The sequence below is a fragment of the Miscanthus floridulus genome, chromosome 9 (genome assembly GCF_019320115.1).
Source record: "Miscanthus floridulus cultivar M001 chromosome 9, ASM1932011v1, whole genome shotgun sequence".
In the NCBI taxonomy this organism is placed as follows: domain Eukaryota; kingdom Viridiplantae; phylum Streptophyta; class Magnoliopsida; order Poales; family Poaceae; genus Miscanthus; species Miscanthus floridulus.
Window position 1 is genome coordinate 25,915,453 of NC_089588.1, and position 258,459 is coordinate 26,173,911.

A 258,459-nucleotide genomic window follows, 5' to 3' on the forward strand; every position below is an offset into this window, starting at 1 on the left:
AAACGTGGTAACATATCCTTTTGGTACCCGTGAGACGTCAGGGGGGCTTGACCAATCTGGTTTGGTTGGTGCGAAGATCGAAGAGGACACAACAAATCTAGTAGAGATGCTAACAAAGAAGTATCCAACTGACGACGACAAATCCAACAAAATAATCATTTTCTCCATTGTGGGAATTGGTGGGATTGGTAAAACCACCCTTGCTCAAAAGATTTTCAACAGTGAAGTCATAAAACATGAGTTCACGAAGAAAATATGGTTGAGTGTCAACCAAGACTTCAACAATACTGAAATGCTAAGGAGAGTTATTATCGAAGCCGGTGGAAACCACCATGCTTGTGGAAATTCGAAGGTGGCACTGGAACAGACTCTAATAGAAGCTTTGAAGGGACACAAAACCTTATTAATAATGGATGATGTCTGGGACTACAATATATGGGAAGGTGTGCTTAGAACTCCCTTTGTCAATGCCATGCTAGCTCAAGGTAGCCGTGTGCTGGTCACCACAAGGCATGCCATAGTGGCACGTCAGATGAAGGCTGAGGAGCCCTACCATCGTATTGACAAACTTGGGCTTGAAGATGCTTGGTTGCTGCTCAAGAAGCAGGTACAAGTTAATCCATACATTAATTACTTTTCTTTAATTATGCATTTTGTTTTCTAGCTGCATCACTTTAGTTTTGCTTCTATCTTACTAGTGGGAACCAGATTCCCTGTCCTGGCAACAACTTCTATTTTTCTTATTTGTTTCAACATCTAGTTCTACGGTGGTGACCTTCGAAATATATTATAAAGAAACAAAATGCCATACTTCCATATGTTAGTATTGTAATATCCTGCATATGCAGTCATGCAGACTCCACATAGGGCAGGTATTCACAATTTTTTGTTAAAGCAATTAAAATTTGGACATTGTATTACACTTCCTCCTTTTTTAAAAGAACTTGAGATCTGTAGGTTCGATTGGATCTGTAATGGGCTGTAACGTAGGCAATACCACATGGCGAATTAGCAACTAAATTTAATTCACAAACTAAGGCAACCATAATAAGCCTGTTTAGCACTATGCTTTTTAGAGTAAAATAAAAAAATGGTCTTCGATCTTATTCTATATGATGTCATCTGGGTCCCTAGACTCTCAAAATGCATGCACTGTGAGGTTAGCAAAATTGTCTTTGGATGTAATGTAAGTGCCAAGCTCTTATAATGCTACTTTGATGCCCCCCACACTTATACTAGAATATCATCAAGATCCCCAGACTTGTCACGTGCTATCATCCAGTTCTAAATGAGCCCTAACACACTATACATCCTTATGTGGCAGGCCACAATTGATCCATTTGTGGTTCGGTATTTACCTGTAGTCCAACGCGAGGGTATGTATGTCACACATATTGGGCTGCTGCACAATATGCTGTGCGGTTCCCATGGGTAGGATCCACTAGTAGAGATATTATGAGACATATAGATAGCATTTGGTTGGGAGATAAGGTGGGGTGGGATGGTCTTGTCCCTGGTTTGCGGGATGCGGCAACCCTATTTCTTTTCTGGTTGGGGATGGATGGGATCAACCTGTTTTCTGTTTGGTCTTAGACATAAAAAGTGGGATCCGCTACTGACATGTGGGGCCCATTTGGCAGTTTTTATTCTTCATTTTTCTTCCTTCTCTCCTTCTCTCTCTTTCCCCAACCGTAGCCACCCAAAGGGCTAGCTCACGGGAATATTCCCATGTGGGATGTCCTCGCCCCTTGTGGCCTCCCAAACAAACACCACTCATCCTAGAGCCATCTCGTCCCGTCCCTGCTTGTCCTTGCATCCAAACACACAGATAATGTTCCACCATGGCATGCCATGTTGAGGAATGGAAAAGGTCTAGGTCTGTTTGGATGTGGATGACATCGTGTTACATATTCTAAGGCTAGAAATAATATTTTGATGAGTAAACTCCGTGGTTGGTCCTCCAACTTGTGAGTTGGTCGCCAAACATAAAAAAGTATGTCATTCCGGTCTTTAAACTTTGTTTGTGCCTCATATTCGTACAAACGGGTATGGATTCAGGCCCGCGTGCAGAGAAAAGACTCTCTTGCTTGAAAATAAAATATTAGCGGGGTTATTTACAAAATCACCCAGATACATAAATTGCACAAATATTAACAAATTTCATGAGGGACTATTTTTTTAAAAATATCTTCTTCCACATTAGAAATGTTACATGAGTTCATCTCGCTGTCAATGCCACCACTACTGCCGGGGAGTGCGAGAGCGTGAGCCATGGCTGTGGCTGCACAAGCGAACCGCCGCCACCGCTGCACAAGCACGAATGTGAGCAACCGTCGTGGCTGTATAGCCGCCGTGGCTGCGCAGCCGTACAGAACTGGGGTACTTAAATAGTTTAAGGATCTAAATTTGCAATTTTATATTTAGTGATATGATAGAAGACATAGTAGTTTAGGGGCCATGGGTGTAATTTACTCTATAAAATATATTATTCTCCACTGTACCAATTATCATATGACTGGAAGTATACGTGAGAAGGCATCGCATATGAAATTGTCTACAACAGCATTTTTATTATTGATTTTTCAACGTGAACCGGGTGGAAGCGTGCTATAGCAAAGAACCCACATATACCAATGCAAAACTCTTTGTACTAAACTGGATGTGCCTATTGGGTGAAATTTAATGAAGAGTGGGCCCAGATACTACGAATAGAACTAGTACCACTTAGAATATTAATTATTTTGGAACAAAATTTGAAACTAATCCAACCGCCTTTGTTGGGAGGAGACTATTACTGCTTTCAACTGTTTATTTGTATAGTCATGCACTGGGAGATTACATGCTGTCACTTGTAATTGAAATAATTCTTTCTAATATTTTTGCTTGGCCATACCTTAATGCGCCCCTTGTAATGAATATTTTTCCATATTTATTGAGTCATGTTTTCTTGAGCACTGTAGCTTTATTATACAGAATTTATATTGATTGGTAGTGAATCATTCCAGTGGGTTCAGACAGCCTGTTCGGGAGGCCGTATCGTATCGTGGATTATTTACTGCTGGCTGGTTTGGTGTGAGAGAAAAACACTGTTCCCGGTTGGAAATTTACGATCGTTTACGAGCAAGCGAACAGGCTGAGAATTGACGCAGTGGCAGCTACAATGCACACAATGTTGTATTAGCTGAATAATAGTGTTGATTTTGCTAAAGATTAGGAAAGGCCGTACTTCCATAGGTGATAGGAGCAAAGAAGTAGAAATTCATCATGAACATTGCTAGTGAATACTTTGTTGCTATTGTCTCCAAAGCAACATTCGTGCCTTTTTTCTTTCTTTTTACTTAGTTGCACATGCATAAAGTATAATATAAAAAAGGCTGACCAAAAATTATGTGCTAGAGACAGTATAGGTTTCTTTCTTGATGTGTTTTGCATTGACAGGATATCACGACACTGCACAATAAATTATTGTTTGCCTAATTAGCCTAAAATTCTTGCAGGTTGTTACAGACGTAAATGATGAGCCCCAGGTTGAAATACTAAAGGATATTGGAATGAGACTTGTTGAAAAATGTGATGGTTTACCTCTTGGGGTCAAAGTAATGGGAGGTCTCTTGCGTCAGAAAAGGATAAGACGAACCGACTGGCAAAATATCTTAGATGATTCTCTATGGTCAGTATCACAAATGCCTAAAGAGCTAAATTATGCAGTATATCTTAGCTATGAAGATCTGCAGCCTTGTTTGAAGCCTTGTTTTTTGCACTGTTCCCTCCTTCCGAGGGACACATTGTTTTTTGTTCATGATATTGTTGGCATGTGGATTAGTGAAGGATTTGTTCATGGAACTTTACGTGACCTAGAAGAAATTGGAAGGGAATACTATGATCAGTTAATACAGCGGAACCTTATTGAGCCAGATAAGAGATATCTTGATCAATTAGTTTGGAACATGCATGATATTGTTCGGTCATTTGCTCATAACATGTTGGGAGATGAAGCACTCATAGCTCACAACAGTAAAATTGGTATTGACAAACTTAAATCGCAAAAGTTTTTTAGATTATCTCTCCAAAGCAAAGGATCAGAACAACATGATTTGGAGTGGTGTTCTCTCCAAACACAGACATCACTGAGAACACTAATTTTATTTGGTAATATAAAGATTAAGCCAGGTGATTCATTTGTTTCTCTTTCAAGTCTTCGAACACTACATTTGGACAGTGTAAATATTGATGCAATAGCCGAATCTTTGTATCAGCTGAAACATTTGAGGTATTTGTCAATACAAAACTGTAAAACATCCAAGTTACCCGAAGACATAGGCAAGTTGAAATTCTTGCAGTACATTAGCCTTTCTGGTTGTCAGAGTTTGGCTAATCTTCCCAGTAGCATTGGAGTGCTACAAGACTTGAGGTTTCTCAGACTTGACCGGAAAAATGTAAGTGTTATACCAAGGGAATTTAGTGGCCTAACTTCTTTGAGGAAATTATATGGATTTCCAGCCCACATGGACTGTGATCACTGTAGTTTGGAGGAACTAGGGCCGCTCTCCCAGCTAACAGATCTTCATATCTGTTTCTTGGAGAATGTAGCTTCTTCCTCATCTGCTATACTGGCCAAACTTGGTGAAAAGTACCACCTAAGATATCTGTCACTGTGTTGTACCAGTAGACTTGGCGATGATGGTGTGTTGGTAAAAGAGGAAGAAGGGATCTCTGAGAAAGATAAGTGGCAAATCGAGGAGGTTTTTGATGAGCTCTGCCCTCCACTTGGCTTAGAACACCTTAACGTTGAAGGGTATTTTGGTCAGCGGCTCCCAAGATGGATGATGCCGACAGCAGTCGCACCACTTCGGAGCTTGAGGATTCTAATGATGAATGACTTGGCCTGCTGCACAGAGCTTCCTAGTGGCTTGAGTCAGCTCCCCTGCTTGGAGATTCTGCAGATTGTTCGTGCCCCAGCAATCAAGCGTGTTGGGCTTGAATTCCTACAACCAAGCAATCATGTAGGGGTTGCGTTTCCCAGATTACATGATTTGATTTTTGTTAGATTTGTCGAATGGGAGGAATGGGTGTGGGAGGAACAAGTGAAAGCCATGCCTATCTTGGAGAGGCTTAAACTCAACATGTGCAAGTTGAGCCACATGCCTCCTGGCCTTGCCTTCCACGCAAAGGCATTGAAGGAATTAGGCATCCATGGTGTCAAGAACCTAAGCTCTTTGGAGAACTTCACTTCTGTTGTCCACCTCGACGTGTTTACGAACACTGACCTGGAGAGGATCAGTAATCTACCGAAACTGCAGAAGCTCGTCATCGTCATGTGCCCAGAGATGAAGGTATTGGAGGGCATGCCTGCACTACAGAGACTCAATTTGGAGGATTATGGCATGGAAACAGTCCCAAGGTATCTGCAGGATGTAAACCCAAGGCATTTGCTGCTAGATTGTTCCTTATCCCTGCTCACTTCCATAGCAGCAGGGAAATCTGGTCCTGAGTGGCACAAGTTCAGCCACATCCAGCAAGTCAAAGCCTATGCACGTGATAAAGCCGGTCAAAGGAAGTGGTATGTGCTCTACACAAGGGATCCATTCCGCTTTGAGACAAATATCAGTCGCTCTGCAATTGCTCAAGGTGCTTCATCCGATATATTTTTATTTCCAGATACCGTGTTTGGCTTGGTCTGTTTTCTTGGTTCCCTCGTCTCAATTCCAATCTCTGTATCTTGTGCAGCACGCAGCCGCCGGACGTGGTTTCCTTACAATAAAATATGTCCGATTGAAGAGTGGCTGGTAGAACGACGCACAAGTGCGGACAAACGTCTGCCCCTCTGCCTACGCTTCCGGTAAATTTGCCTACACGATATAACTGCTTGCCTCCATCCTGACAATATCTCCTACTATTTCATTAATTTCTTCTTGGAGTAGTATAACATATTTGGGCTATCCCCCTGCAGGTGGCACGCCTATGATCACTTGATTAAATGGTTGCGTCGAGCGTGCCTGCACTGCAGGGAAGCCGCAAGGGTAGCGGCACCTTCGAACCAATGGACTGAAGCACAAGGGTTCGCATGTACTCGTCGTTGCCGGATCAATGGATTGACTGCACCGCAGCAACAAAAGGGTAGACCAAGAGCGTAATGTGAACATGCATTTCGATGCTCAGTACTTGTACAAGCAACGCGTTGAAGCAGCTTTTGAACCTTTGACACTTTGTTCAACGAATCACGCCTGAGAACAGAGACGGATGTACTATGTACATGCCATGCCGCGACAGAGTCATTTGTCACCCTGTGTTGTCAACTGATTGTGCATAAATAACAGGATTTCCTCTGTTCCAGTTGATCTGTCCCGTTTACGTTTTGCTAGACCTGGAGCTGAGCTATTTCAGTTGTGCGGCACAACACTTGCCTCGGTTAAATTCTTGGGCTTTAATCTGGACATCTGCTCGCGGCAGAGATTGCAGCTACACACAGCGTCCTGGTAACAGACACACCATACATACTCCTACGTCTAGAGTCTATATATATATATACACCTACGTACCGAGTGTACAACAAGCACATCGCATGCCGGCACCGAGTGAGCACGGAGCTGCATGCTACAGGGACATTGCCTTGTTCATATAGTGAGAAAGCGATAGTCCCCGTTGCCGCCGATGATCGTACGTCGGCCGATGGAGCGCACACAGAATAGTCTTGTCTTTTACAGAGTTCACAGGGTCACAAGTATATCTGTTTATTTACCCTCTCCTCCCACTGCCCGTGGGCCCAACACAACTAATACATTAACGACTAAGTAATGGAATTAACAACTTGTAATACGCCTTGTTCATAATATTTTTGCTAATATTTTTGCTTGGCCATACCTTAATGTGCCCCTTGTAATGAATATTTTTCCATATTTATTGAGTTATGTTTTCTTGAGCACTGTAGCTTTATTATACAGAATTTATATTGATTGGTAGTGAATCATTCCATTGGGTTCAGAATTGACGCAGTGGCAGCTACAATGCACACAATGTTGTATTAGCTGAATAATAGTGCTGATTTTGCTAAAGATTAGGAAAGGCCGTACTTCCAAAGGTGATAGGAGCAAAGAAGTAGAAATTCATCATGAACATTGCTAGTGAATACTTTGTTGCTATTGTTTCCCAAGCAACATTCGTGCCTTTTTTCTTTCTTTTTACTTAGTTGCACATGCATAAAGTATAATATAAAAAAGGCTGACCAAAAATTATGTGCTAGAGACCGCATAGTTTTCTTTCTTGACGTGTTTTGCATTGACAGGATATCATGACACTGCACAATAAATTATTGTTTGTCTAATTAGCCTAAAATTCTTGCAGGTTGTTACAGACGTAAATGATGAGCCCCAGGTTGAAATACTAAAGGATATTGGAATGAGACTTGTTGAAAAATGTGATGGTTTACCTCTTGGGGTCAAAGTAATGGGAGGTCTCCTGCGTCAGAAAAGCATAAGACGAACCGACTGGCAAAATGTCTTAGATGATTCTCTATGGTCAGTATCACAAATGCCTAAAGAGCTAAATTATGCAGTATATCTTAGCTATGAAGATCTGCAGCCTTGTTTGAAGCCTTGCTTTTTGCACTATTCCCTCCTTCCGAGGGGCACATTGTTTTTTGCTGATGACATTGTGGGCATGTGGATTAGTGAAGGATTTGTTCATGGAACTTTACGTGACCTAGAAGAAATTGGAAGGGAATACTATGATCAGTTAATACAGCGGAACCTTATTGAGCCAGATAAGACATATCTTGATCAAGTAGTTTGCAACATGCATGATATTGTTCGGTCATTTGCTCATAGCGTGTTCAGAGATGAAGCACTCATAGCTCACAACAGTAAAATTGGTATTGACAAACTTAAATCACAAAAGTTTTTTCGATTATCTCTGGAAAGCAAAGGATCAGAACAACATGATTTGGAGTGGTGTTCTCTCCAAACACAGACATCACTGAGAACACTAATTTTAGTTGGTAATATAAAGATTAAGCCAGGTGATTCATTTCTTTCTCTTTCGAGTCTTCGAACACTACATTTGGACAGTGTAAATATTGATGCAATAGCAGAATCTTTGTATCAGCTGAAACATTTGAGGTATTTGTCAATAGAAAACTGTAATACATCCAAGTTACCAGAAGATATAGGCAAGTTGAAATTCTTGCAGTACATTAGCCTTTCTGGTTGTCAGAGTTTGGCTAATCTTCCTAGTAGCATTGGATTGCTACAAGACTTGAGGTTTCTCAGACTTGACCGGACAAATGTAAGTGTTATACCAAGGGAATTTAGTGGCCTAACTTCTTTGAGGAAATTATATGGATTTCTGGCCCACATGGACTGTGATCACTGTAGTTTGGAGGAGCTAGGGCCTCTCTCCCAGCTAACAGATCTTCATATCAGTTTCTTGGAGAATGTAGCTTCTTCCTCATCTGCTATACAGGCCAAACTTGGTGGGAAGAAGCGCCTAAGGTATCTCTCACTGAGTTGCACCAGTAGACTTCGAGATGATGGCCTGTTGGTAAACGAGGAAGAAGGGATCCCTGAGAAAGCCAAGAGACAAATCAAGGAGGTTTTTGATGAGCTCTGCCCTCCGCTTGGCTTAGAACACCTTAGAATCGAAGGGTATTTTGGTGAGCGGCTCCCAGGTTGGATGATGACGAAAGCAGTTACACCCCTTCAGAGCTTGAGGATTCTAAGGATGGATGACTTGGCCTGCTGCACAGAGCTTCCTAGTGGCTTGAGTCAGCTCCCCTGCTTGGAGCTTCTGCAGATTGTTCGTGCCCCAGCAATCAAGCGTGTTGGGCTTGAATTCCTACAACCAAGCAATCATGTAGGGGTTGCATTTCCCAGATTGCAGAAGCTTCGGTTTGAGGAAATGGTCGAATGGGAGGAATGGGTGTGGGAGGAACAAGTGAAAGGCATGCCTATCTTGGAGGTGCTTGTACTCCAAATGTGCAAGTTGAGGCGTGTGCCACCTGGGCTTGCCTTCCACGCAATGGCTTTGAAGAAATTATGTATATATGATGTCAAGAACCTAAGGTATTTGGAGAACTTTGCTTCTGTTGTCCACCTCGACTTGTTTAGGAACACTGACCTGGAGAGGATCAGTAATCTACCGAAACTGCAGAAGCTCCTCATCGTCATGTGCCCAGAGATGAAGGTATTGGAGGGCATGCCTGCGCTACAGAGACTCAATTTGGAGGATTATGACATGGAAACAGTCCCAAGGTATCTGCAGGATGTAAACCCAAGGCATTTGCTGCTAGATTGTTCCTTATCCCTGCTCACTTCCATAGCAGCAGGGAAATCTGGTCCTGAGTGGCACAAGTTCAGCCACATCCAGCAAGTCAAGGCATATGCCACAGACGAAGGGATTCCAAGGAAAAGATATGTGACCTACAGAAGAGATCCTTTCCGCTTTGAGACAAATATCAGTGGCTCTGCCATTGCCCAAGGTAAATTAACGCAGCCTTCTTCCAATGAATTTTATTTTCTGGTACTCTTCTTCTTAGTTTCCTTCATTCAATTCAATTCGTCTTCTGCAGCTCGCAACCGCCGCATGTGGCTTACTTACTTCCAAACATGTCCCATTGAAGACGAGTGGCTGACAGGATATGACACAAGTATGCAGAAAAATATCAGCCGCTCTGCTATTTCCAGATACCGTGTTTGGCTTGGTCTGTTTTCTTGGTTCCCTCGTCTCAATTCCAATCTCTGTATCTTGTGCAGCACGCAGCCGCCGGACGTGGTTTCCTTACAATAAAATATGTCCGATTGAAGAGTGGCTGGTAGAACGACGCACAAGTGCGGACAAACGTCTGCCCCTCTGCCTACGCTTCCGGTAAATTTGCCTACACGATATAACTGCTTGCCTCCATCCTGACAATATCTCCTACTATTTCATTAATTTCTTGCTATCCCCCCTGCAGGTGGCACGCCTATGGTCACTTGATTTTCTGGCTGCGTGGACGAGCGTGCCTGCACTGCAGTGAAGCCGCAAGGGTAGCGGCACCTTCGAACCAATGGACTGAAGCACAAGGGTTGGCATGTACTCGTTGGCGGATCAATGGATTGACTGCACTGCAGCAACAAAAGGGTAGACCAAGATCGTAATGTGAACATGCATTTCGATGCTCAGTACTTGTACAAGCAACGCGTTGAAGCAGCTTTTGAACCTTTGACACTTTGTTCAACGAATCACGCCTGAGAACAGAGACGGATGTACTATGTACATGCCATGCCGCGACAGTGGCATTTGTCACCCTGTGTTGTCAACTGATTGTGCCTTGTTCATATATTGAGAAAGCGATAGTCCCTGTTGCCGCTGACGATCGTACGTCGGCGATGGAGCGCAGACAGAAAGAACGAGATAGCGATATCGGGAGGAGGAGAACCTCGATCCCTTTTCTGTTCCGATTCAGAATAGTCTTGTCTTTTACAGAGTTCACAGGGGCACAAGTATATCTGTTTATTTACCCTCTCCTCCCACTGCCCGTGGGCCCAACACAACTAAGGCCTTGTTTAGTTCCCTTCAAAATTCCAAGTTTTTTCACTCTCTCTCCATCACATCAATTTTTAGCCGCTTGCATGGAGTATTAAATGTAGGTAAAAAAAATAACTAATTACACAGTTTAGTTGGAAATCACGAGATGAATCTTTTGAGCCTAGTTGGTCCACGATTGGACAATATTTGCCAAATAAGACGAAAGTGATACTATTCATCCGGTTGGAAAAAGTTGCAAACTAAACAAGGCCTAATACATTAACGACTAAGTAATGGAATTAACAACTTGTAATACGCCTTGTTCATAAAGCCAGCGCCCGCTCTCCTTCACGTCACGTGCTGTGCTGGTACAGTACTGAGAGAAAGGTAATCCGAGATCCTCTAGTCTTCCGGTCAAGGTGTTTGAATAACATTTGGTAGCTTGAGGCATCCAACCTCTAATTTGAACCCTAGAGTTTGTACCGAAATCTTCAATTTCAATGCTTTTTCCACAAAATTAGAGCACTAGATATTCTAACGCTTTGGAATCATACTTCCTAGCGGTGTTGATGGAGCCCGCTAAACAGGAGGCACTACTACATCCGGCCTTTTAAGAGGCCATTGGAAACCATTTGTTGAGGCGGCTATCCAAGTATGTGTTGACGGAAGTGACAAGTCACATGATTTTTTCGTGCGAAACACGTGCGTGTGTGACTGAGAGAGCTCAAACTCACGACCACTGTGCCTCAAAGTCACTTGTGTCTATGTAGCAGATACATTTATATTGTATCTACTTTAGTGAATATTGTAATGCATAATTGAGAGCCTAAAAAAGTTTAAAATAAAAAACATTGAATTGGAAAGTTTTCGAAATTTTTTGAGTACTACAACTTTGGTTTGGGTCGTTTCTCCGTCCAAAGCAATTGAAAATTTTCAAAAATTATGAATTTCAAAAAATTTGAAAACTAAAACTCAATATTGGGGCACTCAATAGCCTCAAGTCTTACAACCGGTGCAGATGTTTCATGAAAATCTAATCCTACAACTTGAGTATAGCCCTGTGCAACCAATCTTTCTTTGTTTCTTACAACTATGTCATCTTCATTTTGCTTATTTCTAAGCACCTTCTTTAATACCACCTGTAACACCCTAAAATTTGCATAATTTTAAAATAGGAGAAAATGATTTAATTATGTATTTTGTGAGCATTTGAATTTAGGAAAATAATAATTTTTATCAAATTAAAATCAAATATAAGGTTTACCTACATGTTTATGCATTCATGCTGCTGCATATTATTTTTGAATTGTGTGATTTGAAATCAAACTTCAAATTGATTTGAATTTGCATTTCAAAATTTGGTTTCGAAAATTAGAAAAAAACAAAAGGAAAAAGGATTTACTTCCCCTCCACCTGCTTCTGGCCCGCTGGCTCAGTCCCGCCGGCCCAGCCACCCTGTTTCTTGTATTTCGTCCCCGCGGCCAGCCCAGCGCAGCGCCTTTCCCTTGCGCGGCCCGCGTAAGCAGGCCGGCCCAAAAGCCAGCCGAGCCGCTCTCCTTCTCCTCCTGTCTCACTGGCAGCCGGCACATGATTTTTCGTGCGTGCACACGTGCGTGTGTGACTGAGAGAGCTCAAACTCACGACCACTATGCCTCAAAGTCACTTGTGTCTATGTAGCAGATACATTTATATTGTATCTACTTTAGTGAATATTGTAATGCATAATTGAGAGCCTAAAAAAGTTTAAATTAAAAACATTGAATTGGAAAGTTTTTGACATTTTTGGAGTACTACAACTTTGGTTTGGGTCGTTTCTCGGTCCAAGGCAATTGAAAAAATTAAAAAAGTATGAATTTCAAAAAATTTGAAAACTAAAACTCAATATTGGGGCACTCAATAGCCTCAAGTCTTACAACCGGTGCAGATGTTTCATGAAAATCTAATCCTACAACTTGAGTATAGCTCTGTGCAACCAATCTTGCTTTGTTTCTTACAACTATGTCATCTTCATTTTGCTTATTTCTAAGCACCTCTTTAATACCACCTGTAACACCCTAAAATTTGCATAATTTTAAAATAGGAGAAAATGATTTAATTATGCATTTTGTGAGCATTTGAATTTAGGAAAATAATATTTTTTATCAAATTAAAATCAAATATAAGGTTTACCTACATGTTTATGCATTCATGCTGCTGCATATTATTTTTGAATTGTGTGATTTGAAATCAAACTTCAAATTGATTTAAATTTGCATTTCAAAATTTGGTTTGGAAAATTACAAAAAAAAAACAAAAGGAAAAAGGATTTACTTCCCCTCCACCTGCTTCCGGCCCGCTGGCTCAGTCCCGCCGGCCCAGCCGCCCTGCTTCTTGTATTTCGTCCCCGCGGCCAGCCCAGTGCAGCGCCTTTCCCTCGCGCGGCCCGCGTAAGCAGGCCGGCCCAAAAGCCAGCCGAGCCGCTCTCCTTCTCCTCCTGTCTCACTGGCAGCCGGTCCCATGCCTTTTCTATCGCCGATAGGTGGGCCCCCACCTGTCAGCAGCACCTTCTTCCTCCGCGCGTGACCGGGACAGACTCCACCGTTGCGCCGCCGTGTCCGCCTCCGCTACACCATCACGGTGGCGTGCTCCCCACGTCGCCCCGCTTCATAAAAGCCGAGCCCGTGCCTGCGCCTCCTCCCTATCCCGCCCTATAGCAAGCTTTCGCCACGCTTAGAGCTCATAGCCGTCGTAACCCTAGCGCCACCGCTGGCGTCGGGTTCAAGCAGCTGCCGCGCGACGTCATCGTTTCCCTGCTCGTGTTTTCGGTTTCGGTGACTCCGCCGTCGTCCTCTCTTTCTTCTAGTGCTTCTGGTTCGTTAAACGGTGGACCGTAGGCCCCGAAGCGCTAGCGCCGCCCGCTCCGGCCATGGCGCCTCCGCGTCGGTCCTGTTGCGGCCGGCCGGTTTTCAGTTTCCCCCGCCCAATTTAATCTATGCCATTCAAATCTGATCTAGCGGCCCAAGATCAAGGATACCCCTTCACCGGTCTATTTTGCAAAAGAGCCCCTGCCTTTGTTGCAAATTGTGGTCGCAGTCCTTATGTCGGTTTAAAAACTGATTTTAATTATTTAAATTTGAAAATTAGGTTTCATCTATTTACAGAACTGCCACTACCTTCTATTGGCCATAAAATCTTTGTTTTAACTCCGATTTGGTCCGTTCAACTTGCATTAGGTTCATAATTCCATAATCTACATGTTCATACTACTGTTTGGTAGGTTTTCAACTTTTAATCGAGGTTAGATTTAATCTATTATTTTACTAAAGGAAATCTTGTTTAATCCATAACTTCTTCGTTTTAGCTCAGATTTTTGTGAGCTTCACGTCTGTGTGATCGTAGGGAGACGTAGATTCGTTTTACAAACTTTTCATCTTGATTTTATGTTGATTGGTGTACTATTCTAATCTATATCTTTTGTTTGCTATGCATGATTGCTTCTGGATGCTTGTTGCTATGATTATCGAGTATAGACGGTGAGCAATTCGTGGGAGACCAAGAGTATTACTTTGACGTGCCAGATCAGCAGGAGTACTTTGTTCAAGGCAAGTATAGCATGGGATCATCCTTGTTTCCTATTCACCTTAATGCATCTAATTCATGTTGCATGTGTCACCTTGATAGGAATTCCCTAGAATTGAACTTATACCTTGTCACCTACGGGATATGCATTGGGTAGCTTTGCTTGTGCTCAATTAAACCATGATCTTGTAACTTGACTAATGGTATACGCAATAAACATTAAAATATGACTTTTGAGCAAATTGGAAACAAGGGGCTGGAGTATTTAGCTACTTTCTAAATGCTTCAGATTCCTCTCACTAAGGACTTATCTGTAAGTGATCATCCGAGACTTATAGTACAGCTATGAGGGCTATATGGCTCTAGCTTTAGCTCAGTATGAGGAACTTTTCTAGCTTGTTAGTGGTTACCTTTATTGGCGTAAGAATGGCTTGCTGAATCGGGTATAGGACAGCCTCTACTCTTATGTGTATAGCCGCAATGGAATTGTGCCATTCGACAAAGGGGTTCCTATATCTGTTTGCAGAGTGAATCTAATGGCCCCAGCTTGTTAGACGAACCTTTGAAAGGCTTCATAGTGCCCCTGCCTGCTCACCTTAGAAGTGTTTTGGGAGTAATTAACCCGGGCATATGGGTATCACGACTTACAGTGAAAGTGTACAACCTCTGCAGAGTGTAAAACTGATATATCAGCCGTGCTCACGGTCACGAGTAGCCTTAGAACCCTTATGGAATAGATGCACACTAAGAATTATCTGTTTATGCTATGCATTATTCATATTTACATTTGATCATGTGTTTTGCTTTGGGAATTGAAACAACTTGTTGCTACTCTTAAGCTAAAATTGTGACAACTAAAAGCTGAATGCTGTTAAACCTGTGTCAAGCCTTTTGACCCTTATGAACCCCATGTTACACTGGTTTAGTACGACATGTACTTATGCTCGTTTATTTTCATTATTTGGATAAAAATCCTGGATGGGTAACAGATGACCCTCATGAACCCCATGTTACACGTGTTTAATATTATATTAATGATCATGACATATAATTTATAAAAGTTTTTTCCTTAGATATTTATACATTCTAACTAAAACGTTCTGACATATCTATATTGATTATCTAAGCATTATTGCACATACAATTTGTTGAAATAATTCAAGCATTTTGAGAATTGCGGAGGTTAGAGCATACCATATGTGGTTATATCTTACTGGGATGCCTTTAAAGTAAACAATCATTATAAGTCTTGGATATTAATGTCCTCTCCAGGTTGGAACCTCTACATCATCCATGATCTCATATCAATCTCTAACATCCATCTATAGATGGCCAATGGGCTGGGCCAGCCACGGCACGGCAGGGCCCATCGTGCCACCAGCTGTGCCGTCCTGGGCTTTATGCCTGGCCGAACGCCCAAGCACGGCCTGTTGGGCTGATTTTCGTGTCGGGCTGGCCTGAAAAGCACGCCACGGCCAACGGGGCGGGCCAGCCCAAGGCCCACAAATGCCGAGAGAGAGGGAGCAAGAGGGAGGGAAGGGGAGGCCGCATTGGGGTATGGAGGCGGCGGTCGCTGCCGCTTGAGGCCGAGTGGCCGATCGCCGACGAGCTCGAAGGTCGAAGCCATTCGTCTCGCGATGGGGAGTGGAGGATGAGACCAGCCACCGGCGTAGGGGGCATGGAGGTAGCCGCACTACTCGAGGCTGGCCGCTGGCGTGCTCCAAGCCAGGCGCTGCGCGGGGGGCATAGAGGAGAAGGGCGACTGCCGGCGGTAGGCCTCTGCGGTGCGACGAGAGTGGGGAGGAGTGCGGTGCGACCAGGAGTGGGGAGGAGTGCGGTGCGACTAGGAGCGACCAGGAGTGGGCAGGAGCCGAGTGCAGCGTCGTCGAGTGAGAGGGGTCAGGAGCGCATCGCTGTGATGCTCCACTCGCAACTGCGGGCGTGCGATGCTAGGAGAGGCACGGTGGATTTGGGAAAGGAATTAGGGTTAGGGGGAAGGAGCTAGTGGCCTGGTGGGCTTCTTTTTAGCAAAAGGGTGGTGGGCTCTTAACAATCCAGATTGGTCACCGGGCCACCATCGGGCCTCTCACTAAATTGCGGGCCGTGCCGTGCCAACCCGCGGCCCTGAGTAGCGGCCCAGGCACGGCCTGCTCTACCGGGAAGGGCCAGCCCGGGCCCGCACACCACCGGGCCGGGCCGGGCCAAATTTGCCAGATTCATTTCGGGTTGCCGGAACTCGGGCTGAATGGACATTTATACATCCATCGTAATTGACGTAGTGCCAATTTTAAATGTTATTCATGCCATCATATTCCTTTATAGTGTAGTTTATGGCCTAACATATCCTTATTTAAAAAAGTAGAAACAAGAGTTAAGAAAATATACAATAAGCACTCGAGTTTTGATTTATCTTGAGAATATAAAATAAGTAGCAATTAATAAGATTATAATTAAAAAATGAACATTTAGATTCATGGTGTCATAAGATATGAGCTGCAACAACATCCACCATACATCAATCTATTGTTTCAAATAAATGTGTATTAAAAATCAACAGAGGTGCCATGAAAAGGAACAAACTATGAATATGGATGACTAAACATGTGGTTATCACAGCTAGATAAAGAGTACAAAGTATCTATTGTTTCTATTGTGTTAGAAAATGAACAAAGTGTAAAATGTGTAATTTAATATAAGTAAACTTTATTAGTTTGAGATATTAAACAATGACTAATGTCGATGTCTTAACCTTCTAATTTGTTATATATCCACCCGGTTCAATTCAACACGCCCATATATTAGACAAAGTCAGCCATAACTGAACACAGAACAAAGGACGAAAAAGAAACACAACCGTAGAATGAAATTGTGGTTACATTATTATCAAGTTAATGTTACATTATTTCCGGTGCTAGACACGCATAAATCTAGATTCAAATAAAACTTAATTGTATGAATTAATTACTATTAGTTAATATGTGCTGAACAAATAGGGTTTTTATTGTTTAAGTATCTCAATGTTAGCCCATGCGGGAGCACGGGTTGATGGACTAGTATATTTAAAGATGTATCAAAAATATAGGTATTGTTGAAAATACCTAGAAATCAACGTAGATCCACCCATGACTCTCAAAATAATAATGAGATAAAGCTGTGGATGGGTGTGGAACAATGACATAATCTAAGGTCAGTTGTGGTGGACAACAATAGTGGCGCCACTGTTGCCCATTGGAGGTGGTAGCAGTGGGGGCACTCGAACATGCATGATGGTCGTGTGGTTGGCCGGATTCGAGGAAGCCTACAAGATTGGGAACAAGATAAGAGTGTCAATGTGGGACCCACCCTCTCGATGGGGATGGAGGGCATGTATCTAGACGGTCAGCGGTCCAAGCCGGCATGTGCATCTGAATTAGGGCCTTTTTAATATAGGAGCTAATGTGGGACCCTCCTTCAGAAAGTTTCTGTAGTAGTGTATTTAGCTAAAAATAGTCAAAATTAGCTATAATGCATCAAATAGGAGGGCTATTAGGTGAGCTATTTTTTAGCCATATCTTTAACTAGTTGTTGTCCAATCACAGCTAATTTGGGCTACTTTTTTTAGTCGCAAATAGTAACTAGGCATGTGTATCAAATAGGCCGTTAGTCCCTTAGTTTTGCCATCCCAGTCATCAAATGGGGCTATCATCGACCAACCATTAAAGCAAGCGTTCCTGTTTGCTGCCAAAGGACTTCCCATCAGTGTTCTTTTCAATGTCCTTCCAAGGACGTTGAAATTTCTTCTACCTATGTTACAACAAATAAATTGCCGATGGAAAGCAACAGTCTAACGATTATTGGGGTCCTTCATTACTATATGCTTGTGTGATATCCATTACTACCATACCGTGGACGGACGACGGCAGAGGAGACTTGCCAGGTCAGCTCAATAATGCATATGCCGTCTTCCTCATAGAAAGGTCAGGTTTTCGCTGGAGGCTGGACTCCTCCACATGTTAAGTTGCTTGATGGTGATGGCTGAGATAATTACATGTTTCCAGTATATATATTCGTATTGTGATTAGTTAAGATATACATCGGGTGGTGGTGCTGAAGTAGAGCAGAGGCAGCACACACAAACCCTGCCTATAATACTACTACGAGTACTCTGTAATTCGTATTGTTTTTTGAAACCGACAGAGAACTCTGCTTTGCAACAATAAAGAGAGGACCCCGGTCCTTTTTTCCTCCACCCACAGCAAACATCAGGCGATCCCAAGAAACCCCTCACTGTACTGAGGTGCATACTCTCTCTCTCTCTCTCTCTTTATCTCTGTATGGAAACAATCCCAAGGTATCTGCAGGATGTAAACCCAAGGCATTTGCTGCTAGATTGTTCCTTATCCCTGCTCACTTCCATAGCAGCAGGGAAATCTGGTCCTGAGTGGCACAAGTTCAGCCACATCCAGCAAGTCAAAGCCAATGCAAATGATAAAGGCAGTCAAAGGAAGTGGTATGTGACCTACAGAAGAGATCCTTTCCTCTTTGAGACAAATATCAGTCGCTCTGCAATTGCTCAAGGTGCTTCATCCGATATATTTTTATTTCCAGATACCGTGTTTGGCTTGGTCTGTTTTCTTGGTTCCCTAGGCCATGTTTAGATTGCAAAAAATTTCAAACCGATGAATAGTAACACTTTCGTCTTATTTGGTAAATATTGTCCAATCGTGGACCAACTAAGCTCAAAAGATTCATCTCGTGATTTCGAACTAAACTGTGCAATTAGTTATTTTTTTTACCTACATTTAATGCTCCATGCAAACGGCTAAAAATTGATGTGATGGAGAGAGAGTGAAAAAACTTGGAATTTGGAGGTGATCTAAACAAGGCGTAGTCTCAATTCCAATCTCTGTATCTTGTGCAGCACGCAGCCGCCGGACGTGGTTTCCTTACGATAAAATATGTCCGATTGAAGAAGAGTGGCTGGTAGAACGACGCACAAGTGCGGACAAACGTCTGCCCCTCTGCCTAGGCTTCCGGTAAATTTGTCTGCACAAGATAACTGCTTGCCTCCATCCTGACAATATCTCCTACTATTTCATTAATTTCTTCTTGGAGTAGTATAACATATTTGGGCTATCCCCCCCTGCAGGTGGCACGCCTATGATCACTTGATTTTCTGGTTGCGTCGAGCGTGCCTGCACTGCAGTGAAGCCGCAAGGGTAGCGGCACCTTCGAACCAATGGACTGAAGCACAAGGGTTCGCACGTACTCGTTGGCGGATCAATGGATTGACTGCACCGCAGCAACAAAAGGGTAGACCAAGAGCGTAATGTGAACATGCATTTCGATGCTCAGTACTTGTACAAGCAACGCGTTGAAGCAGCTTTTGAACCTTTGACACTTTGTTCAACAAATCACGCCTGAGAACAGAGACGGATGTACTATGTACATGCCATGCCGCGACAGAGTCATTCGTCACCCTGTGTTGTCAACTGATTGTGCATAAATAACAGGATTTCCTCTGTTCCAGTTGATCTGTCCCGTTTACGTTTTGCTAGACCTGGAGCTGAGCTATTTCAGTTGTGCGGCACAACACTTGCTTCGGTTAAATTCATGGGCTTTAATCTGGACATCTGCTCGCGGCAGAGATTGCAGCTACACACAGCGTCCTGGTAACACACACACCATATAATAATAAATAACAAAAAATGCTGACTCTGTTTTCGTGAACTGTTCTCAGGGTGGTGAGACGCACGACCATACACAACTAGCAACCCTGCTGGTTGATCGAGTGATCTCTGTTCTCTGGTGGCTAAGGTCCAAGGATTGAGTCCGTGTAACCAACGCCAACCAACTCATAGTTGCACCCCTTTCCGCTACGGCAAATAAAATGTGAGCCCTGGCCCCTGACGAAACCGATGTTTTTCGTGAGGCTAGCCACGCAGTACACATCTCCTCATCTCATCCAGGAGGCCTCTGCCACCAAGCATACTCCTACGCCTAGAGTCTATATATATATATATATATATATATATATATATATATATATATATATATATATATATATATATATATACACACACACACCTACGTACCGAGTGTACAACAAGCACATCGCATGCCGGCACCGAGTGAGCACGGTGATGGAGCGCACACAGAAAGAACGAGATAGCGATATCGGGAGGAGGAGAACCTCGATCCCTTTTCTGTTCCGATTCAGAATAGCCTTGTCTTTTACAGAGTTCACAGGGTCACAAGTATATCTGTTTATTTACCCTCTCCTCCCACTGCCCGTGGGCCCAACACAACTAATACATTAACGACTAAGTAATGGAATTAACAACTTGTAATACGCCTTGTTCATAAAGCCAGCGCCCGCTCTTCTTCACGCACTACGGAAAACAGGGGCTTTGCCGAGTGCGAAATGTCGGGCACTCGGCAAAGATATACTTTGCCGAGTGCCGCACTCGGCAAAGCCAAACACTCGGCATATCCATCTTTGCCGAGTGCCAGGCACTCGGCAAAGTATAGCACTCGGCAAAGCCTCCCTTTGCCGAGTGTCGGGCTCTCGGCAAAGCTAAACACTCGGCAAAGGCTAACCGATGTGACGGCGGCCACCCACCGTTAGGCTTTGCCGAGTGGTCGCCGTCAGACACTCGGCAAAGAATTTTTTAAATTTTTTTATTTTTTGTTTATTTTCTTTGCCGAGTGCCCTGTCTCTGGCACTCGGCAAAGACCCCCTTTGCCGAGTGCCAGGTCTGGCACTCGGCAAAGAAAAAGTTTTTGTTTTAATTTTTGCTCCCAGATTTTTTCTTTAGGGTTTCTACAGTGCTTTAAAGTACATGTTAAATTTTGGTTGAATTTTGTGACTTTTTACTATATTTTTAGAATTATTTTTGTTTTGTTGATTTATTTCGCAAAAAGCAAGTTTGAACTGCAGGTGCATCGAATAATGAAATCTAATCATTCGAAAAATGATTGTCATGCTAGTGAGTGTGTTTTGAGGCCGTATCCAGGAACTTGCGGGATATTTTCACATCTGGTTAACGAAACATGAGGACAAAGTTGCGGCCAAAGTGTTTTTAAATTGTATAAAATTCAAACGAATTCAGAAAATTACGAAACTTGTGGATGCATCGTTATATAGCATGTGGAGCCTATGGTAAAAATTTGAAAAAGTTTCGTGCACGTTGTCATGTACGGTGCTTAGAAACCAGGACATCTCCACATGTGATAGGCTCCACATGCTATATAACGATGCATCCGCCGCCGACGTGCCCCGCGCCGCCCCGCAGCCATCACGCGCTGCCTGCGCAGCCCGAGCCGCCGCCGCTCCCGCGCGCGCTGCCCTGGCGCCCCGCCCGCGCCGTCGCTGCACGCGCGCTGCCCCGCCCCGCGCTGCCGCTGCACGCGCGCGCTGCCCCGACGTCGGCATCAAGCCCCGCCCCGACCCTCCCCACCGTCGATTTGCGCCGCGCCGCGTCCGGCCCCGCTTCCCGCCGCCGCGACCGGCGAAGAGCGCCTCACCCGGCCCTGCCGGCCGCTGCCCCGCCGCTCCCCGCCCCGCCACGCCCCACCGAACGACCGATGCAGAAGGAGGAGGCCAGGAGGAGAGGAAAGAGGAGGTTGCCTTCCCGTTCCGTTCCTGGCGCCATCTTCCCCGTGTTCCCGTCTCGTCGACGCCTCTGCCGCCAAGGTATAATGATGTGCCATTGTGATTGTCGGCCTTCGAGCCGTTGTGATTGTCGGCCTTCGAGCCGTTGTGATTTTCGGCCTTCGTGCCATTGTTTTTTGCAGGTTTTGGACACCTCCCCGTGCAGGGGAGGTGCTGCCAAAATTTAGAATTGACCCAAATCTATTTGTTTTTCATGCAGGTGAAGGAACTGTCTGAGCCGAGCCGGAGCACCTTGGCTACACCGATCGTCTTCCTCGGCGTTGCGGGTCTGCCTGCACCGCGTCGCCTCGCCACTGCACCGACTCGCCACCGCCCCGCTAGCCTGACTCCACCGACACCCTAGGTATAACCCCTCTTTTGCGTACCTTGGTCGTAGATCGCGTAACCAAGTTAGGTGTTTCCCGTCCGAAAGAGATACGGTTGGTGGTATGCATATCTTTTCATATCTACGGCCGTATCTTTTTCAGATTGTCCACGTTATTTGGACAGCCCACGGATGCGTAGATGAGTTTAGTTTCCATGGTCCGCTCCGATCCGAGACAGGGTTTCGGCATTACCGTCCCTGTTGTTCTCCGGATACACACTCTCCCTGCCAGGACGTGTATCGGGAGAACAGCGGGGAGGTGCTGCCGAAATTATGTCTGGGATAGGAGCAGACCATGGTAACTAACCTCATCTACGCATCCACGGGTGGGATTAGGACCTATCCTCACCTATTAGACAGTATGAAAGTCGTGTAGATGTAGTTGATGGTTGCATTACTCGCTGGCATTTTAGAGGATGGATGACCGTCAGTGGATGTACACGGGCTGGAAAAGTCAAATGGAGTACACAGATGAATGGTTTCGCAAGACCGAGGCTTTTTTGAACAAGGCATTTGGCAAGGCTTCGTCATCACATCCGCTAGAGCCGTGTCCCTGCTCCAAATGTGCAAACAGGAGAAGGATAAACAGGGTCGACATGGGTAAACATCTTGTGAAGAATGGATATATGCCGGGCTACACCCGGTGGATGTACCATGGTGAAGCCCATCGTACGAGAGAGGAGGTGGTGAGACCATGCGTCAAAGCTTTTGATGATGATGCTAGTGTACCAGACTTGTTAGATGATGTTCACCAAGCACTCAGCGTTGACAAACGCGAGAAGGAGGCAGCCACAAAGGCTTTCTACGAGATGATGAACTCTGCTCAGAAGCCCCTTTACGATCGGTCCTCGGTGTCTGAACTTGACGCCATTGGACGCTTGTTGGCGTTGAAGTCCGAGTTAAACATCAGTCGAGACGGCTTCGATAAGATGTTGATCGTGATTGGCACCCTGCTTTCGGAGGGCCACATTCTGCCAAAGAGCATGTACGATTCACAGAAGCTCCTTCGGGCACTTAAGATGCCGTATGAGCAGATACATGCTTGTCCGAAGGGGTGCGTCCTATTCTGGAAAGAACATGTGGACGCAAAGTACTGTCCAAAGTGTGAATCATCTAGGTACCTGGAGACAGACTCTGGTGATGGTCAGAAGAGTCAGACGACAGTCCCAGTGAAGATCGTACGGCGCCTTCCGTTCCTATCGAGGATCCAATGGCTATTCATGAACGAGGAATCCGCAAAACAGATGACATGGCACAAAAATGGAAAACGGTACAGTCTGGAGAAGATGGTGCATCCAGCCGATGGTGAAGCATGGAAACACTTCGATGACATATATCGTGAAAAAGCTAGAGAGGCTCGTAATGTACGTGTTGCGTTGGCAACAGACAGGTTCAATCCTTATGGAATGATGGTTGCCCCATACACATGTTGGCCCGTGTTCGTTATCCCCCTCAATCTCCCCCCCGGTGTCTCCTTTGAACGACATAACATATTCTTGTCGTTGATAATTCCTAGACACCCGGGGAGTAATATGGGTGTGTTCATGGAGCCGGTGATTGATGAATTGATCCATGCTTGGGAGGTAGGGGTATGGACATACGACAGAGCTACAAAGACAAGCTTCAAAATGCACGTTTGGTACCAGTACTCCATGCATGACTTCCTGGCGTATGGGTTATTCAGCGGTTGGTGTGTTCACGGGAAGCTCCCATGCCCAGTATGCAAGGAAGCTTTGAGGTTCATCTGGTTACGGAAGGGTGGCAAGTATTCGTCGTTCGACGCACATCAACAATTCCTCCCTTCTGAGCATCCATTCAGACAAGACATCAAGAACTTTACGAAAGGTATCGTAGTGACAGACCCTCCACCGCGGATGATGACTGGTGCCGAGGTTCATGCGCAGATAGATGCTCTCGTGTCCGCTCCAGATGGTGGGTTTGTGGGATATGGTGAGCAACATATGTGGACACATAAGTCAGGCTTGACGAGGCTCCCCTATTTCGATGACCTTCTTCTGCCACATAACATCGATGTAATGCACACCGAGAAGAATGTCGCCGAGGCACTTTGGGGAACACTCATGGACACTGAAAAGTCTAAGGACAACACTAAGGCTAGAGTGGACCTAGCAACGTTATGTGATAGACCAAAGCAAGAGATGCAGCCTCCTAGAGGCAACAAGACATGGAGGCGGCCTAAGGTCGATTTCATCTTGACCAGGGATCAGAGGAGGGAAGTACTTCAATGGATCCAATCGCTAATGTTCCCTGATGGGTATGCAGCGAATCTAAGGAGGGGAGTCAACTTAGGCACTCTGCGAGTCAACGGGATGAAGAGTCATGACTTCCACATCTGGATTGATTGGCTTCTTCCAGCGATGATTCGAGACTATGTCCCTGATCATATATGGCAAGTGCTTGCAGAGTTGAGCTATTTCTTTTGCCAGCTTTGTGCAAAGGAGCTTGACCGGTCCGTCGTTCGTGACCTGGAAAAAGCGGCACCTGTGTTGGTCTGTAAGTTGGAGAAGATCTTTCCACCCGGCTTTTTCTTGCCGATGCAGCATTTGATTGTGCACCTCCCCTATGAGGCATGTATGGGGGGGCCGTGCAGGCCCGGTGGTGCTATCCAATCGAGAGATGTCTGAAGACTGTTCGAACAAAATATAGAAATAAGGCCAAAATTGAGGCTTCCATTGTAGAGGAAACCATTAGGGAGGAGGTGGGAACCTTCACAAAGAAATACTACAAGCCGAACCTCCTTCGTAGCGTGCATAATCCACCCCCTCGTTATAATGTTGGAGAAAATGAATCGAAGCTCAGCCTTTTCCAAGGGCAGCTCAGAAGCGCAAGTGCATCGACCACTAAGCAATTGAAAAATGAAGAGTGGCGTAGTATCATGCTGTATGTGTTGACCAACCTTGTCGAGGTGCAGCCGTTCATTGGGTAAGTTCTCAACCCCCTTGTTTCGATACGCCGTCACACTATTTCGCATCCCCCTTATTTCTCTTTGGTACAGGGAATTCACTCGTCAAACCTGGCAAGGACGAAGGGATCCAACCCCGCAGGAAACTGATACCTTTCTTTCAAAGGGTGCGGGATGAGGGAGGCCCGATTTCATTTCTTGGTTCAAACAGGGTCAAGTCATTTAACGGCTACGACGTGAATGGATATCGCTTTCAAACAACATGCTACGAGCAGAGTCGGCCCAATCGAAAGACCACAAATAGCGGAGTTTTAACACTAGGCACTGATGAGGTCCAATATTATGGAAGAATTGAGGAAATCTATGAACTTTCATTTCATGGTTCCAAAGCTCTTAATCCTGTCATATTCAAATGCCACTGGTTTGATCCTGGAGCAACGAGACGGACCCCTAATCTTGGGCTAGTGGAGATTCAACCAGATTCCGTCTACCCAGGAAAAGATGTCTATATTGTGGCTCAACAGGCCTACCAGGTGTATTATATGCCATACGCATGCCAAGACGAAGAGCTTAAGGGTTGGGCTATTGTGCACAAGGTATCACCACATGGTAAACTACCTGCCCCAAACGATGAAGATTACAACTTCAATCCAAGCACATATGAGGGAGAGTTCTTTCAAGAAGAGGGGCTACAAGGAAGCTTTGTGATAGACTTAACCGAAGCGATAGAAATGGAAGTAGACAATGAAAGGGTTGATGATGAGGATGCTGGAGATGAGGTCCAAAATGTGGATGACCTACAAATGCTTGAGCGATTACGTTTAGGCAATGACAATGAAGACAACATTCCTCCTTCAATTAGTGTTGATGATTTGGACAATGTTGATAGCGATGATGAGACCTATGATCCAGCTAATCCAAATAATGACGATTATTTCTAATAAATGTAATACTAAAGTTGATTATCATTTTGCATCTATTTCTAATTAAGTGTTTTGTAAGCATGAATATTATTTCTAATACATGTAATACTTTTCTTTTTTTTAGGTGATTCAACAAAGATGGCGGGTGGGCGTCACAGGCCCGTCAGGTCGCTTTACCAAGCGGGGGAGGAGGCCGAGGGGTCGGACGCGAGGAGGAGGAGGAACCCGAGGAGCAGGAGGCCCCCGGCACGTCTCCAGGTGTCGGAGGAGGCGGAGCCGGTGATGCCCGTGGAGAGGGCGCACGAGGAGGATGAGGAGGCGGAGTCGGTGACGCCCGTGGAGAGGGCGCACGAGGAGGAGGAGGAGGAGGCGCCCTTCGACGAGCAGGAGGCGTTGGCGGGAGGCACGGGTTCCTCTTCCTCTGCTCTGAGGGTGTACTTGCGAGGTCCCGTGAGCCTCCCTGCTTTTCCGCTTCCTGAAGGGCAAAAGTAAGTAAACCTGACATTTTATTTGCCCCTACTTCATATGATAAGTTCAAACAAAGATGAACTACTATTTTTTCTTAATCACATGTGTAGGAACTGGGTGGTTGTGTCCGGTGCTGGTGCACGCACCCCCAATGTCATCCTGGATCTTCTGTGCAGGCAACACTACCCCGGCGTCGTCACGTACAATAACAACACGTTGGCGGCCTGTTCGTTTGACCACTACGCCATCGCCGCTGATACGGAGCCGTACCCCAACAAGGCAGCACGGGTCATTGGGGAGTTCTGGGTAAGTCTCCTCGCATAGCATTGCTTCTTTCATTGAACTTTTTCTTTAAAAAATATCCATACAAATATCATGTTTGTCCGCAGGCTTATTTCAAATGCGAGGAGGGATTTGAGGGCAGGAAGGATCAGGTGGCAACCAAAGCCTGCAAAAAGCTCGTCATCGACATGATTCACGAGGCGAAGATCCAGGCCGTTGTCACCTACTACGGGTCGAAGCTTGGACAGAGGGTCAAAAAGGTCGATGCCAGAACCATGGACCTGACCCGGGAGCAGTACATTGAGGTACATGAGAACATCCAGATTGATTCGTTTTGAGAATAAGTAGGTTTAATTCGATCATCTTATATGTCAATTACCGGATGACATGCAGATGATTCCCTGGTGGTGCAGATCGTATCCCGAGGCGTGGGAGAAGATCGTGGACAACTGGTTTACGGAGGGGTATGCCTCGACGCACAACGCTGCAAGGGAACGGCGTTTGGAGATGCAAGGACTAGCACACCATCAAGGCAGCCGCAACCTCACCGGATACAGAGACGCATGGGTACACGAATTCATTTATCTATTCTGATGCTCAATTATGACTGATTTCTAATCTTCTTGATGTCTTTCTCGTAGAGGGCGGCACATCAAGGCCAGGAGTGCTCGGACTTCCAGGCGTGGTGCATGTCCCACAAGGGAAAGGCGACGTCCGACGTCTCCTTCAGCCTCGAGGACGAGCCTCAGGAGTACACGAACTCGAGCATCCACACCCGCATCAACGAGTACATGTCGGCGGCAAGGTCAGTCCATGGGCTAGACTTCGACCCGTGCACGCAGGAGATTGATACAGAGCTCGTCATGAGGTTGGGAGGAGGGAAGAAGCACGGCCGCATGTGGATTGCCGATGGCACAATCGACTCGACCGCTGTCCCCGACCTCTCCATGATCCGAGCCCGGAGCACGAGCGAGAGCCCGGCCATATGCACACGGCCGAACGTTGCACAGCAGCGGGCCGACGTCCTCGAGGTAATTTCAGTTTGACTCGTCGTATATTGACTTTTAAACACCGTAATTAGCTATGCATTACTGAAACATTGGAGTGAAATGTTGCAGGCCCGGCTCGAAGAAGAAGCTCGGCAGCGTCAAGAGCTGCAGGCGCAGCTGATGTCCCAGCGTCAGACCTATGAGAGTAGGTTGATAGGCATCACGGAGACCTATGAGACTCGGTTGTCGAGCATCACGGGCTTTCTTCAAAGCCTTGGGCAACATACGTGTCTTGTTGTGCCACCTGAGCTGCTCGCTCCACCACCTCCACCTGCAGCCTCACCCTGGGATGGACCTACACCTATGAGTGTGAAAGTTAATCACAGTGTCTTACATGCAAGTAATTTCTAATTAGCTAGCCAAGTACATGTCTAACAGATAGAATATATACTCCTTTGTGCAGCCTCAGTCGGCGGGTTCCAATAATCTGCCTAATTCTCAGGATCCGTATCGGTCACCGCCCGATCAAAGGCGTATTTGGTAATGAGTTTGAACTTGTCCATGTTCATGGAATTGTGGTAATAAACTGGATGTTAGATGATGAACAACTTTTGAACTTGTGAATTTCGATGTGATATATTCAGACACTTATGTTTGTGACTTCTAAATGGTGTTTGTGATATGTAAGTGATGAATGTCATGGATTTGAAGAATGTGATGAATATCTGTGAAATTTTCTGTTTGAATGTGTGATGCAAGTGTTGGAATGTAAAAACAAGAAAAAAATAGGCAATTATAGACGCTTTGCCGAGTGTCACACTCGGCAAAGGCCTCTTTGCCGAGTGCAATGGCCACTGCACTCGGCAAAGCTGGCAAAAGCTGCATGAAAACACCAGATTTCCCAGCTTTGCCGAGTGTAATGGCAAAGACACTCGGCAAAGCTAGGCTCTTTGCCGAGTGTCAGGCCATGGCACTCGGCAAAGGGGAAGGCTTTGCCGAGTGTCACTATAGACACTCAGCAAAGAGACTTTTTAAAAAAAATATTTTTTTTGCCGAGAGCCGACACTCGGCAAACAATTTCGGGAAAAAAAATTATATAAATTCTTTGCCGAGTGTCGTACATGAGACACTCGGCAAAGCAACCGTCATGATAGCGCCCCGTTAACGGCTACTTTTCTTTGCCGAGTGCCCGACGAATGACACTCGGCAAAGAAGGCTTTGCCGACTTTTTTTTTCTCCGAGTGGCCTATGCCGAGTGCAGCGCTCGGCAAAGTCCCTGTTTCCCGTAGTGACGTCACGTGCTGTGATGATAATCCGAGATCCTCTAGTCTTCCAGTCAAGGTGTTTGAATAACATTTGGTAGCTTGAGGCATCCAACCTCTAATTTGAACCCTAGACTTTGTACCGAAATCTTCAATTTCAATGCTTTTTCCACAAAATTAGAACACTAGATATTCTAACGCTTTGGAGTCGTACTTCCTAGCGGTATTGATGGAGCCCGCTAAATAGGAGGCACTACTACATCCGGCCTTTTAAGAGGCCATTGGAAACCATTTGTTGAGGTGGCTATCCTAGCATGTGTTGACGGAAGTGATAAGTCACATGATTTTTCGTGCGAAACACGTGCATGTGTGAGTGAGAGAGCTCAAACTCACGACCACTATGTCTCAAAGTCACTTGTGTCTATGTAGCAGATACATTTATATTGTATCCACTTTAGTGAATATTGTAATGCATAATTGAGAGCCTAAAAAAGTTTAAATTAAAAACATTGAATTGGAAAGTTTTCGAAATTTTGAGTACTACAACTTTGGTTTGGGTCGTTTCTCCGTCCAAGGCAACTGAAAAAATTCAAAAAGTATGAATTTCAAAAAAATTGAAAACTAAAACTCAATATTGGGGCACTCAATAGCCTTTAAGTCTTACAACTGGCGCAAATGTTTCATGAAAATCTAATCCTACAACTTGAGTATAGCCCTATGCAACCAATCTTGTTTTGTTTCTTACAACTATGCCATCTTCATTTTGCTTATTTCTAAGCACCTATTTAATACCACCCATACTGTAGTTCTTGGGTCTCTCAACTAGCTTCCAAATGTAATTGGGGGTGATATTATTTAACTATTCATGCATAGCATTCACCCAATCCAGATCTCTTAAGCGCTTCATCAATATTTATAGGCTAAATGGATGACACAAATGCATAGTACTCACAAAATCATGTAATCCTTCATCTTGTTTGAACACCTTTTGATATGTCACCAACCTTTTGATCAATTGGATAATCCTTTGCAATAGCTTTATTGATCTTGGATTGATAGTGATTCATCGTGATATTTTAAAAAATTTGTCCAGATTCAAAAAATTTGGAGATCGTTTGATTGGGTTTTGCCTTTTTCTTCAAAACTTACTCAGGTTGTTCTAAAGAAACTGTCCAGGGTGGTTTCTAAACTAGGCCATGCCAATTTTGAAACTATCGAGTCATGTTTCTAAATTATATAGGCCAAAATAGTTTCAGCTATGTTTTGGCGGTTCAATTTACAGCCGCCGCTACAAATGCATTTATAGAGCCGGGTGTTGTTCCAAGTCACCTCTACAAATGCCCCTATTTTTAGAGACGGCCCTATTTCAAAATGCCTCTAGAATTTTTAGAGGCGGCTCTAGTTTTAGCCGCCTCTATAAATCGATTTGCAGCTGCCTCTAAAAATAAGAGCTACATAGTAAATTTGATTTATTTTTTCAAATGACAACGGATGAAAAAATGACAAGAACAAAAGTTGCAGATCTCGAAAAGTGATGCAACTTTGTAATTGACATCTTTTTCATTTGAAATCATCTATGCATCAAAAATTGCATTTGCATTTCTCACATTCAAAATTCAAAGTTTTCAAATGACCTCAGATGGAGAAGCCACCAAAACAAAAGTTGTAGATCTAGAAAAGCTATGCAACATTGTAGTTGATAACTTTTTCATTTGAAATCATATATGCATGGAAAATCTACTATTGAATTTCTCACATTTCAAATTCGAATTTTTCAAACGACCTCGGATGGAGAAACGACCGAAACAAAAGTTGTAGATCTCGAAATGTTATGTAACTTTGTAGTTGACAACTTTTTTATTTAAAATCATCTATGATGGAAAATCTATGTTTAAATTTCTCACATTTGAAATTCAAATATTTCAAACAACCTTGGCTAGAGAAAAGACCAATACCAAAGTTGTAGATCTTAAAAAGTTATGAAACTTTGTAGGTGACAACTTTTCCATTTGAATTCATTTAAGGTTCCAAATACTTATTTGAAAACCGGATTAAAATAACACGAAGGAATATCCAAAATGCACACAAATGTGTTGTGGTTGGAATGGTTAGGGGACGAACGCGTGGGGCCGGTGGTCGCAGGTTCGAGCACCGAAGCAATGGAATCGAAGGAATTGGAGGCCCATCCCAACACCGAGGTCAGCTCCGAACAGATGGAATCGGAGGAGCGAAGAGGGAAGATCCACCGACAGTAGTGAGAGGATTGTGATTTCAATCTAGGGGCAAAATGGAAAGCACAGGTCAACTTTTTTACAAAATGGTTAAATGAGAACCAAAACACAGAAATGGCGTTTCAGCAGTGTTTCATAAGGGTAGTGTGGCGAGTTCACCATTTTGATGCTATTTGAGCCAAGTCCACTTCTTTTGAGGACACATATCTCTCATTGGGACCTAGATGCGTATTCCTTGGGTAATAGGAGGAGTAAATCAAACCTCAGAAAATCATTATTTTTGGGAAAGCACACTGGAACAAGTTATGGGATCGGACCTCCTTGCATGAGTTGGGAGTTTGCTTCTGTTTTTCCGTTGTAGCTAGTCTTCGTGGAAACCCAGCTGCGCTATAGCACATCTTGTATCTCTGCATGCAGTTCTCGTTTGGCTTTGGAAGATCATGTTCTCTCCATTGGTTATTTGCGGTGGCCACTGCACAGTATAATATTTCCTAACTAGTGAGTACTGGTACACGCTCGGCAGAATTTTCAGTCACCGGCTGTCCATTGCATTAATCTGAATCCGAATCTGATCGATCCGACTTGCATTGCACCTACCAATGCTTGCGAGAAGTAGAATAATTCTGCTGGACTGACCTACCCGCGTGCCTTGTCCTCGTCCCAGCGCGGTGACAACATTATAATACTCGTGCATTAGCACCCTAATGTTCATTTGTTAAAGCAACCCGATGTCCTTACTGGCATGGTACCTGCACCCGATGCAGTCACACGTGAAGCTTCTAGCCACTCGAGGCAGGTGAAGCCGTGAAGGTTAGTGTAGAGCACCATGGCATCAACCCGGTGCATACATCTAGACAGCCGGATGGGCAATCAAATTATTTTTAATTTAATTCAACTTGCTTTTGTGTTAACTTGTTTTGCTAGCTACTGAGGCTCCAAAGTGGAATTGGTACTAATACGAGGATCCGTCTCTACGCTGTGATTTTATTGTAAACTGAAAATCCCGTCTACCTTTGCCAATTAGCCTCCAGCACCATACCATGTCCACTGCCAAGCTGCATTTATTTCTTCATCCTCAGTGAGACTTGGCTAGTCATCTCGTGCGAGGAGAAAGCATCATGCGGTGGCTCCACGCTTCTTCACGCAAATGCATTAGCCAGCGTTTCACGTGGTTTGGCTCAGAGCTACTCTAGCATCCAAGGCTCCGCTACGGAATTAATAAACTAGGCCGCACGCAAATCGATCGAAGCTGTCATGCACTCTCCTTCCCAGCTTGCAGTGTCAACACGACACTACTGGACTCGCATGCTTTGTCTGGCCCTCGGCAAAGGACCAGAAACCCTCGGTAAAGGCTTTGCCGAGGGCTGCCCTCGGCAAAGACCCCTCGGAGAATTTTTAAACGGCGAAGGGGTCTTTGCCGAGGGCCCTTGATCGGGCACTCGGCAAAGCCTTTGCCGAGGGCCAGGACGGCCCTCGGCAAAGAAAAGATGTCGTCACGCGCCGGCGCCATTGGCGGTTTCTTTGCCGAGGGCCGACCCTCGGCAAAGAAATGGTTTTTTTTTTGAATTTTTTTTGCCGAGGGCCGGCCCTCGGCAAATAAATTTTTTTTTTAAAAAAAAAAACCTTTGCCGAGGGCCTTCTCCGTGGCCCTCGGCAAAGAAATTTTCAGGATTTTTCCCAAAAAAATCTTTGCCGAGGGCTATTGCCAGGGCCCTCGGCAAAGGTTTTTTTTAAAAAAAAAATTGTTTGCCGAGGGCCGGCCCTCGGCAAAGAAATAGTTTTTTTTTTAAATTTTTTTTAAAAAAAACCTTTGCCGAGGGCCTGCTCCCTGGCCCTGGGCAAAGAAATTTTCAGGATTTTTCCAAAAAAAATCTTTGCCGAGGGCTATTGCTAGGGCCCTCGGCAAAGGACCCTTCTTTGCCGAGGGCCTTGGTCATTGCCCTCGGCAAAGAGACAGAAATTTAATTTTTGTTTTTTGTTTTTTGCATTCCATCGACACAAGCATTTCATATATATACATATATATATCACATAGAACCCATTTCTCACAATATATCACAACCATAATTGTGAACCACAAATCACAATATATTACAACGACAAGTCACATGTTCATCATCATTCACATGTTTATTACGACAAGTTAATGAAATCCAAGCACAAGTCACAACCATAAATCACAAATCACGCTAAAGTCCAACCACATCACCTAGCACGAGTCCTTATCAAGCTAGCCTATGAGACGATGGTGAAGGAAAAGCAAGATCACCCGGTGATGCACTAGCGGGTTGATTGGAACCCGCGGACGAAAGCTGCACAAAGGAGCAGAGATTGCATGTGTGAGTAATCCGGGAAAACAGTTTTGGAACTTACAGATTGCATCTAGTAATCTAGCAATACAAAAAGATTAGACTCAATTGAAAATTTCGGCAGCACCTCCTCTGCACGGGGAGGTTTCCAAAACCTGCAAGAAACGACGGCACGAACGCCGACATCCACAACGGCACGAACGCCGACATCCACAACGGCACGAACGCCGACATCCACAACAGCACGAAGGCCGACATACATGCAAAGCACAAGCGAAAAGTGAACTTTCATACTTACAGGAGTAGCTGCAGGAGTAGGAGATGGAGGAGCTAAAAACTACACAGGTACACCCGATGCTTGCCCAAGACTTTGCATGATCACCATCATCTCCACCATCTGCTTCTGCGCGGCCTCGAACGCGACCTTCTGGGCCTGCAGCTGTGCGGTCAGCTCCGCGTTCTGCTCTTGACTTTGCCTTCTTGTTTCTTGCAGCTCGGTCTGCAATATTTCACTCCAATGTATCAGTAATGCAAATCTAATTTAGGTGTGTAAATATCTACGTACGACGAGTAAAACAGGAATTACCTGGAGTGCTTGGACCTGCTGCAGTGCTGGAGAAGGCCGTGGACGTATGGGCTGGCTGGAGCTATCTGGGTTTCAGGCATCCGACGTCGCAACTCGCTCAAAACCTTCTTAATTTTTTACCACAGCCTACACATGCGATAACATGACATCTCGCCAAGTTTCGTGATTTTCGGACTTCGTATGGATTTTATATAATTTTAAAACACTTTTCCGGCAAGTCGGTCGTCATGTTACGCGAAGAAGATGCGCGAAATTTGATGTGAGTTCGTGGATAGGGACTCAACATGCACCAATTAACATGAATAACATTTTTTGAAACACTACATTGCAATATTCCATGCACCTGCAGTTCAAATTGGACATATTCGAAAAAAATCAAAGAATCGAAATAAATTAAGGAAATATAAAAAAAAAGTCAAAATTGGCCCAAATTTTAAAATTGAGTTGAAAACAATGTATTGTAGCACCTCAAAAAAACTGGGCTAAAAAACCAAAAAAGAAAATTATTTGCCGATGGCCTAGCCTGGCCCTCGGCAAAGGGCTTCTTTGCCGAGGGCATCGCCTCGGGCCCACGGCAAAGACGATTTATAAAAAAAATAATTTTGGCCGAAAAACTGGTTCAAAAAAAATATTTGCCGAGGGCCTGGTCTGGGCCCTCGGCAAAGACTTTTTTTAAAAAAAAATTGCCGAAAAACTGGTTTCACAGAAAAAAAAAACATTTGCCGAGGGCCTAACGGGTGGCCCTCGGCAAAGCTTGACGGGATTGGCCGCCGTGACCCAACGGGCCTAATTTGCCGAGGGCATCTTTGCCGAGGGCCACGGCCCTCGGCAAAGATTTGATTTTCCGTGGGCCTGTCGTTGCCGAGGGCCGTACCCTCGGCAAAGGCCTCTTTGCCTAGGGCCGTTCTTTGCCGAAGGCTCCTGTGGCTGGCCCTCGGCAAAGAGTATCTTTGCCGAGTGCCCGAGATTTGGCCCTCAGCAAAGCCTCAGGCCCTCGGCAAAGCACGCGTTTCCAGTAGTGCGACCTGCTCCAATCACCATCTTCTTCCCTGAATCATCAACATTTCCTTCCCAGCTCAAGCAGCCAAACACAAACCATCAACCAGCTACTGCGATTCTTGCGGGCAAGAACCTCACATCGGAACCTAAATCCGTCTCGCTAGTCCTACCTTGATCAGTCACCGGAACGCCACAATCCAGCAGTAGTATCTGGTTGGTCAGGTCGACGAAGTCCTTGCCGATTCCTGTCTAACTATTGACCAATAGATTCTGTACGTTCCACGACCAAGAACGAACAACACTGGCACCACCAAACCGCTTCCGGCCATTGTTCAGCTCATCAGCCTCAGGTTCGACTACTTAACCATTGCGTTTCTGCAGCTGCTTATGCGTAGATGTATCAATGAATGAGAAGTCAGTAATTGTGCCACGATGGATGCATGTATACATCTCAGATGATTTATATCTTTGTTGTACAAAAGTAAAATGTCATGTTGGCATTCACAATTGTTCTGATTTCTCAAAAAAAATCACATTTGTTCTGATTTTGTTACAGCAAAAACGAATTTGTCAATCATGGCCGGTCTCATAGGTGCTTTGGCGTCATACATCCAAAACATGCTGATGGAGATGGCCACAGAAGAGGTGCATATGTTGCTCGGGGTGACCGGTGAGATTGATAACATGGGCATCAAACTTCGAGATCTGAAGAACTTCCTTGCTGATGCTGATAGAAGGAACATCACTGACCAAAGTGTCCAAGCATGGGTGAGAGAGCTAAGGGATGCCATGTAGGATGCCACCGACATCCTCGACCTGTGTCAGCTCAAGGCCATGGAGCGAGGCCCAAGACATGATGCAGGATGCTTCAACTCATTGCTCTTCTGCATACGGAATCCCCTCCATGCCCACGACATTGGAAGCCGCATCAAGAACCCTAACAAGAAGCTAGATGGCATCAAGGCATGCAGTGCATCATTCAACTTCATCAACCTTAGTTCTTATGAGGACCGTGGAAGAAACATTGTATCATCTAGTCTTGGTACCCGTCAGACATCAGGGGGTCTAGATGAGACAGGTTTGGTTGGTGAGATGATAGAAGAGGACATGAGAAATATTGTGGAGTTGCTCGCAAAGGAGGATGAAACCAACAGACTGTACAACAAAATCATGGTATTCGCCATTGTTGGAGTTGGTGGGATTGGAAAAACGACCCTCGCTAGGAAGATCTTCAAGAGTGACATTGTACAACAAGAGTTCTCGAAGAAAATATGGTCAAGTGTCAACAAGGATTTTAATGAGCTAGATATATTGAGGAGAGCTATTAGGGCAGTCCCAATGAAAGAAACTAGTAGTTTGTATAACATAGGATACCGCACCAAAAAAGTACTGTTTTCTAACCCATGGTTTCTATGAGTAATAATTATTTTCTCTTTCTCTCTCCCAACTCTATCTTCTTCCTCCAATGGGAGTGCGACACGAGCCCCCTAGAAACTGGTGGTTTCTCCCCAATGGCGATTTCATGGTTTGTTGGTGCATTGGGTCAAGAGAAGACCTGATTTCTTCATGAGGAAACCATTTCTAGGATTTTTGCTCTCTTTCTTCATTAATTACGTTGCCATGTCAGCGTTTTGCCTACGTGGCAAGTCATTTAATGAGGATAGAAACCATCATCAATACACCATTGGGACTGCCCTTACCGAAGCTGGAGGAGACTACCATGCTGCCGGAGACACAAAGTCAACATTGGACCGAATCCTCACCGAAGCCTTGGTGGGACATAAGACCTTAATGATAATGGATGATGTCTGGGACTACCGTGCATGGGAGGATGTGCTTCGAACTCCCTTGGTCAATGTTGCAGCAGCTAATAATGGTAGCCGTGTGCTCATCACCACGAGACATAACACAGTTGCACGAGGGATGATGGCAGAGGAGCCCTACCACCGTATCAGCAAACTCGAACCTGAAGATGCTTGGTTGCTGCTAAAGAAACAGTTCCTAAAAATTCATACATGCATAAAAATTCTTTTTAATTTTTTTGTTCATTTATCGTGCTTAAATAGTGCATTGCTTTATTATTCATGCACTCTTAGTTCATGTTTGGAACATGGGAAAACCTTTCAGGTTTCTGTTTTTTTGCTTCCGTGTTTAACTGATTTTCTATGAAAGTCGTGTATTATTCTTGTGAAATTCCTACAGTCCAAACTAGGCCCTAAATTAGGATGTCACTAACCCTCCGCTGCAGTAATTTTTCCCCTGTTGCAAGCATCGATTTTTTGAGCTGGCTTTGCAAATATACAAGGACATACTTCCATACATTACTAATATTACCAAGCATAAGCAGACTCTGCAGTATGGGGTTCTTGCAAATTTTATATATCAAATTGTAAACTTTTTATTGCAAAAATCTAGAGTATTGTTATAAGCGAGATGGGGTAGTCTTTTAGGAAATAGAATAGATCTGATGGCTATTATTATTAATGATGATTAGTGGTAGTCATTAGAAAATAGATTGTATGTGATGGCTATTATTGTTAATGATGATCAAAATGTACTGATAGGTGGCTAGACTGTTTTTTATCTTTGTGAGCATTTCTAAGATTTTTTTTGTTTTTCGTAGCGCATCACATGCAGATTAAAGTGGATGTTATGTTGGGGTCTCCAATTAATAAAGATTAAATCATAACCTAATAAGTACATGAATGGTCCGATTATCCAAATGGCTCTAAGCATATGTGCTGGAAAAGTACCATGAAATTTTATTGTGCACCCTATCAATGCGGGTGACTATGATAGGATTCAATTTCAAGAAACGTCTGCACACTTTCACAGGTGTTCTTTGCAGCCATATTGTCATCGTGCTATAATGGTTCTAGCCTTGGTGCCATGTTTGATATTTTTTCCATAGTTAGATATGTTGTTAGCATATGAATGATAAGGCACCATAGATTGATTTTAGTATCGTGAATGATATGGCACCATAGATTGATTGTGGTACCATGAATCATAACGCACAATATATTGATTTCGTAGCATGAATCATGTTTTGATGTGTAGGAAATATGTAGTCCAGTCGCCTATGTTCAAGAGGAAATCTAAACATCAGTTGAGTGATTTGAATCTTTCTTTCACTCGAATTTTTCTGCCGTATTCTAGATTGGGTTCATCTCTATAGTAATCGGCACAATAGGTAGCTCTTAGCTCATCTAGTTATGCCCATAAGTCATGCCACAATGGTCTTCTTCCCCAACACCAGCAAGATTAGGGTGCAGGGTAATGGTTCATCGGCTTACCTGACTCTTTTGGCCCTAGATGGATCTACAAGGTAGGTTGCCAGCCTGGCAGTTTGGTAGAGGAGGTTTGGTTGAGGCAGCAGTGGTATTGCCAGCGGGGTGGCTGGGGAAGAGGTTGGAGTGCAGAAGTGTGGGGGGCATCATGGTGATAGCCCAATGAAGGCGATTTGGTGTGACGGCGGTAGTAGGACATGGCAAATGCGACGAGGCACCATCGGAACTAAGTGTGAGCTGGCGGTGGTGTGGGAGCCTTGCTAGAGATCAATAAGATGATGGAGAGGACGGAGGAGGCACATCATATGCATTTTAGAGTTGGGCCATGGTGGACAGCGATAGGCAGGTCCGGCCATTGGAGAGCCACCGGAGCCAGGCGGGGCGGCGGAGCCGAGCAGCTCGATTGGGGCTAGGTGCCATGGAAAAGAAGGAACAGAAGATCCGATTTGCGATCGGAGAGAGATTTGATGCAGGCCATCCATTTAGATCCAAGGATCCGAAAACTCTAATGTGGTTGACCTTAAAGCACTCATTCATTCTCTAGACAAACTTAATTTCAGATGTTACTAGGTAGCGTGCCCGTACGTTGCTATGGGATAACTAACATTTGGTACTTAAAACACACGGATCGCACCATAAGATAACAATAGTATAAAAATTAAATACCAATGTTAAAGTGTCATTTACTCCAAAAAAATAAAGTTTATGAAATTAACACAGTCACAGAGAGCACGGCGTCGTAGGCTCACAAACTAACATGTATGGATGATTTTCCAGTTGGCATGTAGTGTGTATACAACATCTCCGTCTAGAGTCTGATAACCGATTTAAAAATACCTATGAACAGCAACAAATATGGCGTTTGTGAGATACTATTTGTGCAATATTAAATTGAATGAAAAAAATGCATTGTATGTGTTAGTAATGTTCTGTTACCTCGCCTATGGCGTTAGAACCTCCTTAAATACAATATTCTTCATCAAAGTTCCATTCACTATTGAGGTCTTCTTATCCTTATCTTTTTTATTTGACGCATTCTTATTTTTTCCCTCGGCATTCTTTTTAGCATTTTTCTTCTCCCTCTCTTTGGCCTCCTCCTCCTGTGCATCCGCATCAGGCAGGAGGGCAAGGTTCTTAATATTTGTTCTTGACGTGGCTCTAGACATCGCAACGTATAACTGACTGTGAGAGAACACCGGTGCGGGCAGGTACACACCCACGTTTGGGATAGTTTGGCCCTATGACTTGTTGACCATCATGGCCAAGCTCAGCCTGATAGGAAACTGCTTTCTCTTAAACTGGAACGGGAACATCTCATCATCAGACGGGTATAGCGGTATTCGAGGAAGGAATACCCACTTCCCAGCATGCTGCCCACCACAGTTTCCGCATCGACTATATTTCTTCGGAACCCCCGCACCACCAGCCTTGTACCGTTGCATAGCCCATTGGCAGGATCAATATTCCTAAACAATATGATAGGACACCCCAGCTTGAGCTTCCAGATGTGTGGAGGCAGCCCGTTGGGGGTCAGACTGTTAAGGAACTCCGATGGATAGTAGTTATGTGGATCATCTACCACGAAGTCAAAACTGTGATACTCTGTCTCGCTGCCCTGGAACATATCAATCATTTTTATATTGATCATGTCAACCCAATCGTTACGTGTAGATAAAATCGCTCTTGTGGTGATGTAGTCTTTGTCCGCCATGTTTGCATTTAGATCTAGAAAGATGATGCCGATCAATCTATGAAGATCTTTCTCGGCATCGCTAGAGTACGGGACACAAATCTTGTCTGGAATATGTACATTACCATCTCCGTTAACCTCTTCCGTTCCACCACTAATGCACAATAGATAATCTGCAAACCATGGGTCACTCCGAGCCCTTATGTTGCGGACGAGCTTTAGGTGGTGCATAGATTCCCAAGATACGACCTACGTAGAGAAGCACCGACTATTTGAGCACGGGATCCTTTCCGCACAACAGGGAGGACCTGTCTGAAATCCCCACCAAGGACAACAGTGTTCCCGCCAAATGATAGGTCTAACCGGCCCATTATATCCCGTAGGCTATTGTCTAATGCTTCCATATTTTGCCTCTTTGACATAGATGCCTTGTCCCAAATTATGAGAGCTGCTTGCTGCAGCAACTTGGCAGTACCACTCAGTTTCGTGAAGCTACAACAACCACCCTCTTCAACAGTGAGGGATATATTGAAACGCGAGTGGGATGTCCTCCTGCCTGGCATTATGGACGCTGTGACTCCAGATGTAGCTGTAGCCACAGCAAGCTTGAAATGGCTACGTAGTTTTGCGAGAAGTGCCCTATACAAAAAGGTCTTTCCCGTCCCACCAGGTGCATCCACAAAGAACAGCCCACCTTGCTTGCTGTAGACAGCGGCCATTATCTCATTGTAGGCAGACCTTTGCTCGGCGTTGCGTGAGTCACACAATAGCACATCTTTGGGATTCTGCTCGACGCTAGCTTCCTCAAATATCTCACGATTATGGCTGGCATCGTTGTATGAGTGATCAATATCTGGAAGAGGAATGATCTTATGTCATTCCCCATAGATTGAAGCATATTTCTAATGTCTATCAAAACCATCTGTTGCACCAGATCCAGGGATGGATTATTGCGGCTATAGTCCTCTGACATTGCATCGTAGTGTTTTTTCAATAACCCCATCACATCATTTGGCTCACAGAATACCAATATTGCTGCAAATAGACTTCGCAGAGAGGAAGGTATCTAGAAGAAACTAGCTTCAGTTAGACATTCATCCAGTGCATTGTCTTCTTCGATTAGACCCCTCCTTTCTGTAGCTTCACAGAATGAAGGTAGTAGCACGCCATCAACCGTCCTGAGGTGTTCATATGAGGTAGCACTAGCAACATTGTTTAATAGAACACGAAGAAAGTAATGTTCTCCCTCAGCAGGATGAGCCGAGATGACTCTACCAACTTGGAAAATAGATTTTTTCCTTTTCTGCCAGGATTTACCATCAGGTTGCCATGTAAAATGCTACGGGAAGTCCCGATACAAGATTCTGCGGGCTTCCTCATGCTGCCTGTTTGCATCGAAGTATGCTGTCAGCATTGACTCCTCTACACCTAGCTAATTAACAATCCATTCGACCTTGTCCCATTTATGAAATGCCAACATGTGCATGTCGGGTAGATGAAGCTGCAGCTGCTGTACTGGTGGATGGTTCTTGCTCAAGTCAAAGCCATATATCCTCCACAGTGCTTCTAGAGGCGTCACCCACTGGGCGTCTCTATACTGCTTGATCTCATCAATGTTCCCTTTCTCGTCTGCTTTGTCAGTCTCCCTCTTCACCACCAATGTCCTGTCATGTCCCTTGTATATGTACTTGAACAGATACTTTACTGATTTAATGTTCCCATAGGCCTCAACATTTATATGGCAGTTGAAGGTATGTAGCAGGCAAGGGTTGTAAGGCATGACCCATTGATTGTCCAGGTAATGGCCTCAAACTTTTTGCATACAACCGTCATTGCGCCGCCGATAGATGGGGTACGAATCCTTTCCCTGTGACAGTTGCCTCACAGAATGGGCGCGAGTAACGGTTCTTGCATGACCCGTGGCCCACCGTGCACAGACAATATGTATTAAGCATCTCACAAGGACCATGCATCATATGCTTCGTGGCCATCTTGTATAGCTTAGGGTACTTCTTCTTGTTTGGTAGCTCTACAGTGATTTCCATCAATATGTATTAAGCACTCATTCATTCTCTAGACAAACTTAATTTCAGATGTTACTAGGTAGCGTGCCCATGCATTGCTATGGGAGAACTAACATTTGGTACTTAAAACACACGGATCGCACCATAAGATAACAATAGTATAAAAATTAAATACCAATGTTAAAGTGTCATTTACTCCAAAAAAATAAAGTTTATGAAATTAACACAGTCACAGAGAGCACGGCGTCGTAGGCTCACAAACTAACATGTATGGATGATTTTCCAGTTGGCATGTAGTGTGTATACAACATCTCCGTCTAGAGTCTGATAACCGATTTAAAAATACCTATGAACAGCAACAAATATGGCGTTTGTGAGATACTATTTGTGCAATATTAAATTGAATGAAAAAAATGCATTGTATGTGTTAGTAATGTTCTGTTACCTCGCCTATGGCGTTAGAACCTCCTTAAATACAATATTCTTCATCAAAGTTCCATTCACTATTGGGGTCTTCTTATCCTTATCTTTTTTATTTGACGCATTCTTATTTTTTCCCTCGGCATTCTTTTTAGCATTTTTCTTCTCCCTCTCTTTGGCCTCCTCCTCCTGTGCATCCGCATCAGGCAGGAGGGCAAGGTTCTTAATATTTGTTCTTGACGTGGCTCTAGACATCGCAACGTATAACTGACTGTGAGAGAACACCGGTGCGGGCAGGTACACACCCACCTTTGGGATAGTTTGGCCCTATGACTTGTTGACCATCATGGCCAAGCTCAGCCTGATAGGAAACTGCTTTCTCTTAAACTGGAACGGGAACATCTCATCATCAGACGGGTATAGCGGTATTCGAGGAAGGAATACCCGCTTCCCAGCATGCTGCCCACCACAGTTTCCGCATCGACTATATTTCTTCGGAACCCCCGCACCACCAGCCTTGTACCGTTGCATAGCCCATTGGCAGGATCAATATTCCTAAACAATATGATAGTACACCCCAGCTTGAGCTTCAAGATGTGTGGAGGCAGCCCGTTGGGGGTCAGACTGTTAAGGAACTCCGATGGATAGTAGTTATGTGGATCATCTACCGCGAAGTCAAAACTGTGATACACTGTCTCGCCACCCTGGAACATATCAATCATTTTTATATTGATCATGTCAACCCAATCGTTACGTGTAGATAAAATCGCTCTTGTGGTGATGTAGTCTTTGTCCGCCATGTTTGCATTTAGATCTAGAAAGATGATGCCGATCAATCTATGAAGATCTTTCTCGGCATCGCCAGAGTACGGGACACAAATCTCGTCTGGAATACGTACATTACCATCTCCGTTAACCTCTTCTGTTCCACCACTAATGCGCAATAGATAATCTGCAAACCATGGGTCACTCCGAGCCCTTATGTTGTGGACGAGCTTTAGGTGGTGCATAGATTCCCAAGATACGACCTACGTAGAGAAGCACCGACTATTTGAGCACGGGATCCTTTCCGCACAACAGGGAGGACCTGTCTGAAATCCCCACCAAGGACAACAGTGTTCCCGCCAAATGATAGGTCTGACCGGCCCATTATATCCCGTAGGCTATTGTCTAATGCTTCCATATTTTGCCTCTTTGACATAGATGGCTTGTCCCAAATTATGAGAGCTGCTTGCTGTAGCAACTTGGCAGTACCACTCGGTTTCGTGAAGCTACAACAACCACCCTCTTCAATAGTGAGGGATATATTGAAACGTGAGTGGGATGTCCTCCTGCCTGGCATTATGGACGCTGTGACTCCAGATGTAGCTGTAGCCACAGCAAGCTTGAGCTGGCTATGTAGTTTTGCGAGAAGTGCCCTATATAAAAAGGTCTTTCCCGTCCCACCAGGTCCATCCACAAAGAACAGCCCACCTTGCTTGTTGTAGACAGCGGCCATTATCTCATTGTAGGCAGACCTTTGCTCGGCGTTGCGTGAGTCACACAATAGCACATCTTTGGGATTCTGCTCGACGCTAGCTTCCTCAAATATCTCACGAATATGGCTGGCATCGTTGTATGAGTGATCAATATCTGGAAGAGGAATGATCTTATGTCATTCCCCATAGATTGAAGCATGTTTCTAATGTCTATCAAAACCATCTGTTGCACCAGATCCAGGGATGGATTATTGCGGCTATAGTCCTCTGACATTGCATCGTAGTGTTTTTTCAATAACCCCATCACATCATTTGGCTCACAGAATACCAATATTGTTGCAAATAGACTTCGCAGAGAGGAAGGTATCTAGAAGAAAGTAGCTTCAGTTAGACATTCATCCAGTGCATTGTCTTCTTCGATCAGACCCCTCCTTTCTGCAGCTTCACGGAATGAAGGTAGTAGCACACCATCAACCGTCCTGAGGTGTTCATATGAGGTAGCACTAGCAACATTGTTTAATAGAAGACGAAGAAAGTAATGTTCTCCCTTAGCAGGATGAGTCGAGATGACTCTACCAACTTGGAAAATAGATTTTTTTCCTTTTCTGCCAGGATTTACCATCAGGTTGCCATGTAAAATGCTACGGGAAGTCCCGATACAAGATTCCGCGGGCTTCCTCATGCTGCCTGTTTGCATCGAAGTATGCTGTCAGCATTGACTCCTCTACACCTGGCTAATTAACAATCCATTCGACCTTGTCCCATTTATGAAATGCCAACATGTGCATGTCGGGTAGATGAAGCTGCAGCTGCTGTACTGGTGGATGGTTCTTGCTCAAGTCAAAGCCATATATCCTCCACAGTGCTTCTGGAGGCGTCACCCACTGGGCGTCTCTATACTGCTTGATCTCATCAATGTTCCCTTTCTCGTCTGCTTTGTCAGTCTCCCTCTTCACCACCAATGCCCTGTCATGTCCCTTGTATATGTACTTGAACAGATACTTTACTGATTTAATGTTCCCATAGGCCTCAACATTTATATGGTAGTTGAAGGTATGTAGCAGGCAAGGGTTGTAAGGCATGACCCATTGATTGTCCAGGTAATGGCCTCAAACTTTTTGCATACAACCGTCATTGCGTCGCCGATAGATGGGGTACGAATCCTTTCCCTGTGACAGTTGCCTCACAGAATGGGCGCGAGTAACGGTTCTTGCATGACCCGTGGCCCACCGTGCATAGACAATATGTATTAAGCATCTCACAAGGACCATGCATCATATGCTTCGTGGCCATCTTGTATAGCTTAGGGTACTTCTTCTTGTTTGGTAGCTCTACAGTGATAATCATGTCATATTCCTCGGGACATGCGAGCGTGTACTTCTATTCCATTATTAGCAAGAAGTGTGCATGCGGCATGCCCATCTTCTGGAACTCCACTACATATACGTAGGCCTTCACCTTCCCAAGTATGTCTTTCTCCATCAACAATTTCCTCATCGCCTCTAACTTTGCTCTGAAGACTCGTGTGACGAGATCGGGGCGGTCCTGTGGTGTCTCGACTGGATAAAGTCCATTCTTGATCTCATCCCAGTTAGGGTTGCACGTCATTGTGAAGAAGATATCTGGTTTACCATACTTTCGCACCAGAGCCATTGCATCCATGTACCAGAGCCATTGCAATAAAATAATGTGCAAATTTTTTTATCCAACTAAAATCACTCTTGGGTAGATATTAATGACAGGAACAACGAATTCTCTTGAGGTTGTGCTAATTGTAATAGCACGGGAGTAAACCCCGTATACTAAACCTATCAATGGGCATTGCATAAAATTTTGCACAAAACGGTAGGACTAAATTCAATTCCTCACACAAATGGAAGGAGTCGATTTTGTAAATACGGAACAAAAAAGACATTGTAAGCCACAAGAAATTGACTGGGGAGTCATGACAATCCACTGAAATTAAAATTTAAACTACAAACCCGTAGACACCACCCACCCATAGACACCTGCAGATCTTACATCAAATAATTAATAACAAGAACAAAAATGTTAATAATTAAAATACTCCCTTCGTTCCTATGTATCCAATGTTTTAGCCTTCCTCACGGTGACCAAGTGTAGCACCTGATTTTAAGAACAAAACCAAATACATACCATATGTGAGCCCAGGAAGTCAAATATCACATATAGCTACAAATAAGGGTAATATCATAAGACAATGCTTATTACATAGTGTATTAGTATAAAGAATACAACCTCAGAGTATAGACAGCGGAAAGACAACTCCGATCTTCAGGTGAAGACTCCACTTCCTTAGGGACAACTGACTGGTTGATCACAAGCCTAATTCCTCCAAACTCTAGCAATCTGGTACCCATCCAGGATTTTTATCCAAATAATTAAAAAATAAAGCAAGCGTAAGTACATGTCCTACTCAACAAATATATCATGGGGTTCATGAGGCTCAAAAGGCTGACACTGGTTAACTGCGATTAGCTTTTAATGAGTCACGATTTTAGCAATAGGGTGGCAACAAGTTTATTCATAAGCCCATATAAACACTTGATCAGGTAAACATGAATAATGAATAGCATAAACAGTAATCATTAATGAGCATCTTCATCATCTGTATCATTTGTGTTCACCATCTATTCCGTAAGGGTCCAAGGCCACTCATGACCATGAGCACGGCTGATATACCAATTTTACACTCTGCAAAGGTTGTGCACTTTCACTGTGAGTCATGATTTACCCTTTCGCCCGAGGTAGCTAATCTCTTGACCCACTTCCAAGGAAGGTCGGCAGGGTTCACTATGAAGCCTTTCAAAGGTTTGTCTAACAAGTTAGGGCCATTAGATTCACTCGGCAAATAGATGTAGGAACCCCCCTTCCCGATGGCACAATTACACACAGCCTATACACAAGGGGACAGAGGTTGTCCTATACCCGATTTGACAAGTCATTCTTACGCCAATAAACGTAATCTCTAACAAGCTAAAAAAGGTCCTCATACTGAGCTAAAGCCGGAGCCATGTAGCCCTCATAGTTGTACTGTAAGTTCTGGATGTTCGCTTAAAGATAAGTCCTTAGGGAGAGGAATCTAGAGCACCATAAAAACAGCCCAATACTCTAGCCCCCAGATTCCATGTTGCTAAAAAGCATCTTTTAATGTTTATTGCATATACCATTGGTCAAGTTACAAGATCATGGTCTTTAATTGAGCACTAGCATCATACTACCCAATGCAATACCCCATAGGTAACAAGGCACAAGGTAACAAAGCACTAGGAAATCTTTAGTGGCAGTCAAGGTAGACACATGCAGTATGAATTTAATGATTAAAGGTGTATAGGATGGCAAGGAAGATCCCATGATATACTTGCCTTAAACTCATATCCTTCTTCTATTGAATTGTAACCTCCAAAGGACTTCTTCTGGATCACCAACTTCTTCTATTTCATCAACGTACTTGTCACCGACTAGACATGATCATAAAGCACCACACAAGCATCCATGCAATCATTCACAAAGCAAACAATAGATCTAAATTAGAATAGTACACCAAACATAAAATCAAGATGAAAAGTTTGTAGAATGACTCTACGTATCGCTACGAACACACAGACACAAAAAGCACTCTAATTGGAGCTATAATGAAGGAGTTATGAATTAAACAAGATTTCCTTTAATAAGATAATAGATTAAATCTAACCTTGAATTTCAAAAGTTGAAAAATATTTAATAGTAGGATGAACATGTAGATTACTCAATTACGAATCTAACGCAACTTGAATGGATCGGAACGGAGTTAAAACAAAAATTTTATGGCTAAAACAATATTAGTGGCAAAACTCTAAATTGATGAAAGCGTATTTTGGATCTAACCGAAGAAACTACGTTTTCAAAAGAAGAAAACATATTTTGAATCTAACAAAGGTATTTTACGCTTTCTGAAAGAGAAAACGAATTGTGAATCTACTAGAAAGAAACTACGCTTTCGGAATAGGAAAACGTATTATGGAAGTGCGCCATGGACTACGGGTTATATTACGTGAAACTGCAGGGGCTCTTTTGCAAATAATCCCGGTGAAGGGGTGTGGGCGATCTTGGACTGTTGGATTGAATCTGGATGGCTCAGATTAGAAAGAAGGGGTGAGAGAGTCACCGGCCGGAGAAGAAAACCGGCGTGGCGGAGCTCCATTACCGGCGGCGAGAAGCTCCCTGGAGCGCTTGGTTTGGGCCCTAGAGGCCACGATTTGACGAGCCGAGAGCATAGGGAAGAAGAGGAGAAGACGGCGAACACACCTAGGTCCTTCTTGCCGTAGACGGCGGGTCTACGGCGTCGGGCAGCACGGTGGCGATGGCGATGGCGCCGGCGATGGCGAGAGAAGGAGGACAAAAATCTAATTTACTACACGAGGGATTTCCCAAACTAGGGGCTCCCCTTACGATAGTTTTGGTGTGCTTTGCCCAAGGGGTTGGTAAATATTTATAGGGAGAAAAACTCCCCACATCCACACCAACTAACAATATGATACTAATTGATGTTGCACCCTCCACATTTACTAACGGACCTAAATAATCATTAAAGCCCATTAGTAAATAAATGCATGGGCCTTTGAGATTTATTAGGATTATTGCACATAGGCTTTGAGAGTTGGTTGGAAAATGAGATATATTATTTATTTTCAGAATTAATTAATTTCGTGAATAAAATAATTGTAGAAAAGTCCAGAATTGATATTTAAGCCACGAAAAATACTCCGAGACCTCCGAAAATTTGGAGAAAATTCCCAGAGACACTTTGGAACATGATGAACCCAAATAAAGTATTTGGAGCTCATGAAAAGATTGTTGGGAACTTGGAACATTAAAACTAACATGAAGGAGGTAGGAATTAAATTCCAGAAAGAAGCTGGAAAACTCCTAGAGATAGATATTCATCTCCTAAACGTATTTTTTAAAAAAAATCACATTTTGCACATAGCATGAATGCAACAAACATGTTTCTACGTTAAGATAAATTTTAATCTAATGAAAATTTATTATTTCCCCATGTTTTCATGAGCATAAAAATACAAAATTAAATCATTTTACTCTATTTCAAGAGAAGCAAATTTTAGGATGTTACACCAAGGAGCAGCAAAGGAGCGCCGATATGCTTTTAACTGCCGCAGTCTTCTTAATGCCCCGGATGGCATTCAGGTTCCTTCGGTGCAAGGAGATGCAGCAGCATCAGATGGTTAGTTTAAGCTTATTTTCCTTTCAGTGTATGAGTGTCCAGTTCATTTCAGTTTAGATGCTGCTTCACAGAACAGAACAGTAGAGTTTAGTTCAGTAGAGTTTTTTTGGTTCAGTTCAGTAGAGTTTTTTGGTTCAGTTCAGAGATCATTTAGATGACTTTTTGGTTCAGAAATCATTTTAGTTCAGAGATTATTTAGATGGATTTTTGGTTCAGACTCATAAGAGGAACTTTCAATCTATGTGAACAGGAACTGGAAAGAGGATCTTTCATCCACCAGTGACTCATATAAGAGGACTTAAATCATAGGTTTAGTAGAAAACAAAGGGAGAAAAAGGGAGGGGTGTCAGAGTCATGCTAATCGATTGCAGTAAACCACCACTGATGGACACCTAGAACATTCATAGGATTTCAGACTTTCAGAGTTAAGTAGCAGTCATGCTGATAGTTGCATCTGAATAAAATCCAACAACAGGTTCAGATCCTTGACCTGTCATGCTGATAGTTGTAATTACTGATTCTTGTAACTATATAGGATCAGTTTAGTCTTGTGTTTCAGAGTAACGTTAGTTTCAGGCCTTTGCCTACCACTGTTCAATGTCTGACAAAATCAATTTTGCATATTTTTTATCTGAAGATATTCGTCTCAGTCGTGGCATGTTTCTGTCTACCACAAAAAATATATATTTGCATAGCGTTACTTGCTCCTAACTGGATTTTGATAGTTTATTATGTGAGAAAAAAACGGAGGCCTCAACAAAAGAAATGAAAACTGAGGAAAAAATGGAGGCCTCAACAAAAAAAATGAAAGCTGGAGAACGCAACCTGAATACTACAGGGAACGTCCAAACAGGAATTGTACAGTTGTACTTGAAAGCAAGAGCTTTGATACACACCCTCGTTGTATAATTTGCAAAGTCACTGAAGCTATGAATTCATCACAACTGCCATCCTAAAGTTATTATGAATTCTTGGTATCAGTGATTAAATTGAGCCGAACAAAAAAGGGAGCGAGAGGTATATATAACTCTCTCAAAGATGAACAATAAGTGCCGAATCATTAACAATAGGTCATTGCCGGATCATGAACAATGCAGAATTAGAATTTGCAAAGTCACAGAAGCTTTGAATTTATCGCAAATGCCATCCTGAAGTTGTTATTATTTTTTGGCACACATAAAATCAACCGAACAAAAAAGAGAGAGTGAGAGGTATATAACTCTCCAAGATGAACAATAAGTGTGCCGAATCCATTGTCGGTTCATGAACAGTGGAGAGAGGTAAAACCTGGATTGCCCCTAGGGCTGTAGCACCCGGTTTTAAGAACAAAATCAGATACACACCATATGTGAGCTCAGGAAGTCAAATCTCACATATAGCTACAAATAAGGGTAATATCTATAGACAATGCTCAATTATATAACGTACTTAGTATAGAGAGTATAACCTTAGAGTATAGACAGCGGACAGACAACTCCGATCTTCGAGTGAAGACTCCAAATCTACAGGGACAACTGACTGGTTGATCACAAGCCTAATTCCTCCAAACTCTAGCAATCTGGTACTCATCCGGGATTTTTCCAAAGATTTAAAAAAATAAAGCAAGCGTAAGTACATGTGGTACTCAACAAATATAACATAGGGTTCATGAGGCTCAAAAGGCTGACACTGGTTTAACTGCGATTAGCTTTTACTGAGTCATGATTTTAGCATAGGAGTAGCAACAAGTTCATTCACAAGCCCATAAACACATGATCAGGTAAACATGAATAATGAATAGCATAAACAATTCACCATTAGTGAGCATCTTCATCATCCATATCATTAGTGTCCATCATCTATTCCGTAAGGGTTCCAAGGCCGCTCGTGACCGTGAGCACGGCTGATATACCAGTTTTACACTCTGTAGAGGTTGTACACTTTCACTATGAGTCATGATTTACCCTTTCGCCCGAGGTGATCAGCCTCTTGACCCACTACCAAGGAAGGTCGGTAGGGTTCACTATGAAGCCTTTCAAATGTTCGTCTAACAAGTTAGGGCCATTAGATTCACACGGCAAACAGATGTAGAGCCCCCCTTCCCGATGGCACATTGACACGCAGCCTATACACATAGAGATAGAGGCCGCTCGATACCTGATTCGTCAAGCCATTCTTATGCCAATAAAGGTAACCACTAACAAGCTAGAAAAGGTCCTCATACTGAGCTAAAGACAGAGCCATGTAGCCCTCACAGCTGTACTGTAAGTCTCGGATGATCACTTACAGATAAGTCCTTAGGGAGAGGAATCTAGAGCACCATAACATAGCCCAATGCTCTAGCCCCCTTGTTCCATGTTGTTAAGAAGCATCTTTTAAGGTTTATTGCATATACCATTAGTCAAGTTACAAGATCATGGTCTTTAATTGAGCACTAGCATCATACTACCCAATGCAATACCCCAAAGGTAACAAGATACAGGTACAAAAGACTAGGAAATCCTTAGTGGTAGTCAAGGTAGACACATGCAGTATGAATTAAATGATTAAAGGTATATAGGACAACAAGGAAGATCCCATGCTATACTTGCCTTAAACACCGATCTTTCGGTAAGCTTTAATCTTCAACGTTCTTCTTCTTGATCACCACGTGTATCTCATCGACTGGACGTAATCATAAAACACCACACAAGCATCCATGCAATCATACATGAAGCAAACAATAGATCTAAATTAGAACAATACACCAAACATCAAATTAAGATGAAAAGTTTGTAAAACGAATCTACGTCTTACTATGAACACACAGACGCGAAAAGCACGCTAATCGGAGCTACGGTTAAAAAGATACAACTATCGATAGATTTACTCATAAAACTATTAGCTTCATGTGTCTTAATGGTATAAAAACATATATAAGATATTTTATAGAGATTATAATTTAAGTCAAATTTAGATTTGATTTATAAAACTAAAGTGAAACAAATCATATTCTATTTATAAAATCCAGTTGCATAATTGTTATTTAAGATATGATTCAAACCACGAAATTCCAGTATTAGAGACATGATAAACGCTGTTACTAACGCGTAGATCTTGACGCTATGAATCTAACCCAACTTGAATGGACTAAAACGGATCTAAGACGCAGAAGATATGATTTAAACAAGATTTCTTTTAATCGAATATTAGATTAAATCTAATCATGAATTTTAAAAGTTAAAAACATACTGAACAATAGTATGAACACGTAGATAATGAAATTACGAACCTAACGCAAGTTGAACGGATCAAATCGGAGTTAAAACGGAGAAGTTATGGCTAAAACAAAATCAGTGGCAAATTTGTAAATAGGTGAAAACGTATTTTGGATCTAAATCGACGAAACTACGCTTTTAAAAGAAGAAGACGAAGTCTGGGAAAATATTTTGGATGGCGGTCTTACCTAGGGGTACCTCGGCGGCGTAGGAGGAGCAAGACGGCAATGGCAACGGCGACGACGACGGCGACAGCAACGGCGAGAGAAAGAGGAGAAAAATATAATTTACTACACGAGGGATTTCTCAAAATAGGGGCTCCCCTTACGGTAGTTTTGGTGTGCTTTGCCCAATGGGTTAATTGATATATATAGGAAGAAAAACTCTCTACATCTACATCAACTAGCAATATGATACTAATTGATGTTGCACCCTCCACATTTACTAATGGGCCTAAATAATCATTAAAGCCTATTAGTAAATAAATGCATGGGCCTTTTAGGATTTATTAGGATGATTGCACATGGGCTTTGAGCATTGAGAAAAATGAGAGATTTATTATTTTCGGAATTAATTAATTTCATGGTTAAAATAATTCTAGAAAAGTCTAGAATTAATATTTAAGCCACGAAAAATACTCTGAGACCTCCGAAAATTTGGGGAAAATTCTCAGAGACAATTTGGAACATGATGAACCCAAATAAAGTATTTGGAGCTCATAAAAAGATTGTTGGGAACTTGGAACATAAAGATTAAGGTGAAGGAGGTAGGAATTAAATTCCAGAAAGAAGCTGGAAAATTCCTAGAGATAGGAGATTTGGAAAATTCACAAATAAATGATTTTAACTCTATTTTCAAAAGTGGCAAATTTTGGGGTGTTACAATTCTACCCCCCTTAAGATGAATCTCATCCTCGAGATTCAGAAAACGTCGGCCAGGAGATAGGGATACTCTATCTTTGGACTCTTCTTTACTTCCTCGTGTAGTTCCATTGTCTTAAAATATCCACCTTCCAACAAAGCCTGCTGAACCACTTGGTCAGAAGGAAAATCTACCACCAATCTTCAAAACATTAATATTTCTAGCTAGGTTGCTCGATCTGGGAATACAATTCTTAGTCCTTGGTGTCACCCGAACCTTCTTAGCACAATTCTCCATTGCTAAGGGCATCGGTTGCGACTTCTACTTCTCTAGGTGATAGCACTATTCTAAGTTATAACCAATTTCATTCCAACAAGGATAACACAAGCTCAAGGGCAACTTAGTGAAGATGCCCTGTAGATTCTTGTGATCCTCCTATATGTCATGTTTACTTCCAAAAAGACATTACTTCCACGCTCCACAATGGATAACTCCAAATAACATGTCGGTTAGTTCAACTCACGCTTCCTTAGTTGACCTAATGAACCATCCACTACTTTTCTTCTTGTATAAAGACACATCCCACACCTTGACAAGGTGCATCATTATAGCTATAAAACTCTTGTCCGGATCTAGCAAAGCTAATACTTAGATTTTACTTCAATCTTTTCTTGGACTCCTTCAACACTTAGCTGAGGTCTCTTGATCCAAACAAACTTAAAAACCTCTTCAAGTAGCTCTACCAAAATCTTAATGATCTTGGATAAACCTTCATTGAACCTTTAATCAAACATCATTGAAACTCTAAACTTCTTTCACACCTTTGGGTACCACCACGCTTCCGTTGCGCAAACTAGAACGTAGGATACTTCACCTTACAAATTCTTCAACTTGGCTACCCCCTTAAGAAACGCTAAACTAGGGGACACAAGAAGGGTAGCTTGCATCTTCTTCCTGATGATCTAACTAGTATCATGATGTCCTGACATCCCAATGAGACTCTTGTGTATGGGCAAGGACAAGAAATCTGGAATTCCTTGCGAGCAGAAAAACGGCAGCATGGTAAAACAGCTGTAACTCCCATTCTATTAATCCAATGAAGTTGTAGATTATACCGTTAGAAAGCTTATAAAATTCTCCACAACTTCCTTATAGAACACTTTTCTAAATTCTGCAGTTGAGGTGGTCGAAAACAGTGCACAACAGAAACTGTTCTGGGTTCCAAACAGCACAGATGCATCGGCTTGTGATTTTCGTATCTCCATAACCAAAATAGCTATCAGGCTAATTCTTGCGCTCAGAGAAAGATATTGAAGTCTACTATTGTCTAGAATTTTTTCATGATATTTGGTTGTCCAAGAATAGAGATATAAGCTGATGAGTGCAGACTGCTTCGAAAGGACAGGATAGGAAAAACAGAAGAAAACCAAAACCCGACTATTTATTGCACTGATCCTTATACCTTAGGCCTATAAACTAAATGAAATTATGGAAACATCCAACAAGATCATTGCAATCATTACAAAGATTCAAAACAATCATAAGCATAATGACAATTCAACAAAACAATAAAGGTGCACAACTCAATCATTGACTCAACTTGTGATACTATCTGTTGAGACTTGTGGTCTCAGACAGTGAAGTGGAGGTAGGGGCCTCCGCCCGCAAGGCGCTGCTCCTGGGCGGAGGCTCAGGAGATAGGCACGACAGGAGGGAGAGTAGTGGGATGATACGTATAAACTGGGTTCTATTAATTCAGTCACCAACCTCCTATACTGTTACAAGTGCTCCCTATTTATAGGGCTCAACTACCACTTTTACAGAGTTTACAATAGTACCCTTCAACTGCTACAGTACATTCTCGGAATATTCCACTACTCGCCTTTCCTCTCAGGAGTAATCTTGTCATGCCGTCCTCAGGTACGGGGCCTGCGCGATCAGCCAGCCCATCAGGCCTCAGGACTCGGCGCCTTTGGGCCTTCGCCGTCGGTCTCCGTCTCATCAGGCCTCAGGATCCAGCCAAGGGCCTTTGGGCCTCCGCCATAGGTCTCCGCCCCTAGGACACCGGGGCCGCAGACCCCCGATGTCTAGTATTGCCATCCTCCTGCTTGGGTCTCTGCCCCTACGAGCGGAGGCCGAACCGGCGCGCCCACGCCATCCACGAGTGCCTTCCTCTGGTTACCTACACACACACACGTAGGTAACGTTGGCACTTGATTAGCCTTGCAGTGGGGCGGCCTCCGCCCCCTCCGCCCGGAGACGCCTATGAGCTAACCGGGCGGAGGCTGTGCCAGGGTCACCGGCAGCGTCCTGCAAGAAGTCTGAGAAACCGTCATCTTTCTGGGTCTGGAGGCGCGGTAGCTAGGCCTTTGCTTAGGTAGTTGGTCGGAGACGTCTCTGTGAACTGCTGGCCGCGTAGGTCTCCCATCTTTGTAGCGGCCATGTCGGAGGTATAAGTTGGGTCTCCGACAATGGTTTTGACTGCCCGAGAGAGAATGTTTGGCATGCTTTGCATGTTCTGACTGTCTGCTCTGCGTCTTGTATGTGTGTTGGCCAATAAAAGCCTTGCCTTATTGCCTTTGCTGATAATGCTCTAGAGCCAATGTGCGACCCACAAATTACTGAGTGTATTTCTTGAAGCAACTCTGTGCCTTCACTCTGCGATATGCATTTGAGGAGAGGCTGGACTACTCCTTTCTTGTACAGTACACCATCTATGATTGTGTAATTTCTTGCCCTGGCCTGTATTCTTGCTGCTTTTGCTTTATCTTCTTTGGTGATTTTGCCTTCTAAGATTTCTGTTATCGCCTTTCTCCAATCTTCATTTTGCAGGTGTAGTATGGGCTTAGGTGCCTTAGATGTCTCCGCAGTTGTCGGAGAATTTAAGATCTGGTAAAAAGTGTTTGGTGGCAGTGGTAGGTTGTTTGCCACAGCTTTTGCTAGTTCATCTGCCTCTGCATTTTCTGATCTTGGGATGTGCTTCAGGGTGAAGGCCTGGAATCTCCGCTCCAAATTTCTGACAACGGATAGGTATTTGATGAGTTCTGGCTCTCTTGCTATGTATTCTTTCTCTACTTGGCTAGTAACCACTTGAGAATCTGTTTTGACTGTCAATGTTTTTCCCCTAGGGCCTTTGCTTTAATGAGCGCTAGGATCAGGCCTTCATATTCTGCTATGTTGTTTGTTGATTTGAACTCTAGCCTTGCTGCGTTTTTCAGTCTGACGCCAGAGGGTGCCGTTAGTATGGCGGAGGCTCCTGCTCCGGCTTGGCCCCAGGCTCCATCCGTGAATGCTATCCAGCCTTGAGTGGTTGGTTGTACCTTGGGCTCTGTAGGAGGTGTCCAATCTACTACAAAATCGGCTAGTGCTTGTGATTTGATTGCTGTTCTGGGGACATACGAGATACCAAACTGTAATAGCTCTGTAGCCCATTTGCCTATTCTGTTGGAGGCTTCTTTGTTTCTGAGCAAGTCTTGAAGTGGCAGCGATGTTGGAACTGAGATTTCATGGGCTTGGAAATAATGCTTTAGTTTTCTTGATGCCATCAGCACTGCGTAGGCAACTTTTTCTACCTCAGTGTAGTTTAGCTTGGCTTCGGACAGTGCTTCTGAGATAAAATAAACTGGCTTTTGAGTTTTGCCTAATTCTTTTTCTAGCTCGTGAACTAGGACTACGCTGACTGCATGGTCGGAGGCCGCCACATATAGCAATAGGTGGCTGTCTGATTTTGGGACGGAGACCACCAGTGAGTTTGCTAGATACTCTTTCAAGATATGAAATGCCTCCGACTGCTTGGACCCCCACTCAAAGTTGTCTCCGCCCCTCAGGGCTTGGAAGAAGGGGAGGTTGCGTTCTGCTGATTTTGAGATGAATCTGTTGAGCGCTGCTATTCTTCCCGTCAGCTTTTGCACTTCTTTCTTGTTTTTGGGTTCTGCCATTGTCATTATTGCTCTAGTTTTGTTTGGGTTCGCTTTGATGCCTTCACTGCTTATGATGTATCCGAGCATCTTCCCTTTTGTGACTCCAAATATACATTTTTCTGGGTTGAGGCGGAGGCCAGCTGTCCTAAGGTTGGCGAAGGTCTCCTGTAAGTCAGAGACATGATCATCCTTGTTCTTGCTCATGACCACTATGTCGTTGACGTAGGCTATGATGTTTCTATCTAGTTGTGAGCCCAAAACTTCCTTTGTCATTCTGGCAAAGGTTGCTCTGGCATTTTTTAGGCCCTCCAGCATTCTGGTGTAGCAATATGTCCCGAATGGAGTGGTGAAACTTGTCTTGTCTTCGTCTTCTTTTTTCATCTAGATTTGGTGATACCCAGAGAAACAGTCGAGGAGAGAAAACCTCTGGCATCTGGCTACCTTGTCGACAGAGGCATCTATTCTTGGCAATGGGAAAGGGTCTTTTCTGCAAGCTTTATTCAAATCTGTGAAATCTATGCACATTCTCATTTTGCCATTCTTCTTTGGTACTAGTACTACATTTGCGAGCCATTCTGAATACTTGACTTCCCTGATGACTTTTGCATCTAGCAACCTTTGCACCTCCGCCTTTGCTGACAGGATTCTGTCCTCCGACATTTTTCTCTGTTTTTGCTTTTTTGGCCTCATGTTTTCATTGATATCCAGTTCATGCTATATGATGTCCCTACTGACTCCCTATAGGTCGGAGGCTGACCAGGCGAAGATGTCTTTGTTTCTTACTAGAGTTTCCATGAGCTCTTCCTCCTCTGCTTTGCTCAACTCTGAGCTGATTGTTACTTTTCTATCTGGTAACTCCTTTTCTAGAGGGGTCACCTTTGTCTCTTCTTGACCTGCCATATCTGTTTTTCCTCTGGGCATATCCGGAGGCTCTAGTTCTTTGTCTGCCGACTCGACTGCATTGATGTTTCTTTGGGCTCTGTAGATTGCTTTTTCTATGTTTCTTGCTTCTTTCTGGCTGCCTCGGACTATGATAATACCATGTAGTGCTGGTATTTTCATGCACAGGTAGGCCATATGCAGGGCTACATTGAATTTAGTCGTGAATCCTCTACCCAAGATGGCATTGTATGGGTAATACAGATCGACGACGTCGAAGGTTATGTACTCGGTTCTAGCATTTGCTTGGGTTCCAAACGACACTAGGAGTGAGATTTTTCCTAATGCTTGTATCTGCTTGCCTCCAAATCCTATCAAAGGGGATTCGGAGGGCTGTAGTTGATTTCTGCTGAGCTTCATTTGGTTGAAGGTATTTGCAAAGATGATATCTGCTGAACTGCTAGTGTCAATCAGTACTCTGCTTATCTCCCATGCTGCTATGTTGGTTTTGATTACCATTGCGTCTGTGTGAGGGTAGCTTTCCAGTTGGAGATCTTCTTCTGTGAAGGTGATTGGGACTCTGGACCAATCTGTGTATTTTGCTGGGCCTTGGACTGCTACTTTGTTTACCAGGCGGAGGTGATCCTTTTTCTGCTTTTTTGTTTAAAACTCCATTGATGATCCTCCGGCGATTGGTAGTATCATGCCTATTGTTGGTAGCGGTCCATGGGGGTTGACTTGGTTTTCTAGGTTTGGCTCATTTTTTTGGTGCTGGTGGTTGGTTGTGAGGTGGCGGTGGAGGCAGTTGCTGCATGTGGTGCTGTTGCGGTGGAGGCTCGAACCTGATTTGGTTTTGTGGCCGTGGGTTTGTTTCGATGTAGGTTATGTGGGGAGGTTTTGGGTTTATGTAGGTCAGGCTTGCCTCTGACCTGTAGTTACCCGCCGGAGGCTACTGCGAAGGCGCTGACCGCCATGCTGGTAGGAAGTTTGGGTAATAGGCAGAGGCCAGTGTGGAGGGATGTATTTGGGTTGCGTTTAGCGCTAGGTACATTGGGTAGTACTGCTGGTGGCTAGTTGTGTATGTGGTGTTGACCTCTCTTGCGCTCTGTTGTGTCGGAGGTTGGGCAGTCTGCTTGTTCTTCATCCTTTCCTGTGTCTCTTTTGTCTCCGGACAATCTTTGGTGCTGTGCCCTGCGTTTTCGCCGTGAAAAACGCAATATGGCCTGTGTTGTTTCTGGCTGTGGTTTTTGTTCTAGTTTTTGCCTTGGTAACCTTGCCGACCTTGGTTCCTGGTCTGGGTCTCCGACCGTGCTGGCCCTGCCAGCTGCCCTTGCCCAGGGTGAGGGTGACCCTCGATGCTGAGCACTTGCCCCTGGACTGGTTTCTGATTTGATGCATTCTGGTTCGTATAGGTTTTCTGGGAGTTTTTGCTGCTGTTTTGCTGTCTGTTTTGACCCTGCTCCTCCAGCCTTTTCCGGAGGTCATTGTCTGATCTGTAGTATTTCTTGAACTCATCATAGAACTACTGTATGGAAGTTGGTTTCTTTCTTGCTAGGTGTGCTACGAACGGCCCGATTCGGAGGCCTTTGATCGCTGCTTCAATGGCGATCTCGTCTGGGACGTCTGGTGCCTTCGCCTTTAGTTGCACGAATTTCCAAAAGTAGTCGTGTAGTGTCTCTCCCTGCATTTGCTTGCACTAGAACAGATCTGTGGAAGTCAACGACTATGCTGTTAGCCCCTTGAAATTTGTCAATATCTTGTCCCGGAGGTTTTCCCAAGAATAGACTGTGCTTGGTTTGAGCATAGAATACCAAGCCAATGCGTTGCCTTCGGCTGCAATGACAAATGACTTTGCCAAGACGGCGTCGTCTCCGCCAGTGGAGGCTACTGCTGCCTCGTAACTCATAATGAACTGATGGGGGTCTGTCTTTCCGTTGAACTTTGGTAGTGTGATTGGCTTGTACGCCGTTGGCCATGGTGACTGTTGTATGCCTTCAGAGAGTGGGGACTTGGGATCGATAGGCCTCCGCATCATCTGAGATGGCATCGTGGGCGTGCTAATCACTGGCGGAGGCCCTTGTGGTATGGTTGCAGTTGGTGTTGCTGCGGAGGCTGGGATTGCGGAGGTTGATGCTAGTACTGCATGCTACATACTTAGCATCTCAGCATGTAGGACTGCCAACTGCTACCTGATTTTTGCTGCTTGTGCTAATGCTTGAATAGCTTGCTGATTGGCTGCGAATGCTGCTGCCATTCTGTCCCTCTCTTATTGTGCTCTCTGCAACTATGCTTGCAGCTATTGTAGTTCTTGCTCGGGTGTTGCGGCTTGGTTTGGTTGGGCCTCCGGATCTTGAATCTCTGGATCTTGGGGTTCTGGTGGTTGACCCTGGGCATCTGCTCTGGTGTCATCCTCCGCTGGCGAGGTTGCGTAGGTGCTACGAGTGGTGTGCCTAGGCCTTCCTCTCTGACCCGTGGTCGTTGCTGCTCTGGTGGTGGTTTTTTTTTCCTGCCATCGTTGGTTTGCCTTGGCCAAACCACGGTGGGCGCCAATATTGAGACTTGTGGTCTTAGACAGTGAAGTGGAGGTAGGGGCCTCCGCCCGCAAGGCGCCGCTCCTAGGCAGAGGCTCAGGAGATAGGCACGATAGGTGGGAGAGTAGTGGGATGATACGTATAAACTGGGTTCTATTAATTCAGTCACCAACCTCATGTACTGTTACAAGTGCTCCCTATTTATAGGGCTCAACTACCACTTTTACAGAGTTTACAATAGTACTCTTCAACTGCTACAGTACATTCTCAAAATATTCCACTACTCGCCATTCCTCTCGGGAGTAATCTTGTCATGCCGCCCTCAGGTATGACAATAGTACCCTTTCCTCTCGGGAGTTTACAATAGTACCCTTCAACTACGCGATCAGCCGGCCCATTAGGCCTCAGGACTCGACGCCTTTGAGGCTTCGCCATCGGTCTCCGCCTCATCAGGCCTTAGGATCCGGTGAAGGGCCTTTGGGCCTCCACCGTAGGTCTCCGCCCCTAGGATGCCGGGGCCACAGACCCCCAACGCCTAGTATTGCCGTTCTCCTGCTTGGGTCTCTGCCCCTATGAGCGAAGGCCAAACCGGCGCGCTCGCGCCGTCCACGAGCGCCTTCCTCTGGTTACCTGCACACACATGTAGGTAACGTTGGCACTTGATTAGCCTTGCAGCGGGGCGGCCTCCGCCCCCTCCGCCCGGAGACGCCTACGAGCTAACCGGGCGGAGGCTGCGCTAGGGTCACTAGCAGCGTCCTGCAAGTAGTCTGAGAAACCGTCATCTTTCTGGGTCTAGAGGTGCGGTAGCTGGGCCTTTGCTTAGGTAGTTGGTCGAAGAAGTCTCTGTGAACTGCTGGCCGCGTAGGTCTCCACCACTCTCGGAGGCCACATTACAACACTATCGTTCTTGTTGTACTAGGGGTAACAATCCTAAGACTTATCTTCAGATTACGCAAGAAGATGATAAGAAACAGTTCTAAAAGCATATCAAACCAAGGAGTGAAGATGAGAACAAAGACTTTAAAATAAGCACCAAGGTAGAGATGAATAGCAAGGGTAGAGAAATAGTAGAGAAGAAAATATCAAGATTTATAGAACAAGGATTTTATAGCAATTTCAAAACCTTAAGACAACCAATTTCTAACTAGGCTTGCGTCCTACAGTCAGCATTGCTCTGATACCACTTTGTAGCACCCGATTTTAAGAACAAAACCAGATACACACCATATGTGAGCCCAGGAAGTCAAATCTCACATATAGCTACAAATAAGGGTAATATCTATAGACAATGCTCAATTATATAACGTACTTAGTATAGAGAGTATAACCTTAGAGTATACACAGCGAAAAGACAACTCCAATCTTCGAGTGAAGACTCCAAATCTACAGGGACAACTGACTGGTTGATCACAAGCCTAATTCCTCCAAACTCTAGCAATCTGGTACTCATCCGGGATTTTTCCAAAGATTTAAAAAAATAAAGCAAGCGTAAGTACATGTCGTACTCAACAAATATAACATAGGGTTCATGAGGCTCAAAAGGCTGACATTGGTTTAACTACGATTAGCTTTTAATGAGTCATGATTTTAGCATAGGAGTAGCAACAAGTTCATTCACAAGCCCATAAACACATGATCAGGTAAACATGAATAATGAATAGCATAAACAATTAACCATTAGTGAGCATCTTCATCATCCATATCATTAGTGTCCATCATCTATTCCATAAGGGTTCCAAGGTCGCTCGTGACCGTGAGCACGGCTGATATACCAGTTTTACACTCTGTAGAGGTTGTACACTTTCACTATGAGTCGTGATTTACCCTTTCGCCCAAGGTGATCAGCCTCTTGACCCACTACCAAGGAAGGTCGGCAGGGTTCACTATGAAGCCTTTCAAAGGTTCATCTAACAAGTGAGGGCCATTAGATTCACTCGGCAAACAGATGTAGAGCCCCGCTTCCCGATGGCACATTGACACGCAGCCTATACACATAGAGATAGAGGCCGCTCTATACCTGATTCGTCAAGCCATTCTTACGCCAATAAAGGTAACCACTAACAAGCTAGAAAAGGTCCTCATACTGAGCTAAAGCCAGAGCCATATAGCCCTCACAGCTGTACTGTAAGTCCTGGATGATCACTTACAGATAAGTCCTTAGGGAGAGGAATCTAGAGCACCATAACATAGCCCAATGCTCTAGCCCCCTTGTTCCATGTTGTTAAGAAGCATCTTTTAATGTTTATTGCATATACCATTAGTCAAGTTACAAGATCATGGTCTTTAATTGAGCACTAGCATCATACTACCCAATGCAATACCCCAAAGGTAACAAGATACAGGTACAAAAGACTAGGAAATCCTTAGTTGTAGTCAAGGTAGACACATGCAGTATGAATTAAATGATTAAAGGTATATAGGACAACAAGGAAGATCCCATGCTATACTTGCCTTAAACACCGATCCTTCGGTAAGCTTTAATTTTCAACGTTCTTCTTCTTGATCACCACGTGTATCTCATCGACTGGACGTAATCATAAAACACCACACAAGCATCCATGCAATCATACACGAAGCAAACAATAGATCTAAATTAGAACAATACACCAAACATCAAATTAAGATGAAAAGTTTGTAAAACGAATCTACGTCTTACTATAAACACACAGACGCGAAAAGCACGCTAATCGGAGCTACGGTTAAAAAGATACAACTATCGATAGATTTACTCATAAAACTATTAGCTTCATGTGTCTTAATGGTATAAAAACATATATAAGATATTTTATAGAGATTATAATTTAAGTCAAATTTAGATTTGATTTATAAAACTAAAGTGAAACAAATCATATTCTATTTATAAAATCCAGTTGCATAATTGTTATTTAAGATATGATTCAAACCATAAAATTCTAGTATTAGTGACATGATAAACGCTGTTACTAACGCGTAGATCTTGACGCTATGAATCTAACCCAACTTGAATGGACTAAAACGGATCTAAGACGCAGAAGATATGATTTAAACAAGATTTCTTTTAATCGAATATTAGATTAAATCTAATCACTAATTTTAAAAGTTAAAAACATACTGAACAGTAGTATGAACACGTAGATTATGAAATTACGAACCTAACGCAAGTTGAACGGATCAAATCGGAGTTAAAACGGAGAAGTTATGGCTAAAACAAAATCAGTGGCAAATTTGTAAATAGGTGAAAACGTATTTTGGATATAAACCGATGAAACTACGTTTTTAAAAGAAGAAGACGAAGTCTGGGAAAATATTTTGGATGGCGGTTTTACCTAGGGGTACCTCGGCGGCGTAGGAGGAGCAAGATGGCAATGGCAACGGCGACGACGACGGCGACAGCAACGGCGAGAGAAAGAGGAGAAAAATATAATTTACTACATGAGGGATTTCCCAAACTAGGGGCTCCCCTTACGGTAGTTTTGGTGTACTTTGCCCAAGGGGTTGATTGATATATATAGGAAGAAAAACTCCCCACATATACATCAACTAGCAATATGGTACTAATTGATGTTGCACCCTCCACATTTACTAATGGGCCTAAATAATCATTAAAGCCTATTAGTAAATAAATGCATGGGCCTTTTAGAATTTATTAGGATTATTGCACATGGGCTTTGAGCGTTGGAAAAAATGAGAGATTTATTATTTTCGGAATTAATTAATTTCATGGTTAAAATAATTCTAGAAAAGTCTAGAATTGATATTTAAGCCACGAAAAATACTCTGAGGCCTCCGAAAATTTGGGAAAAATTCTCAGAGACAATTTGGAACATGATGAACCCAAATAAAGTATTTGGAGCTCATAAAAAGATTGTTGGGAACTTGGAACATAAAGATTAAGGTGAAGGAGGTAGGAATTAAATTCCAGAAAGAAGCTAAAAAATTCCTAGAGATAGATATTCGTCTCCTAAACGTATAAAAACACACATTTTGCACATAGAAACACGAGGTGCGACCGGCATGAATGCAACAAACACGTTTCTACCTTATGATAAATTTTAAATTAATGAAAAATTTTATTTTCCTATGTTTTCATGTGCACAAAAATTCACAAATAAATCATTTTAACTCTATTTTCAAAAGTGGCAAATTTTGGGGTGTTACAAGGGCCGTCTCCAGCGTTGTGGCAGATCGTTGAAACCAGCAAACTATTAAAGTCGTCTGAAACAAAAGGCTGAAACAACAATGAATAAGAGTCAATTCAGATTATTGGCATTCAGATAGTAGTTTGCAGAGCACTGCCAACGTCGACTAACAAAGGATGTACTCAAGACTATGAAAGGCGCGGCTAAAACAGAATGATGTTCTCTGAACTATCTGGATGCAGAAACTGCAAAAGCTACTGAAACACTGAAACTGAAATAGGGAACAAGTGCTACTGTCAAACTCTATCAGAGAAAGAGAAAGTTAATCAATGCAAGTTTCAGGTCTAGCATAGGATCACTGAATTAATAAGCTAATGCAAGAAAACTATGCAGGCAAGTAATGATTACTTGGAGATTGGTCACTGATGGGATGGTTGAGATGCTGCTACTTTCTCCTGCCACTTCTACTTGGCGAGATAACCTGCAAGCTGCAAATGGAATGACTTGCTACAGATCGGAGAAGAATACCAATGGTTTAAATAAACATTGGGATCTGACACCTAGTTAGTTATCAGAATGCTAATTTATTTCAGAAAGTGACTCACTAAGGTTGCCCCTATATATTCAGCTTCTTTAATTAAAAAAACTTGTAGCTCTTTTTGCTCAGAAACATGCATTAAGCATTTTCTCTTTAGATTGTACCAGCTACTCTGAGTTCAGAAGCTTGCAAACAAGTTTTTTTTATCCATATGCTGCAACTTCATGCAGGGAGTTCAAAATGCAAAAAAAAAAAAAAAAAAAAAAAAAAAAATCTATACAGTCTACTGGCTTGTGTTTTGGGAGCAATTAGCAATAAATTACCAAGCATATTTATGTGAATGTTTTTAGTTTTCTCACAAGCCCTATATATGCATAATGCCACAAGTTGCATCACATCCGCATGTAATTGATCTTTCCTGTTTCTTATAACTATCAATGAAGGGGATGCTTTAGAAATCTGATTAGCATATACATTATACAAAGGAGAGGCGTCCTACTGAGCCATTCAGAAGCCCAATGCTTAATGTCATTCACTTTTCATAAGCAATTTGAGACCTCATTTTGAAAACTACCGTGATTAAAAAGTAAGTCTACTTCTCAGTTCTCTGAATCAGTTAAGGCTTCAAATTCGAATGAGCTCCTTAAAAAGTAATTAAATTCAGGGATAAGATATATGTGATTTTGAATTTGAAACCAGAGATCACCTTTGGATTCACAATAATGATCTGTCGACGTTGTAGCTCCATACTGTTGGTGTCCGATTCGAACGAGCTGCAGCACGGATTGATTTCAGTTCTTGAGATAAAATATACAATAGTGACAAAATGAAATATGGTTTGACTTCACACAATAACACATGCAGCCACACAGGTTACTGATAGGCTTTCAGAAACATCCTGAGTAAGTCATTGGAGTATGTAGTGACATAAGTGTGTGCCTACAGAGAACATGTGCCAAAGCTTTCTTGCAAGAATAAACAAAAGCAAGGAATAAATTGGTTCTTCACCATATATGATGGTTTGGCAGGATCAATAAAATCACGAAAGCCCAGTTTTAGCCTGTGAAACCAGTTAAATTCATGTATGCTGTATCATCAAGAATTCATGTGTCATAGGAGCATTGTGGATGAATCAATCAGTCACAAAACATGGTGACAAGAGTAAATCCACGACCAATTTCTCATGCCATAAGACAAACTTGTTTTTTATAGCCCTATCTCTGAATTACACAACCAAAGAAACGAAAGCACATGCAGTTAACATTCAGAATAACAGAGTCAACACAAGCAGCGCACATCGGCAGCAAGCACACATCGGCAACAAGCGCACATCGGCAGCAAGCACACATCGGCAGCAGGCACACAACGGCAGCATCCACACAGCGGCATCGCACACAGCGGAAGCCGGCCTGCACGTCTCACGAGGGATTGGAACGATCACAGGAGGCGGCGAGGTATCGCAAGGGCGTTCACGGTGAAGAAGGCCCAGCTTCCGGCTTCCGGCTTCCGGCTTCCGGCTTCCAAATTTGTCGCAGGGGTGAGGCGTGATCGCGCAGTTTCCTAACATGTCGCCGGGGTGAGGCGGGATTGCGCGGCTTCCAAATTTGTCGTAGGGGTGAGGCGGGATCGCATGGGGTGAAGCGAAGGTGAGGCCAAGTTTTTGTCACACCAAAATGGTGTCTCCTCTTTAGTATTTTTAGTTGTGAGAGATTATTAACCACTATTACACATGGCTAGTGCTTTTACCGGTTTAGTGTATGCATTCTAAAGAAAAAAAACTCATAGATGCAAGTGTAGTGTTATATTATAATACTAAAAAAATTAGTCCTAGTCTTGTTTGGTTTGGAGTCTAGATTGAAGCTTTATATATGCATCACCTTACAAAGAAAACGGTGACCTTTTTATTAAATGTACCCCTCCATTTCGAAATGTAAGATATTTTAGCTTGTCTAGATACATTATTTTATTATGTATCTAGACATAATGTATATTTATGTGTATAACAAAAACTTATGTATCTATAAAAGCCAAAACATCTTATATTTGGAATGGAGTGAGTAAATTGCAAAATCAATTATTCATGCAGTGTCTAATTGTGGGCAATCAGCATTTGGAATGGAGTGATTAGATTGCAAGTACTGAGAATATATATATATGCAGCGCACAATAGCATTGATGACGTAGCAAACAACGACGACGTGTGCACATGCATGTGGTCTGACATTTCGTTTTACTAATTGCATTTACATATATATATATATATATATATATATATATATATATATATATATATATATATATATATATATATATGTGTGTGTGTGTGTGTGTGTGTGTGTGTGTGTGTGTGTGTGTGTGTAAAAGAAGTGACCAGAAATTGTGTGCCAGACACTGCAAAAATTATGCTTGAACTATATTTGATTAGTGACCGAGGAAATATGCTGTTTGTTTTCTGATGTGCCTTGGATTAACAGCGTATCTCAGACATTCTCCACACTGTGATTAATTCTTTCCTGTCTAATTGGTCCGAAATGTTTGCCGCAGGTTGTGTTAAATATAAATGATGAGTCCCAAGTCGAAATGTTAAAGGAATTTGGGCTGAAATTATAGAAAAATGTGATTGTTTACCGCTTGCTGTCAAAGTCATAGGAGGTCTTCTACGCCAGAAAACAACCAGACAAGGCGATTGGGAAAATGTTCTGCGCAATTCTATTTGGTCAGTATCTCAAATGCCTGAAGAGCTAAATAATCCAATATACCTTAGCTACGAGCATTTGCAACCCAGTTTGAAACCATGCTTTCTGTACTGCTCCCTCCTCCCGAGGAGCACGTTGTTCTCTAGAAATTGGATTGTTGGGATGTAGATTAGTCACTACGTAAAAAAACGATTTTTAGCAACGGTTCGATTTTTTTACAGGGGCGGCTGGTGATGGAGCCGCCCCTACAAATGGAACAGTAGGGACGGCTGGTGATACGAGCCGCCCCTACAAATGGGGTCTAATTTGTAGGGGCGGCCCAATCACCGGCCGTCCCTGAAGTTGCTATTTGTAGGGACGGCTGGTGATTCAGCCGCCCCTACAAATGCCCCCGTATATATAGCTCCGATTTGTAGGGGCGACTCAATCACCAGCCGCCCCTACAAATGGCCAATATATAAAACAGCTGCAGCACCTTCTTTCTCCTCGGGTCACTCACTCCAACCCGTGAAAGAAAGGTGGGGAGGCCTTGGGCACCTCCCAAAAATTGCTCTACTAAGGGGGGAAGGTTTTGGTCTCAAATCTTTTGGTGGAGAGGTTGTAGAAGGTAAGAAAATGCTATTCCACACTTTTTTGAAGTTTTAATGGTTGGTTAGTGAGTAATTAGAGTTTTATTTTTCTCTCTCTTCTATGGTGCTTGAGCTACTTATGAAGCAAATTGGACCCAAGTTTTAAATGTACTAGGGTAAATTAGGGAGGGAAACAAGATCATACCCTTGTTTGGTCCATGTTTCTTGATTTTAGTGAACAATTAGTCAGTTTTATGGATGTTTCATGTGCATGTGGATCTAGATCTAGGGTTTGGTTTTTTTATTAATTTTGTTTTTGTAAATTTATGTTTGATGAAATTGGACTAGGGTTTGTATGAAAGATATTGGGTAAAGTATAATTGTTGCTAATTGTTGTCTTTAAAATTGTTTATTGTAATCAATAAATATGTATTTTAATTATTTATGGATAAATGGGCCATTAATTAATTTTCCTCTACCATGGTGTGTATGTATGCTTCATGTAATTATATTAGATTTATATTCATATATATCTGAAGTATATACAATTATTCTCAAGTAATTATTAATTTGTTTCATTTTTATATATATCTGAATAAGTAGTCCTTTAATGTTTGTTTTGTTGTTGTTGTAAAAGATGGAGTACAGGAACTCTTGGATGTATGGTTTGTTAAGGTTCAAGGCAGGTTTCCGTGAAGAGGTGGATAAATTTATTGAAGCCGCAAAGAAGCATGCAACGACATTGAAAGAGAATAAGGATACAATTATTTGCCCATGTAAAGATTGCAAGAACCGTATGGCATAGACAGATGTGACTATCATTAGATCACATTTGATTATGCGAGGATTTGCTGAGGACTACACAATGTGGATTCATCATAGTGAAACGGTTATTGTTAACGACGAGGATGAGGACGAATACGACGATGAAACCATAGAATCCATGTCCCAATATTCAGTAGAGCTTGATGCACGAATGGATTTCGAGTTTGGCAATGAACAAGGTGGTGATGCTGGTGGTTGGGATGGTAACGACGAAGGTGGTGCCAATAATGATGGTGGAGCACGTGTCGGGGATGAAGATGATTTGGAGGACATGATTCGAGTCCATGGACCAGAGATTTTACTAAATAGCCCGAAAGGTCTAGAAAATTTGGAAAGGGTGACAAAAGCATCGAAAGCGACTGTGTATGGTGTTGAAAAGGGCTGTCCAACACATTGGACATTGCTACATTTTGTGCTTGAGCTACTCATCCTGAAGGCTAAGTACGGCTGGTCAGACTGTAGTTTCAATGATCTATTGCATCTCCTGTAATGGGTGCTGCCACAACCAAACTCAGTTCCCGCCAGTACATACCAAGCGAAGAAGGTCATAAGTCCATTGACAATGGGGGTTAAAAAAATCCATGCATGCCCCAACCACTGTATACTTTTTCGTGGCGAAACGTTCAAGTCACTGGATAAATGTCCCCGGTGTGGGGCCAGCCGATACAAGAACAATGACCTTTACGGTGGGGACAAAGCCTCCATGGGGAAAAAGAGGAATAAGAAGGGTACAAAAAATGTGGTACAAGAATCTCAGCCCCCAGATGACACTCCATTAGGCAATGATGCAAAGCAGAGAAGAATTCCTGCCTTGGTAATGTGGTACCTGCCAGTGACCGACCGCTTGAGACGTATCTTCCTAAACCCTAAAGAAGTCGCACTCATGACATGGTGGGATGATGAGCGCAAGGTGGATGATGATAAGATTGCACACCCGGCTGATTGTAGTCAGTGGCAAAGGTTTGATGAGAAGCACAAAGAATTCAGCGATGACCCAAGGAATGTACGGTTTGGCTTGAGCACCAATGGAATGAATCCCTTCAGTGAGAGGATGAGCGACCACAATACATGGCCAGTGATCTTGACCATGTATAACATCCCAACATGGTTGTGTCAGAAGAGAAAGTACCTTCTCCTCACTATTCTTATTTCTGGCCCTAAACAACCAGGCATTGATATAGACATGTTCCTCGAGCCATTGATGCAAGAAATGGAGATGCTATGGAGGCATGGGGAGCAGATGTACGATGCATTCCGAAAGGAGGACTTCATATGTAGAGCAATAATATTTGTTACTACTAATGATTTCCCCGCGCTATTTTCTTTGTCTGGACAGATCAAAGGGAAGACGGGATGCTTGGTTTGCTTGGATGGTACTACATGGGTGTACTTGGATGCATCCAAGAAGATAGTTTACCTAAGGAACCAACGCTTCTTAAAGACAAGTCACAAGTACCACAGCAAATTGTTCTTTATATTTTATGACAACGCCCCAGAGATTGAACCCCCTCCAGAGAGACGTCATAATGAAGAACACATGTACAGAATGGTGAAAAACATACGCGTCATCTATGGAAAGAAGAATCTGGATGGGATGAACAGAGATAGAAGCACACCTCCTGTCAAAGGCGTACCTTTCAAGAAACAATCTATCTTCTTTTAGTATCTGCCTTATTGGCCAGACTTGGAGGTCCCCCATGCCATTGATGCTATGCACATGTAGAAGAATGTCTTTGAGAGTCTCATTGCTACCTTGATGGACACAGGCAAGTCAAAGGATGGTTTGAAAGCATGGAAAGACATGGTGCAGCTAAACATGATGCCACAACTTCACCCGGTACCTAAGGCTAATGGAAAATACACTCTGCCCGCGGCGTGCTTCAACCTAACACCAGACGAGAAGAGAGCTATATGCACTTTCCTGAGGGGGATCAAAGTCCCGACTGGGTTTTCAACAAATGTGAAGAAGCTAGTGTCGATGAAGGACTTCTCAATGACACACTACAAGGCTCACGATTGCCATGTGATGCTGATAGTGTTTCTACCTATTGTAATCAGGGCTATCAAGCCAGAGTTCTTGAAAATGGCCATCACCCGCATGTGCTACTTCTTTTCGAAGATCTCACAGAAGACGATTGGCAAGCAAGAGCTGAGTGACCTACATGAATTTGTGGTGGAGACACAAAACCAACTGGAGATGTGTTTACCTCTTGCTTTTTTTTATATAATGCCACATCTTATGATTCACATGGTTCATCAAATACATGCGCTAGGCCCTTGCTACTTGCATGAAATGTGGTCCTACGAGCGGTTCATGTCGGTTCTAAGTCGATACGTGCATAATCGAGCATACCTAGAGGGCTCCATGATAGAGGGTTATAGTACTAAAGAAGTCGTCGAGTGCTGTCAAGAGTACCTAAAAGTACAGAAATGGATTGGTAAACCCGATTCTCGTCACAAGGGTAGGCTGGCTGGGAAGGGCACCAGTGGTAGAAAAGTGTTCATCGACCATGATTACAAAGAGGTGAGTTGGGCGCATTACAGTGTCTTGCAGAGCACACAACTGATGCAACCGTACATTGATGAACACTTGGCTATCATTATGGCGAAGAGAAATGGCCGTTCGGATGATTGGGTCATGAAACAACACAAGCAATGACTAACTACATGGTTGAAGGACCAAAACATACCGCCTGGAGAAACTAATGGGAATGGGGATCCCGATCTTCCGTCAGGTGGTGGTAACTATCGTTGTGGCGGAGAATGACACACCGATCCGGCTTCAGATCGAAAGATCGAACCCTGCAATCTTAGCACCACAGCTCCTCTAGTTATCAACCGAGTCTCGGACCAGGTTAACCTCGCCAAGAAGGCTAATCCCTGCCTGCGCAACGAAGAACATAAGAACAAGAAAAACACAACCAAATTGCAGATGAATGATTAATCTCTCAAAGTTGGGGTCTCACAAACCGATGAACGGTGAAACTGTTCTTGACAGAATAATCTAAGCAAAACCCGAACCCTAATGATGGAGGCAGCGTATGATTATAAAGGTCTTAGGGTCATCGCCTACCCTGGACGCGCCCTCTAATGGGCCCAAACACGATACACGGTCTAACAGACCAAAAGACGGTGTTGCAGCACCCTGGTAGATTCTGAATGCTGACTTGTTTCAATGATTCCTGTTGATTCTGAAGGGCTTTTGACATGAGACCACTTGGATTGGCTTCCATATCAAATTAGCTTTCCAACCATATGTGGATCGTCGAAAACGGAGTCCGGATGCGTCCTGGGTGACCAGTTTAAGGCAGACTGGTCCTGAAGGCCGAGGCAGACTCAAAATCATTCTATTGGATGTCCACTTGTTTTGATGATTTCTGTTGACTCCCATTTAATTTTAAGGTGGGACTGGTTCCATTGGAAGCTCCATGAAATTATCTTTCCATCCATATAAAGAACGCCCAAAACGGACACCGTATGCGACCTGGGCGTCGTTTTTAGTACGTGCTACTCCTGGACTCCGAGACGGGCTCGAACTTGAGTTGCTTTGGGCCTCCACCTCGGGGACTCGAACCGAATTAGCCTCGGTCCTCCTTCTTGACTTGGATACCCTTGCTGACCTCCTACCCCTCCATACCATGCGCCGAACATGGTCGTATGCATGGGTGTCATGTCCTCATCATCCTCCCCTTCTTGACGAAAAGCCGTTCTCGGCGTCGATTGTGCTTGAAACTGATCCTGCACAACATAAAGGAGAACGGGGTTGTGAGGATAAAGGAAACTAAAATAATTGTGAGAAAGAATGTGACCATGTTTCTAAGTTTCTAGCATGTCATCTCGCATAAAAATTTCAGCAAGCATGTAGACTCCATGATCCGAATGCACACGATGTATGTCAACACTATCCTGCAAAAGATTAGAACTAACCAAAGACAATGCAGGAATAGATGGTCGAGCAGACATAGGTAGCAACCAACAATGCTCCCCTTCTTGGAAGTGAACTTGTTTCTTTGAGGAACATGAGAAAATGTTTGTATTATTATGGCTGCCCTCTAAACGATCATAATCTTGTACAACAAAAGGAGAATTCATATTATTACGAATGTATACTCGATGTATCATATATTGTCCCTTGTTGTTATATCTGCCAATAACATGATATGTGTGTTTAGAAAACCAAGGCAAATCAGCATATTTAAAAAGGCTCTCCTCCAAACAATCTAGGTTACACAAAACATCAAATTCAATGTAACCCAAAGTATGTAAAGAAGACAACAATTTGAACTCATCAGTTTTAGTAGCAATATGAATAACATGTTTATTTTCAGCACAAGTGACTGGTACCAAAACATGTAAAACTGAAGCATCATCAACCAATTCATCTTTATCACAAGGAACTTCAAGCAAATTATCATGGGATAGAGATAAATCAAGAGAGGGTTCCACTAACAATTGCTCTATGATTGCATGGTTTGTGGAAAAATTTAGTACATTAAAACAATTCTCACCTGCACCATGGGCATTACCTGTGTTCTCAGTAGGAGTAATAGGTGCATTGTGAAGTGATGGTTCTGAATTTGCATATGAGGTTGTGAGCTCCTCATTTTATTCCATGTCATCCTCTCGCTTATGGACATTATCCTGCAGAAGGTTAGTCATAGCAAGAGGAATAACAACAGACTCTTCCTCTAAATGGTGCACCTCAGCATATGAAATCAAAACAGGAGGTGGATTAACAAAGGTTTCTCGCATAAAGAGTTTTATATCATTCAAGTTTGAGGTTTATCAGAAGGATCTAAAGACTCCCACCAAGATAAAGCAGAATGTCGCAAAACACTAGCTGCACTTTTTACCTTCCTCCTTGGACACATAAAGCGAGTAGCAAATATGTTATCTATGGAAATTTCCCACTCCATGTACGTATTAGCACCTATACCATCATAAGTCGGTGGATACGAACAACCTGTCATTGTTAGAAGACAACAAAAGACAACACAAAAGTATTATCCCCATCAAATGACTACGTGGTTGCAGTGGTGTCACTTTTCACAGCAAGTGGAAGCGTCTTACCAAGCTCTTACAAAGTTGTTTCCAACGCAAGCAGTGGGCGGTACAACCGGCGGCTGGTATGTGATACCTGTGAGGCAGTGGTACCGAGATTGCAAGGGCCTTTATCTGTACTGATCTGAAGTATATATGTGGAGCTTGGGAAGCTTAAAATATGATAGCAAGGAATAGCAATAATTTAATTCAGAAATTGCAAGATTGAAAAGTAGTCCCAAGCTAGTCTATGTTGTTGGCCTAAACTCGTCCCGGACCTAGTTCAAAAAAGCAACAATAGAGCTCGGCACAAAGACTCAAAGGGTGCAAGCACTTCTAAATTGTTTTTTTCACTTTCTTTTTTTTTCTTGCTCTTTTTTTTCTTCTTTTCTCTCTTTTTTGGTGCGGCTTTTTCTTTTCTTTTCTTTTTTGCAGCTTCTGACTTTTGCCTTTTTTTCCTTTAATCAGAATGTGCCGCAAAATAATATTTCAAGATACAACTTGCTGTGACCAAAAACTAGAGCGATAGAGCTAGGCACATCCACAGCAGCAGCAAGTTCTTTGGCGCCGATCAAGGAAAACTTAGAAGAAACCTCTTCCTTCTATAACACGCTGACTTTTCTCTTTTTTTAGCGGCCTGAAAAAAAACAAAGCAGGCTAGACCAGTTCTAATGGCGCAGACAACACCAGAACGTGTTGTAGAAAAATGACCAAGGCATGCACTAAAACAAATGAACTATCGTGATACTCTTGGAGATTTAAAACTTAGGCCTTCCAAATAAACTAGGATTACTTTCTATGAAGGCACGTGACACAAAGGAAAACCTATTTGGAAACTTACAGGGATCTTCTATTCTCGGAAACAAGACCAACATGGAAACCACCGTTCCATCACAAGAACAGAAGATGAAACACAAACTGACAATCAGATTCACGCTAAAAAAAGAACTAGACCAAGACTCAATTAAACCAACGAACACGAGGACCTATGAGGGACAATGGTTCAATAAGCAAACTGAAGTTAAAAATATTGCAATAGCACAACGGGTGATGGGATATGAGAAAAAAAACAACGATGAACACAAATATTTTTGTGGGGCAATTTTCTGGATTTATAGGACAAAACAAAACAAAACTAGGGTAATGATAAACCTGACGGTAATACCTGAAGCTCTGATTACCACTTATTGGGAACGGGGATCCCGATCTTCCATCAGGTGGTGGATAGAAAGGTGACAGGTGTGAAAAACAAGTATGGTGGATGGAAACAGCAACATAAACAAGGAACCAGACAGCACATGCTAACACAGCTCACTTTGGTCTTCTCTATATGCTCCTCTAGATATTGTTCCTCTTTTGCCCCTCTCTTTTTTCTATTTTTGGGTTGTTGTTGTTTTCTTTGGGAAATGTTGTCTTTTTTATTTTATTTTTTTGATATTTTTCCTATACTTAGGAGCACAAAAGAAGTAACCACAGAAAATATGAGCTCAAACAAGTGTAAGACGTGGCCTGTGGAATTTTCAGAAAACTTGCTCAAAATCGACAAAAACCTTGTGACCACTTTTTGACCAATTTAAAATTTTTGAACCTCGGCAAAGTAGGGGATGAATGGATCCAAAAAAAATTCTGATCGATTTTGATATATGGAACGTCGAAATCGGAGTTCGTATGCGAAAACTAGACCAATTTTAAGAATTGGCTCCGAATTAGAGGATAAAACGGGAACAATGTGCACAAAACTGGTCACAACAGCAAAGATTTGATGGAAACGATGGGGGAAAACACACGAACTGGACTCTAACACAACCTAACCATGCGCCAAACATGGTCGTATGCATGGGTGTCATGTCCTCATCAGAAACTATAGACTCTATTACCATCAGTAGGTTGGCAGAGGGGCCATCGAGACAAGTGACATCTTGGAATGCTTATGACATCAATGGTTATACGTACTACACCCATGCAAAGAATAGTAAATGTGTGAACCAAAACAGCGACGTTCGAATAGAGGCTCTCGATGGATTAGGGCAAAAGATCCAATACTTTGGCATCATTGAAGGGATATGGGACCTTGACTATGGAAGGGATATAACGGTGGCCCTGTTTCGATGCCGCTGGATCAAACAACACCAACTGAACGAGATTGGATTGAGAGTCCTGGACCTCGAGAATCTAGGCTACCAAGATGACCCTTAGGTGCTCGCTTCACGTGTCGCACAAGTTTTCTATATGTCTGACCCACAAAGTAACCTCCCCCCGAAGAAGAAGACAAAGCACGTGGTTGCCTCCGGGAAACAGCACATTATTGGAGTTGATGGCGTGGACGATGTTGAAGCTTACAATAACTATGATGAGATGCCGCTATTCACAGACTTTCCTAAGAAAATCAGTGTTGTGGAAAAGAACCTCCCCAAAGACATAATGCCATGGGAACAAAAATGTGTCAAGGGAAAAGTCGTTACAGCGGGCTAGCTAGTTGTTGAACGTGGAGTGTTTATGTAAGTGTGTGTTTGTAAGACTTCATTTATGCATGCGTGTGAGACTATATATTTATGTACATGTGTAAGACAACATATTTTTGTATGTGTGCGAGACTACATTTTATGCATGTGTGTGAGACTACCCTTTACAACATCCAGATGACTCTATTTGAACATCCACTCTATTACTACTAAAACTTTATGAAATCACTTAACACTTTATGAAATGAAGAAATGACCAAAATAAAAGTAGGAGATCTTGATGAGTTATACAACTTTTATATTCATCACCTTTACAGCTGAAATCATTTAGTGTTTGAAAATCAGGTTTGAAGCTGTCATTTTCTAAAATTTAAAATTTGAATTGTTCAAAATTAGTGACAAAGATAGATGACCAGTCTAAAATGATAGAGCATGATTTTAGAAAATTTTAGGGAAAAAAACATCACATTTGGAGTTAGTATGAGGGAGAAAAACTAGTTACAAGTTTCAGCTATAGATTAAAAAGAGAAATCACACTTGTTCATCATTGATCATCATGAACAGTTGTGATTTTTCTTTTTAATCTCTGGGTAAAATTTGTAGCTAGTCTTTCTCCCTCATACTAACTCCAAATGTGATGATTTTTTTCCTAAAATTTTCTAAAATCTTGCCCTATCAAGTTAGTGTGTTGATTTGGTCATTCTTTTTATTTGACAAAGTTTGAGCACTTCAAATTTTCAAATCTAAAAAAATGACAAGTTCGAATGAGATTTTCAACCATTAAATGATTTCAGCTGAAAAAGTAATGAATACCAAAGTTGTATAACTCATCAAGATCTACAACTTTTATTTTGATCATTTCTTCATCTGACAAAGTGATAGTAAACATTGTTCACAAATCAACATGTTTCTCGTATAGTTCATGAAACTATGAGCATATGTGAATTTATAAACAATGTTTACTAATACTTTGTCACATGAAGAAGTGACCAATGTAAAAGTTGTAGATAGTGAGGAGTTCAACAACTTTTATGTTCACAACTTTTATTGTTGAAATCATTTAAGGTTTTAAAATCTTGTTTGAAGTTGTCATTTAGTGAAATTCAAAATTTCAACTGTTCAAATTTGGTCAAATGAAAATATGATCAAAATAAAAGTTGTACACATTGATGAGTTCTACAACTTTGGTATTCATGAGTTTTTCATCTGAAATCATTTACTCTTTCAAAATATTGTTTCAAGTTGAAATTGTTTGAATTTCAAAATTTGAATCAGCCCTTGTTTAGTTCGCGGAATTTGGATTTTGGGGCTACTGTAGCACCTTCATTTTTATTTGGCAAATAGTGTCCAAACATTGACTAATTAGGCTTAAAACATTCGTCTCGCAATTTCCCACCAAACTGTGCAATTAGTTTTTCTTTTCGTCTACATTTAATGCTCCATGCACGGGCCGCAAACATTCGATGTGACAAGTACTGTAGCAACTTTTTGGATTTTGAGGTCCAACTAAACAAGGGCTCATTCAAACAAAGTCACATGACAATATGACCAAAATAAAAGTTGTACATGTTGATGAGTTATACAACTTTTATGTTTACAACATTTTCATTTTATTTCATTTAATGTCATAAAATTGTAGTCGAAGTTTTAAAATTCAAATTTTTTATTTTTGTTTTTTTTGTTTTCTATATTGTTTTGACTACAATTGTTTATATATATATATTTCTTTATATATAGAATAATACAAAATATTATATTTGTGCATATACACAATTATTTTTTATATTACTTTGTGTTTTTATGATATAAAAATATAGAATTTATGATTTAAAAAAAGAAAAAATATTTATAGGGGCGGTTGGATCAGGAACCACCCCTACAAACATTTGTAGGGGCTGGATCAGCAACCGCCCCTACAAATAGTCCCGAGTATAAATAGGAGGGCGCACGGGAGTCATCTAGTCTGGACGTTGTCTTCTTCCTCCGACGCCGTCAGGCTGCCTCGCGCGCCTAGGGTTTCCGCCGCCGGCCACGCCGCCGGCCCCACCGCCGGTCCCACGCCCGCGCTCGCCCACACCCGGCCCCCGGCGTCCAGCACCCGGCCCCTGGCGCCTGCCCCCGCGCACCGACAACGCAGGCTCCCGGTGCCCCGCGCCTGGCCCCCGCCCCCCCCCCCCCCCCGCACGACGACGACGGAGGCTCCCGGCGCCCCTGCCCCCACGCACCGATGACACAGGCTCCGGCGCCCGGCCTCCCGCGCCGCCCCTGGGCCCCGCGCGCCGCACGGGCGAGCTCAACCCCGCCTGGCAGGTGAGCCCCCGCGCATCACCGCCGTCTTCTGCAGGTAAGCCCAACCCCCTCTTTTAGCTGCCGATTTCACATGTTCTATTACTAGGGTTTAGCATGGCTTGCTTGTGTTGGTTGCCCCTTGTGATAATTTTGGAGAAGGCCATCATGAAGATAATACGGCTTTCGTGCTCTGGGCATCCTCACTGCTTTCTTTCAGTTTGTTGTGATGTCTATGATAATATTATCCACTGTACTACTTGTGGTTGTTAGATTAGCATGCCTCACTTACATTGAGCTATATTTTGTTGGGGCATATATATTGAATACAATTATTGAGACTCTCATTTGCTTCAGGGTACTTCAACTATGTCCAATATGTAGCATGTATAGGGTCTGATTACTGAAGCTCCATGCCCTTTGTGATCTACCCCTTATGTTTGTGTAGATTGTATTGCATGGCTGTTTCGAGGAGAGTAGCCAGTCAGCCACCATTGTTTTATTCTTTCCTTGACTTTTCACAATCCATGTGTTTTAGCAAGGAAAAAGACACAATCAACTCCTGTTGCTCATCCACCACCATTTAGACTAGACAGTGGAAATTAAACTTGTAGATGTTACTATATTTTTATAAAAACTTGATCGAAGTTATAAAATTTGAATATAGGAAAATTCTAAAGGAAATTATAATTAGAACAAAGGGAATGAAAACTAATTCTGTGGACCTGAAAATGTGATAGAGATATATATAATCATCAAGTTTAATATATATATATATATATATATATATATATATATATATATATATATATATATATATATATATATATATATATATATATATATATATATATATATATATATGGACATTCCTGCTACTCTATCACTATGTTTTCCCCAAGTGGAGGAGAAGAGAGTGACAGAATTGATATTAAATATTCAGGTTGTGTTAGTTTACAAATTTCATTGCTAAATCTTTGCTTTTCAGAAGGAAAGGTCATGTATAGTGCATCTCCCTATATAAGTGTTTCTCTGTTTTTTACAGGGTTTCTCTGTTTTCTGAGGACGTTAAATGGTAGGGTCTAGATGTTTTTATTTATTATATTTTCCAACTCGTGAGTATCACTAACAGATTATGTAGTCTCATAAAGCTTAACCATAGTGGTCACTTTTTAGCAATTGGAGGAGCTATTAGGATTTGATGATGCCAAGAAAAGTATTGCAAGGATTTGATATGGCTATTTTATTATCACTAGTCCACCAAACCCTACTCGTATGAGGGCAAGAATCTTAGAAGATATTAATATTAGAAGTTCATAAATAAAATTTTGATCCTCATCTAACTAAAAATGCTATCTTTGATCTCTCTTTGTTTGTTTTCTAATATAATATACTGTAATCTATGTTTTTCATCCATATTTATAGTCTTTCCACTTTGCATAGCACACTCATGCCTTTAATATGTGTTTAGTTGATAAATTAGTTTCAGTTATGTGAGCTCTTATCGCAGCCTATGTAATGTAACTTTATGAATCTAAATTTTGGCTTTCCAATTTTGATCTTATTAGTTGTTGCAGTGTTTTCCTAGATTATGTTATCAGTTTTGCAGGTAACTGTGTGTTGCATTTGTATGCACTACTTTGACACTGATCTATAATCTATAACTACACAAATGCATCTTCTCTTCTATATCAGGGCTTAAATCAAAGCCTCTGGACACTGATCTCGTGCTACCTCGCTTGCAACCTACTGCTGCCCATACTTAGCACGTAACTATGTGTTGCATGTGTATGCACTACTTTGACTTTGGATCTTCCATTGTCTATGTTATCAGTTTTGCCATTCCTTCATTTTATTCTGTCCTCCGCCACTACTGCCACTAGCCGCCCATGCTCTGCCCTCTTCCCTATACTACTAAGTGGCTCCTGCTATACTACTATCCTACTACTCTCAACTGCACTACAAAGTGGCTCTGCTCGTGTACTACTCCTGCTATACTACTGTTCTACTACTACTCAACTACTCTCTACTCTACTACTACTGTACTACTCTCTACTCTACTACTACCTCTCACCTCCCATGCTTCTCCCTGTTCTCCTGAACCTCTCTGTAGTCTACGACTTAAACTACTGTGCTCCAGTGGCACTTTACTACAAGTTGTCACAGTCCATCTTTACTCTAACGAATGTTTATCACTCCATGAACGAATTAGACATCTATGTAACCTCCTAGCCTTCTATATATGATGAAATAATCTTTGATTAGTTTCTACTATTACTATATTTCTCTTCTCTCTTCTCCCTTCTACTCACCTCTCTTCTCTATTCTCCTCACCTCTCTTACTACTCCTACTCCTCCTCCTCTTACTACTCCTACTACTACTCCTCTTACTACTTGCTACTCCTAAGTGGCCAGAGCTCTTACTCTACTACTACCACTCTACTGCTACACTTACTCTACTCTACTACTTTCTAATTACTACTACTACTTGCTACTTCTAGCTACTAACTGTTGGCTGCTGTTTCTTTTTTTGCAAATCTCCTAGGACTCGCCCAGGACTTGTTGTCCTGTCTTTTGCCATCAGCTGCTGCACTATGTTTGTTAAGCAGCTATTGCTTTTTTTTTGCCAAATCTCCCCTCTCCTCTCCTCTCCTTTGTTTTGCCGATGATGAAATTGTCCAAGTCCATACATTATATGGAATATGAGCTGATGATCAAGAACTTATGAGGAACTTGGCATCATTAGCAGCCACCCCTACATTACCTTCTCCTCTATTCTCTGTTATGATGCCTTGATGCTCCAAGTTTAAGATCAGATGATGATTGACATGTTTATGAGGCCTCTACTACTGCTACTTCTTGTTTTTTTGACATATTGTTGTTTTATAGGACTACTTTGTTTTATAGACCTTTTTTATTTCTTATACTTTCTCGCGTACCTAAAGTACACTTTCTTGCATCTATTAGAACAAAGCGCGAAATAATGTCGCGGACACCAGATAGTGCAGCCCGATGCCCCAAGCATGATGAGTAGCCAACCCTTGAGGAGCAAGCACTAGAGGATCAGCTTACTCAGGAATAGTTCGATAACGAGGTAGAAAAGGATCTAGAAGTGATGCTTACTCAGGAGCAGTGTGACGAGGAGGAAGGCCCCGAAGGAGAGGCTGCTAAAGGCGAAGAAGAAGAGGATGATGATAATGATGACTCAGAAGAGAGATATGAAAGTCCCAAGGATTCTTTCCCATGTGAAGCCAGAAGGAGACCAATGGAGGAAGATTTGGATAAGGATTTTGACCCAAACGAGGAGGTAGGGAAAAGCCATAGCTTGTAAATTTTGCTAAAGCTTTGGTTGTGTTACCTCTGCTAACACTTTGACCTGTCGTATATACAGGTCCCTCCAAAAACTCAGAAAAGACGACGTCGACGTCCATGACATCTTGCTGGACAAGATAGAGTAGAGGAAAGGAGAGCAGAGGCAACAGCCACAGAGACGGATCACGATGCCTCTGCTCCACAACCTCAAGACACAACCACGACTACCAAGCCTAAGAGGAAACGAGGAGATAGAAAAGGAAATCTATATCCAGATAAGGCATGCTATGTGATAACGGAGGTCAGGCCAGCAGGGGAGATCCTTGAGCCGAAGGAATTAAGAGGACGATTCTGTAATGCGATCGGGGCCCTAGTAAGAGATAAATTGAACCCAGCAATCCCTAACTGGAAAGAGGTACCAGAGAACACAAAGAATGCACTATGGGATAGGCAACTGAAGCTCAATTTTAGATTTCCAGAGGGTAAGCATGAACTGGTAAAAAAATACTTTTGGGATGATGGGAGAGTCATTCCGACGTTGGAGGTCGGAGCTCAACATGAAGTATATCCAAAAGGGGTTAACTCCCTTCAATGAGTTCGGCAAAATAACTCCTAGTCAATGGGAGGAGCTCATGGCTCAGAAGACTTCACCGGAGGCATTGGAGCTCAGTGCCCGTAACATCGAGCTGGCGAAGAGGAACAAACACCACCATCATCTAGGCCCCGGTGGCTACTATGCCAAGGAAGAGCAGTTTAGGAAGATGGACGAAGAGGCCGCAGCTACTGGGAATATCGATGTGACGAATTTGAAGGTACGCTCAAGGAATTAGATATATGCGAGGAATACAGAATCATCTGGCAGTAATCTTAAGTTTGATAAGCCGGAGACCCAAGAGACAGTATCAAGGATACTGAAATATGCTGAAGACAAGGAGAAGGGCTCATTCAATCCTTCTAGAGAGAGGGACAAGCTTAGCCTTGGCTTGGGAAACAAGGAGCACATAGGCCGCACTAGGGGGCTAGTGAAAAGGATGACCTAGAAGCAAGGATTCGAAGAGGACAGGCACATGTACAAGAAACATGACAGAGACCGGGAGACTAGTCTTGAGCTCCAAGTGAAGGCTCTAGTTGCGAAGGCGCTGGAGGAGCAATGACTGTCTACGGAGCCATAGATATTAGTGACGCCACTGGGAGAATTGGCATTAGTTGGTAGCCCTCCAAAAGTTCCTAGCAGCCAAGGTTCCACTACAGCCACAACCCCCGTCGATCGCATACGGGAACCAACTAGTTGCACCTTGGTGTTTCTCAGTGGCCGGTAGAACACTGTGATGGAGGTGGCAACGGGTGTGGCACATCCTCCTAGTGGCTTACACCACAATAATAAGATACCGCCAGACTACACTATGGTCGAGGTGCATACAGTGAAGCCCGAGTTCATGTAGTGGAGGATAGACTATGCAACTCCCGAGGGGCTGGTGTTACTCGGAGACGTTATGGGGCAGTTCATCCTCTGGCACAAATGGGACATTATATTGACTGCTTCTTCACCACCTCCCCCTCTCCCAAATTTGGAGTGAGTTGTTGAGGTCAGGGAGATATTTTCTCTGTCTCATGGCCACCACATTCCTGAGATGCCACATTCTTCCCCGCCTCCTAGCGAGCATGTGCCTGATGAGATGCCACAACCTTCTCCAGCTTGTACCGAGCAAGTGCATGATGAGATGACACAGTCTTCTCAACAAGCACAGCCGATACATGAACGAGTGCCTCCTGAAGAAGGTGATGCACAAGAAGATGAGGACGTGCCTGAATGGGAACTTCAAAAGAAGATTCCAATCAACATAAGGTCAGTTTATGTTCCGATGAAAGATGTCTCGTCGGTGTCCAAGTGGTATTCCCATGACCAGTTCAAGCCTGAGAACCAAGTTAAAAAAGTCCCATCACGGGGTTCTGAGGAGGCCGTCACTAGCAAACTCCACCAAATTGCAAAGCAGTATCCAAATGTTGATGCCATCGAATGATCAAAGGACTGCCAGAAAATATATGAAAGAGGCAAGCCCTTCCTACCAAACTGGGACATCTAGCGCCTACCACTTGGAATGAGAAGGTTCCATGATTGGTACTTGCATGTTCTCCCAACGAGCATAGATCTCATACAAGCATGCTTCCCCACCGGCACATTTGGAAGCCCAGCCGGGAAAATTGTCTTTGACTTCGATGACATGCACACATGCTTTCACCTGGGAGAAATGGAGATGAATCTAATTCACATGTGGTGCCTGTAAGTCCTTATTCTCCCGATATGATATGAATGTAATCTTTGAATTTTGTTGTAACTAACCCACGCCATGATTTGTAGAATGCAAGTGCACATTGTCAAACAAATGCCAAGTGTGAAAGCCAGGTATGTAGACCCTCAAGCTATAGCCCAAACAAATTTTAATTAACCTAAACGATGGACACTGGATGCCAAAGAGCTAGCTGCTGCAAAGACTCTTCGGGAGAAAGAGCGCATCCGTATGGCAAAACTAAGGGAAGAGTCCCTTAAGGTTGCGGCATACATTGCCCTGGCTTTCAAAAATCTCCAACAACACTCTACTATATGGCTATCATACAACTTCGAGTAATTTGAACTCTATACTTAAAGCTTTGTTCGATATATTTTATTCGATGCAAAAGAGCTTATCTAGTTCTATGATTAAATCCATGCAGCAACCACTGGATTTGTATAGCCGTCGATGTCGGGAGGAGCATGGCATGGGTATTTGATTCATTAGATAGGGACACAGTGACATACAAAGACTTCATATCGATTCTCAAGACGCATACATATCGACAATCCTCATTAGCTTATATGTTTGTATACATACTTGTAACGTTCACTTTTGGATACTAACAAGTTATATTTGCTAAAATAATTCGAACAGGGCATTTAGGTTCTATGTCACTAATCATCATGGAAGGCATGATCCAGCAAGGAAGGAAAAGCTTGCTATAAAAACACTATGTGCGGTAAGTGTAACTTACTTCTTCAGTACTCCGTTACATGGCTGTCAAAAGCATTACTTAACATTTTCATATGCAAAACACACAGTGCCCCAAGCAGAAGCCTGGGAGTGTACATTGTGGATACTATATATGTTCTATGATGAGTAACACTGGTGCCTACAGGAGACACCCCTTAAGGGTAAGTTTGAACCTCTTCACCCGTAGTATAAAAACTTCGTACATGGTATGAAATACTAAACCGAAACTTGTTCTCTTATAGTGGAGAGAAGAGAAAGGAATGAAAAGAGACCTATATAAGGATGACCAACTCTTAGAGCTCGTCGGCGACCTTTGCAACTTCATATTGGACCAGATTGTACACGTCAGAGGCGCCTACCATGACTGAGAGTCTGAGTTAGGTACAAATCCTTAGTACCAACACCTTCGTGAGACTGAAAGGCTAGCTCTAGGACGTTGATAACAATGTGTATGGAATTCGTATATTTAATGATGGATTGTATATATTCTTCTGAATTGGACTTGTAATTGTAGTTTATAGAATACTCTTGTGCTTGTAGCCGCGGTCGCGGGGCGTTCGGCAACGCGAACGTGGTTCGGAACGTTGGTCGCGGGGCGTTTGGCAACGCGAACGCTGGTCGCGGGACGTTCGGCAACGCGAACGTGGTTCGGAACGTTGGTCGCGGGGCGTTTGGCAACGCGAACGCGGTTCGGAACGTTCGACAACGAGATTTTGAATTATAAATTTGAATTTTTTTTTACGGGAAAACGTACTGTAGGGGCGGTTCTAAATTGAACCGCCCCTACAAATACCTGTTTGTAGGGGCGGCTGGTACTACAGCCGCCCCTACAGATGGATTTGTAGGAGCGGCTGGTACTACAGCCGCCCCTACAGATCGATTTGTAGGGGCGGCTGGTAATACGAGCCGCCCCTACAGATCGATTTGTAGGGGCGGCTGATAATACGAGCCACTCCTACAAATCGATTTGTAGGGGCGGCCTGGGAACCGCCCCTACAAATGCATGATTTGTAGAGATGGTTCAGTTGGGGCGGCTGGCCAAACCGCCCCTACAAATGGTTACGAGCCGCCCCTAAAAATCGATTCTGTAGTAGTGAGTGAAGGATTTATTCATGGAACCTCATGTGACTTAGAAGAAAAAGGCAGACAGTACTTTGAGGAATTAATACAGAGGAACTTGATTGAGCCTGATATCAAATATATTGGTCAACTAGTTTACAACATGCATGATATTGTTCGGTCATTAGCTCAATACATCTCTCGAGATGAAGCAGTTGTATGTCACAACAACGAAATTTTTATTTCTGATAAACTTAAATCACAAAAGTTTATTAGATTGTCCATAGAAATGGAAGGATAAAAAACACATGACTTTGATTGGTGTCTTTTACAAACGCAAAAATCACTGAGAAATCTAATTTCAGTTGGTCATATAAAGATTAAGCCAGGTGATTCATTGCTTTGTTTTTCAAGTCTTCGGACACTATATTTGGTATCAGTAAATTTTGATGAATTAGGTGAATTGTATCAACTCAAACACTTGAGGTATTTGTCAATAGAAAACAGTGATACACCTATGCTGCCGGAAAACATTGTCAAGTTGAAATTCTTGCAGTATATTAGCCTTATGGGTTGCAAGAATTTAGTTAAACTTCCTAGTAGCATTGGAATGCTGCAACACTTGAGGCATCTTGAAATTAGAGGGACAAGTATAAATACTATACCAAAGGGTTTTTGTGGTCTAACTTGTTTGAGGAACTTATATGGGTTTCCAGCCCACATGGATGGTGATCGGTGTAGTTTGGAAGAACTGGGGCCTCTCCAGCTAATGAACCTTATTATAAATTTTCTGGAGAATGTTGCTTCCACCTCATTTGCCACACAGGCCAGGCTTGGCGAAAAGAATTGTTTAAGAGATCTGTACCTGAATTGCACAAGTAGACTTGGAAATGATGGCTTGTTAGTAAATGTGGAAGGAGGGATCACTAAGGCAGAGCAGAGACGGATCGAGGAGGTTTTTGATGAGCTTTGCCCTCCACCATGCATAGAACACATTGACATCAGTGGGTATTTTGGTCAGCGATTCCCAAGGTCGATGATGCCAACAGTAGTTGCACCACTTAGGAGCTTGAGGACGCTAATGATGGATGACTTAGCATGCTGCACAGAGCTTCCTAGTGGCTTGAGTCAGCTCCCTTGCTTGGAGCTCCTACAGATCATTCGTGCCCCGGGCATCAAGTGTGTTGGGCGTGAATTCTTGCAACTAAACAATCAGCAAGGGGTTGCATTTCCCAGATTGCAGAACCTGCATTTTGAGGGAATGGTTGAATGGGAGGAATGGGCGTGGGTGGAACAAGTGAAAGCCTTGCCTATCTTGAAGAACCTTCATATCAGTATGTGCAAGTTGAGGCGCGGTCCTCCTGGCCTCGCCTTCCACACTAGGGATTTGAAGAAATTAGGCATATATGATGTCAAGCACCTAAGATATTTGGAGGACTTCACTTCTGTTGTCCACCTCGACGTGTTTAGTAACAATGACCTGGAGCGGATCAGTAATCTACCAAAACTGCAGAAGCTCGTCATCTTCAAGCGCCCAAAGATGAAGGTATTGGAGGGCATGCCTGCACTACAGAGACTCACTTTGGATGATTATGACATGGAAACAGTCCCCAGGTATCTGTAGGATGTAAACCCAAGAAATTTGCTACTACATTGTTCCTTACTGCTGCTCACTTCCATAGCAGCAAGGAAATCTGGTCCTGAGTGGAACAAGTTGAGCCACATCCAGCAAGTCAAAGCCCATGCACATGATAAAGGAAATCCAAGGAAGTGGTATGTGCTCTACACAAGGGATCCCTTCCTCTTTGCGGCAAATATCAGCCGCTCTGCCATTAGCCAAGGTAAATTAATTTCGAGATACTATGTTTTGCTTGTCTGTTCTTTTAGTTTCTTCTGGTCGATTCAATCGATCATCCACAGCCAACAGGTATCGCACGGCGCTTGCTTACATGAAAACATGTCCCATCTGAGATGAGCCACTTTAAATCTGCTTTTCAATGAACTAATTACCATATCAACTATAATCAAAAAATAACTAACTTCAAAATCCTTCTCAGCTTGCAAAATAGCTTCATTGCAGTTAGTTTTATCAAATTGTTTCTTCCTAATAGAATGACGCTTTACTAGAAAGGATGCCTCTACCCCCATTTCAAGTGCAATTTATGTGGTAGCAAACACACTATTAGCAAACCCACTCATCTAGATACGACCAGAGTCCTTGATCTTCTGGATGCGTAGTTTGTTCCTCCACAGCAACTATTGCCCACTCATCTAGATTTCTTGAAGTGCTTGTATTACTTTGAAAGAATTTATCAATAGCTCCTCTTTGTGATTGTATCAAGTCATCTATCCTTCTCTTCTTTTTTCTTTTCTCACTTCTAGGTATCCAGATGCGTGTTTTTTTGGCAACATGAGTTCACTGTAAATTTAGAAATTAGCAAGTAATTTATGAAAATTATGTCATACTAGATTGAAGCCAACATCATAATAAAATTGAGTGCTAGTAAATTACCTGGATGAGGACTAGAGAAAATGATTATTCACTGCCCTAGCTGCACAGTAAATTCGAAATCACAATTTCAGAGGAGTCCCATGTGGCCAAGACGCCAAGTCTTGTATTCTAAAGATTAAAGATTGGAGACAAAGAAAAATTAAATATTGCTTGAACATATATATTCTTGACATACATCAATCAAGGGCTTAGGGGCAATTGGGTACCTCCCAGAAGGCTCGAACGGAGAGACAGAGTAATCTCAGTTGGAGGACACCAGTGTGAGGACAAACGTTTGCCCCTGTGCCTACGCTTCAGGTAAATTTTCCTCCACGATGTTAACATTTCATGGTGTCCTGTTAATTTCAGTTAACGTACTGGGGCAACACGTACGTGCAGATGCAACGCCTATCGTCATTTAGCTTTCATGAAGCCAACCACATCGCTTCCCCATCTTTTCAGTGGACCGAAGCAGCAGTGTATTCTGCGAGCACACGGATTATTCTGGCCAGACATATCTAAGCCACAAGAGGAAAAGTCAAGGACTTACTGTGAATCAATGAATTTTGGACATTTTTTGGTGATCTGCATCTGTACCTTCTGTCAACTGCTTGTATGTAGGAATACAAAAAGAAAACTTGCTCTGTTTTCATTTTTTGTTCACTCTGCTTCCTTTAGCTTCCTCCAGTTCATGTACCCACCAAGCTAAGCTAGCATCTGAATTAGTCTTGTCATCCAAGGCATCAGCGGCGGATCCAAAGGGGGGGCTGGGGGGGCTCCAGCCCCCCCTAATTTCTTGATTTCAAGCCTAACCACTGTAGCAAAAGCTTGATTTCACCATTAAATCTTTATGCAAATCAACATCTCCATTGTTTTAGCCCCCCCTTATCCCGCATCGTGCATCCGCCACTGCAAGGCATCAAACAAATGGGTCCATCGATCATCGACCGCCCATACAGCAAGTCTTCCTGTTTGCTGCCAAAGGACTTCACATCTATCGCTGTTCTTTTCATTCAATCTATTCCAATAAAAACGGTTAAATTCCTACGTACCAGCAAAGAAATCGAGGATGGAAAGGAATGCAACAGTGTCACGATTGGTGTCTTTTACCAGATTACTGTGACATCCATTATTACCGTACCGTGTCGTCGGCTGAATAATACAAATGCCCGTCTTCCTCAGACGCGTGACGGTGGTCATGCACAGCATCGGCCCACAGCCTGTTAGGTTTGTTTTGTCTAGTTGCTTGATGATGATGGCCGAGATTGGCCCTCTTCAGCGGTTCGACGAAACCGGGCCCGTTTCGAACCGTCGAAGCAAGTTCCGGCAGCGCTGAACAGTCGCCTACGGCCCTATGCTGTTCTCTGCCGGGACAGCGTTGATCGCACGAGCACCGCCTCCGCCTCGTAGTCAAGGTCAAGCGACCCTTGTGTGCCGGAACCTTCCGCTCAGCGAGGATTTTCAACTTTACGAATATGGAGTTTATTTGAAACTTTCATTCAAAATGTTTTACAATGGAAAAACTTATAACCTGTTATGATGTATATAACGGATCCTCATGTTAATGTTTAACTTGTTATTAAATGATTTTATTTTCGTTGAAACTCTGATAACATGGTTATATCCCGCTGTTATAAACAATAGATATTATACTCTGATGTTGCATGAAAAGTGACGTAAGAATGGCTAAAATATTGTAAGCTTTATTCTCCCATTTATGATTCTGTTGAAAAATTTGGATTTTCGGACTCTTCCTTGGAGTGTGCTCGACAGGACTGCCTGATGTAGCTTATCTTCGGGATACTTAGTGTCTAGTGAAAGACAAACGTCTTCGTAAGTGAATTATTTCGGACCGTTATGTCACACCCACCGCCTGCATGCCCATGACCAAACCGCGCGCCCAGAGCCCCTGCACACGTACATGAAGAAGAACACCACACACAGAGCAGCACCATCAGGTCTTGCCGTGAGGCCGCGAATCCGAGGATGGGGCGGCAGGCTGCCTGTCCTGGACGAGTAGACACCCGTGCAGGAGCTCCCACACCCGGGAGCACCACACACGAGGATGTCATGCCACGAGGCTCACAAGCATGCGTCCGCGTCAGGTCGCGGAGCGCCATGCTGGGCAACCCACCGACCAGGGACGCCGGCAGTTCAGAGGACGAAGACGCCAGAGCAGAAGTAAGCGAAGATGAGCCCCATGCAAACCCAGAAGGGGCTCGAGACGGAGGGCCCGCGCGCACTCCAGGGATCCGAGCGGGCACAACCCCACCATTGGGAACTCGTCTCCGGCAGGTCGACGCACCAGAGTTTCGCGGTGGGGGAGGCGCGCCAACATGCAACCAGGGTTTTTTTTATCGGCCGAAAATCACGGAAATTTTCAAAATTTCCTTTCTATCCACAGGGTCCGATAAAATTTGACATCGGCCAAATTTTTCCCTTCTTTCCTACTTTCTCACAGACAACCCAAATTCAGCCGTGCGACAATCCCACACTATAATGTTTTATTCTTGTTTTTATCTGTGAACAAGTGATGTTTAATAGCTTAGGAATAGTTTCAAGTCAAATTCTACGGAATTTTTTTAAAACAATTTGAATTTTTTCTGAATTTGGTCCGATATTTCCGATATATCTTGCTTATCTTATTTATCCATGACCTCCGATAAATTTTTATTTCCGATAATGAAAACCTTACGTGCAACAACACTTGGAGAAGGGAGGAGCACCCGGGCCCCTGCCGGGGGAAACTCGGCGCCGGTGGGTCGATGCCTGGGAGTTCCGCAACGAGGAGCACGCACCAGCACGCGTCAGGGCTGGGACGGGAGGCGGGAGGAGGGTGCCGGTCGCAGGCAAGCGTGGATCCGTAGTAGATCCGAGCTCAAGGGCCCCGGATCCGGCCCGCCGGCCACCCAATGTCACCGGTGACAGAGAAGATAAGGTGGGCAGTGGAAAGGGATTGGGAGAGGGGCGCCGGTCGCAGGCACGCGGATGCGAAGTTAGAGATGGCAGATTCGATCTCGTGGGCCATGGATCTGGCCCGCCGGCCGCCCAATGTCACCCGAGATGGAGAAGAGAAGGTGGGCAGTGGAAAGGGATTGGGAGGGGGAGGTCAAACAAGACCCTGTTTTTAGGGCCCAAGACCGTCGGGAGGGAGTCATGCATCGAATAATTGTAGTGTTATTGGTCTTGATTTGTAAGTTGTCTTTTTGTTGGAATTTATAGGAAGAAGCTGCCAAACTGCACGACTTGGAGCGACGACTCCTTGTTCTAATACCAGCAAAGAACAACACATATCCTCACATTCTCATTTCATCCATCTTCTTGACACATGCGCCTCTCTGCGGCAACCGCGATGCCACGAGAACTGAGTATGGTAGCAGCTGCGGCACCGGCCACGGCGCCGACCGCCTCTGTGGATGAGGTGGTCTCCTTCAAATTCCTCTTCCAGTTCCTGACGAAGCATGCACTCGAAGCTAAGGTGTTCGCCGCATGGGTGCTATGGTTTCTCCTACTCTACCTTCAGAGTATCTTGGGCCCTATGCGCGGTCGCTCGGGGCACTGGCTGGTCTACTACGGTGCCATGGCCGCCTACTATCTCCCAACTGTTATTGCTTTTTCTGCGGCCAGTGCCGTTTATTCCTCAGAATCTGACGACCTCAAAGATATCCTCATCGTCGGTTGCTTCTTCTTGCTGTTCTTATCTGCCCGAGGTGCTGTCACTATGACCGCGTTCAGTCAGGAGCATGGTCCAGTCAGACCCCAGAGCTGGCAACTGCTCCCATGGCTTCTCTATTTTGCATGGTTGCATTTGGATAAGATAAGGTCGAACGGACCGATGGAATTAGCAGATGTAATATCTTTTGCAATTTTATTTATTGCTCCGTTGTTTTATCTTGTGCTGGCCAAACCACGATCGCGAGCATCCACACTGGACCAGGAGACCAAAGAGGTTGCTGACTACATGGTGCGTGTGTCCAGGTCGTCGTCGCCGGCACCATTCTTCCGTGGCGACGCAACTCGCAGGCTGTACGACCGCTGCAGATACCCTGTGCAGCTGACGAATGGCCAATGGATTACTTTCAGTAACGTGCTCCAGCAGCTTTGCCGGCTTCCACGAGATTGTGCCGTGGATCCAGATACTTGCCTCGCCTACAGCTTCTGCAGGCTGTTGGCAAGGCGCTACTTCGGGTTTCCTTGCGCTGAGGATGGGAACGAGCAGGTGCGTGACTTTGTACTGACGGAGCTTCTGGCAGACTGGAACAGGGGATTTACCATAGTTGAGGTGCAGCTGGCTCTCCTTCACGACTACTTCTTCACCAACTATGACTCCAGGTTAACCACTGGCTTGGTGTCGGTTAAACAAGGGATGGTAGCGTTCTTCCGTGATTCCCTGCTCTTCCTAGCTGGTGTTCTGCTAGTGTTTGTAATCAATGTAATCAGTGGCAGGCGTCTCCTGTTACTGCCCCTGTTGGTGGCAATTCCGGTAGGGCCTGTCATTGCCTACATCGTGACTTGGCGGGCCGAGTCTCCCGCTTTGCCAGCGCACTGGCATCCAATACGGAATATCTTCTTGTATTACCCTGACAATAATGCTACGGTCCGTCCTCCTACCATCGACCGGATTGTTCCTCCACGCAGTAATGATTCGCGGCTACCTCAGTACTGGAAGGGGAAAATGGGTCAGTACTCGGTCATCGAAGACTATGATCGCCGCTCATTCAACAAGGCACTTATAGCCTGGTGCAAGGTACATGTGCTGTCTCAAGTGTCATATAGTTTCATCAAGCATCACCCGGCAGAAGAAGAAGATGTCGGCGTTGCAGACTGTGTGAAAAGATTGGTAGCTCGTACTATCCAGCAGAACATGCTGTCCATGGGCACGAGGTCACTCGGTGCCGTCGTCGACAGAGACAACAGAGCCCATGATGATCATTATACCTCATGGACCTGCAGGCAAGAGACTCTCACGCACACCATCCTCATATGGCACGTTGCAACCTGCTACTGTGACATGATGTCCCAGGAGACAGTGGAGGAGGACATATCCCAGCAGTCCCAGCCATTGCAGGAGCCGAGCACTGAATATCGTAAAGTTGCCACCACATTGTCAAGATACTGTGCATACCTGGTGGCATTTCTTCCCGAGTTACTGCCTGAGCCTAGTCTGACCGTCAAGGTCGTCCTCCATGAAGTCTTGCAGGAAACAAGAGATCTAATGCTACTAGGAAGGACACGTGGGACCATGGAGGAGAAGAGAACAACGATTCAAGGACTTCAGCTGCCACTGCCAGAAGACGATGGGTCTGGGCTGAACACCTTTCAGAAAGGTGTGCGGCTCGGACGGCAGCTTGAGCAGGAGCCAGACGTCTCATCGCGCTGGAAGGCCATGGCGGATTTCTGGGCGAAGACGATCCTGTACATCGCTTCAGCTGACAACGCCGCTGCACACATTGAGCAGCTCGCGCATGGTGGGGAGTTCGTGACGCACCTATGGGCCTTGCTCTGCAACGCTGGTATCCTGAAGCAGGCGGCAGAGGCGTGGACTCCATCCGCTGGAACCTAAGGATGCATGATGCCTGCACCACGGCCTGAAGCTACTGTGTCCCAAATCTCAGTCGCACATGGCGAGGGAGCAGAAATCCGGCAAGTAATATGTTTCCATGAATCAAAGTCCGCCATAGCATAAGCTTGTTGTGTTATATATCTGATGACTCTCAAGACAAGTATGTAGTACATTATCTGCTCTGCGCTGCAGCTGCTACTAGTGGATTTTGTTGTTCATCTGTTATCTGTGCGCTTGTGAGTCCTTCCTTTACAGTGTTCTTTGGTTCAGGCTTCAGGGATCACTTTGTTTCAGATTGGGTATTGTACGTACTACATTCCACGAGGTCATCCTGTGTTGTATTGTATTTCTTGTACTGTGATTAAGTACTTCTGTATAATGATGCTAATGATAGTTAATCCTTTGAAGGACTTGAACGGCGACAATGTTGTGAGGGATGAGTGATTGACAATGATCACAGCTTTGGTTAAGTGTGTGGGGGACTAACCGAGCCGTGAGTGAGTATATTGGTACATGTCTCTTGACTTGTGACGTGTAGTGCTGAGCGTGTCATGGTGGTCCGTGGCGAAGCTCAAATGAGGTATTTGGGTTGATGAAGACGGAGGGACCCAAGGCTGGAGGATGGACCATGGAGGGCTAATAGCACTTGGGCACGACTACGAGGAGTACATGCCAGAAACAGATGAAGACGACATTGACCAGAGTCAAGGTGACGACTGGACCAAGTCAAGGGGAGCGCACAAGCACTTGGTGATTGGTCGGTCAAGGACGAGCGGGACTTTTGTTGACATTGTTGGGTAACAACCCTTCAATTTGGCACCGCCACCCCCCCCCCCCCCCCCCCCCTCGCCCTCCGCCTTTGCTGTTGATGACCTGGCTTTATCGCTAGTTTGGCGAAGAAGGCAGTGATTCAGCGAAAGATGCGAAAAGTGTTTCGCATCACGAGTTATCCTCTCGATCACCTTCTAGCGTTTTCGGAGTGAACAGGTGAGCGCCCGGTCGGCTTAAAGCCAACAGGTGAATAGTGCGAAAGATAAAAAATACTACACACATATAATTACGTTATATAACAAATTCAACATGTTTATTGTCGGAGTGCATGCCGAGTTTCAACGTATTTGGAAAACAATACTAATAGGACCTAGAGTCTTTAAAAAAACAATTTTGGAATAAAAGATAAAGAATACTAAAATTTCTAATTAACATGTGAAAACTTTGCAACAACTTGATTAAAAGTTAAAAGATAAATTATAGACTTATGAAGTCAAAAAAGGGTTGTATCAAGAGTTTATATATCTTAAGAGTAGATTTTAGCTAAATACATATCACACTAGAAAAAGATAAATACTAAGAATTCTAACTAGAGGTCCCCACTAGAGCTGGCATGTTAATCCTAACAAGACTTGATGGAAAAACAAAAGATAGATTCTAAAAATTCTCATAAAAACAGAAACATCTTACTACCAATTAGGTATAACCTAATCACCATTAATAATAACAACAGAAATTGGATCTATTCTATTTTCTAAGTAATTATCCACTTCTGCTATTTTTAAAATAATATAAACTAACTCATGACTCTAATTTATATTACCCACATATGTCGTTATGAAACATGATCTAAAGTAGACCTAAATTTATATTTAATTACCGACGTCCTCTTATTATGATCGATAATTTACATAACTCAATTTTCATCTCATTAGAAAAAATAAATACCCCTCAAATCTACATCTAATTTATCAACATATTCTATTAAAAAAATGTTTAGATAAAGAATACAGCATACAAATGTTTCTACATTATATTACCCCACCTCTATTTAATATAGTAAGATTTGATTAAAGTAAATATACACATCGCGCCAACATGCATGAGCAATAAAATACACATGTTATGTTTCATCACATAAAAAATATTTTCCTACTACTTTTATACTAATGATAATAACAAATTATTTAAAATCATATTAGTAACCATAACATATAATTTATATAGATTGTTACTTTAGATATATCTATGTATTTTAACTAAAATATTTGGCACGTCTATATTGTTGGTATAACCATAACTGCAAATATAATTTCTTTAAGAGTGAAATGCCGTCCTTAAACTTTTTCCCACTTCTCACCTAGGTCCATGAACTTTTTTTCGCTCATATGGGTACATAAACTTTTTGCCGCTTCTCACCTAGGTCCATGAACTTTTTTCGCTCATCTAGGTCCATGAGCCTTTCCCCACTTCTCACCTAGGTCCACAGCAGGCCACACATGACTCTGCTGCCTACATGGCCACTGATGTGGCGCCACATGTTTTTTTTTAATTTCATAAACTGGATAAAACGTTGAAAATTTGTACAAAACCATAGAAAATTCATAAAAAGGAAAATACAGTTCTGTTATACTCCACATGAATAGATCTATGCAATAGATATATAATATGAAATGTTAAAATAATAAAGGATATTTATCGGGTTCATAAACCCAGGGTCCCTTGGGGACTGGCATCCACGCCAAGGCCCGGCCCAAGCAAGCAACATGTAAACTCATGGGCCAGCCCAAGAGTCTAAAACACAACAGCCTGGAAGGACAGCCCGGTCGCCGACCGGAGGGTCTGGCCGAAGAAAGACGGCACCCGCTCGTCCGCTACTTCGGCCCACCTATCCGACCGGAGCACTCGCTTCGGGCACCAGCCGCCTTCGGCCCACCTCTCCGACCGGAACGTTAGCTTCAGGCTCCACCCGCCTCCGAACGGCCTCTCCGATCGGAGGGCCTGACCCGGACACTTCCTCCTACTCCGACCCCGCGTCTCCGACCAGGGTTCATAGGAGCCCTGCTCACCACCCTCTCCGATTGGGGCCACCTGACCGGGGACGCCTGCTCGGAAGGGACCAGGGGACGAACGGAGAAAGTAAGCACGGGCGCACAAGTCAAACCATGATACCGGGGACCATACCCTAAACACCTGTAGGAACAATACTCTATAGCCACCTGACACAAACAGTGTTATAGGCGCCGATATTTACCTCTACAGTATTGTGGGTGCCTACGAAACTCCCGTACGGTAAAATCCCCCATGTGCCTCTGGGCACCGACAGCATTGTGGGCGCTAGGATTTACCATACCGAGTGAACGTGGTGAGATTCCTCACATGGCTCCAGGCATCAAACAGTATTTTATAGGTACCGACGTCTACCAGACCTGAAGAAAGCAGCACAACCTCCCACGTACACCTGACATTCTACAGTAACATCAAAAGTGTTGTGGACGCCTACCATTATCCTATCCTCACCGGCATGGGCAACAAGGCTTAGTAGCGTCCGTATTCTCTCCCTCTCACCTGTAAAGCCATCCCCTTCTTCTATAAAAGGGAATGCGCTCGCTCCAACACAAGCAGTTAACCCAAGCTGATACAAGTCTTCTAGCTCACAACCACAGAACCACCAGGTTCGGACCTCAGGCACACGCCTGAACACTTAGCTCATAGCAGAGTTCCTGTCGCTCTCGGCCCTTCTGGTCGGACCCGACTAGACCTCTAGTACACCCCATCTTTCTCCCTCTCGTTTGTAACCCCACTACAGACTTCGAGCACCTAGGCTCAGGAATAAAGTCACCTACCGACCCACACTGGACGTAGGGCACGTTGCCTGAACCAGTATAAACCCTATGTCATTGAGTGCTAGGCCACCTCCGATCAGAACGTACAGCAAAACTACAAATATTCACTAGTTGGTCACTTTCTGTACTGACAGTTGGTGCCATCCGTGGGGAAGACGCTGTACGTTCAACACTCTTTGGTCATCGGATGGCCCATTTTTTCGCCACCCCCGCTGTGACAGGCTCGAGCGATGCGATTCGCTTCGGCTCACTGGAGTTTCCCACACTCTCACCCGCTAGGATGCGGGTTCCACCCATCTTCGAGCCATCCTAGGCCTTCCTCTTCGGAAGCCTGAACTTCATCGCCGACTGACTCGGCGTACTACACCTCCGCGAGGAGGCATACGTTCCGGCACCCATCAGAGGAGCGCCCTCCACCGACTCCAGGACGCGCGACTTCGACGGCGCGGCATCTGCGCTTCTTTCTGAGCAAACTCTCTACTCAAACCCCACTGTAAGTAATATACGTACTGATTTTTACTCTTCATTTACAGTAACACCGCACGATCGGTTCCCCTACGACCTCGCGTCCTCTGCGGATACGTACACTCGGGGACTCCGAAGGGTGCTGGCACCTTCCCTCCTCGCATCCAAATTCATGGGAATGGTAGGCTGTGCTCCTGCCGTTTCCCACGAACTCCCGGATGATGAGGGCGAGAGCGACGTTTCCAGCATCGGTGACGTGGCACCACGCCACCGTCCGTCCTAGGAATGCGCCATGGCAGACGCTCCGGGACAGCCGCCGGTGGTCGTGGAGTCTACGCAGACTCACACCCCTCCGGACCCGCATGCGGAGGCCCTCGCGTCTGCGCAAGCACACGCCGAGGAATTACGACAACGGCAACAGAACCAGCCGCCACATGCGCTGGCTCGGTCGGCGCAGCACATTGCGCCCCATGCACACGGCCCAGCGGGGTCACGCCCGTTAGGTCCAACGCGACATCGTGAGTGAGGGGAACGATGTCCCACAATTTGCCTGGGCTGGCCAGAACATCGCTACAGCGGCAATGCTTCTGCGTGGTGTTCCCGAGCCCGTCGACCCCTAGGAGCGGGCAGTCTACCGGAACCTCCGGGTTCTGGTAGAAGCCGCTGCCGTCCAACAGGCAGAAAGCTCCACGTCGCGACTCCGACCCGCGCCCTCTTCCCCCACCAGGGGAACGAGGACGCGCCATACGGATCGCTCCGTTCGCTCGCCGCTATAGCGGTCAGGATCGGCTCGGACTGCGGCAGTCGCACCATGGTCCAACCGGGTGCCTGCTCCGCACCAACCACCGATACACGAGCGGCCTGATCTGCACCAGGACGCTCATAGCGCCATTGGCAACCAGCATCGGGCCCAACATGATAACGAGGCCCGCCATACGGCAGCGGGCGATGCGGATCCTAGCCAAACCATTGAGGGAAGCGGTGAAACACGCCCCAGGCACGGTCGCCGGCCGGACGCCCGGAGCCCCAGCCCTGAGGGCTCGGGGCCATGGGCCTTCAGCCGGCGTATTCGGAAAGCACCATTCCCACAACATTTCCGGCCGCCCACCAACATCACCAAATACACGGGGGAGATAAACCCAGGCATGTGGCTCGAAAGACTTCCGACTCGCTTGCCGGGCCATAGGAGTGGATGATGACTTCTTCATCATTCAATATCTTCCCATTTGCGTGGGGGAACATGTTCGGGCATGGCTCAAATTCCTTCCACACGACAGTATCCGAGACTGGGTAGACCTCAAGAGGGTCTTCGTCGGGAATTTCCTAGGGACATATGTCCGCCCTGGAGACTCCTAGGACCTCAAGAGCTGTCAGCAGGAGCCCAGCGAGTCCCTATGGGATTACATCCGTAGGTTCTCCCAATGCTGCAACTCCCTCCCTGATGTCGTCGATGCAGATGTCATCATCGCATTCCTCTCCAGGACGAACTGCGACTCCCTGATCCACAAGCTCGGCTGCATAAAACCCCATACCACCCGCGACCTGCTCGACGTCGCCACCAACCACGCCTCTGGCAAGGAGGCGATCGGAGCAATCTTTAGCGGAGGCCGGGACAAAGGCAAGCCCAAGCGTGCGGATCCAGACGAAGGCCCCTCCACTCAGAGGGGCAAGAAGAACAAGAAGGATCAGCGCCGGCCGGACAACATCGCGTTGGTCGCCGCGGCTGATCGCACGGCCAAGTAGCCCCAACAGAGACTACCTGACCACTTCAATAAGCTCATGGATAGTTCATGCACCAACCACGCCTACCTCGTTAAACACCTCTACAAGGAGTGCGAGCTCCTCAAACGTTTCCTCCGACAGGCAGGCGGGCCAAAGGAGGGAGACGGCAAAGAGGCGGTAGCCAAGAAGGGAGGCGCAGTAGGCAAGGATGGAGATGGTTTTCCCAAACCTGAGGAGTGCATCATGATCTTCGGCGGGTCTGATGCCATCTGGACTAAATGCCAGCACAAGGTGCGCTACAGAGAGGCATGCGTCGCTGAGACGACCATCCCCTCCTTCCTTAGCTGGTCGGAATCCCCGATCACATTTGATCAGAGGGACCATCCCTCCTGCGTCACGAGAGCGGGACGCTACCCGCTCGTCGTCGACCCCATCGTCCACAAGAAGCGTCTCACCAAGGTGCTGATGGACGGGGGCAGTGGCCTCAACATCCTATACATCGACACCCTTGATGCCATGCGCATCCCCTGATCGGAGCTCCGCCTGGCGGGCTCCCCCTTCCACGGGGTAATCCCAGGAGCACAGGCATACCCGCTCGGATAGATCGATCTGCTCGTCACGTTCGGCACTCGGGCCAACTTCCGCTCAGAGGTCCTCACCTTCGAAGTGGTGGACTTTCCGGGGTCCTACCACGCCATCTTGGGGCGGCCATGCTACGCAAGGTTCATGGCAATCCCCAACTACACCTACCTCAAGCTGAAGATGCCAGGACCAAATGGCGTCATCACCGTGAGTAGCGCCTTCTCGCACGCCTTCACGTGCGACCGTGAGCACTACGAGCTCGCCACCACGGTCGTCAACTCATCCGAGCTCCTGCAGCTCAGGGAGTCGTCAACCCCTGCAGTCTCGAACTACAACAAATCAACCTCCTCGACGGCCTTCCGCCCGCTCAAGGAAACCAAGCCGGTGGGTATCGACCCCACCGACCCAACCAAAACGGTGTGAATCGGGACCCAGCTCCCGGCCAAATAGGAATGCGAGCTCGTTGACTTCCTGCGCGACAATCACGATGTCTTCGCATGGCAGCCTTTTGACATGCCGAGGATACTGTGGGGGGTCGCCGAGCACGCACTACGCCTTACCACGGGCTCAAAGCCCGCCAAACAACGCCTGCGTCGCTTCGATGACGAGAGGCGCAGGGCCATAGGCGAGGAAATCGCCAAACTCCTGGCAGCCGGATTCATCAGGGAGGTCTTCCACTCCGACTGGCTCGGCAATCCCGTCCTTGTCAGAAAGAAGACCGGGAAGTGGAGAATGTGCGTCGATTATACTGGGCTTAACAAGGCGTGTTCGAAGGATCACTTTCCTTTGCCGCGCATAGAACAGATAATTGATTCCACCTCGGGTTGCCTACTCAGGCTATCACCAGATCGTGATAAAAGAGTTCGATCAGCTCGCAACCTCGTTTATCACCCCGTATGGTTCGTACTGCTATGTAACCATGCCTTTCAGTCTGAAGAACGCTGGCGCCACCTACCAAAGGTGCATACAGCAATGCTTCGCCGACCAAATTGACCCGCCTGATCCTGATCAGGCCGAACGGCCAAAACCAACAATCGCTGTCTATGTTGATGACATAGTGGTCAAAATAGCTCAAGCTTGCGACACAAACTTGGCTGCAACGTCCGCGAACCTCCGAAGGTTCAACATCAAGCTGAATCCCGAAAAATGTGTTTTCGGGGTTCCGAAGGGGAAGCTGCTTGGATACATCGTGTCCGAGCGTGGCATCGAGGCCAACCCCAAAAAGATCATAGCCATCTCCAACATGGGCCCCATACGCAATGTCATGGGCGTACAAAGGCTCACCGGCTGCCTGGTGGCCCTAAGCCGCTTCATCTCCTGGCTTGGTGAACGAGGGATGCCACTCTACAAGCTCCTCAAAAAGACGGACGCCTTCATCTGGACTAAGGAAGCCCAGCAGGCTCTCGAAAGCCTCAAAACGTCCCTAATGTCAGCCCCGATCCTTATCGCTCCCGAACGGGGAGAACCCCTTCTCCTTTACATCGCGGCAAGTAACCATGTGGTGAGTGCCGCCCTGGTTGTCGAAAGGGAGGAACCAGGACACCAGCTCAAGGTACAGCGACCCGTATACTTCGTTGAAGAAGTACTTACCGACCCCAAGGTCCGGTACCCCCAGGTGCAAAAACTCCTATACGCCGTGCTAATGGCCACCAGGAAGCTCCTACACTACTTCACCGACCACGAAGTAACAATCATCACTTCATACCCACTCGAAGACATCATCCGCAACCGCGATGCAGCGGGATGAATCTCTAAGTGGGCCCTTGAACTCATGGGCCATGACATCAGATATACCCCTCGCACCGCTATTAAGTCTCAGGCTCTAGCGGATTTTGTCGCCGAATGGATGGAGATCCAGCTACCGACCCCGGACGTCACCCACGAGTACTGGACAATGTACTTCGACGGGCTTCAAACAACGCCATGGAATACGAGGCCCTTATCAACGGACTCCGCATCGCCATCGAGCTCGGTGCTACGTGACTCTATGTTCGCGGCGACTCAGAACTAGTCGTTGATCAGGTCTTGAAGCAGTCCTCTTACAAAAGCCCCCTCATGACAGCATACTACCAAGAGGTGCGCAAGCTCGAGGACAAATTCCAGGGGATCGAACTGCATCACATCCCTCGAAGGGACAACGATGCCGCCGATTTCCTCGCAAAACTGGCCGCCAGGCGGGATCCATCCCCGGTTGGGGTCTTCATCAACAACGTCCACGAGCCGTCCGCCCGCATCCTAGAAGGTCCGACCCAGACACACCTCGACGGCCAGCCAGCGCTCGGGGGCTCCGACCCCGACGCCCAGTCGACACTCGGGGGCTCCAACCCCAACGCCTCGCCGACGCTCGGGGGCTCCGATCCCAGTACCTCTATGACGACGTCGCCAGCGAACGTCGCCATATTGGTACTCGATCAAACCGACTAGCAAGTGCCGCTACTTGCCTACCTCCTCGAGGAGGTTCTCCCACCTGAAAGAATTGAAGCCCGATGAATCGCTCGACGCACCAAGACCTTCATCATGCTCGGTAACGAACTCTACAAATGGAGTCCATCAGGGGTACTCATGAAGTGCGTCCCCGCTAGTCGGGGGAAGCAGATCCTCCTCGAGGTCCATGTCGGGATCTGTGGACATCACGCGGCCCCAAGATCTCTGGTCGGAAAAACCTTTCGCCAAGGTTTTTACTGGCCCACCACGCTACAAGATGCAGAGGAGGTCGTCCACAGGTGCGAAGGATGCCAGTTCTACACTCAGCAAACTCATTTGTCAGCACAAGAGCTCCAAACCATCCCAATCACCTAGCCATTCGTGGTTTGGGGCCTCGACATGGTAGGACCCCTCAAAAAAGGCCTAGGCGGTTTCACTCACCTACTCATAGCAGTCGACAAGTTTACCAAGTGGATAGAGGCCAAGCCCATCACCAATCTCCGCTCGAAAGAGGCGGTTAAATTCTTCCTCGACATCATCTACCGGTTCGGCGTTCCTAACTGTATCATCACTGACCACGGAACTAACTTCACCAGGAAAAAGTTCCTAGACTTTAGCGATGGATACGGCATCAGGATCGACTGGGCTTCGGTCGGACATCCACGAACCAACGGCTAGGTCGAACGTGCCAATGGCATGGTCCTCCAAGGACTCAAGACGCGCATCTTTGACCGACTCAACAAACATGCTGGGCGATGGGTTGCAGAGGTCCTAGTGATCCTCTGGAGCCTAAGAACGACCCCAAACCAATCCACAGGATTCACACCTTTCTTCCTGGCCTATGGAGCAGAGGCAGTGTTGCCCTCTGACCTCGACCACGACACACCAAGAGTGAAGGCTTTCGACCGTGACCGAGCCACTGAGGCTCAACAAGACATAGTCGATCTGCTCGAAGAGGCCCGAGAGACGACCGTCATCCTCTCCGCTCGCTATCAACAAACCCTCCGCAGGTACCACGAAAGGAAGATCATAGGAAGGATACTCGAAGTCGGCGATCTCGTGCTCCGAAGGACCCAATCGATGAAGGAAAAACACAAGCTCTCTCCACCCTAGGAAGGACCCTATAATCCGATCGGGCACCTACCGACTGGAGGACAACAACGGCAATGTTCTCAATAACACTTGGAACATTGAACAGCTACGTCGTTTTTTCCCTAAATTTGGTCTAACCACTTTTTGTTAAACACACGCTCCTGTAAGAGCGCCCTCGCCCGAACAACTTTCGACCCGGGTCGCTCGGGGGCTCCATAAGTGTACAATATTGAATATTACCTCTTTCTTTCTACTATCACATGTTATACAACTTCCTCCCCGAATGGGAACACATTCCATTCCTTAGCTTACCCTACGTAACTTTGTTCTTACTCCCAACCGAATGCACCCCGCCTTTCCTTATGGATACAAGCAGCCGAGCCTCGCGGGCCACGCCCTGGGCACCCAAGGTCACACCCTATGGGACAAACGGGCAGGTACGAGAGAGAAAGGATAAAAACGAATGTTATGCTATGATAAAAACAAGGAAACGGATATCGTGGTTCCGTCACAGGGGCAGTACGGTTGTATTCATTGATACAAAGAAACTATTCACACGGGGACTTACCCGCAAAACTTAACTATTACATTTTCTACTACAAATACTACTGTGGCTACTCGACAACATCGCCTGAACGCCAGGAATCGCTTGGCTCCACTCCTTCGACTTTGGCGAGACGCAACGAGTACCTCAAGGGCGTCGCACCCATAGATGCTCAGCAGAAGAACATGGAGCTCCTGACCTTCTCATGCAGTCTAGGCAGCTCCTGGGTAGGGGCGCTGCTACCAAGGTATGGCCACCATGGCTGGAAGAAATCCTATTAAACTTTATGAACTAGCCGACTTGAGCAGTTGCAGGCACAGAACCCTCCGCCGACACAATCCTGAGCGACCTCCCCTCCGACAAAGCTCGCCCAATGAAAATCCACCGGAGAAAATCCGCGCATGGCTCCATCCAACATCGCGCTCTAGGTTCACAAAAGGATATGTAAGTCCTCCCCCTCGCTCACCCTCTCTCTCTCACTTAGGAACCGTCGCGGCATACAGGCACTCTCGGTGATAAAGGAGAAGGAAGAGAGACAATAGTTGGAGAACAGGCCAAAGACTGCTACGGAAAGCCCTCTTCCTCCCCCTATTTAAAGAAGAAAGGTAAACGATCAGAGCACAAAAACTCTCCACCTACCCCCATTCAATACGGATGGGAAACGATGGGACGTGCACTGACCGACGAAGCAACGCCGGGTCAGACAGAACGCCGCCTGGCAAGACGAAACGTGGCCTAGGTATGGCCCACAACTATCACATGACCGAGCACGAAAACCGCAGCGCCACCACACGCAGGCAGCTCCCCCACTTCCCTAGGACAGACCTAGGGAGACCAAAAAATGAAATCTCCGCTAGGAGAGATCAACCGATCCCCTGAGTCGATCGAATCACTCAGAGTAAATGCCGAGACACAGGTAGGAAGCGAAGGGACACCCCATGTAGGCCATGCCGGCTCCGTCATGAATGACGAGCACGGGTCCCGGTCGGACGTTTCCAACTGAAGCTCTCCGAACCCCGTCACTCCAGTCGTCAAGGTAAACACTACCAAAACCCCCTCTCTTTCTTTATAATCATTTCATACATCCATACGCGCATTCATTCCATACGCACGCGCCTCCCGAACGATTCGGGCCCTGAACCACCCGGGGGCTCAGGAACTAAGCATCGCACGTGCAGCGAAATGCACCAGAACGCTCCGTGTTGCGTCACGAAGCGGCGGTTGCCTCATTCGATATGGGCAACCAACAGAGCTAGGGGAGAAAACCGCAGATGAGCCCCGTGCGGCCCTTGCCTGGTATGGCAGACCGGGTCATCTCAACCTTCTCATTCGATCCTGAACCTCTCGCCAGGCCCACAGAATCTCCATCGAGGGGAGGCCATTAGGCCACCCGGGTCGGTCTCCGGAACGACCTAGGCATCTACCGGGTTGCAGGTAAAGGAGTAGTGGAATGTCACAAGAGGGCTATGCCAACCCCATCACGAACGACGGACCCGGATTCCATTCGATCACACCTGTTAGCGAACTAACCGAGCTAGTCTTCGAGCCCGAGCGATCGGGACAGACGATGAAACTCAGCCCCTCCGGTTGTGAGGAACCGAGGATGGGGTAACGCACACAACTCACATCGACCCTACGAACGCCCGACAGGGCTCGGGGGCTCAAGACAAACGCCAAGGTCAGCGACCCCGAACTCGCCAGATCCACGACTCCGACTCGCTTGGTCCCACGGCGTGCACCGACGCTAGGATCCGCGAGCTCTGCCTCGTCTGATCTTTAACTAACTAACTAACTACGCTTGGGACCGCGACCCTGAACTCGTGTCGACAGGATCTACGACATCCGGCTACGGCTCTTGGGACTGCGACCCCGAACTCACGTCAATAGGATCTACGACATCCGGCTACGGCTCTTGGGACCGCGACCCCGAACTCGCGTAGACAGGATCTACGACATCCGGCTATGCCTCTTAGGACCTCGACCCTGAACTTGCGTTGATAGGATCTACGACCTCTGGCTATGGCTCCTGGGACCGCGACTCCGAACTCGTGACATCGGGATCCACGAGCTCCGGCTCGTCCGATTCCTGAACTAACTAAACTAACTATCTCGATCCACGGCGCGCACCGACGCCTGGGTCCATTTGCGACTCCGCCTCGCTCGATCCCATGGCGTGCATCGACGCCAAAGATCAGTGAGCTCTATCGCATCCGAACTAACTCTCTCGATCCACGGTGCGCACCGACGCATAGGTCCATTCGTGACTCCACCTCGCTTGATCCCACGGCGCGCATCGACGCCAAAGATCAGTGAGCTTTGTCGCATCCGAGCTAAACTATCTCGATCCACCGCATGCACCGACGCCTGGGTCCATTCGTGACTCCGCCTCGCCCGATCCCACGGCGTGCATCGATGCCAAAGATCAGTGGGCTCTGTCGCATCCGAACCGAAGTATCCTGATACCACGGCGCGCACCGACGCCAGGGTCCGTTCACGACTCCCACTCACCCGATCCGACGGCGCGCATCGACGCCAGGATTAGTAAAATTCCGTCTTAAAACCAAATCCCTGTGCCTAAAAACGCCTCGGCTGCACAACGATGCCGCGGTTAACAAAATTCCGTCTCAGACTAAAAAGACGCACACACGCCCGCTGAAACAACACCCCCCAGACGGTTCTTCCCGAACCGCCCGGGGGCTCGGGGGCTACACCCGTGGGTGCGCTCGCGCGCACCCGCCGATAGAACAAAAACCTCTCCTGCTGACAAACTCAGAAAAACCCCCCAACCGGTTCGGCCCGAACCGCCCGGGGGCTCGAGGGCTACACCCACGGGTGCGCTCACACGCACCCGTCGGCAAGACAAAAATTCCCCGGACGATTCTACCCGAATCGCCTAGGGGCTCGGGGGCTCCTATCGGGTTCATAAACCCAGTGTCCCTCGGGGACCGGTTTCCATGCCAAGGCCCGGCCCAAGCAAGCAACATGTAAACTCATGGGCCAGCCCAAGAGTCTAAAACACAACAGCCTGGAAGGACAGCCCGGTCGCCGAACGGAGGGTCTGGCCAAAGAAAGACGGCGCCTGCTCGATGGCTACTTCGGCCCACCTATCCGATCGGAGCACTCGCTTCGGGCACCAGCCGCCTTTGGCCCACCTCTCCGACCGAAGCGCTAGCTTCAGGCTCCACCCGCCTCCGAACGGCCTCTCCGATCGGAGGGCCTGACCCGGACACTTCCTCCGACTCCGACCCCACGTCTCCGACCGGGGTTCATAGGAGCCCAGCTCACCACCCTCTCCGATTGGGGCCACTCGACCGGGGACGCCCGCTCGGAAGGGACGAGGGGACGAACGGAGAAAGTAAGCACGGGCGCACAAGTCAAACCACGATACCGGGGACCATACCCTGAACACCTGCAGGAACAGTACTCTACAGCCACCTGACACAAATAGTGTTGTAGGCGCCAACATTTACCTCTACAGTATTGTGGCGCCTACGAAACTCCCGTACGGTAAAATCCCCCATGTGCCTCTGGGCACCGACAGCATTGTGGGTGCCGGGATTTACCATACCGATTGAACGTGGTGAGACTTCTCACATGCCTCCAGGCATCAAACAGTATTTTATAGGTACCGACGTCTACCAGACCTGAAGAAAACAGCACAACCTCCCACATACACCTGACATTCTACAGTAACATCAACAGTGTTGTGGGCGCCTACCATTATCCTGTCCTCACCGGCGTGGGCAACAAGGCTTAGTAGCGTCCGTACTCTCTCCCTCTCACATTTAAAGCCATCCCCTTCTTCTATAAAAGGGGATGCGCTCCCTCCAACACAGGCAGTTAACCCAAGCTGATTCAAGTCTTCTAGCTCACAACCACAGAACCGCCAGGTTCGGACCTCAGGCACACGCCTGAACACTTAGCTCGTAGCGGAGTTCATGTCGCTCTCGGCCCTTCCGGTCAGACCCGACTGGACCTCTGGTACACCCCATCTTTCTCCCTCTCGTTTGTAACCCCACTACAGACTTCGAGCACCTGGGCTCAGGAATAAAGTCGCCGACCGAGCCACACTGGACGTAGGGCACGTTGCCTGAACCAGTATAAACCCGGTGTCATTGAGTGCTAGGCCACCTCCGATCACAACGTACAGCAAAACTACAAATATTCACTAGTTGGTCACTTTCTGTACTGACAATATTGGAATGAGACTTGTAGAAAAATGTGATGGTTTACCTCTTGGGGTCAAAGTAATGGGAGGTCTCGTGTGTCAGAAAAGGATAAGACGAATCGACTGGCAAAAGGTGTTAGATGATTCTCTATGGTCAGTATCACAAATGCCTAAAGAGCAAAATTATGCAGTATATCTTGGCTATGAAGATCTACGGCCGTTTTTGAAGCCTTGCTTTTTGCACTATTCCCTCCTTCTAGGGGCACATTGTTTTCGGTTGATGACATTGTTGGCATGTGGATTAGTGAAGGATTTGTTCATGGAACTTCACGTGACTTAGAAGACATAGGAAGGGAATACTATGATGAGTTAATACAGCGGAACCTTATTGAGCCAAATATAAGATATGTTGATCAAATGGTTTGCAACATGCATGATGTTGTTCCGATCATTTTCTCAGAACATGTTAGGAGATGAAGCACTCATAGCTCACAACAGTAAATTTGTTATTGACAAACTTAAATCAGAAAAGTTTAATCAATTATCTCTGCAAAACAATGGATCGGAACAACATGATTTGGAGTGGTGTTCTCTACAAACACAAATATCACTGAGAACACTGATTTTAGTTGGTAATATTAAGATCAAGCCAGGTGATTCATTTCTATGTTTTTCAAGTCTTTGAACACTGCATTTGGACTGTGTAAATTTTGATGCACTAGGAGAATCTTTGTATCAGCTCAAACATTCGAGGTATTTGTCAATACAAAACAGTGATACATCTAAGTTACCAGAAGACATTAAGTTGAAATTCTTGCAGTACATTCTAGTTGTCTGAGTTTGGCTAAGCTTCCGTGTAGCATTGGATTGCTACAAGACTTGGGTGGGGGTTTCTTAGACTTGACGGGACAAATATAAGTGTTATAACTAGGGATTTTTGTGGTCTAACTTCTTTGAGGAAATTATATGGATTTCCAGACCTCATGGATTCTGAACACTGTAGTTTGCAAGAACTAGGGCCACTCTCCCAGCTGACAGAACTTGCTATCTTTTTCTTGGAGAATGTAGCTTCTTCCTCATCTGCTATAAAGGTCAGACTCGGTGAAAAGAATCGCCTAAGATATCTTTCACTGGATTGCACCAGTAGACTTGGAGATGATGGCCTGTTGGTAAAAGAGGAAGAAGGGATCTCAAAGAAAGAAAAGAGACAAATCGAGGAGGTTTTTTATGAGCTCTGCCGTCCGCTTGGCTTAGAAAACCTTAACATCGATGGGTATTTTGGTCAGTAACTCCCAAGTTGGGTGATGCCATCTGTAACACCCTGTGTTTCGCTTCATATTAAAAATCCACTAAAAATTTGAACTTTCTAAAATTCTACAACAAATTAAAATTTGGATTATTTATTTTATATAGAACCGTAAAATTATTTTCCGCAAAACCATTTTAAAAATATTTTTCCAAAACCTTGCATTAAAAATCCACCATATATATTTTGTGTCTCGTAGGATTTAATTGTATTTGTGCTTGGAACGTTTGTATGTTTGTTTGAATGCTTGCATGATTGTTGCCCTAGAATTTATTTTTGCACCAATTAATTCACCTTGGCATTTTCCAAATTTGTCCTTGACACTTTCCCTTCTAATTTCCCCCTGACATTCTCCATCCAAATAATTTCCTTGACCTCTCCCTTGAATTGCCAAACCCTTCGCATTGTAGATCTCCTTAAAATTTAATTTCGAAATCAATTCATGTGTGCCCTAGTTATTTCTGGGAAATAGAGAAAGGATTTCATAAATAGAAAAGCCCCACGGACCCAATCCTTTCTCCTCTCTCCTGTCTGGCCTGCAACCTCGGCCCACCTCCCCTTCTCCCTCCTCCTATCCATTTCTTTCACCGACCTGTGGACCCCGGCTGTCATCTCCTTCTTCTCCAGTAGGTCAACGACCTCACTGTGCCAACCGCCTTCCTCCGCTGTCGTCATCCGCCGTTCCTTCCCCGTTCTAATTTTCCGCCCGAGCGCGCCGGCGCGGATGGATAGGAACGACAGCTCACCACCCGCTATCGCCGGAGATATTTCTCCTGGCCATCGCCTTACTGTTAGCCGGACTCGGCTATAAAAGCCAGCCATGGCGGGCGAGCTCGCCATCCTCGCTCCCATCGAGCTCGGGCAACCAACCCCCTTCTGCCGTGCTCTACTCTTCCCCTCTCCCAGCCCTTCTTCTCCCTGCTGCTGAGCACGGAGCGACGGAGGGAACCGCCCGCCTCACCCTGACGCTTCGAGGACGAGCAGAGCCCGACCACCGCCGTGCCTCCCTCGCTGCTCCATCTCCCTCCGCCGCGCCCCCCTCTTGATCTCTTCCCTGCTTATCCCTCCCGCTCGTTCCCACGCCGGGCGTGGCTGCCGCCGGCACAGCCCCTCAGGCCAGCCCGCGCACTGCCACCCGCAGCCTTGCCCTAACTCTTCGCCATGCTTGCCTCTCTCGCTCGCCCTGCGCCTCTGCTCTTGTCGTGAGCTGCCGCTTTGCTCGCCCGCCTACTCCCTTCCCTTTCCCCTCTCGGAGCTGCCTACGCCGGAGTCAAGCCGCCGCCAGCCAAGCTCCCTCTGCTCTCTCTCTCCTACCGTCGCTGTGCTCTCTTCCTCCTATCGCTGAGCCAAAGGGGATCTGAGGCCACCCCAGGCCATGTCGCTCGGCCTATGGGATCACGCCACGTCGCCTCCTCAGGACCCACGGGGCAGCCACTCCATGTCTCCAACCCACCACTTCTCCCCTTCCTCTTCTGTGAACGCGGTTCACGTAGATCTGGAGAGAGAGCACACGGTCCACAGCACATTGTGTACACCCGGCTCACAGCATAGTACAACAGATAGCGCCCACCAGCCATGACCCACGCGTCAGTCTAAGCTGGAAGGAAAACGCTAGGTGCACCCGGGAAACGTACACAGGAGATTAAAAGTAAGCCTTTCCTATTCCAAAAAAATTCCCAGAAAATTTCTAAAAAAACTAGGTTCACCCCAGAACCTACCCAAGCCCTTTTATCCCATGTTCATTATCTTAATTTCCAGAATAAATTTCCCAAATATATTCCACATATCTTTTCATAATAAATCTTTGATAAATCATAACTTCTTCATCTTAAATCCAAACCCTTGATTCTCCCACCAGAAATCATCTCAAATCAAGCTCTAGTTATTCATATCCATTGCTCTATTAGTGGTGCCCATTTAAATTCTAGTTTGATTATTTTCCCTTCCTATATTTAATTTAATCCCAACTATAGTAGTACCCATCACCATACTAGTAGCTAACATTATACTTACATTCGCGTATGAGCACCATAACACCTACTCGAATATATCCGCACCCAATCACCAAAAATAATAACCTATATATATGCATACATCGATATGCCCGAGTATAAGATACCTATACACCCGAGTATACGTCTATGTATGGCTAACCCTAGCGACCTAAGTACTCAATTCTACTTAATCCTGGGTATATACATATGCATGTGCGTATATGCCACTAACCCTAGCCATAACCTAGCCCACCTAGTTAACCTTGCCAAAACCTCGGTGGACCTGTAGAGGTTAGACAAGCCATCTATGTTGACTTGGTCAGGCTTTCTCTTTCAAATTCACATAATAGTGAACCTAATAATGTGGTCTGGTTTTCCACCAGATCACCATACCGCCTTAGCCTAACCTGTAGAGCCATACCCTATGGATGGAATCTCTCTATCCGATCCTTACTTCAAATTGACATAATAATGATTACCTTAGTAGTAACCCATCAACCAAATAGGACCAACCCATCTAGGACTATTTTCATATCTTTGATTGATTCTGCATGTTATGCCTGTTATGCATGTCATTTTGGCCATTCGTTGATCTGCATCTGTACCTAAGCACAAAACAAGACTTGCTCTGTTTTCACTATTTGTTGAGACTCTGCTTTCATTAAGCTCCACCAGCTGTTTGCATTCGTTTACCTTTACTTCAGTACAAGTACTATTTTGGTTTAGGTTCTTTCTTTCACGCTGCTAATGTTGTGGACTCATGGCAGACTGCAAATATAAATAGAGTAAACAGGTGCCTGTTTCTTCTCTACATTCAGGCGACGTTCTCTTGCTGTAGGATTCCAATCAAGTGGGCATTGTGCCTTCTTTTCAGGCTGCGGAGCACGAGGTGACCGGCAGTACAGACTAAGCAGGTCAGGCGAGGTGTGGTGTTGTAATGATCTTTTTAGTTAACGCGTTGCACGGTGTTATGAAATTTTGCGCATGTCTACGGCGAGGCACATGACTTGCTGCTTAGATGAACATACTACGGCGGCGATGAAGGCATGAAGGGCTTGTTCGCTTGAGCTAAAATCTACAGTATTTTTCTCTTACAACAAATCAGCTTCAGCCGACTTATCAGTCGACTTTAATACCAGCCAAACAGATCCGACGATGCTGCACCGTTCGACGGCGGTGACAGCTCGTCAAAGCAGTTAATCAATATCCGAAAGTCGTGCATATATGATAGTCAATTTAAAGGTTGTAGACGTGGGGACTACAACTATGCCAAAGAGCTCAAATATACATCCTGATGTAAAATAATGATGATATCTAAAACACCCAGCATTAGAAAAAAAAAAGACGTTGTACCGATGAAAGCGAAATAAAAATATTCATTCCTTCCGCTCGCCCCACCTCCGAAGAGCTCGTGACCACACTGTTCTAGACCATGCCTTGGCGTCGTCAACGTCACCACAATGGGCGCCTCCCCTGCCGTTGTCCGCTCGTCGGCACCGTTCCCGGGCTCTGACACCGCCGTCCTTAGTGTCGTACAACTTGAGTGTGCTGGCGGTGAACGACCTCCAGCCTAAACTATTGTAAATTTTCAGTCAGAATAGTATTTTTCTCTCACACCAAATCAGTCAGTAGTAATAATTTACGATCGTATACAATACGTATGAGCACCAACTGAACAGGTCATCTTCCCCTCTGGCCGGTTCCACCTCGTGGCGTCCTGTTTACAAGAGAGAGGTTTTTCTTTATTCGTAGGGTGTCATGGTTGTAATGATCTGTTTAGTAGAGTACTAAATTTTGTACTCGCAACTTCCACTTCCGTGTGTGCTGCATCGTAGACCTGTGCCACGCGTTGGCCTTGAGCGGGCTGGGCCTTTTCCTGCCCACGTGCGCCATTGGACGGCAGCCTGGGCCCGCTAGGCGCCATGTGCGGCATGCGCACAGGCCCGGGGTAGCCGCTGGCCGCCTGGCCCTGCCTCATGCACGCGGCATGCAAAGGTAGGCCTGGGCAAAATTAACCGACACCGAAAAACCAAACAGAAAGAACCGAAACCAAAACCGAAAAATTCGGTTCCTTATTCGGTTCCTGACATTGAGCAACCGAAATAACCAAAGAAAATTTGGTTCCTACTCTCGATTAACCGAATTAACTGAAAGAACCAAATTACATGAATTATACTTCACTTACTTGTATTTTGTAAGATTATGTTTGGTTTATGTGTGGTGTTTCATATTTGAACTGTTGTATATTTGTCTTATTATATTGCTATTGTTCTCTTATAAATTATCATTATTAAAAATGGATATAGTGTTGCATAAATTTGCGTTAGAACACGTATATTTATTATTGTCTTGACCTCTTTTGAAAAAGTTCAGTTAGAACCGGAACCGAACTAAAATAACCGAGAACCGAAATTGTCGGTTCCGAATTTTTTTTGAAACGATCGGTTCCTATTTTCTAAAAACCGAATTTCTTAAAAAACCGAGGAACCAAACTGAGAACCGAATGCCCAGCCCTATGCACAGGTGCAGGTTTCGACCGAATGCAGGGAACTGGTGCGGGTTTTTTTTTCTGATCGGGCGAAGCGGGGCAAGCGTTCGGAGCGTAGGGGCCAGCATGGCGATGGCTCCGCATTGATGATTCGGACGCGCGAGGCGACTCGTGAGCTGGGCGTGGAAGTCGGTTCGGACGCGTGGCGGCGCGGGGTCAGCAGGGCGGGGGTGCAGACAATACCCTTACATTTTTTTAGGTGTAGAAGAAGATATCTAAACATAAATAAAGTAACAATGCAACATACATAACCATGGTATGTCATGGGCTATTCATATAATTTTAAATACTTTATTAGTATCATTATCTATAGCTAATATTAAAGAGCTAAATTTGTCTCCTATTTTTTTGGTCTGATCCTACCTAACTAGCTCCATGAATATAAAAAATTTCTTTGTTCGTGCATCTACAGTACTTCTATTTTATATGACAATATATGCGCAGCATGAGGTAATCAGGATAACTACGAATACTAATTTAAATAGATTCCTCCAATTCTGAGTTACGAGAAAATAAATCCTAATTCCATACCTAATATTAAAGGAATTTTTTTACTGTGGTTGAGGGGAATTTTAACGACTCACGACGAGCGATTCGACGGCTAGGAAGACAGAGTCTTCGAGACACCTATATGAGCAGGCGTCGGGAGGCGATAAGGTGTGCCTATGGATGTTGGGCCCATATGCACCATAATGCCTCCCGATGCCTCCAAAATTGAGGGGATTATGCTCCCAAAAAAAGAGAGTGATAATTCCTTTTTTTGAAATTCTTTTATGTAACAAGGGTAAAACGATAAATTCATAATAAAATCATAATATTTCGAGTAGTATAGTTGGTGTGGATAATAAGTAGTATAGTTAGATGAATATTTTGTTCATGAGTTCATTCTCCGTCTCTGTCTCTGCCGCCGTCCATCCGTCCGCCGAGGGTGGGATGAGGGTGAGGGCGAAGGCAGGGCGGCGGCAGTTGCGGCCTGACATTACAGGGTCTCCGCAGAGATCCGGCTCCACAGGATGCCAGGTGCCATGGGATTGGAGCCTTGCGTGAAGGAGGAGGTGATGAAGGTGGCGACAGAGGCGAGTTTGACAACGGCGCCGCTCTGGTGGCTGTTAGTGTGTGCATAGGTCTGCCCATTCATCTCCAATTCCACCCCCTCCCCTGCTGTCGTGCTCGCATTTCCCCTTCACCATGGCGTGGTCCCCGGCGCCCGGAGCGCCCGAAGACCTGATCCGGCTCCACCTCTGTCGACTTCTTCCTCGTGTCCACCGCTGCCGCCGTCCTCGCCCCCCCACCACCACCGTCCTCGCCCCCACCTTCGTCTCCTACATCTCCTGGATCTGCGTGATCTACTGATCTGTGCATCATTGATTGAGCCCTTTGATTCGACATTACTACTAATTGCTTATGTGCTTATACTCTCATGAATTTGCAATATTCAGTTAGTCTCTAATTACCAGCAGTCCCTGGGTTTGCCACATCTGGCAACAGGAGCAGCTCAGGGTCGATGGGTGGTTTTGATTCTTTGCACGATGGATTAAGTGATAAGCTTGCTAATGTGGCACGCAACTTCCAAATGGAGGAGGATAAGGACGACGACGAAGAATGGGAAGATGAAGAATTTGAGTTCAGGCCTGATCCGTTTAAGCGAGGTTCGACATATTATGTTCGTCATCTAAAATCTTTTGCAACCTATATGATTTTGTTATCGTGTGTAAGCATTCAGGAATTAGTGGGTAAGTGTGTGGGCTAGAAATGTTTGCTATCCTGAAATCACAGTTAAATTGTGTATTTTACTAGCTGATGTTCGTTAACAAAATGGGAAAATATCCTGAAGTATTGGTGTACATTTGCGAAAGTCTAGAGGGATAATTCTGTAAAGGCACAATTTAATGTTATATTGTTACTTTAGACCCTTTTTAATTTGTTATAAGGAATTCCCAGCCTTTGGATTTTACAAACATAGGATGCAGTAAGGGCTTTAAACTTTAAAATTAAAGTACTGTTGTAAAATGCTGCAAAAACCTGATCCACGGTTGGGGCTTGGGACAAGCCACGCTTGCAGCTGCTAGGTCGTGAAAGATTACTTTTCTGTGTGTATGTGGTATGTGTGAGTAATTTTATTTGCTATGGTAGTATGATTCAAGAATTTTAGCAAGGGTTGCTTTTGGTGATTATAGTATTCAGTGCATTAGCTAAAGATAACTTATAAAAATGTGCAGTGACAGGTCTTCATTTTTTATGGAAGTGTCTTTCACTTTCATGGAAGCATACCTTTCTTTTTGCTGATTGGTTCAATAATGATAGTTGAGAAGGATACTGTCGGGTACCATAAAATGGGGTACCCCGAGCGTACACCAAAAGAGGCACTAAAATCCCATCAACGGCAAAGTTAGAGGGTAAGCCATGGGCTCGTAACCAGCCCCGTCCGAGCCTACCCGGCTCTCCGCATCGCCTCAGGCCTCTCACGGAAGGCCTCGGCAAGGAGCCCAATCTCCGTCTCGCGCGAGACCTCATTCTCCGTATCGCGCGAGGCCCCATTTTCCGTATCGCTCGAGGCCGGCTTGTCCATAGCCCGTCGCCCCCGCCTCGACCGATCTTCCCGACAGCACGTCATGTCCCATTAATACGTCAACCACTCCCGCAATCTCAGCCGGACGACGGCTCGACACTGCGGAATGGCCGACGGGACGTGAGGTCGCATCAGCGCCATACCAGCTGAGACAGGGCACGGCGGGGATTACCGGTCACTGTATTCTGACGCTGTGCCCACAATCAACGCCCGCACTACACTGTGCCCCGCGATCCCCGCCTCGAAAACAACACGGCATGGACAGCCTGGCCCGGGTCATCACCGCCTCCGAGCCAGCACACCAGATCAACCGCTCTCTCCGGGCCTCGGCACTATGCACCAGGGTCTCGGCTATCTCGGGATTCGTGTCTGCCGAGACCCCCCACTGCGGTGCAGCCTCGGCACCGACCGAGCCTCGGCCTCGTGCATAGTCAGTCCACAGCGACTCGCACGCTGACCGCCGCACCCACTCCGAGGTAGCCCTGGAGCTCCCATGATGCACAGGATCGGATGTGACCAGCACGCCGCCCCAGTGCTCCAAGGACGGGCCACTCCGACGACCACGCCGCCACAGGAACAGGCCACAGGGCTCGGACACGCCGTCTCTGTTTACACGACGCCGTATAGTTAGCTCGTGTACTACCCTTGTCCTCCCTTCAAACTATAAAAGGGAAGGGCTTGGGCTATTTCTAGGGAGACAGGCACTCACAAAGAACAACGCCCAGTAACACACACATTTCCCTGCTGCCTGAGAGCAACGTCTCAAGCAGCCCACATCACACCTCGCCGAGACCTGGGACCGGCTCCCTCTCTCACCTAGCTTGTAACCCCCTACTACAAGCATTTCGGTGCAAGGAATACAAGATCGATCTCCCAGACTGGACGTAGGGCTCGAATTGCCCGAACTAGTATAAACCTTGTGTCTCTTTGCATCACCATCTGGAATCGGGAACACGCAGGATAAATTCACTAGTTGGTTGAGGACCTCCCGGTCCGAAACACCGACTGTTGGTGCGCCAGGTAGGGGCCTCTGCGTGTCAGCTTCATCATCCCAACAGGTTCCGGATGGCAGACCCCGTACGACCACTGCGTCTCGGCACGGTGGTGTAGTTTGGGAGCCTAGAGTTCATGTCTCTAGGGCACGAGTACGACATGGTACTTCTCACACCCCGAGCCCCGCCTGCCAATGACGACGTCACGCATCGGCAGCCCAGGCACAGGCGACGCCCGGGCGGCCGTTCTCGCCGCGCTCGCTAGGCACGACGCGAGCAAGATCGTCCCGATGCCACACAAACCCAGGGCGACTCGCCGCTCTCTGCCGGCACCCCACGACCAGCTGTTGGCGCAGGGTCCCTGGTTGGGGATCTGTCTAGCCTGAGCATGGACAAGGGAAAAACGCTGGTGGCACCTGACGACGCCGCTCCACCAATCCTTGAGGAGCTCACTCCGGCAGAACAGAGCTCGGCGACGACACTATCTCCATACCCCTTCGGGTTGAGAAATGCCGCCGCATCTTATGCTTACGCCTACGCTTCCGCTCACGCGGATCTCTCGGAGCGCCGCCAGCGCTTCGCTCTCAACTTCGATACCACCGCGTCGACCCACACCCACGCCGACTCCTCGGAGGAGGACGAGGCATGGGCTGGAGCGAATTTCTCCGACATCCACGACCACGAGACCATGCGCCGCTTCCTGACCGCTAGCGACTATTGCTTTGGCTACTCCGATTCCGACGGTGAAAGTACTTACGATCCCACTCGTGAGTGCTTCCACGTCGGGCTTGGGATGCCAAGCACGGGCGACGAGGACGAGGGGGCAGATAACCGCACTCCGCTTCATCAGGGAACGGGCGATGCTACGCCTTCATGTATTGTCCCACCGGCGGCACGGAACGAGAACCTCGCCCTCGGACAATTCCGGCGCCCGGACCTAGAACAACTCCGTGAGCTTCAAGCCAAGGTCGAGCAAGATCGACTCCTTCTGCAACAGCTCCGAAGCACTCTCGAGTAGGAGCAGCAAGGCCGCGGTGACGTGCACCATCGCATCAATGATGACGAGGGGGACGATCGTCCCCTAATCTTCAATCGCGCTAGCCAGAATGTCGCGGCTGCGGCAATGCTAGTGCGTGTGATGCCCGAGCCCTCCACCACGGAAGGACGGTGGGTTCGCGGCGAGCTCCGGGATCTCCTCGAGACCGCCGTGGTGCAGCAGGCCGAGAGTTCCGCCTCCCGGCGGCGCGATGCCGTCTCGGACCTCCCCTCAGCACCACATCAGCAGGATAGGGAGGCCTCGGTTCGTCCCAAACCCATTCGGGTGCCGGCAATCGGTAGGGTCCCCCCGGTCCATGACCGCCTTGATAATCGACGTGAGGCGTAGGGTGACCACGAGGTGGTCGGCCGACGACGACGCCACGACAGCGAGGGGCTCGCCCGAGGCTACCATCCACATCAGGGTGGCCGCTACGACAGCGGAGAGGACCGCAGTCCTTCTCCTGAACCATCTAGCCCCCGCCATGGGAAGGACCATACATCATCGCCCAAGTACTGAAGCCCGGGACCTACAAGCTGGCCAATGAGAAGGGCGAAATCTTCACCAACGCTTGGAACATAGAACAACTACGTCGCTTTTACCCTTAAATTTCCAAGCATTGTATATATTGTTTCTCATAATACAATTAAAAAGCATTCTTTAGTTGGTCTAATTTTTCGAGAACCCCCCCCCGAGCCCATCGTGGGTCTCGGCAATACAATAACACGGTAAGGGAGACTCGGCTCTGCCTCGGCAGAACCAAGCCTCCCTCGGGGGCTAGATGGGGGACTCCCCCAAAGTCCCACGCACCATTCTTCAGTCGTTTTTCGAAAAAATTCCTACGCCAAGTCTCTAGCACGCTCTGACGAATCGGTTGTAAAAACCCCTCGGACCAAAGTCTGTTTCCTAAGCAAGAGGCCGGTAGAGTCGCGAGACGGCCTACGCCTCCGGGCTATGGCACTCCCTCACTACCTCTCACCCAAGGGACGGCTTAGGCTCCAAGGAGGCGTTTTGCAAAAGAAATCTGGTCAGAAGCAACAAAGGGCGGAGGCTCGGAAACACGAGAAAAACAACTAAGAAACACAAATACTTCAAAAAGAAAGGCCTCGACAGCCACAAGCGTTACGATACAAAGATAATTCCTACTCTATTTTTACATAGCCCCTTGGGCCCAGGTCAAGGCTCAGGGCCTCCAGCATCGGCAGATGGTAGGGGAGGGACCACCTCCTCTTCAAAGAGCATCGCCAGCGCCATGCCAGGGCCTTCCGCCGCCTCCATCAGCTTCATGACCGCCGCGTCGGCCTCCTCATCATCATTAGGTAGGACATAGCCATCACTGATGGCCGGGAGGTCGACGCCAATGTAGTGAGAGGAGATGACGGCCAACGCACGCTTGACACCCGTGTGCAGCGCTCCTCGGAGCCGCTCGCGCATCTGGCTGCTCAGCGCGATCAAACGGCTCCCAAGGGAGCTGCCTGACTGAACCCCTTCGACCTCCAAGGCCTCGCAGGCGGAAAGGGTGGCACGTTTCAGCGCCTCGTGCTCCCCGATCTCGGTCTCGAGCACCGTCTGCACCGCGCTGGAAGCCTCGGCTGCCCGAGTAACCTCCGCCTCTGACTCTGCACCATGGAAAATGGAATGAGATTGAGCGAGGGAAAAAACAACCTAAATTAGGGGCGGAAGCCCACGGAACTCACCCTTGGCCTTCAGCTCCCAGTGTCGGGTCTCGACCTGACAGGCCTCGGCTTTCTCCTTCCAGCGCAAGGCCTCGGCCTGGGAAGCCTCGGCCTTCTCCTTCAAGCGCTGGGCCTCGACCCGAGAAGCCTCGGCCGCCCTAGAAGCTTCACTCGCCAGCTCTGCGTCACACAAGGAAGTTAGGGAACGAACATAAGGAAAAGAAAACAAAACGAGGGGACTAAAACTCACCCTCGACCGTCCCCCTCCAAACCACAGCCTCGGTTTGCGAGGCCTCAACTGCAGCAAGGGCCTCATCCAAGGCACCTTTCGTCAGCTGGTGCGCATTCTGCTCCGCCCCTAGCTGCCCCGCAAGAGCGGTGGTCGAGGCCGTAGCTTCAACGGCTCGAGCCCTGAAGGCATCCCGATCACTGGCCGCGCGAGCGAGCTCCTCCTCCAACTCCTTGACCCGCGCCGCCAGAGGGGCAAGCTGCTCCTAGGCCGTGGCTGCCTCGACCTTCGCGTCGGCACAACGAAGGCGGAGGTCCTCCACCTCCACGCTCCGCGCCGCCAGGAGCTCGTTGGCACCCGCAAGCAGGCCCTTTTGCCGCTGGAGCTGGTCCCAGACGTCCCTCTCCCGCTGGAGAAAGACCGACTTCCCAAGGGACCAGGTCTCGAGCTCCTAGGGAAGCAGAACAGGGGTCATTGATTGCAACAAAACTCAGAAAAAGACAACATCGTGCAAGAAAGGAAAACGCAAACCTGGGCGACTCCGGGCAGTTCGTCGGCCACCACGGACAGCGCCGTCCGTAGCGACCGCTCCGCCAGCTGGCGGTATTGCTCGAAGGTGCCCCAGCGCCTGCCCTCGGCTGCGTCCTCAAGGGCGAACAGAGGCTCCCCCTTAGGGTCATCCCGGCTCCGCCACAGTACCCGTGGGTGATCCCACCCGTGAGGCTCGGGTCGCGCTCGCATGAGGGCCGAGCTTCCCTCGCCCTAGATCGGAGCCGACTGTTCCACGGCGCCGGTCTCCTCGGCGTCGACCACCTCCCGTGCCCGGGAAGTATCGTCGGAGGAGATCGGATAGACCTCCGCCTCCCGGGCGCTCTCTCGTAACAACGGCGGGCCCTGAACCAAGGGCGCTGCCAAGGCCTCCGCCGCCTTCATCTCCGCCTCCTGGACAGATGGCCTCGCCGCCATTACGTCGGCCTTGGCGATCTCGGGGGCTCCGGCCTCCGCAATTATGGCCTCGACGGTCTCGGGGGCTCCGGCCTCCGCCATCGTGACCTCGGTGGTCGCAGAAACACCGACCGCCGCCTCTGCGGTCTCAGCGGTCTTGGGCGCCCCGGCCTCCGTCGCCTCAGCCTCGAAGACCCCGGGGGCCTCGGCAACCAAGGGCACCCCGGCCCCATCTGACTCGTGAGCCTCGCCCTCGCGGGGCGGAAGCACTCCCTCCCCCGTCTGTGTCGGGGTCGCCTCGGCAGCCCCTCCTTGGGTGGCCGGCTCCTTCGGGTCGGCCCTCGCCGACGCCGCGCCGCGTTGTATAGCGGCTTGCGCCTCCGCCACCCAGTGGGCAGAGGAGCTGGGGCTTGCCTTGAGTACCTTAAGGGGCACCAAGGGAAGCTCGTCCGCAGGCCGCTTCTGACTAAGGAAAAATCACCTACAGGGTCAGCACGAGACCGAAGAGCGAACGGAAGGCACTGTGACCCCACCAAAAATACACCTACCTCGAGCGGGGCGACAACCGCTTCGCCACGGCGACCCTCGTTCGCAAAGGCGGCGGCGGCGGTAGAGGCGTCGCCTCCGTGTCCATCGGCGCCGGTCGGTCCTCAACGGACCCCGGCGCCCCCTCGGTCCTCTACAGGGGCGGTGGTGTCGCCTCCACCGCCACTTGTTCCACCGCAGCCACCGAGCCCACCGGGCTGACAGCGCATTTGCCCAACGCTCGCGCCTCGGGCGTGTCAGCCTCGGCCCTAGAGCGGGCAATTGCCGGTCCCGGGTGAGCTCCTCCTCTTCCCGGGGGTGTCGGGCTGCTTGCCAACGCCCTAGGCACCACCTCCACTACGTCAGGGAGATGGTCCAGGGGACCTCGCCCCACCTCGCCCTCATCATCCCCATCCGACGCCTCCGTCGACACCGACGGCGACGGGGATTCCTCCAAAGGGAGACCATCCTTCCTTTGTTGACGGCGGTGCTTATCCAGCTCCTCGCGCGCGAGGATTTTCTTGGTGCGCTTCGCCGCCTTGGCGTCTTTCCATTTCTTCTGTGTGTCGGCGTGCGCCCGATTGATCGCTCGCCGCCTCGCGTCCTCGGGAACGGGCGGCGGAGAGGCTCGCACGTCCTTCATCCCCTGCAGGATCGACGAACGCGCGTAAGGGAACAAGGGGTAAGGGGAAACTGAGGAGGCTCGGGGGCTACAGCGACACACGACTTACCAGCGAGAGGAACCCCCACGACGGTCGCATCGCGTTGGGGGTCAAGTTGCCACCCCTTAGCTTCGCCTCTACCGTCTCCCCCACCCGACGAACAATTTCCTCGTCGGAAAGGGCGGAGGAGGACATCCGGATGCCCTCAATGGGCTCACCCAGCTTCATCTCGAACAGCCACCACTGCCGAGCCATCAGCGGCAGCACCCTCTGGCGGTGGAAGGCAGCCACGACCATAGCCACGGTAAGGCCATGACCCCGTAGCCTCTCCAGCCCCTCCAGAAGCGGCTGCAACTTGGGCTGGTCGTCCTTCGGTACGCCGTACTTCCATCTCTCCGGGCAGCTCCCCACAATCCGCCCAGTGTAGGGGGGAAGTCCTCCGTCATCGTTACGAAGGTAGAACCAGCTCGTGTACCACCGGCGATTGGAGGACGCGAGCTGGGCCAAGATGTAGAGGTGCTGGCGGTCCTAGCGCACTTGGAGAGTGCAGCCGCCGGCCCTCGTCGCCTTCCTCGTACCCGACGTGCCCGTCGGCTTAGTGGTGTGCCCCGCCCAGAATAGATGGAGCCACAACTCCCAATGGGGAGCAATCCCCAAGTACCCCTCGCAGACGGCAACAAAGATAGCCGCCTGTGCGATGGAGTTGGGGTTGAAGTTGTGGAGCTCCACGCCATAGTAGTGCGGGAGCGCCTGCATGAACCGATCCGCCGGGACGCTGAGGCCGCGCTCGTGAAAGGAGACGAAGCTCACGACGTAGCCGTCACGAGGCCTCGGCTCTGGCTCGCCGTACGGAGCAATCCACTCCGCCCTGGTGGGGTACATCACCGGACGAAGGAGTCCGCCGTCGACGAGCGACTGGAGTGTCTCCACGGTAACATCGGAAGGATCCCAGGGGTCCGCCTCGACAACAACGATGTCACCGGCCATGAGTGCGATGGAAGGATCAGATGCGGCGGTGAGTTTTTCTCTCTCTCCCACGCTCTCGCTTTTTCTTGCTTTCTCCCTGGCTCGCTCTTCTCCCTTCTTCTTCCCGGCACCCGCTGCTCTAGCGACAGCTCGATGGAGGCAGAGCTAACGCAGGCAAGGTAAGGTGAGGAGGGGCGAGACTCTTCGAGTATTTATGCAGGGGGAAGGCGAAACGAACGGGCGATGAAATCAGGGAAGTTTCCCCCTGATCCGGCGCAGTTAACCATGAGCCGATTTTGCCGCCCACGCGCCCACTTCTTTCCCATTAATTGCGGGAACAGTTACGTCCCATCCACCACATCACGCTCGGCCACTACGGCAGCAGGCGTCATTTCGCCTCCCTAGGAAACCGCCTCAAAAGGCGCGCCACCCGTTGCCGAGCCAATGGGGAAGACATTCCCCCCGGCCTATTCCTTTTAGATCAAGGAACCAGGCTCTGAGCCTATTACGGTCCAGGGGTTCGAAGGCTGGGCCCCAAGGGGTTTCGACAGCCACCCCAGGACAACAGAGTCAGGGACGACCGCGAGCGAGCCTATACGGGGCCAAGCCCCAAGCAAGCAAAACGCTTGGGACGCCCTAAGTCGTGTCCGAGACCGGCAGGGAAGTCTCCGAATGGGATCCCACCGAAGGGAGGCACCGAGCCACCGAGGCCCAGCGAACGGCCTCGGCCCCCACTAGAGAAACCCTCTGGTACTCTTGGAGTGTGTCTCTGGACCGCTAGCCGTCCCCTAGCGAACAGGGCACGGGCCTCCACTCGGACTTACCCGATAACAGCTCACCGGAAGTGCCAACGCTCGTGCCCACCGAGGGTAGCCTGGCACATTCCACCCCTCCTTCCGAGCGAAAAGGAAGCGTGAGGGTCGTACAAAAAAGTTAGGGGAACCCCCGACGGACCTCTCACCGCGTGCAGAGGCCAGGGGGCTCTTCCTGCAATCTTGCCGAGACCTAGCGACCCCGGTTCGCACTCGAGGGGGCTCGGCAAAACAACCCCTCCTTTCGAGCGAAAAGGAAGCGCGAGGGTCGTACAAAAAGCCAGGGGAGCTCCTGACGGCCCTCTGCTCCGTGCGGAGGCTAGGGAGCCCTTCCTGCAACCTCGCCGGGACCCCATGACCAAGGCTCGCGCCCAAAGGGGCCTCGGCAAACAAACCCTCAAGCGCGAGGGGCGTATAAAAAGCCAGGGAGCTCCCGACGGCCCTCTCGCCCCGTGCAGAGGCTAGGAGGCTCTTCCTGCAACCCTGTCGAGACCTAGCGGCTCCGGCTCGCACCCAAATGGGCTCGGCAAACAAACCCTCCGTCCGAACGAAAAGGACATGTGAGGGTCGAATAAAAAAGCCAGGGGACCCCTGACCGCCCTCTTGCTCCAGGCGGAGGCTCGGGGGCTCCTCCTGCACCCTAGACAAAGACAAACGATCTAAGTCTGCGCTAGAAGTTTCCTTACAAATACGATAAAGGGCACCGAGCCCGTTACGGTCTAGGGGTTCGAAGGCTGGGCCCCCAGAGGTTTCGACAGCCGCCCCAGGGCAACAGAGTCAGGGACGACTTTGGGGCGAGCCTACGAATGGCCGAGGCCTAGGCGAACAATCGCTCGGGGCGTCCTAAGTCGTGTCCGAGACCGGCAGGGAAGTCTCCGAATGGGATCCCATCGTAGGGAGGCACCGAGCCACCGAGGCCCAGCGAACGGCCTCGGCACCCACTAGAGAAACCCTCTGGTACTCTTGGAGTGTGTCTCTGGACCGCTAGCCGTCCCCTAGCGAACAGGGCACGGGCCTCCACTCGGACTCACCCGATAACAGCTCACCGGAAGTGCCAACGCTCATGCCCATCGAGGGTAGCCTGGCACATTCCACCCCTCCTTCCGAGCAAAAAGGAAGCGTGAGGGTCGTACCAAAAGCCAGGGGAACCCCTGACGTACCTCTCGCTCCGTGCGGAGGCTAGAGGGCTCTTCCTGCGACCTCGTCGAGACCCCCGCGACCCGAACTCGCACTTGTGGGCTCAGCAAATACGATAAAAACTCCTCACTCAAACACAAAAACGAAAAAAGCCCCTGGAGGAGTAACTCCACTCCTCCAGGGCCTCGGGGGCTACACCCGGCGGGTGCGCTCGCGCGCACCCACCGAAACCTCAAGAAATAAAACACAATCCCGACGGGAGCGACTGCAAACCAAGTCTCGATAAACCCTCAGGGAGAATGCACTCACCCTCCCTGAGGCTGGGGGGCTACTGTCGGGTACCATAAAATGGGGTACCCCGAGCGTACACCAAAAGAGGCACTAAAATCCCATCAACGGCAAAGTTAGAGGGTAAGCCATGGGCTCGTAACCAGCCCCGTCCGAGCCTACTCGGCTCTCCTTATCGCCTCAGGCCTCTCACGGGAGGTCTCGACATCCTGACACAATTTCCGCCTCGCGCGAGGCCTCTCACGGAAGGCCTCGGCAAGGAGCCCAATCTCCGTCTCGCGCGAGGCCTCATTCTCCGTATCGCGCGAGGCCCCATTTTCCGTATCGCTCGAGGCTAGCTTGTCCATAGCCCGTCGCCCCCGCCTCGACCGATCTTCCCGACAGCACGTCATGTCCCATTAATACGTCAACCACTCCCGCAATCTCAGCCGGACGACGGCTCGACACCGCGGAATGGCCGACGGGATGTGAGGTCGCATCAGCGCCATACCAGCTGAGACAGAGCACGGCGGGGATTACCGGTCACTGTATTCTGATGCTGTGCCCACAATCAGCGCCCGCACTACACTGTGCCCCGCGATCCCCACCTCGAAAACAACACGACATGGATAGCCTGGCCCGGGTCATCACCGCCTCCGAGCCAGCACACCAGATCAACCGCTCTCTCCGGACCTCGGCACTATGCACCAGGGTCTTGGCTATCTCGGGATTCGTGTCTGCCGAGACCCCCCACTGCGGTGCAGCCTCGGCACCGATCGAGCCTCGACCTCGCGCACAGTCAGTCCACAGCGACTCGCACGCTGACCGCCGCACCCACTCTGAGGCAGCCCTGGAGCTCCCATGACACACAGGATCGGATGTGACCAGCACGCCGCACCAGTGCTCCAAGGACAGGCCACTCCGACGACCACGCCGCCACAGGAACAGGCCACAGGGCTCGACACGCCGTCTCTGTTTACATGATGTCGTATAGTTAGCTCGTGTACTACCCTTGTCCTCCCTTCAAACTATAAAAGGGAAGGACTTGTGCTATTTCTAGGGAGACAGGCACTCACAAAGAACAACGGTCGGTAACACACACATTTTCCTGCTGCCTGAGAGCAACGTCTCAAGCAGCCCACATCACACCTCGCCGAGACCTGGGACCGGCTCCCTCTCTCACCTAGCTTGTAACCCCCTACTACAAGCATTTCGGTGCAAGGAATACAAGATCGATCTCCCAGACTGGACGTAGGGCTCGAATTGCCCGAACCAGTATAAACCTTGTGTCTCTTTGCATCACCATCTGGAATCGGGAACACGCAGGATAAATTCACTAGTTGGTTGAGGACCTCCCGGTCCGAAACACCGACAGGTACTTTCTAATTCTGTCATCCTCTCTGCTGATCAGTACTTCCTTTCTAATGACAACAATTTGTTTCTTTCATTAGTCACAGCGTCACATATATAGTTGGTGATTCTTCTGAAATGAAACTGATCAATGTTTTTGCATAATGTCCAAAGTAACTGAGATGATGTAAACCTTTGTTCCTTGTAAATATGGCTCAGTTAAGGGAGATTCATATACGACAAGTACTGATATCATTTTTATTTTTAGAATTTTGTATATTTATAGGAATTTTTTAAAAAATTGATGCGTTCAAGTACTGCTATACAGTCTGTAGCTAGGGTGTACTCTGTTCTAACTTCCTGTGCTGTTGCCGTACTGTCTTGTGTTGGCCGATTAAATTGATCACAACCATATTTGATCTGCCGTGACTATCATGTACTCTGGTTGGTTAGCCTGTGTAATTAAATTCAGTTGATCACACGAAGGAAACTAGCTGCTAGATATCTGATGTTCTGTCCCTGCTGAGGATCAGACAGTAGGATATCTGTTTATCAATTGAGATTTTGAAATGTGAATTGTCTTTTGTCAGACCTGCATTTAATAATTGAGTTATGCCACACATCAAGTATATTATAAATTACCTGCTGTCCATTTTTTTTTATTTTGGAGAAAAAAATCGGCCAAATATCTGGCCAAGCATTCTGTGCGGCCGATCGTCAGTGTATGTCAAAGTGTATTGCAATGTTCTAATTGGACGAAGTGATATGTTGAATATTACAGGACCTATGGATGCAGAGTCGCGGCAGGAGCATGACGAGCTGGAACAGAGGATGAAGCATGAGCGTGAAGAAATGGATAGTGTGGTTATGCTTCACCGTACTGAAATGGACATCAAGCTGAGAGAAGAGCGTGCATCCTTGGGCGTGCACTCAAAGGAGGAACCTGACAAAATGGATACCAACCCAACATCATGCTTCAATGGGACATGCTCTTAGACAAAAAAATACTATACGATGGCTGTCTAACAGTGCAGAAACCAGCAGCTAAACAGGGCCAAAGGAACCAAGAAATTTACAATTTTTACCAGAATCATGCCGAGTAGCTATCCTTCTTGTCACTTCCAATATTTCATTTCAGAACTATGTGTGTGGTCACACCATATTTTTTTCGTTATGTATCAGTTTCAGAACTGTGTGTGTTGTCATACTTTTTTTCATTATGTATCAGTTAAGTTTGGGACAGCTTTTAGTTTGGTCCATAATCGTCGCATAATTGTTATCCTCCCCATCTGATACGCTAAAGATGGCAATGGGCACAAACCCATTGGGTTTTGCCGAACCCAAACCTATGCCTTCAACATGAAATCTGCCCGCTAAAAAAACCCATAATTGATCGCGGGTTTAATTTTGTGTCTACACCCATGCCTTACCCAACGGGTCACCTATGCCCAAAACACATGGCACACCGCTTCACCACCCATCAGCAAAATAGATAAATGTTTTTCCAGAAGATTGCCTTTTCTTCCGGTAAATTCCCAACAAGAATACCGTATTGCAGGGACTGCATCACTATGTGCCAGTGCAGGTGGATGGGCAAGCGTATATAGGTTATATAACATTCTGCCACTACTATAAAAAGCATTTCTAGGGGCGGCTGGTAACCCTTTGTAGGGACGTTTTGCCCAGCCACCCCTACGCAAGGGTCTCTACAAATCATGCATTTATAGGGGCGGTTTTCAGGCCGCTCCTGCAAAGGGGCGGCTGGTGATTGAGCCGCCCCTACAAATCGATTTATAGGGGCGGTTCGTATGACCAGCCACCCCTACAAATCTATTTGTAGGGGCGGCTTGTATTACCAGCCGCCCCTACAAATCGATTCGTTACAAGTATGTATACAAACATATCAGCTAATGGGGATTGTCGATATGTATACGTCTTGAGAATCGATATGAAGTCTTTGTATATCACCGTGTCCTTATCTAATGAATCAAAGACCCATGCCATGCTCCTCCCGACATCGACGGCTATACAAATCCAGTGGTTGCTGCATTGATTTAATCATAGAACTAGATAAGCTCTTTTGCATCGAATAAAATATATCGAACAAAGCTTTAAGTATAGAGTTGAGCTTACTCGAAGTTGTATGGTAGCCATATAGTAGAGTGTTGTTGGAGATTTTTGAAAGCCAGGGCAATGTATGCCGCAACCTTAAGGGACCCTTCCCTTAGTTTCGCCGTACGGATGTGCTCTTTCTCCCGAAGGGTCTTTGCAGCAGCTAGCTCTTTGGCATCCGGTGTCCACCGTTTAGGGTAATTAAAATTTGTTTGGGCTATAGCTTGATGGTCCACATACCCGGCTTTCACACTTGGCATTTGTTTGACAATGTGCACTTGCATTCTACAAATCACGGCGTGGGTTAGTTACAACAAAATTCAAAGATTACATTCATATCATATCGGGAGGACAAGGACTTACAGGTACCACGTGCGAATTAGATTCATCTCCATTTCTCCTAGGTGAAAGCATGTTTGCATGTCAATGAAGTCAAAGACAATTTTCTCGGCTGGGCTTCCAAATGTGCCGGTGGGGAAGCATGCTTGTATGATATCTATGCTCGTTGAGAGAACACGCAAGTACCAATCATGGAACCTTCTCATTCCAAGTGGTAGGCGCTGGATGTCCCGGTTTGGTAGGAAGGGCTTACCTCTTTCATATGTTTTCGGGCAATCCTTTGACCATTTGATGGCATCAACATTTGGATACTACTTTGCAATTTGGTGGAGTTTGCTAGTGATGGCCTCCTCAGAACCCTGTGATGGGACTTTTTTAACTTGGTTCTCAGGCTTGAACTGGTCATGGGAATACCACTTGGACACCGACGAGACGTCTTTGATCGGAACATAAACTGGCCTTATGGTGATTGGATGCTTCTTTCAAAGTTCCCATTCAGGCACGTCCTCATCTTCTTATGCTGCAGCTTCTTCAGGAGGCACTCGTTGTTCATGTATCGGTTGTGCTTGTTGAGAAGACTGTGTTATCTCATGATGCACTTGGTCGTTACGAGCTGGAGAAGGTTGTGGCATCTCATCAGGCACATGCTCGCTAGGAGGCGGGGAAGAATGTGGCATCTCAGGAATGTGGGGGTCACGAGACGGTGAAAATATCTCCCCGACCTCAACAACTCGCTCCAAATTTGGGAGAGGGGGAGGCGGCGAAGAAGCAGTCAATATAATGTCCTGTTTGTGCCAGAGGATGAACTGCCCCATAACGTCTCCAAGTAACACCAGCCCCTCGGGAGTTGCGTAGTCTATCCTCTACTACATGAACTCGGGCTTCACTGTATGCACCTCAACCCTAGTGTAATCTGGCGGTATCTTATTATTGTGGTGTAAGCCACTGGGAGGATGTGCCACACCCGTTGCCACCTCCATCACAGTGTTATGCCGGCCGCTGAGAAACACCAAGGTGCAACTAGTTGGTTCCCGTATGCGATCGACTGGGGTTGTGACTGCAGTGGAACCTTGGCTGCTAGGAACTTTCGGAGGGCTACCAACTAATGCCAGTTCTCCCAGCGGCGTCACTAATATCCGTGGCTCCGTAGACAGACCTTGCTCCTCCAGAGCTTTCGCAACTAGAACCTTCACTTGGAGCTCAAGACTAGTCTCCCGGTCTCGGCCATGTTTCTTGTACATGTGCCTGTCCTCTTCAAATCCTTGCTTCCATGTCGTCCTTTTCCCTACCCCCTGGTGCGGCCTGTGTGCTCCTTGTTTCCCAAGCCAAGGCTAAGCTCGTCCCTCTCACCGGAAGGATTGAATGAGCCCTTCTCCTTGTCTTCAGCATATTTCAGTATCCTTGATACCGCCTCTTGGGTCTCCGGCTTATCAAACATAAGATTACTGCCGGATGATTATGTACTCCTCGCATATATCCAGTTCCTTCAGCGTACCTTCAAATTCATCACATCGATATTCCCAGCAGCTGCGGCCTCTTCGTCCATCTTCCTAAATTGCTCTTCCTTGGCATAGTAGCCACCGGGGCCTAGATGATGGTGGTGTTTGTTCCTCTTCGCCAGCTCGGTGTTACGGGCACTGAGCTCCAATGCCTCTAGTGAAGTCTTCTGAGCCACGAGCTCCTCCCACTGACTAGGAGTTATTTTGCCGAACTCGTTGAAGGGAGTTAACCCCTTTTGGATATACTTTGTGTTGAGCTCCGACCTCCAACGTCGGAATGACTCTCCCATCATCCTGATAGCATTTTTTTACCAATTCGTGCTTACCCTCTGGAAATCTAAAATTGACCTTCAGCTGCCTATCCCATAGTGCATTCTTTGTGTTCTCTGGTACCTCTTTCCAGTTAGGGATTGCTGGGTTCAATTTATCTCTTACTAGGGCCCCGATCACATTACGGAATTTTCATCTTAATTCCTTCGGCTCAAGGATCTCCCCTGCTGGCCTGACCTCCGTTATCACATAGCATGCCTTATCTGGATATAGATTTCCTTTTCTATCCCCTCGTTTCCTCTTAGGCTTGGTAGTCGAGGTTGTGTCTTGAGTTTGTGGAGCAGAGGCATCGTGATCCGTCTCTGTGGCTGTTGCCTCTGCTCTCCTTTCCTCTACTCCGTCTTGTCCAGCAAGATGTCACGGACGTCGACGTCGTCTTTTTCGAGTTTCAGGAGGGACATGTATATACGACAAGTCAAAGTGTTAGCAGAGGTAACACATCCAAAGCTTTAGCAAAATTTACAAGCTAAGGCTTTTTTCCTACCTCCTCGTTCAGGTCAAAATCCTTGTCCAAATCTTCCTCCGTTGGCCTCCTTCTGGCTTCATGTGGGAAAGGATCCTTGGGACTTTCATATCCCTCTTCTGAGTCATCATCATCATCATCCTCTTCTTCTTCGCCTTCAGCAGCCTCTCCTTCGGGGCCTTCCTCCTCGTCACACTGCTCCTGAGTAAGCATCACTTCTAGATCCTTTTCTACCTCGTTATCGAACTATTCCTGAGTAAGCTGGTCCTCTAGTGCTTGCTCCTCAAGGGTTGGCTACTCATCAGTCTCGGGGCATCGGGCTGCACTGTCTGGTGTCCGTGACATTATTTCGCGCTTTGTTCTAATAGATGCAAGAAAGTGTGCTTTAGGTACGCGAGAAGGTATAAGAAATAAAAAAGGTCTATAAACCAAAGTAGTCCTATAAAACAACAATATATCAAAAAAATGAGTAGTAGCAGTAGTAGAGGCCTCAGAAACATGTCAATCATCATTTGATCATGAACTTGGAGCATCAAGGCATCATAACAGAGAAGAGAGGAGAAGGTAATGTAGGGGCGGCCGTTAATGATGCCAAGTTCCTCACAAGTTCTTGATCATCAGCTCATATTCCATATAATGTATGGACTTGGACAATTTCATCGTCGGCAAAATAAAGGAGAGGAGAGGAGAGGGGAGATTTGGCAAAAAAAAGCAGGTGCTGCTTCCAAAACATAGAGGATAGGAAAGGTGGCAACAAATAGAGGAGAGGGGAGATTTGGCAAAAAAAACAGGTGCTGCTTCCCAGAAAAAGCAACATGACAATGTAAGAACATCATATGCTTAATATCTTCCGAACTTGATAAGCAGATCGGACAACCAGAAGTAGTAGACAGTAGTAGTAGGGAAGTAGTAGAGTGGAGTAGAGGAGAGTAGTAGTAGAAGAGGAGTACAGAGAAGACAGCAAGTAGAAGATTAGTAGCCACCGGCCACAATAGTGTATTTTTAATTTTTACTAAAACTTGAGGATCATCATAATACTGACAAATGACAATGTAAGAAGAATAATATAAATGCAAGGATTATTTCTACTCAGCAGATATTTATTCCCAAAAAAATGAAACTGGATGAATCGAAGTCCCACTAATTAAACAAACAAGTGCAAGGCTGCAAGCATACAATGAAAGAAGAGCATCAGAGTGTTCACTGTTGGTTACGAAGCATATAACTTAGACAACTTTGTCAATGAAACTTCAAATGCAAGAACATCAAATATGATTATCTAAATAAATGATAACAGTATAGTATTTCAATTTCGGCAATTAAAAAGAACTGATGATAACAGTATAGCCAGCTCCACACAGGAAGGGAGGGGTGGTAAATTTTTCTAACTACAGCTTGCCTCAACAGTTTGCTATATCAATTATAAGCAAATATCTGTCAAAAGAACAGTGGAAGCATATATAATCTGGTAAAGCACAATGTGTTTGACATGTGGAAACATATATAATTATTAAAGTCGATCGGATTGCATAATCTGGTAAAGAACAGTGGAAACATATATAATCTAGTACGAGTGGAAACATATATAATCTGCCAAAGTGCACTCTTGTACAACCAAAATGCTAACGAGTGAGGGGGAGTGATTTCTAATCGTAATATATAGCCACCGTAAAAGCTGCTGCATGAGCAAGATGGTCATGATTTCATCTAGGGCCAAAGGAAACGGGATCAAGCAGTTCGTGCATCATTTCTCCACCTCAATTTTTTCCCCCACCACTCGAATGAATTCAAAGGTTGGCCTGATTGATTATTACACCTAATCACGTTGGCTGTGCCTCAAAAGGGCAGAGATTAAGGATCTTACCATCAATAACTACCACCACAAGTTGGGGAAAAAGGCACCAAAAAAATGGCTCATCAATCATTTATTAAGAACTAGTAGATATTAGCAATTTTCGGTTGGGTGCACAATATGCCCATCCCAATGAGGTATTGCTATTATTGTGCAAACGAGAATAAAAACTCCTTGTAAACACTGCAAACTTGCCCAACAGTGCTGGCCATTGCAATGAAGTTTGAGTGAGATGAAGCATGTACTTCATTGCAATGGTCCTATTGTTTGTTCATCATGGGTATAGACTAGTCATCCTATAACAAAAAAAGGAACGGCAAAGCTAGGAGGAGCAAGAAGCACCTGGCCAGTGGCAGTATACGTATAACAAAGAGCGTGCAGTCCAGATAACAAAGTAGTTGGATTGCAATCTATTTATGAATGGTATATACTGCTGCATCTTTCAAATTGCAAAAGCAACTAAGCAAGAGAGGAGGGGTAGCATAAAGCATAGCACGTGGTGTGGGTCGCACGAATGATCCCCAGCCATGATCTCCATCTCATTTTCAAATTCGGAGGGAAATTTACATAAGAGACTAAGAGTAGTAGTAATATCGTACTGTACTACCCTAGTATAGTAATCCGCACTATACTACTCACAAGGCTAGAGGACCCAGCTCTGAAATTGAAGTTGATAGACACACACACACAGGCAGCATAGTTGATTGACATGTGCTACACCTATCCACTCTCAAATTACACAAAGGGCCAGTTTAGTTCCACCCCATTTTGCAAAAATTTTCAAGATTCCCCGTCACATCGAATCTTTAGACGCATGTACGAAGTATTAAATATAAATAAAAAATAAAACTAATTACACAGTTTAGACGAAATCCACGAGACGAATCTTTTAAGCCTAATTAGACTATGATTGGACACTATTTGCCAAATAACAACGAAAATGCTACAGTGTCCATTTTGCCAAAAATTTTGGAACTAAACTGAGCCTTTAAAAAAAACAAAAAAAACAGAGAGAATATTATTATGCCATCCATCCAGCCGAAAAGACGGCAAATAAAGAAAGCAAGAATAAGGTGGTCCATGCAACTGCATGCAGTGAGGCACCTTTAATTTGCACACATCAATCACATTGGACTCTATGTAATGTAGCCTGCCTGCCTGTTCATAGATCACTGTCAATTCCCTCCCCCACAGGCACAGGCCACATCACATAATTGATGATGAGAGAAAAAAAGGGGATGAAAAGAATGCATCAACCACCTTTTAGTTATTTGATCTTGATCCCCACAGGACTGATGATTGCTTTGCCGGCTTTTGCTGCTGCTGTATTATTAAAAGAATGTGCGTGGCAGGTCCTACTTTTAGATATGACAGTGAAAATTGACAACAGTCCCCATGCTTTAGTTCAATATATGAAATAAATCTTTTTTATATGTTCTGTTTTTCAATATCCAGATTTTGCAGTTCGAATTCCAGTGAATAAAAAAATGAATATAGTAACTGAAACAAAAATTCCATTTCAAGCGTGATAACAAGGCACCTTGTTCTTTTAGTTTTGTTTTGTTTCTCCTGATTATCATGTTTGCGAAAATCCCATTGCTGGTGTTCCCTGACCCATATAATAATTTTTCATAGGATTTCCAATGTAGTTGTTCCTTAAATTTATATATATACTAACAAAGAAACCATGCTACTGCTGCTAGGCATCTTTGTTTTTTTTACTTCAGAGCATTGATGAACAGCTTGACCTGTGCCCAGTGAATTTAGTGTGAAAATTACTTCAATGAATAGATAGATTGTTTAGTTCATTTATCTTATAACACTAGATATATGCCCGTGCGTTGCACGAGTGCAACCAATTTACACTAGAAATATGGCTCAGCAGTTCATTTACTGGCATCTCTGTACATCCATCCAGCAGTTCATTTTCAATATGGCTCAGCATGAATGCACCTAAAGATTTATTTCATATATATGCAAGCATCACCATTGATCAAAGTAGAAATCAGGTAAGTAGGAGACTCAGCAGACGTGGGATTCAGAGGAGGCTGGCTGGGAGAAGAGCACCTGATTGCCCCCCGTGATGTAGAACAGGCTTGACCTTGATGAGGACCCGTCCAGCTCCCGGATCTCCGCCCGAATAGTGGCACCGCAGCGGAGCTTGGAGACGAGCCCCGCCGCCGCGGCCGCCTCAACCAGGCTGATTCGCCCTCGACCCTGCCCTAGCACACCATGCGACTAGTAGATGACGCCCGTTGAAGCAGCACGAAATGAAACATCAGCGTCAGAGTGAGTAGCGATGGCGAAGATGGTTCACGATTGGGGAAGCAGCCGTACCTGCGGTCAGTCGCCGAAGGGAGAGAAGAGGCAGGGCGGCGGTCGGAAACCCTAGGGCGGGGAGGAGCAGGCGCGCGGGTGCGGGGAGGGGGCGCGCGGGTGCCGAGATGGGGCGCGCGGGTGCGGGGAAGGGGCGCGGGCCGGCGTCGGGACAGGTCCGGGAGGATTTCGTCGGCGGGGCAGCCTGACAGCGTCGGAGGAGAAGAGAGCGCCCAACAACAGACAACACCCGTGCGCCCTTGGTTTTATAGTGGGGATGATTTGTAGGGGCGGTTCCTGATCCAACCGCCCCTACAAATATTTTTTTATTTTTTTAAATTATTAATTCTGTATTATAAAAACAATTGTGTATATGCAATTGTGACCAAAATAAAAGTAATATAAAAATAATTGTGTATATGCACAAATATATATATAAACAATTGTAGTCAAAACAATATAGAAAACAAAAAAAAGAAAAAATTAAAAATTTGAATTTTAAAACTTCGACTACAATTTTATGATATTAAATGAAATAAAATGAAAATGTTGTAAACATAAAAGTTGTATAACTCATCAACATGTACAACTTTTATTTTGGTCATCTTGTCATGTGACTTTGTTTGAACGATTCAAATTTTGAAATTCAAACAATTTCAACTTGAAACAATATTTTGAAAGAGTAAATGATTTCAGATGAAAAACTCATGAATACCAAAGTTGTAGAAATCATCAATATGTACAACTTTTATTTTGATCATATTTTCATGTGACCAAATTTGAACAGTTGAAATTTTGAATTTCAATAATTGGCAACTTCAAACAAGATTTTGAAACCTTAAATGATTTCAACAATAAAAGTCATGAACAAAAAAGTTGTTGAACTCATCACTATCTACAACTTTTATTTTGGTCACTTCTTCATGTGACAAAGTATTAGTAAACATTGTTCATAAATTCACATATGACTCATAGTTTCCTGAACTATACGAGAAACATGTTGATTTGTGAATAATGTTTAATATCACTTTGTCAGATGAAGAAATGATCAAAATAAAAGTTGTAGATCTTGATGAGTTATACAACTTTGGTATTCATCACTTTTTAAGCTGAAATCATTTAATGGTTGCAAATCTCGTTCGAACTTGTTATTTTTTTAAATTTGAAAATTTGAAGTGCTCAAACTTTGTCAAATGAAAAGAATGACCAAATCAACACACTAACTTGATAGGGCAAGATTTTAGAAAATTTTAGGAAAAAAATCATCACATTTGGAGTTAGTGTGAGGGAGAAAAACTAGTTACAAATTTTACCCAGAGATTAAAAATCATCATACTTACATAAACACTCCACGTTCAACAACTAGCTAGCCCGCTGTAACGACTTTCCTCTTGACACCTTTTCGTTCCCATGGCAATATGTCTTTGGGGAGGTTCTTTTCCACAACACTGATCTTCTTAGGAAAGTCTATGAATAGCGGCATCTCATCGTAGTTATTGTAAGCTTCAACATCGTCCATGCCATCAACTCCAATAATGTGTTGTTTCCCGGAGGCAACCACGTGCTTTGTCTTCTTCTTCGGGGGAGGTTACTTTGTGGGTCAGACATATAGAAAACTTGTGTGACACGTGAAGCGAGCACCCAAGGGTCATCTTGGTAGCCTAGATTCTCGAGGTCCAGGACTATCAATCCGATCTCGTTCAGTTGGGGTTGTTTGATCCAGCGGCATCGAAACAGGGCCACCATTATATCCCTTCCATAGTCAAGTTCCCATATCTCTTCAATGATGCCAAAGTATTGGATCTTTCTCCCCAATCCATCGAGAGCCTCTATTCGAACGCCGCTATTTTGGTTCACATATTTACTATCCTTTGCGTGGGTATAGTACGTATACCCATTGATGTCATAAGCATTCCAAGATGTCACCTGTCTCGATGGCCCCTCTGCCAACCTACTGATGGTAATAGAGTCTGTGGTTTCTCCAGGCGGTATGTTTTGGTCCTTCAACCATGTAGTTAGTCGTTGCTTGTGTTGTTTCATGACCCAATCAACCGAACGACCATTTCTCTCTGCCATAATGATAGCCAAGTGTTCATCAATGTACGGTTGCATCAGTTGTGTACTCTGCAAGACACTGTAATGCACCCGACTCACCTCTTTATAATCATGGTCGATGAACACTTTTCTACCACTGGTGCCCTTCCCAGCCAGCCTACCCTTGTGACGAGAACCGGGTTTACCAATCCCTTTCTATACTTTTAGGTACTCTTGACAGCACTCGACGACTTCTTCAGTACTGTAACCCTCTATCATGGAGCCCTCTGGGTATGCTCGATTATGCATGTATCGACTTAGAACCGACATGAACCGCTCGTAGGACCACATTTCATGCAAGTAGCAAGGGCCCAGCGCCTGTATCTGATGAACCATGTGAATCATGAGATGTGGCATTATATAAAAAAAGCAGGAGGTAAACACATCTCCAGTTGGTTGTGTCTCCACCACAAATTCATGTAGGTCACTCAGCTCTTGCTTGCCAATCGTCTTCTGTGAGATCTTCGAAAAGAAGTAGCACATGCGGGTGATGGCCATTTTCAAGAACTCTAGCTTTATAACCCTGATTGCAATAGGTAGAAACACTGTCAACATCACATGGCAATCGTGAGCCTTGCAGTGTGTTATTGACAAGTCCTTCATCGACACTAGCTTCTTAACATTTGCTGAAAACACAGTCGGGACTTTGATCCCCCTCAGGAAAGTGCATATAGCTCTCTTCTCGTCTGGTGTTAGGTTGAAGCATGCCGCGGGGAGAGTATATTTTCCATTAGCCTCCGGTACCGGGTGAAGCTGTGGCATCCCGTTTAGCTACACCATGTCTTTCCGTGCTTTCAGACCATCCTTTGACTTGCCTGTGTCCATCAAGGTAGCAATGAGACTCTCAAAGACATTCTTCTGCACGTGCATAGCATCAATGGCATGGGGGACCTCCAAGTCTGGCCAATAAGGCAGATACTGAAAGAAGATCGATTGTTTCTTGAAAGGTATGCCTTCGACAGGAGGTGTGCTTCTATCTCTGTTCGCCCCATCCCGATTCTTCTTTCCATAGACGACGCGTATGTTTTTCACCATTCTGTACACGTGTTCTCCATTATGACGTCTCTCCGGAGGGGGTTCAATCTCCGGGGCGTTGTCATAAAATCTAAAGAACAATTTGCTGCGATACTTGTGACTTGTCTTTAAGAAGCGTCGGTTCCTTAGGTTAATTATCTTCTTGGATGCATCCAGGTACACCCATGTAGTACCATCTAAGCAAACCAAGCATCCCATCTTTCCTTTGATCTGTCCAGACAAAGCAAACAGCGTGGGGTAATCATTGGTAGTAATAAATATTATTGCTCTACATATGAAGTCCTCCTTTCGGAACGCATCGTACATCTGCTCCCCATGCCTCCATAGCCTCTGCATTTCTTGCATCAAAGGCTCGAGGAACACTTCTATATCAATGCCTGGTTGTTTAGGGCCAGAAATAAAAATAGTGAGGAGAAGGTACTTTCTCTTCTGACACAACCATGTTGGGATGTTGTACATGGTCAAGATCACTGGCCATGTGCTGTGGTCGCTCATCCTCTCATTGAAGGGATTCATTCCATCGGTGCTCAAGCTAAACCGTATATTCCTTGGGTCATCGCTGAATTATTTGTGCTTCTCATCAAACCTTTGCCACTGACTACAATCAGCCGGGTGTGCAATCTTATCATCATCCACCTTGCGCTCATCATCCCGCCATGTCATGAGTGCGGCTTCTTTAGGGTTTAGGAAGATACGTCTCAAGCGGTCGGTCACTGGCAGGTACCACATTACCAAGGTAGGAATTCTTCTCTGCTTTGCATCGTTGCATAATAGAGTGTCCTCTAGGGGCTGAGATTCGTGTACCACCTTTTTTGTACCCTTCTTATTCCTCTTTTTCCCCGTGGAGCCTTCGTCCCCACCGTAAAGGTCATTGTTCTTGTATCGGCTGGCCCCACACCGGGGACATTTATCCAGTGACTTGAATGTTTCGCCACGAAAAAGTATACAGTGGTTGGGGCATGCATGGATTTTTTCAACCCCCATTGTCAATGGACTTATGACCTTCTTCGCTTGGTATGTGTTGGCAGGAACTAAGTTTGGTTGTGGCAGCACCCATGATAGGAGATGCAATAGATCATTGAAACTACAGTCTGACTAGCCGTACTTAGCCTTTAGGATGAGCAGCTCAAGCACAAAACGTAGCAATGTCCAATGTGTCGGACAACCCTTTTCAACACCATACACAATCTCCTTCGATGCTTTTGTCACCCTTTCCAAAAATTTCTAGACCTTTCGGGCTATTTAGTAAAATCTATGGTCCAAGGGCTCGAATCATGTCCTCCAAATCATCTTCATCCCCGACACGTGCTCCACCATCATTATTGGCACCACCTTCGTCGTTACCATCCCAACCACCAGCATCACCACCTTGTTCATTGCCAAACTCGAAATCCATTCGTGCATCAAGCTCTGCTGAATATTGGGACAGGGATTCTATGGTTTCGTCGTCGTATTCCTCCTCATCCTCGTCGTTAATAATAATCGTTTCACCATGATGAATCCACACTGTGTAGTCCTCAACAAATCCTCGCATAATCAAATGTGATCTGATGATAGTCACATCTGTCCATGCCATACGGTTCTTGCAATCTTTATAGGGGCAAATAATTGTATCCTTATTCTCTTTCAATGTCGTTGCATGCTTCTTTGCGGCTTCAATAAATTTATCCACCTCTTCACGGAAACCTACCTTGAACCTTAACGAACCATACATCCAAGATTTCCTGTACTCCATCTTTTACAACAACAACAAAACAAACATTAAAGGACTACTTATTCAGATATATAAAAATGAAACAAATTAATAATTACTTGAGAATAATTGTATATACTTCAAATATATATGAATATAAATCTAATATAATTACATGAAGCATACAAACACACCATGGTAGAGGAAAATTAATTAATGGCCCATTTATCCATAAATAATTAAAATACATATTTATTGATTACAATAAACAATTTCAAAGACAACAATTAGCAACAATTATACTTTACCCAATATCTTTCATTCAAACCCTAGTCCAATTTCATCAAACATAAATTTACAAAAACGAAATTAATAAAAAAACCAGACCCTAGATCTAGATCCACATGCACATGAAACATCCATAAAACTAACTAATTGTTCACTAAAATAAAGAAACATGGACCAAATAAGGGTATGATCTTGTTCCCCTCCCTAATTTAACCTAGTACATTTAAAACTTGGGTCTAATTTGCTTCATAAGTAGCTCAAGCACCATAGAAGAGATAGAAAAACAAAACTCTAATTACTCACTAACCAACCATTAAAACTTCAAAAAAAGTGTGGAATAACATTTTCTTACCTTCTACAACCTCTCTACCAAAGGATTTGAGAGCAAAACCTTCCCTCCTTAGTAAAGCAATTTTTGGAAGGTGCCCAAGGCCTCCCCACCTTTCTTTTACGGGTTGGAGTGAGTGACCCGAGGAGGAAGAATGTGCAGCAGCTGTTTTATATGTGGATCATTTGTAGGGGCGGCTGGTGATTGAGCCGCCCCTACAAATCGGAGCTATAAATACGGGGCCATTTGTAGAGGCGGCTCAATCACCAGCCGCCCCTACAAATAGCATTTCCAGGGGCGGCTGGTGATTGAGCCGCCCCTACAAATCAGACCTCATTTGTAGGGGTGGCTCGTAACACCAGCCGCCCCTGCTGTTCCATTTGTAGGGGCAGCTGGTGTCTAGGCATCCGAGCACGCCACTGTAGGGGCGGCTCCATCATCAGCCGCCCCTACAAAAAATTCTAACCGTTGCTAAAAATCGTTTTTTACGTAGTGTGCCTTTGTGTTTCTGTTTGTGCAGGCAAGGTGGGACTATTTCCTACTCAGTTCAACAAGCAATTCGAGCAGCTGGCCTTGTCGTACTCTTGTCCACCTATGCTAATTGGGCCAGCGGCCAGCCCATAGTGCTACCACTAGCTAGATGTTTCCCCTATAAAAAAGGTAATTGTTTCCCATGCAGGTCCAATGCTTGTACATGATGTGAGGACCTACTCTACCCATTGACATCACTATGCATGATTATGGCCGTAACTCAATTAAGGAGGGACACATCATTTAGGCACCGTTCGGTTGTTCCGGAACGGGCTGTTCCGGGCCTGGAACTGTTCCGCACTAGTATAAATTTGTGAAGGAAGTGTGCAGCTGGGAATCAATCCGAGGTAAGCGAACGAGGCCTTAACTGTGATCATTGAGTTTGTGTGAATCCTCCCCCCAAAGATCGACGTAATCACATAGCACTTCCATCGTTGGTGCACCCGTGATATCGCGCACCCATAGCCGCTGAAATAATGCATCTTTGACGGAGCGGCCGCGACGGCGGCGTCCAACTGCCCTGAATAGGGTTAGAGCAAACGATGAGATGGCGCCATAGGGTAGCTAGGCGTCCGTCCAAAACCAGCCGGTTGCGCCGTCCCACAACTCGATGGTGACCGAGGCGCGGAACATAGCGGAGACGGCCCCTTCAGTTGCCGACGGCAGCCGCGCCCATGCAGAGTGAGGCATAGTCCTGCGTAGCCACTCCCACCTTAGCCGAAGCGCGTAGCAGAGTACCCGAAGATCCGTAATACCAAGGCCACCATGCTCCTTGGGAGAGCATACAACCGGCCATGCAATCCTGCATTCTCCACATGATTGGGAATAGCTAGATCCGACACAACTGCAGCCGTCGCCATGCGAGCTCCTCTCATTGGGAATAGCTCGCGCATCGCGGCTCGCTTGGATGATGACAGAGGCTCGGCGAACGTGTCGTGAAATTTGGCGGCGATCGTAGCGTCCGGGGTGTTGCTGGCGGCTTGTTCTGGCTTTCGACTCCATTTGTTCAACAGGACGCGCTTGGCCTGCTTCTCAGGCTGCGGGTCGCAGAAGGCCGACTTGGTGGCGAGCCTGTCGCTTCACCGCGGCACCAGGTTTCCAGCGTCCCGAAGTCCCGCTCGCAGGTGCGGGGTGGACTGGAGAATAGGTTCCTGCAGTGGTAACCTTAGGGAGTCGATGAAGCTTGGCACGGTGTCGGGTGCCACTGTTGTCGTTCCGGCAGCGTACACCTCAAGGTTTGGTTGGAAGCTGTGGTGCGACGCATCTTTTTTGTTTTTTCTCTGGACTTTTTTTTGTACGCATTACATATTCGTGTTAACTCTGATTTGCGCCATTTTTATGTCTGGATGTCCATACCAACTTGGTGAATAATTTTAAAACATTTTATACATTTATGTGTTTTGGTGTACTATCAGAACACTACTACAGGAATGGTTTCTAGAGGCGGCTGGTGAGGCTTTGTAGAGGCGGCACAGCCAGCCGCTCCTACCATATCGTCTCTATAAATCATGCATTTATAGGGGCAGTTTTCAGACCGCCCTTACAAATCGATTTGTAGAGGCGACTGGTTTTATCAGCCGCCCCTACAAATCGATTTGTAGGGACGGCTGTAGTACCAGCCGCCCCTATATTACCTGTTTGTAGGGGCAGTTCAGTTTAGAACCCACATTTTTCAGCCAAAAAAATTTAAATTTACAATTCAAATTCGACCCGAACATATATATAATTCAAAGCTAACCACAAGCACAAGAACATTATTTAAACTACCATTACAAGTCCAGTTCACAAGAATATATACAATCCATCAATAAATAGACATAATTCATAAATCTAATTCGTTACACAAGTCTAATTTGTGCTAGAGATGAACTGTCTCATTACGTCTCCGAGTAACACCAGTCCCTCGGGAGCTACATAGTCTATCCTCCACTGCATGAACTCGGGCTTCACGGTATGCACCTCGACCCTAGTGTAGTCCGTCGGTATCTTATTATTGTGGTGTAAGCCACCGGGAGGATGTGCCACACCCGTTGCCACCTCCATCACATTGTTCTGCCAGCCGCTGAGAAACACCAAGGTTCAACTAGTTGGTTCCTGTATGCGATCGACTGGGGTTGTGGCTGCAGTGGAACCTTGGCTGCTAGGAACTTTCAGAGGGCTACCAACTAATGCCAGTTCTCCCGACGGCGTCACTAATATCCGTGGCTCCGTAGACAGACCTTGCTCCTCTAGAGCCTTCACAACTAGAACCTTCACTTAGAGCTCAAGACTAGTCTCCCAGTCTCGGCCATGTTTCTTGTACATGTGTCTGTCCTCTTCAAATCCTTGCTTCTATGTCGTCCTTTTCGCTAGCCTCCTGGTGCGGCCTGTGTGCTCCTTGTTTCCTAAGCCAAGGCTAAGCTCGTCCCTCTCTCTGGAAGGATTGAAAGAGCCCTTCTCCTTGTCTTCAGCATATTTCAGTATCCTTGATACCGCCTCTTGGGTCTCCGGCTTATCAAACTTAAGATTACTGTCGGATGATTCTGTACTCCTCGCATATATCCAGTTCCTTCAGCGTACCTTCAAATTCATCACATCGATATTCCCAGAAGCTGCAGCCTCTTCGTCCATCTTCCTAAACTGCTCTTCCTTGGCATAGTAGCCACCGGGGCCTAGATGATGGTGGTGTTTGTTCCTCTTCGCCAGCTCGGTGTTACAGGCACTGAGCTCCAATGCCTCCGGTGAAGTCTTCTAAGCCACGAGCTCCTCCCATTGACTAGGAGTTATGTTACCGAACTCATTGAAGGGAGTTAACCCCTTTTGGATATACTTCTTGTTGAGCTCCGACCTCCAACGTCGGAATGACTCTCCATGATCTTGAAAGCATTTTTTTACCAGTTCTTGCTTACCCTTCGGAAATCTAAAATTGAGCTTCAGCTGCTTATCCCATAGTAGTTCATCCTTTTTCTTCTCTGGTACCTCTTTCCAGTTAGGGATTGCTAGGTTCAATTTATCTCTTACTAGGGCCTCGTTCGTATTACGGAATCGTCCTCTGAATTCTTTCGGCTCAAGGATCTCCCCTGCTGGCCCAACCTCCGTTATCAGATTGCATGCCTTATCTGGATATTGGTTTGCTTTTCTATCCCCTCGTTTCCTCTTTGGCTTGGTAGTCATGTTCGTGGTTGTGTCTTGAGGTTGTGGAGCAGAGGCCTCAATGTCCGTCTCTGTGGCTGTTGCCTCTACTCTCCTTTCCTCTACTCCGTCTTGTCTGGCGAGATGTCACGGATGTCGACATCGTCTTTTCTGAGTTTCAGGAGGGACCTGTATATACGACAGGTCAAAGTGTTAGCAGAGGTGACACAGCCAAAGCTTTAGCAAAATTTACAAGCTAAGGCTTTATCCCTACCTCCTCGTTCGGGTCAAAATCCTTGTCCAAATCTTCCTCCGTTGGCCTCCTTCTGGCTTCACATGGGAAAGGATCCTCGAGACTTACATATCCCTCTTCTGAGTCCTCATCATCATCATCCTCTTCTTCTTCGCCTTCAACAACCTCTCCTACTCTTCCTTCTGCTCCTCTTTCCTCCTCGTCATACTGCTCCTGAGTAAGCATCACTTCTAGATCCTTTTCTAACTCGTTATCGAACTGCTCCTGAGTAAGCTGGTCCTCTAGTGCTTGCTCCTCATAGGTTGGCTGCTCATCATGCTTGGGGGCATCGGGCTGCACTGTCTGGTGTCCGCGACATTATTTCGCGCTTTGTTCTAATAGATGCAAGAAAGTGTGCTTTAGGTACGCGAGAAGGTATAAGAAATCAAAAAGGTCTATAAACCAAAGTAGTCCTATAAAACAACAATATATCAAAAAAACGAGTAGTAGCAGTAGTAGAGGCCTCAAAAACATGTCAATCATCATTTGATCATGAACTTGGAGCATCAAGGCATCATATCAGAGAAGAGAGGAGAAGGTAATGTAGGGGCGCTGGTAATGATGCCAAGTTCCTAACAAATTCTTAATCATCACCTCTTTATATCAAAGATAATTTCTGGAGTTGGGCAATTTCATCATTGGCCAAAGAGAGGAGAGGAGAGTTGGGCAAAAATAGTCAAAATGCTGCCTACCCAAAAAAAGAGCAACTGCTGGCAAACATAGAAGTAGTAGGAGAGGAGAGGAGAAGAGTAGTAGAAGTAGTAGGACTAGGCCAAACAAATCAGCTACTGATTGCCAAAAAACAACAGCTTTGGTCTCATTATTAGCAGAAAATCGATGAACTAGTGACCATATATATTACTGGCCATATAACAAACTAGTACAAGTAGGCCAAAAAAGCAGCAGTGTAGTAGTATAAACAAAAGCAGCAGTGTAGTAGAATGCACAGAAAACGACATTTCAAATTTACAGTTGCAGTTGCAGTTCCCTCATAATACATGCTTATGAACATTGAACACTGAAAGCACAAATATATAACAATCCATTGATGAGCCTTTAATTTGCTTTCCCTTTAATTTACAGGAAGAAAAAAAACAATGAAAATTGGTTTCCGAGTGTCGATACTATTAACAATATAAAATAAGAATGTTATATTGATGTTGTAACATCATTCCATTAGATGTTCCCTACAATTAGTACATGTCATCCAGAAGTCAAATATAAAAGATATTAAGCTCTAAAATATCCTATTGTTTAAAAAATATTGTTTTACTTTGAATTTCCAAGCGATAAAGTGCCAAAGAGAGATGAAACCATGCAAGTACAAAATTTTTAGTTTATATTTTTCTCACCACAAAATTTTCTACAGAACACATCAATTTTAGCACATATTTATTCTAATTTGGTTGTAACCTACTCAATTTACATATTTTCTGCATCACAACGACTCCCAAATTCCTTCATTGAAAATTTAGTAGCAGACATGCTAAAAGGGTATAAAAAAACTACAATACTAACACGAGTGCCCTTAGTGCTTCCAAGAAAACAAACAGCAATATGTCAAAGAAAACTTTGTTCTACCCAAGAGTTCATCTGTGTGTCGAGACGAAAATAAATAAAAACAGCCTGTGCACCAAAGCTAAAACCAGGGGGACAAACTTTTTTTTCACTAATCCCACAACATTTTGGATGCCTCAAAGTGTGATACTCCAGACAATGACAGTCCTAGTGCATATTTTGTAGCCCAACACAATGTCCCATCATTCTTGCAGTTGCTAAAATAAGGGTGATTAGGCATCTATTCTTGTCTTGTGTATCTCTGCATCTTCTTTCCTGGACGCATGCTACTTACTGTATTGGCTTTGGCTCAGCTTATCATGATCAGTACCGTAACACTAACAGCTGCTGTATCTCTATGGACAATTTGGTCTTTGGATGTGAGATCTCAAGGAAAGCAGTAGCTCAGCTACCCCAATGTGATAGCAATAGTTCAGTGAGGTAACATGGCACTGTACTTTCCCATTTCACATTCATAGTACATGCTTCAGTTAGACCATGACATTATAAAGTTATCTAGGGTACCTTTTCCAGCCACAATAGCAATAAATCAATAAAAAACAGTCCAAGCAAATATTATTCATGGCGCATTCCTGAATATTAAACGTAGCTTTCTTTGTTTTAAGTGTTTTATCCACATGTAGATAAATAGCACATGCAGGCATAGGTGCATAAGTAGCAGCAAGTCATCCAAAAGCATACCACACAATTAGCATCAGCAAGCACAGCAAGAATTCAAAATATTCTATCTTTTATCTCTGTACAGCACACAATTGAGAAATGTAGGGCCGGGGAATGGAGGAGAAGGGGTTGGGGAATGGAGGAGAAGGGGTTGGGCTTACCTGCAGAAGACGGCGGCGATGCGTGGGGGCCGGCAGCCAGAGGAGAGGTCGGAGAGGAGGCGCCGCCGGTGGTGGGGACGACTACCAGAGCACACGGCCAGGCGCGCAAGGGCCGGTGAGGTCGGAGAGGACGCGCTGCCGGTGAGGACGGAGGTCGAGGTCCAAAATGGACAGGGCGACAGCAGCCACACGGCTGTGTGAGCTCTGGCGCAAACCCGAGCCGTGGAGGCCGGCCTAGGGAAAGGCGGCGTTTGGGGGAGGAAGCGTGGCGGGCGACGGAGGCGGTCACAGGAGGATGGCGGAGGTGAGAGGAAGCGGCGCTAGGGCACAGAGACAGTGGCGGAGATAGGGGGAATATTCGACAGCCTGACGGCGTCCGTAAGGAAGAAGAGCGCCGAGAGTTAACCAAATTTTGGCCTCCAAGCGCGACCTATATTTATACTGGGGACTATTTGTAGGGGCAGCTGGTGAGTGAGCCGCCCCTACAAATATTTTTCAATTTATTTTTATTACTTGTTATATATATTCATTTTTCTTTAAATATAACTGTATATATTTGCTTTATGATTATTCTATATATATAAATGTATCTATATATACATTTTTTTGATATAGAAAATATATAATTCTATATTTTGTTCTTTACAAGAAGAATATTTTAAAAATTAAAAATTTGAAATTTAAAACAACTAAAACAATTTCAACTCCACTAAATGATCTCAAATGAAAATTTTGTAAATATCAAAGTTGTAGAACTCATCAAGATGTACAACTTATATTTTGGTCATCTTTTCATTTGACCAAATTTGAACAGTTCAAATTTTGAATTTCAATAAATGTCAACTTCAAATAAGATTTTGAAACCATAATGATTTCAAATAAGAAAGTCATGAACATAAAAGTTGTTGAACACATCACTATCTACAACTTTTATTTTGGTCATCTTTTCATTTGACAAAATTTGGACTGTTCAAATTTTGAATTTCAATAAATGGCGACTTCAAACAAGATTTTGAAAACTTAAATGATTTCAACTACAAAAGTCGTGAACATCAAAGTTATTGAACTCGTCACTATATACAACTTTTATTTGGGTCACTTCTTCATTTGACAAAGTATTAGTAAACATTGTTCATAAATTCACATATCACTCATAGTTTCCTGAACTATGTGAGAGACATGTTGATTTGTGAACAATGTTTACTATCACTTTGTCAGATGAAGAAATAACCAAAATAAAAGTTGTAGATCTTGATGAGTTATACATCTTTGGTATTCATCACTTTTTCAGCTGAAATCATTTGGTATTTTAAAATCTTGTTAGAACTTGTCATTTTTTAAATTTGAAAATTTGAATTGCTCAAACTTTGTCAAACGAAAAGAATGACCAAATCAACACAGTAACTTGATAGGGCATGATTTTAGAAAAATTTTGGAAAAAAATCATCACATTTGGAGTTAGTATGAGGGAGAAAGACTAGTTACAAATGTTACCCAGAGATTAAAAAGAAAAATTACAAATGTTCATATTGATCAATGATGAACAAGTGTAATTTCTCTTTTTAATCTATGGCTGAAACTTATAACTAGTTTTTCTCCCTCATACTAACTCCAAATGTGATGGTTTTTTTCCTAAAATTTTCTAAAATCATGCTCTATTATTTTAATCTGGTCATCTATCTTTGTCACTAATTTTGGACAATTCAAATTTTGAATTTCAGAAAATGACAACTTCAAACTTGATTTTCAATCACTAAATGATTTTAGCTGTAAAGGTGATGAATATAAAAGTTGTATAACTCGTCAAGATCTCCAACTTTTATTTTGATCATTTCTTTATTTCATAAAGTGTTAAGTGCTTGTTTTATGTGTTTGAATAGTTGTCCGAACAAGTAGTAATAAGTGCATGTTTCAAGTGTCTGCGTGTTACAGCTGTTTTAGTAGTGTCGGTGCGAAAGGTGACCAACAAGTAAATATTTGTAGTTTTACCGTACGTTGTGATCGGATGTGGCCTAGCACTCAATGACACAGGGTATATACTGGTTCAGGCAACGTGCCCTATGTCCAGTTTGAGTCGGTCGGTGACTTTATTCCTGAGCCTAGGTGCTCGAAGTTTACAGTGGGGTTACAAACAAGAAGGAGAAAGATGGGGGGTGCAAGAGGTCCGGTCGGACTCCAGACCGAAGAGCCGAGAGTGACGGGAGCTCCTTATTGGGAGAGAGTGCTCTGTGTAGCTTTAGAGTGTCTAAAGCTATCAGAGAGTGAATCGATCGTTGGTTGTTCGAATCGTCTAAATCCTCCTTATTGGGAGAGAGTGCATCCCCTTTTATAGATGAAGGGGATGACCTTACCAGAGAGAGAGAGAGTGTGTGTACATGTGCTACTAAGTCTTGTTGCCCACGTCGTCGGGTAAAAGATGAATGTAGGCGCCCACAACGCTGTTGATGTCAGACGCATGTGGCAGGTTTTACCGTGTTCACCATGTATGGCAAATGACGGCGCCCACAACACTGTTGATGCCTAGAGGCATGTGGGGAGGTTTTACCGTGTTCGCCTGGTAGGGGAATTGATGGCACCCACAACACTGTAGGTTAAACGTCGGCGCCCACAACACTGCTTGGGTTCTGACATGCCTGGAAGGTTGCAGGGCACCCTTCTGACATGTTCTGTCAGTACTGTCCTGCAGGTGTACAGGGTACGGTCCTTGGTATTGCGGTTGACTTGAGCGCCCTACCTTACTTGTTCTGCTCGTTTCCTAGGTCCTCACCAAGCAGGCGTCCCCGGTCGGTTGGTCCCAGTCGGCTACGACTGCGCCAGTCGGAGAAGAGCTGTAAGCAGAGGTTCGGTGCATCCCCGGTCGGAGACGCAGGTCGGAGTCGGAAGCGGTGTTTGGCCAGGCCTTCTGGTCGGAGACGCGGGTCGAAGTTGGAAGCGGCGTTGTTTGGCCAGGCCTTACGGTAGGAGAGGTGGGCTAGAGTTGGAAGCGAGCGCCATTCCTCCTAGGCCAGGCCTTCCGATCGGAGAGGCTGGCCGGAGTCAGAAGCGAGCGCCGTCCTTTCCTTGGCCAGGCCTTTCGGTCGGAGAGGCGGGCTGGAGTCGAAAGCGAGCGCCGTTCCTCCTTGGCCAGGCCTTCCGGTCGGAGACTGGATCGCCGTTCTGGCCTGTCATTAGGTTTTTGGGCCAGCCCAGGAGGTGCGCGTCATTCACAACATCGTCTGCTGGGCCGAGGTTTTGCTAGGAAGCAGATCCATTAGGGACCCCGGGTTTATGAGCCCGACATGAGCCCCCGAGCCCCTGGGCGATTCGGGTAGAATCATCTGGGGGATTTTTTGTCTTGTCGGTGGGTGCGCACGAGCGCACCCACGGGTGTAGCCCCCGAGCCCCTGGGCGATTTGAGTAGAATCATCTAGGGGGTTTTTTGTTTTGCCAGTGGGAGAATTTTTTTTGTTTTGACAGTGGGTGCACGCGAGCGCACCCGTGGGTGTAGCCCCCGAGCCCCTGGGTGATTTAGGTAGAATCGCCTGGCGGGTTTTATCTATAGGCGTGTGTGTGTGCACCTTGGGCGAGACAGAGTCGTCAACCAAGTCGTCGGGTGTGCCGATGGACAGCCGAGGGGATCGGGCAAGACGAACTTGTGGACCCAGGCGTCGGGCGCAGCCAAGGGATTGGGCGAGTTAGAGTCACGGATCCAGGCATCAGGCCACAGCCAAGGGACAGCCAAGGGATCGGGCGAGTCAGAGTCGCGGATCCAGGCGTCGGGCGAGTCGGAGTCACGGATCCAGGCGTCAGGCGAGCTGAGGGATCGGGCGAGTCGGAGTCGCGGATCTAGGCGTCGAGCAAGCCAAGGGATCTGGCGAGTCAGAGTGTCTTGAGCCCCTGAGCCCCGTTGGGCTTGGTAGGGGTCGGTTGAGTTTCATGCGTTACCCCGTTCGCGGTTTCCGCAACCGGAGGGGCTGAGCTAACGTCGCTTGCCTCGATGGCTCGAGTGACGCGCTCGGTGAGCTCGCTAACAGGTACGTTCGAGTGAAATCCGAGTTCGTCATTTGTGACGGGGTCAGCACAGCCCTCATGTGGCATTCCACTACTCCTTAATCCACGTCCCGACAGATGCCTGGGTCGTTCCAGAGACCGACCCAGGTGGCCCGCTGGCCTCCCCTCGATGGAGATTCTGTGGGCATGGCTCGCGGTTAGGATCGAACGAGAAGGTTGAGATGACCCTATCTGATTCAGAGCAGGCTGGGCGAGGGCTGCTGGGGCTCATCTATGTTTTCTCCCCTAGCTCTGTTTGACACGAGGCGGCCTCGAGCCCTTCGTGGGCCGGCCTTCGAACCCCGGTTGGTCGTTGCTCATGTTGAATGAGGCAACTACCGCTTTGTGACACAACATGAAGCGTTATGATGCATCATCTGCATATGCGATGCTTTGGATGCATGGGATGAATGAATGAATGCATGCATGGATGAATATGTGAATGCGTGTATGAGAAATGATGAATGAATGACCATGTAAATAAATGAAATAGAAGGTTTTGGTAAGGTTACCTTGATGACTTGAGTGACGGGTTTGAGTAGTTTTTATCGGATATGTCTAATCGGGACCCATGCTCGTCATTCATGATGGAGTCAGCGTGGCCCACATGGGGCGTCCCTCTGCTCCTTACCTATCTCTCGACGTTCACCTGAGCCGTTTGATCGACTCCGGAAGCCTGTTGGTCTCTCCTGGGCGAAGATCCCATTGTTGGGCCCTTCCTAATCTTGCCTAGGAAGGCGGAGGGCTGCCTGCGTGCGGTTGCATCTTGTTTCCCACGCCCAGCGTGTAGTAGTGGTGTGCCATGCCCAGGCCACGTCTTGTCTAACTAGGCACCATCTCGTCGGGCAGGAAGCATCCCATCGGTCAGGACACGTCCTGCCGCATCCCATCCGCATTGAATTGGGGAAGGGAGAGGGTTTTTCGCCCCAATCCTTCACCTTTCCCCAACTATTGTGCCTCCTCTTTAAATAGGGGAAGGGAGAGGGCTTTTGCCTTGTTCCTTCACCTATTCCCCATCTACCGCCTCTCCTCCTTCTTCCTTCTCACCAATAGCATTTGTGTGTCACGGTAGTTCCTAGGAGAAAAAAGGGGAAAGCGAGGGAGAGGAGAAACTCACAGATCCTTTCGTGAATCTAGAGCGCAATGTCGAGCTGGAGGTCATCCTGTGTGAGTCAGTCGGTGTTGGCTGCCTTCGTTGAGAAGGGGGTGCCGCCGCCGAAGGAGGTGGTGCACTGGAGGGCTCCCGTAGGGGAGGCTTTTTTGCGACCTTGGGCCGGCGAGGTCATCTCCTTCCTCGCCTTCCACGAGCACAGGCTAGGATACCCCATGCATTGGTTTCTGCGTGGGCTCCTCAATGAGTGGGGCTTAGAGCTGCAGCACCTCAATCCAACTGGGGTGCTACATATCGCCGGCTCCATCACCGTCTGCGAGGCCTTTCTCAGGATGGAGCCGCACGTGGACTTCTTCCGGCGTCTCTTCTCCGGGCGAGCCTTGTTGAACGGGGACCCGCCTAGGATCACGCCAGTGGGGGGCTTCACGCTGCAGAAGAAGCCAAGTTCGTTGGGCGCCTACCCTGTGTACTCCCCCCGCGACTCCAACCAGGGGTGGCACGGGGAGTGGTTCTACATTAGGAACCCGATGGAGGCACCATTCCCGTTGTTCACCAGTAGAAGTCGGAGAGGCAGGATAGCTGGTCGTGGGCCCCCCAGCCCGCAGAACTAGCTGGAGATCATTGAGGTGGAGCTCCAGAAGCTGGTGAAGCACGACCTCGATGGGGTGTGGGTGTTCCACACCTTCTTCCACCATCGGGTCACCCCGCTAGCGGAAAGAACATGGCCGATGTGGATGTACACTGGCCCAACAGACCCCGACTGTGTGTCGCCGAAGGAGTTGGCGAAGGACGAAGTCTAGAGCCAAATGGACCGGGTGCTATGACTGAGGCCCAAAGAGTTCCTTGACAGAAAGCCCAGACCTCTTCACGCCTCAAAGCTATCCAATCTAGTTCATTCTCCTCTCCTTATTTTGTGTCCCTTTTGATCCTGCTCTCCTGTAATCTTGACTTCGAGTCATCCGTTTCGTAGGGACTCGAACGTTACAAGTCCCAGCCGCATCTTCCGAAGGGGCTGGAGGGCGTGGCTTGGCAAGCCGCCCTAAAGGAGGCGAAGGATGCCAAGAAGAAGAAGAGAGCTGAGAAGGCTCGGAGGAGGCACCAGATGGAGAAGGATATCGCCCGACGCATGCGGGTCGGGCAGAATAGGAGCGATGTTGAGGCGGAGCTCGAGTTGGAGGAACCCACGGAGATGGGTGACGACATGATTTCCTTCAAGGATGAGGGAGGATGGGAGGTCATCGTGACCACGGTGGAGCACCGTGAGCTTGCGGCCACATCCGCCAGTGGTAGGCGGGATACAGAGAGGCGTGGCGATGTTCCAGTGCCAAGGAAGCATGCCGCAAGCTCGGACGCCGTCGGCGAGCCAGAGACGAAGCGGATACGGTCGCCACGCCATTCGGAGGTGTCGTCGGCCTTCTCCCCACCTGCTCCGTGTGCGGTGGGGCAGGCCAGGTTGTTGGAGGAGCGGCCTTGTACCCACGCATCTTCGGGGCCGGCGCCAGCGCACGACCCAGGTCATCGTCTCGGAGGTCTTTGGGTTAGTGCCAAGCACCAGCACGCCCGCCATCCGACTGGCGGAGGTCCTAGATGAGGTTTGGGCCCTCATCTCCGACGGGATGTTCTACGAAACATTTGGGGTGCTGACTTCGGTGGTAACCCACCACCCAGACCTAGACTTCGCCACCATCTACAGTGGGTATGCCGATGGCTAGAGCATGGAGGACATCCATGCACTCGGGGAGAGGTTGCTGCCACTCGCATAGTTGGTGGTTGAGCAAGTCTCTGCGTAGTGGGTGATGGATGCTCATCGTGCGAATGCGGCCGAAGGTGCATGCTAGGAGGATGTCGCCCAGTCTATGGATGGAGCAGAGCCTGGATCGGAGGCAAACATTGCCCCGCCTCCGACCGAGCCTAGTGTCGCCATGCCGGAGAGCGAGCAGCCCCTACCTTCGCCGGTCGCGCCGTCAGCCGATGCTGTCGGGCAGCCGTAGTAAAATTTAGAGTAGAAGTACTTAGCATATGTAAAGCATAAGTTCATGGGGAATCCCCCGTGTGAATGTTTTTGTGTATCCATGAATACAACAACTTTGTTTTTGTGATGAATCGCTTCGTTCGGGGAAGTCTTGTCCCATCCATTCCTTGTTTTTACCCTAGCATAGCTCTGTTTTTATTCTTTCTTTTTCACACCTACCCATTCATCCCGTAGGCTGCAACCTTAAGAGCCTAGGCGTGGCCCATGAGGCTTAGCTGCTCGTAACCATAGGTACAGGCGGGGTGCGATCGGTCAGAATGTCTAAAGCAAAGTTATGTAAGGTAATTAAAGGAACGGACTACCCTTTCGTTCGGGTAAAAATGTATTTACCATAAGATAGTAAAAAAAAGAGAGGTGGTATCGCACCCCCGTGGAGCCCCCGAGCAACTCGGGCCGAAAGTGTTTGGGCTGGGGTGCTTTTTAGGAGCGAAAGTTGAATGAAAGAAAATGGTAAGACCGAATTTTTAAGGGAAGAAACAACGTAACTGTTCGATGTTCCAAGTGTTGGTGAGAACGTCACTGTTATCGTCCTTCAGCCGGTAGGCGCCCGGTCAGATCACTTCGGTCACCGTATAGGGTCCTTCCCATGGTGGAGAGAGTTTGTGCCTCTCCTTGGTCGATTGGGTCCTTCGAAGCACGAGGTCTCCGACCTCGAGGATCCTTCCTCTGATTTTCCTCTTGTGGTACCTGCGGAGAGTCTACTGGTAGCGAGCGAAGCAGATGACGGTTGTCTCGCGGGCCTCCTCGAGCAGGTCGACTGCATCTTGTTCAGCCTCTGTGGCTCGGTCATGGTCGAAGGCCTTCACTCTTGGGGCACCGTGGTCGATGTCAGAGGTCAGCACTGCTTCAGCTCCGTAGGCCAGGAAGAAGGGTGTGAACCATGTGGATCGGTTTGGGGTCATTCTTAGGCTCTACAGGATCGCTGGGACCTCTGCACCCCATCGCCCGGCATACTTGTTGAGTCAGTCCAAGATGCGTGGCTTAAGTCCTTGGAGGAGCATGCCATTGGCACGCTCGACTTGACCGTTAGTACGTGGATGTCCGATCGAGGCCCAGTCGATCCTGATGCTGTATCCTTCACTGAAGTCCGGGAACTTCTTCCTGGTGAAGTTAGTTCCGTGGGCAGTGATGATACAGTTAGGAATGCCGAACCAGTAGATGATGTCGAGGAAGAATTCGACTGCCTCTTCCGAGCTGATGTTGGTGATAGGCTTCGCCTCTATCCACTTGGTGAATTTGTCGACCGCTATGAGCAGGTGAGTGAAGCCGCCCGGGCCCTTTTTGAGGAGCCCTACCTTGTCGAGGCCCCAGACCGTGAACAGCCAGGTGATGGGGATGGTTTGAAGCTCCTGCACCGGCAAATGAGTTTGTTGTGCATAGAATTAGCATCCCTCACACCTGCGGACAACCTCCTCTGCATCTCGTAGTGCGATGGGCCAGTAAAAACCTTGCCAAAAGGCTTTTTTGACCAGCGACCTCGGGGCCATGTGATGTCCGTAGATTCCGTCATGGACCCCAAGTAGGAGCTGCTTCCCTTGGTTGGTAGGGATGCACTTCATGAGTACCCCCGATGGACTTCATTTGTAAAGTTCATCACCGAGCGCAACGAAGGTCTTGGTGCGTCGAGCGATCCGTCGTGCTTCAGTCCTCTCGAGCGTGAGAACCTCCTCGAGGAGGTAGGCGAGTAGCGGCACTCGTCAGTTGGTTTGATCGAGTGCCACCATGGTGACGTTGGCGGGCGACGTCGTTATGGAGGCACTGGGGTCAAAGCCCTCGAGCACCGGTCGGCATTAGGGTGTGTCCAGATCAGTCCTTCCTGGATGCGGGCGGATAGCTCGTGGAGGTCGTTGACGAAGACCCCGTCCAGAGACGGAATCTGCCTGGCAGCCGATTTCACGAGAAAATCAGTGGCGTTATTGTCCTTTCGGGGGACATGATGTAGCTCGATCCCCGGGAATTTGTCCTCAAGCTTGCGCAGCTCCTGGCAGTATGCTGCCATGATGGGGCTTTTGCAGGAGGACTCCTTCATGACTTGGTCAATGACCAACTCTGAGTCACCATGAACGTAGAGTCACGTAGCGCCGAGCTCGATGGCGATGCGAAGTTCGTTGATGAGGACTTCATATTCCGCAACATTGTTTGAGGCCGAGAAATGGAGGCAGATGGCGTAGTGGAGCCTACTCCCGTCCAGAGAGATCAGAACCACCCCAGCCCCAAGCCGGGCGCCATTACGAACCTATCGAAGTACATCGTCCAGTACTCGTAGGTGACGTCTAGGGTCGGTAGCTGGACCTTCATCCATTCGGTGACAAAATCCACGAGAGCCTGAGACTTAATAGCAGTACGGGGGATATACCTGATGAAATGGCCCATTAGCTCGAGTGCCCACTTGGAGATCCATCCCGCGGTGTCACGATTGCTGCTGATGTCTCTGAGCGGGTATGAAGTGACGACCGAGACTTCATGGTCGATGAAGTAGTGCAGGAGCTTCCGAGTTGCCATCAGCACGGCGTATAGGAGTTTTTGCACCTGGGGGTACTGAACCTTGGGGTCGGTGAGTACCTCCCCAATGAAGTATACGGGTCGCTGGACCTTAAGGTGGTGTCCCAGCTCCTCCCTTTCGACGACCAGGGCGGCGCTCACCATGTGGTTGCTTGCCGCGACGTAGAGGAGGGGTTCCCCCCGTTCGGGAGCGACAAGGACTGGGGCCGATGTCAGTGATGCTTTGAGGCTCTCTAAGGCCTACTATGCTTCCTCAGTCTAGATGAAGGCATGCGTCTTTTTGAGAAGCTTGTAGAGAGGCATTCCTCGCTCGCCTAGCCGGGAGATGAACCGGCTCAGGGCGGCCAGACAACCGGTGAGCCTTTGTACGCCCTTGACGTTGCATATGGGCCCATGTTGGAGATGGTCATGATTTTTTCGGGGTTGGCCTCGATGCCACGTTCGGACATGATGTATCCAAGCAGCTTCCCCTTCGAAACCCTGAAAACACATTTTTCGGGATTCAATTTGATGTTGAACCTTGAGGTTCATGAATGTCGCGGTCAAGTTAGCGATCAGGTCACAAGCTTGAGCTATTTTGACGACTATGTCATCAACATAGATGGTGATTGTTGCTTTTGGTCGGTCGACTTGATCAGGTTGGTCAAGCAGGTTGATTTGATCGGCAAAGCATTGCAGCATGCACTGTTGATAGGTGGCGCTAGCGTTCTTCAGGTCAAAAGGCATGGTTACGTAGCAGTATGAACCATACGGGGTGATGAATGAGGTTCTGAGTTGATCGGACTCTTTCATCACAATCTGTTGATAGCCTGAGTAGGCATCCTGAAAGGAGAGGATCGCGCATCCTGAGGTGGAGTCGACTATCTGGTCTATGCGCGGCAAAGGAAAATGATCCATCGGACACACCTTGTTGAGGCCAGTATAATCTTTGCACATTCTCCATTTCCTGATCTTCTTTTTAACAAGAACAGGATTGGCAAGCCAGTTAGAGTGGTATACCTCCTTGATGAATCCAGCCGCCAGGAATTTGGCGATCTCCTTGCCTATGGCCCTACGCCTCTCATCATCGAAGCGACGCAGGCGCTGCTTGGTGGGCTTCGAGCTCAGGATGAGGCGCAGTGCGTGCTCGGTGACCTCCCACGGTATGCCCAGCATGTCAAAAGGTTTCCATGCGAAGACGTCACGATTGGCACGTAAGAAGTCGATGAGCTCGCATTCCTATTTGGCCGCGAGCTGTGTCCCGATCTACACCATCTTGATAGGGTCAGTGGCGTCGATCCCCACTATCTTAGTTTCCTCGAGTGGGCAGAAGGCAGTCAAGGAGGTTGTCTTGTTACAGTCTGAGACTGCTGGGGTCAATGATTCTCTGAGCTGAGGGAGCTCGGTAGAGTTGACATCGGTAGTGGCGAGCTCGAAATGCTCACGGTCGCACGTGAAGGCGTGCAAAAAGGTGCTACCCACGATGATGACACTGTTCGGGCCCAACATCTTTAGCTTGAGGTAGGTGTAGTTGGGGATCACCATGAACTTGGCGTAACATGGCCGCCCCAAGATGGCATGGTAGGACCCAGGGAAGTCCACCACCTCGAAGGTGAGGATCTCTGAGCAGAAGTTGGCTCGGTTGCCAAATGTGACGGGTAGGTCAATCTGCCGAGCGGGTATGCCTGCGCTCTTGGGATCACACCATGGAAGGGAGAGCTCGCTGGATGGAGCTTCGATCGGGGGATGCACATGGGGTCGAGGGTGTCGACGTAGAGGATGTTGAGGCCACTACCTTTGTCCATGAGCAACTTGGTGAGGCGCTTCTTGCGGACGATGGGGTCAACGACGAGTAGGTAGTGCCCCGGTCTAGCAACGTGGGATGGATGGTCCCTCTGATCAAAGGTGATCAAAGATTCTGACCAGGTGAGGAAGGAGGGGACGGCAGTCTTAGCGACACAGGCCTCTCTGTAGCACACTTTGTGCTGGCGCTTGGAGCAGATGGCATCGGATCCCCCAAAGATCATGATGCATTTCTTAGGATCGGGGAAGCCGCCCCCATCCTTGCCCACCTCGCCCCCTTTCTTGGCTGCTGCCTCCTTGCCCTTTCCTTCTTTTGGCCTGCCGGCCTATCGCAGGAAGCGCTTGAGGAGCTCGCAGTCCTTGTAGAGGTGCTTGACGGGGTAGGCGTGGTTGGTGCACGGGCACTCCATGAGCTTGTCGAAGTCATCAGGTAGGCCCTGCTGGGGCTGCTTGCTCGTGCGATCAGCCGCGGCAACCAACATGGAGTTGGCCAGTCAGCGATGATCCTTCTTGTTCTTTTTGCCCCTCTATGTGGAGGGGCCCTCATCTTGATCCTCACGCTTGGCCTTGCCCTTGTCTCGACCTCCGTTGAAGACCACTCTGACCACCTCCTCGTTGGAGGCATGGTTCGTGGCGACGTCGAGCAGGTCGCAAGTGGTTCGGGGCTTCAGGCAGCAAAGCTTGTGGATTAGGGATTTGCAAGCTGTCCCGGAGAGGAAAGCGTTGATGATGTCCGTGTCAACGACATCAGGGAGGGAGTTTCTTTGTTTGGAGAACATGCGGATGTAACCCCACAGGGACTCGCTGGCAGCTCTTGAGGTCCTAGGAGTTCCTAGGGTGGACATACGTCCCCTGGAAATTCCCGACGAAGATCCTCTTGAGGTCCGCCCAGTCGCGGATGCTATCGTGCGGGAGGAATTCAAGCCATGCACGAACATGTTCCTCCACGCAGATGGGGAGGTATTGAATGATGAAGTGGTCATCATCCACTCCTCTGGCTCGGCAGGCGAGCCGAAAGTCTTCGAGCCATATACCGGGGTTCGTCTCCCCGGTGTTTTTGGTGATGTTGGTGGGTGGTCAAAAGCGCTGTGGGAACGATGCTCTCTGGATGCGTCGGCCAAAGGCCCGTGGTCCCGGGCCATCCGGGCTAGGACTCTGGTCGTCTGGCCGGTGACCATGTCTGGGGTGCGTTTCACCGCTCGCCTCGACGGTCCGGTCGGGGCCCGTGCCGCCTGCCCTTACCACCGCCTGATAGACATCATCATCATGCCGAGCTTGGTGCCGGTTGCTGATGACGCTGGGAGCGTCTCGGTTCGGAACGAGCCGTTCGCGTGCCGGCGGTCGGTGTGGAGCAGGCGCCGGGTCAGACCGCAGTGCAGCTACGGCCTTCTGTGCCACGCTCAGTGGCTGTAGAGGTGAGCGGATGGAGCGATTCGTCTAGTGCGTCCCCGCTCTCCTAGTGGGGAGAGAGGCCACGAGTCGGTGTCACGATGCGGAGCTCTCCGCCTGTTGAATGGCGGTGATTTCCACTAGCGCTCGGAGGTTCTGGTGGACCGCCCGCTCCTGGGGGTCAATAGGCTCGGGAACACCGTGCAGAAGCATCGCCATAGCGGCGATGTTCTGGCCTACCCAAGCGAACTATGGGGGATCGTTCCCCCCGTCCATGATGTTGCGCTGGACCTAGCGAGCTCGACCCCGAGCTCTGCTCACCAGGTCACACGCGCGCGGCGCAGCGTGCTGCACTGAGCGCGCTGGCGCAGGTGGCGGCTGGTTCTGCCGCCGTTGTGGTAGCTCCTCGTCGTGCTCCTACGCACATGCGAGGGCCTCCACGCGAAGGTCCAGAGGGGTGTGGGTCTGTAGAGACTCCGCTACCACCGATGACTGTCTCGGGGCGTCCGCCATAGCGCACTCTCGGGACAGTGGGTGGCTAGGCGCCATGACATCACCGATGCTGGAGCCATCGCTCTCAACATCATCATCCATGAGGTCGTGAAAAGAGGTGGGGGAGTAGCCCGCCATCCCCATGAATTCGGATGCGAGAGGGGGCAGCGTTAGCATTTTCTAGAGCCCCTATGCATACCCGTCCACGGGGGACATGAGGCCATAGGAGAACCAGTCGCACGGCGGTCGTGGTAGGGACAGCGGGGTCCCTTCGAAGAATCGGTGGAAGATAGTAAATAGCGAGTAAATAATAGTATGTATGTTACTCACAGCGAGGTTTGAGCCCAGCGTGGGCTCGGAGCAAAGTGCAGGTGCCTCATCGTCGAAGTCATCGGGAGTCCCAGAGCCGACGGAGGGTGCCCCTCCGACGGGTGCCGGAACAAGTGCCTTCTCTTGAAGGCGCAACACGCCGAGCTGGTCAGCGACAAAGTCCAGGCTCCCAAAGAGAAAGGTCTGGGACGGCTCAAAGATGGGAGGTACGCACATCCTAACAGGTGGGAGTGCGGGAAACTCCAGCGAACCGAAGCGAGTCGTATCGCTTGAGCCCGCCATGGCGAAGATGGCGAAAAAGTGGGCCATCCAATGACCAAAAGCTTGAACGTACGGCGTCTTCCCCACGGACGGCGCCAACTGTCGGTGCGAAAAGTGACCAACAAGTAAATATTTGTAGTTTTATCGTATGTTGTGATCGGATGTGGCCTAGCGCTCAATGACACCGGGTTTATACTGGTTGAGGCAACGTGCCCTACGTCCAGTTTGAGTTGGTCGATGACTTATTCCTGAGCCCAGGTGCTCGAAGTTTGCAGTGGGGTTACAAATGAGAAGGAGAAAGATGGGGGGTGCAAGAGGTCCGGTTGAACTCCAGACCAAAGGACCAAGAGTGACTGGAGCTCCTACGTGCGCTAAGTATTTGAGCGTGTGCTCTGTGTAGCTTTAGAGTGTCTAAAGCTAGCAGAGAGTGAATCGATCGTTGGTTGTTTGAATCGTCTGAATCCTCCTTATTGGGAGAGAGCACATCCCCTTTTATAGATGAAGGGGATGGCCTTACAAGAGAGAGAGAGAGTGTGTGTGTATGTATGCTACAAAGTCTTGTTGCCCACGCTGTTGGATACAAGATGATTGTAGGCACCCACAACACTGTTGATATCAGACGCATGTGGGAGGTTTTACCGTGTTCACCATGTATGGCAAATGACGGCGCCCACAACACTGTTGATGCCCAGAGGCATGTGGGGGGGGGGGTTACCATGTTCGCCTGGTAGGGGAACTGATGGCGCCCACAACACTGTAGGGCAAACATTGGCGCCCACAACACTGCTTGGGTTCTGACATGCCTGGAAGGTTGCAGGGCACCCTTCTGACATGTTCTGTCGGTACTATCCTACAGGTGTATAGGGTACGGTCCTTGGTATTGCGGTTGACTTGAGCGCCCTGCCTTACTTGTTCTGCCCATTTCCTGGGTCCTCACCGAGCGGGCGTCCCCGGTCGGTTGGTCCCAGTCGGCTCCGACTGTGCCAGTTAGAGAAGAGCTGTAAGCAAAGGTTTGGTGCATCCCCGGTCAGAGACGCGGGTCAGAGTCGGAAGCGGTGTTTGGCCAGGCCTTCCGATTGAAGACGCGGGTCGGAGTCGGAAGCGGCGTTGTTCCTCCTTGGCTAGGCCTTCCGGTCGGAGAGGCGGGCCAGAGTCAAAAGCGAGTGCCATTCCTCCTGGGCCAGGCCTTCTGGTCAGAGAGGTGGGCTGGAGTCAAAAGCGAGCACCGTCCTTTCCTTGGCCAGGCCTTTCGGTCGAAGAGGCCGGCCGGAGTCGGAAGCGAGCACCGTTCCTCCTTGGCCAGGCCTTCCGGTCAGAGACTGGATCGCCCTTCTAGCATGTCATTAGGTTTTTGGGCTGGCCTAGGAGCTGCACGTCATTCGCAACGTCATTTGCTGGGCCGAGCTTTTGCTGGGAAGCAGATTCATTAGGGACCCTGGGTTTATGAACCCGACAAGTAGTAATAGAGTGGATGTTGCAATAGGTTTATCTGGATGTTGCAAAGGGTAGTCTCACACACAAGTATAAATGTAGTCTCACACACATACATAAATATATAGTCTCACACACATACATAAATATATAGTCTCACACACATGCATAAATGAAGTCTTACAAACACACACACTTACACAAACACTCCACGTTCAACAACTAGCTAGCCCACTGTAACGACTTTTCCCTTGATACCTTTTCGTTCCCATGGCAATATGTCTTTGGGCAGGTTCTTTTCCACAACACTGATCTTCTTAGGAAAGTCTATCAATAGCGGCATCTCATCGTAGTTATTGTAAGCTTCAACATCGTCCACGCCATCAACTCCGATAATGTGATGTTTTTCGGAGGCAACCACGTGCTTTGTCTTCTTCTTCCGGGGGAGGTTACTTTGTGGGTCAGGCATATAGAAAACTTGTGCGACATATGAAGCAAGCACCCAAGGGTCATCTTGGTAGCCTAGATTCTCGAGGTCCAGGACTCTCAATCCGATCACGTTCAGCTGGTGTTGTTTGATCCAGCGGCATCGAAACAGGGCCACCGTTATATCCCTTCCATAGTCAAGTTCCCATATCTCTTCAATGATGCCAAAGTATTGGATCTTTTGCCCCACTCCATCGAGAGCTATTCGAACGCCGCTATTTTGGTTCACATATTTACTATCCTTTGCGTGGGTATAGTACATATACCCATTGATGTCATAAGCTTTCCAAGATGTCACTTGTCTTGATGGCCCCTCCGCCAACCTACTGATGGTAATAGAGTCTATGGTTTCTCCAGGTGGTATGTTTTGGTCCTTCAACCATGTAGTTAGTCGTTGCTTGTGCTGTTTCATGACCCAATCATCTGAATGACCATTTCTCTCCGCCATAATGATAGCCAAGTGTTCATCAATGTACGGTTGCATCAGTTGTGTACTCTGCAAGACACTATAATGCGCCCGACTCACTTCTTTGTAATCATGGTCGATGAACACTTTTCTACCACTAGTGCCCTTCCCAGTCAGCCTACCCTTGTGACAAGAATCGGGTTTACCAATCCCTTTCTGTACTTTAAGGTACTCTTGATAGTACTCGACGACTTCTTCAGTACTATAACCCTCTATGATGGAGCCCTCTAGGAATGCTCGATTATGCACGTATCGGCTTAGAACTGACATGAACTGCTCATAGGATCACATTTCATGCAAGTAGCAAGGGCCCAGCGCCTGTATCTGATGAACCATGTGAATCATGAGATGTGGCATTATATCAAGAAAAGTAGGAGGTAAACACATCTCTAGTTGGTTTTGTGTCTCCACCATAAATTCATGTAGGTCACTTAGCTACGGGCAGAGTGTATTCTCCATTAGCCTCAGGTATTGGGTGAAGCTGCGGCATCACGTTTAGCTGCACCATGTCTTTCCATGATTTCAGACCATCCTTTGACTTGCCTGTGTCCATCAAGGTAGAAATAAGACTCTCAAAGACATTCTTCTGCACGTGCATAGCATCAATGGCATGGGGGACCTCCAAGTCTGGCCAATAAGGTAGATACTGAAAGAAGATCGATTGTTTCTTGAAAGGTACGCCTTCGACAAGAGGTATGCTTCTATCTCTGTTCGTCCCATCTGGATTCTTCTTTCCATAGACGACGCGTATGTTTTTCACCGTTCTCCGTTATGACGTCTCTCCGGAGGGGGTTCAATCTCTAGGGTGTTGTCATAAAATCTAAAGAACAATTTGCTATGGTACTTGTGACTTGTCTTTAAGAAGCGCCGGTTCCTTAGGTAAACTATATTCTTGGACGCATCCAGGAACACCCATTAGTACCATCCAAGCAAACTAAGCATCCCATCTTCCCTTTGATCTGTCCAGACAAAGCAAACAGTGTGGGGTAATCATTGGTAGTAACAAATATTATTGCGATACATATGAAGTCCTCCTTTCGGAACGCATTGTACATCGGCTCCCCATGCCTCCATAGCCTCTCCATTTCTGGCATCAAAGGCTCGAGGAACACGTCTATATCAATGCCTGGTTATTTAGGACCAGAAATAAGAATAGTGAGGAGAAGGTACTTTCTCTTCTGACACAACCATGTTGGGATGTTGTACATGGTCAAGATCACTGGCCAAGTGCTGTGGTCGCTCGTCCTCTCATTGAAGGGATTCATTCCATTGGTGCTCAAGCCAAACCGTACATTCCTTGGGTCATCGCTGAATTCTTTGTGCTTCTCATCGATCCTTTGCCACTGACTACAATCAACAAGGTGTGCAATCTTTTCATCATCCACCATGCGCTCATCATCCCACCATGTCATGAGTTCGGCTTCTTTAGGGTTTAGGAAGATACGTCTCAAGCGGCCGGTCACTGGCAAGTACCACATTACCAAGGCAGGAATTCTTCTCTGCTTTGCATCGTTGCCTAATGGAGTGTCCTCTTAGGGCTGAGATTCTTGTACCACCTTTTTTGTACCCTTCTTATTCCTCTTTTTCCTCGTGGAGGCTTCATCAACACCGTCAAGGTCATTGTTCTTGTACCGACTGGCCCCACACCGGGGACATTTATCTAGTGACTTGAACGTTTTGCCATGAAAAAGGATACAGTGGTTGGGGCATGCATGGATTTTTTCAACCCCATTGTCAATGGACTTATGACCTTCTTCGCTTGGTATGTGTTGGTGAGAACTGAGTTTGGTTGTGGCAGCACCCATGACAGGAGACGCAATAGATCATTGAAACTATAGTCTGACCAGCCGTACTTAGCCTTCAGGATGAGTAGCTCAAGCACAAAACGTAGCAATGTCCAATGTGTCGGACATCCCTTTTCAACACTATACACAGTCTCCTTTGATGCTTTTGTCACCCTTTCCAAATTTTCTAGACCTTTCGGGCTCTTTAGTAAAATCTCTGGTCCAAGGACTAGAATCATTTCCTCCAAATCATCAAAATCATCTTCATCACCAACACGTGCTCCCCCATCATTATTGGCACTACCTTCGTCGTTACCATCCCAACCACCAGCATCACCACCTTGCTCATTGCCAAACTCAGGATCCATTTGTACATCAAGCTCTTCTGAGTATTGGGACAGGTATTCTAGGGTTTCGGCGCCGTCTTCTTCATCATCGTCGCCATTATCAACAACCGTTGTTTCACCACGATGAATCCACACTGTGTAGTCCTCAACAAATCCTCGCACAATCAAATGTTCTCTGATGATACTCACATATGTCCATGCCATAAGGTTCTTGCAATCTTTGTAGGGACAAATAATTATATCCTTATTCTCTGTCAATGTCGCTGCATGCTTCTGTATGGCTTCAATAAATTTGTCCACCTTTTCACGGAAACCTGCCTTGAACCTTGACGAACCATACATCCAAGACTTCCTGTACTCCATCTTTTAAAACACAACAACCAAAGAAAATACATTAAAGGACTACTAATTCAGATATATATATATATAAATGAATCAAATTAATAATTAATTACTTGACAATAATTCTATATACTTCAGATATATATAAATATAAATATAAAATAAAATTACATGAAGCATATCAAACACACACCATGGTAGAGGGTAATTAATTAATGGCCTATTTATCAATAAATAATTAAAATATATATTTATTAATTAAAATAAATAATTTTAAAGACAACAATTTGCAACAATTAATATTTTACCCACTACCTTTCATGCAACCCTATTCCAATTTTATGAAACATAAATTTACAAAATTAAAATTAAAAAAAAACAAACCCTAGATCTAGATCTAAATCTACATGTACATGAAACATATATGAAACTAGGGTGTAATCTCAACTAAAATCAAGCAAGATCGACTAATAAATGGTGTAATATCATTTATCTAACTAATTTACACTAATAGCTTCAAAACTAGAGTCTAATTTGCTTCATACAAAACTCAAGCACCATAGAAGAGAGAGAAAAGCAAAACTTTAATTACGATCACTAACCAACCATTAAAACTTCAAATAAAGGCTTGGAATGGCATTTTCTTACCTTGTACAACATCTCCATCAAAGTATTTGAGATCAAAACCTCCCCCTTAGTAGAGCAATTTTTGGAAGGAGCCCAAGGCCTCCCAACCTTTTTTGCTCGGGTTGGAGAGAGTGGCCTGAGGTGAAAGAAGGTGGCTGCTATATATACAACGGACATTTGTAGGGGCGGCTGGTGATTCAGCCGCCCCAACAAATGGACACAGCAGGGGCGGCTGGTAATAGCCGCATCTACATACCAGCTGCCCCTACAAATCGACGTATTTGTAGGGGCGTCTTGTATTACCAGCCGCCCCTCCTGTGCCATTTGTAGGGGTGGCTACTGTGCTAGAGCCCGAGCACGTCATTGTAGGGGCTGCTCCAATGCCAGCCGCCCCTAAAAAAAACCCCATTGCTACAAACTGTTTTTCACTTAGTGGAACCAACTTGTGTTTTGTTTGAGTCCTGTGCATGTATGTGTGGGTAATTAGGGGAAGCTCCTTGTTCCATGTTACCTAGGGATGAAAACGGTCGGGAAATCCCTCAACCGTTTTCTACTTGTACATTTGGATACGAAAACGAAAGTTAACGCGGTAGTCGGACACGAAAATGAACGCGAACTTACAGATTATCGAGAATTTCAAAAACAAACCAAATCGAGCGGAATGATGTCGAACACGGTCGGTATACGAAAAATTAATACGAAATACTGACCCGTAGGACTAAGTGCATAACAATTAACAAATAATAACAAGTGCCTCAATTTAACAATATAGGCCTTAATTTAACGAGTTCCACGTGTTTTGGTTGGTCTAGAGTTGTTCTCTAGGATATGCCAAAAATACACATAAAAAGATAATATATGGAGCATTTACATATTAGTAAAAAGGGACTTCAAATTAATTCACATATTCACCATTTCAAAATGATCCCAAATGCTGAAATGGAATACACCACTGCAAAGGGCTCGTTGAGATAATCAAAATGGATATACTATTTGGCTAATTTGGAGTTCATATGGAAATTTTATGAAATTTCGAAATTAAAAATACAACACTGACGTCATCACCAAAAGGAGTTAAACGGCCGCAGGCAGCATGGTGAGCAAATACAAAGGTATCGGTGGTCAGCCAACCAGCACACGTACATTTCCAAATGCCAAGGCCTAGCGCGGCCCACCTGCGGTCTGCGGGAGCATATGCGGGCACCAGCCCGGAAGCGAGCCAGCAAGCTGCCTTCCGATACCTCGCTTACGCAGATGGAAGTGAGGGAGCTAATAGTCTAAGAATCAGGCGCACTCATAGCACGGGGCGCTTTTTGCGTCATCTGCCTTGAATGGGATGGGCAGTGCCTTAGAATATTCTGTATTTCATAAACATGATATTTTTTTAATATAAAAAAGCAGAAAATTGCAGGATATTTTTTGAATAAAAAAGCGGAAAATTAGAAAACGGTAAAAAAAAACACCTAAACCGTTTTCGTTTTGTTTTTGAATTTGGCATATAGTATTTCGTATTGAGTTTGAATTTGTTTGAAAATGTTCGAAAAATATGAATTCGAGTGGGTCAAATGTAGTATCGAATTTGAATTTGTTCCAAAATATGATTCGAGCGGGTCAAATGTAGTACGGGGTGGGGTGTGTTCTGACCACTAATGTTACCTATTAGGCCTATGTACGTGGGTAGTTCTCTTGGCTAGTCAACGAACACTGTTATCAAATTTAGTTTTTTGGACGGTGTTCTAATTTTTAAATAGGAGGGCCCAAATAATATGAATTCAATTTGTTTTTTTAAATTTAATGTCAAAATCTTAATAAGTGTTAAACTGTTATTTCAAATTTTGTTCTAGTATCTGTCGTTTCATTTATACCTGTCTTGTATCAAATTGAAATCATCTTATTCTGAATCTCTGTCAGCAAGGAAGATCGCCTAGTTCTAGCCTTAGTATTTGTCATTCATGTACATTCGTCCAAAGATGCTCTCGCCTAGTTCTTGCTTTAGTATTTGTCATTCATGTACATTCGTCCAATTTTTTTTTTTGTTACGGCGCTTGTTTACTACAATCTGCAGATAATAATGCACGCCACAAATCATTGATTGAAGCGTGCCCGTGCCAAGGTATTTTGCTAGTCAAGTCAGAAAACAACAATGATAGAATGCAAAGAAGTATGAGAAAAAAAAAGATAGAATGCAAACAATCTAATAGTGACATCACTAACTGGAGAAGTTACAGCAAACCAGGCCAACTTTCTTACTTTACTATCAATGGCCCGTAACAGTGGCATCAGTACATAGACAGCAAGCCACATTTACTGAAACAACAAAAGCTCCTTGCATTGTGCAAAATTAGAAGATATACCGGCATAACATTGCTATGACAAATCTGAACATTACGTGGTAATGACTAATATTAAGAGTTTTCTATCTCGTTCACCACATCATCAGCTAACTTGGCCTGTAGAGATCCAAGGCACTTTTCGAATCCTTCAAGGGCTGCAAAGGTGCTCTTAGGTGAGCCGCCAAGGTTCCCTATTTCCTTGCGCATCCCGTTGATGCCATTGTACAGTTTTTATAGTGAGCTCCATCTCAGATGAGTCTTGTGGTGGGTATACAGAAGCCCCAAGATCATTGACCTGGTCGGCAATCTCCTTGCAATGAGTCAGCAATTTTTCCATTGGCTCAACTTTGTCCTCATTAGCCCCATCTTTGTTACCTGAGCTCTTGAGCAAACCAGTAATGAAACCAATTGCCTCTTTCACTACAACCAGGGAATCAGATGCCACAGTAATAACCAACTTGGCAACAGCAACCTCTTCTTCAGTGAAATCATCATCATCATCTAGATCAAGATCAGATATCTCATCTCTATCAGAACAACAGCAGTGTCAACAATACCATTGGAAGGCTTCTCAGCAGTACTATCACCAGAATCACCAATAGGGAGTTCATTCATTTCCCGGAGAACATCTTTCAGATACACACCTAATCATGGCTCGTCCTATGGCAATACAGTTTGATGTAAGCACCTTCTTGAGAGCAGCACAAGCTTCCCATACAGTTCCTGTGACCTAGGGTATAGTTGTGTTGTGGTCAGGGCTGAGAGATTCTGCATTAGATTAAAAAAAGGACATGTTAGCCCAATTAAAAATCTTCTGAGGGATCAAAACAAACGATGTGCGAGACTTGATGGTGATGTTAGTCGCTGAATTCTTACTCTTGGTAGTAGCATTATTCTTACTCTCATCGAGAGAGGATGACACTAGGAGTTGGGACAATTTTCTGGTTTATTTCTCACACAAATGCCATGCCAACCTGAGGGGTTGGGGATACATATTTATAGGGTGCTAGCCAGCCAAGCATATGCCAAGATGCTAGTCTAAGATGCTAAGATGCTAGTCTAAGATGCTAAGATGTTGTCCTCTAAGATGCTGTCCTAGATGTTAAGATGCTGTCCTTGTGGCAGTAACAGCCAGCAGCCCCACAAAGACCAGACCAGCCAGACTTATCCATCATTCTCCCCCTAAGTCTTGTGCGTCGTCTTGTGGGAAAGTTGAACCATCCCGGTCCTCAAGCAGAGCTCAAGGAACTTGATCCTCCCAAGGGGCTTGGTGAGCAGGTCCGCAAGCTGATCCTTGGTGTTGTTGTAGCTCGCCTTGATGCTCCATTCCTCCAAACAGCCTCGGATGAAGTAGTACCTGACCCGGATGTGCTTGATGCGTTCATGGGAAACGGGGTTCTTTGCTAGGGCCAGAGCGGACTTGCTGTCCACCCTGAGCTCCACCGCTCTAGTGTCTCTGCCGAGGAAATCACCAAGCAGTCGAGCGAGCCAGAGCGCCTGAGTCGAAGCGGTGGAGGCCGCTATGTACTCGGCCTCGCAGCTGGACAGGGCCACCACCTGCTGCTTGACCGACTGCCAGCTAATGAGGCACTTGCCGATGAAGAAGAGGATCCCGCTCGTGCTCTTGCTGGTGTCGATGTCGCCGGCGTGGTCACTGTCGCTGTACCCGACGAAGTGTGCCGCCCCAGGGCACCTAGGGTAGTAGAGGCCGTGGTCGAGAGTCCCCGCAACGTAGCGGATGATCCTCTTCACAGCCTGTTGGTGCTCCGTCGTCGTTCGCTGCATGAACCGACTAACGTAGCCGACGGAGAATGCCAAGTCCGGCCGTATGTGGGTGAGGTAGCAAAGGCTCCCCACAAGACGCCGGTACTACGTAGCGTCCACATCCTCCGTCGTGCTGTCGTGGCTTAGCTTTAGCCTCTCCTCCATCGGAGTGAGAGCTAGGTTGCAGTCGGTGAGCCCAGCTAGCTCAACGACGCACTTGGCATAGGCGGTCTGTCGAAGCGTGATCCCGAAGTCATCCTGGTGCACCTGGATTCCCAGGTAGAAGGAGAGAGGCCCCAGGTCACTCATCTGGAAGGTGGCCTTCATCTCTTCCTTGAATGCCGCCACCTCCGCATCCTTGGGGCCGGTGATCACCAAGTCGTCGACGTAGACACCCACCAGCAGAGCATTTCCTCCACTGCCCCATTGGTAGATGGCCGCCTCGTGCGGGCTTTGCTCGAAGCCCATCCCCTTTAGCGTGGAATCCAACTTGGCATTCCACGCCCTCGGTGCCTGCCGCAAGCCATAGAGGGCCTTGCGCAGGCGGAGCACCTTGCCCTCCTTGCCGGGGATCGCAAATCCCGGCGGCTGGTGCACGTAGACCTCCTCCTTCAAATCGCCGTTAAGGAACGCCGACTTGACGTCCATGTGATGAACACGCCAGCCCTCCTGGACGACTAGTGCAAGGAGGAGTCGCACGGACTCCATCCGTGCCACAGGAGCAAAGGCGTCGTCGAAGTCAACCCCCTCCTGCTGCACGAAACCTTGTGCCATCAAGCGAGCCTTGTGCTTGACAATGGCGCCGGCTTCATCCCTCTTCAGCTTGTATACCCACTTAAGGGTGATCGCGCGGTGACCACGAGGAAGGTTAGCAAGCTCCTAGGTGCGGTTCTTCTCAACCGCATCCATCTCCAATTGCATCGTGGCGCGCCATGCCACGTGTCTCTTGGCCTCTGCAAACGACCGAGGCTCGCCATCGTCACACACAAGGTGCAACTACGCCTCTAGGTCGTGAGGCACCAGTCCCGGCACCGGCTGGTCACCGAGAAGGTTCTCCATCATATGGTACCGCAATGGCTCGCCGTCGTGGTACGCGTCGATGCGCTCCTCATCGTGAGAGAGCAGAGTAGCGAGCTCAACCGGGCTGTGCTCGACACGAGCTGGTGTTGGAGTAGACGTGCCTAGAGAGGTGCCTGTCTGTGCTGGAGTGCGTGGCGATGCCGTCTGTGGTGGAGTCGGCGATGAACTCATCGCAGCCGGGGTCCTGGCTAGAGAGCATGGTGCTGTCGGAGTAGCAGGCACCGGGGTAGGTGAAGGCTCAGGGACTAGGGTAGACGCGCTCATCGAAGAAGAGCTGCCTACTCGGAGCCGAGCCGTCATCCACCGCCTTGTCCTATGCCCATCCTCGCCCTTCGTCGAACACAACGTCACGCGTAGTGCGCACACGCTGTGTCTTCGGGTCGAGGATGCGGTAGGCCTTCGAGCCCTCCGCGTAGCCGATGAACACTCCCAGAGTGCTCCTATCATCGAGATTGCTGATGTGGCCAAGCTCCTTGGCGAACACGAGGCAGCTGAAGACCTGCAAGTGGGAGACCGCCGGCTTGCGCCCTGCCAAGCCTCGTACGGCGTCCTACCGTCGAGCGCCTTGGTAGGCGAGCGGTTGAGGATGTAGACGGCCGGCACCACCGCCTCTCCCCAGAAGACAGCCGGCATCCCCCTCTGCTTGAGAAGGGCCCGAGCCATCCCCACAACAGTTTGGTTGCGCCGCTCGATGACGCCGTTCTGTTGCGTGCTGTGCGGCACGGACTAGTGGCACTGAATGCCCTCATCAGTGCAGTACGACGCGAATTCAGCCACCATGAATTCACTGCCATTGTCGGTGCGCAGCACGCGTAGCTTGTGGCCGCACTCCGCCTCCGCAGCAGCCTACGCGCGCCTGATGGCGTCCGTAGCCTCTCCCTTGCTACCGATGACCATCACCCACATGTAGCGGGAGAGGTCATCGACGAGCAGCAGGAAGTAGCGTCATCCTCCTAGTGTGGCCGGTCTCACCGGGCCACACAAGTCCCCATGCACAAGCTCGAGCATCTCCTTGGCTCGAAAGCTCGCCCGCTGGGGAAAGGGGAGTCGCCTGTGCTTCGTCAACACGCAGACATCGTAGAGTTGCTCCACATGGTCGAGGCACGGCAGGCCTCACACCATCTCTGTGGCACTAAGCCGCTTCAGGGCCTCGAAGTGAAGGTTCCCAAAGCACTCGTGCTACTGCCACGCTTCATCGCCCCGATGAGCAGCGAGACAGAGGGGTTGTGTCACCTGCACGTTAAGGACGTAGAGTCGATTTGCGCTTCTGGATACCTTGGCAAGAAGGCAACGACGGCGATCCCAGATCCTCATGACTCCATCCTCAACCACCACGCGCGAACCGTTCTCATCCAGCTGTCCCAAGCTGATGATAGAGTTCCTCAACGCGGGGATGTAGTAGACTCTGGTGAGCAGCCTGTGCTCACCAGACATGGCGGTGAAGATGACGGAGCTGACGCCCTTGATCTCCACGCCGGAGGCATCCCCAAACTTGACGGAGCCTCGGATGCTAGAGTCAAGCTCGGTGAAGAACTCCCATCGACCGGTCATGTGATGGGTGGCACTAGTGTCGAGGCACCACCCGTCAGTCTTGTCGTTGCTGGAGCCGTCGCCTAGGAGGGCATGTGCTTTTGGCTCGTCAAGGTGGAGGAGAGCCGCTGGAGGTAGCTTGATGCTTGCATGTGCCATGAACAGAGCCGTCTCCTCCTCCTCCGCCTGTGCGACGTGGGCCTGGCTGCGTCGTTGCTATCGACAGTCCTTGGCCCAATGGCCAAGCTGGCCGCAGTTGCGGCAGGTGTCGTCTCATGCCGACTTGTGCCTGCCAGCGGCGCTGCCCTGGGTGCCTCCATGGGTATCACCCTCGGCACATCCTCGTGCCTCGGCCTAGGCGTCTCTACGCGCCTTGCGCGGCTTACCACGTTTGCGGCCGCCTGTCGCGGAAGAAGGCTCCCCCTTCTTCCGGTCACCTTGGCTGGCAAGCCACTACTCCTGAGTGAGAAGGAGCTTCCCGCCAGTGGTGATGGGCCCCGAGAGAGACTGCGGCTCATCGCTGTCAACGACCTTGAGGCAACCTATTGCCTCCTCGATCGACATCGTGGAGAGATCCAGCAGAGACTCGATCGAGCGAGCCATCTGCTTGTACTTCTCGGGGACGCAGCGGAAGAGCTTTTCGACAGCTCTCTCCTCGCCATAGGTGTCATCGCCAAACTACACCATCTTCTACAATAGAGTGTTGAGACGGAGAGCAAAGTCATCAACGTCCTCACCTAGCTTGAAGGCCAGGTTCTCCCACTCCTTGTGAAGTGCCTGTAGTGTGGACTTGTGGGCACGGTCGCTGCTGATGCGTGCCGCAGCGATGGCATCCCAAGCCTCCTTGGTAGTCCGCTTGTTGGTAAGCGAGAACTGCATCTCGGGCGGGACTGCAGTGATGAGGGCATCTAGCGCCCGTCGACCTAGGTCGTAGTCGACGTCGCCGTACCGGACTGCCTCCCACATGTGCCGCACCTGGAGCTTTACCCTCATCACCGCAGCCCACTCGATGTAGTTGGTCTTAGTGAGGGTAGGCTACCCACCGCCAGGGCCGACGTCCCTGACGACAGCTTGGAGCCCGTGGTAACCACGGTACCGATCCGGGGAGAGAGAGCTATGCTACCTGTGAAGGCCGCGCTCTCCATCGACCCGTCCACCACCGTCGCCGTGCGTGCCTCCTCCAGGAGCGCCGCCGCTATGCGCGCCTCCTCCAGGAGCGCCGCCGTCGTGCGCGCCTCCTCCATGAGCTCCGCCGGCGCATCCGCACCTATCTGGGCTACCGCCACGCTCGTGGGCGTGCGCGGCTGCCCACTACGCCGCCCGCGCTTGTCCTGCCTCCCTCCCCAGTAGCTCGAGGTTCGCGTCGGCGCTGTCGTTAGCAGAAACGGAGCTGCTGATGCTGCCGCGCAGGGCTCGACCTCTGCTGCCGCCACGCGCGCTGCATCCGCTGCCGCCGCTACTTCTGCCTCCACTCTAGCTGCTGCCAGCTCCGCCGCTGCCAGCCTCGATGCCCTTACCGCCGCCGCAGCGGTCTCTGCCGCCGCTCGCTCGTGTTCCTCTGCCGCGGCAAGTTCGGCCTCCTGCCGACGCCGCGTGCTCGAGGCGACCGAGCGTTGAGACTGCCCTGCGGACATGACGCGCTACCGGGGGGCTGCTGCGTGGGGAGAGGGCTGCTTCAAACGCGTAGAGGGAGAGGAGTGAGCAGGAGCGGCCGGAGCTGCTGCTGCTCCTAGCTGGGGCTGTTGCGCGGCTGGGAAAGGAGATGAGCAGGAGATGCTCAGGCTACAGGATAGTACGGCTCTGATACCAGTTGTTAGTCGCTGAATTCTTACTCTTGGTAGTAGCAGAATTCTTACTCTCATCGAGAGAGGGTGACACTAGGAGTTGGCGCAATTTTCTAGTTTATTTCTCACACAAATGCCATGCCAACCTGAGGGGTTGGGGATACATATTTATAGGCTGCTAGCCAGCCAAGCATATGCCAAGATGCTAGTCTAAGATGCTAAGATGCTAGTCTAAGATGCTAAGATGCTGTCCTCTAAGATGTTGTTCTAGATGCTAAGATGCTGTCCTTGGGGCAGCAACAGCCAGCAGCCCCACAAAGACCAGACCAGCCAGACTTATCCATCAGGTGAAAGTAATAGATTGCACGTTTGTTGTTATTATCAGATGTCCTTTACTATTTATTCACTCGAGGACTAGAATCACAATACGATGCAACCAAGTTAAAATGTCACATGCTTCCCCTCACTTCAAATATGTGGAATTTAAATAAGCAATACTCATGTCACTATTTCTTCATCAAGATTGATTTACACTAAATTCTGACTAATTTCTTCCAAATTAACCAAATTCGTGTTTATAACCTTGTTCTGTCATCGCTTAATTAGAAATATTTCTTCTGAAACAATTTCAAGCTATTAGATATTTTGTTTCTTATGATATGATAGAAAACTTCCAGTCAATCTCAATGATAGATACAATTGTTTTTGTCCTAAGATACACTTGGGGTCTTGGGGAGATTATTAGCAAAAACAAGTGCAATTATTAACCATGCCCAACATATTTTTCTTATGTGCTATACCAAGTTGAATGCTAGGACTTTGAACTCCAGATTCAAGTATGCCCGATTCTGTTAAAAATTCAAGTAAAAGATAGGAAAGGAAAATGAGCAGGCATACAAAATTCAAGTAAAAAATACATATTAACATGAGCAATCTAGTATTCTCATGGATAAGCAACTAAGTGCCATACAAGGTCTACATTATGTTGTTGCAGCCACTGTGCCAATGTTCATCATAAACAGGGATCTCGGCAGCAATAACATGGCCAGATATTTGCTATACCTACTCTGATTGAACGCAACTTTCCAGCTTCTCTACTGCTTTTAAAAAATGGAACAACATTACTCTAGTGAACAAAATTAATAACTAGCAGCAATGTACTGCAATGTCAAAACATGTAAACATGGACGAAGCATCTAAACATGTTTGCATTACTTTACAGATGCTTGAGTACAGATGCTTCATCTAGAAAAAAAAGAAAGGTTAGCTCATAGTAGGTTGTTGAATTTTTCTCTGTAAAACTTGATCTAACAGTAAAGCAAAGCAAAATTACTTGTTTTTCTCTGCCAATTTTTTCCTAAGTTCGAGATAAGAGATAAATCAAATGCAAAACAAGTGCAGAGGAGGGGAACCTTGGCCTTCTGCGATTGGTGCTCGACCGGATCCAGTTCGGAGAGTTCTCCACGGGGACGGGGGCGGATGTTGACCTCCAGAAGGGACCGGGACGCGGGGGCGACTGGGCGAGCAATGTGGATGGCGGGGATGGGGGAGAGCACTATCGACGGCAGGCACGGGGGCGAGAGTTGACAGCAGCGGAGGCGACCGGAAGGGGCCAAGGCCGTCTCCTCGGCGGCGCGGGCAGGGGCACGGGGGCCATGCGCTAGGCGGGGGCGCAGGGGCCACGCGCATTAGGTGGGGGCGCCTGGGAGGAGGGAGGAGCGACAGGCTCGGTGGCGGCGAAGATTGAGGGCGAGGGCAGGCTGGCGGCGGCGGTAGCGGCGCCTTGCGAGGTCGAGGGAGAGCAGGGCGGCGGCTAGGGCGAGGGCAGTACAGCCTCCCCTTCGGCTTCGGTGTGGGGTTTGGTGGGGGAGGAGGGGGGTGCCGCGTGACCCCTTCGGCGAGCACATTTGGGTGGTGGGGGTGGGGGCGCGGAGATGCTCAATTACCATACTACCCTTAAACGATTAAAATTAGCTAAACATAATATTTTGCAAAGGCTTGAGAGGCGTTGGGAGGTGTTAGGATGCCTTCTATCTGTAAAAGATTCTCCTACAACTAAAAAGAACAAAGTGTGGATATTTTTTGGTGCGACATTTATTTTGGTTCATCCGTCTGCCCACGTCTGCGATCCCGTCTCCCTCCCAGGAAAGAAACGTCACTGCAAGGAAACAAAACCCGCTCCCGTGATTCTGGCCGCCGCCAATGGATGCGTCGAGGAGGCCATGGATCCCTCTCCAGCTCTGAACCAACCGCCTCTTTCTGTTTCTCCGCCGGACGTGGTGAACCGCCGCGCCGGCAACCGCAGCCTCGCCATCCGCCACCGTGGGCACGCACGGACTGCCGCGTCCGCAGCCGCCACGCCCCACCTCAACCGCGCCCCGCCCCCAAGCCGCCGTTCGTCCAGCAGGGCTCCGTCCTAGCGTGGATCTGCTCACTAGCACCTTGATCTGAGATGCCTTCTCTTGTTGATCCCTCCACTAAACCTCCTCCAAAGGTATTATTTTCATCCCTCCTTCACTTGATGGAATCTCCTAGTTTGTTATTTATCCTTAATAGTTGGAACTCGACAGATTTGATTTATGAACATGTGTGCTTGTTTAGCCATGATCTCTTGAACTTGATGTATATGAACAGGTGTATCCATCTAAACAATCCACATCGAGTTGTTATTGCACTGTGCTTAGCGGTTAGTTGGATCTGATATCTGAATACAGTATTATGTGACCTTAATGGTTTAGCTGGTGGCTATCTGCTTCCAGAATTGGTGCAAGATGGAAACAAAGGAGCTGGAGAAGGGACGCTTTGCCATTTGCGAGCTTCAGGCAAAGGTAATTGGCTTGGATTGTTCTTGAGACTCTCAAAACGCATGAGACTGTGTGCTGAACCAATTTCATAGCTATGTTGTACTGGCTGTTTCATAGCATTGGAAGGAGGATGCTGGTGGTCACAAGCCCCTGCATTTCTTCTGTTTTCACATGACCTTATCTAAATCTACTCTATTCAGTGATTCAATGCAAATTAATGGCTGATATTAATGTGTCTCAATTCAGTGCAAATGCCAGTAGATGAAACTGTCATAGGATGCATTGTTAATGCTGTTACTTACATTGTCATTGTCCTTATTGTTCTTGTCGTACATTTTTTAATGTTTTGGAAAAAATCCCATTAATTTGAAGTGAGCAGTACAATTATCATGAAAACAAATTAGGCTTATAACTTTTTTGTGCCGATAACTAATTATATTTCCTTTGCACTTTATTAGCTTCACACATGGCTCTGTCTGAAAAGGCGAGAGCAATGGAAATGTAGGCTCCCTAGGAAGATGGTGATACAAGATGTACCTGCCAAAGTTCTTTATGCACCTCTGCGGTAAATCCAACTGCTTAGACAGAGGGTTAGGCTACTGTCGTACAAATGGTATGTCTTATTTTTTTCCACATGGTTTTCAGTATTACTGATTAGTCCATTTGATGCATCATATCTTGAGATTAAGGTTAAGTTATTGAATTTTGATATTGTTTTGAAGAAAAAATGAAAATTCGACAATGTCCAATATATTGATTGGCAAAATGAAAATTCTTCAGCTAGGGCATATATCAAAGGAAATTATTGCTAGACAAATTGGTTGATAGTGTGCTCCCGGGTATATAAAAGTACAAATTGGTTGATAGTGCTCCCAGGTATCAGACGAAGCAAACTCTGCTTCTTCCCTATGTAATAAAACTTGTCATGACTTCATGCTGATTGTACAACTGAGGCACGTTTGCTATTTTAGTATTGTTACTTTTAGAACAACAATCTGTTTTGCTATTAAGATATATAAGTATGCTTCTGTGTTGGAATGCATAGGCTTGAGATGTGCTATTTACCACCTTTCTCTAAATGTAAGGTTGTTGTAATGGGCTTGATCTAACCTGAGGTTGGATACGTCCTGAAAAACTTTAGATTGGATGCCACAATCAGCTTTAATCATCTACTGGGAGTTTGTATATAGAATAACACTCCTCAGTTTGTTTAACTTGCAGGTTAATCCATTACAGTAGGAAAAGCCATTGTAGTTGTAATTTCTTATAATTTTAGCATATGGATTCTTTATTCTTAGGAAAAACCGATGCATTCAGTTTGATAGGAGACCGATGCATTCAGTTTGTAGTCCTTTTCAGACATGTGTTTTTTGGTTCTTTGTCATGGGATATTGTTCTGAACGATTCCCAACCAGAAGCCTAAACACGAAGAACCTAAACCTGGTTGCGGATTTGTAATGGTATGGTTGGGTGGCTGCTTTACAACAGTGTATCTTTCTGATGTTTTTCGTGATTGTTTAAAAATTAAGTTGGTAAATGATCGATCATGTCACAATCTTCTTTTTCATATGTAAGATTATTATAATGGGCTGGCGATGTGCAAGATTACAGAGCGAATGCATTATCTTTTATTCTATTTGTACTTGTTGTTTGAAAAAGAAAATTAGTTTTAGGGACTTCAACAATTTCAGGATAGCCTAACTTATTAGAATGTTATTTATTCCATTAAGCTTAACATCTATTAATCATTTTTCTTATCTCAGGTCTGCTACACCCCATCCTTTTTTATGTACCGAGGAAACCAAAGGTATTAATGATTTTTCTTGAAACATCTTTGAGTAGTACTCATAGGTTGGATGCCATATATTCACTTTGTAATTATCTGCAACAGGATGGGTAACAACAATCCACAATGGGTATTGAGAGGAGGCAACGGTACTGGATTTTTCTAAACTGTTTTCATTAGAGTATTCAGAGCCACTGACTGAACAAACTAAAGCACATCAGCCACTGCATATGGTATGCTCCTCTAGATGTGAGGACAGCTAGCTGCTGTTATGTAGAAATTTATTGGTACATGCATGTGAATTGCCATTAACTTACAATGGGCCGCTTCTGTTTGTGAATTTTTCCATATGCACTCGAGAGAGCTTTTTTTAGCACTCTCATGGAATGCTTGCATATCTGCTGTGAACCTGGTATTCAGAGCTAATTTGACAGCATTAGGTTCAAAATAACTAACTCGGCGTGCCCAGCTCCCACTCCGACCCAAGAAGTAATCAACCAAGAGTCACTACTGACCTGGCACATTAATACACTATCTTACTGCCCAAACAGATTCCTATCTACAACAATGTATCTTAGGCGGTTTTGTCGATGCTTGAACTATAGTTAAATGACCTTTTTAATGGCCAGTGCAAGAGATAAACCACAAATAGTTACTTATTTTGTCCTTTATTAGACCAACATATTTCTAAGCTTATGTGTTATTGACTGTGTTGTTGCAGGGGACTGCTCATTTACTTGGTGTAGTGGTGAAACTGTGCACTGTAAGGTTGTGTAGCTGATCAATGATTCCATCATCAATCATGCAAGCTTTTCTTGAAGGATCAATCATGCAAGCTTGGTAGAGTGCAAACATGTAGAATCCATTCTGCTGACAAAAGCACATCTCATGGCATCAGATTGATCACCAAACATTTCATCAGAGATCCTCCATTGCAGGTACCCGATACCCCACATTGCTGATATGTCACTGTGTAGTTAGAATTGGAAATAATAAAAAAAAGTCCTTTACATCTATGTATTGCAGAGAGATTAATTGCTTAGTATGGAGGAGGCAATATAGCAATAGTACTATCACATAGCAACTATGAAGAGTGAAACTGATGCATTTTGGTTAGAGAAACAGAGTTGCTATGGTTCACAAACTTGTGCCAATCCACCTATAATGGTGAACAAAAATTTGAAATGTTGACCTCGCTTCTTTTTGCAGAATTTAAGATCTAACTTAAGGAAGTAAAGTGGGATAACACATCAAACACTAAGATAAAAGGTGAGGAAAAACTACCTTGCTGCATTGAACATAAAGAAATTATAGGTTCCGCTGTTTGGGATGATACACTGAAATATTGGAAGAAGGATTTAGGTTATACAGTTTGTGCATATGAATACACACTCAAATATATTTAAGCAATCCCAGCTCATTAGTTAATTCCTTGGCATCTGGATGACTTTAAAGTTCAATGCACTTTTTGCGGTCGCAGTTCTGTGATCTGGGTTTCACTCTTCTTGACTCGAATCTGTCACTACCATAATATCTATCGGTTGCATTTGCTATGCAAACATATAAATATATTGGATAAGGTTGTTTTTGCTTTAGTCATATTATTTAACATCAGTTTGGAAATACCATTGCAATTTCTTGCCTATTTCCCATTTTGTGTGAATCAATTATGAAGTAAAAAATCATGCAAGATTGAGGCAGGGCACTTATTGTTAGTTTGACATCACCAAATGAATATCATGGTTGATTACATTGTAAATGCATTTGTGATACATTCATTTCACGTTTGGATAATTTCATTGGGTGCTAATGTATGAGGAATACATGTCTTAGTATTCCAGTTATGGCCTAGAAGCTTCAAACTTCATCTCCAGCACCTGCAGTAGGCTACATTTGATGGTGTTGTGCTTCCTTTGGTTAAGCAAGATTTTTGTTTGTGTAGATCCTTTTTGGGGCTAACATGTTCTCGACCAGGCTACAAATTGGCCATCAAGTGGTTACAGGCTTCTCATGGAGCTTTGAAAGGAGTGGCAGGGGCTATCTGCCCTGCTACTACAAGGGAACATCACACATGCATCTTTTTAAGGAGAATAAGGGTGATGAATCTATGATCACCTGAGATATATATTTTTTCCCAAAAGTAAGGGATATTAATAGTAGAGTTTATGAGCATGCGGTGCCGTGCTCTTAGTGACTGTTAATTTCACAAACTTTGCTTTTTGGATTAAATGTCAGTTTAATGTCTTACAATATTGTTATCTTATTGTGCGATCCGTGTGTTTTTAGTATAAAAGTTTAGTTGTCCCATAGCAATGCACGGGCACACTACCTAGTTCATATTAAAGAGGCAAAATTTGTGCCAAGCTATTATTTATTTGCATTTTTTTGTCAGTCGCGTGTCCGCACGCACTTAGGCTTCCGCTGGTCTGCTCCATCTCCCCGTGACCCCTTCCGTTTTACCTTTTTTTTGGTTTCTTGTGGTTGCTTTTTTTGTTTCCGATATTTTCTTGGTTTACCTATTTCTAACTTTTTTTTGTTTCACTTGGGTTTGGATTCAATTTTTTTTGCCCATTCCTCCGGGTCGTTAGGTTTTTCTTTCTATTATACAGAAGGCAAAGCAAATAATAAATATAATATTAAGGGTCTTTAAACGTCCTTTCCCTCAAGCTGGAGTACAAGACTCAACAACAAACATGATAAACAAAGTAGAACGCAGAAGCAACAAGAACAGTAAAACTATGATTAAGAAATTAAAGGTTCCACCTTAGTTAATATTATTAAACCACGAAGGGTGATCATGACAGATAAACTAAGTTGATTACAACAAGCCAAAAGTATTATTATAACACTAAAGTGTGGGTATAGTAGTGATGAAGTGCAGCTAATCCCATCACCTTCAAGCAAAGCATCAAGTACCTGGATTGAGTAATGCAAGAGGGAGATGAAACATCTCAGCAAGCAAATTTGTTTTCACAAACTGCTCAAACCACAAGTTGAATTAAACAACGATTTAACATATAGTTCCACTTATAGAATAAACAAGATATAATTTCAATGTAAAATGAGTGACTTCAAATTTGGAGCATATCCAGATGGTAGAGCTTTATAATAACAAGGACATATCACTTCACTTCGTGAATGCATATGAATACAATGCAAAATGTCTCCTGCCTGAACACCCAACAAGGTGTGGAGCTGCATCCCATGATGTTGTACCGGTATGGTCGTGACCATAGGTCAACAACATAACTTTCAATGCACATGACATGCTGCAATAAAAACAACATAAACGACAAATGATACTTCAGCTTCATCTTCAAGGGTATGAATTAACCACATATGCCAAGATGGAACAATGGCATCACCATAAATAAATAAAAGACCACAATTAAATAAGGTTGAATAAACAAGGTTTGGTTATTAGTGGTATGACATTATTTTAGACATTATGCTGTAGGTGATGAAAATAACAAGCCAAAATGGTAGCAAACCACCGCTACATTCACTTGCCTCTTTACCGAAGATCAAAAGCACTAGCGACATTCCAAAGTGTTACCACCTGATCAGAAGCAATTTTTTTAGAACCAACACCATCATACAAACAACTTATAAGACACTAGAGTGCCCCAAACCCGTTGTTCAAGGATCTAACGTTTCGTTACCATTCATGACAGCAGCATTGTTTCTTCTCTTTTCATACACTTTTTAACCACATGTCCAAAAATACTCAAAATTTACCATAATATAAAAAACTCCATTATCTACAACTTTGATATATGAAGATTTGGCATAAGAGATCTCCAAGATGGCATAAACAACCTCTGAATATAACTGAACTTCTCTGAAACAGGACAACGAATTATAAAATTGATAACTGGAGATATACTCATCCAAAAACTGTGTTCTTTAAAAATCTAGAAAGCATCCGAAAAAACCTACAAATTTTGTTTAGATCAAAAGAACAAATTACTCTATTACAACGACAAAAAACTGAATAGATCCAAAACTGCCCAGATTCTCGTCACTAAAAAACAACCTTCTTGAAACGATTATACCTCCTAAACTACATGGGCTATTAGTGTGATCTTGGTGTCAAAAAAAGGTATTGAAGTCTTCTACAACTTTGTCCACAGTGGAAAATTTTGTTAAGGCCACTAACATGCCCTCAAACAACTGACGCGATTTCAGAATGGACCAGACTAATTTCGGGAATTACTTCAACTAAACCCCTTCTAAACATGTGATTTAATCTACGAAACTTGATCTAAAGAAGTGGGTTAAGATTTCAAATCTTACCTAGAGCAACCACCACAAAGGCGACGACAAACCCCCGGCAATTCACTTTATTTTTCCTTCCTTCCTTTTCTTCATCTCACGGCGATCCTTGTCGCTACGATCGGGTTATTGTTCCGATCTACATCGCACATGGCATATCCATCATACACAGCGAGACCAACCAAGAAATTGAGGAAGAAAACACACAGATCTTAGAAAGAATAGACAGGATGGATGACGGCGAGCCTGAATCCTTCTCTCTTCTCATCAAGTTTATTTAATTTCTCCCGTACCCACGTGATTGAGAGGCAGTGACGCTGGTAGGGCAAAGCGTGTGCTGCTGTTTTGGGAGGGCAGAACAAGACGTGGTTTGGAGGGGAAAAAAACAACGGCCCAATAGGAAAACGGGAGAAAGGAGAACGGCCTGAACTCGTCCACGGCAATAGCACTTGGGCCACAGTAGCACGAGCCACGAGGTTAGTTTTTCTTTGTATCTCTAAATAGCTCGTAACTCCACCATCCAAACTTCAAATACTGCCTATGAGCAGTCTAACGGAAATCTTCGAGCTCTACGTATTGGTGATCTCAAATTATCCATCCGAGCACCGAATCAAAAAGTCAAATATCTTCCTCTCTTAAATGGCGGTCAATCTTTACTAAATAAATTACTTAATCTATATATAAAAAACATATTTATGTCATGCATTGTCATATGTTACATTAAATCATTGGTTTTCTCTAAAAAGAAAGATCTTGGCAACCAACAACTTATTGTTTAATCGGTTAATCTGTCTAAATAAATGTATCTCAGTAATCCTGATAAAGATTGCCATGTGAAAAACAGAGAGACATCTCCTATCATAATGATTGGCGGTGTGGCAACTAACTCATTGGAACTGTAATTTGATATTAGAATTATATTTTTTAGACCATAAAAAAGTCTAGGAGCTGGATATTAATAACTGTAGCAATATTGGATAATAGAGAAATTGAAGTTACTATATATTTATGTCTAATTATTTTTGTGCTTTGCAACTGGGGAAACAAAGTTCTATTAAGATTGTATGTTAATTTGATATACGGACTTAACAGGACATTGTTATATTATTGCCATCATTAACTTATGGATGTTACAGTCATCATAAAATAAATTATAGATTTCAAATTTTACACAAAGAATAAATCATAATAAATATGTATCATTGCCGTTGCATTTTCCATTCAGGTTTGATATTTTTTCTTATGTTGCAACGTACGGGCATATCACTGTGAAAATTTCTGCCGTTAATTTTTCGTTCAGCCTAGTCACCCAGTGATATTCCCTGCGTCGGCTGTCACTGCGAGTCCGTTTTGGTTTGCATCCCGCTGGCGGTTTCTCCAACATCCGTGTTAGCTTTTGTTTACGTGACGATCCACGTTTGTGACATGTTTCTTTCTGTCAAACATTCCGTTTGTGGCTTTGTGCTATGCGATTTGCTCCTCTTGTTTTTATAAAACTAAAATAAATAATAAATACAATATTATAGGTATTTGAACCATTAACTTTTTTGTAAACAAATATTCTCATCACTAAATTATTTATGTAGATTTAATTAGGGATACAATTTATTATTGTTAGAACCTGGAGCAGTCGATGGTCCAACTAATCAAATCGCTAACTAAAATCTTGACTAGTTTGTCATCTAATCTAATCAAAATAAATGTTCCGTGTAGTTTGTCATCTAATACAATATCTGACTCTAACAACACATGAATAGTATGAAAATTAAAGTTATGATATATTTATGAGTAAATATTTTTACGTCTTGCAGTGGAAGAAAATAAATCAATCAAGATTTTATTTTAATATGATAAAAGCATAGGATATTACAATATTATTGTCAATATTAACTTGTATTATGGATACCACATCATAAAATAAATTATAGTTTTACAATTTTATAGAAAAGGTAAAAACTAAATAGATACTCTCGCAGACCGAAGGGAGTATGTAATATTTCGGTCCTTGTTTTTGTCAATATTTAATAGTTTTTTGTCCCAGTTCTCGTTATCCAATATAGTTTTTTCTCCCGTTGTAACACACGGGCAAATTTGCTAGTATATGACTAATTTCCATGTTTGCTATATACAAGACAGATATCCATCGTGTGGCACGTGCAATCGTAAAACTCAGACCCGTAGTAGTAGAATTCGTCTGGCACCTATAAAATCTACACCTTGTCAATCGGGCCTGCATCCGTAAAAGCTTATCCCGCTAACGTAAACATTTGTTTCTTTTAACCTCGAAACCTATGCAAGCCATAAGGGACTACTTTAATCTTGTGAACCATGTGTATCGACAACAAAAACAAATCCTGATAAAACATGAGTACTGAAACCTTGAGTTAATTGGCATTTAACCCGTTCAGTTCATCTAGAATGAAACCATGCAAACTGTCACTACGCCAGATTTGCACATCACTGCTAGCATCATCACTGCCGGATTTGTGAGAACCGGCAGTGATATGCCTTCACTACCGGTTATGAGCTTGAAAATAAAAAAAATGATTGGTGCTGGGCTAAAACCGACAGTGAAGCACCACATCACTGCCGGTTCATAGCTTAAACCGGCAGTGTTTTGGTGGCCACTCATCACTGCCGGTTTAAACCAAGAGCCGACAGTGATTGGGCTCTATCAGTATCGGTTCTAGCCAAGAACCGACGGTGATAAGCCTACAACACAAAAAGGCTGCAACCGTCCTCTCCTTCCTCCTCTCTTCCATCCCGAGAACAGAGACGCGCGTTTAGACCCTTCCCTCCATTGTTGCGGCTGCTCTTTACCATGAAGCTAGTGCTTGGATTTTGAAGAATGGCTTGATCTTTTTGCTTTAAGGTTAGTAACAAACATCCACTCCTTTGATTTTGTTGCTTAATTAGCTTCGTTTTGATGGTTACATTGCTTGATTCTCATTCTAGTTCTTTCTCCATTCTAGAGAGCACTTTTCCAATTGGACATTTGTGCAAGGCTCAAATTATGGTGAATCCATCATCCAAAAGGTTGGTGTCTATGAACACATTTAAATTCCTAGCTAATTATTCCATGGTGGTCAAGATCATCATTGTTAGTATGTGATACTATAATTAGTTCTTAGAAGTAGAGTAGAATAGTTGTTCTTCAATATTGTGCAATAATTATTTTTTACTACGATTTTCAGTTTACAGGGCCGGGGCTACCAATTTTAATTTTCCAATAATTAGTGTACAATAATGTTTTCCAAAAATGGTACTTTCGAGCTACAATTGTTGTTCATGAAGCTCGATTTCTTATTAATTCTTTGTAATTACTGTCTCAGTATTTTTTGTGCAGAGATGGATCGAGAGTGGATGCATCTATCCCAAACGGACAAGCGGTACATGCATGGCGTCAGCCAGTTTATCACCGATGCCAAAGCCCATGCTGGGAATGGGAACCTTGTCTTCTGCCCATGCAAAGATTGCAAGAATCATAGGAAATTTCGTCAAATTGAGTCTATACGATCGCACTTGATTACCAGGGGGTTCATGCCAAACTATACGATATGGACTATGCATGGCGAGGTTGGTGGGAATGTTCTGCAGGAAAACGATGATGATGTGGACATGCCTGACGTAGCCATCCACGATGCTGACGAGGAACCCGGTGTCAACACGGAACCTATGGCCACAGTTAATAATGTGTTTTGGAACACGCTAGCTGACGACACCGAGGATAACGATGGCATTTCTTAGCTGCTACGTAATGTAGAGATCGGATGTCTTAGTGAAAGACAGCTGAGAAAGCTAGAGAAAATGAGACAAGATGGCAAAACACCATTGTATAGGAATTGTCCAATGAGCAAACTGGAAACCGACATCATGCTGTTAGAGTTCAAACCGACAAACAGATTGAGTGATAAAGGCTTCGATCAGTTGTTAGGTATAATAAGGAAAATGCTCCCAGAAAAAAATGAGTTGCCAGAAAATACATACTTGGCCAAGCAAATGATCTGCCCCATCGTCCTCGAGGTTGAAAAAATCCACGCGTGTTCCAATGATTGCATATTGTACCGTGAAAAAAAATACAAAGACTTGGACAAGTGTTCCAAGTGTGAAGCTCCACGGTACAAGGAAGGGCCATCAGATGAGGGTACCAAGACCAGAGGAGGTCCCGTAAAGGTTGTTTGGTATTTCCCTATAGCTCCCAGGTGCATAGGCTGTTTGCATGTGCAAAGTCAGCCAAGTTGTTGCGCTGGTATGGCGAAGAGCGTAAGAAAGATACAATGATGAGGCACCCCACCAATGGGCATGACTGGAGGACTGTCAATACTATGTTCTATAAGGACATCGGTGGAGAGGTAAGGCACCTTTGGTTTGCTTTGAGCACATATGGGATGAATCCTTTCAACCAGGTTAGAAGCAATCATAGCACCTGGCCAGTGACGCTCTGTATATACAACCTTCCACCTTGGGTCTGTATGAAGCGGTCGTACATCTAAATGCCACTACTGATCCAAGGGCCATGACAACCTTGGAATGATATCGATGTGTTTCTGGAACCAATGATCGATGAACTAGTGGAGATGTTTGAAAAGGGTGTGCCGGATGTTTGGGACGAGTACAAAAAGGAACATGTCACGATCAAGGGAGTACTTATCGCTACAATCACCGACCTGCCAGGTCGAGGTTCGTTGTCTGTAGAGAAGACAAAAGGCTATACTAGATGTGTTGAGTGCTTGGACGACACCGATGCGGTAAATCTGATAAATAACTCAAAGATAGTTTATATGGGACACCGTAGGTCCTACCTAAGGATCACCCTTACCGTAGGAACAGAAAAGATTTCAACGGTACTATTGAGAAACTCTTAGCTCCAAAATATCAAGATGGGCCTGCGATACTTAGAGAACTCAACAAACTAGAGGTTGTCCTTGGGAAGGGGGACAATGTAGTAGCAGCGCCTGATGGGAGCGTTTGGAAGAAAAAATCGGTTTTCTAGAAACTACCTTACATGCCATTTCTGAGTGTACGCCACTGTCTTGATCCCATGCACATCACTAAAAACGTGTGCGCTAACCCTCTTAACACCTTGATGGACACCGGGGGGACATCGAAGGATTCACTAGCCACACGCCTAGACATGCAACACTTAGGAATCAGGAAGGAGCTGCATTCCGTGGAGCTAGAGAATGGCCAGTTCGAACTTCCGGTTGCGTCATGGACATTGAAGAAGGAAGAAAAGTGTATGCTTATTTCTTTCTTTAATGAACTCAAAGTCCCGATGGGCTACTGTGCGAACCCGAAGAGGCTAGTGAACATGAGAGAACTCAAGTTCAACTATGGCCCTATGAAGGCCCATGACTGTCATGTCATTATGACTCAGCTGCTCCCTGTTGCCCTGCATGGTATCCTCCCCCAAAGGTCCACGCCCCAATCATAAAGCTTTGCTCATTCTTCAACGTGATCTCAAAAAAGGTCATTGATGTGTCCACGCTAGAGCAGCTACAGCGGGACATAGCCAAAACTCTCGTTAGGCTTGAGATGCATTTTTCGTTGACTTATTTTGATATCTCATTGCATCTGCTCATTCATCTTGTTGATCAAATTAGAGCCCTTGGACCAATGTACATGCATCAGATGTTCCCTTTCGAAAGATTGATGAAAGTTTTCAGGAGGTATGTTAGGAACAGATTCAGGACAGAAGGGGGCATGGTTGAAGGATGGTCAACGGAGGAGGCCATTGAGTTCTGCACATATTATCTAGACATCAAAAGGGTTGGAGTTCCATAATCTCGTCACGAGGGAAGACTACGTGGCAATGGAACGATCGGGGAGAAATCTGTTACAGTAGACGACCCTGTTTCTTTTAGACAGGCACAGTTCGTTGTTCTCTAGCAAGCCGAAGGTGTGATGCCATATATTGACAAGCACAGGCAATCGCTACAAACTCTGTATCCGAGTAGGTCACAGGCTTGGCTGGATAAAAAACATAAGAAGGAATTTGTCAGCTGGTTGCGACATCACTTGCTTGGAATAAAGTTGGGTAATCAACTGGATGCCTTAGCCAAGGGACCTTCGAGTACATATCTTAAGTACCAAGGGTATGAGATCAATGGATTCACATTTTACACAAAAAAGCAAGATGAAAAGAGCACATACCAAAATTGTGGTGTTCGTTTTGATGCTCACGACAAAAATGGCAACGTGTAGGCGACATACTATGGTTTCATAGAGGAGATATGGGAGCTAGCCTACGGTCCGTTGAAGGCAGCTCTTTTTCTCTGCCAGTGGTTCCGGCTCGAGAAAATCAACACTGACAGCGAAGGGTTTACTACCGTTGATCTCACTAAGACCGCATACAGAGACGACCCCTTCGTCCTTGCAAGAGATGTTATGCAAGTCTTCTATGCAAGGGACAACAAGACAAAAGGAAGGCTAAAAGTAGTCCTAGAAGGGAAAAGAAAGATTGTCGGTGTCGATGGAGTGACGGACGAAGAAGACAACAGGGGCTATCAGGAAATGCCTCCATTCGAGGCGAACGTACCCCTACCTATCCTTCAAGAGGGTGACGAACCTGCTTACGTACGAATTGATCACAATGAGGCCCTCATTGTTGATGCACCTAAAGATAGTTAGATATTGTTAACTATGTAATCATTATGCAGATGTTGTATCAGTAATTCACACTGAATATTTAATTTATATTTTGTGCGCATCTCTACAATTTAATTATTGGCTATGTAATCAAATATTAAGATGATGTTCACAAACACTATTATTTGTAATTATAGACCATTAATTAATTATCATAGAATTAAATAATCAAGACACAAATTTTTGTGTTATTTTAGAATATAAACTAACTGCATTATTTCTATTAATAAATAAATAAAGAAAAGCAAAATAAGCGAACTCCCTATCCTAGCTCAGCAGTTAAGGCCACGCATTCTGTACTCTGAGACCCACGCTCGAATCCCAGGTGGGCCAAACTTTTTTGATTTTGCATTTATTATTTAGTAGTGCATTACGATGGGATAAAAGAAAAAAATAAAACAATTCTAACCGAACTCCCTATCCTAACTCAACGGTTATGGCCGCGCACTCTCGACCCCGTGACCCGCGCTCGAATCTCAGGCGGGCCAAACTTTTTTATATTTTTTACAAAAAGGCTGCGATGGCAGGCTCCAAACCGACAGTGTTTTTTTATATTTTTTTACTAAAAGATGGCAGCAGGGCCCTTCACTGCCGGTTTTGATTTTAAAACCGGCAGTGATAGCTTCTATCTTAGTCGGTTGCTCAAACCGACACAAAAGGACCAATCACTGTCGGTTTTTAAACTAAAACCGACAGTGATGTGTAGATGCTCCTCACATGCCAATAGTGCTCCCATGACCACAATAGTTAGAACACTGCTCCCACCTACCCCGACAACTTTAGTGCAGAAATAGAAATATACCATAACTGCTAGCCCTTATAAAATGGCCCTCGACCAGGAGCTAGCATCTCCATGCATGTTGGTTTCAGCCAGGCCTTATCAGCCATGATACAATATTTTCCTTTCACAACAAACCACATATATCATTATGCATCGTAGTCCACCAAAATGGTGCACACATGAGGTACTAGAAGAATGCTACTGAAGATAGAACAACGCCGAAGATTGGAGATGCCACGAGGTTCACAGAGCCATCTGCTGTGGTGCCGAGCTGAATCCGATGTGCTCTGGACTGTACCGAGAAAAAGGACATGTACAGCAGAGGCATGGATTCATCGATGCCACCTTATCATCTCCAACCGATATAGCTCGTAGACCACCTCGGTGCTGTTGTTTGAACCCTAGTTGGTGCAAGAAGAATGCTACTGAGGTGGTTAAATTATAATGTGTTGATACACATTGATGGTAACATTGACCTGTACGCAAATAGGTCTTTGTTATCGTATATGGAATTTTAGTGTAAGGTCTTTGTTATCGTATATGTAACTTATTTCTAATTTTATGTAAGTTTTTGATGTATTTTATTACTATCTAAATAAATATATCGTTCTTGTTAAAACTTTCCCACTGTAGTATCTAAATAAATATATCCTTTACATATATGCACCTTCACTATTGGTTCTATTTAGAAACCGGCAGTGATAGCCACCTTCACTATCAGTTCTATTTAAAAACTGGCAGTGATGTCCATGCCCCCCTATATAAAACAAACTACCAGCCACATACATCGATCCCACCCACCTACGAACTCTCTCAGTCTCATTTCTCACGTTTCACTCTCACTTCTCAAGAGATGCACTCTCTCTCTATGTGATTTGGTCATGGCTCCTGCATTTTTCAATGGTATTGATATGTTGTCTTCTCCAATATTCTATCTATATTCATTTGATCTATATTTATATTCATGTTTCTTTGCATATATTTTATGGTCATATTTTTTTTGCATTTTATCGATCAGGTGGTATGAACAACGGACCTCCCCCACCACAAGAACCAGGTTTCCACCCTAGCGATGAGCCATTCACTCATAATGTGGCCATTCCACGGTTCCCTGTTCTAGCTATTGTATGAAATATTTTCCAACATCTTTTGCTTTTTGATGATAACAAATAAGTGTAATTAGTTTAATATCATTGTTGCATGCATATATGTCACAGAGTATATCCCCAATAGATTGGCTACGAATAGCACTTAGCTGGTTCTTTGTCTTGGACATCGTCGAGAACATGGCTATGGAAGTGGTTGGCTATGGACATGTGAACTCAGTTTTTTCATCCCTGTGAGGGGTTCAAATCATCGAAAACATATCCACGGGACGGGAATACAGAGCCCGGACGTGATAAGCGCCTAATTAAGTGCCGTGCGCATCTGTTTAGAGGCACTTCAACATATTTGCTATGATGTGCCTAATTTCTCCCACTTCAAGGCACTTGCTTTGAATGCGGGTGATATCCCCGTCCTGCAAGCAAGCGAATGGTTTGCGAGCTACAACCATGCGATGTGGTAAAATGGTCACTTATACCTGAGTCGTGGTTATTTGTTGTTTATTATTGTAATAACATTCTCTAATTTTTTTTCTTTTTCTCCGCATGCAGATTGCGCTACAGGACCTTACCTATGCTGCATGTGGCTTGTGGGCCGTTCTAGACCAAGCTACGGAGCAACTCGGGTACGATTGGGACTTCTACAATGGAAACCTCAGCCAACTCACTATAGAAGGACGCCAGTACTGCATAAGGATTACTAACCGGGGCAGTGGTCGTTCAGTAGGTTATATCTATGGCCGACCATTCTTTCGGTATTGTGAGGCACGAGAGAGTGCACTTATACATGCATTGTACTTCATCGATACAAGCGGATACATAATCCGTGACATCAATTACCATATATGGCTACAGAGGCATGTTAGTGTGCGTGGCCCGATCGATCCCGGCATTGATTATGATAGTAATTAATGTTTATTTAGCTAGGTTTTCAAGGTCGTAGTTTAATTGGGTTCTAATTTTAATATGTACGTCTTTGTGTGTTTAATTATTGTCATGCATGTAATTCGTGTAACATTTGTTGGGCAACTAGAAATATACATTCCGGTGCCATATTGGTCTCAAAATTATTCTCAGGCTTGCATGTGCCATGTGTGAAAGAAACACCAAGTTTGGGATTTTCCGGAGATGGTTTGCTACTTTCTGAGGTTTAATTGAATTTTCGCGCGATGACACCTATTAATTATAGGTTGAACTGAGTCTACCCACGAAAAGATCTAGAATGGTGCCAAACTTTTATACAGGCTCTAATGTGCCCTAGGGATAAGAATTTTGTGGAGGTGGATGAAAAAATCTATTGGGTCCAAGATGAAATTCACCCTCTTTTGTCTCATTTGGCACAGAGAAAAATATAATAAATAAAAAAATGATCAGAAAAATCTAAGATCCTGTGTGGGGTCTTAATTTGGGTGTACATGCTTGTCAAAAAAATTTCAAGCCATTTCGACATAGGCGGAGTATACATGCTTTACAAATGTACATTTGCCTTTTCATCGAACCATGACTATACACATAGGTTATCAAGGTTTCTGTGGTTCATAGGTATTCTGGTGTCGTATTGGTCTCAAAATTATTCTCAGGCTTGCATGTTCCATGTGTGAAGGATACACCAAGTTTGGAATTTTTTGAAGATGGTTTGCTACTTTCTGAGGTTTAATTGAATTTCCGCGCGACGACACCGTTTAATTTTAGGTTGAACTGAGTCTACCCACGAAAAGATCCAGAATGGTACCAAACTTTTCCACAGGCTCTAATGTGCCCTAGGGATAAGAATTTTGTGGAGGTGGATGAAAAAAATATATTGGATCCAAGATGAAATTCACCCTGTTTTGTCTCATTCAGCACACAGAAAAATATAATAAATTAAAAAATGATTAGAAAAACCTAATATCCTGTGTGGGATCTTAATTTGGGTGTACAAGCTTGCTAACAAAATTTCAAGCCATTTTGAAATAGGCGGAGTATACATGTTTCACAGAGGTACATGTACCCTTTCATCCAACCATGACTATACACATAGGTTATCAAGGTTTCTATGGTTCATACGTATTCCGGTGTCGTATTGGTCTCAAACTTTTTCTTAGCTTTGCACGTGCCACGTGCGAAGAAAACACCTAGTTTGGGATTTTTCAGAGATGGTTTGCTACTTTCTGAGGTTTAATTGAATTTTCACGCGACGACACCGATTAATTATAGGTTGAACTGAGTCTACCCACGAAAAGATCTGGAATGATGCCAAACTTTTACATAGGCTCTAATGTGATCTAGGGATAAGAATTTTGTTGAGGTGGATGAAAAAATCTATTGGGTCCAAGATAAAATTCACCCTCTTTTATCTCATTCAGCACACAGAAAAATATAATAAATTAAAAAATGATTAGAAAAACCTAATATCCTGTGTGGGATCTTAATTTGGGTGTACAAGCTTGCCAAAAAAATTATAAGCCATTTCGACATAGGAATACATATGCTTCTATTTATTCAGTATATAAAAGAATTTTTAATGTATATAAACATCACTGTCGGTTTCAAAAAAACCGGCAGTGATGCGAAGAAACCGACAGTGATGCTAGTTATCACTGTCGGTTTATTTTGAAGACCGACAGTGATATATAAAAAATTAAAATAATTGTGCCAGCCCTCGGGTTTGAGCTCGGGCCTCGAGCTGTAGAGTTCAGAGACTTAACCGCTGCACTAGTATAGGATGTGTGCCAATGTTTATTTATTTTTTTCTTTTTGACCTTTAGACTGCTTAATAAATTATAAAATTAAACCAAAAAAATTGGGCCCCCAGGATTCAAACACGGGTATCGGGGGCTAAGTTGCGGGGTCTTAACCGTTGAGCCAGTAGGAGGTATTCGAAAGAAGTGGAAAAGATAACTTACTTATGCTGTAACCGCTATACGACAATCACTGCCGGTTTAGACTTACAACCGGCAGTGATGTTTCTTCATCACTGTCGGTTTAGACTTACAACCGACAGCGATGTTTCTTCATCACTGTCGGTTCATACTTACAACCGGCAGTGATGTTTCTTCATCACTGTCGGTTCAGACTTAGAACCGGCAGTGATGTACCCCCATCACTATCGGTTCAGACTTAGAACCGGCAGTGATGAGGTCAGGTATAAAAGCCCGGCGCGGGTTGAAATTAATTTCAACCCCGCGCCAACCGTTCCCAGCCCCACGCTCCTCATCTTCGACGCCGACACCCGTGCACCGCCCCACACCGGAGCACCCGTCCACCGCCCCCCGCGCTGCCGTTCCCAGCCCCGCGCTCCTCTTCTTCGACGCCGACGCACGTGCACCGCCCCACACCGGAGCACCCGTCCACCGCCCCCCACGCTGCCGTTCCTAGACCCGCGCTGCTCTTCTTCGACACCGACGCCCGTGCACCGCCCCACGCCGGAGCACTCCCCACGCCGTCCACCGCCCCACGCCAGAGCAGCGCCGTGGCCTTCAGGAGCGCGCGGACAACTGCATTTCTAGCCCCCATGGTGAGTGCGTGGCTCATTGCCCGCTAAGTGTTCGATGAAATGCCCCACGGTTGTTGCCTTCCCAATAGCTAATGTGAAGTTTGTGAATACTAAGGCGAAATCAATGGTTCTAATTTGTAAACAAGGAACAAGAGTAGTGCAGATTCGAATTAAGTGTCACTAGTAGAGATTTGTTCCTTATTACTTTGAGGTGCTTTTACTTTAAGATCTAGAACTCCCTTTTTGATGTATGGAAACAGTTTCCATATCTAGAACTTCCTTGTACCATTCCCCATATTCACACAGTTACTATTGGATGTGATGTGTGCATTGGTTGCTCTGTAAAACTGCATCTGTTCATTAGTTTATGCTTGGAGCTTTCTATTTTATTTTGATGTTCCTAGTCTTTAATACGTTTCTATTACAGTGGTTTGCAAAGTGAGTATTTTATGTGCATTATGTGATTTAGTAAAATAGACTTTGTAGCCCTGCAAAATTTTCATTTGAAATGTAACCTGGATTGCTTGGAGGATGAGTAACATGCTTTTATTTGCATTCCTAGCAACCTACTTCAATGTTTTGTTTGTTACAGGCAAGGGTGTCCATGCCTGTCCAAAGTAAAGTATGCTTGCTTACTTGAGAAATTCACATGAGCACCCCTGTTGCTAACTATTAACCAATGACATATGATGCTGCATGCTAGCAAGTATGATTACTAAACCACATTGATCTCCGAATAATAAATAGTCCAACTATTGAGGTAATTTTTTATCATGTCAAGGATAAAGAACATTAAATAGATTTAGTTTGGCCAAATAACTTGAATAATAACTCTTGTTTAGTGAGTTACCATTACCACTTACCACATGCCTAATTTACTTAAATGTATAGGCAACCATGGCATGGTATGTAGTGCATGTTGGTCACATGCCTGGGATTTATCGAACCTAGGAAGATTACTATGCTTAAGTCAATCGCTACCCTGATAATTTACACAAAAAACACAACATAGAAGCCGAAGCTTTGAGGGCCTACTATAGTCATCCGGCCTACCTTGCAAACCATGGGCAACCGGCCTACTATGGTCCAATGAATGCAAACCATGGCCATCCGCTGGCACTAGAGATTGAAGAGAAGCCACCCGCCGGAGATGTGAAGATTAGGAGAATTGCTCCTTGGTCTTGGAAAGATGTCATGCTTTTATTTATGGCTATGGTCATTGCTTTTCTTATTTGGAAGTTGATGTAGGCTTAGTTTCGTAGAACAGTATTTGGACTTTGTTGTATGTGGTCAATCAAACAATGAATTTGTTCTAGGTGAACATATGCTATTATTTGACTTTGTTGTATGTGGACTTATTAGTAGACTTTGCATTAAACATATTATATATATATATGAACATATGCTATTAGTAGTTGTCCGCAGCCAAAACTAACCACGATCGTGTCACAGCCATGACTCATCGTCGCCTGTTACCCCATCGCCGAAGAACAGATCAGCAATAAGAAGCGGCTGATATCGCTGGGATGGGAGAGCCGCATGATCCGACAAACAGTGACGATGTCAATTAGGACGGTGGGAATGAGCAGCCATGGATCCCGTCCGACCTACTAGATCTGGGTCAATATGACCAAGATGGCCAGGTAACTTTGGTATCATGTGACTATGTAGCCACACACGCTAATCAATTGAGAGGGTCATAGCTAACTTGGTGTCTCTAGCAGGAGCCTCCGCCGGTCGAGGAGCCAGAGGGTTTGGGTAGCAGGAAGGCCAGATCCAAGCGAGACGTGTTGGTAGGAATGCACACTGGCACATTACTTAGTTCGATGAATTCAGGGATCCACTCTCACCACCTATAGCTTTTACCAAATACAAGACTATCCTCGAGTTACTTGTTAGGGACTTCATCCCGATTAAGTACAGGAAGTGGATTGGGAAAGATGATGACCGGTGGAGGGTTCCCGAAAGCGAGAAGGATTACATATGGGATGTCAAGATCCTAGAGTATTTCACTTTCCCAGCTGAGTATGATAGGGAGTTAGTCAACAAAAAAAGCAAAATAAATCATGGGGACATGCTTCAAGAATTTCAAGGGGACATTGTATAAGAATTTTGTCCTCCAAAATAAAGAGCCAGATTTCGATGGTGGACAGTTTAGTAAGTAGAAGGACTTCTAGTAGGGTTTCAAGGAATACATGTTATCTGAGGAGTACTTAGAACTGAGCAGGAAGAATAAGGAGAATTCGCAGAAAGAGATGAATCCTCATCATCTCAGCTCTCGTGGCTACGCTAAAAAGATGCCAGAGTTTGAAGCAGAACTTCAAAAGATCGATCGCCTTGCTGAGGAAGGCATTCAGGTTGAGACCACCGATTGGGAGCCTAGATTGGTAGTATACTATATGGGAAGGAAAGTACGACACGCCGAGGACGGGAGCTTTAGCTCCTCATATCAACCCATAAGCGAACTCATCCAGAGGATCTCCTAGGTAATTAAGGAGGTGAGGCAAGGGACTCGCACTTCTAATAGGGAGAAAGACGTGCTCACCCAAGCACTCAGAACCAAGGAGCACCCTGGTCGCACTAGAGGAACCGGTGTTGTTCCTTAGAAACTAGCATTCCCCCAAGAATCTAACACTTACCGGAGCCGCTCGAGGGGTAGAGCGGAACAGGAGGCAGAGTATTTGAGGAGACTAAAAGAGATGGAAGACATAATGGAAGCACGGATTGAGGCGACCGATGAAGCGTGAGTCGAGCAAATTTTGCTGTCCAAGGGGTCAGTAGTACCACAAAACCCTACTGCTACTGCCTTTAGCCCACAGTTTAGGGGTCACAGCAGCTGTGGATCGACCCCGCTCGATGAAGAAGAGGCGAATGTGCCTCATTCGGTGGACGACATCACTGAACCCGTCAATGTCAGGTTGTACATCCGTCAGGAATGGACAAAGGACAAGGTGGCGCTCGGCCAGGCCTGGCCTGTGGGAGATGGGACAATTAATGGCCGCCCAATTCCATTGGGGTACGCTCACGTCACCATTGACATAATACTTGATAAGAAGTATAACAAGATACCCATTGAGTACCCCATAGCGGAAGACAGTCCGAAACTTGGTCATAACAAGGGCTCTCAAGTGTCCTGGCACAAGCGCTTCATTAAGCTTGACCACCAATTGTCCTCTGATGATGAGGACGACTGCGAGTCTTCGCCCACCCACGATGATAACTCACCATCTCCCAACAGAGATCACTCCCCTCCACATCCGGAGCCATCACCCCCGAGAAGACAAAGGTCTCCTTCTATTCCTCCTCGTCTGACTCCATCTCCATGAGCCCCGAGAAAAGAGACTCCTCCTCCTCCTCCTCCTCCTCCTCCTCCCCCTCCTTCTTCATCAGCGTCGGGAAAACAGAATTCTCATCGTCATCCTCCTCCTCCTCCTCCACCTCAGCCCAAAACAAGATCAAGGACATCCTCGCAGTCACAGAAAAGGTCCTTGGATTCGGTCGCTAATGCTTCCAAAGTGGACCAACAGAAAAGAAAAAGGCCATTCAATGGCAGCGTTACCTCCTTGATGGAACAAAAATTTACAGCACACATCTCGAAGGAAGATTGTGTTAGTTTCTTCAATCTCTGTGCCTCACTGCCTTCATTTATGTTGAAGTCTAAATTCAAAAGGCAAACACAGAATAAATATGCTACAACAAGAGATGAAGAAATACACAATAAAGATTTAAGGAACATACAGAAGTACGTCGAAGACAACCCAGGATTAACCATGGAAGAGGCCGTGACCATCTATTATGACGTACAAGGGACGGCAACACCGGCAATGAAGTATGAAAGGGGCAATCCTTTGGTTCCCAATCTTGAGTATAAAAATCTGACAACATATATGCGTCAGTTACATGAATATTACATGGCTCAAGCAACAGAGACGGACGCCTTTGGTTTTGAGGTTATTATCTGTTCGCCATATATTTTCCATTATCCTGAAGAAGAGAAGTTCGATGTCGAGTGGGAGTGCTTGTTCCAGCTATACTAGAAACGCTCTCTCGATGTTCAAATGTTGACGCTGTGGACTATGTAAGTACCCTACACGCACGATTTTACAACTAACTACTCTCACAAATTGTAAACTTTTGAGCACTTCCCATGATTTTATGTAGGTGTATAGCAAAATTTTACATTCTAAAAAGCAAATGGGATTACATAGGCTTCTTGGACCCCATGCGAGTCAATGAGAGGACATGTCTAGGCCTCTATGGATGTGATGTGGAAGACCTGAAACAGAGATTGATTGCTGTTTTCGATGAATTCACGATGAAGAAGAAAACACACATACTTCTAGCCTACAACTGCGAGTATGTGTGCTCGGGTTTTAATTTTATGCTTCTTTTTTCATTAAGATTATTCGATAATTAGGATTCTATGATTGCAACAACCATTTCGTCTTCATTTGTGTTAATCTTGCCAAAAATCGGCTCGAGGTGTGGGACTCGAAGAAAAAACCATTTCATCATCTAGATGCACCGGTGTCAGTGCTGAATTAGTAAGCGATTCTAATAACATATTATTTTCTAATCACACATACCGCTTTCTAATGTTTCTCCTTTTAATGTTGCTCAGTGTCCGAAGAAGACATATCGGTGGGAAGCTGGTCCCATTCAAGATTGTCAAAATGGAAGGGAAGTACCTATCACAGCCAGCAGGAAACAACGAATGCGGGTTTTATGTAATGTGGGCAATGCTTCGCTACATCGGCGGGAAATCAGAAGAAGCCGATAAGTTGGTGTGTATAATCCCCAATTCATTTATGTCTGTTAATAATTCAACAAAATAATTTACTATTCTTCTTTGGATATCATCTTTTTTGAACGACAGCGCAAGAAATATAAGCACGAAAGGCTGCTAAACATGGAGATCGTCGCACTACAATCGGAGCTGGCAAAATTCATCTTAGCCGAGGTATTAGAAAAAGATGGAGTATTTTTCATTGCCCAATCCGTGAAGTACAAGGACCAGTATGGCCCAGAGCGGCTCGCCAGATTATTGTAAGAAGTCCGAGAAGCATGTGTGAAGTCCAAGAACATTTCTTTTTTATTTTGAGGGATCGAGATGTGGATAAGAATATTTGAATTGTAATCATAACATTTGTAATGTTTAATATTGATGGACATGTCATCTACGTAGCGTATATAAAGCGAAACTCGATTCCACGAAAAAATATAAATTAAAATAAATTATAAAACAATAAATTACGAACGGTCCATCACCGCCGGTTAGCAACAAACCGGCAGTGTTGTCGTAACCATCACTGCCGGTTAGAAACAAACCGACAGTGTTGGCTTGCTCAACACTGCCGGTTTGAACCATGAACCGACACCGATGGTTACAACAAACACTGCCGGTTTGGTCTATGAACCGACACTGATATTTACTACAACACTGCTGGTTTGATCCACGAACTGACAGTGTAGGCTTACTCAACACTGAGGGAACAAGAACCAATGCGGGAAGTAGAACGCCGCAATGAACCCATCCACGAAACCGACGGCAGCCATATCCGCAGGTGGAACCCATGGCACCCGGAGTCCAGCGGCACCCCGTAGAGCCCGTCGTTGCTGGCGAAGTCTTCAGCCGTGAACCTCTGGAGAGAAGCTGGGATGGGGCCTGATATCTCGTTACCTGAAAGGTCTAGTGATTTCAACGGACCAAGGTCGCCAAGCTGTTCCAGTATGCTGCCGGTAAGCCGATTCTACCCAAGGTTGAGGATCGTGAGGAACGGCAGGTTTGAGATGCTGTGAGGGATTTCGCCGGAGAAGCTGTTGTTGTAGATCTCCAGGAACTTGATGAACGGCAGCCGCCAAGAGATATCTGCTGGGATTTCACCTGATCGAGAAGCATCTTTTTAGTTTTTTACTAGAGTGTTGCATATATCACTGGTGCAGCTGTATTAAGAAGAAATAGTTGTCAATTGTGATACATAGAAAGGTATAGTTTGTGTTGACACTAAAAAATGTCTCAATATGCAATATGCACAACATCAACAAGTTCATGGCATCTTAGAGGTGTTGGAAAATATTTGGCGCAACAAAAAACAAAAATATCAAGCAAAAAAGGAAGGAGACGGCGTCAGCAGCTGTCTGCTGCAGCGCAGCATCCCCAGGTAAACCTTCTCGAGGCTTTTTTGGCTGGCAATGAGCTCCCACCTAGAGGGGCTGATGAGTAGCCTCTGCCCCTAGAGCTGGTGAAGTCTATTTTCCTGTTGAAAGAGTGGCCGATAGGACCTCGCGACTGTTGAACGGGCAGACGACATGACATCTCTGTACCTGTCAAGCGCCGTATGCCTGGCTTGTTACCCGTGGCTCGGGACGTCAGTTCGTCACCCGAGCAATGGCACGGGTATGCTCTAGGTTAGAGTAAGTCTCGTACTACCGTCACTCGGTAGTCTAGGGCCTTGGCAGCAGCCACAAGCTCGGGCTCTCCCTGACTCCTTCTAGAAGGTACGCACGAGCGTACCCGATGGGTATAGCCCCCGAGCCCCGGGTGATTTGTGAGATCGGTCGGGGGTCTATCGGTCGGCTTCCCTTCTCCTCAGGACTTAGCATACCCTTATGTTAGACTTTCATCACTGATCCAATCTATGAGTTTGTTGTTGATAAGTTTTCAATTTCTAATTGTTCAGATTCTGAAATATGTGTTTGAAATTCACATATTGTGGAATTCAAATTTTTGAAGTTTTCAAACAATCTCCAATGGAGACATGTCTTATACTGAAGTTGTAGTGCTGGATAAGATTTGAATCTTTGTAGTTGAAACTTTTCCATTTGAGTTCATTTAATATCTAAAATATTCAATACAAGATTACAAAATCTTGGTATAGAATTACAGTATCGTATATATGTTGTAGTGGTAAGGAAGGTGGTATGAGAGTGTGAGGTTGTATGATTGAATCTTGAGAATCATTATCAGAGAGACAACTCCCTATCCCCTATGTGTCTAAAGAAATATAGGAGGCATGTTTTAGGTAATCTACTCCAGTCGTGCTCTCTTATATCCTATATTAATTTTAAGGCACTCTTCTAAAACAGCTTATAGGAGATGCTTTATAAGCGATGACGCAGAGATGCTCTAACTGGAATACACAGGAAATCTTTGAGTAGCCACTTGTATTACAAACTGTTGGGACACCAATACATAGGTCGTGAAGGCACATTAACGCGATCGCTAGAGGCTAACTAACAACTTGTGTAAAAGGGGATCTTTGCAGGTCTTTTACAGGGACCTTCGCTAGTGGAGGCAAGGCATGCGAAGGTTCCAAGTCGGAGATGAAGGTAGGAAAGGCGAAGATCAGAAACCGGTGGCGAAGGGCACGTAAGGAAGACAGGCGAGCAGAGTCGGAGGCCTTCGCCAGTGGGTGAAGGCAGGGCCTTCGCCAACACGACGGAGAACGCGCCCCAGGAAGTAAATGGGCCTCCAACGGACACAGAATGAGGCCCATTTTGCAAGGCGGTTGAAGGAAGAGAAGGCCGCAAATGTCCATCCATGTGGTGGAATATTTCTAGAATATGCTTGTACGATCGGAGGGTAAAATCATAAAAGAGCTTCTGTGTGTACAGTAACCTATAAAAAGGAGGGTGGGCGACCCTATGTAAGGATGATTAATTCCATTCAATGAAACCCTGAATCCGAGTGAGTCTTGTTCGGCTTACTCCTTCTCTAAGGGCCTTCGGCGTTCTGAAGGTGCCCCCACTTCCTATCGGTAACCCCTTGATTCCCAACATTAGCGCCCACCGTGCTAGGCCAGGCACAAACCCAAAATGCCACCCAAAATAAAGGCCTCCGCTCGAGCTGAAGGCGAGACACCTACGCGGGGTAGACCTAGGTGCAACGCCCGCAGCACATACGCCACTACGCCGAGCCTCTAGAAGACAACAGAGACACCCAGTGTGAGCCATCGGCACGGGGAAGGCCCAGGCGCGGCACCCGAGACGCAAGCGCCAATGTGCCCGAGCCTCATGACAGCAAAGGAGAGGAAGCCGTGGCTGCAGATCAGCCTGCAGGTGAAGACCCCCAAGTAAACCCTAACCCGACACCAGAACAACTGCTCTAGCAGCTACAAGCCGACCCGCAGCGCGCACAGCAAGAAAGAGATAGGCTTGCCACAACCTTCGATGCAAACCAGAGAGCAATACAAGTGTCCCACCAAGCGTCGGAGGTCCTTTAGCAGCTCGCAATCTTACAGGCTGAAATACAAAGTCTGCAAACAAACCAACCTCCTTCTAATAACTCCAATCAAAACAAACTAGCACCCCAAAGCCAACCTAACCCCTGGTCAACTCCTACAAATCAGCCAACCTTCAGCACCCCCTACAATCTCCCACCACCCCAAAGATCGATAGACCCAAAGTCTCCATTATCCGAAGGCCTCCAAAGTTAGCCATGGCCGCATTCCAACAAACCCATCACCCTGTCGAAGTTCAACGGCAAAATGGACCCAAGGTAGTTCATCATGAGTTTTGAGGCAGCCATAGCCTCCACAGGCAGTAACGATGCAGTCTTTGCAAAGTCTTTTATCATTGCAGCCGAAGGTGACGCCCTCGCCTGGTATTCCATGCTAAGGCCAAATTCGGTATACTCTTAGGAGAAGCTTCGTGACAAAATCATGGCCAACTTCAAGGGATTCTCAAGCGAATCCTTGACCTCCTCCGACCTATTCCAGTGCAAGCAATCCTACGGAGAGTCACTCAAAGAGTACTTCCAAAAGTTCGTACAGCTCATGGCCTGGGCACCAATTGTACCTGAGGATGTTGCAATTGAAGCAGCAATCAAAGGTCTTCGCATTGGGCCATTCGCTGGTCACCTAGCTAGGGAGAAGCCTTCCACAATTCAAGAGCTGTACAATGAGTTCGAGAAATACTGCAGATCCAACAGTGACCATCACAGAAGGATAGAAGAGCAGAATCAAGACAAACAACAAACACAAGCCCAGAATAGCAAGCAACAGTCAAGGGACAACAAAAATCTGAGTTGGCGACAGCCGAGGCAAGCCCAACAGGTATTCAATGTTAGCTCCCAGCAGGAACATCAGCAGGATTATAGGCCTCCGTAGTCAAGTCAGTCCAGCAAGCCTCCAGGCTCCAACGGGAAATGAAGGCCAGATCAAAACAAGAATTGGAACAAGAACTAGAACCACAAGCTACGAAGGCAATACTATTTCTTCCATGGTGAGAACAAAGGCCACGTTACCCGAGACTGCCCCGACGCCAAAGAGACCCAGCAACGAATTAAAAATAGGCAAGAATCATAGCCTTCGCAGCAACATCTACAAGCTAGAGACATCAACCACACCGCCAACAAGCCATGGCAGCAACAACAATATTTCCCCATCTACCCAAGCCTCAATTCCACCCAAATACACCCATCAACCCTAGCAGCAGCATATTACCCTAACTTCCAGCCGGCATGGCACCCAAGTAACCAGCAAAACCCTCAGCAGGGTCAACCCAGCAACCAACGAGCAGAGGCCACCTTTACCTATGCAAACCCTAGGCCTCCGCACATCACCTACACTGAAACAAACCAATCTCCGCAAAAACCCAACAGGCAGCTTGAAGCCCTGCCGCCAACTCCGCCTGTAGTACAAATGACCGCCCCAAAAACCGAACCACTCCCAGAGAATCAACTTAACCCACACATAGCTCTACCAACCATTGGTACGATACTACCAATTGTCGGAGGATCATCTTTGGAATTCCAAACAAAGAAGCAAAAGAAAGACCATCTCAGGCTCATTAACAATGTAGCAGTCCAAGGCCCAGTGCGCTACATAGATTGGTCGAAGACACCCCTAACCTTCTCCGAACAAGACCTCAATCTCGAAAGCTACCCTCACATAGATGCAATGGTAATGAAGGCAAACATTGCGGGTTACGAAATTAGCAGAGTACTGGTCGATTCAGGTAGCTCAGCAGACATGATTTTTGTCAACGCCTTCGACCAAATGAAGCTGAGCAAAAACCAACTATAGCCTCCGGATTCCCCTCTAATTGGATTTAGAGGCAAACAAATTGATGCACTTGGCAAAATCTCACTTCCCATATCATTCGGAGATCAGCAAAACACAAGGATAGAATATGTGACCTTCTACATTGTCAATCTATACTACCCATACAACGCCATCTTCGGCAGAGGCTTCGCAAACAAGTTCAACTTGGCCATTCACCTGGGTTATCTCTGCATGAAAATGCCAGCACTTCATGGCATCATCACTGTATATGGTAGCCAGAAAGAGGCAAGAAACATAGAGAGGGACATCTACAAGTCTCAAAGAAATATAAATGCTGTCAGTGCCCCGGAGCCTCCGGACATGCCCAAGGGAAAACAGACCTTAAGGATGAAGAGGAAATAAGAATAGTGCCGCTTGAAGAAGAGGTCCCAGACAGAAAGGTAACCATTGGAAGCAATTTGTCGAATGAAGAAGAAAAAGAGCTCCTCAAGCTGCTCACTAAAAACAAAGACATCTTCGCCTGGTCAGCCTCCGATTTGCAGGGGGTGAGTAGGGACATCATTTAACATTCCCTGGACATCAACCCAAACATGAAGCCAAGAAAGCAAAGGCAGAGGAAGATGTCAGAAGATAGAATCTTGGCAGCAAAAGCTGAAGTGCAGAGATTGCTAGATGCGAAGGTAATCAGAGAAGTCAAGTATTCAGAATTTCTAGCAAATGTGGTACTAGTTCTGAAAAAGAATGGAAAGATGTGGATTGCATAGACTTTATAGATCTGAACAAAGCCTACAAGAAAGACCCATTTCCACTACCAAGGATCGATGCCTCCGTCGATAAAGCTGCCGGCTGCCGGTGTTTCTCCTTGTTAGATTGTTTCTCAGGATATCACCAGATATGGCTAAATAAGGAGGACAAGGACAAGACAAGCTTCACAACCCCCTTTGGCACATATTGTTTTGTCAGAATGCTTGAAGGCCTCAAGAACATAGGTTCAACTTTTGCAAGAATGACCAAAGTGGTTCTTGGGCCTCAGTTATAGAAGAACATCATAGCTTACGTGGATGACATCGTAGTCATGAGCAAAAATGAGGAAGACCACATTGAGGACCTCAAGGAAACCTTCGCCAACCTTAGAACGACGGGCCTCAAACTAAACCTAGAGAAATGTGTCTTCGGAATGAGCAGAGGAAGGATGCTCTACTGCATAGTAGGGCCCGAAGCCATACGCGCAAACCAAGACAAGACGAAGGCCATACTATCAATGGTAGAACCCTCAACAAAAAATGAAGTAAAGAAGCTGACTGGCAGAATAGCAGCTCTGAACAGATTCATCTCAAAGTCCGTAGAATGTAGCCTGCCCTTCTTTAGAGCACTAAGAGGCACAAAAAAAATTGAATGGGGTGAATAGTAGTCAAAGGCTTTCCAGCAACTCAAAAACTATCAAGCCAGCAATCTCGTAGTGACAATGCCAAACCCGGAGGCACCCTTGCTACTCTACGTAGCCGCTTCAAATCATGCAGTGAGCGCTGTTCTTGTTCAAGAAAAAGAGCTCGACGCGAAGGTTATCCAACAGCCTATGTACTACATATCAGAAGCATTGTCCAGGGCAAAGCTAAATTATTTAGAGATTGAAAAAATAGCATATGTCATTCTCATTTCATCAAGAAAACTAAAGCATTACTTTTAGGCTCATGAGATCACGGTACCATCATCCCAGCCACTTGGCGATGTATTCAGCAACAAGGAGGCCTCAGGAAGAATAGAAAAATGGGCAACAGAGCTTTCACAATTTTGCATCAGCTATGTGGCAAGAAGAACAATCAAATCTCAAGCACTGGTAGACTTCATGGCAGACTGGACACCTTCGCCAGAAGGAAACGCCCAACCACCAACCCAAATATGGACACTCTACACAGATGGAGCCAGGGGCACCAAGGAGCCGGAGCCTCCGCAGTACTGATATCACCATCTGGCACACACTCCAAGTATGCAACAAGGCTAGCATTCAAGGCAACAAACAACATAGTCGAGTACGAAGGCCTCGTTTTGGACTCAACAAAGCAAAGGCATTAGGGCACATAAAATACTGGTAAAAATAAATTCCCAAGTTGTTATGGGACAAGTGGAGAAAGAATATGTAGCACACAAGCCTGAGCGGATCAAATACTTGGCAATAGTTAGAGCATTAGAGCGAAGGTTCTAAGGATTTACACTCAAGTATATACCAAGGGCAGAAACTCAGAAGTCGATGAGTTAGCGAAGGCTACAACAAATAACCTACCCATGCCTGAAGGAACCTTTTTCCAAGAATTAAAAGAACCAGCAATAGTGGCAACAACAAATGCGTTCAAAGAAGTCTTGCTCACTAAAACAGAAGATTGGAGGCAATTGATCATTGATCAAATCCACGGTACTCGCCATGCGGAGAACGAGCCAAGCTCAATAAGAATGGCTGCCAGAGCAAGAAATTATACTATAATGGACGGCATCTTATATAAGAATGGTGTCATGCAACCATTGCTAAGATGCATAACACAGAGCGAAGGCAAAGAGGTGTTGCAAGAAATACACTTAGGAATTTGCGGATCACACATAGGCCCACGCGCATTATCAATGAAGGCCATCAGACAAGGTTTCTACTGGCCCACCCACATCAAAGATGCAGAAGATATAGTCAGAACTTGTGAAGCGTGTCAGTGCACATCACCACACCAACCAAGACCTTCGGCAGAAACACAACTGATATCACCATCATGGCCATTGCAGAGATGGGGAATGGACCTTGTAGGCCCTCTGCCACCTTCGTAAGGGGGAATAAGTTTGCAGTTGTGGCAATTGAATACTTCACAAGATGGACTGAAGCAAAGCCCCTGGCAACCATCACTTCAGAATCAGTGAAAAATTTCTTCTGGCAGAACATTGTTTGCAGATTTGGAGTGCCAAGAACCCTCACTATAGACAATGGCAAACAGTTTGACTTGAACAATTTCAGGAACTTCTGCAAAAGTATCGGGACATCATTAGCCTTTGCATCTGTCTACCACCCGGAGTCCAATGGTGTCGTCGAAAGAGCAAACAGAGTTGTATTCTCATCAATAACCAAAATGTTGTTCGGCCTCCGCAAGGGCAAATGGGTGGAAGAATTGCCCAAAGTCGTTTGGTCCCACAGTACCACAACATCTAGAGCAACGGGTTTTACCCCATTCATGTTGCTATACAGAGAAGAGGCAATGATATCCGAAGAAGCAAAGCATCAAAGCCTCCGCGCAATGAAACATGCGTTGGCTTCAGATGAAGACTACTCAAAAGAGACAATCGAAGGCTTAAGGTTGGAGGCGGTGCAAAATATCACCAAGTACCAAGACTAAACCAAGAAATGGAGAGATTCCCAAGTGGTCAGGAAAAACATATAGAACGGAGACCTAGTCCTAAGAAGGAGACCAAACGCGGCAAATGTTGGCAAGCTATAGCCAAAATGGGAAGGACCATTCATAGCAACAGCTGCGGGAAGGCTAGGATCATTCCACCTGACCAACACTGAAGGGAGGACAACAAATCATACATGGAACATCGACAACCTCCACAGATTTTACATCTGAATGTAAAGGTGGCCTTCGCGAAAATATAAGTGAAGGACACCTAATTACAAGTTTTATTTTTTCTTTTTTCTTTCTTCTTTCATTTTCTTGCAAACGAAGGGCCTGCACTCTTTTCCTCACAGAGGGAACTCCTTGCGAAGGTGAGGTTTTTAACGAGATAGGGCCCATGTAAAATTCCTCTGAAATATAAAGAGGAAAACCCCTCATAAAGGATGGAAAAGCGAAGGTCAAAAGCGGCTAGCACCAGAGCCATGACATTTGACAAACAAAACTGGACAAGGAGGACCCTCCGTCGCCCATGGCCGGAGGCCACTAGGCACGGAACGACCTCCACAGCTCTAAAGCATCTCACCCTTGACAAAGACCTGTCATCATTCAGGCATCAAGGTCTGAAATTCAGGCTAAAAAGCCAAACGCCCGACAAGGCCCTATCTTCGCCGCAGGCATCGGAGCAAACACCTGACGAAGACCTGTCCCGCTCAGGCACCAGGAAAGAAAAAGCCACAAAACAGCAAGCGCCTAGGTAAAAAATCATAAATACAGAAGATACTGCAAGTACAACGCGATCTGAATCTTTACATCACAAGATCATGTATCACTACCGGAAACTGGCGATTTGCCGAGTGCCGAGGCTTTGCCGAGTGTATTTTATCGGGCACTCGGCAAAGACCGTGTTTGCCGAGTGCCAAATAAAATACACTCGGCAAACAAAAACACACGGCAAAATACGTCTTTGCCGAGTGTTTTTTTCTGGCACTCGGCAAAGATGTATTTTGCCGAGTGCCTTTGTTTTGGCACTCGGCAAAGAAGCTTTTTGCCGTGTGTATTTTTTTTGCCCTCGGCAAATCATTTTTTCAAAGCAATTTTTGAGGCCCTAAATGAATTCAAATGAAAAACTTTTCAACTACAAAGTTGTATAACTTCTCAAGATCTACAAAGTTTATTTTGGTCATTTCTTCATTTGACAAAGCGACAATAACGTTGTTCATAAAATCTACATCTCGCATATTAGTTTCATGAAAGTAGAAGATACATATATAAGATTTGTGAACAATGTTACTACCACTATGTCGGATGAACAAATGACCAAAATAAACTTTGTAGATCTTGATAAGTTATGAAATTTTGTAGTTGGCAACATTTTGATTTGAAATCATCTTGTCATGCAAAAACGACGTTTGAATTTGAAAATTTTAAAATTTGAATTTTTCAAACGACCTCGGATGAAAAAACTTCCTAAATGAAAATTGTAGATCTCCAAAAGTTATGAAACTATGTAGTTGACAACTTTTTGATTTGAAATCATCTTATCATGCAAAACTATGTTTGAATCTCTCAAATTTAAAATTCAAATTTTTCAAACGACCTCGGATGGAAAAACTTACTAAATGAAAATTGTAGATCTCAAAAAGTTATGAAACTTTGTAGTTGACCACTTTTTTATTTGAATTCATTTAGGGCCTCAAACAAGCAATTTACTCTCAGTTTGCCGAGTGCTTTTTTTCTAGCACTCGGCAAAGCCGTAGTTTGCCGAGTGCCTATGTTTTGGCACTCGGCAAAGAGGTATTTTGCCGTGTGTATTTTTTTGGCCCTCGGCAAATCAGTTTTTCGAATCAATTTTTGAGGCCCTAAATGAATTCAAATGAAAAACTTTTCAACTACAAAGTTGTATAACTTCTCAAGATCTACAAAGTTTATTTTGGTCATTTATTTATTTGACAAAGCGACAATAACGTTGTTCATAAAATATACATCTCTCATATTAATTTCATGAAAATAGAAGAGATATATATGATTTGTGAACAATGTTACTACCACTATGTCGGATGAACAAATGACCAAAATAAACTTTGTAGATCTTGAGAAGTTATGAAATTTTGTAGTTGGCAACATTTTGATTTGAAATCATTTTTCATGCAAAAACGACGTTTGAATTTGAAAATTTTAAAATTTGAATTTTTCAAACGACCTCGGATGAAAAAACTTCCTAAATGAAAATTGTAGATCTCCAAAAGTTATGAAACTATGTAGTTGACAACTTTTTGATTTGAAATCATCTTATCATGCAAAACTACGTTTGAATCTCTAAAATTTAAAATTCAAATTTTTCAAACGACCTCGGATGGAAAAACTTACTAAATGAAAATTGTAGATCTCAAAAAGTTATGAAACTTTGTAGTTGACCACTTTTTGATTTGAATTCATTTAGGGCCTCAAATAAGCAATTTACACTCGGTTTAGTATAATATATTGGGAACTAAAACGGAATCTAGACACAAGTGACAGTGTGGTGTAGTGGTAGAGGAGGTTTGTGCGCAGCGAGAGGTCTTGGGTTCGAATCCTGTCGGCCGCGTAGCCGTGAAATTTACGCGAAAAAAGCCGGAGATGGATGGACGCTGACCGGTGGGGGCCTCCACCAATTAAAAAAAATTTACATTTTTTTTGGGTAAAAATTCCCATTTTTTTCGGGTTTTTTTTCGGATTTTTTTCGGTTCCAACTTTGCCGAGTGTCGGCACTCGGCAAAGGCTTTGCCGAGTGCCCGATAAAAAACACTCGGCAAAGACGTCTTTGCCGAGTGTTTTTTTGCCGAGTGCTCTTTGCCGAGTGCAGCACTCGGCAAAGCCTTTGCCGAGTGCAAAATGGGCTTTGCCGAGTGCCCCTGGCACTCGGCAAATTCACTGAGTCCCGTAGTGTATGTACTCAAGGCACTTACCCACCTCAACAACCAAAATTCAAGTTGTCAGCAAGCCACAGCCTATAAAATCAAACCAAACCCAGCCCCTCACCCATTTCATCATTTGGCCATGCAAAGGGAGAGGTAGAGATTGATAAAGCACTGATGTCATGGAAGCTCGAGTGTCCTTACAAACCCAGAAAACCGTTTCAAGTGCTACCACGCGGAGACTCATAAAAGTACTAGCTCAAGACAGCAACCAAAGGCCAACGAGAGCGCGAACACCTATACAACAGGGTGGTGTACAACCTCCACTTGCCATAGACCAACAAAAGCCGAAGGCTGCGGGTGGATACCATATGAAGTGTCGTAATATCCCCCGCAGCCGAAGGCACCAGCTGGTATTGCCTAGCAGCTAATCCACCCAGCAGGCGCAAAGGAACCTTCGGTCCACCAACACAAAAGACGACGTATAGAATAGTTGGACTTGGTAGATCGGCGCACGCACTAGCTCAACACAGCCAGGTGCGAAGGCAATGCGCAAGCATGAGTTCGACAGCCTACAACCAGCATACAAGCAGCACCAGAGCATCTGGAGTGAGAACAAGGTCGAAGGCTAACACCTCAGCTACTCCACACCGATGTGCTAGCGTGCGTCTAACAACAAACTAACAACGAAGAAACGAAGGCTGACAGTAAGGACTTAGTATTAGCAATGCAGAGCGATACATAGTACAACATATAAGAAGCCAGGCGAAGGCCTCTAAGGAGCTTACAGACCTAAACACTAAAGGGCGGAGTGCGGCCCTCGCCAAGCTAATGACCTAGTAAACTCATCACGCTCATCATCTATATTGTATAAAACAAAATCCCACATCGCGGAAACCGAAGGTTGAGGGAAGCTACACCGCCAATAATCCCACAAATCGCCATCCACATAAACACCTTCTCGCATCATGGTCAGGGGATTCACGTCCTGCACAGGCCCCTACGAGGCAACTTGCGCAAGAGGAGTTCGTGTTAACTTAAAAAAGCCCGAAGGCATTACAAGGGCCAAAATACCTTTGTACAACACCAACAAAGGTGTAAAGAACTTATCGCCTATACTACACTACATTCTACATAAATCTAGGGGTCAACCTTCGGACAGGCTTGGGCAGCGGTCGGCTCATCAGGTCTTCGACGCTCCTCCTACGTGGGCTCCCCCTGCTTCCCAGCCTCCATCAAGAGTGAAGACCCTGCCGTCTTCCCCTAGCAACCTCGTGAGACGCCGTCTTTGGAGTCGCACCACGCACCTCCGCTGCTTTCAAATCCTAAACCGCATAAAAGAACCCGTAAGAACAAGCAAGACAACAATAGTAAACTGCTGTTATACAGACACACACAAGAAAGAACACCACAAACCTCAGCACGGCGGGCCTCCACTAGAGCGCGGGCGTCCTATCGTCCGAACTTGCACCAAAAATTGCCAATAAAACTCTTAACCGCCTTGGAGACAGGTTTTTGTGTTTCCCCAAGCTCCGACGGGCTCTCAAACTCCTTCCGCTTCAGGCCTTCGACATGGTCGTAGCCAGACTTTACCAGGATCTTCGATAGGTTAGTCACACTCGATAGCACCGTGAAGTCCCCAACACTGGCAACAAAGTCCGGCAGCTTGGCAAAATTTGACTTCATCCAAGCAAAGACCCCGAAGGCGGAAGTATCAGTCGGCACAGCAGAAGTAACACCGCCAAAGCCGGCAAGAGCACGCATGTATAGATCGGCGGCAGACAGGCCAATTGTCTCCGCCTCATCAAGGCGCTTGTTCAGCAGCCCGACCTATGCAACCAAAGCGGCGCTGGACGCCTTCTCCGCATCCATCTCCTTACAAAGACCCTCCGCAGTCTCGTTGGCTTTCTCCGCCCTCCCCAACGCCAATTGCTCAGCAGCATTCGAGCTATCAAGGGCCGCAGTCAAGGACTCCATCTTAGCTTTTCGATCTTCAATGTCTTTTTGAGTCGACCGAAGGCCAGCAATCTCCACCGCGAGCCGCTCCTTTTCGGCAGTCACCAGCTCAAGCTATTTTTGAAGAGCCGAGATGGCTTCATCATGATGGATAAGCTCCTGGGACACACGCTCCTCCATAGCCTCCGCCATATGGTGGCTCTGAGTAAAAAAACAACAAACCAAACAAATATACACATGTTAAAAATTCTTAGCAAAAAACAAAAAAAGGAAGCTCAACTGAAGGCCCAGCAGCACGCACCACACACTGCTACTCAAAATTAAGCCGCAACACGTGTAAACATCAACCTTCCTGAAGTGACGACGAGCTCGATCTAAGGGAAAACAAAACATAAGCGGAGTGAGGCAAAAAGGATAAAGTAAGGGAAGAAGCATAAGCAACCTCCGATCTCTTGGTAAAGTTGGTCGAGGGCCTCCGCCCACCCACTTAGTGTGTCGGAAGAACTGCCCGCTGCAAGCAAAAATGAACATCAAAACTAAACTCACATGATAAAATAACAAACAAGAGCAAAAAGAAATCAAACCTTCGCCACCGGTCCGACCAAGCTCCGAAGGGCCACCAATGCCCAACAGCCCAGCCGCCTTCGGCAATGTGCCCAAACCTTCCTGGGCAAGATCCCACCCAGGAACAACGGGCCTATCCCCACTAGCTTCTACCACAATCATGGCCTCCGCCAGGCCTCCTGCAAAGTAAAGACAGAATCTAGAAGAGCAAGCAAAAGAGAAAATTGCAAAGGAGGTAAAAGAACTCGAAAACACTTACCCAAATGCATAATGCCTTGAGCGGCATCAACTATCTCAGCGTCCTCCACAAGAGTCGAGCGAACAGGGGGCGCGAGATCCTGGACATGCACCGGAGGCGAACGCTCCTCCGACTCTGCTTCGGACTCCTCTAGATGAGGAATCTTCAGAGATCGGGCGCCCCCCTTAGAGGCGACCTCCTCGCTATCGGAGGTGGTTGTCGCGCCCGCCTCAAGCCTGTTGCCCTCGGAGTTGGACGAGTCTGCGCTGCCACCAAACATCGATGATAGCGGCTCCACCTCATGAGCGCCAACAGTGGTGTCACCGCCTAGACCCTGGAGGGCAGGCACCATTAGGTCCACATCGCCACCGACGGCGGAGGCCCGCCAGGAACAGAGGTCTCCATCTTGCCAACCTCCTCCGCCGGCGGCAGAACACCATCACCACCCGACTCTGATGCCTCTTCACTTGAGCCGGCGGAAGTCGCAGCGGAGGTGTCTCCAATCCTCCGCATTTTACTGAGCACCTTCCCCCTACCACCACCCTTTCTTTTCTTCGCCTCGGCCGCCACAATTACGTTCTTCATTGTGGCCTTTCTTTCCTTCTCACCAACCGACTTCAAGACCTTCGCGGGAACCTCGTGGTCTCGGTGATGCACTCCTAGTTCCTCAAAAACGCGGTTAAGGCAAGGCATAGTGCCCGCAATAACCCTTCACGCAAGATACTCGCGGTCGGAGATGTCACCAACTACCGCTCGCGTCTCCTGCTCGACCTCCGAAACAAAGTACTCTGTGGTCTTATCCTTGCTTAGCTCGATGTCAAAACGGGGGAAGGGAACCCCGGCCTCTTCGCCAAAAATGGGTAACTTCACCCTCTCCAATGTAAATGACGGCCTATTCTTGCCAAGAGGGCAGCACTTCGAAGCAACCATTTCTTCCATGAGATCACGGCCTCTGGAGTACCGGCAGGACAAAGCGAAGGCCGCGTAGCAAGTCGCGCGGTGAGGACTGGTGCGCGAGTCAGCAGCCACCCGCGTTGAAGGCTTGATGTCACTCATAATAGAAGCAAGCGGGTAACGGGTGGTCTTCTTCCCATCATCATCTGTCGAAGTCACGTCGGTGGTCCTCACGTGGAACCAATAGTGCATCCACTCCTTATCCCACTTGTTCCTCTGGCAAAAGGAGATCTCCAATTTTTGGCTCTTTTTGCTGCCTCTTCACCATAGAGGCACAGCTGCCATACTGCGCCTCAAGTTCCTCATCACGTATCTTCTTAGGCTAGTGCTGGAGCTCATAATACTCAAAGAACATATCCACATCTGGCTCCACGCCATAAGACTCACACGCCTAGCAAAACATGCTAAGAGCTAAAACACCATTGGGGGTGAATTGATGGAGCTGTACCTTGAAGCTATCCAACACCTCGCGAAGAAATCTCACCACAGGAAAGCGGAGGCCAACGACGAAGAAATCCTCGAAGACAACTGCTTTAGCAATACCCGGTTTTGGGATCGTCTCACCCTTCGGGAGCCTGGCCCTCCCCTTGGCAACGTAGCCCTCTTTCTCAATCACTTCAATCATCTCTTGGGTCATGAGCGAAGGCCCAAAATCCCAAGTCTTTCTAGCCATATTTTTAGCCTCCTCCGTACCAATCAGATCGCCAACCGAAGTCTCTACCCCACTTAAATCCTCTTCAAGCTCTCGAGCCTCCGCGCTAGCCAGCATGCACTCATCAAAATACTTGGACCACCCAGAGGCCCTAACACCGGCCAAGCGAGAATACGGGTCGCTAAACGAAGCCCAGCAGGAATGCGAGTAAATAGGGGAAGCCACCTCCGAAGATTGGAAAACGCAAAGCTAAGCAAAAGTAGACAAGGACCCAGCGAAGGCAAAGCGAAAGCAAAGGCTTAGAAAGCTAGGGCTTGAAAAGCGAAGGCTTCGAAAACGAAAGGCAGGAAAGCGGCGGCTCGAGTAGGGGACCCCCTCCGGCCCCCCTTTATATAGCCCTCGGAACGACGCTTAAACTTTCGGCGCCAAATGGTCATATCCGCACAGTGGTGCATCGTTTTCAAAGCCACCGCAACCAATAGTAAAAGACCACGAAGATAACGGGTCTGACAACGCGCCCGAAGGGGGAGAGGGTAAGCCTTCGCGACCAACTATCAACAAAGACACGAGGATCACGCCCGCCTGTGCCAGACCAGACCCTTAGGGGGCACTGTTGGGACACCGATACATAGGTCACGAAGGCACGTTAACACGATCGCCAGAGGCTAACTAACAACTTGTGTAAAAGGGGATCTTTGCAGGTCTTTTACAGGGACCTTCGCCAGTGGAGGCAAGGCAGGCGAAGGTTCCAAGTCGGAGACAAAGGTAGGAAAGGCGAAGATTAGAAACTGGCGGCGAAGGGCGTCGTATGGAAGACAGGCGAGCAGAGTCGGTGGCCTTCGCCAGTGGGCGAAGGTAGGGCCTTCGCCAACACGACGGAGAACACGCCCTAGGAAGTAAATGGGCCTCCACCGGACGCAGAATGAGGCCCATTTTGCAAGGCGGTTGAAGGAAGAGAAGGCCGCAAATGCCCATCTGTGTGGTGGAATATTTTTGGAATATGCTTGTACGATCGGAGGGTAAAATTGTAAAAGAGCTTCTGTGTATACAGTAACCTATAAAAGGAGGGTGAGTGACCCTATGTAAGGATGATTAATTCCATTTAATGAAACCCTGAATCCGAGTGAGTCTTGTTCTGCTCGCTCCTTCTCTAAGGGCCTTCGGCATTCCGAAGGTTCCCCCCACTACCTGTCGGGACCCCTTGATTCCCAACACAAACTAATATAGGAATGACTAAAGGGTACTGCTTACACAGCGCTCAATATAATGTATTCAAAAGCTAAATGGTGGTGCGGCTACCACTACATACATGTACGCAAAGCCAGATTCCATTAGTTGGTAACCACTAGCTTTTGTCCTCCACCATAAGATGCCTACCCTAAAAATAATTAGATGATTGTTTAATAATTTCTTTAGCCTGCTCCACCTTTTGCTTGACGTTGGATAATGGACAGGTTACCCAAGCAACTACTAACTCGCTTGTTTCTACTTTTTTTTTCCCGTGTTACACAAGTATTTGTTTGAGCTCAAATGTTTACTTTGACATAGATAATTGCATGGTCTATCTATTTTTTTTCGTCAACTTTCTTTTTACATTTTTAGGGATGCTGCTATGCAATCTCATTAATTTGGGTTATTGCACCGTACCTGAGTTATTCTCATGCTCCATCGGATACAACCACCAATGGATGCTGATGCCAGTCTTCATTCCTCATGCGCCCATGGATGCATTGGATGCGACGAGAAAGCATGTTTGTGGGCACCTCCACGCTACGGCACGCCTTTTCACACGGTGGCTCAGTGCTACTTTAGCATCCATGGCTCCGGTGTGGGATCCTGTTCCACGACCTACTCCAATAATAGTGGCCTCTCATTTCCTTGTGCGACGGCCCTCGACGGATGGCTAGTAGAACTAGAAACAAACGAGCCGTACGTGGCATGAAGGGGGCAGTGGTGGTGGTTCTTCTCTAACTTAAGTTAGAGAGATACCTGTGTCACTGGCGACCGGCCTAATTCGAATTAGACCCACTTGCCAGTGACAGTGACACGAGTCCCTGTAATTTCAGTTAGAGGAGGCTCATATTGGACGAGAAGGGGCGACGTCTAGGCGAGTAGTCTCGAGTAGGATTGGGTTGGATCACAGGATGAACCTTGGAGTCGCCCTCAATCATAATCCATCTTTGCAGGGGGGTACGGTGGACTTTGTGGAAGAATTTGTGCAGGCCTTGGCTCTTCAGGCTCCAAAGCGTTGTTGCTAGCTCCGTCTAGTGCTCTTCTCTTTATTATAGATCCAGTCAGTACGATCCGATCCTTTTCGATCTGCTCGGAACTACAAAGTGTAGTGTACACTGTACAGACGCAACGCAACGGTCGCAGCAGACAGCCTTATCTTGGAAGGAATATAATCAGACAACTCCCCCCTCAGCTCAGTACCTGATCGATGACCCTTATCTCCTACAGGCCGGCCAGCCAGCTCAGTACCATGCTGCTATGTTCTTCTTCACGTGCACATATATTCGATATGCCTGCCCAGCCAGCCTTATCTTGGAAGGAATATAAACTAGGACGCCGCACGCAAGTAGATCGAAGCTGTCACGCACTTTCCTTCCCACCTTGCTGTGTTACCACGACCTACTCCAGTCACCACCTTCTTCCCTGAATCATCAACATTTCCTTCCTAGCTCATACAGCCAACACAAGCCAGCAACCAGCTACTGTTACCCTTGCAGGCAAGAACCTCAAATTGGAACCTAAATCCATCTCGCTGCTCCTCCTTTCATCACTCACCCGCACGCTACAATCCATCTGTAGTATCTGGTTGGTCAGGTCGACGATGTCCATGGCGATTCTTGTCTAACCATTAACCAGTAGATCCTGTTCCACGACCAAGAACGAACAACACCAGCACCGCTTCACCGCTTGCGGCCATTGCTCAGCTCGTCGGCCCCAGGTTCTTTTCCTTAACAGTTACGTTTCTGCAGCTGCTTATGCGTAGCTAGATCTGCGCATATACTGCCCACTGTGATGTAGTTGTTACGTTTCTGCAGCAGCTTATGCGTAGCTAGATCTGCCCATATAGTTGGCACTGTCATGTAGTTGTATGAATGAACGAGAAGTTAGTAGTAGTACCACGATGGCTGCAATAATAGATGGCAGATGATTTAATCTTTGATGTATAAAATTAAAATGCCGTGTTGAAATCAATATCTGTTCTCATCTTGTTACAGCAAAAACCGAAGTTCTCAATCATGGCCGGTGTCCTAGATGCTTTGGCGTCCTACATCCAAAACATGCTCATGCAGATGGCGGCAGATGAGGTGCATATGTTGCTTGGAGTGTCCGGTGAGATTGATAACATGGACATCAAGCTTCGGGATCTGAAGAACATCCTTGCTGATGCTGATAGGAGGAACATCACAGACCAAAGTGTCCAAGCATGGGGGGTAGAGCTAAGGAATGCTATGTATGATGCCACTGACATCCTCGACCTGTGCCAGCTCAAGGCCATGGAGCGAGGCCAAAGGCATGATGCCGGATGCTTCAACCCGTTGCTCTTCTGCATACGGAATCCCCTACATGCCCACGACATTGGAAGCCGCATCAAGAACCTTAACAAGAAGCTAGATGACATCAAGGCACGTGGTGCATCATTCAAATTCATGAACCTTGGTACTTATGAGGACCGTGGAAGAAACGTGGTATCATATCCTTCTGGTACCCGTGAGACGTCAGGGGGGCTTGACGAATCTGGTTTGGTTGGTGAGAAGATCGAAGAGGACACAACAAATCTAGTAGAGATGCTAACAAAGAAGTATCCAACTGACGACGACAAATCCAACAAAATAATCATTTTCTCCATTGTGGGAATTGGTGGGATTGGTAAAACCACCCTTGCTCAAAAGATCTTCAACAGTGAAGTCATAAAACATGAGTTCACGAAGAAAATATGGTTGAGTGTCAACCAAGACTTCAACAATACTGAAATGCTAAGGAGAGTTATTATCGAAGCTGGTGGAAACCACCATGCTTGTGGAATTTCAAAGGTGGCACTGGAACAGACTCTAATAGAAGCTTTGAAGGGACACAAAACCTTATTAATAATGGATGATGTCTGGGACTACAATATATGGGAAGGTGTGCTTAGAACTCCCTTTGTCAATGCCATGCTAGCTCAAGGTAGCCGTGTGCTGGTCACCACAAGGCATAACATAGTGGCACGTCAGATGAAGGCTGAGGAGCCCTACCATCGTATTGACAAACTTGGGCTTGAAGATGCATGGTTGCTGCTCAAGAAGCAGGTACAAGTTAATCCATACATTCATTACTTTTCTTTAATTATGCATTTTGTTTTCTAGCTGCATCACTTTAGTTTTGCTTCTATCTTAGTAGTGGGAACTAGATTCCCTGTCCTGGCAACAACTTCTATTTTTCTTATTTGTTTCAACATCTAGTTCTACGGTGGTGACCTTCGAAATATATTATAAAGAAACAAAATGCCATACTTCCATATGTTTGTATTGTAATATCCTGCATATGCAGTCATGCAGACTCCACATAGGGCAGGTATTCACAATTTTTTGTTAAAGCAATTAAACTTTGGACATTGTATTACACTTCCTCCTTTTTTAAAGGAACTTGAGATCTGTAGGCTCGATTGGATCTGTCATGGGCTGTAACGTGGGCAATAGCACATGGCGAATTAGCAACTAAATTTAATTCACAAACTAAGGCAACCATAATAAGTCTGTTTAGCACTATGCTTTTTAGAGTAAAATAAAAAAACGGTCTTTGAATTTATTCTGTATGATGTCATCTGGGTCCCTAGACTCTCAAAATGCATGCACTGTGAGGTTAGCGAAATTGTCTTTGGATGTAATGTAAGTCCCAAGCTCTTATAATGCTACTTTCATGCCCCCCACACTTATACTAGAATATCACACTACTACACAAACGTTTATGGAGGCGGGCGTTTTTGATTTTCCGCGGCGGGCAAAGCCGTCCGCCGCGGCCTAGAGGCCACGGTAAATCGTGGCTTAACCGCGGCGGGCGGCTTTGCCCGCCGCGGTTAACCGATTTACCACGGCGGGCGATGTAACGTGCCCGCTGCGGTAAACATACTTTTACCACGGCGGTCACGTTGAACCGCCCGCCGCGGTAAATTATTTTACCACGGCGGACACAGTACAGAGCCCGCCGCGGTTATGTTCGTTAGCCGTGGCGGGCATTATCATTTGCCCGCCTCGGTAAATTTTTCCCTGAATTAAAAAAAATACAGCAGCCATATAATTAAATTCAAATTCAAATTCAAATTCAAATCACATCCAGATTTCACAAATTAAACTTAAAAAGTATGCAGGCATTACACATGAGATAATATACATATATATACATTCACTTAGTCGTTCTTGTCATTGTTAATTCATTACATTTACATATTGAAGTCGTTATACATGCCCTAAGGTGTAATCTTGCGGACGCATCATCGTGGGCCATTTCCTCAGCCTCTCGTACTCCGGTAAAATCGCTAGCTGGCTGTTTTCATTGAAGAACGTGCTCCCTTCAAGCACGCATTTGTCTAAGACAAACTTACATATGTCCGCCTTTGTCTGCTTGAAGGAGTGTTGGGTGCTCTGCACGTCTCTCCACCAGTTCAATCCATTCTTGAGCACCCTCCAACTGCTGCTATACTGCTTGCACTCCCTCAGGTACTCACAGACGTAGAAGCCACAGGTTTGTGATCCTACCGGTTGTTTGGCACACTGCATGATCGATACACAAGCATTAGAATACAGGCATTAGAACGCTTATGAACAGAACGCACAATTAAACCTTTCAAATACTTACCGGAAAGTTGCGTCTGATTTTGATACGGTTCTTATGCTTAGCCTTAAAATTCTCTGTTCTTCGATCATAGCATTCAGGATCCTTCACGTACTCCTTATAAGCGCTATATGAAATGTACTAGTATTAGGCAGGGCATTAGAACGCATATGAGAAGACAGTTCAGTCACTTACACTCTGAGGCAATCTTCAAAGGCCTTGTACCCTTTTAAGTTTGGCATTCTCAACGAATCAAATACGCAGGCCCTGCCATCCTGAGGGTAGATGATAAATGCAACCCAGTGACCCTCGAGGCCTTGGCTGCGCCATTGAAACAAAATACAGGTTACAATGAGAAATAATAATACTAGCTAGCTACCCACTTATCTCTACAGGCATGTCTTCGACTTACCCAAAGTGGTAGGCAGCTACGATACACCCATTTCTCCTGATCTTCTTCATTGCTCCTAGTATGTACCTTGAAATGTTCAACTTCTCATTGTCCATCAGTTTCTTCCTGTGCGCCTCTCTCTGTCGCTTGGTCAAGTCTTTCATGGTTGGATGATTGTCATCTAGGTGGTAACCAATGATGACTCTTTGAGCAATATGCATTGGAGATAGATAGATAACATCAAGTTTTAGTTCCTTGGATATATAGGCCATCAACCTGCAAGGACAAGCCATCGTGGCATATATAAGTAGTCTTGACCGATTCAAAGGCAGGTGATATGTGAAACTCGCAATTCATCACTTACATAGAGAACAAGGTGACTTGGGCGATGTCAAGGTCTTGTTCCCGTAGTAGTCTGTACATGTCGTGGAAGTCCACAGGGAGTTCTACATCGTTGCCGGGCAAGTGGAAGTACTCCGCCACAACCTTGACTAGAAAACCATGTAGGCCAGCTTTTGCCGCTTCCATGTACCAGAGATGAAACCTCCTTGTCTCCCACCTTTCCTCGTCGACGAGCTGGGCCTTGGTTATCATGAACTTCCCATGCTCGTAATGGCCGGGGCAGTCATCCGATTCAGGAAATAGATGGAAAGGTGATCTTGGCCTGGGATAGAAATGTTAGTACCATATTATGGCAAAGAAAAGTTATTAGCAAATTATGCTCGCCGCTACCATACCTTTCGAACTCAAGTGAGTATGTGAGATGCCCTTGGTCGCCTTTAGTCTTCGCCGGCGGTGGAGGACAGTGGCTTGTGCTCGCAATGGCAGCAGGCGGTGTCTTTGCCCCCGGTTCCTCCGTGCCTCCCGGTCCTTTGCTTGTGCCCTTAGACGGACTATCGGGAGGTGCGGGTGGACTTGTTGTTGGAGTAGGAGAACGAGGGTGAGGGCTTGTGCCTCGGGGTGACTTCCTTCCCTTGTCATCCCCGCCATTGCCTTCGTCATCGCCGTCGCCGTGATCCGGATCATCGGGGGGACAAGATCCGGCAACGGATGGTTGTGATGCTGGTGTCGCCATCGGCGTAGAAGTCGGCGTCGAGAGAATGATCTCTATGTCGTCCTTGTTCCACAGGACTTCGGAACCAATGGCAGCTCCAAGGATCGTTACCCCTTGTGCAGTTGGATATTCCATTTCAAATTCTTCATATTGGGTCGCATACCATGTAAGTATCACGGCAGCATAGTTGGCAGGGATCTGGTCTTGGTTGAAATCTTTGATATCTTCTTTGGGGTGCATGTAACCCTCACCCACGGTCAACTTTTTCGCCCTGCCGAACGGGATGTTGAGGTTGACGCGCATGGGTTGCCGGATGTCGTCGACGGGGTGCCTTGGGCGATCCTCGATCATCGGCAGTGGCTGCCCTTGTGTCTGCCCTTGTGGAACTTGTGGCACGGCCACGCCTGCCTGGCGAAGCATCTGTGACCTCATCGACACCATATCTGGGTCATTGCTCGTGAAGGCTTCTTTTATGGACCGACTGATCATTTCGGCCACGCCTTGATCATAGCCCTTCTGAAAGATGCCCTCCTTGTACCTCTGCCTTGACCGGTATGTGGCAGCGTCGGATTGCCATGACTCCACTGAGTTCCAGCTCATCTTCGACGACATGCCACGGACGCGGCCACGGTGCTCGGGGGTTCCCAGCGCTAGGGTCAGCAAGTCCTGGCCCCTGCGAACCTCGAAGCTGTCCTTGGATTTAGCGGCCTGGATGAGAGCCCTCTCCACCTCCTCGAACTTCGGCTCATTGAACTTGCTCGCGCCCTCCTTGAGCTTCTTCGGCTTGCGGGCATAAATGAAGTCCTTAGCCCTCAAGTCTAGACCGTCGTACAGATCGGGAAGCCCGGCGGCAGCTCTAGCCCTTTCTTCCTCCCGCCACTGGGGCCTCTTACCAGCAAACCCAGTCATGCCCAAGTGGTGGGGGTGCAGGTTCTTCTTCGCGAGTGCGCTGAACTTGGCGCTCTTTGCCTTTGCTTCTTCTGTTGTTCTTTGTTTGCAGAACTCTTCCCAGTGATGTTCCTTTACCATAGTGTATTTGACACAGGGTGACTTGCCTAGCTTCAGGTAGTACCTGGTCAGCATGGACTTGAAGTTTCTAAAGGCTCTTCCTGCCACGTGCATGACCCACTCCCTGCACTTGTCTAGATCGGCGTCCTCGGGATAATGGAAGCTCCTCGTCACCTCACCCCAGATATGTGTCTTGTAGTCGACCGGGACATTGTTCCACTCCGCCCAAGTGATCTCCACCTTGTCCTTGACTATACATGCCACCTGGTTGCTGAACTTGGCAAGGACCGTGGGTGGCGACAACGGGTTTCCCTCTGGTCCCACCTCATGGATCACATGGACTTCGCCGTGGATTTCCCTCCGGTGCCTCCCGTGTTCCCCCCTTCTCAGCTTTGTCCTCTGACCACTAGACTTGCCTGAAGTGGTTGGAGATGGAGCGGGGGGTTCTTTGTCACTGACTTCTTCCTCCTCGAAATTCAATTCTCGAGGCACCACCGGCATCTGTTCAGGGTTTGGAGACCGCGCACTTTCAACTTCGCCGTCCCTCGGTTGGTAGGTCGGATCATCATCGTCCTCTGTACGACGTTTCTTTGTTGGCCTAGGGGTCACGGACACTTGGCTCTCGAGGCTAGTTGATGATGATGCACTAGGGGTAGGGTCGCGCCATTCGCTTATCGGTTCCTCCGCCATTGGAAAGCTACAATGAATACATATTTCAGTTGTATAGACACAGTTATAGAGTAGTAAAGTAGAGTAGTACTAGAGTAGTAAAGTAGTAGTAGTTGGCTCAGATTTGCCCCATTGTCATCACATCGCTTTTAAACTGGTTGCTTGTATCTGGTATACAAGCCATCCTAGTTTAGCGGGGGCACTCGATCATCATCGCCGCTGCCTCAGCATAAAAGGGTTCACATCATTGCATATGCCACTGCCTCAGCAATAAGTTTAAAAGTTCATCATTGCATATGCCAAAAAAGGAAGCAGCCCCATTAAATAAAAACCTTTCACAAATCAAAAACAGGAGCAGCAGTAGTAGAATAGTAGTATAGGAGGGAGTAGAGGAGTAGAGGAGGGAGTAGTAGTAGGCAGTAGTAGTATACTAGTAGTAGTATACTACTAGAAAGTAGTAGGCAGTAGTAGTAGTATACTAGTAGTAGTACAGGAGGAAGTAGAGGTAGGCAGTAGTAGTAGTAGTATATACTAGTACTAAAGGAGGGAGTGACCAATTCATCTCAAAATTCTCACAAATTATATCAAATCTGACAAAAATGCAGCAGAGTGACCAATTCATCTCAAAATTCTCACAAATTTAGCTCAGAATTAGTTTAAAGGCAAGGTGCATCATAGGCAGTGGCATATGCTCAGAATTTTGTCATAAATTTCTTTGGCATCATAGGCAGCAAAAAGAATTGAATTCAAATGCTACGGTTCACCAAAAGCATCATAGATCAGTAGTATAGCAGTTCAAAATTCACCAAGTGTAGTACTGCTTTGTTCAGTTGAATTCAGAGTAGCAGCAGCAGTAGTAAGACAACAGTGGTAGAGAGAAATAGGTAATACAAGTACCATTTTGCATCAAGTAGTAGAGTACCAGTAAGGGGATAAGTAGTAGCTAGCCATCTCAAAAAACTTTCACAAATCAAAACAGTGATCAAATGAGTTTGCACCTCGCTGTGACAAGCAAGAGGGTTTGGACAGTCTGAAACAGTGATGACACAAATTCATCACAAATAATTTATCAGACCAACTTTAGCCTGCAAGCTGTCGCAGACATTTCTCAACATACAATGCTCACACTAGTAGTCAACCTTCCCAGAAATTGCACTATGCCTATATGTGGTTAAACTTTAAATTCACAGAAAGAATACAGTAGCATTAAATTAGTCAGTTAGGCTATTCCTAGTGCACTGTTATATCCAAATCCAAGAGACCACAATGGCCATGTCACTAGGATATCATTAAAAAGATGTATAGAAACAAATCCTACAAAGCACTGTATAATATTGTTGTTTCCTAGGACCAGTTTTTTGAAGGCGACTAGGCGTCCAGGAAAGTGCTGGATCGCCTGGACGCCTAGGCAGTGCCTAGACAACAAGGTGCCACTGTTTCCCAAGGCGAACTGGGTACGCCTGGATGCCTAGTCGACGCCTAGGCGTTAAAACACTGCCTAGGACATTCAAAGTAATTAATTGTCCCATGTTTGTGTCTATAAAAGTGAACAAAAAAATGTGAGCACAATTGTTAGTCCTGGATATCGATCCCAATTGTATAACCATGATGATATAGCTTTGTTCTCTCAATTCTTTAACTATGTGGCATGCTATCAAAAAACTAGATCAGAGTATTATTAGACCCAGCACCAATCTCAACAAACAGAGATCCTAAATTTGATCAATAGATAAGCATAAATATAGCGAGGACAAGCCAACTGAACGGAGGGACAGACCCGACCGGTGCATTGCGGTGGACGCGCGACGCCCCAGTATGAACGGAGGGAAAGGGGAAATGGGTAAGCAAACGCAGCGGCGACGGGGGTAGAGGGTAACTCACCGGCGTGTTGGTGCCGGCCGCCTGGAGAGCAGGTGCTAGGGTTCCGGTGACGGGGCGCCGGAGGAGCACGGGGGCGGGGCGCGGGCAAGGTAGAGGGTAACTCACCGGCGTGTTGGTGCCGGCCGCCTGGAGAGCAGGTGCTAGGGTTCCGGTGACGGGGCGCCGGAGGAGCACGGGGGCGGGGCGCGGGCAAGGGAGAGGAGGACGGGGGCGCGGACCGGGCACGGGGAGGAGAACGGGGGCGGGGGTCGGTGCGCGGAGGAGCTCAATCGGCGGTGGAGCCCGGCGGCGGCGGCGGCGGCGTGAGATTTTGGCAGCCCTTCGGGGTAAAACTGAACCGCACGAAAGACCGCCGAGATGTTGAGGGTGGGGACGGCTTATATAGGTTGCGATTAACCGCGGCGGGCAACGTTACAGACCGCCGCGGGAAATGTTTACCGCGGCGGTCTGTTAAGTTGCCCGCCGCGGTTAATCTATTAACCGCGGCGGGCGCTGTTATATGCCCGCTGTGGTTAATCTATTAACCGCGGCGGGCGCTGTTATATGCCCGCCGCGGTAAATATCATCAGTTCAGAATGAATTCATTACCTATTTTAAGTCTCATGAAGATGAAAACTAGTCTATACTAACATAATTCATTAGCTAATTCATTAGTTGTATTCATTAGTCTATACTTTTGAGGTCCCTTGGCTTTTTATTACTTGACTTTTGTAGTACACTTAAGAATTTTATCCTCTTTTATAGAGTATGCATATAGAGTATCTGGGATTGTTACATATAGAGTCTCTAGGATACATTATTATATATATGTCTCTGGGATACGTATAGAGTCCACTACATTATTACATATATATATATATATATGTCTCTGGGATACATTAATCATTTTGGTGCAGGTGCTTTCACCGTCCTCTTCTCACCATCGGGGCGGGCCCACGGCATCATCCTGGACTTGTTGAATCGGTCCTCGACGGCCTTGATCTTCTTTGGGTGATCGGTAAAAAGCTCGAGCTCTGCGTAGTTGTTGTATTGTTCGGGACTCTGCACCCCATCAGCTCCCACAATCCGCTGCTTTCCGGACACAACCACATGCCTTTTTGGGTCCTCTGCATATATATAGTAGGCCACTTGTGCGACATTGGTTGCTAGTACCCACGGGTCATCTTTGTAGCCGATACTTTTGAGGTCCACGGTGGTTAGCCCATAACTGTCCACTGCAACCGCATTCGGTTTGACCCACTGGCAATGGAAGACGGTTATGCGTAGGTTCTGGCCGTAGTCAAGTTCCCATATTTCTTCAACTTGCCCATAGTATTGCCTCCTCTGGCCCGTGTACTCTTCTTCGCCCTCGTATCGAACACCGCAGTTCTGTGCCGAGCTCTTCTTGTCCTTGTCTTTCGTGTGGAACCTGTAGCCCTGGACGTCATACCCTTGCCACGTGGTGATTTGGCTGGATGGGCCTAACACAAGCCTCTTAACGGTCTCCGTATCTTCATCAGGGCATCCTTCAAGGGGTATGTGTTGCTCTTTGAGCCAGTCTACGAAATTGCTCTTGTGATGGTTCTGGACCCATGCCTCCGTGCGTTGTCCATCATTAGCGGCGCGGATCTCTTCCAGGTTCTTTTCAATATATTTCTCCATGCTCACTAACTGATGAAGGATGCTGTAATGAGCTTCTTGCACCATTCGGTTTGGCACATCGGTGCGCACTTTTCGGCCTGTGCACCCCATTCCTGAGGTTTTGCCTTCGTGGTGATGGACAGGCAACCCAATCACCCTCCCATCTCTTATGTACCTCATACACCAGTTCACGGCCTCCTCCGTTGTGTATGCCTCGATCATAGAGCCCTCCGGGTAAGCGCGGTTATGGACGTATCTGTTGAGGGTGGACATGAACCGCTCGTACGTCCACATCTGGTGTAGGTACACGGGGCCTAGTTGATGGATCTGATCGACCATATGCATCATTAGGTGTGGCATAATATCAAAGTAAGATGGTGGAAAGCACATCTCGAGCTGGCAAAGGGTCTCCGCGATGAACTCCTTCAGGGCAGGCAGCTCAGCCTTATCAATGACCTTCTGAGTGATGCGATTAAAGAAGTATGACATCCGTGTGATGACCATCTTCACGTACTCTGGACGGATAGCCCTAATCGCAATTGGTAGGAACACCGTCAGCATGACGTGGCAGTCGTGTGAGTTGTAGCCGGTCATTATGAGGTCTTTCATGGAGACCAGGCTCTTGATGTTGGAAGAGAAACCAGTCGGCACCTTGATACCCCTAAGCAACTTAAGAAAAGCCGTCCTCTCGTCTTGCGTTAGGTTGCAGGCCGCACCCGGGATATCGACTTTACCATTCTGAGGCGGTCCCGGGTGAAGGTCCGGCCTGATGCCCAGATTGACAAGATCCGTCCGTGACTTAATACCATCCTTTGTCTTGCCCTTGATGTCCAGCAGGACACCGATCGTGCTTTCGAAGACATTTTTCTCCAGGTGCATGCAGTCGATGGCATGGGGTGTATTCAGTGTTTTCCAATACGACAGGTACTTGAAGAAAATTGACATCTTCTTGAAAGGAACGGCGGCGGGGACTTCCTCCGTCTGGTCCCGCTTTCGCTTCCTTGTCTGCTTGGGCCCCTCTTTAGGCGGCTTCTTCTTCTTTCCAAACTCCACCTGATCCATGTCCTTGACCATCTCATACACCTTTGTTCCCCAACTAGTCTGCGTCATTTGATCACGCTGCGGCTCGTCTTGATTGTCAAAGTATTTGTTCATAATACTTCTTCTATACCTATGATTTTTGGTGAGGAACCGTCTGTGCCTCGTGTACACCATCTTATTGGATCCCTTAAGGTAAGTGTAGCAGGTCTCGTCGATACAAATTACGCAGCCGGTCTTCCCTTTGATCTGCCCCGATAGTGAGAAGAGACCGGGGTAATCGGTGATGGTGACAAAGATGATTGCTTTTAGTGTGAACTTCTCCTTGCGGGATGCATCCACCATCTGGACCCCAACATCAAATAGTATCTTCATTTCCTCCATGAACGGCTCTAGGAACACATCTATATCGTTGCCGGGCTGCTTCGGTCCGGAGATAAGCATGGTCAGCATAAGGTACCTACGCTTCTGACATAGATGGGGAGGTAGGTTGTACATGGTGAGCACGACGGGCCAAGTGCTGTGCGAGCTGCTAAGCTCACCGAACGGGTTCATCCCGTCAGTACTTAGCGCGAACCTAACATGCCTGGGCTCCTTGCCAAACTCCGGGTAGGCCTCGTCGAAATCCTTCCACTGCTTGCCATCGGATGGGTGCCGTAGCTTGCCATCGTCGTTCAGGCGGTCAGCAGATGCATGCCAGGACATGAGCTTGGCATCGTCCGGGTTCCCGAATATTGCACGCAGGCGATCGGTCACGGGCAGGTACCACACCGACAGTGCTGGACTTTTCCTGTGCGTGTAACCCTCTTCTTCATCGTCCTGCTGAGCCGAGATCTGTTTGGCCACACTGCTCTTCTTTGCCCCCTTCTTGTTCTTCTTCCGACCACCCCGCAAGTCTCCCTCGTCTTCTGCATCCACGCGACAACCAGCATTTTTCTTGTACCGACTAAAGCCACAGTGCGGACAACTCGTCAAATTCTCATACTCATTGCCCCGATACAGGATGCAGTGGTTAGGGCATGCATCAAACTTTCTAAGCTTCATCGCCACTGGCCGGATCAGCTTCTTGGCCCGATAAGTATTGGCGGGCACCTTGTTAGCCGTTGGGTACGTGGTGGCAAGGTAGCTTAACAACTCATTGAAGCTAGTGTCAGACCAACCATGACGAGCCTTCAACATCAACATATGGAGGTTAAAACGGAGCGCCGTGCAGTCCTTTGGACAATCGCCGCCGTCCTTATAGAGAGGATCAACTGCCGCCTGTTTCAACTCTCTGAAATTCTCCAACCACTTTGGGCAACCCAACACAACGTCGTCTTCATCGAAGTGTTTGACTAGATCTTCAACAAGCTGCACATCCTCGGGTTGGCTCACAGTATCCTGACCATCAACACCGTCGCCGGCTTCGTCGGCCATGTCTTGCATTACATCATCCACCGTGATGTAATCACGACAACTGTTGTCACTGTCGGCTGGCGCAGCTGCTGCGGAAGGATCTGTATTCACCGGTGGTGCTGTCGTCATCGGCGTCGAAGAGGTAACTCCAGATGCAGCGCCACTCGCACCAACTCTTTCGCCGTGAAATGTCCAGACTGTGTAGCCCTCGATGAAACCATACATGATCAAATGAGTTTGCACCTCGCTGTCTCGGTGGGCTTTCAGGTTCTTGCAACGAGAACATGGACATATGGTTGTCATCCGCTTCAGTCTCTCACGGTGAGCTTTACCAGCCGCAATAAACTTCCTTAATTCAAAGAGGTACCGCGGATCATTCACTCTATCGATCCGGTACATCCATTCCGATCTATCCATCGTATCTGCGAACATTATCCATCACAATCAACATTAAATAAAGAAGAATTAGGAGAAATTGATGATTTTTACGTCCAAAATCATGAAAAAGAGAGAAAATGACGATGTGAAAGATGAAGCATGCATCTATGATGAATCTAAAGTTAAAGAAATACATAACATCATTTTTTCCATTAAAATTGATCTAGATCTAGATCTAGATCTAAAGAGAACTCTAGGTGATGGAAATAAAGAGAGAGGATGGAAGGAGAGAGGGAGAGCCTTTATGAACCTCTTATGATGTCCTCCTCCCTCAAATCCAAGCCCTTCAACTCAAATCAAAAGTTTCCTCAAATTTTAGGGCAAAGCCTCCCCCCATGAGTTTTGAGAGAGGAAGACCCGTGGAGAAGAAGGAGGGTCCGAGGGCTGTATATGTACAGGCTTTACCGCGGCGGGCAACATAAAACGCCCGCCTCGGTAAATCAAGTCTTTACCGCGGCGGGCAGTTTAAAGCGCCCGCTATGGTAAACCGTATTAACCGCGGCGGGCTATTCATACCGCCCGCCGCGGTAAATAACGATTTTATGCGGCGGGCAAGTAAGGTGGCCCGCCGCGGTAAACCAATTTCCCGCAGCGGGCGCCCCGGTGGCCGGCCTCGCTGGCCGGCCACCGGTTAACCGTGGCGGGCAAAAAAGGTGCCCGCCACGGAGCGTGTTTTGGCCACGCTGCGCAAATTCATTCCTGTAGTAGTGTCATCAAGATCCCCAGACTTGTCACGTGCTATCATCCAGTTCTAAATGAGCCCTAACACACTATACAACCTTATGTGGCAGGCCACAATTGATCCATTTGTGGTTCGGTATTGACCAGTAGTCCAACGCGAGGGTATGTATGTCACACATATTGGGCTGCTGCACAATATTGGAGCGAGAAGAGAGAAATAGATAGAGAGGGAGGGAGGGAGAATCGAGACGGTGGGCCAAAGGCCAACATATATGTGTGGTTCCCATGGGTAGGATCCACTAGTAGAGATATTATGAGACATATAGATAGCATAGCATTTGGTTGGGAGATAAGGTGGGGTGGGATGGTCTTGTCTCTGGTTTGTGGGATGCGGCGACCCAATTTCTTTTCTGGTTGGGGAGGGATTGGATAAACTCGTTTTCTGTTTGGTCTTAGACATAAAAAGTGGGATCCGCTACTGACATGTGGGGCCCATTTGGCAGTTTTTATTCTTTCTTTTTCTTCCTTCTCTCCTTCTCTCTCTTTCCCCAACCGTAGCCACCCAAAGGGCTCGCAGCGCGACGCCCTACGCCTCCTCCTGTTCAGATCGGCTGTAAGACCCTAAAATTTGCATGTTTTTAAAATAGGTGAAAATGATTTAATTATGCATTTTGTGAGCATGCAAATTTAGAAAAAAATAAAAACTTTGTTAAAGTTAAAATCAAATATAAGTTCTAGCTACATGTTTGTGCATACATGCTGCTGCATACTTATTTTTGTGATGTTTGGGTTTGATCCAAATTTCAAAAGAATTTGAATTTGGATTTGAAAATGAAATTAAAAAAAAGAATTCTTCCTCTCCTTCTTCTTTTGGCCCGCTCGGCCTTGTTTTTTTTCTTTTTCCCGCGCGGCCCACCTTCCCCGCTTCCCTCCATTTCCGCGGCCCAGCTTCGCTCTCCCTCTCCCACGGTTCCGCCTTGGGCCGGCCCAGCAGCAAGCCGTGTCGCCCGCTCCGCTCCTTTCTCCCGCCCCATTTTGCTGATGAGCCGCCCCCACATGTCAGCCGCGTCATCTTCCATCTAAAGCTCGTGTCCGCGCCGGACACCACCGCCGCCGGAGTCCGTGTCCGTCCCGTCCTCGCCGTGTGGCATGTGCCCCACGCCTTCGCCCCCTTAAATAGCGACTCCCCGCACCACGCCGCCTCCCCATTGAGCCTTAGAGCAAGCCTCATCCACCCGAGTCGCCGCGCCGCCGCGAACCCTAAGTGATGCTGTCCGCCATTCCAAGCCACGCGCCGCCTCCATCCGCTCCACGCCACAATTGTTCACCTTGGTGAGTTTGCCTTGTTCTTCTCTTGCCCCCTGTGCTCTCAGTTCATCAAACCAAGGCCTATAGTGCCCTATCCAGTTACGTCGGCGAGGTCCTAGTTTTCCGGCCATGGCGCCGCCGCCAGCTCACCACCGTCCGTTTCCCTCGTCCCCCCTTCTAACCTCAGCCATCCAATCTAGATCCAACAGTTGACATTAACCCATACCCCTTCGGCTGTTAAACTTTCAAAAGAGCCCCTGCAATTTGCTATCATCCAGTTCTAAATGAGCCCAAACACACTATATATCCTTATGTGGCAGGCCACAATTAATCCATTTGTGGTTCGGTATTGACCAGTAGTCCAATGCGAGAGTATGTATGTCACACATATTGGGCTGCTGCACAATATCAGAGCGAGAAGAGAGAAACACAGAGAGAGAGAGAGGGAGGGAGGGGGAATCGAGACGGTGGGCCAAAGGGCAACATATATGTGTGGTTCCCATGGGAAGGATCCACTAGTAGAGATATTATGAGACATATAGAAAGCATTTGGTTGGGAGATAAGGTGGGGTGGGATGGTCTTGTCTCTGGTTTGTGGGATGTGGCCACCCTATTTCTTTTCTGGTTGGGGAGGGATGGGATCAACCCATTTTCTGTTTGGTCTTAGACATAAAAAGTGGGATCCGCTACTGACATGTCGGGCCCATTTGGCAGTTTTTATTCTTTCTTTTTCTTCCTCCTCTCCTTCTCTCCCTTTCCCCAACCATAGCCACCCAAAGGGCTCGCAGCACGACGCCCTATGCCACCTCCTGGTCAGATCAGCCACGCCCCATGCCTGCTGCTTCATGCGGCCCTCGAGCTCGCACGCGGTGGCTCTTCAGAGGTTGCACGACGGTGGCCTCCTAAGCTCACGCGCGGAGGCTCCTTATATCTCTCGCATGGCGGCGGCCCCTCAAGGACACGCGTGACAGTGGCCCCCCGAGCTCGCACGACGGTGGCCCCCGGCGCTCCTCTTCTTGGTCGACCGCCCATACGTGCACCTCCTCTCCTTTTCTTCCTCGCCAGCAAGCGGGCTCGTCCCACCTTGGGCGACCCCCGTCCGTCAAATATCTGGGGACTGGGCAACCCGCATCTCACAGGAATATTCCAATGTGGGATATCCTCGCCCCTTGTGGCCTCCCAAACAAACACCACTCATCCTGGAGCCATCTCGTCCCGTCCCTGCTGGTCCTTGCATCCAAACACACAGATACTGTTCCACCTTGGCATGCCATGTTGAGGAATGGAAAAGGTCTAGGTCTGTTTGGATGTGCATGACATCGTGTTACATATTCCAAGGCTAGAAATAATATTTTGATGAGTAAATTCCGTGGTTGGTCCTCTAACTTGTGAGTTGTGTCATCCCGGTCGCCAAACATAAAAAGCAAAGTTTTAAATCTCCGGCTCCACAAGGAAAACGCTAAGATATGCAACTTTTGCGCTATGGAATGAAAACAGCTATTAGCTGGAGATATCCGGAGATAGCCGCTAAAATGGGATCAATTTAGCGGCAGGCCGATTTTTTCGCCGGCCCAGTAGCAGCCCCCACCGGCCCACCCCCACCAAAAGTCCATAACCCAGCGCAACCCTAGCTCCCTCTCTCTCTCGGTCTTCTGCGGCGCAGAAAAGGAGGCGGCGCTTCGATGGCGTCGTCTGCGTTTCGTCGGCGGCGGCGGCAGCGAGAGGGCCCCAAGAGGCGCGGCCCCCTGTCCAACTCCAAGGTGCCACCCCTAAGCGGCGCAGCGAGTTGAAGCTTCAAGCGGCGCGGCCAGGCGGAGATCCAAGTTGTAGCGGCGGCGGCGAGGGGCCCCAAGCGACGGCACCGGCAGCGAGAGGGCCCAAGCGGCGCGGCCCTTTGTGCAACTCCAAGGTGCCCCCCCCCCCCCCCCCCCGCCCCCCCAAGCGGCGCAGCGAGCCGGAGCTTCAAGCGGCACGGCCAGGCGGAGATCCAAGCGACGGCGGCGACGGCGAGGGGGCCCCAAGCCGCACGGCCAGCCGGAGATCCTCTTCCCCAACCCAAAGTAGCTTCCTCTTCGGTTCATCTTCAGTTCTTCGGTTCATCTTCAGTTTTTCTTTCTTTTTTTTTTTTGCAAAAACAGCTAAATGGCATAGCTGCAGCTATCTCTCGCTATAGCTGCGCTTAGCTGTTCGGAAGGCCAGCAGCTAAGAGGCGTAGCCGGTGATTTAAAACATTGATAAAAAGTGTGTCATTTCGGTCTTTAAACTTTGTTTGGGCCTCATATTTGTACAAACGGGTATGGATTCAGGCCCGCATGCAGAGAAAAGACTCGCTTGCTTGAAAATAAAATATTAGCGGGGGTTATATACAAAATCACCCAGATACATAAATTGCACAAATATTGACAAATTTCATGAGGGACTATTTTTAAAAAAATATCTTCCACATTAGAAATGCTACATGAGTTCATCTCGCTGTCAATGCCACCATTGCTGCCGGGGAGCGCGAGAGCGTGAGCCATGGCCGCGGCTGCACAAGCGAGCCGCCGCCACCGCTGCACAAGCACAAATGTGCACAAGCGAGCCGCCGCCACCGCTGCACAAGCACAAATGTGCACAAGCGAGCCGCCGCCACCGCTGCACAAGCGAGCCGTACAGAACTGGGGTACTTTAATAGTTTAAGGATCTAAATGTGCAATTTAATATTTAGTGATATGATAGAAGACCTAGTAGTTTAGGGGCCATGGGTGTAATTTACTCTATAAAAATATATTATTCTCCACTGTACGAATTATCATATGACTGGAAGTATACGTAAGAAGGCATCGCATATGAAATTGTCTACAACAGCATTTTTAGTATTGATTTTTCAACGTGAACTGGGTGGAAGCGTGCTATAGCAAAGAACCCACATATACCAACGCAAAACTCTTTGTACTAAACTGGATGTGCCTATTGGGTGAAATTTAATGAAGAGTGGGCCTAGAAACTACGAATAGAACTAGTACCACTTAGAATATTAATTATTTTGGAACAAAATTTGAAACTAATCCAACCACCTTTGTTGGGAGGAGACTATTACTGCTTTCAACTGTTTATTTGTATAGTCATGCACTGGGAGATTACATGCTGTCACTTGTAATTGAAATAATTCTTTCTAATATTTTTGCTTGGCCATACCTTAATGCGCCCCTTGTAATGAATATTTTTCCATATTAATTGAGTGATGTTTTCTTGAGCACTATAGCTTTATTATACAGAATTTATATTGATTGGTAGTGAATCATTCCAGTGGGTTCAGAATTGACGCAGTGGCAGCTACAATGCACACAATGTTGTATTAGCTGAATAATAGTGCTGATTTTGCTAAAGATTAGGAAAGGCCGTACTTCCAAAGGTGATAGGAGCAAAGAAGTAGAAATTCATCATGAACATTGCTAGTGAATACTTTGTTGCTATTGTCTCCGAAGAAACATTCGTGCCTCTTTTATTTCTTTTTACTTAGTTGCACATGCATAAAGTATAATATAAAAAAGGCTGACCAAAAATTATGTGCTAGAGACAGCATTGGTTTCTTTCTTGATGTGTTTTGCATTGACAGGATATCACGACACTGCACAATAAATTATTGTTTGTCTAATTAGCCAAAAATTCTTGCAGGTTGTTACATACGTAAATGATGAGCCGCAGGTTGAAATACTAAAGGATATTGGAATGAGACTTGTTGAAAAATGTGATGGTTTACCTCTTGGGGTCAAAGTAATGGGAGGTCTCCTGCGTCAGAAAAGGATAAGACGAACCGACTGGCAAAATGTCTTAGATGATTCTCTATGGTCAGTATCACAAATGCCTAAAGAGCTAAATTATGCAGTATATCTTAGCTATGAAGATCTGCAGCCTTGTTTGAAGCCTTGCTTTTTGCACTATTCCCTCCTTCCGAGGGGCACATTGTTTTTTGTTCATGACATTGTTGGCATGTGGATTAGTGAAGGATTTGTTCATGGAACTTTACGTGACCTAGAAGAAATAGGAAGGGAATACTATGATCAGTTAATACAGCGGAACCTTATTGAGCCAGATAAAACATATCTTGATCAAGTAGTTTGCGACATGCATGATATTGTTCGGTCATTTGCTCATAACATGTTGGGAGATGAAGCACTGATAGCTCACAACAGTAAAATTGGTATTGACGAACTTAAATCGCAAAAGTTTTTTAGATTATCTCTCGAAAGCAAAGGATCAGAACAACATGATTTGGAGTGGTGTTCTCTCCAAACACAGACATCACTGAGAACACTAATTTTAGTTGGTAATATAAAGATTAAGCCAGGTGATTCGTTTGTTTCTCTTTCAAGTCTTCGAACACTACATTTGGACAGTGTAAATATTGATGCAATAGCCGAATCTTTGTATGAGCTGAAACATTTGAGGTATTTGTCAATAGAAAACTGTAATACATCCAAGTTACCAGAAGACATAGGCAAGTTGAAATTCTTGCAGTACATTAGCCTTTCTGGTTGTCAGAGTTTGGCTAATCTTCCCAGTAGCATTGGAGTGCTACAAGACTTGAGGGTGCTCAGATTTGACCGGACAAATGTAAGTGTTATACCAAGGGAATTTAGTGGCCTAACTTCTTTAAGGAAATTATATGGATTTCCAGCCCACATGGACTGTGATCACTGTAGTTTGGAGGAACTGGGGCCTCTCTGCCAGCTGACGGAACTTAGTATCAGTTTCTTGGAGAATGTAGCTTCTTCCTCATCTGCTATACAGGCCAAACTTTGTGGAAAGAAGCGCCTAAGATATCTGTCACTGCGTTGCACCAGTAGACTTGGAGATGATGGCCCGTTGGTAAAAAAGGATGAAGGGATCTCACAGAAAGAGAAGAGGCAAATCGAGGAGGTTTTTGATGAGCTCTGCCCTCCGCTTGGCTTAGAAAACCTTGATATCATTGGGTATTTTGGTGAGCGGCTCCCAGGTTGGATGATGCTGACAGCAGTTACGCCCCTTGGGAGCTTGAGGATTCTAATGATGGGTGACTTGGCCTGCTGCACAGAGCTTCCTAGTGGCTTGAGTCAGCTCCCCTGCTTGGAGATTCTGCAGATTGTTCGTGCCCCAGCAATCAAGCATGTTGGGCTTGAATTCCTACAACCAAGCAATCATGTAGGGGTTGCGTTTCCCAGATTACATCAGTTGATTTTTGGTAGATTTATCGAATGGGAGGAATGGGAGTGGGAGGAACAAGTCAAAGCGATGCCTATCTTGGAGGTGCTTAAACTCCGTTTATGCAAATTGAGCCACATGCCTCCTGGCCTTGCCTTCCACGCAAAGGCTTTGAAGAAATTATACATATATGATGTCAAGAACCTTAGGTCTTTGGAGAACTTCACTTCTGTTGTCCACGTCGACGTGTTTGGTAACACTGACCTGCAGAGGATCAGTAATCTACCGAAACTGCAGAAGCTCACCATCCAAGACTGCCCAAAGTTGATGGTATTGGAGGGCATGCCTTCACTACAGAGACTCGATCTGCAGGATGATGCCATGGAAACAGTCCCCAGGTATCTACAGGATGTGAACCCAAGGCATTTACTGCTATATTGTTCCTTATCCCTGCTCACTTCCATAGCAGCAGGGAAATCAGGTCCTGAGTGGCACAAGTTCAGCCACATCCAGCAAGTCAAGGCCTATGGCAGTCCAAGGAAGTGGTATGTTCTGTACACAAGGGATCCTTTCTGCTTTGAGAAAAATATCACTGACTCTGCCATTGCCCAAGGTAAATTAATACAGCCTTCTTCCAATGTATTTTATTTTCTGGTACTCTGTTTTCTTCTTAGTTTCCTTCATTCAATTCAATTCGTCTTCTGCAGCTCGCAACCGCCGCACGTGGCTTGCTTACTTCCAAACATGTCCCGTTGAGGACGAGTGGCCGGTAGGACGACACACGTATGGAGAAAAACATGTGCCCCTCTGCGTACGCTTCAGGTAAAAAATTAGTCTACACGTTGATTGCTTGCCTCTGTTTCAGTAATCGTGCATGTTTACGCCTCCCTGACACCTGATTAATCGATCGAACATGGCAAGTTGTTTACCATTTCATCCCGTGCAACGTATTTTTGCAACTTGTGCAGGTGCAACGCCTATCTTCACTTGGTTCGCTGGTCTGATGAAGCGTGCCTGCACTGCCGTGAAGCCGACGACATCGCTTCCCCATCAGATCAGTGGACCGAAGCAGCAGTGTATTCTGCATGTACACAGATTGTTCTGACCAGGCGGCAGGAGGACACGTCAGGAGCATAGTGTGAGTATATGCATCTTGGCCATTCCTTGATCTTCCGCCAACTGCTTGTCCACAACAAGACTTGCTCTGTTTTTACTGTTTGTTCATTCTGCTTTCTTTAGGCTGCTGGGAGTGGGAGTGCTTTCATTCTGCTTCCTTCCGCCAACAGCTGGGAGTGGAGTATATGTTGCTATATCCTGCTGAACATCTATGTTTTGTACGGAGTATTTTGGATTAGAACATGCTTGTCCTCTTTAATTTCAGCTGGCTTACCCATAGTGTATGCCGTAACCTTGCATATTACCTTCATGAATCCACTGTGGAGACGTGCTTTCTCGGTGGGTTGAGTTGACCTACTTACACACTTACTCCCTCCATCCCACAATAAAAGTCATTATGGGATGCGTGAATGTCAAACTTTCTCAACTTTGACTACATTTGTAGAAAATGTGTGCAACATTTATATCTCCAAATAAGTTTATTATAAAAATATATTCAACGATCTATCTAATGATACAAAATATGTATTATAAATATTAATATTCTATATATAATTGGTCAAAGTTTAAAAAGGCTAACTTATCGGAAAGCGAGAATGACTTCTATTTTGGGATATAGGGAATTGTTGCGAGTACAAGGACGTTTGGTTAGCGTACGCCTTTCTTTTAACGAACTAGGCAGGTTGAGCTGCCGCTTTATTGGTAAATAAGAGATCTAGACTGGGCTACGACTAATTAATACAACTCTAGCAACCTAGACAGGTGGCACTGTTCGGAATGGGCTAAAGTTTAGTCCTTATTACATCGAATATTTGGAGGCTAATTAGGAGGACTAGACATAAGCTAATTATAAAACTAATTGCAGAAGCCCTGGACTAATTTGCGAGACAAAACAATTAAGCCTAATTAATCCATCATTAGCAAAAGTTTTCTTTAGCACCACATTGTCAAATCTAGACTAATTAGACTTAATAAATTCTTATCGCAAATTAGCCTCCGTCTGTGTAATTAGTTTTGTAATTAGCCTGTATTTAATAGTCCTAATTGGTATCAAAGATCGGACGTGACAGGACTAAAGTTTAGCTCCCAGAAAACAAACACCAAGAATTGGCGAGTGGCAACCCATCACAATCATGCATACTCCCTCCGTTAAGAAAACAACATTGCTATGGAATTCGTAACCGTTAATATTTTCAACTAAATTTCTAAAAAACATTAGGGACCGTTTGGAACCTTTCATTTTGGATAATTGGAATCTACTTAATGGATTAGGCTATTTGGCTTGGAATTTGACATTCCACAATTTTCTCAAGTTCACATATAAGCATATCTCGAATTCTATTGGAATTTAACATTCCACAATTTTCTCAAGTTCACATATAAGCCTATCTCGAATTCTATAGATCAACATGCTATGTTTCTACTCTGTAACTTATAGCATGCTCTTCAACTTACTTCCCTACACAAGAAATGCAACATATAAGTATATCCCTTGTATGCCGAATAATAGTATACAAATATATTTCATATACAACCATATTAGATTAATTAATTTGTGCCTAAATACTAGTGCCATCAGTTTGACATCCTATGCCGATGTCCATGATAATAGCCTACCTCTGCACCAATGACTACCTCCTCTGCATCCCTACACCAACACCATACCCGCTGACAAGCATGCATGAGCACTTCAGCAGCCCTAGGGACGTTTATGGTCATTAGACATAGGTCAGTACTTTTTAAGTGCAATTAAGCGTCATTATACACACGTAGGTTTTGATTAAGTGCAATTATGGCTTAATACTGCGATTAGTTTCTCAGTGATTAGGACAATTAAAGTCCTAAATTGGTATATATAAGATCTAACATTTGCTATTAGAGCCATCTTATACTAATCTAAGAACCCTAATATCTGATTAAGTTTTACTTAGACTCTGATAGATTATGTATATTGATAGTTTTTAAAAGCATTTGAATTTTTTATGGAAAATCATCATACCCTGGGATCATATATGTTGTCATGAAAATATGGAGATTTTCTAATAAAGTTTTGATATTATTACATTTGTCTATGCTACTTCCACAAAATAAAGGAAAGATTCTACAACACCAAAACATAACCAAGTTTTGATATTATTACAATTATTCATCGGTAATTCCATAAAATAATTGGAATAATATATAAATTTAGCAATGACATTCAATATAATGCCACAACATATTTTTGCTCCCATAAGCATTCACCCAAATATATTAGATTATTTTAATAAAGTGCAACTCTACACTGTTCACAAATAAACACATCTCTCACAAAGTTTTAGTGACGGTGAGAGATGTACCCATTTTTGAACAATGTATTGTATCAATTTGTTAAAATTATTTGAAAACTTTATGCAGTGATCATACAATATAGTCATGAAAGTTTGTACAATTTCCTATGGTAATTCAAAAAAGTAATTGAAACAATATCTAAATTTACCCCGAAAATTATACAAACCAACATGGAAACATAATTCGCCCCATAAGAATGGCCCAAAAAATTCATACCATTTTGATAAGTCATGACTATATATTGTTCACAAATAGATACATTTGAAACATATTTCATATAATTATGTGAGAGACGTATCCATTCATGAACAATGCATGGACGTCAAATCGGCGTTCCTCAACGGCGACCACAAGGAGGAAGTGTATATTGCTCAACTGCCCGACTTCGTCGACAAGCTCTGGCCCGACAAGGTGCTGCGCCTCCACAAGGTGCTCTACAGACATCGACAAGCTCCCCGTGCTCTGGCGTAGTGAGAACGAGCACAGTTGTGCACCTGCGGGAAGGCTTAGAAGTGGCTGATCGTCAGTGTTTATGTGAGCGATATCATCATCATGGACGCCGACGACGCAGAGCTCCATGCGTTCAAGGAGAACATGAAGGGGTGATTCCTGCTGAGCAACCTGAGCGCACTCTTGTACTACCTCGCATCGATGTGTGCGAGGAGCGATCGGGGATCACCATCTCCCAGGAACGCTACGTGCGCAAGCTCTTAGAAAGGGCCGGTAATAAGGAACCTCCTTGAGGGTGGCCCAATCTTCACGATAGTAGGTCGAAGAATCAAAGATAACTTGTTTCGACCAGCGGGATAACTAGCTTTATACTTGTCTAAGGTTGGATGCCACCAAGTGATGGGGAGAGAGGCACTAAAACTATGAAGATTTCGACTCAACCTCCAAACGACTGTAGAACCACAATGCGAAACTAATCCACACAAAACAGTGCAGCCGTACTGAGAAACTGTAGAGTCCGAACTAGCGTATCCCAAAGAAATCTCTTCACAAGTCCGAGAAGAACAAGGAACAACAAAGGTATAAAACTGCAGTATTGGGGTTTTGTTGGGTGATGGTATGGATTATGGACTCATGGCACACTGTAAAAATATATGTTGCTATCTGCTACTGAACATTTATGTTTTTTACGGAGTATTGTGGATTGGAACTTGTTTGTCCTCTATAATTTCAGCTCGTTCATGATAGTTTACACCGTAACATTGCATATTGAATTCATGAATCTGCTGTGGAGACGTGCGTTCTCGGTGGATTGAGTTGACCTACTTAGTTGTGAGCTGAGTACAAGGATGTTTTCTTAGCTTATGCCTTTTTTTAACGAACCTTTAGTTGTGAACTACCGCTTTATTGATAAAGAAGAAGATTCAGACTGGTCTAGGAGTAACTAAGACAACTGTTGCAAACTAGACATGTGGTATTGTTTGGAAATGCTTATAATTGTAGGCACGATAAATCCAACTCTAGGTCACCATTTTCATGAAGTGTGTGCACGAGACACGTCGTACCACTACCCTAGATCTGGACATCATTGCCGGTTCAAAAACCTACTTCACTGCTGGATTTTGAACCGATAGTGGCATGCCGGCAGTGATGGGGGGTTGACATCACTGCCAGTCCTTAAAAACCGACACTGATCTATAGGAAACAGTGTCGGTTCCTGGCTCCACCCGGCAGTGTCCAGTTGAACAACACTGCCAGTTTGTAGTGCCAACCGACAGTGACGGTTGCTTTAAGAGTGTCGGTTCTTGGCTCAAGCCAGCAGTGTTGAGCAAGCCTACACTGTCGGTTCATGGATCAAACCGGCAGTGTTGTAGTAAATATCAGTGTCGGTTCATGGATCAGACCGGCAGTGTTCTTTGTAACTATTAGTGTCGGTTCATGGTTCAAGCCGGTAGTGTTGACAAGCCAACACTGTCGGTTTGCTTCTAACCGGCAGTGATGGTTACGACAACACTGCCAGTTTATTGCTAACCGGCGGTGATGGCACATTCCTATTTTATTGTTTTATAATTTATTTTAATTTATATTTTTTTTTGTGGAATCGGGTTTTGCTTTATATACGCTACGTAGACGACAGGTCTATCAATATTAAACATTACAAATGTTATGATTACAATTCAAATGTTCTTATCCACATCTCGATCCCTCAAAATAAAAAAGAAATGTTCTTGGACTTCACACATGCTTCTCGGACTTCTTACAATAATCTGGTGAGCCGCTATGGGCCATACTAGTCCTTGTACTTCACGGATTGTGCAATGGAAAATACTCCATCTTTTTCCAATACCTCGGCTAAGATGAATTTTGCCAGCTCCGATTGTACTGCGACGATCTCCATGTCTAGCAGCCTTTTGTGCTTATATTTCTTGCGTTGTCGTTCAAAAAAGATGATATCCAAAGAGGAACAATAAATCATTTTGGTGAATTATTAACAGACATAAATGAAATGGAGATTATACACACCAACTTAGCGGCTTCTTCCGATTTCCCGCCGATGTAGCGAAGCATTGCCCACATTACATAAAACCCGCATTCAATGTTTCCTGCCGGCTGTGATAGGTACTTCCCCTCCATTTCGACAACCTTGAATGGGACCGGCGTCCCACCGATATTTCTTCTTCGGACACTGAGCAACATTAAAAGGAGAAACATTAGAAAGCGGTATGTGTGATTAGAAAATAATAGTTATTAGGATCGCTTACTAATTCAGCACTGCCACCAGTGCATCGAGATGATGAAATGGTTTTTTCTTCGAGTCCCACACCTTGAGTAGATTTGTTGGCTAGATTAACACAAATGAAGACGAAATGGTTGCTGTAATCACAGAATCCTAATTATCGAATAATCTTAACGAAAAAAGAAGCATAAAATTAAAAGCCGAGAACACATACTCGCAGTTGTAGGCTAGAAGTATGTGGGTTTTCTTCTTCATTGTGAATTCGTCAAAAACAGCAATCAATCTCTGTTTCAGGTCTTCCACGTCACATCCATAGAGGCCTAGACATGTCCTCTTATTGACTCGCATGGGGTCCAAGAAGCCTATGTAATCCCATTTGCTTTTTAGAATGCAAAATTTTGCTATAAACCTACATAAAATCATGGGAAGTGCTAAAAAAATAACAATTTGTGTCTCGAGATTGTAGTTAATTGTAATATCATGCGTGTAGGGTACTTACATAGTCCACAGCATCAACATTTGAACATCGAGAGAGCGTTTCTGGTATAGCTGGAACAAGCACTCCCACTCGACATCGAACTTCTCTTCTTCAGGATATTGGAAAACATGTGATGAACGGATAATAACCTCAAAACCAAAGTCGTCCGTCTCTGTTGCTTGAGCCATATAATATTCATGTAACTGGCGCATATATGTTGTCAGATTTTTATACTCATGATCGGGAACCAAAAGATTGCCCCTTTCATACTTCATTGCCGGTGTTCCCGTCCCTTGTACATCATAATAGATGTTCGCAGCCTCTTCCATGGTTCAATCAGGGTTGTCTTCGACTAACTTCATAATGTTCCTGAAATCTTTATTGTGTATTTCTTCGTCTCTTGTTGTAGCATATTTATTTTGTGTTTGCCTTTCGAATTTGGACTTCAACAAAAACGGAGGCAGTGAGGCACATAGATTGAAGAAACTAACACAATCTTCCTTCGAGACGTGTGCTGTAAATTTTTCTTTCATCAAGGTGGTAACGCTGCCACTGAACGGCCTTTTTCTTTTCTGTTGGTCCACTTTTGGAGCATTAGCGACCGAATCCAAGGACCTTTTTTGCGACTGCGAGGATGTCCTTGATCTTATTTTGGGCTGAGGTGGAGGAGGAGGATGACGACGAGAATTCTGTTTTCCTGGCGCTGATGAAGATGGAGGAGGAGGAGGAGGAGTCTCTTTTCTCGGGGCTGATGAAGATGGAGTCGGACGAGGAGGAATAGAAGGAGACCTCTGTCTTCCCGGGGGTGATGGCTCTGGATGAGGAGGGGAGTGATCTCTGTTGGGAGATGGTGAGTGATCATCGCGGGTGGGCGAAGACTTGCAGTCGTCCTCATCATCAGAGGACAATTGATGGTTAAGCTTAATGAAGCGCTTGCGCCAGGCCACTTGAGAGCCCTTGTTTTGACCAATTTTTGGCATGTCTTCCGCTACGGGGTACTCAATGGGTATCTTGTTATACTTCTTATCAAGTATTCTGTCAATGGTGACGCGAGCGTACCCTAGTGGAATTGGGCAGCCATTAATTGTCCCGTCTCCTGCAGGCAGGCCTGGCCGAGCGCCACCTTGTCCTTTGTTCATTTCTGATGGATGTACAACCTGACATTGACGGGTTCAGTGATGTTGTCCACCAGATGAGGCACATTCGCGTCTTCTTCGTCGAGCGGGGTCGATCCGCAGCTGCTGCGACCCCTAAACTGTGGGCTAAAGGCACTAGGGGTAGGGTTTTGTGGTACTACTGACCCCTTGGATAGCAAAATTTGCTCGACTCGCGCTTCAACGGTCGCCTCAATCCGTGCTTCCATTCTGTCTTCTATCTCTTTTAGTCTCCTCAAATACTCTGCCTCATGTTCCGCTCTACCCCTCGAGCGGCTCCGGTAAGTGTTAGATTCTTGGGGGAATGCTAGTTTCCAAGGAACAACACCGGTTCCTCTATTGCGACCAGGGTGCTCCTTGGTTCCGAGTGCTTGGGTGAGCACGTCTTTCTCCCTATTAGAAGTGCGAGTCCCTTGCCTCACCTCCTCAGTTACCTGGGAGATCCTCTAGATGAGTTCGCTCATGGGTGGATTTGTGGAGCTAAAGCTCCCGTCCTCGGCATGGCGTACATTCTTCCCCATACAGTATAATATCGATCTTGGCTCCCAATGGGCGTTCTCAACTGAACGCCTTCCTCAGCAAGGCGATCCATCTTTTCAAGTTCTGCTTCAAATTCTGGCATCTTTTTGGCGTAGCCACGAGAGCCGAGATGATGAGGATTCGTCGCTTTCTGCGAGTTCTCCTTATTCTTCCTGCTCAGTTCTAAGTACTCCTCGGATAACCTATATTTCTTGAAATCCTACCAGAAGTCCTGCTTGCTAAACTATCCACCATCGAAATCTGGCTCTTTATTTTGGAGGACAAAATTCTTGTACAATGTCCCCTTGAAATTCTTGAAGCATGTTCCCATGATTTCTTTTGCTTTTTTCTTGACTAACTCCCTGTCATACTCGGCTGGGAAAGTGAAATACTCTAGGATCTTGACATCCCATATGTAATCCTTCTCGCTTTCGGTAACCCTCCATCGGTCATCATCTTTCACAATCCACTTCCTGTATTTGATCGGGATGAAGTCCCTAACAAGTAACCCGAGGATAGTCTTGTATTTGGTCAAAGCTATAGGTAGTGAGAGTGGATCCCCGAATTCATCGAACTCAGTAATGTGCCAGTGTGCATTCCTACCAACAGGAATCTTTGACACGCCTCGCTTGGATCTGGCCTTCCTACTACCCGAACCCTCTAGCTCCTCGGCTGGCGGAGGCTCCTGCTAGAGACACCAAGTAAGCTATGACCCTCTCAATTGATTAGCGTGTGTGGCTACATAGTGACATGATACCAAAGTTACCTGGCCATCTTGGTCATTTTGACCCAGATTGAGCAGGCCGGACGGGGTCCATGGCTGCTCGTTCTCACCGACCTGATTGACACCGTCACCGTTTGTCGGATCATGCGGCTCTCCCGTCCCACCGATATCAGCCGCTTCTTGTTGCCGATCAGTTCTTCGGCGATGGGGTAACAGGCGACGATGAGTCATGGCTGTGACACAATCGTGGTTAGTTTTGGCCGCGGACAACTGCTAATAGCATATGTTCATATATATATAATATGTTTAATGCAAAGTCTAATAATAAGTCAACATACAACAAAGTCAAATAATAGCATATGTTCACCTAGAACAAATTCATTGTTTGATTGACCACATACAACAAAGTCCACCTACTCTTCTACGAAACTAAGCCTACATCAACTTCCAAATAAGAAAAGCGATGACCATAGCCATAAATAAAAGCATGACATCTTTCCAAGACCAAGGAGCAATTCTCCTAATCTTCACATCTCCGGCAGGTGGCTTCTCTTCGATCTCCAGTGTCAGCGGATGGCCATAGTTTGCATTCATTGGACCATAATAGGCCGGTTGCCCATCGTTTACAAGGTAGGCCGGATGACAATAGTAGGCCCTCAAAGCTTCAGCTTCTGTGTTGTATTTTTTATGCAAATTACCAGGGTAGCGATTGACTTGAGCATAGCAATCTTCCCAGGTTTGATAAATCCTAGGCATGTGACCAACATGCACTACATACCATGCCATGGTTGCCTATACATTTAAGTAAATTAGGCATGTAGTAAGTGGTAATGGTAACTCATTGAACAAGAGTTATTATTCGTTATATGACCAAACTAAATCTATTTAATGTTCTTTATCCTTGACATGATAAAAAAAATACGTCAATAATTGGACTGTTTATTATTCGGAGATCAATGTGGTTTAGTAATCATACTTGCTGCTACTGCCGAGCCAATTTTAAAAGTTGTTTTTAACTTTTTTTCTGGAACAAACATCTATAGATGCTTTTTTAAGCATGCTATACATTCCATCAAAATAGCATTATTTTTAAAATATATTAAAACTTATACAAGAAATAAATAATTTCTTGTAGTATATATAAGAAAATATTAGATGAAAGGTCAAACAAAACATCTACAACTGAAAGGAAATAGGCAAGTCATTGTAATTAACCAATATGACCAGTCAAATAAATTAGGACCCTATCAAAACACCAGAAAGTTTCAACAAACATATTTCAAGGACCATATCAAGGTCAGATCCTAGCTAGGGATTCAATAAACCTAAGGATTGTAAAATTAATGAAGATGAGATTGTAGATAACACCAGAACCAGACTAGCTATAACGAAGTGAGATTACAAAGTGAGATTAGATTGTAGATGGTAGTGAACCTGTTTTATCTGACTATGGACTAGCTATTACAAAGTGAGATTGTCTCAAAAAATAGAGGTGATTTTAATAGCCTGCAGACATGAGGAATAAAAAATGTGTTTGGATTAGTGACAACAACCATGGGGCATTTCATTGAACACTTAGCGGGCAGTGAGCCACGCACTCACCGTGGGGGCGGGAAATGCTGTTGTCCGCGTGCTCCTGAAGGCCTCGGCGGTGCTCCAGCGTGGGGCGGTGGACGGCGTAGGGAGTGCTCCGGCGTGGGGCGGTGCACGGGCGTCGGCGTCTAAGAAGAGGAGCGCAGGGCTGGGAACGGCGGCGCGGGGGCGGTGGACGGGTGCTCCGGCGTGGGGCGGTGCACGGGCATCGGCGTCGAAGAAGAAGAGCGCGGGGCTGGGAACGGCGGCGCGGGTGGCGGTGGATGGGTGCTCGGGCGTGGGGCGGTGCATGGGCGTCAGTGTCGAAGAAGAGGAGCGCGGGGCTGGGAATGGTTGGCGCGGGGTTGAAAAATTTCAACCCACGCCGGGCTTTTATACCAGACCTCATCACTGCTGGTTCTAAGTCTGAACTGATAGTGATGAGGGTACATCACTGCCGGTTGTAAGTTTGAACCGACAGTGATGAGGAAACATCACTGCCGGTTGTAAGTCTAAACCGACAGTGATGTACCCCAATCACTATCGGTTGTAAGTCTAAACCGGCAGTGATTGTCGTGTAGCGGTTACAGCATAAACATCACTGTCGGTTGTAAGTCTAAACCGGTAGTGATTGCCGTGTAGCGGTTACAGCATAGGTAAGTTATCTTTTTCACTTCTTTCGAATTCCTCCTACTGGCTCAACGGTTAAGACCCCACAACTTAGCCCCCGATACACGTGTTCGAATCCCGGGGGCCCAATTTTTTTGGTTTAATTTTATAATTTATTAAGCGGTCTAAAGGTCAAAATGAAAAAATAAATAAACATTGACACACATCCTATACTAGTGCAGCGGTTAAGTCTCTAAACTCTGCACCCCGAGACCCGAGCTCAAACCCGAGGGCTGGCACAATTTTTTTTTTAATTTTTTTATATATCACTGCAGGTTTTCAAAATAAACCGACAGTGATAACCAACATCACTGTCGGTTTCTTCTCATCACTGTCAGTTTTTTGAAACCGACAGTGATGTTTATATATATTAAAAAAATTCTTTTATATACTGAATAAATAGAAGCATATGTATTCCTATGTCGAAATGGCTTGAAATTTTTTTGGCAAGCTTGTACACCCAAATTAAGATCCCACACAGTATCTTAGGTTTTTCTAATTATTTTTTTATTTATTATATTTTTCTGTGTGCTGAATGAGACAAAAGAGGGTGAATTTCATCTTGGACCCAATAGATTTTTTTCATCCACCTCCATAAAATTCTTATCCCTATGTCATATTAGAGCCTATGTAAAAGTTTGGCACCATTACAGATCTTTTCGTGGGTAGACTCAGTTCAACCTATAATTAATCGGTGTCGTCGCGCGGAAATTCAATTAAACCTCAGAAAGTAGCAAACCATCTCCGAAAAATCCCAAACTAGGTGTTTCCTTCGCACGTGGAACGTGCAAGCCTAAGAAAAAGTTTGAGACCAATACGACACCAGAATGCGTATGAACCACATAAACCTTGATAACCTATGTGTATAGTCATGGTTCAATGAAAGGGCACATGTACCTCTGTGAAGCATGTATACTCCGCCTTTTTCAAAATGGCTTGAATTTTTTTTGACAAGCATGTACACCCAAATTAAGAACCCACACAGGATTTGAGGTTTTTCTGGTCATTTCTTTATTTATTATATTTTTCTCTGCGCCGAATGAGACAAAAGAGGGTGAATTTCATCTTGGACCCAATAGATTTTTTCATCCACCTCCACAAAATTCTTATTCCTAGGGCACATTAGAGCCTGTGTAAAAGTTTGGCACCATTCCGGATCTTTTCATGGGTAGACTCAGTTCAACCTATAATTAATAGGTGTCGTCGCGTGGAAATTCAATTAAACCTCAGAAAGTAGCAAACCATCTCCGAAAAAATCCCAAACTTGGTGTTTCCTTCACACGTGGCACATCCAAGCCTGAGAATAATTTTGAGACCAATACGACACCGGAATGTATATTTCTAGTTGCCCAACAAATGTTACACGAATTACATGCATGACAATAATTAAACACACAAAGCCGTACATATTAAAATTAGAACTCAATTAAACTACGACCTTGAAAACCTAGCTAAATAAACATTAGTTACTATCAGAATCACTGCCGGGATCGATCGGGCCACGCACACTAACTTGCCTCTATAGCCATATATGGTAATTGATGTCACGAATTATGTATTCGCTTGTATCGATGAAGTCCAATGCCCGTATGAGTGCACTCTCTCATGCCTCACAATACCGAAAGAATGGTCGGCCATAGATGTAACCTACTGAACGACCACTGCCCCTGTTAGTAATCCTTATGCAGTACTGGCGTCCTTCTATAGTGAGCTAGCCAAGGTTTCCACTGCAGAAGTCTCAATCGTACCCGAGTTGCTCCGTACCTTGGTCTAGAATGGCCCACAAGCCACATGCAGCATAGGTAAGGTCCTGTAGCGCAATCTGCATGCGGAGAAAAAGAAAAAAATTAGAGAATGTTATTACAATAATAAACAACAAATAACCACGACTCAGGTATAAGTGACCATTTTACCACATCCGCATGGTTGTGGCTCGCAAACCATCTGCTTGCTTGCGGGACGGGGATATCACCAGCATTCAAAGCAAGTGCCTTGAAGTGCGAGAAATCAGGCACATCATAGCAAATACATCAAAGTGCCTCTAAACAGATGTGCACGACACTTAATTGGGCGCTTATCACGTCCGGGCTCTGTATTCCCGTCCTGTGGATATGGTTCCCATGATTTGAACCCCTCACAAGGATGAAAAAACTGAGTTTACAAGTCCATGGCCGACCACTTGCATTAGATGTTGTGTTCTCGACGATGTTCGAGATAAAGAAGTAGCTAAGTGTTGTTCGCAGCCAATCTATTAGGGATATAGTCTGCGACATATATGCATGCAACAATGATATTAAACTAATTACACTTATTTGTTAGCATCAAAAAACAAAAGATGTTGAAAAATATTTCATACAATAGCTGGAACAGGGAACCGCGGAATGGCCACATTAGGAGCGAATGGCTCATCGCTAGGGTTGAAACCAGGCTCTTGTGGTGGGGGAGGTTCGTTGTTCATACCACCTAATCGATAAAATGCAAAAAAAATATGAACATAAAATATATGCAAAGAAACATGAATATAAATATAGATCAAATGAATATAGATAGAATATTGGAGAAGACAACATATCAATACCATTGAAAAATTCAGGAGCCATGATCAAATCACGTAGAGAGAGAGTGGATGTCTTGAGAAGTGAGAGTGAAACGTGAGAAATGAGACTGAGAGAGTTCGTGGGTGGGTGGGATCGATGTATGTGGCCGGCTGTTTGTTTTATATAGGGGGGCATGGACATCACTGTTGGTTTTTAAATAGAACTGACAGTGAAGGTGGCTATCACTGCCGGTTTCTAAATAGAACCGACAGTAAAGGTGCATATATGTAAATGATATATTTATTGAGATACTACAGTGGAAAAGTTTTAACAAGAATGATATATTTATTTAGATAGTAATGAAATACATCAAAAAATTACAAAAAATAAGAAATAAGTTACATATACAATAAGAAAGACCTTACACTAAAATTTTATATACGATAACAAAGACCTATTTGCGTACAGGTCAATATTACCATTAGTGTGTATCAACACATTATAATTTAACCACCTCAGTAGCATTCTTCTTGCACCAACTAGGGTTCAAACAACAGCACCGAGGTGGTCTACGAGCTATACCGCTTGGAGATGATAAGGTGGCATCGATGAATCCATGCCTCTGCTATACATGGCCTTTTTCTCGGTACATTGCAGAGCATATTGGATTCAGCTCGGCACCACAGCGGATGGCTCTGTGAACCTCGTAGCATCTCCAATCTTCGGCGTTCCTCTATCTTCAGTGTGCACCATTTTGGTGGACTACGATGCATAACGATATCTATGGTTTGTTGTGAGAGGAAAACATTATTGTATCATGACTGATAAGGCCTGGCTGAAACCAACATGCATGGAGATGCTAGCTCTAGGCCAAGGGCCATTTTATAGGGGCTAGCAGTCGTGGTACATTTTTATTTCTGAACTAAAGTTGTTGGGGGTAGGTGGGAGCGGTGTTCCAACTGTTGTGGTCATGGGAGCACTATTGGCATGTGAGGAGAATCTACACATCACTGTCGTTTTAAAACCAAAACCGGCACTGAAGGGCCCTGCCGCCATATTTTAGTAAAAATAAATAAAAAACACTATCGGTTTGGAGCCTGCCATCGCAGCCTTTTTGTAAAAAATATAAAAAAGTTTGGCCCGCCTGAGATTCAAGCGCGGGTCGCGGGGTCGAGAGTGCGCGGCCTTAACCGCTGAGTTAGGATAGGGAGTTCGATTAGAATGGTTTCATTTTTTTCTTTTATCCCATCGTAATGCACTACTAAATAATAAATGCAAAATCAAAAAAGTTTGGCCCGCCTGAGATTCGAGCGCGGCCTTAACCGCTGAGCTAGGATAGCGAGTTCGCTTAGTTTGCTTTTCTTTATTTATTTATTAATAGAAATAATGTAGTTAGTTTATATTCTAAAATAACACAAAAATTTGTGTCTTGATTATTTAATTCTATGATAATTAATTAATGGTCTATAATTATCAAATAATAGTGTTTGTGAACATCATCTTAATATTTGATTACATAGTCAATAATTAAATTGTAGAGATGCGCACAAAATATAAATTAAATATTTAGTGCGAATTACTGATACAACGTCTACATAATGATTACATAGTTAACAATAATCTAACTATCTTCAGGTGCATCAACAATGAGGGCCTCATTGTGATCAATTCGTACGTCAGCAGGTTCGTCACCCTCTTGAAGGATAGGTAGGGGTACGTTCGCCTGGAATGGAGGCATTTCCTGATAGCCCCTGTAGTCTTCTTCGTCCATCACTCCATCGACACCGACAATCTTCCTTTTCCCTTCTAGGACTAATTTTAGCTTTCCTTTTTGTCTTGTTGTCCCTTGCATAGAAGACTTGCATAACATCTCTTGCAAGGACGAAGGGGTCGTCTCTGTATGCGGTCTTAGTGAGATCAACGGTAGTGAACAATTCGCTGTCTGTGTTGATTTCCTCAAGCCGGACCCACTGGCAGCAAAAAAGAGCTGCCTTCAACGGACCGTAGGCTAGCTCCCATATCTCCTCTATGAAACCATAGTATGTCGCCTGCACGTTGTCGTTTTCGTCGTGAGCATCAAAACGAACTCCACAATTTTGGTATGTGCTCTTTCCATCTTGCTTTTTTGTGTAAAATGTGAATCCATTGATCTCATACCTTTGGTACTTAAGATATGTACTCGAAGGTCCCTTGGCTAAGGCATCCAGTTGATTACCCAACTTTATTCCAAGCAAGCGACGTCGGAACTAGCTAACAAATTCCTCCTTATGTTTTTTATCCAACCAAGCCTATGACCTACTCAGATACAGAGTTTGCAGTGATTGCCTATGCTCATCAATGTATGGCATCACACCCTCGGCTTGCTGGAGAACAGTGAACTGTGCCTGACTGAAAGAAACAGGGTCGTCTACTGTAACAGATTTCTCCCCGATCGTTCCTTTGCCACGTAGTCTTCCCTCGTGACGAGATTCTAGAACTCCGACCCTTTTGATGTCCAGATAATATGTGCAAAACTCAATGGCCTCCTCCGTTGACCATCCTTCAACCATGCCCCCTTCTGGCCTGAATCTGTTCCTAACATACCTCCTGAAAACTTTCATCAATCTTTCGAAAGGGAACATCTGATGCGGGTACATTGGGCCAAGGGCTCTAATTTGGTCAACAAGATGAATGTGCAGATGCAATGAGATATCAAAGTAAGTCGGCGGGAAATGCATCTCAAGCCTAATGAGAGTTTCGGCTATGTCCCGCTGCAGCTGCTCTAGCGTGGACACATCAATGACCTTTTTTGAGATCGCGTTGAAGAACGAGCAAAGCTTTATAATTGGGGCATGGACCTTTGGGGGAGGATACCATGCAGGGCAACAGGGAGCAGCTGAGTCATAATGACATGATAGTCATGGGCCTTCATAGGGCCATAGTTGAACTTGAGTTCTCTCATGTTCACTAGCCTCTTCGGGTTCGCACAGTAGCCCGTCGGGACTTTCAGTTCATTGAAGAAAGAAATAAGCGCACGCTTTTCTTCCTTCTTCAATGTCCATGACGCAACCGGAAGTTCGAACTGGCCATTCTCTAGCTCCACGGGATGCAGCTCCTTCCTGATTCCCAAGTGTTGCATGTCCAGGCGTGTGGCTAGTGAATCCTTCGATGTCCCCCTGGTGTCCATCAAGGTGTTAAGAGTGTTAGCGCACACATTTTTAGTGATGTGCATGGGATCAAGACAGTGGCGTACACTTAGAAATGGCCAGTAAGGTAGTTTCCAGAAAACCGATTTTTTCTTCCAAACGCTCCCATCAGGCGCTGCTACTGCATTGTCCCCCTTCCCAACGACAACCTCTAGTTTGTTGAGTTCTCGAAGTATCACAGGCCCGTCTCGATATTTTGGAGCTAAGCGTTTCTCAATAGTACTGTTGAAATCTTTTCTATTCCTGCGGTAAGGGTGATCCTTAGGTAGGAACCTACGGTGTCCCATATAAACAATCATTGAGTTATTTGGCAGATTTACCGCATCGGTGTCGTCCAAGCACTCGACACATCCAGTATAGTCTTTTGTCTTCTCTCCGGACAACGAACCTCGACCTGGCAGGTCGGTGATTGTAGCGATAAGTACTCCCTTGATCGTGACATGTTCCTTTTTGTACTCGTCCCAAACATCCAGCACACCCTTTTCAAACATCTCCACTAGTTCATCAATCACTGGTTCTAGAAACACATCGATGTCATTCCTAGCATGTCTTGGCCCTTGGATCAGTAGTGGCATCTGGATGTACGACCGCTACATATAGACCCAAGGTGGAAGGTTGTATATATAGAGCGTCACTGAAGTTCAAAAATTTTGAAATTCAAATTTTGCAAATAACCTCAGATGGAAAATCAACCAAAACCA

The 258,459-nt window shown here is 45.9% G+C and overlaps 10 protein-coding genes and 1 pseudogene across 21 annotated transcripts in view; 5 read left to right on the forward strand and 6 right to left on the reverse strand.

Moving 5' to 3' along the window:
* LOC136483555 (putative disease resistance protein RGA1) overlaps positions 1-7,480 on the forward strand; it is an 8,714-nt gene extending 1,234 nt beyond the window's left edge. Inside the window, exons 2-6 of the mRNA XM_066480660.1 lie at positions 1-607; positions 3,498-5,628; positions 5,728-5,839; positions 5,951-6,476; positions 7,342-7,480. The exon at positions 1-607 is cut by the window's left edge and continues 464 nt beyond it. Of these exons, the coding sequence (XP_066336757.1) occupies positions 1-607; positions 3,498-5,628; positions 5,728-5,839; positions 5,951-6,134 (3,034 nt within the window). The 3' untranslated portion in view covers positions 6,135-6,476; positions 7,342-7,480. The remainder of the gene's footprint in view (positions 608-3,497; positions 5,629-5,727; positions 5,840-5,950; positions 6,477-7,341) is intronic.
* LOC136479514 (putative disease resistance RPP13-like protein 1) lies at positions 6,142-10,315 on the forward strand. Its single transcript, XM_066477359.1, has 6 exons — positions 6,142-6,158; positions 6,318-6,408; positions 7,342-9,472; positions 9,563-9,640; positions 9,747-9,858; positions 9,947-10,315. The coding sequence occupies exons 1-6, from the start codon at positions 6,142-6,144 to the stop codon at positions 10,128-10,130; spliced, it is 2,613 nt and encodes an 870-aa protein (XP_066333456.1). The 3' UTR covers positions 10,131-10,315.
* Positions 10,316-18,168: 7,853 nt separating this feature from the next.
* Positions 18,169-242,313, forward strand: LOC136483557 (putative disease resistance protein RGA4). Of its 10 annotated transcripts, none has more exons than XM_066480663.1 (6): positions 18,169-18,334; positions 221,549-222,619; positions 239,282-241,400; positions 241,495-241,609; positions 241,756-241,925; positions 242,027-242,313. In XM_066480663.1, exons 2-5 carry the CDS (start codon positions 221,570-221,572, stop codon positions 241,922-241,924), a joined length of 3,453 nt encoding a protein of 1,150 aa, XP_066336760.1. In that variant the 5' UTR covers positions 18,169-18,334; positions 221,549-221,569; the 3' UTR covers position 241,925; positions 242,027-242,313. The 10 variants fall into 10 exon arrangements, 3 of the variants coding, with proteins under 3 accessions (XP_066336760.1, XP_066336761.1, XP_066336758.1); XM_066480664.1 differs by lacking the exon at positions 18,169-18,334 and adding an exon at positions 220,921-221,287; XM_066480661.1 differs by lacking the exon at positions 18,169-18,334 and adding an exon at positions 220,921-221,271.
* Positions 40,247-41,808, reverse strand: LOC136479516 (ATP-dependent DNA helicase PIF1-like). Its single transcript, XM_066477361.1, has 2 exons — positions 41,482-41,808; positions 40,247-40,897 (listed from the first exon to the last, which is right to left on the reverse strand). The coding sequence occupies exons 1-2, from the start codon at positions 41,806-41,808 to the stop codon at positions 40,247-40,249; spliced, it is 978 nt and encodes a 325-aa protein (XP_066333458.1).
* On the reverse strand, positions 44,685-45,032 carry LOC136479517 (uncharacterized). Its single transcript, XM_066477362.1, has one exon. It carries the CDS (start codon positions 45,030-45,032, stop codon positions 44,685-44,687), a length of 348 nt encoding a protein of 115 aa, XP_066333459.1.
* On the forward strand, positions 87,275-88,177 carry LOC136479518 (putative disease resistance RPP13-like protein 1). The gene has a single exon (XM_066477363.1). It carries the CDS (start codon positions 87,275-87,277, stop codon positions 88,175-88,177), a length of 903 nt encoding a protein of 300 aa, XP_066333460.1.
* On the forward strand, positions 115,991-129,442 carry LOC136481589 (uncharacterized). Of its 3 annotated transcripts, none has more exons than XM_066478927.1 (3): positions 115,991-116,193; positions 116,527-116,718; positions 129,017-129,442. In XM_066478927.1, the coding sequence occupies exons 2-3, from the start codon at positions 116,574-116,576 to the stop codon at positions 129,229-129,231; spliced, it is 360 nt and encodes a 119-aa protein (XP_066335024.1). In that variant the 5' UTR covers positions 115,991-116,193; positions 116,527-116,573; the 3' UTR covers positions 129,232-129,442. The 3 variants fall into 3 exon arrangements, with proteins under 3 accessions (XP_066335024.1, XP_066335023.1, XP_066335022.1); XM_066478926.1 differs by having other exon boundaries at positions 116,530-116,718; XM_066478925.1 differs by having other exon boundaries at positions 116,558-116,718.
* LOC136479519 (uncharacterized) lies at positions 165,656-167,722 on the reverse strand. The gene is made up of 2 exons (XM_066477364.1): positions 166,951-167,722; positions 165,656-165,771 (listed from the first exon to the last, which is right to left on the reverse strand). Exons 1-2 carry the CDS (start codon positions 167,720-167,722, stop codon positions 165,656-165,658), a joined length of 888 nt encoding a protein of 295 aa, XP_066333461.1.
* On the reverse strand, positions 170,531-176,028 carry LOC136479520 (uncharacterized; annotated as a pseudogene).
* On the reverse strand, positions 214,938-218,540 carry LOC136481591 (uncharacterized). Its single transcript, XM_066478928.1, has 6 exons — positions 216,737-218,540; positions 216,498-216,656; positions 216,356-216,424; positions 216,215-216,287; positions 215,374-216,114; positions 214,938-215,282 (listed from the first exon to the last, which is right to left on the reverse strand). Coding segments are annotated over exons 1-5 (633 nt in total). The 5' UTR covers positions 217,068-218,540; the 3' UTR covers positions 214,938-215,282; positions 215,374-216,113.
* On the reverse strand, positions 224,747-227,616 carry LOC136483558 (uncharacterized). Its single transcript, XM_066480665.1, has 2 exons — positions 225,270-227,616; positions 224,747-225,196 (listed from the first exon to the last, which is right to left on the reverse strand). Exons 1-2 carry the CDS (start codon positions 227,282-227,284, stop codon positions 224,893-224,895), a joined length of 2,319 nt encoding a protein of 772 aa, XP_066336762.1. The 5' UTR covers positions 227,285-227,616; the 3' UTR covers positions 224,747-224,892.
* Positions 242,314-258,459: the final 16,146 nt, after the last annotated feature.

Bases quoted from the DNA above. Each gene is read 5' to 3' on its own strand.
- LOC136479514 (XM_066477359.1), top strand. The intron at 9,473-9,562 runs GTAAATTAACGC...CGTCTTCTGCAG, and splicing joins TGGCTCTGCCATTGCCCAAG to CTCGCAACCGCCGCATGTGG. The intron at 9,641-9,746 runs GTATGCAGAAAA...TATCTTGTGCAG, and splicing joins GCTGACAGGATATGACACAA to CACGCAGCCGCCGGACGTGG.
- LOC136479516 (XM_066477361.1), bottom strand. From the start codon at position 41,808: ATGCCTTACAACCCTTGCCTGCTACATACCTTCAACTGCCATATAAAT. The intron at 40,898-41,481 runs GTCGAATGGATT...GAATGACATAAG, and splicing joins CATTTCATAAATGGGACAAG to ATCATTCCTCTTCCAGATAT.
- LOC136479517 (XM_066477362.1), bottom strand. From the start codon at position 45,032: ATGCCTTACAACCCTTGCCTGCTACATACCTTCAACTACCATATAAAT.
- LOC136479518 (XM_066477363.1), top strand. From the start codon at position 87,275: ATGGATGGTGATCGGTGTAGTTTGGAAGAACTGGGGCCTCTCCAGCTA.
- LOC136481589 (XM_066478927.1), top strand. From the start codon at position 116,574: ATGGGTGGTTTTGATTCTTTGCACGATGGATTAAGTGATAAGCTTGCT. The intron at 116,719-129,016 runs GTTCGACATATT...TGAATATTACAG, and splicing joins GCCTGATCCGTTTAAGCGAG to GACCTATGGATGCAGAGTCG.
- LOC136479519 (XM_066477364.1), bottom strand. From the start codon at position 167,722: ATGGAGTACAGGAAGTCTTGGATGTATGGTTCGTCAAGGTTCAAGGCA. The intron at 165,772-166,950 runs AAAAATCCATGC...TGATGGACACAG, and splicing joins TCCATTGACAATGGGGTTGA to GCAAGTCAAAGGATGGTCTG.
- LOC136481591 (XM_066478928.1), bottom strand. From the start codon at position 217,067: ATGGTGCCTGCCCTCCAGGGTCTAGGCGGTGACACCACTGTTGGCGCT. The intron at 216,425-216,497 runs GTTTGATTTCTT...TTTTGCTTGCAG, and splicing joins TGGTCGGACCGGTGGCGAAG to CGGGCAGTTCTTCCGACACA. The intron at 216,288-216,355 runs GTTGCTTATGCT...GTTTTCCCTTAG, and splicing joins ACTTTACCAAGAGATCGGAG to ATCGAGCTCGTCGTCACTTC.
- LOC136483557 (XM_066480663.1), top strand. From the start codon at position 221,570: ATGGCCGGTGTCCTAGATGCTTTGGCGTCCTACATCCAAAACATGCTC. The intron at 241,401-241,494 runs GTAAATTAATAC...CGTCTTCTGCAG, and splicing joins TGACTCTGCCATTGCCCAAG to CTCGCAACCGCCGCACGTGG. The intron at 241,610-241,755 runs GTAAAAAATTAG...CAACTTGTGCAG, and splicing joins CCCCTCTGCGTACGCTTCAG to GTGCAACGCCTATCTTCACT.
- LOC136483558 (XM_066480665.1), bottom strand. From the start codon at position 227,284: ATGGCGGAGGAACCGATAAGCGAATGGCGCGACCCTACCCCTAGTGCA. The intron at 225,197-225,269 runs GTATGGTAGCGG...TTTCTATCCCAG, and splicing joins TACTCACTTGAGTTCGAAAG to GCCAAGATCACCTTTCCATC.